Below are 224,903 nucleotides of genomic sequence, written 5' to 3' on the forward strand. Positions count from 1 at the left end.
CTTGGCTCCTCATCACTGGAAGACCAACCCTGTTAATGTAATTTTAACACCTTGATCAAATCACCCCAATATTTCTATACTGGAATTTCACAACAAAACCAGTCTTAAACCTAGAGATTAATTTTCAGTGTTGGTTCCAATCCAGTCAGAATCTTTTCCCCAGGGTAAAAGTGTCACACACTAGAAGGCATGCATTAAAGCAAGAGGGAGGTCAAAGTGCAAGGCAAATATTTTACAGAGCCTGGAACTGGCTTCCAGGAGTTGAGGTGGAAGCAGATACAATAGTAGCATTTAAGGGGCTTCTAACAGTGGCACAATTACGAACTTGATGAAGGGCAATCTACAAGGGGCAAATGAAACAGTCCTGCAAGTCTCTCAGCAAGAGATTTGAAAAAGACAGAGAATAAGCACTTTCCAGGATACTTCTCATTTCTGAGAAAAAACGGAATGTCTACTTCAACTGATGGGATCTAGAGACCTTCACCACTTCAAAGGGTGAAGTGTTATCCAGGAAGACACTACATACCTCAAATTTCTTTGACAGGATCAAACGAAGGACACACAAAACAAGAATACAACTTTTTCCTAACAATGCACACACTTTTAAGCATCTTCTCAAGTTCAAATTCAAGTTTTTTGCCTTGTTCATCAGTCTTTTCACTGTCTGTACTGATTTTTCCACTAGACCATTGGACTATGGAAAATGAGGACTTGACCTGGTGTATACAAAGTCCCACTCTTTGGCAAAATATTGGAACTTTGAATTGCACACGTTTATCCACTCTGATTCCACCAGTACAACCTGATGAAACTGTTCTGGCCTACTTTGTGGCAGAGTGGCTGCATCAGAAATGGGATGGAAGCACATCACCCTCAGTATTGAGGGACTGCCAAACAAGGCAAGTAAACCATTATAATGTCAACCCAGATTTGTCATAAATTTAATGCATTGTCTGGAAGTTGAGAATTTAGTGAAAGTCAGGAATTTCTTCAGCATTCTTTATTACTTATTGTTAGTTAGTTTGAAAATACTTAAAATGACATGCATTTAGAGATAAATACAGATGATAGGGTAGAAAAAGATAGTGAGCCTGCTTGGACCACATGAACAATTATCTTAAGTGAATAGTTAACATCTCTACTTTGAATGTTTCAGAAAAGACAAGTTTTTGAGCTCATCAGAGAGCAGACATGAATGCGCAAGATTCATTTTATGGTTATCGAAGATGATGCTATTTTTTAGATGACATAACTAAATAAATAGAAATAATACTGGATTGAAAAAACCTGCTGTATTTCTGAAATAAAATCACAAAATGCTGTAAACATTAGACAAATAAGATAGCATCTCTAGAAAGTTAACCTTTAGGATTGGAGATATTCCTTACCCTGGGCCACCCCCCCCCCCCACCCACTCACTCCTGTACCTAAGGCCACCCCTCACCCACCCCTTTATCCTGGGTCCCCACCCTCTTACTTTGAGGTGGCTCCCACCTTCTTACCTTGGGGCTTCCCCCCACCCCTTACCATGGCCCCCCACACCCACCTCCTTACCATGCCCCCCCACACACCCACCCCCCTTACCCTTGCCCCTTCCTTATCCTGGACCCCCACCTTTATGCTGGCCCCTCTTTACCCTGAGCGGGCCCACCCACCCTCTCATCCTGGGTGGTGTTTCATCTTGTATTTGTATGTGTGAGTTCTTAGACAACACATGGATGTAGGAAAAGGTTCTTTAAAGTTGTTGTAAGCAGCCACCATGAGGCTTGCCAACCTCCATTATAGATCTCTCTTACAGCAGTCTCTCCATCTGTGTGCCCCTTCTAGCAGCCAAGTATAATCAAACAGGAACTATGATCCTTAAGACATTGCTAGTTGCAATGCAAACCTGATCACTATCATTAATCTCCCTTTCTTAAAATAAAAGTAGCTTACTTTTAACTAAGATGTTTTCTTTGTATAACTGCAATTTTAACTTTAACACCAGGAACTTACATTTTCATTATTATCAACATTGTTAACATTTTTTTTAAATGTGTTTTGTGTGTTCATATTTACATACACTAAAATTTAAAGAGCGAATAAGATAACACCACTTTATTCTAGAACAGGAGTCTTTAAATTTGCTCTGAGTCTCTTAGGAGGATTCACGTGTCTTGATGATCTCCTGATTGATGTCCTTGAATCTGAGTCACAGCTGTGTATTCAGGTTGTTCAACAGTATCCGTCTCTCCATCTACTGTGGCTGGGCCCATTTGAAGATCTCAACGATTTACTTAAAGAACAGCACCTTCATCTGTCTGAATGGTATATGATCTTGGTTGGTCTTCACTAAGGAAAGTTCCCTTCTGAGTCCATAAGTTTGTTTGTAATTTAGCCTTACTTGGTCACCAATATAGAGTTCTGGTAGGTTTTTTGTTCCTTTGTCAAAGTAATACTTTTGCTTTTCTTTCTGTTGTTCTTTGAATTTCCTTTCTCCCCTTTTGTTTTTAGGAGGTTCTCCTGAATGGGTAGCTTTGATCTTAGCCTACGTCCCATAAGGAGCTGTGCTCGTGACATACCACACTCGAGTGGTGTTGTGCGGAATACTAGCATGTTCTGGTAGAAGTCCGTTCCATTGTCTTTTGCCTTGTTCATCAGTCTTTTCACTGTCGGTACTGATTTTTCCACTAGACCATTGGACTATGGAAAATGAGGACTTGACGTGGTGTATACAAAGTCCCACTCTTTGGCAAGATATTGGAACTTTGAATTGCACACGTTTATCCACTCTGATAGAGTGTGTTCGCCTGAAAGACGCCCTAGACCCTGAAATAGGTAATTGTACATTGTAGGTCATGAGTGCATCATAGACCATCTCTCCTTTGCTTTCCACGAGGATTCTTTTTACCTGGTTCAGTTTCTCACAGGCTGTTAAACCTTTGGTACCACGATGAATGCTAGCATATGCTCTCTGCCCTTGTGTTTTACTTTGACTACTGGTATATCGATACCTGAATATCCTGTCACCTTCACTTTTGTTCCATATATCTTTGACCTGGGTCTAATCTTCTTAAAAATCAGTCTCTGATATTTCATTAATATGTGTTCCAGTATCCAATTTAACTGAAATGTATATGTCATTCATTTTTAATCTCAACATCCAGTCTCTTTTTTCTTTCGTTTTCAGTCACAACATCTACATAGAATTCCTCTATCTCCCTTTCATCTACTGCATGAACCTTGCATTGATGCTTGGTTCTACAGCAACAGGCATAATGGTTGATTTTGTTGCACATAATGCATGTTTTACCACATGCTGGACACTTTTTTGATAGGTGTTGGGTACCACATCAATGACATGGGTTTCGATTGCCCCTTTCATTTTTGTTCACTGGCCACAGCTCGCTTTCCAGTTTTGCACTCTTTTTGTTAAACGGTTTATGTCTGTCCTTTCTCATTGCATCCACGTTGCAGTTCGTTTCACTGAACAGCTCCTTTGCCTGTGCTTTTACAGTACTTGTAGCCTTACAAAGTGGTATGGCTTTTTCCAGGTCTAGATTTTCTGGAACAGGTAGTCTGGAATATCACACACAAGTCTGTCTTTTATCAGCGAGTCGGTCAGTCCACCAAATTCACATTTTGCTTCTGTTTCTCAATTCAGTCACATACTGATCAATACTTTCTTCCATTTTCTGTACACGTGAAAAATTTGTGCCTCTCAAATGCTACATTGTAGGTATGCAGAATGCCTCAAACTGTTCCATTACCATTTCCAGTTTCATTTTGTCACCTTCAGCAGCAAATGTGAAGTTACTATACACCTCCAGGGCTTCATCACGCATGACATGCAAGAAAACTGATGCTTTCACTTTATCACTTTTCCCGTGTGCTCCGATTGCTGCTAAATATAATCCAAAACGTTGTTTGAATCTTTTCCAATTTTCGGCCACATTACCCGCCAGCTGAAGTTTTGCTGGTGGGTGTAATCCTTCCATTTTTTCACTTCATCCGCTTCTCTTTATGCTGCTAATTTGTGGAGAGCTACTTTCACTGATCAGTTGCTGGCTTTCAATTTTTCCTTTTAAAGTGTTTCCTTCATCCCACTTCTGACACCATGTTTCAGCTTGTGGTTGCATGTGTGAGTTCTTAAACAACACATGGATGTGGGAAAAGGTTCTTTCAAGTTGTCAGCAGCCACCAACAGACCTGCCGGCCTGCAGTATAGATCTGTCGGTCTGAGCGCCCCCTGCTGGCAGCCAAGTCGCAATGCAAACCTGGTGACTTGTCATGATAGGTGGCCTCTATCCCTCAACCTCCGTCCCTCACACCCGCGGGACGGCCCCGTGGCCTTTCCTCGTCCTGCTCTATCTTCCCTCACGCCACTGCGCTCCGGTCCGCCCCGACTTTAAAAGGGTGAGGTGTACCCCGCAGGGAGATGACGTCATTGCGCAGGTCCTGCGGGCGTGACCACGCAATTCAACCGGATCGCGTGTGCGTCGGAAAACACCGACGCTACTTGCGCATGCGCTTTCGGAATCCCTGCCGCTCTGGCCGAACCCGAGTTGCGCATGCTCATTGGGAACCGCCGAGGCGCTGGCCGAACCCGAGTTGCGCATGCTCATTGGGAACCGCCGAGGCGCTGGCCGAACCCGAGTTGCGCATGCTCATTGGGAACCGCCGAGGCGCTGGCCGAACCCGAGTTGCGCATGCTCATTGGGAACCGCCGAGGCGCTGGCCGAACCCGAGTTGCGCATGCTCATTGGGAACCGCCGAGGCTCTGGCCGCACGTTAATCGCGCATGCGTGTTGTGAGCACCGTGCAGGTCGGCGGCGCCGGGGGAGGAGGGGGGGGGGGGAAGCCGTCGGGAGATGCCGTGGTCCCGGTGACTGCTCGTCGTGCACCCGCCCGCCGCTCGTCCGCACTGTTCTGGGAGCCTGGGCCCCTCCGACTCGAAGCCGCCATGGAGGGGACGGCAGTGGCGCAGCGTCGGGGCTGAGCGGGCAGGAAGTGTGGGCGCGGGGCCCAGTGCCCCCGGGGACACACCGGAGCCTGGGGCAGGCGGCCCCCTCCCAACCTGGCCCCCGAGAGCAGGGAGCACCAATGCAGGTATGTGGGCCAGCCCGCCGGGCAGCGGATCCAGGTTTATTGGCCCCACATCCAACCCTGAGTGAGAGCCCCGACCCCGCAGGCCGGGCAGGGTGACCGCTCACCGGTGCTGCCTCCATGGAAACAACTGCCTGCGACCCAGAGCCGGAGCGGAGGAGCAAGCGAGTCCCTCGCTGGTGGTGGAGGGGCAGCAGCGGATCCTGCAGCTGGGTGGTGCGGACCCTTGATTCCCTTTCCGTGCTCTCCATGCTGGGGAGGCTTTTGTCTGTGATGACCTGGGCTGCGGCCACTATCTTTTGCTAAGTACAGACTAATTCTTGGCCTTTATGTGTGAACTGACCGTTCGCGGTTACCTTTGCGAAAGGTGGTGGGGGGTCATCCTTCCGGATGCCTGTGGTCTGTTTTGAAGGAGCGAAACTGGTACTTTTCACCCAGTGGCGGACCTTGTACTTCCATTGAGAGAGACTTGGGGAGTCACCTGCTCCTTTTGCCCTTTCACGCGATTTAAATTGTGGTTTTAGGAGGTGGTGTCAATCAAAGTTAACGATGTTGCTGTAAAACGCAATGAACAGATCCCTCGGGAATCTTGAGCAAGCAAAGAGGGGTTGGAGGAACTCCAGCGGTTCACGCAGTATCCCTTTAGAGAGATGGCCAGGCTAGGTTTTGGAGTGGGACCCTTTATTGAGTAGGAAGGGGTGATCTCCAGGGCGATGAGATTAACGAGAGTTGGGGAGGGGTCAGTGGGAAGAGGTGAAAACAGTAGAACCAGACAGAGATAAAGAAGAAAATCTGCAGCTATTCGGGTCTGGGGCAGTGCACAAAAGTGCTGGAGAAACTCAGTAGGTAATGCAGCAACTTTAGGAAGTAAAAAGTAGTTGACGTTTTGGGCCTGAACCCTTGGTCATTAATGATAAAACCATGGGAGGGGTGGGGAAAGGAAGAGAAGGAGCACAGACTAACAGGTCAAATCTGTGGTTCGAAGAGAAGGAAGCTGAGGAGAAGTAATGGGGTAGAGGGCAGATGGTTTCAAAGGATCCTTCTCTCCTAGGAGAAGGAAGTGTGGGGGGGACGGGAGTGCTCTGTGGTAGTTAGTAAGGGATTACTTAAGATGGTATATGCTGGGGGGGGGGTGGAAAAGGTTGAGACCACTGCAGATAGCTCTTAATGATCACTTCCTCTGCCACTCAGGTCCCCATAAATATTTCCCTTCTCACTTTATCTCTATGCCCTCTAGATTTAGACTTCTCTACTCTGGGGGGAAAAAATAACTGTGACCGTGATCATTCACCTAATCTGTGCCCCTCATGGTTTGTATGCCTCGATGAGGTCACTGTGAGAAGGAAGAATACAGTGGGACGATGAAGAAAACCCTTGAAGGGTGGCCTCTCAAGGTGCACAAAGACCAACGTTGTCCAGGTTCTAGAACTTTTGACAGTGACACTGGCATGACCTTGGTTCTGGGGTGCAAATTAAACAGTTTCTTGTACTAGAGATAAGGTGCAGCATTGTAATAAGAAAAGTTACAAAAACCATTGGGACAGTTAGACCACTTGGCTTGACATTGGTCCGCTGTGGACCTGTTGGTTAGGGCCTTACTATGGATGACTTCTTGAATCAAACAAATAGAGTGGTGTGTTGAAATTTATATCTACATTTTGTCTAAAAAAAATTTATTGATATCATACTGAAATTTGGGGAGTGGCTTTTGGCCATTGGATGAAGGCGTCTATTGAAGAACCTGGCAATGACATTGCTCGTGGCAGTTAGCAGGGAGTCTCCAGTCAAGTTAGTTCAGTTGTATTTGTCTCTTTTCCTGAAGAACGGGCTAATTATACATGTGCAGCGCACCTCCCTCTTCCCAGAGGGGGATGATGAGATTGTGAATGTTGAGACTTAAGAATTCCAGTTCAGAGATTTTGCTTCTTAATCAACATGGTTTTGACAACTTGTTGATCAGGAGTGAGGAAGGATTTGTCTAAATATGTCTAATGGCACTAAGGGTGCTTGCATCACGGACAGCATTCCTGGCATTCCAGGTCCCAAATAGGGAATTGATGTGTGGAAGTTACCTGTGCATGATTTATTTTAACTTGGGCTGGCCATTAAACACTATCTACCACCAGACTTGACAAGGTTGTGCCCTCAATGTGGGAGTGGGGGAACTAAGATGATTGAAGACCAGTTGCTGATGCATGGGTGCATGGATTATGCTTGCTCATAGCTGTACAAGAGTATTGGTGCCTCCGATTCAAAAGCTTAGGCACAGAGCCTTGCGTCTCCTGCTTCTTCTTTGACCTGCACCTGCATTTTAATTCCACGTGTCCCTAAATCTCTTTGACTACCTGTTCTTATCGATACCCTCCTTTCAGCCTTGCATTGTCTCACTGGGGAAGCTCCCTATGATTTCAGCTATACTTCAATCTCCAGAATCCAGCTGTACCCAGTTCCTAGCTATCCATCTCACCTTGTTCCCAATCGTATTTAAACTTCTCACCTTATTGCTTCTGTCTATAAACTGTTTATTCACTGGAGTGAAACACAAAAGTCTGAAAATACAGTGATTGAAGTAAATTCACAATGCCTGAGAGCTCAGCAGGTCAAACGGTGTGCTTTATACAGAAAAGATCAAGATGTATATATAAAACCAATGTTTCAGGCTTGATCAAGCTGTGAGCAAAATGTGGGCAGGTGTCTAATTCAAGCCTGAAAAGTTGGTTATGTACTGTATATACTCGTGTAACCATTGATCCCATATAATAGTTGACCCTTTTTTTTGGCCCAAAAATGGGGTGGTTTTGTATGACCAGTGTAAAAGTGGACCCTCCCCTATATTTGCAAAACACAATGTTTCTGTTTTGTGTTTCAGCACCTGCCTACATTTTGCTCATATCTAGATGAAGGGCTCAAGCCAGAAAAATTAGTTATATATCTTGATTTTTGCTATATAAGGATCACTGTTTGACCTGCTGAGTTTCTCCAGCTTTGTGTTTTTACTGTTTATTTAGTGTCTTACTTTTGTAGCCACGATATTAATATGGCTGATTCAGTTTTGGAGACACCGAGATGCCATTAATTGTTACTGATTAGATGTTACACTTCTATTGGAGGTCATCTTTGACACTTTCATAATTTCATTGTTATTTGCCCTTTACAAACCTGTACATAATTATTGTATAGTTTAGCTTGTAATCTTCTTCATATAGGGTGCTGTATTTAAAAAAAAATTAACACGTCCACTTCTGACCATGTTGCGGACTGAATGTCTAGCTTGACAGCTGTCATCCTTTGTGCAGAGTGGAGAGTTTGCCTCTTGATTCAAATGACCAATGTTAATAGGAATGTTTGATCTACTTCCCAAACCTGCCTTGTAATGATTGATTTGCAATTCCTCAAATTTGTGTTATCATTATGGTCTCCTCTCCATTTGAGAAATTGAATATGAATTGGGTGACCATTTTGAACAACTGCAAGGTGACCTGGAGCTTCCAGTTGCCTGTTATTTCATTTTTTACCGACCTCTCTGCCTTGGGCCTCTTGTATTTTCCAGAAAAACTTGAATGTCAACTGGTAGAACAGCACCTCACTTTCTGACTATGAATTCTGCTACCCTATGAGGTAATGCAAGGTTATTAATCTGTAATTTAACACAGTTGCTGCCTGACCTGCTCTATATTTCCAACGTACTCTTTATTTTCATATTTCCAGCAGTAATTGTAGTGTTCCAACCATTTTTTCCTCTAGTGTCCTCATTTATTTCCTTCTATTTATACCCCCAGACAGATCAGCTAAGACAAATACACTCTCTTTAGGCACCAACATCAATATGAACTGTTGATACTCTCCCCAGATACTACGTATTTTCTGTCATAAGTTCAGATCTGGACACAGCAACTGCAAAATTTCAATTCAGTTCACCCTATAAATTGCATTTAAAAACGTGCTATCCACGAGGCACGTCATTTGTGTCATTGAATATTTTCCAACTGTCTCTCTGAGTGCATTGCCAAGAGCTCTTGAATCTTGCAGCATCCAAGAAATCTGCATTTATCCTAAATGTCCATTCCCTCCTTCATTGTCCCCAGGCTGGAGTGTGTATCAACTATAAAATGCATGGCGTCTGCCTAAGCTCTCTCAAAGACTTCTCTCAAACTCGTAACCACCACAGTCATGAAGGATGACTGCAGCCACTGTCTGTAAGTGCTGTCATCTGCAGGTTTGTTGAGAAAGAACTGTATTACCATTCCTTCAGCGTTAGCAGGTACAAAGCTGCGACTCCATCAGTTATTGAGTGAGAGGACCTGCACCCACTGTTTAAGAAGGCAGCTTGTGAGTGGCTTATATTCTTGGCAAGCAGTAATGAGTACGTTTATGACCATATGATCCTTCAGTGGTTCACCCGTTTGAAAAAGGTTTTGTGCCGATAAGTCAAGTCTGGCGGCAGTTATCTTGCACAACTTTGCCAGTATGGTTAGTGGTTATTGCCATTGAGAGGGTTGTGGTAATGGGCATTGCCATTTAGAAAACAATCTGTACACCACTGTCCACCAGACTACCACCAAGTATTTTCATTATGGAGTATCTCCAGTCCTTGGTAGAGCTGGGAGCATCATAAGTAGATTTTTGCATATTCTAATGTGTGAGCCAGCTCTTCAGCGCTTGACGTCCTGCTTTGCGGAAACTTCCAAAATGTTTGGCCTGGAAGTCAGCCTGAAGAAAACTGAGGTCCTCCATCAGCCAGCTCCCCACCATGACTACCAGCCCCCCCACATCTCCATCGGGCACACAAAACTCAAAACGGTCAACCAGTTTACCTATCTCGGCTGCACCATTTCATCAGATGCAAGGATCGACAATGAGATAGACAACAGACTCGCCAGGGCAAATAGCGCCTTTGGAAGACTACACAAAAGAGTCTGGAAAAACAACCAACTGAAAAACCTCACAAAGATAAGCGTATACAGAGCCGTTGTCATACCCACACTCCTGTTCGGCTCCGAATCATGGGTCCTCTACCGGCATCACCTACGGCTCCTAGAACGCTTCCACCAGCGTTGTCTCCGCTCCATCCTCAACATCCATTGGAGCACTTTCATCCCTAACGTCGAAGTACTCGAGATGGCAGAGGTCGACAGCATCGAGTCCACGCTGCTGAAGATCCAGCTGCGCTGGGTGGGTCACGTCTCCAGAATGGAGGACCATCGCCTTCCCAAGATCGTGTTATATGGCGAGCTCTCCACTGGCCACCGTGACAGAGGTGCACCAAAGAAAAGGTACAAGGACTGCCTAAAGAAATCTCTTGGTGCCTGCCACATTGACCACCGCCAGTGGGCTGATATCGCCTCAAACCGTGCATCTTGGCGCCTCACAGTTTGGCGGGCAGCAACCTCCTTTGAAGAAGACCGCAGAGCCCACCTCACTGACAAAAGGCAAAGGAGGAAAAACCCAACACCCAACCAACCAATTTTCCCCTGCAGCCGCTGCAACCGTGTCTGCCTGTCCCGCATCGGACTTGTCAGCCACAAACGAGCCTGCAGCTGACGTGGACTTTTACCCCCTCCATAAATCTTCGTCCGCGAAGCCAAGCCAAAGAATGTGTGTGACTAAAACTAATGCACACGATGCCAGGAAATACTAGATTAGTTAGGAGAAGGGGATAAAATAAGGAAGATGGTACCAGGATATAACTGGTCCTGCAAATTTCAACAGGAATAGAATAGTTCACTTTGTGAGTGGAAATACTAATCCCTACGTGGTAGATTATGCAGCATGAAAGAAAGTTCTGCTGGCTTTTTGTTAGCTCTAGGTCAGGGTGGACTCAGACCAAAGGTCTTATTGTCATGCTGGGAAACAATCACTGCATCAGGTAGCATCCATCAGAAAGATAAACAGCATCTCTGATGAAAGATCATAGAGGCTGTGATTTTCACCAGTTTTAAGGTTGGTTTAGATTTGAAATTGTGACTAGCAATAGAGGTTGGGTAGAGAATTGAAGAGAATAGAATACAAGGATAACTGGAAGCAAGGAGTCGTTGAAAATTGATATTTGTAACTTGACTGAGAAGAGGTACAAAACTTCACTGCACTTAGCAAGATCCCAATTAAAATGAAGGAACGTGTAATTTTTCAAATGTAATTTTCCTGATGAGTTAAATATGTATCCAGTTTATTTTGATATATTATCAGTCCTGATGGTGAATCATTTATCCTTCAATAGCTTTGTGGACTGTGTTCTGAATCACGAGTCTGTCACTGAATGAATTAATTTACACAGATGGAGATGAAATAGATTAATATTACCATTAACAAAAACTCTAGTCAGTTACTTGTCCCTTGGATATTATGAATTCTTATAAACTGGAGAGTGTTCAAGGTGTTTTGGTGGTTGATATATATAGAATAATAGATATTTGGCAGTTAGAGGCTGCATACCAGGCAGGGATCTTGGATTGCTATGTGACTAAACATAGCCAGGGCCATGATGTTGACATCTAAATGTGCCTGGGACAAGGAAGGCAAGAAACGACTTGGTAGATTAGGGTTCAGTAAACACTTCCACGATTGAGCGTCTGCATCAGATAAGAATCCAGCCATAAAGCCCCCACTGTAAAGTGCAGAAACATTTCTTTGAATTCCTAGGATTACAGGTGAGATCAGAGGCAAGCAATTAGTTTTGGGTTGCGCTATGAAAGAAACAGTGAAGAACGGGTGTGTTGAATGGTCTCGATTATGGTGAAGTTGTACTTTACTTTAAGAACATGTTGCTTTTTGAAAGGCATCAGAGTTTTTGCACTCAAAAGCAAGTAAATCGTGGCGGATCTCTAGGATTGATGCCACAGTTAACCTCTCTAATATTGCTTTCTGTGGATGCTGTGGTTTTGGTTCAAGCAAGACTAGTCAAACTAAATATGCCATAATGCTGAAGCATGAATCCCTGTACTATGTCTGGGATGGTTTTTTTAGACTGAAACATTGAGGAGCCAAATGTGGAATAGGTTATGCAAAACTGGGCACAGTGCAATGAAAAAGGATTGGTCAATAATCTTGTGCAGTGTCAGGTAAGGAAGAGTAACCCTTACATAATGCAATCCTTAGTCACATAGCATGGAAACAATCCATTTGGCTCACCACATCCATGCTAACCAGTGGGCAACCACAGTATTATTCCCATCTTCCAACACTAGGCCTGCAGTTTCAGTTCTGAGATGATTTAATTGCTCGTCTAGACACCTCTTAAATACTATTAACAATTCTGTTTCAACCACTACCTTTGACAATCTCTTTCATTCTCTGGGTGAATAAGATCCCTCTCAGATCCCCTCTAAATCTCTTGCCCCTATACCCTATATCCTCTTGTTGTATTCACGACTGATACAGAGAAAAAGATTCCTGCCATTTAACCTACCTATACTCTTTGTCATTTAATATATCTAAATCATGACCTTTCTGCTGCTTGAAAAATGGACTTGACTATGACATAGGAGCCCATTGAATCTTCTGCCATTTAATCATGAACTAATCCATTTTCCCAATCTGCCCCACTGCCTATAACCTCTGATGCCTTGGCAGTTTCCCCTCATTAGCAAAATGCTCCATCCCAGGCTCCATCTGTTCAGCACACTTTCCAGTGCTTAACTTTGCTGCCACCCTCATTTGGACTTGCATTCCAAAGATCTCCCTACACCCAAGGACTTTGCTATTCATGGGCTATTTCTCCAAGTATCATTAGTTCACCCAAAATGCATCACCCTGCACTTATCAAGATTAAACTCCACCATTCCTCAGTGTCTGCCATCACCCACAGCCAACTTGCTCTGGATGCTAGGGGCCCTGATGTTTAGGATCAGCCTCTGATGTACACCATGTCTGCTGCTCCGCCATCATCAATATACTTTTATACCTCCTGATTTATCCACCTTTAAACACACTGAGGTATTGAGTACTTTTTACTTATGGAGACTTGCACTGGAATTTCACCTTCCACTTAGTGCCGAAAAAATGCACCTCCATTGCTTTCACCTGAGCAGTTACGTTGCCCAAGGTAAAATTCAATAGTGAGTGATCCTTTCCTCGTGGTCTATCAACATGCTATGTTTTTTTTTAAAAGCTCTTCTGAACACATCTCAAAAATGCCACCACCGAGTACTATGGCAATGCTGGTTAATGTTTCAAAAATTGAAATCCTTTGAAACTATTGGCTTCTATTTTCCAACATATCGGTTCCTCTCCTGTTGATTGTTGCAAGGTCTGAAATGCATTCCCAGAAAAGTGGTGACACCCGTCTTGTTCCTGATTTCTATCCATTTGGCTTCATTTGAGGAGCCTTTAAGGATATCCTTGCTCAAAACTGAAGTAATGCATTCCTGGATTAATAGTACAATGTCACCATCTCTTTTAAATCTGTTACACTTGAAAATTCTTTACCCTGGGGTACTGAGTTGCAGCCATCTCTGAGATAGCAGCGATGTTGTCCTTTTAAAGCTTTTAGTCAAATACCTTGCTACAGTAGAAGTCCAAAAATCCAGACTTCTCAGGGATTGGGTCAGTCCAGATTTTCTCGATTCTCGGGCAATGCTTTTAAAATTCACATTTAAGGAGGAATAAAGAGATGAACAGATAAATTTTCATAGTTTATTCATTGGCAAATACAGCACGCTTCATTTATTTTTAAAAAAAAAAGCAGTTTTGAAGAAAAATAAAAATTGCTGCTTTGCTTCTGTGGTGCACACAAAAGCCCGTTAAATTGAAAACCTTTGAGAGTTTCTGAAAAGTCTGTATTTCTGGCACCTGGATTTTGGTGTTAGTTTCATAGCACTAAAACTTCTGTGATGTACCCTCCTGCTGTGCCAACTGGATTTGCTAACTTTCTCTCCTCAAGGTGACTGTACTCCCATATGAACATCTACTGAGCTCGTTTCCCTTCCAATTCAAATTAAACATTCCCCATTAGCATCAGCTAAGCTCCCCACCAGGGTGTTGATTCCATTATGATTATGGTGCAGACCCTCTCCCTGAACTTGTCCCATCTTCATCAGAAATAGCCTCTCATGGAGACTCAAACACTCTGAAGTCCATCCTCCTGCACCATCCCTTCAGGCATCCATTCAGACTAGCTCCTGGCACCAGATGCAATCCAGAGATTACAACCTTTGAGGCAGGGCTCTTTAAATGGCCACCTTCCTCCTTAAATTTATTGTCAAGTTCAAATTTATTGTCAGAGTACATCCGTGACATCACCTGGAACCCTGAGATTCTTTATCCTGCAGGCCAGACAGAAATTCTAATTACTGTTAGTTTTAAACTGTACTCAAGAAGAAAGAAATGTAAATAAACTGCGCAAATACAGAAAATCACAAAATTAAGGAACAGAGGTAGGCCATTTGGCCCATCAAGTCTGCTCTGCAACTCCACCCTGAGCTAAACTTTTCTCTCCTCTAGTTCCAAATTCTGACCTTTTCCCCATATCCCTTGATACCCTGACTAATTAGATATCTATCATTCTCCTCCTTACACTCCCCCAATAGTCAAGTCAAGTTTATTGTCAACTGATTGTACCAGTACATCCTGATGAAACAGCGTTCTCTGGTCCTCGGTGCAAAAACATGCAGACTCACAAACAGACATGACAAATAATACATATGCAGGACAGGTTTTTTATCTATAGAGATAAATAAATACTATTTTGTACAAATGAGAGTCTCAGAGGGTTAGTGTGAGCAGTTCCTTTGGTTGTTCAGCATTCTCACAGACTATGGGAAGAAGCTCTTCCTCAGCCTGGTGGTGCTGGTTCTGATCCTCCTGTATCTCTTCCCTGACTGGAACAGCTGAAAGATGCTGTGTTGCAGGGTGGAAGGGGTCCTCAATGATTTTGTGTGCCCTTTTCAGACAATGATCCCGGTAGATTAAGTCGATGGGAGGAGAGGGAGACTCCAGTGTTCTTCTCTGCCACCCTAATGGTCTTGTGGATTGACCTCCGATGCATTTCTCTGAAGCAGCCGTACCACACTGATACAGCCAGGACTCTCTGGATAGAGCTTCTGTAGAAGGTTGACATAATGGTGGCCAGTAGCCTTGCCCGCTTCAGTCTTCTCAGGAAGTGCAGTCGCTGTTGTGCCTTCCTGACAAGTGAGGAGATATTGAGTTGTTGATGTGTAATGGAGGGTAGCCATTCCTGGTCTTCCTGAAGTCCACAATAATCCCATTGTCTTGTCCACGTTGTTACAAGCCCAGAGACCCCAAAAACCAGCAGCAATAGAAATTCACTAAGACAAATGGTTACTTAAAAGTTGCTTTTAATTTTCTTTAAACCTAAAAACAGGATCAAACTTTAACTTATTACTATTAACACTTTAACTTATTACTATTAACACTTGGCAAGAATAAACTCCAGAGGGTTGTTAACTCGGCCTGTGACATCACAGGCACCAGACCACTCCAATGAGGATATCTACAAGGCAGTGTCTCAAAAAAGCAGCCTAAATCCTCAGCTTCACTCTGCTATCATCGGGGGAAAGGTACAGGAGCCTGAGGACGAGCACTCAGCGGCACAAGGACAGCTTCTTCCCAGCTGCCATCAGATTCCTGAATGATCAGTGAACCAAAGACACTGCCTTACTTTTCATGGACTATAAAAATGGAACCTTGATTTAATGCAGACCTGGATATAACACAATCAGCCAGTGGACCCCCTTTTTTTCCTCTTCCTGGACTTGAAATTGTTCTCAGATCAAAATGGAACACACTGTAAGAAGACTAAAATCTTTATCAGTGAAAGGTGAGCTCCACATGCTTGACGCAATCAAGTATAAAAGTCAAATCCAAGTTACATGTGACCTTGGCATACCTGAATCAACACTTTGTGACTGGAAATCTCAGGAACATAAGTTTCACTCAATGCTTTGGAAAATTGAGTAAGAGGTGGGAGTAAAGGCCAAACGTATGAAGACAGCCAAAAATGTCAGCCTCGATAATTCCCTGTACGAATGGTTCATTCAAACGTCCTCCGAAGACCTTGCTGGGCCTATTCTCAAAGCTCAAGCCGAGAAGTTTGACCAGCTGATTAATGGAGAAACCTCAGTTCAAAGCTAGCAATGGATGGCTAGACCGGTTTAAACACCGTCAAGGGATTCCTCAAGTGTTAGTGTCTGGAGAAATTCACTCAGCCAATAGTGCCGCTGCCAGTGAATACCCAGCAGAACTAAAAACTCTCTTAAGAGAAGGTGGCTATGTTGAAGAACAAGCGTAGCTCTGTGACGAAACCGACCTCTGCTACAAGATGATCCCAGACCACACGCTGTCTAGCAAAGATGACACCCACGACATGAGGGGTTCAGACAACACAAAGATCACGTGACATTGTTGTTTTGTGTTAACAAGACTGGAGCATACCAGGCCATTTGAGTACACGCATAGCAGCAATGCTTGGATGACTAGTGTCATCTTTGAGTCCCTGCTGACTGCGCTCATCTGTGTAAGCAAAAGCTAGAACCCAAAGCTCTTCCTTTGCATGACAACTGTCCCATCCACCTGTCCGCTGCTAACCTATTAAACCGCGATGGAAAGATCCAAATTTCTTACCTCCCAAAGAACACTACATCTAAGATCCACCCCCTAGATCAGGGGATCATCTCAGAATTCAAGCAGAATTGTAGACGAATCAACAATGCTGGAAAACTATGAAAAGCATGAATGTTAAAGAAGTTTGCCACTTGGGTAGGAAGGGCTGGGCAGCAGTCAGCTCCTCGAGTGTGGGGGAAAAGGGTCTGGGTCCAGCCGTTTTATATGAAAATCCACCAAGGAAGATGAAGATGATGATGAGCGAGAATTCTCAGATGAAGGTGTGGGTGAGGCACAGAGGCAGTTTCAAATTAGCAAAGTGGATTTACACCAGTGGGACTCTGCCGATGACAATGCCCGACATATGAGTATCTGATGGGCTCTGAGATCGTCCGTAATGTTACAGGAGGATGAGAATGAGGAACCTCCACCTCCATCCAAAAGTGTCTGAAGCCATTGAGTACCTTGAGGTTAGCATTTTGGATTTCGTTCGCTGCCAGCGACCTGCTGCGTTCAGGCAATGAATACTCATTTGCTTTTTAAAGAAGTAAAATGATGATTGCATATACAGTTATTGTTCATGTGTTCTTTATTTTTTTGAAAACACTTTTTAGTGACTCCAATTTAACCTGACTGCTTTTATTGCAATCAAATATTTTTTGACCCGAACTATTCTGTTATAATGGGGGTTCCACTGTATTCTTCTTTTTTATAGTAATATCATAAGATGGTTATAATATGAATTTTTTCCCCAAGATACTACTGCAAACACTAAATTTCATGCCTTGTTCAGGACAATAAATCCTGGTTCTGATTAATGTGGAGAGAACCTGTAGGATGCTCTCAAGGGGAAAAGAGCGTGAACTCACCCACGTGCTGGGCTTTTGTCCTGCAGCCGGCTAGAAGGCTGGCCTATATGCCCTTGGGTGAGGAGAGGAAGACCAATTGAAAGGTGTCCTGTGGGTAGGTTTGACTGTGATTGATGTGTGGCAATGACTTTCGACCTGTCTCCTGTCTGGGTGGTCAGGTGATCCTTCAGGCTGCAAGCAAGTGGTAACTTCCCTTTGATCTGGTCAGCTTCCTGTCCAACTTGTCAGGTAATCCTCCAGGTTACACCTGGGATTGGGAGCATTTAGAATTTTTAAAAAAAACTCCGGAGGAGTACAGAATGAGTAAATTTGTGCATAAAAGTAGACTGTAAAAGCTTAGTGAATGGAAAATGGAAAAAGAAGCCTGAAAAGAATTTTTTCTCCACTGTCAGGCAAGAAAGGTCAGGAAGGTCCAGCAGCACCAACATTGTGAGGGACAGTGGCTGCAAAACATCTGACTGAAGTCTATACAGAGAATCGTTAAAACAGCCAAGATTATCATTAGGGTCTCCCTTTCCACTGCAGTTGACATTTACTTGGAGCATTGTCTAAATAGGGCTCAAGGAGCGCTTTCCATCCAGCACACAGTATCTTCAACCAACTGCCATGAAGAACAAGGTACAGGAGCATCAAATTCAGAATTGCCAAGCTGGGGAATAGCTTCCTTTCAGAGGCTGTGAGGTTGATGAACGGTATCCTGTAACTGTGAAAGATGTCCTAAATATTTATGTTTTTATTTTGATTATTTATATGATCATTATATACTGTGTCTTCTAGTCCAGATCTTCCAAGATGTCTGGCTACAACTTCCACCCTGATCTCAGGCACCTGGTCCATCTCCGACAACACTCTCTCCTTCCTGTATCTCTCTGTCTCCATCTCGGGAGACAAGCTGGTCACTGACATATGCTACAACCCCCACCCCAACTCTCACAACTACCTGGACTACACCTCCTCACATCCTGTCCCTTGCAAGTATCCCATCCCTTTCTCTCAATTTCTCCATCTCCGCCACGTGTTCCCAAGATGAGGTGTTGCAGTTCTGAAATGTCTGCCTTTCTTCCACAAATGTGGCTTCCCCTCCACCACCATCAACACAGCCCTTCACCACATCTCCTCCATCTCCCGCTCATCTATCCTAGCCCCCTCTGCCCCAGATACAACAAACGTAGAATCCCCTTCACCCTCATCAATCACCACAGCAGCCTCCACATCCAACACATTATCTGTCAGAATTTCCAGCACTTACTACAGGATCCCACCACTAGACACATTTTTCCTTCTCCTTGCCTCTCGGCCTTCTCCAGGGACCATTCCCTCTGTGATTTCCTTGTGCACTCATCCCTCACCACCCATCACACCCCTGGTACTTCCCCTGTGCCCGCAGGAGGTGCAACACTGGCACCCACACCTCCCTTGACCACAGTCAGTGGCCCCAAACAGGCCTTTGAAGTGAAGCAACACTTCACTGGTAAATCCAGAGGACTTCTTTACTGCATCCAGAGCACCCTTTGTGGCATTCTCTACATCATTACTGCAACCATGGTGTCTACAGAATTTTATGTATTATGTATTTTTGTGTGTGTACCATGATCTGGAGAGATCCTGTTTCGAAGAGTTGTACATGTACATTCAGATGATAACCTTCAACTTTGTCCAGCCCACGATGAGATTTGGGTTGTTTGATGAATCTCCCATTCTCGTCTGTAAGCAGACTCCTTGTTATCAGTGAGGTCCACTACCGTTTTATTATCTAGAAATTGAGGATTCTGTTTGAACCAAATCTGGCAGTGCATCCTGAGAAAGCAGTGTGAACAGTAGTAGATCAACACAAGAGAAATCAATTATCTATACTCTTTAAAAAACAGTGAAATGCACATTGTGTGTTAACAATTGAGACTATCGGTATTAAGTACATGACTTGAAGATTGACAGGAGATGGTTATAAAAGTAAGGCTGGCTATTCAAATGGCACACTGATGGATATTTACATCAAATGGCCTAATTTTCTGTCACAATTTCCAAGTCATTTTGTTGAATTGATCTTTATATCTGATGTAACAATTCATAATTAACTTGTCTGCTATGGCATAATGAGCCATTTGGTGGAGACCCAGGATTTCTGAACTTGCTTTGCTGATTGATGGCTCTTGCATTACTTCCAACCTATACCTTTCATGTTCAGCATCCAAAAGAAAGTTGGAATTCTTGAAGCTTGCTTGGAATTGTTTAATAGTTAAAGTCTGAAAGTGTTGCAGTGGGAATGGTGGAACATATTGACACAATAAATTACATCAGAGAGATTGAATTTGCAGACAGAACTGAGGTTTTGTGATCGTGTCGTCTGCATTTGAGGGAGGGCCTCCATGTTGAAACAAAAGTGTTCTTTGTAACTTGGAAATTTTAAGTGTATATATAGCCATTGGTTACATTTGCACATGGCTGATTTTGCCTAAATCCTGCAAGTCAAATGAATGATTTCACGAAAATTCAATCTGTCTTGAATTAGTTGGTTGAAGCATTTAGAAAGATGAATTGTGTTTCCCCTCAAGTAGTTAAGGATCTACTTTTTTTTTAAGTGCATATTAAATAATAGATATGTCCATTTACTATTTTCCTTCCAAAAAGTGTGTATTAAATGATCAAACATTCAGATGTTTGTAAATCACATTTGTTTATTAATTATGGAGTGCAATGATCTCTAATGTAATATTCAATATGAAAAACAACTCTTTTTTTAAAATGTCCAAAGATTAGGCCAGTAAAGGTGCACTTGAAACGAATGAATTCCAGTGGGGAATGTAGTTGTGGGCTTCTGGAAATATTACGACTCTGGCTTGTACAAAGCTCACTTTCAGCTTAATTTGCGTCCTTCAGGTGAGGAAACTTCCTTCTTCATTATTTTATCCTCTGTTTCTCTGAAATGACTTGGCTTCGTTATGATCCTCATGTGAATCTGTGGATGGACTTTGCCAACTATGCCTACATTCCCAAAAATAAATAGGAACAATGAAATCTGGGAAATCCCGAAACTTTTATGGAGTGTTTCACGTTTTCAGAAGTTCGTGATCATAAATAATAGGTTGCTTTGCACAGTGGGTGTTTGAGGCTGACACTAACATGGATAGGGTGTTTCAGGAGGCAGTAACACGTGCTGAAGCATCTCCAGTTAGAAAGGGAATGGATGATCACTAACCAGGAGGACAAATCGGAAGCCTCCTTTGTGCATTATGCCCTCCATCTGAAGGCAAAGAGTATCCGTGGGTATTGCCCAGCTTCCCTGACAAATAGGTGAAAGAAAAACAGAGGAGAGTTCCTAGGGCGGTACAATTCGTGTAGCGTTAGTGCAATACCATTACAGCACCAGCTATCCAGGTTCAAATTCAGCGCTGTCTGTTCTCTCGATGTGCATGGGTTTCCTCTGGGCAACTCTGATTTTTCTCCCACTCTTCAAATCATACAAGGGTTGTAAGTTAATTGGGGTATTTAAACAGCACGGACTCGTGGCCGGAAGGACCCATTACCGTGCTGTTAGTCTAAATTAATTTTTTTTAATTATTCACTTCTGCAGAACAGTACAGTTCCTTAAAGGAACAAAGCAGCAGGCAGAGTTGAATGGGGTGAGGGGAAAAAGGACATAACTACAGGTACTCCCTGACTTACAATAGTAATTGGGACCAAAGGATTGGTCATCTCTCGAAATAGATGCAATTTTGCCCACTTACATAGAGTCTTAAAGTAAACTTTTTAATCAAATGTTGTATTTGACAAACTATAACAGGGATACAGGGCACGTAAGAGCCAAAATGTGCGTCTTAACCTTGGTGATATCTGTCTCTAGAGTACAGCTCACCCTTCAATACCATTATTCCCTCAGTGCTGGTCAAGAAGCTACAAATACTGGGCCTCTGTATCCTCTTCTGTAACTAGATCCTTGACTTTTTCATCAGAAGTACAAATTGGAAACAACATCTTCTCACTGATTATCAACAAGATGAACCCCAAGGATATGTGCTTAGCCCACTGCTCTACTCATTATATACACATGATTGTGTGGCCAGGCACAATTCCAACACTACCTATAAGCTTGCTGATAACACCACGGTTGTTGGCAAAATCACAAATGGCAATAAGGAAGCATACAGGAGGGGGATAGATCAGTTCTTTGAGTGTTGTCACATAAACAACCTAGTGCTTAACATTAGCAAAATCAAGGAGATGATTGTTGGCTTTAGGGGGGGAGTCAGGGGACATGGCCCAGTCCTTATCAAGGGCTCAGTAGAGGAGAAGGTCAAGAACTTTAAATTTTTGAGTGTCAACATCTCCAAGGATCTGTCCTGGAGTCTCCATGTTGATACAATCATGAAGAAAACCTGCCAGTGGCTATACTTTGTGAAATGCTTGAGGAGATTCGGTATGTTACTGAAGACTCGTAAACTTCTACAGATGTACCATGGAGAGCATTTTGGCTGGTTGGATCACTGTCTGGTATGGAGGCGCCAACTCTTAGGACAAGAAAAAAATACAGAGGGTTGCTAACTTGGCCTGCAACATCACAGGCACCAGACTTCACTCCCATCAAGGACATCTGCTTGAGGCAGTGTCTTTAAAAAAAAAAAACAGCCTCTATCCTCAAAGATCCCACCACCCAGACCATGCCTTCTTCACTACCATTGGGAAGGAGGTACAGGAGCCTAAAGACGAGCACACAGTGGCACAAGGACTTCCCCACTGCCATCGGATTCCTGAAGAATCAATGAACTAAAGACACTGCCTTACTTTATGTGTACTTTTTTTAATATGCTGTATTCGTGTGGTAAGATGGTTCATAATGTGAATGTTTGCACCATGATGCGGCCACAAAACACCAAATTTTATGACTTGTTCATGAAATCCTGGGGAGTGTTTTTACTGGAGTGTTTGGATTGGATGGCCAAGAACTCTCTAAAGAATCAACATTCTGCAAATTAGTGCTTCAACTGTGGAGTAGGGAAATTGTTGAGGGTTTCATGTCAGCGTTTAGGGAAATGCCAATTCGTTAAGGTGTTCTGCAATCATTGTATTAATTAATTTAATTTTTGGAGATGGTAAGAAGCATTTATGATATCCATCAATTTCTAAAGATGTTTTGACAAAATCACCACATTGACCAAAAGTGCCCATAGGAAAAGGGGGAAAAGTTGCAAATTGGATTAAAAAATTGATTCAGTGACAGAATGGAAAGGCTAGTGGTCCAGGAACGTGCGCCTTAAGGTCCTGCACTTCTCAATTACAAGCTTTTATTTTTACTTCCGTTTTGAATGATTAACTTTGCTGATAAGAAAATTAGCAGTTTAGGCGATAGTGAGAAAGAAAGGCTTGCCAGTTTTGATCAAGAAAGAATGTGGCAAATGTCTATGGAAGTAATGCATTTAGAGGGCAAACAAGGCAAGGCACACCAGATCTCTGCTTTTATTCAATGCACAACATTATAGTTCGTGCTCAGTCTCTATAAAACATTGGTGTGTCCACAGCTGGAGTTAGGGTCACCAAACTACAAGCAGGGCATGAAAGCAGTGACGAGGGAAAAGGGGCAGAGAAGATTTGAAGATATTGCCAAGACGGAATTCTAATTGCATTATCTAGGAATACAAGAAACTGGGAGAGGGTTATGGAGGTGGGGCAGAGGGGGTTCACCAGATTCACTCCAGAAATGAGGTTATTTTATGAGGAGAGATTGAGCAGGTCTGGGTTATACTCAGTGAAATCTTAGAGATGAAAGTAAAATAATGAAAGGAGTAGATAAGATAGAAGTTCTCTCCATTGGTAGACAACACAAAAACTCTGGACATAGCCTGAAGATTGGGGGGGAGTGGATTTGTGATGGAGAGGAGAAAATGCTTCTCCCAAAGAGTAAGGAATAGGAGGAATTTTCTGTCCAATGAAGAGGTACAGACCATCTTGTGTATTTGAGACAAATTTTAGGGGAACAAACTTTCTTTTGTGAAATTTTGAAATGGTACATTGCTACAAAAAGTGCTTTTGTAAATTTGCCTGTGCTCCTTTTTTGGGGTGAGAAAGGGGCAGAAGGAGGCTGAATCCAAATCCTTAGGTGAGGGTTCATGGCTAACCTTCATTACTGCAACAGTAATTGAGAAATAGTTCATAACTACCCAGAAACTAACAGATAGTTAGTTGAACTGAAAGAAGTCCAGTGACAATTTTCAACCAGTGGGGCTATGGCCCACTGGTGGGCCACAGCATCTTTCCATATGGGTCTTTAAAAATGTAAAATATAATACTTTAAATTAGATTAAATGTTTCTTACAGAACTGCCTTGGACTTGAAAATATTGCTGTCATTGCATGTTAGGCCAGAAGCCAGATGGCCTTAGACCTAAAATGATTGAGAGACACTATGAATAGACCCAAAACTCATGACAATAGAGTTATTGGAAAATAGGTGCAAGAGAAGGCCATTCAGTATGATCATGCAACCCCTGAACCCTAAATGTCTAATTTTTTTTTAAATTAAAATTCCCCTCTACGACCATCAACTCAACCCTCACCTGTATTGATCTATTTCCCGCACTTGTGCCCTGGCCCCCCTCCGTCCCGAGATACGAGAAGGACAGGATTCACCTTGTCCTCACTAACCACTCCACCTGCCTCCATGTCCATCATATTATCCTCCACAATTTTCGCCATCTATGATGTGAACCCACCACTGGACACATCTTCCCTTCCCTACTTTTCATAGGAACCACTCCCTCCAGGGCTCCCTCGTCCACACATCCCTTCCCACAAATCACCCCTCTGGTACCTATGCCTGTGACCACAAGAAATGTTGCACTTATGCTGACACCTCCTTCTTTGTCACCACTCGGGGCCCTAAGCAATCCTTCCAATTGAAGCAACACTTCACTGCTGAATCTGCAGGGATCATTTACTGCATCTGTTGTTCGCATTGTGGCCTCCACTACATCAGAGAGACTGGACGGAAACTGGGTGATAGTTGCCTTGTGCACCTTCATTCTTTCTGCACACTCACCTGTATGTCCATAGCCTCACATACTGCCAAACTGCAAATTGCAGGAACAGCACCTTGTATTCCATCATGGCAGAATGCACCCAGTTGGCCTTAGCTTCCTCCCTGAATCTCTCTCTTTCCCTATCCCTCTCTCCTTTCCTCCAGCTCCCCACCCCTTCTTCCTATCAGGGATTACTTCTGACCCTTTCTCCCTATCACATTTTCAGCTTTTTTCTCTTTCACATGTATCCACCTCTGATCCTTTACATGTTAACCTGTGCTCTTCCCTCTACCTTTTTGTTCAGGCAACTGTCTCTTTTTGCTTATACCTGATGAAGGGCCCCTTTACTTTTCCTATGAACGCTGCATGACCTGCTGAGTTTATCCAGCACGTTTGTGTATTGTACTCGATCCCAGCATCTACACACTTTCTTGTCTTACCTAATGTATGGTTTTTAAACTACCTCCACATAATCTTTAAATACCTGCCATTGTCTATCTACCAAGAACTTATCAGTCTATCCTTGCCAATTCATTCCATAGTACCCTTTGAGTTTTGGATCCTTCTCTAAAATAATATCTTTTCTAAAGAAAGTTTTCTTCATGTTGTGCTCACTCTTCACACAAGGCCTTATATAATTTGATGGTGGGGAGAGTTTTGCCTGTACTGGACTGTGTAGGGCTTTCTGCTCAGAGGTATTGGTGCCCCCATACCAGGCTGTGATGCATCTGGTTAGCACACATTCTACTGCACATCTGTAGAAGTTTGCCAAGGTTTCTGATGTCATACCAACCCTCCGCCAACTCCTGAGGAACTATAGGCACTGATGTGCTTTCTTCACGATAACATGAGTGTATTGTGTCCAGGAAAGGTCCTCCGAGATGATGACTGCCAGGAATTTAGATTTGCTCACCCTTTCTGATTCTCACAATGATCACTGGATTTAGTTTTCCCTTCCTAAAGTCCACATTCAACTCCTTGGTCTTAGTGATATTGAGTGTGAGGTTGTTAGTGCACCAGTTAGTCAAGTTTTCAATCTCCCTCCTCAATGAGGGAGTCTCTACTGGCTACTTACGCAGAGAATCTCGCAGATTCATCAGTGAATGAGAGAAGTAGTTCATCCGGATTCCTGTGTGAAATCTACTCCCCTAAATCTTGAGGCTATATTCCCCAGCTCTTGTTTCATCTTCCAGTGGAAACAAAATTTCTGCTTATATTTTATGTATTTTCATAATTTTTTTATAAAATACCTCCTCGTCCTTCTAAACTTCACTGTACCTAAGCTCTCTCCTCATAAGCTAAGCTCCCCCCCGCCCCATTTTCCACATTCAACCTGGTGATCCTCCTCTGCATCATCTGCTAAGCTCTCTCCTCATAAGCTAAGCCCCCCTCCTCCCCCCCCCCCCCCCCCCATTTTCCACATTCAACCTGGTGATCCTCCTCTGCATCATCTGCTAAACCAGTATATCATTTTTCAAGTATGGAAAGCACAACTGCACACAGTTCTCCAGGTGTGGCATAACTAGTTCTCTGTACCATTACAGTAATACCTCCCTACTCTCAAGTTCAAGCCCTTTAACTAAGGCCAACATATCATTCTGCTTTCGCGATTACCTGCAAACCTTTTTGTAATTCATGCAACTCCAAGGTATCAGCACAACTGCGTGTTGCAAATTTTCACCCTATAAATAAAAGTGTTTTATTATTTTACTTGCCAAAGTGGATGACCTCACATTCTCCTTTCTCCATTCACTTAACCTATATCTCTCTGTATGATGGGGTTAGAAGATCTTGCTAACTGGACAGTTACCAAAAATTGTCCACTCCAATCTGCTTTCTGTGTTGATCTCATTGTGCTTTCTGGTTATAATTAGAAAAGGGATTGACTGTTCTGAAGAACACTCAAGTACTACATGAGTAGTACTGCATGATTGCCCTGACTCCTTGGAAGATAAAATTGGAAAGCAGAGTCGAAGAGCTGATAACGAAAGGGTGTTTTGCTGTGTAATTTGCTCATTGCAGATTTGCTTATTCCGTCTGGATTCTATGCATAAAATTCCCTTTGGGTTTCATTTAATGAAATGTTAGATTTTTACAAAATATTATTGCTCTAAGGGTTCTTTATAATGTATCTAATGGCTTGAGAGGTTCATCTGTAAATTCTGGGGAATAATAGAAATGGTTTATCACTTTATAATATAATTAGCCATTGTTTACAGCAAATTATCCTGAGTTTTCCAAAGAAGCCTCATTGACTAACTTAATATAAAATGTTGTAAGGTAGTGATCAGGGGAATTGGATTATGTAGAATGCTTTAATGTGGTGGCACATAAGACTTGAAACAAAACTGGACCAGGACTTTTAACGACAGATACGCAATTGTATTTGAAAGAATAGAGATGTGTGTTTTGCTAACATAGTTAGTAATCAGTGACAGAACCTATCTACTAAACCAAGTGCCTCTGCATCTGGTCAGCTACAAATAAGAGGACCACAAGATTGGAGATGCCAAAGTCTAGAGAAAAAGAACTTGCTGGTGGACCTCAGGAGGTCAGGCAGCACCTGTGGAGGAAGAAGGACAGTCAATGTTTGTGTAAAAACCCTATTATCGAGTCTTGGAGGGATAGTTTATATTTTAGTTAAAGACTGCATCAGGGTTTGGATTGGCCAAGCTTGGTTTTCTTTTACCTTCTGTTAGATTGGAGAGATTTTCATCTTATTCCTGGTGAGATCCTTAATCAGTGAATGAAAAATGGTTACTAAATAGTTAACTGAATTTGACTCACCATTTTGGCAGCCTTAGTTTAAATACACCACTCTAAATTTTATATTTAGAAAAATCTCTTGCATAATTTTCTCTTATTACTAATCTAGAAGAATTTACTTAACAATCTGAGAAAATGTTTAGGAGGATAAAGTTAAAGTAGCTCGATTAAACTGCTTTAGTCCTCAATCAACTGAAGCACAACCTGCTGTGATTTGAAATGTAAGATGGTTGTTTATTTAATGAAAATAAATTCGACTCTTGCAGTTGCCATAGATGCCCGTTGAACAGTGGAAGTTTGACATAGACGTGAACTGAATTTACGACATTGCCTGCTTTAAACATGGGTAAGTTTTTGAGGTCTTTTCCTTGCAACTAACCTCTCTTCCTCAAGAAAGCTATTTACTTGCAAGTGCATCTGACTGTACAGGAGACAGGTTAATCCTCTGAGGAGATTTCAGCGATATATCACATTGTGTTGAAAATGCAGGATCCAAGTACTTTACTTACCAAAACAAACTCTCACACTCTTCCTTCCCATCCTGTTTCATAAATGAAAACTTTTGTGATTCCCGGTTCTACAAATCTGTAGCATTTGTGCAGTATGTAAGTGACTATTCTTCCTTATCCCCTCCTTCTCACTCACTCTCACATGCCCATCTTCAAAAATTCTAGAGAAACTTAGCAGACCATGTAGAATCCTTCAGAAGCAAAATGTATATAAGCACCATTTTAAGCCTGAGTCTTTTGTCAAGGTATGAGCAGAAAGCAGGCAAGCACCTGAATAACAAGTGGGGGCAGGGGAAGAACACAGGCTAACAAGCAAGAGGTTATGGGTGGCAGGGCAGAAGAGAAAAAGTGCTGAGGAGATAAGGGGAGGGTGAGAGAGGGAAGGGGAGGACAGCTGGAGGAAAGGAGACTGAGGGATAGGGAGGGAGACAGGAGAAGGGCCTAATGGAAATTGGAGGTTCACGTTAATGCCATCTGGTTGGAGAGTTGCACTTGAATTTGATTGAGATGGTAAGGGGCAGTGATAGTGTGCAATAGTTCTGATCATGAGCATGGTGCCTGAAGAGATTATTTTTGGAGGCAGATTAATTTCAAAAGGAACACCCAAAAAAAGAAAATGTACAAATCTATGGAGGAGTTTCTGAACCAGGAATTGATTCAGGATGACTGAGAAGCTTTGGTAATGTGCAGTGCTTTTTGGATTGTGTAAAATATCTTGTGTCACTTTGAACTTTTCAGATGAGCAGGAAGCTTTAAAGTCCATCATGAAGGACCTGGTTGCCCTGCAAATGGGACGAAGAAGTCGAATGAGTGGCTATGACAGTGTGAAGAGCAAAGGCAGTATCCATGTTAATAAGCAGGTGAGAATGCACTCATCTTAAGTTTGAAATGAAATAATATCTCTGTACAACTTCAGGAAACGATGTCCTCATTAAAGTGCATTTTCCCTTTATTGCAGAATGATGTTCGAATAAAGTTTGAACATGATGGTGAAAGGAGGTATGTAATTTTCCAATATATTACATGGTTGAATCTTAAGGTCCAAATCTATCGATCTCTGAAGGTCACTGTGCAGGTTGATAAGAAGGCCTACGAAATGTTGGGCTTCAGTAAACTGGGGCATTGAGTTTTGGAGTCGTGAGGAAATGTTGCAGCTCTATAAATCTGGGCTGAAATGGGCAACACAAGGGGGCATAGTTTTAAGGTGTTTGGGAGTAAGTACAGGGGAGATGTAAGAGGTAAGTTTTTCACACAGTGTGGAATATGCTGCTGGCAGCAGTGGTGGAGGCAGGTACAATAATATATTTGAAGAAACTGTTAGATAAATACATGTAACAGAAAAATGGACCATTATGCAGATGGGAAATTTTTTAGAGTAGGTTGTTATGTCAATACAACACTATTGGCTAAAACTGTACTGTGCTGTAGATGTCTATGTTCCCTTAGTGTTGGGTATAGCCTGAGATTAGAATATTCAACAAAATTGAAATGTTCTTGTTGCCTTGCACAAATCTGTAGCACCATGTTGCAAACAAACATAATCATTTTATGATCTTACTATAAAAAAATGAAATAGTAATAACAGTATTAGAGCACGAAAAGTGAGGCCGTGTCTTGGGTTCATTGATCATTCAGGAATCTGATGGCAGTGGGGAAGAAGCTGTCCTTGTGCCGCTGAGTGCTTGTCTTCAGGCTCCTGTACCTTTACCCGATGGTAGCAGAGTGAAGAGGGCATGGCCGGGTGATGGGGGCTTTGAGGATAGAGGCTGCTTTTTTAAGACACCGCCTCATTTAGATGTCCTCAATGGAGTGAAGTCTGGTGCCTGTGATGTCGCAGGCCAAGTTAATAACCCTCTGGATTTATTCGTCTTGTGAGTTGGCGCCTCCATACCAGACAGTGATGCAACCAGCCAGGATGCTCTCCACAGTACATCTGTAGAAGTCTATGAGAGACACCTCACAAAGTATAGCCACTGGCGAGCCTTCTTTGTGATTGCATCAACATGGAACCTCCTGGACGGATCCTTGGATATGTTGACACCCAGGAATTTGAAGGTCTTGGCCCTCTCCACTACTGAGCACTCGATGAGGACTTGGTCATGTTCCCCTGACTTCCTCCTGAAGTTTGAAGTTTGCTGCCCATTTTTTATTTTAGTTCTTGTACAGATGTGCTTTCCATTGTATATGTGGGAGTACAGCTTTTATAATGGGCCTTGTTTAAGTGAATGTGGATGCTAGTCTTTTCTGTTCATCACACTAGAAACTTGCTGCACTCAGAAAGCTGCAGAGAAAATTTTACCTGTGAAGAAAAGTTGGCCTTTTTGTCTCTAACCTTTGAATTTCCACATGGTTCCTGTTACCTCTTTTTGAAATTTATTGAATGAGATGTACCCTTTCAATCTTTTCCCTTCTATCCAGGGATAGCTCAGAGCCCTCTTGAGTGATGAAGGGTGAAAAGTTTGATGGGCTTAGATAGGGTGGACAGCCAACATCTTTTTCCTGGGGTGACAATAGCAAATACAAGACATTTGTTTTCAGGTAAGTGGATGAAAGTTTAGGGGCGATGTTGTGATAGTACAGATCTATCACCAATGTACATAGTGTCTATAGTTACTGTATCTAGACTGTGCTTACAGCGATTGGCTGAGAGCTAAGCCACGCCTATTGTCTGGGCCTTAAAGGGTTGTGTCCCTAGCCAGGTCGGATCATTCCGGACTGGTCGGCCACCTGTGAAGAGCTCCGGTCTTTTGCTAATAAAAGCCTTGGTTTGGATCAACAAGTCTTTGGTTCTTTCGACGAGCTCTACAGATGTCTAAGAAGTTTTTGTCAATGCAGTGCTGGGTGCCTGTGTCTGGTCCACTTTTCAGTTAGATCACAGATGATCTTTTACCTCTGCTCCACTTTCTGATAATAACCATAGCCCATTGCATTCTTAATATCATGGCCCAGTTGGAAATTCAAGTGCCAGGAATGCAGAAGGCTACAGAAAGTGGCAAACCGGGCAAGATGTATCATGGGCATTGACCTTGCAATTAGTGAAGACGTGTACGTGAGATCACATCAGAAAGGATCCTCATCACCCTGGTCCTAATCCCTTCTCGCTGTTCATTCAGGCAGCGATATTCATTTAGTGGTGCATTTCAAAATGGTCCATCCCGAACATTTCTGTCCTCTCCTCATTATTGTGGTCTCTCATCCCAAAATATATGGTTAGCCCAGATATGCTGTATCAGGGAGATGTCAGAGATAAGATTTTTATTTTGTGGGTGCCTGGAATGCAATGCTGGGGGTGATAGTAGGGACTAGTACAATAGGGACATACAAGAAACTCTCAGACTGGCAGATAGATGCAAGAAAAATGGAGGCCTATGGGTGTGAGGGAGTGAAAAATGAGATTGTTGTGGAGTAGGTTTGAATAAGCCAGTACAATGTGGTGTGACGAAGGGCCTGTACTGTGCTGGAATATTCTATGTTTTAAAATCATTTGTAGAAGAAAATCTGCTGATGCTTGAAATCTGAAATAAAACAGAAACTATTGGAAAGAATATGGAATGAAGTTCTATTTGACCACCCTGAAACATTAAAGCTTTCTCTGTCAACAACAGAGCAACATTGGGCGAAATGGCCTGTTACTGTGCTATATGTCTAAATTTTATAAAAATTTTAGAAGCAACTACTGCATGACCATTTCCAGCATTTACTCTTTTAAATCACCTCCAACCTTGCTCAGGCATTTACTGCTGAGATGCTCTGATTGTCCACCTCTTCTGTACAGGAGTAGATACTTTTTTCTCTCTCTCCAACATTTCTTTCCCCATCCCACTTAATGCTATCCCTTTACCTGTCTCTACACACCCTACATCACCTCTGGGCCATTTTCTCAGCTTCTTTATCCCCTTTATATATATCATCAGACATGAAACATTGGCTGACCATTTCTACTCAGGATAGTGATTGGACCTCATAAATTCCTCCAGCAATTCTTTGTGTACTCGAGGTTCCAGCATCTGCAGCTTTTGTGTTTCTCTATTGCCAAAGTGTTTGTTCAATAATACACCTGGCAACTACAGCAGGATGAAAGCATTGGTTGCAGGATGTTACTTGTTGTAGTAGTGAAGTCCCTCCAAAGTAGACCACCCCATTTACTTTTATGAACTGATTTAGTTGCTGCCAATCTTGTTGCTTTTATTATAAATTTCAGATTTTCATCAGGCCAACTAATCAGATTCAGATTTGTGTTTGTGTTCCAAGTACATACATGACATCACATACAGCTCTAAGATTATTTTTACTGTGGGTAAGCAGAATTACCACTCGTCAGTGCAAAAAAACGGACTCAATGTACACATGTAAATAAAGAAATGTAAACAAACTGTGCAAAACAGAGAAAATAAATTGCAAGAGTCCTTAAGTAAGTCCCTGATTGAGTTTGTTGTTGAGGAGCTGTTTCTGAACCGGATGGTGCGAGTCTTGTGGCACCGCTACCTCTTTCCTGATGGTAGAAGTGAAAACAGAGTGGGTGCTGGGTGGTGTGGATACATGATGATTATGGTCAATTGTCACAGAATTTGGGTTTATAGACATTAGCTTCTAAGACTAAATTGTGGAAGTAAAAACACAATGCTGGAGAAAATCAGCAGGTCAAACAGTGGACTTTATCTAGCAAAGATAGACACGTAACTAATGTTTCGGACTTGACCCCATTTATCAAGATATGAGCAAAATGTAGGTAGGTACCTGATTCAGACACCTGCCTACATTTTGCTCATATCTTGATCAAACACAAAATATTGGTTATGGATCTTTATCGTTGCTGTTTGACCTTGTGAGTTTCTTCAGCGTTGAGTTTTTACTTCAACCACAGTGTCTGCAACTGTTTTGTGTTTTACTACCAAATTCTGGAACTTTTGGTAATTGTTGATATCTGCCAAAAAAAAAAGCAAATATCATTCTTGATGTACAATTTCAGAATTGCTTTGTGTAACTTTTTTTTGCCAGTGTTGTCTTTAGTTCATTGTATGGGATATGAGACTATAAAGAATATATGATATGAATCTGCTGCTTGTTGTCTGCTGTGGCACAGGATGGATATTGCATGAGTTATAATGGTACAGGGCCAAACTGAGAATTCGTTTGGATTTCATTTTTCAAGGGCGTAAAATAAGTTACAATATACAGGGGAATAGAATGCAAATTTAGACTTTCAGCTCATCATTTCCATTTATATATAGTAAAATTCCCATTATCCAGCACCTACGGGGATTGCAGATGTTGGATGTGTGAATTTTCCAGTTGACTGAAACTCACCCTTACAATGCCTAATACACCTGCAATAAGAATACACCATTTAAAAGACAAAAGACAGTGCAAAATGTAAAATATTTTTTAAAATCAGTATTGTAGTCTTTAATTATGTAAAGTTCACTTTGATCAAGTAATTCCTGTAACTTATAAAATTTAAATTCATACTAAAACAGCATTGACCTGCTTTTCATCCTGGTATCTCATCAGGTCCTCAGCACAACCAGACTCTCCTCCATGCAGGTGTCCTGGTCAGGCCCTCGGCCCACCTTCCCTGCGCTGACAACCTGGGTCACCTTCATGCCAGTGTTCCGGTCAGATCCTCGTCACAACCCGACTCACCTCTATGTAAAAGTCCCGATCAGGCCCCGATTCACCTTCCTCACACTGAAAACCTGGCACACCTCCGTGCTAGTGTTGACAGCGAAAAGAATGCATTCGCATTGAAGAGCATTGCTAGTTCAGCAGGGCAAACCTCCATGTGTCCAACCAGGTCTCAGCACTCCCCGAAAGAGTCTATCTGCCCAGTCTTATTAACTTGAATTTGTTTATTGCGCTTCTTTTTTACTGGTTGAGTTTCCGGTTGATTGAATTCCAGATAATACTGTACAATGTCTATAAAGTGGCCTAATCCTGAAAAGTTTTTGAATGTTGAATGGAATTAGGTGTATGCCACATCTACTGACTTCAACACAAAGCTGAATGTTCATAAATTGAGATAGCAGAGCAATCTTGATATCAATGTTGGTTATTCTGTTTGCAATAAATTAACATATGAACTGACTTTAATTTTAAATCACGTCTAAAATATCCTGGGAGGGAGAACATCCAGAGGTCAAGGTGCATATTGGGACCAATGAGGTAGTAGGAAAAGGGAAGAGATCCTGAAAAAAGTTTATAGGGAGAAAGGAAAGGAGCTGAGAAGCAGGTCTGCTAAGGTAATAATCTCTGGATTACTGCCTGTGCTAAGTGACAGTGAGTATAGGAGTAAAATGAGGTGGAGGATAAACACGTGTCTAAGGGATTGGAGCAGCGGCCAGGAATTCAGATTTTTGGGCCATATAACCATTTACGGAGCGGAAACAGGCCATGTTGGCCTTTCGAGTCCGCACCGGTTCACTGATTTTGTGTGCTTGTAGGTCTCTTTAATTTTTTTTCGCTCTTTTTCAACTTCCTTCTTAAATCAGAGGTTGGTAAGTTGATGGAGAAGATCCTGAGAGGCAGGATTTATGAACATTTGGAGAGGTATAATATGAGATACCAGGAATAGTCAGAATGGCTTCGTCAAGGGCAGGTCGTGCCTTACGAACCTGTTTGAATTTTTTGAGGTTGTGACTAAAACATTGAAGGAAGAGCAGTAGATGTTGTGTATATGGATTTTAGCAAGACATTTGATAAGGTTCCCCATGTAAGGCTTCATAAGAAAGTAAGGAGGCACGCGATTCCAAGGGACATTGCTTTGTGCATCCAGAAATGGTATTCCCACAAAAGGGAAAGATGTTGTAGAGGGTCGTATTCTGCATGGAGGTCGGTGATTAGTGGTGTGGAGGGCTGTCAGAGGCTACAGCGAGTCATTGATAAAATGCAAAACTGGGGTGAGAAATGGCAGATGGAGTTCAACCCAGATAAATGTGAAGTGGCTCATTTTGGTAAGTTGAAAATGATGGCAGAATATAGTATAAATGGTAAAACTCTTGGCAGAGGGGAAGATCAGCGGGATCTTGAGGTTCAAGGCCTTAGGCCACTCAAAGGTTAATTCTCTGGTTAAGAAGGCATACATTGTATTGGCCTTCATTAATCGTAGAATTGAATTTTGGAGCCGAGAAGTAATGTTGCAGTTCTATCGGATCTGATTAGACCCCATTTAGAGAACTGAGCTCAGTTCTGGTCACCTCACTACCGGAAGGATGTGGAAGCCATGGAAAGGGTGCAGAGGAGATTTACAAGGATGTTGCCTGGTTAGAGAGGATGCCTTATGAAAACAGGTTGAGTGAACTCGGCCTTTTCTCCATTGGAGCGGCGAAGGATGAGAGGTGTCCTGTTAGAGGTGTTTAAGATTGCCACAAAAGGATGCGGGTTTAAGGTGCTGGAGATGTCAGGGGTAAGTTTTTTTTATGCAGAGAGTTGCAGGTGCATGGAATAAGCTGCTGACAATGTTAGGGTCCTTTAAGTGACTTTTGGATAGGTACATGGAGGTTAGAAAAATAGAAGGCTATGGGAAAGCCTAGTAATATCTAAAGTAGGGACATATTCAGGGCAATTTTGTGGATCTGTATTGTGCTGTAAGTTTTCTATGTTTTTAATACAGAATTCAGCGGTACGGTTAGTGACCAGCTAGCGCAACACTTTTAGAATGCCAGAAACCTGGATTTGAATCTGCTGCTGTCTTTAAGAAGTTGGTACGTTTTCTTTGTGTGAATGTGAATTTCCTCTGGGTACTTTGGTTTACTCCCATGTACCTCCCAGATTGATTGGTCACATGGGTGTGTTTGGGTAGGCTTGTGAGCTGGAAGGGTCTGTTACCATGCTGTACCTCTAAATTTGAAAATGTAGTTAATAAATATGTGTGGATTTATGTTTTGCAATTCTCCATTACATCTTGCATAATTTATGGATTGAAGCTGGGGATATTTGTTAAAGAAAGAATGTGCATTTTGCTAGAGTCTTGATTCAATCTGACTCTGCCAAGTGAAATATCTTGGTTTGAAAAATAGCCAAGTATTTTTTGCACAATTGCTTTGTTTGTAATTTTGATACTGATAAGGTAGTTAAAAAATAAATTGGACTACGCAGTGCTTGGTGACAGTTAAGTGTGAAGTTGGTGGCTGAGTCAGATTGCCATAGCCATCGTGTTGTTTGGAATAGTTATTGTGGTTTGTACAGGGTTGCCATTCTTCAACACAGCAAGGTAAGGTAGATGGAAGGAATTGGGGCTCGAGCACATCATCAAAAAGATGAAATTAAAAAGAAAGCTCCGCACTGAATCGTGGAACTTTGAAGCGCGTGACAATTTCTGAATTGTGGAACTGTGAAGCGCGTGACAATTTCTGAATTGCGGAACTGTGAAGCGCGTGACAATTTCTGAATTGTGGAACTGTGAAGCGCGTGACAATTTCTGAATTGCGGAACTGTGAAGCGTGTGACAATTTCTGAATTGTGGAACTGTGAAGCGCGTGACAATTTCTGAATTGTGGAACTGTGAAGCGCGTGACAATTTCTGAATTGTGGAACTGTGAAGCGCGTGACAATTTCTGAACATTTATAATTTGTGTTCTGAAAACTTGCTCAGTCAATGTACCTGAAAAACAAGTGCAAAACAGTCATTACTATTTGACAGACAAGAAGTAAAAGGCACCGGGATACTTTTAATTTGTGTATTTGCTTGGTAGCAGACAATATACTTGTTTGAAAGGTGAAAAAAAAATGAAAGGATATTCTGATGTGAAGATTTTAAAAATTGTTCTGTGATATTAATCCACACAAGAGAAGGTTTGGATCTTTACCATCACCCTATTCCTGCTCAACAGTGCCTCAAATTATAAAAATTTACCTCATTCAAAAATCTCGATGCATTTACTATTCCTTTTACCCTGTAACCTTCACCATCGTACAACACTCAGTGTGTTCCTCATTGCACTCTTGCCTGGTGTGACCATTTTTATCTCTTTACCATAGGTTTTCATAAATGGGGCGGTATGTTTAGCACAGCACTGTTAGCGTGCCAATGGTCGGGACTGGGGTTCGAAACCTGCGCTGTCTGTAATGAGTTTATACCCTCTCCCATTGTCTGCGTGAGTTTCCTCCCACAGTTCAAAATGTACTGGGTTTGTAGGTCAATTAGGTGGTATGGGCTCGTGGGCCAAAAGGGTCTGTTACTGAGCTATATGTCTAAATTTTTTAAAATATATATCTTCCTTTGTCCTAAATTGTGAAATTCATGCCACAACCTTTCTTTGTCTCCTTTTGTTAAAAGATCATTTTTTTTCTAAGCTGATGGTCATCTACTATATTATTTCCTTAGGTGTGACAGTTTTATTCAACATTCCTAAGAAGTGCCTTTTACTCAGTTATTTTACAGTTATATTGCAATTATAATACCATGTAAATGTTGTTATTGCTGTATCTACTGGTAGGTCAATTTGTATTTTGAGCATGAGATTTCCAAGTAAGAATGGAGTTTTATTGATTTGTTTGAGTTTTATTTCAATAATCTGTGTGGTCTGTAACAACTGATTCACCACAGCTTACAAATGAAGAATACACTCAAAGCCTGGACCTGCATAATCAGTGCTGTCATTTGCTGCTCCAATTCACTTATTTTCAGGAGTTAAGCTTCAGGGAAAGATTAAACAGGTTAGGACTTTATTCCTTGGAATGAAGAAGAATGAGGGGAGATTTGATCAGTTTACAAGATTATGAAAGGTATAGACAGTGGATGTGAATAGGCTTTTCCCACTTAGATTGAGGGAGATAAATATGACGGATCATAGTTTTAAGCTGAAGGGGGAAAGGTTTACGGGCGAACATTAGGTGAGAGTTCTTCACTCAGAGAGAGGTGGGAATGTGGAATCTGATGTGGTGAATGCGGACTCGATCATGTGTTTTAAAAATAAATTGGATAGGTATATGGATGGGAGAGGCCTGGAAGGTTACAGAATAGGAGCAGGTCAGTAGGACTAGGGAGATGATAGTCGGCACAGACTAGAGGTGCTGAATGGCCTGCTTTCTGTGCTCATTCTGTCTTTGATTGAGACAGTGCTGGTGCTGCCTTCAATTGATAAGATTTTGGTGCTTCACAAGGCGCAGTAAGCAGTTGTTTCAGTTCCATTTTCCACATGGAGGTCGTCGACACAACAAGATCCGCCAACTGATTGGGGGGTGGACATTCAAAATACACTCACCAAATGCTCTTGAACATGACGAGGTAAACATCGAAGGAACCTCTCTCAAACAATTGCCTTCAACAGGGTCTGTTTCAGCTACCCTGCACTACCTCCTCAACATCTGTGACGGTTGCCTATCGCTTAGGCTGTCATCAGCTAGTAGTTGGGCAATACGAGTCTCCCGAGATGACTGAGTATGTCGCAGATTAGCCATCTTAAGCATATCGTATCGGGGATTACCATCCACATCCACTAAGACGTCCTCCACTTCATAGACGATGTGCTCTGGAAGGAGCTCCGTAAGTAAACCATACTTCATCTTCTGACTCATCTCACTGAGTGCAGAGAAACATGCTTCGAGGATCTAGTGCATTATTAATAAAAAGGGGGGAGTCTTCAGTTGGACCTCCCTCCCCAACTGCTCCTGGAAGGGATTTATTCTCATCACTATCCATTTTAAATGAGAAGGTACTGTGAACTCTGGGGATTGGGGGGGTCACCACTTGTAACAGCACAGATTCACCACAGCTTACAAACAAATAAAGAATACACTGACTCATTTCTTTCAGCAGACCATGATGTCAACTTTCTTTTTATTATTCGCTAGACACAACACTACAACTCCCCAAACACCACCCAGCTAAACTCCCCTCACCTTCTTGTTGGCTCACTGCTCCATGGGTGATCCTGACACTCTAATTCTCCTTCTGAGATCCATCATCCTTAGACTGACTCTTAACACATCGGTGCATGCACGCTACTACCCACCCCCCCCCCCCCCCCACCTCCCGACGAAGATAAGTAACACGACCTTGACAGTCTCAAGTGTTAAGTGAGCATCAATAGGATGATGTATTGACATTGTTTATTCCCTTTTGGAAATGTACTTTAGATGGAGTGTCCACTTTGATACATGAGCTAGTAGACGGTATCAAGGTAAGAGTTCGACAGCAGAGGATAGTGACAATCTTTTACCAAGTGTTAAGCAAAGGTTAGAAGTCAATTGTGTCACTGGTGGAAAATACTTCTGCAGAATCCGAAAATCTTTAAAAAAATACAACCAAAGTTGCTATGATCTCTCTTCTATGATTTCCCATGGTCTTAAGAATCTTTTTCCTTGGATTATTCAGATCTCCTTTGAATGGTATGATTGTATCTGCTTCCAGTCCATTGACAACCAGTGCAATTCATTATCATAAATCACTTTTCTTTTGCCATTTGGTACTGTACCTAGAATCCAAATCATTTGGATTCTGACTCTCCTACCAATTAATGCTTTATAAAAACATTCATGATTTTCAATAGGATCTTTGATTCTCCTCAAATATTTCCAAATTTCAGTCTCAGTCTCTCTTCATCACTGGTATAATTCTGGTGGATTAGAAACTCGAGAAATATCTAGCAGGTCAGAGTATCTCTAGACAACGAGATGGAGTGAATGTCTTGTGTGGTTGTTAGTTATCGTTCATGGTTTTTCCCCAACCAGAAATCCTGGATGAACAATGAAATCTGGAACCTGCTGAGAACTAGGTCACAGGCATTTAAATCTGGAGATCCAGATTATTACACAAGGAACAGGAAAGACCTACACAAAGCCATCTCCCTGGCAAAGTGGAGATTCCGGACATGAATGGAAACAACTAAAGATACCTGACAGCTGTAGCAGGAGATTAATGACAAAACCAACTTCAAAATCCGGAGCAATAGGAAACAGCAAAGCTCAATGCCTTCTACACCTGATTTCATCACCAGAACAAGGAAGAACCATTATGCACCCCTATAGCCCTTGATGACCTTCTACTGTCATTATTCAAAGATGACGTGCAGGCTGCCTTCAGGAGAGTGTATCCAAGGAAAGCATCTGGCCCAGATGGAGTACCCTCCAAGTACAGATAACCCATGCTGACCAACTGGCCAATGTAATCATGGATATCTTCAATGGCTCACTCTGACAAGGCATGGTACCCAACTATTTCAAACAATCCTCAATCGTACCAGTGCCCAAGCAGAATGGTAACGTGCCTAAATGACTGCAGATCAGTGGCACCCTTTAGTGATGAAGTGTTTCGAGAGGCTGGTGTTGAAGTATATTGGTTCCTGTCTGAGTGACAACATGGATCCCTTCCAATTTGCCAACAGCAGCAACAGGTCTACATATCACTGGCTCTACACAAAAACCTGGGACACCTGAGCATCAAGGATGCATATGCTCAGAAGAAAGATCTCTGGATTTTTTGGGATGATGCTTTTTGTGATTTTATTTATTACCTGGTTTAGATCTTCCCAAAACTTTTCCACTTTCTCACATGCCCAAATTGCATGTTCTGTTGTTCCCGTTTCCTTCTGACAACAAAAACATCTGTTTGATACTTTTGGGGCATGGTGTATAGCCTGTGTAAGTAATATAAGAAGTAAAGAACTTGGACTCGATTTGGATGGAGCACAAAAAAGATTTATTATGATAGCCTTAGCTGTAGCAAAAAAATGTATTGTCAACCTGGAAATGAGAAGATAGCCTGAGAGTATAGCAATGGTACATAGAAATGGATAAATATATTCCATTGGAAAAAATAACATAATTTAAGAAATAACATCACAGTATTCGAACAAATTTGGGAACCGTACATGGAACACAACAGAGAAGTCCTACCGCGGACCTCCACCACCTAAAATGACAGAAGGAGAAGAAGACGAAATGAACTGACCCAGTATGTAAAAGAAGATGACACAATTTTCTTGTTTATTTTCATTGTGTGATGACATTGTTTAATGGGTTTAATGTATAATATAGGTTGAATGTTAAGTTGGTGGGGAGGGGGGTGGTGAAGGAGGGAGGGAAGGGAGGGGGGGAAAAGGGAAGAAAATGACACCGTGTATATTCAAGAGGGAAATGTTTGTGTGTTTTGGTTAGTATGGTTCATAGTGTAAAAAATAAAAAAAATTTTAAAAAGGACGCATAGGTTCTTTATTGACTACAATTCAGCATTTAACACCTCAAAATTGATCAGCAAATTCCAAGACCTGTGCCTCAACACCTCACTGTGTAATTGGAACCTGGATTTCCTCACGTCCAGACAACCATCAGTGAGGATGGCACGGTGTGATGACACCATTTACAAATTTCCCTGAGTAGTTGGCTGCATAAAAAGGGGTGATGAGTCAGCAAATAGGAGGGAGATGGTAAACCTAGCTGAATTATGTACTAACAACAACCTCTCACTTAATGTCACCAAGACCATGGAGCTGATTGTGGACCATTTTAGGAAGGGAAAATTATTCAGTGATCTTTGGGAGATCAGAGGTGAAGAGGGTGTGCAAATTTAAATTCCTGGGAGTTGCTATTTTGGAAGATCTTTCTTGAACCAAATATACTAATATCATGGTGAAGAAACCACATTGGCACCTCTGCTTGCACAGAAGTTTGTGAAGGTTCAGTATGACACCAAAAATCTTGGCCAACTTCCACTTATGTGCAGTGGAGAGTGTGCTGACTGGCTGCATCATGGCCTGGTACAGAAAGCCCTGCAAAAGGTAGTGGACACAGCCCAGGACATCACAGGAAAAACCCTCCCGACCATGGAGAACATCTACAGGGAATGCTGCAGCAATCATCAAGGATCCACACCACCCGGCACATGCTCTGTTCTCACTGCTGCAATCAAGAAAGAGGTATAGGTGCCACAAGACAGGTTCAGGAATAGTTACTACCCTTCCACCATCAGACTTCTAAACAACGGACTCATTCAAGAAACTAAAGACTTTTAGTTTGCACATTATTTATTACTGAATATTTGTTTTCTGTATTTGCACAGTTCGTTGCCATTTCTTTCTTTGTTGCGTTTCTCCTTTTGCATGAATATCTTTCTTTTTGAGTATATTTACCAATAAGTAGAAATTCTTCCGACCTATAATGAATTGATTCTCTGAATCAGAATCAGGATTGATTGTCATGAACAAGTCATGAAATTCGGTGTTTGCGGCAGCGTCGAACAGTCATATTATAACCATCTCACGACATTATTATAAAAAATAAAATAATAATAATAATAGGGCAAGAAAAGTCAGGCAGTGTCTTTGGTTCATTGATTATTCAGGAATCTGATGGCAGCGGGGAAGAAGCTGTCTTTAGACTCCTGTACATTTTCCCTGATGGTCTTTGAGGATAGAGGCTGCTTTTTCTAAAATCCACCACCTCATGTCGATGTCCTCAATGGAGTGAGGTCTGGTGCCTGTGATGTTGCAGACCAGTTAACAACCTTCTGGAGTTCATTCTGGTTCTGAGAGTAAGCACCTCCATACCAGGCAGTGATGCATCCAGCCAGAATGTTCTCCATGGTACACTTGTAGAAGTTTATGAGAATTTTCGGTGACATACCGAACCTCCTCAGACACCTCAAAGTATAGCCTCTGGCGAGGCTTCTCGTACAATCTCAGGGTTGGATGTGATGTCGTGTGCACTTTGAGAATAAATTTGAACTTTATTCCTATGGAACTTAAAACAGGCAGCATTTCCAGTCATTCAGTTTTCCAACATTTCTAGTATGTTGCTGTTCATAAAATTCTGAAAGAAAAATCCATTTGGCACCCACTTAAAAAAACGGCATCCCTGAAGTATTGTGCCCAGTCTTCCAACTGGTCTGTTTTATAAAATGTACTGTATTTTTTTGTGTGCTTGAGTAACTGCCTTAGCTTCTAATATTTCCAAAGGATAGCACATGTACACCCATACCTCTCTTCGGCATCCACTTTAAAATCATCTTCCAATTCTTGGATTAAACCCCATGTTTTTAACATCTTTTGTTTATTACCAAGTTGGTTCCAACTTTGAATGATCAATATATCTATGTTTGGCTCTTTAAAATGAGCAGTGGTCTTCAAAAATATCTGGTGGTCAAAAGCTGAATATTTGCCATAGCTGTACTGCATTTCAAAGAAGAAAGAAAAGACTGCATTTACCGAAACTGCAACATTGAGGAATTTGCTCCTATTTTTTAATGACTTGTATGTGCTTCAACTCGATGGGTACAGGATAAGGTTGCATTGTGATACATTTATTGCCAGTGTTCTGGATTCCTGGGAAAGGAATTTGTTTGAAAGAAACTCAGCAATCGATGAAAACACATCTTTAAAAAAATACTACGTGCCTTCTGGAGAGGAAATAAGTAAGTTAATTGGAAAGTGTCGGGAATATTATAAAGTCAGAAATCTGGACCAATATTGTATGTGCATTTTGTGTGGGATCGGTTAGGAACATTTTAATAATAACTGGAGATTTTGGTGAGTAAGGTTGGCACATCTAATGCTCATCCAGTATGATCATTGGTATTTTATTCAAGGATTAGTGTAACATTTAATGCAGCGATTGAGACTGGCTTTCGAATCCCACACTGTCTGCAGGGAGTTTGTACATTCTCCTCATGTCTGCATGGGTTTTCCCCGGGGACTCCAGTTTCCTCCCACCCTTCAAAATGTATCAGGGTTGTAGGTCAATTGGTTGTAATTGGGCGGCAGGGGCTCTTTGGCCAAAAGTGCCTGTTATTTTGCTGTATGTCTAAATTTAAAAATTTTAACGTGCCACAATAATGCATTTGCTACAGCAGCAAAAGATCACCCTGAATAGCCCTCTCACTGCACCCAAATAAAAAGGATGTAGATCAGAGTCAGGAGTGGATTCTGGACTCTGCTGTTTTTTTGTAAAATCAAGATCACCAAGACTTTTCTCCTGCTGCACTGGAGTTGATCGACTATTTGAGGATGATGCAGAGATGGGGGTTAAACATGAGATAGGTGAAGAAAGCAATGCAGTGCATTGAGATCCTTGTGGATGTGGCATGGAGCATTGAGACTTCTATTCCATTGCATTGTCCTATACCAGCCATTCTCAACCATTTTATGACTATGCTCCCATGGGACTCCCTTCCCCGTGATGCAGTCAAGTTTAGTTGGTTTCTTCTATACTTCTACCAACTCCATAAAAAAAATTTTAAAATTTTACAATTTCAGTCTGTGGCTCTCCCTTAAATGTGCTATGGCCCCCATTGAGGATGGTCCCTAATCTCCATTATCATATTGTATATTGGTTTTTGATTATTTAATTTGTAATGGAACTTCTTACCTGGAAGCTGCTAAATTGGCTGACTGCTATGTTTACCCAGATTTTTTAAATATCTTAGAATAAAAAATAGTTGGAAATATAAAATTCTTATTAGATAATTATTTTCTCTTCCTTTTATCATTTATCTCTTTGTGGCATCTTGTGTTAATTATACTTGTTGATGTACCTAGGAAACTGCAGAAAGTAAGACTTCTGTCCACTGTATTTATTATGAAAATTAACTCTGTTAAATGTGGTTAATGGCAGGATTCTTAACAATGTGGGGGAACAGATCTTGAAGTTGATTGGGTGGTTAAATAAGTGTATGGCGTGTTGGCCTTCATTAGTTGGGGGATTAAGTTCAAGAGCCATGAGGTAATGTTTGCAGCTCTGTAAAAATGCTTAAACCACACTTGGAGTATTGCTTTTCGTTCTTTTCTCTGGAATGACGAAGGATGAGAGGTGACTTCATAGAGCTATTCAAGATTATGAGGGGCTTAGATAGGGTGACAACTGGCACTTTTTTCTTGAGATGACAATAGCAAATACCAGAGGACATCTATTTAAGGTGAGAGAAGGAATGTTTAGGGGAGATGTCAGAAGTAATGTTTTTAATTCTGCATATGGAAGGTGCTTGGAATGCATTGCCGGGGGTAGTGGTGGAGGCTGGCACAATAGGGACATTTAAAACATTCTAAGAAAAATACAGTACAACTCCAATTATCCAAAATTGTTGGGACTGGGCCTATTTCGGATAAACGTATTTTTTTTCGGAGAACTGGTTATCTTTTTAAAAAAAACAGCCCAATAGCAACAGCAAATCATTTGTAACAGTGTTTAAACAACAACAAACAACAAGGTAGGGCTTTTTAAGCATTAAAATAATGTTTAATTCTCACCAAAATAAAAAGCTGGCCACGCCGATCACCGACACTTCCCCACCAAGGCCCTGCTCATGCTAGGAGCCCGAAGTTCCCGCTCCTGCCTGGGAGCTTGAGGTCCCCAGTGCTGCTGGAAGCTCAAGGTCTGCTACTGCCGCCACCAGGAGCCCAAAGTGTCCGCCACCACCAGGGGCCTGAGGTGTTCACTCCTGTCACCTCTGGGGGCCTGACGTCCCCTATCAGTTCGGCTCCAAAATAATTTCGGATAAATAAGGATTTCTGACATGTTTTGGATGTCCTCATTTATAAAATTTCAGATAACTGAGGATTTTGGAGAATCTGATTTTGGGTCATAAGAGGTTATTACTGTGAGGTCGGGTCATATTGTTGTGGAGTAGGTTTACATAGATTGGCACAACATTGTTGGCTGAAGGGCCTGTACTGTGCTGTAATTATCTTTGTCCATTCAAATCATTTAAATGTGAATTAGAGGGGCAAGCAGTATTAATATTATTTGGTTTAAGCTTACAGAAATTGCCTTTCCTGTGTTCTGGTTCCTTACAGCTCTATCTGCCAATTTATTCCAATTTTGTACTGTTTTCCTCACTCTTTTGTAACAATAAAAGTGAATCACAAAAGTCTGTAGACACCATGGTTGAAGTAAAAACAATGCTGGAGAAACTCAGCAGGTCAAACTGTTTGACCTGCTGAGTTTCTCCAGTATTGTCCTTTTACTCTGTTGTAACAACCTTGGCTTTTCCTCTTCATTGATCAGGATGAATGCCTCAGTTGTTAATGGAGGCACTTTCAAATCCAGCCCTCTCCCCTCCATGCTTTTATTCTACTTTGGTTCTCAGTTAATTTCTTCATGCTGATGTAGATCATGGGTTATTTCTTCTCCTTTTACTTGGCTCCTGCATGTACCTGTCAGAAGTTGAGGTGGTTGGTGCCTCTCCAGGTACTTTTCCTCCATTTTGAGTTATGGCTTATGGATTCTTGTAAGTTGATGAGGATATTGCATTCTTTTCATCAAGATTTTGAGATGCTCCTTGAAGCATTTCCTCTGGCTTGTTGGAAATCTACTCTGAGCTTGATCCTAAGAGAGTCCTTGCTACAGAAGTCTTTTCAGCCATGTGGATGATATGGCCATCCAACCAGACTTAGTTGAGCATTGTCAGAACCAAAGCTGCCACTCTGGGAGAGGAAATTGATGTAGGTTCTATCATCATGCCAGTGGATTTTCCAGAGATGCTGTTGTCTCTAGTACTTTGAGCTACCTACTGTAGGTTGATACAGCCAAATGGTTTCACTGATAGTTGGTAGACATTGAGTTTGATACAAGGATTAAAGGTCCATGTTTGAAGGCTCTGCACCTTAGTTGATCACTAGCTGTTCCGATGCACTGAAAACAGTACAAAATTCTTAACTCTTCACCCTTGAAAGATGGCTTGTGTGATGTGGGTAAAATACTATTTTTTTGGGCTATGCTGTGCTTCATGTTTGTCAGTGTGGAGTTAATCCACAGGTTGAAAAGGAATTTAAATTAGTAATTGTATTCGCAATCTGCCCAGGAACTCAGAAAGCAACGAACACAGCCAGGTCCATCGCAGGCTCCAACCTCCCATCCCATTCCTCAAGAAGGCAGCCAATATCATAAAGGACTCCATCACCCTGGTCACAACCTCATTTCATTGCCCCCTTTGGACAGTAAGAAGAGGTTGTGACCAGGCTGATAGAAGTTTGAACTCCAGAGCCTCTCGGTTAAAGAACAGCTTCATGCTCTTGAATATTCCCTTGTTATAGTAACCAGAGACTGTTCCAACTCTGCAATAAAATTGCGCTATTGCAATGTCTCTTTTTTTCACAAGGATATTTATTATCTATGTTTTCTTTTTAATTCAATTACATATACTATATTGTGGTTCATTTTTTTTGTAGTTTTATTTAACAAAGTTCCTGTTCAGCTTCAGCAAGTAAGAATTTTGGAGCATATGTACATTATAGATACAGGGCAGCATGGTTTGCATAGCGGTTAGTACCATGTTGTTGCTGCGCCAGCAACCAGGTCTGGGGTTCAAATCCCACAGAGTCTGTGAGGAGTTTGTATGTTCTCCCTGTGTCTACATGAGTTTTCGTGGGGGCTCTAGTTTCCTCCCGCTGTTCGAAACATGCCAGGGGCGTAGGTCATTTGGGTAAAATTGGATGGCACAGGCTCGTGGGCTGAAAGGGCCTGTTACCATGCTGAATGTCTAAATTAAATGTATATTACAATAAATCCATTATTATTATAAGAATATGAGAAATGGGGGCAGAAGTCAGCCATCTGATCCATTGAGCCTGCTCCACCATTTAATAAGATCATAGCTGATCTGCCTGTGGACTCAGCTCCACCTACTTGCCTTTTCCCTGGAACCCTTACATTTCCTTACTCTACAAAACAATCTACCTGACTCTGTCTTAAATATATGAAATGAGGCATCAGCTACAGCTTCCTTGGGCAGAGAACTCCACAGATTCACTGTTCTCTGCAAAAAGCAGTTCTTTCTCATCTCTGACAGCATCTGAAACGTGTCCCTTTCTGATCTCTCTCCCCATGGATTAGAAGAGATGCGGCAAAGTTTCAACCGATTAATTCCTAAAATGCTGGACATCGTAAGAGGAGAGAGGTTTAAGCAAAACAGGGCTCTGCCCTGAAAAGTTTTGAAAAATAATATTTTATTGAGGGGTTTCATAGGGTAGATGTGGGATTCATATTTTGCCTGGCTTTGGTGTCTGGAACTAGAGTTCATCATTGCAAAATAATAGTTTGGTTTTTCAGGACAGTGGGTCATTCAGAGAGCATTAAATCTTCAGGATTCTCCATCCAAGAGGGCTGAATATATTCAAATCATATGGGTGTATCTTTAAGGATGAAGGGAATATAAAGTTCTGGCACCAAGGTGAACTGTGCTGTTACTGAATGGTGGAGCAGCACAAGGGGCGGACTGTCTTCCTCCTGTTTTTAGTGATGTTCTAGTATAGAGCATATCTTATTTTGACATGTAAAACTGGAGACTAATAGCTTTCAATAGCTTGTACCATTCCTGTGCACCTCATCTCTACTGAGCTCCTAATGAACTGTTGATGCTGACAAAGTTTCATCTGTCTTGAAATGTGTTTTATTTGTCTTGTTCTCAGGATCATACAGTTCACCCGGCCAGTCAAGTATGAGGAACTGCACCAGAAAGTCAAGACAGTATTTGGGCAACTCATGGACTTAAACTACACCAACAATGAGGTAATCTCCAATGTTAAAGTCTCTTTACCACTTGTATTTCCACAGTTGAACCTAACATCTTCAACTTCTCATTCCTCTCACATTGTGCTCCACTTTCTGGAAAAGTCCCTCTCCATTTTTACCATACTTTTTTGAAAGCTATGCTCTTGATGTTTTCATGTTTTAACATTCTCCAAGTCACAAGTCTGATTCTTGTACTCCCAATTTTCCATCCCAAGTTAGTGCAATCTCAGCCCATGGTCATTTCATCATATCCCCTTTGAGATTTTGTAATCTAGTTTAAGGGTAACCCAATGCCTAAAACCCTGTTGTCCACCACTACATCCTTGTGACTCAACCACTACTTCTAATTGTTGTGAAGTTCATTGCCTTTTGATACAGTCCCAATCATTTTACCTCCTCAGTCCTTCTCTGTCTCAGGATTCTTTTACTGCCTTCTCTTCCTTTTATTCCAGCAGTTTCCACTGCATCTCAGGCAGCTTCCTGTATATTCCCCGATCCATCCTCTGTCCTCTCTCCTCATTAATTTCTTCTTCCTTAACGTTGCTGCTTTCCTATTCTAGTCCTGACATGATTCTAAATTTGTTGGCTCTAAACTGCCTGCCAACAAGAGGTCTTAAACGAGTCATAATTTCCTGCAACTTCATCCAGGTCTTGTACGTCTTGTGTATCTTTTAAAGCAATTCCATTCTTGGTTTCTTACTCTGGAGTAGCCTAAAAAATATATATTAAGCTTTCAACCTCACATCTGTCTTGTATCTCCATCTAATCGATCACTTTCAAGCAAAATCCTTCTAGTATCCAGTAACTTTAAGGTGACAAACCTATGGCATAATTTTGGCCAGAGAGGTAAAAGTGGCAATAAGAATGCAATGCACCAATTCTAAAAGAGTGTTTAACAGGCCATGGAGAAGTGTTGAGACAAATTTTGTTGATTTTGGGGAGCATGGTCATCTACATTCAGTGTTGAAAGTTGAAATGAGACCATAGTTAAGCCAAGTTTTTTTTATTTTCTGGCAATTCTTCTTTCAACCATAGCACTGAAACTTGCTGGTATTCCTCAGCTTTCCTGTCTACGGATCGTGGGTTTGGGGCAAGTGTAGGAATTTGAAGTTCTTACCCTCTCCACTAAGCCCTCAATGAGCACTGGGTCGTGTTCCCCTGACTTCCTCCTGAAGTCCACAATCATCTCCTTGGTTTTGCTGACGTTGAGTGCAAGGTGGTGGTTATTACATCATTCACAAGCTGATCTATCTCCCTCCAGTACACTTCCTCATTCCGCCAACAACTGTGGGGTCATCAGCAAACTTGTAGATGGCTTTGGCATTGCGCCTTGCCACACTGTCATGGGTGTATAATGAGTAGAGCTGTGGGCTAAGCACGTCTCCTTGGGGTGCGCCTGTGTTGATAATCAGTGAGGAGGAGACGTTTTTTCCAATTTGTACTTACTGTGGTCTTCCAATGGGGAAAGTCAAGGATCCAGTTGCAAAAAGGGGTACAGAGGCCCAGAGTTTATAGCTTCTTGACCAGCACTGAGGGAATTAATTGAAGGCCTTGCTGTAGTCAATGAAGAGCAGCTGTATGTATGAACTGCTATTTTCGAGGTGATCCAAAGCTGAGTGGAGAGCCAGAGATGTTGCATCCACTGTGGAGCGATTGTGGTGACAGGCGAATTGCAGTGGGTCCAGATCTTTACTTAGGTACGTATTAATTCTGGCCATGACCAGCCTCTCAAAGCATTTCATCACAGTAGAAGTTAGTGCTGCTGGGCAGTAGACTTTGAGGCAGCCCATACTTCTTTTCTTGGGTACTGGGATGATTGCCTTTTGAAGCTGGTGGGGAACCTCTGACTGCCACATTGAGAAGTTGAAGGTGTTCATGAACACTCCAGCTAATTGGTTGGCATAAATTTTCAGTATCCTGCCAGGTATGCCATCAGGGCTTGACACCTTGTGAAGTTCACCCTCTTGAATGATATTCTGATGTCGCCCTCAGAGACAGTTATCACAGGGTCCTCAGCCTTTTCAAGGATTTTAGTAGGCACTGTTTGGTGGTTTTTCTCAAAGCAGGCATGGAAGGTGTTCAGCTCATTGGGTAGTGAAGCATTGCAGCCATCTATAGTGTTTGCCTTCACTTTGTAGGCTATAATGACCTGTATTCCCTGCTGTTGTTGCCGTCTATCTGTCTCTATCTCTAGTTTCCTCTGGAATTCCCACTTTGCTTTGGAGATGGCCTGCTGCAGGTCATGCCTGGACTTCTTGTAAAGATCTCAATCGCTGGCCTTAAACACCCTTGTTCTCATCCTCAGCAGGTTGCAGATTCTTTGATTCATCCAGGGCTTCTAGTTGGGTGAAAAATCAAGTTTCAAGTCCCCACTGTTTGTGAATTCCAGGCATCAAAAGAAACATTTATATAAATGAGGGTAATGAGATTGTGGATCAGTGAGATTCCATAGTTTAATTTGGAGTTTGCATATTTTCCATCCTTTACACAGAATCTCAGAATGGATGCAGTGCATACAAGTAGATTCCATTCCAACACTATATTTGAACAGTTCAGGTTGTCCTTGTTTCCCCATCCTCTTACCCTATAGCCCTGTAAATTCTATCATTTCAGACCCATTTCTTGCACTCTTGAATGCCTCAATTTAGACTGGCTGCATTGCTACTCCTGGCAGTGGATTCCAAACCCCACATTACTTACTGAAGGGACTTAAAAATTCCTCGTATCTCTCTTTTGGTACTTTTGCAGTTGCCCTTGTTCACTGTTCCTTGGATCTTGCACACCTTTGTCAGATCTCCATGCAACATTTTCCAGTCCAGCACCAACTTCTCCAATGTTTCTACAGAAATGGAGTCCCTTAATCAAAGAATCATTTTGGTACATTTCTTTGACAATCTTTCAAAATCTGGTAGAACTACTATTTTTTGAAATTTCTTCATGACTCATGGCAGTGTTTGGTGTGATTGCATTTTTCTGTGCTGATTGGTTTTTGTTATATAGAGAATTTAGGTTAAAATGACTTAAGTTAAAATGTGATGATTAATCATAAACAGGGAAGCCAGAACGGACAGAGAGTTTACTAGCAGTCAAGGACAGAAGGATCTGCTGAATATGTTTTTTTAAACCTATCTTTTCATGGTCATAGTAAGAGACATGCAGGAGACAAAAGATTGATAAGAAGGGTGAGAAACAGCATTTAGTGTATGTAGAGTTCGCAGCGTACGTAACGAACGTGATAATTAAAAATGCAGTTATACTTAGAATGCTTTTGCAATACTAACCAATGAAAACAGTATTAATAAGAAGGGGAAGGGCAAACAATAAGGGTATAAAAATCAATGCACTGTATGTATCGGGGCTTAACTGGTGAGAAACCAGTTGAGTCCAACTCTGCAGACTTGTAAATAAAGCTTGTCGTGTCATCAGTTTTAAAGAGACTCATGTGTGAGAAGTTTTATTTCTGACAGTTTTGATTCTCCACCTTCTTCCAGTTATTGATCCCTTTACGAAACCAGGATGATCTTGACAAAGCTATTGATTTGCTCGATCGAAGCTTCAACATGAAAAGCCTGAAAATCTTGCTTGTAGCTCAAGAGAAAAACCACGTAAGTGATCTTATTTTCCAATCCTTGAGGTAAATGGTTTACCTTTGGAGACTTTAATCCCTTCAATTGATGCAGCATCCAAAGGAAGTAAAGAGTAACCAATGTTTAGGGAATGGGGCCTTCATCACCTGAGATGTGCTGAATTTCTCCTGCATATTTGCATATTGCACACAACCCAAGGCTTGCTTGTTTAACTTCATTTGCATTAAAACTGTTTTCCTTCGCCCAATGATTTGTCTCCTCTTTATTGGAAATGCTGGGCGCTGACTGGGAGATCGCTTCATTGAGCACCTCAGCTCTCTCCATCGCAATAGCATAGGTCTCCCAGCAGCTACCCATTTAAATTCCACACCCCATTGCCACTCTGACATTTCTGTATATGGCCAAATTAAGGCTATCCACAAATCGGAGGAACAACACCTCATCTTCTGTCTGGGCACCCTTCAACCAGATGGTATTAACATCCCCCCCACTTCTTCTTACATTCGCCTTCCCCCCCCCCCCGCCTCCATATCTTTGTCTGTCTCTCCCTCTCTCCCTCTCTCTCTCGCTCTCTGTCTCCTTACACAGAGCCAAAATCAGTTCTGGCCTCTCCTCTTGTATCTAATTAATGCCTTTTTTCAGTCTGGACTCTTCTCCCAGCCAACCTTGTTTTTATTCTGACACCCTCCTATTCTTTGCTTATTCCTTGGAGAAAGGTTCAGGCCCGAAATGTTGGAAATATATCTTTACCTCCTATGGGCGCAGTGAGACTGGCCGAGTTCCTTCAGCATTTCTCTGTGTTTTTACTATAATCACAGTGCCTACAGACTTTGGTGTTTCACTCCATTGATTTGTCATAGAGAGATTGCTTGACATTGACAAAATATCATAAATACAATGTCAAAGATTTCAGGTGTAACTGCATTGAGAATTGTCAACAAGTCGTGTCTATCATACAGGATTTATAGGAAGATGGTTAAAGGTGGAAGGTTGCATTGATGCAATTGATGTCATGTGTAAGTGCCCCACAGACCAGTTGGGATGAGTGGCCTCATCCCACCCTGCTATGGTAATACTAATTTCCACTGAGGGTTCTGGTCGAAAATGTACAGAATTTGTGCTAACTGTTCTACGGGTATTGGTGATGGAAGCCCACAGAAATGAAACCTCTCTTTGCTTTAAACATTACACATATAATATCACTGATGACTTTTTGCACCCCAGATATTTATTTACATGTTCACTGGAGCCCATCAGAACTCGGTTAATATTTACCTTTCTAACAAAATGAGAGTCATTCTTGTGAGCAGTGGACAAGGATTTATTGCTCAATCCTGTTGTTTTCCTTCAGCATTCTCAGGTTGGTCAATGCCAGATGTGAGAAGGTTTCTTGTACTATGAGTAATGTAGAAACACATGGCAGGTTTTCACAGAGATCACTGTTCTTCTGTGAGCTGCCATTTCCTGTTCAGTGCAGAAATTTAGTGGGACACTGTGATGTGCTTTTTATTTTGAGCTTCTCTGTGTAAATTCTGTTGGCAATCTATGCAAGGCCTGTATAACGTCACCAGCATCTGCTGACTAAACATCTTTCAATAAAATGTGAAGTTCGTTTTATTGGTGCAGTAAAAATCTTAAAGAAATAGCGTATATAACGATTTTTCCTCACTGTTGATTCTCATTTTCTCTTGTAAGGAGATTTATCATTAGTTATGTTTGTGCTGGTAAAATACAAGGTTAGGATCATCACCAACTAAATCATGTTGAGGAAAACATTTAAACCAATCACAGACATGATATTTCAGCCTCAACATGGGTTTGTTGATATACATTATGTGGTGATTGAAGCCTGTTAATTCAAATCTCTTTGTACAGCAAGGACTTGCTAATAAGTGAATTTTTTTTTAAATTTCCATTAAGATTTCCCGGTTAAATTGTTCCATTTTCTTTCTCTATTCACTTCTATGGGTCCATGGCTGACTGCCCTATCGGCTAGGAAGCTATTGTTTGCTTGTGAAACATTGGTGTATTGATTAGGTCATTGGCAATTGGTGCTTGATATAACATCCAGATGAGTTCATTTCCAAACCTGTCAGCTTAATATCGTGATGTTAGCCTCGTTAGAGCTGGAAAGAAAAATCTGACATCACCATTTATGTCTCTGAAACTTTTTTTTAGTTAAAAACTCAACTAGTTCAGGAAGTGTTTGAGTTAATTTATTTAATGGTTCCACCCTTTATTTCTGCTGCAAATTTGTCAGGAAATTGAATATTAATAATTCTTAAGTATTCTTGGTGATGTGGGAAGAATAGAGCGAGAACGAGACTGGTCCAAGTTATCTTGTTCCTGTCATGTTTCACCCTGTTCTTTATTTGAACTCTACCAGCCAGAATAATAAAGAAGCTTATTTAATTTGTTTAGTTTTTGGGATTTGGGCATTGCTCAGTAGCAAGCATTTAATTCCCTGTGAGTGTAGCCCAAGTACTTTTAGAGTCACAAGAAAGTCTTGCTTGGGCAGATTGGATGATTCTTCTCCAAAAAGGCAAACCATGACCTCACTCTTGTTTCTTCCAATTATTAAGCAGACTCAGGAGCTTAATTTAAATTCCACATCCATACCTGAGCTCTAATTTCTAGATTGTTACCCAAGCCTCATATTTAAAAGCCTGGTAGCTTCACCTCTTCTCCACCATCACTAACCCTTTACAGCATCATTGCCCAGGTTCAAATCCACCGCTGTCTGTAAGAAGTTTGTATGTTCTCCCTGGATCCATGTCTGTTCACACAGGGCTCTCTGGTTTCTTCCCACATCCTAAAGGGAGAGGGGTATTATATTATCATTGTTTTATTATCAGATTCCAGCAATGGTCATTGTTGTCTCCAGTTATCACACCCCTTCAATCATCTCCAACCCCAACCCTCTATGACTCATCTTCCTTCACTTGACCCCCTTTCTCTTGCCTTCCTCATCATTTCCAATGATTTCCCTACACTCCCCATCTGTCCATCACCCTTCACCCCTCCCTGGTTCACTAATCCCCCACTGGCTTCATTCCAACTCCTCCCACCATGTCCTCTATCCTGGCTATCTCCCCTTTATACTCAGCCTTGATGAAGGGTCCCAGCCCATAATATTGATATTCTTTTCCTTCTGAATGAGTGAAACACAAAAGTGTGTAGATGCTGTGATTATAGTAAAAACACAGAAATACTGGAGGAACTCAGCAGGTCTCGCAGCGTCCATAGGTGAATACAGATAACCAACGTTTCAGGCCTGTGTAATTGTTTTTCTCTCCCTCTGTGCCTTGCTGCAGCCATCAGTTTGAATGTGTAAGAAATCTAACATTATCACAAAAAGTAATATGTACCGTATATTTTGGCGTACAAGTTGAGTCTTGAAACCTTCAAAAATCTCACCAAAAAATGGGTTGACATACACCAGATATACTTTTGAGACCTTAAATTCAACTGGAAAAACCTCTGGACACCGATTCTGCTTATAAGTCAACCCTTGAAAAACCGAAAAAAACTACAACAAATTTTCATTGAAAATATTAATGGAAAAAAAACATTTAGAATCCTTCAAAGTCACTATCATCGTCTGAGGCAAAGATGGCAGCTGGCATATCCATACTCCCACTGTTTAAACAGTTATCATATGGGTACCAGTCTGCACCTGATGAGGTGGCTTCAGCTTCGTCATTAGTGTCCCACAATAAATTATCTTCCATGCCATCAACTGCTCAAGGGACTCCGTATTATTTAAACAATTTTATTACAGTCTCTACTTTCACTTTACCTCATGCTTTGAACACAGTCACACAGCACATCAAGTGATGCACCACACATTGCCTCGCCTTTGTAAACAATTTGTCTGCACTTGACCTCCATGTATTCCATTATTCACACACATGGTGTTTGAATGGCTTGTTCAAGCAGAAATCGAGAGGTTTCAATATAGAGGTCAAACCACCCATGATAACTGCCATGTAAGTGTTACTTTGTGCTATCTACTTTTCATGTTCTCAGTTAAATGGCTACAAAACATATCCCAGACCCCCAAACTCTGTTCTTTGCATAAACTGCCTGGCCGCCTAGCCCACACATTGTCTATCCATAGTTTTACACCATTTTCATCCATCCATCCTTTTTTATGAAAATGTACTAAAATACCTGCTGGGAATTTCATTTTAGATTTAAGTTTGCATTTGAACATTACCATTGGTCTTAACTTCGTCTTCTCAGCCATGCATAATAACACCATGGTAAACCTGGTCCTTTCGTGTCCTATACTTCTGGTTTGGACAGTTTTAACACCTTTCTGATCCACTGTTCTATTGCCTATCATGTCAAAATTCATGGGGGTGTCGTCCAAGTTTCCAATATTTGCCAATGCAGACTGGTGTTTCTGCTGGTTCTGTATAATAAACTGGTGAAAACTTGCAACTTCATGACCATATAACCATTTGCAACACAGAAACAAGCCAGTTCAGCCCTTCTGGTCCATGCCGAACAATTTCTCCCACCTAGTCCCACTGGCCGGCATTCGACCCATAACCCTCCACACTTCTCCTGTCCATATACCTATTCAACTTTTCCTCAAATATTAACATCGATCTCGCTTCTACCATCTCTGCCAGAAATTCATTCCACACCCTCTCGTGAAGAAATTTCCCCCACGTTTCCCCTAAACTTTTCCCCTTTTAATTTCAATCCATGCCCTCTTGTTTTAATCTCCCCCACTTTGAATGGAAAAAGCCTATCCACATTGACTCTATCTGCCCCCTTATAATTTTGATTACCTCTATCAAATCACCCTTCAGTTGTCTGTGCTCCAAGGAATAAAGTCCCAGCCTGCTCAACTGTTCCCTGTAACTCAAACCCTGAAACCCCGGAGACATTCTCGTAAACCTCCTCTGCACACTCTATTCTGTTTATATCTTTCCTGTAATTCGGCGACCAAAACTGCACACAATATTCCAAATTTGGCCTCACCAATGCCTGATACAACTTCAACACAACATCTCAACTCTTGTATTCAATACTCTGATTTATGAAGCCAACATACCAAATGCCTTCTTCACTGCCCTATCTACATGTGATTCATCTTTCAGGGAATTATGTACCATGACTCCTAAATCTCTTTGTTCCACTGCACTCCTCAATTGTCGACCATATAGCGTGTATGACCTGTTCTGATTAGTCCTACCGAAATATAGCACCTCACATTTATCATTATTAAACTCCATCTGCCATCTTTCAACCCACTCTTCTAACTGGCCTATATCACTCTGTAAGCTTTGATAATCTTCCTCACTGGCAACACCACCACCAACCTTTGTATCATCTGCAAATTTACTAATCCAGTTTGCCACCCTATCATCTAGATCATTAATTAAATGACAAACAACAATGGACCCAGTACCGATCCCTGACGCACTCAACTAGTCACCAGCCTCCAATTTGATAAACAATTTTCCACCACTACTCTCTGGCATCTCCCACCCAACCATTGTTGAATCCATTTCACTACTCCATCATTAATCCCTAATGCTTCCACCTTCCTTACTAACCTCTTTGGTAGTTTCTGAGCAATTTTTTTGTCGTAATATCAGATTTTTCCTGTTCATGAAATGGTTGCAATCTTTCCTGTGTTCTAGATGCGACTTTACCCACTTCAGTGCAAATGTTCTTATTTTATTTCATGTAACTATGTAGCAACCTTGCCTCTGTTCGTGCACTCATTCTGCAACATGATTGTCCAACTCTGGTAAACGAAGGAGTCCTCTTTTCACCGAACATCGCCTTTTTGGTATTTTTCTTAGTCTCTTCTTTCTTTCTCCAACCTCTTACCAATTTCTCATGCATATCAAATTTTCTTCAGCTCAGTTGTTGGTTTTCTTGGCCATTTCTATTACTTTTAACTTAAAGCTCGCTTCATACTTCTCTCGTTTTGTTAAAGCCTCCATGATATCAGCCAACGCCCAACAATTCAGTCAATGTGATTTTTAGGGGTTGACTTATACACCCAATATATGATAAAACTATTAAAAAAGAGGCTGAAAAAGGGGAATCGACATCTGCCAAAATATACAATATTTATTTCCTTTTATCCCAAAATTTAGACATCCCATGCACCATCAGCTGTTGCGAAACAAGTCCGCATTAAGGCCTCTCAGTCCGTTGGAGATATTCTCAGCACCATCTACCAGCCGTCAGACTCACGAGGCAGGCATATCTCTGTTGGTGAGTATAGTCTTGACTAATTTGAAAGAATATTAAAATGGGTCTTTATAACAGTTCGTTGGAATGCTCTCCATCATTCTCTGGATCTCTTTGTGTAATGACATTTATATCCTGTTTCTTTTGCAAAGTTAAGTTTCTTTTTTGCTGTGGGACACGACAGTTATAAACTGTCTTGGGAGTCTGATTCCGTTCTGCTTAAGTAAGACGAGATAAGGAGGTTGGTTATTTAAACTCCTAGATTTTGACATAACTTGCAAAATATTCCAAAACTGTTGCAATTGAGATGTGTTGAAAGTTTAACCTCTTGGCATGTACCCCAATAGGTGATATTGATGCCACCATTCTTGTTGAGGTTTGGTAGCCACAGTTCTGGTTTTGAATCAGGCAGTCTCGTCTCTGGCATGAACACCTGGGAATTTTCAGAACTAAATTCCAGACTCTGTGGTTTCAGAATCTCTCCTCAAAATGTGCACAATTAAAGGATTTATCTGGCTGAATTTTTTTCATGCCATGCCCCTCCCCTGTCTGACCTTCAACTGTTCTAAAGAAGGCAACCTTGTTCAAAAGCTACCCTTGTACCTCTTGGGTTTTCTCTCAGGAGGAATGAAGGGTCTGACTGAATCATCTTGATCCCACATGCAAAATAGAAAAGGTGTTTAGACATTTAATTCCAGAATGTGAACAAAATGGAGTGGCAGCTAAATTGAAACCACTGTGAAATGGTCGTTTCTGAGGTGAAGATTGTATGGACTGGACTTTGAATCAAATGGCCTTCAAAGTAGATATATAGGATGATTTCAGAAGTTCTTGAATGGATATGGAACAAAAGAAGGGCACGTGTGGAATGTTTACAGGTTGAAAATGAATGATGCTGATATGTTGCAAACTTTCAGCATAATTTAGAAATGTTGGTCACTTTTATGCTCAAATCTGAAGTCGCCTGACCTTCTGACTAAGAAAACTGCCAGTGAACATGACGCTATTCTTCAACCATTCCGTTGTTTGTGTTAGCCCAATCCTGGTTCCCCTCACTGTTCTGCACTTTTATCCCACTTTCCTTTTTGCCACTAACAGATGGTTCTCCTTGCATTTCAGATTAATCTAAACCAGAGGTTTTCAACCTTTTTCTTTCCACTCACATCCCACCTTAAGTAATCCCTAGGCCATAGGTGCTCTGTGATTAGTAAGGGATTGCTTAAGATGGTATGCAAGTGGGAAAAAAACTTTGAAAACCACTATTTTAATCGTACTTAGTTGTAATTGACTCGTTATGTGCACAGCTTCATAACTAAAGGAGTTGGGACAATGACAATTTTTATCAAGCAAAATATTTCTGTAACAATTGCATCAAGACCAGTGATTTTCGACTTTTTTTCCCCCACCCACATCCTACCTTAAGTAATCCCTTACTAATCACAGCACCTAAGGCACAGGGATTACTTATGGTATGTGGGTGAAAAGAAAACATTTTAAAACCACTGATCTAAACCATAATAAGGAGTGGAATAAATTGTCTGTAGCTCGGGTACCAGGCCAGTGGTTGCTCCTCTGTTGTCACAGCTAAATCTGCTTGGAGCATTGATCCTGGATTACTTTATGTGGGCCAGGAATATGTCAGCTTTCTCACTTTTTAAAAATTCCTTATTGAGATATGGATAGGAGATATTGTCACCTACTGCCCATTACTGATTTCCCTTCGAAAGGTAAACACTGCAGCCCTCAGGGATATTCATTTGAAAACAATTTAGAAGCAAAAAAAAAGTTAGCTGTTTAAATGTGCATTTCTTTCTTCAAAACACTGGTCCCAGCACCTGAGCAATATTCAAACTGTTCAGTGAGCAAACCTTGCCTGCCTTTGATTGAGAGTCTATCAGGATCACATCAAGTGTTGGAAAGAGTTCAAACAGCACTAGCTGCAGACACTGGGGTTGTAGGGCAATGCACAAATGTGCTGGAGAAACTCAGTAGGTCACGTTGCATTCATAGGAAGTAACAGGTAATCCTGAGCCCTTTGTCATGAATGAGCAAAAAGCAGGCAGATGCCTAAATTTAAAAAAAATTGGTGGGAAGAAGGGCCAGGGGGGAGGATTGCAATCCAACAGGTCAACTCTGGATACAGGTAGGAAGTTAGAAAAGAAAAAGGCTGAGAAGTGATGGCGGTAGCTATCTGAATGGAGGGGGAAGGGAAGGGGATGGGGATCTGGAGGAAAGAAGACAAAGGGATAGGGTCATGCTTCTTTACTTCCTTTTGATGCAGTGTGTCCTGCTGGGTTTCTGTTTTTTGCAAGTATTGTAAATGGATGGCCACTTTTTTTTTAAACAATTACCTCCTGATTCTTCATTCTCTCACAAGAGGAAGTATCCTCCCCCATCCACCAAGTAGAGACATTTCTGGATCTTGTATGTTTCAATCCAGTCTCCTTTCACTCTAAACTAAAGCATGGTCTGTCCAATAAGACAATGCAACCATTCTCAGCATCTGTCTAGTATATCTTTTCTGAGCTTCCAATGTATTAACATTCTTCTTTGGCTTGGCTTCGCGGACGAAGATTTATGGAGGGGGTAAAAAGTCCACGTCAGCTGCAGGCTCGTTTGTGGCTGACAAGTCCGATGCGGGACAGGCAGACACGGTTGCAGGGGAAAATTGGTGGGTTGGGGTTGGGTGTTGGGTTTTTCCTCCTTTGCCTTTTGTCAGTGAGGTGGGCTCTGCGGTCTTCTTCAACGGAGGTTGCTGCCCGCCAAACTGTGAGGCGCCAAGATGCACGGTTTGAGGCGTTATCAGCCCACTGGCGGTGGTCAATGTGGCAGGCACCAAGAGATTTCTTTAGGCAGTCCTTGTACCTTTTCTTTGGTGCACCTCTGTCACGGTGGCCAGTGGAGAGCTCGCCATATAACACGATCTTGGGAAGGCGATGGTCCTCCATTCTGGAGACGTGACCCATCCAGCGCAGCTGGATCTTCAGCAGCGTGGACTCGATGCTTCCTTCCTTAAATAAGCACTCCAATGCAGTAACCATTACTCCAGACGTTGCATAATGCCCTAACTTTGTGTTCAGTTCCTCTTGCAATAAACAAGAACATTCTGTAAGCTTTCCTAATTACTGTTGTACCTATTTGGATATCCTGACACACCCCCGCCCACCACATTTCTGCTGTGCAGTCATTCATCGTTTTTATAAAATAGTTTATTTTTCCTGCCAAAATTGACAATACATGTATCACACTCTCAAACTTTGTTCTCTGTGACAGATCATTCCTCACTCACTTAATTTGTCTGTATTGTGTAATAGTCTCCTTGTCTGATCACCCAGCTACGTTGCCTGAAATATAACAGTTTCTAATATTTTCCTTGTGGCAGATTTGATCTACTTTGCCTGCAAATTCCTGGTCTGAATCCTTGCCCCTCTGAATAAACAAGTTAAAGTTTACTTTTTCCTATCTAATGGAATTGTTCCTAAATCCTGGAAATTTTGGATCAATTTTCTCCCAGCCACTTTAAGATCCTAGGATGAAATGATGCATGACTAGTAAACTTGTCAGTCCGTGGTTTCTAAAGTTTACTCAGTATCCCTATCTGGCTGATTGTGATTTTATTTCATGAGTTCTACCATTCCAGTTTCTGATTTACAAATATTTGTTGATTTTTTTTAAAGTTCATTATCATCTGACAGTACATATACAACCAGACAAAACAGCATTGCCCCGAACCACCGTGCACACACATACATTTTTCATACATTTCTCCCATAGCACACAATAACTACACACATACATACAAGTCTACAGCACAGTACAGGCCCTTCAGCCCACAATGACGTGCCGAATTAATCTACTCTAATGACTGGCTAGAATTTCCCGACAGCATCACCCTCCGTTTTTCTCAGTTTCAAATATCGGTACCCATCTAATAGTCTCTTAAACGATCCTATTGTACTTGCCTCTACCACCATTACTGGCAGCATATTCCATGAACCCACCGCTCTCTGGTGAGAAATCTATCTCTTACATCCTTCTGTACTTACTCCCAAGAACCGTAAAACCATGCCCCCTTGTGTTAGCCAATTCATCCCTTGGTAAAAGCCTCTGGCCATCCACACAATCAATGCCTATAGTTATCTTATACACCTCTATCAGATCATCCCTCATGTTCTGTCAAGGAGAAAAGACCAAATTCACTCAACCTTTCCTCATATAGTATTCACTCCAATCCAGGTAAATATCCTTGTAAATCTCTGTACCCTCTCTGCAGCATCCACTTCTTTCCTTTAGTGAGGTGACCGGAACTGAACACCAGTTGTGGGGTCTAATCTCGGACTTAGATATCTAAGTCCTGAACTCAATTCCACAGTTAATGAAGACCAACACATCGTACAAATTTTTTTGTAGATTTTAATTTTAATTTTCCATAGACTCGTGTAAATACAATAAACAAAATATTCTATTCTCTTTCCACGTAATATGATTTTTTTATTTCCTCCTCCTTACCCCCTCCCCTCCCTATTCCTTAAATTATAGAAATACCAAAATGTAAGAATACAGAAATCACCCAATTACCAACCACGATTCTCCTCAAAGGTTGAGGACCCTGGGTGTTAAATAAAAACAGGTCGGGGTAAAAAACACACATCGTCTGCTCCACTTTCCCCATTTCATACTCTTAATCCTTTACCTGCTGGGACAGATTGTTTCTTTTCTCTTATTCAGAGAGGGAGGGGGTGCGAATTATATCTGTGCCTCATATACGGTTGCCCCACTTCAACGAATGTGTTATATCTCTTCCGTAATTTGTAGGTGATTTTTTCCAGGGAACGCAACTCTGTATTTCCATATTGCGATATTTAGCTGGGAGTCGGACTTCCACGTCACCGCTAAACACTTCTTGGCTACTGACAAGGCGACCTTCACAAACTGAATTTGGTGTTTGGACAGTCTAAACTGTACACCTCCAATGTCCCCTAGAAGGTACAACTCTGGATCCTGTGGAAAATCCACCTTTGTAATTTTTTTCAGAGTGTCCCCCAGGTCTTCCCAGAAGGGTCTCACCCTTGTACACAGCCAGGTGGATTGGACAAAAGGTTCCAACCTCCACACCACACATAAAGCACATTTCCAAAACTTGTGGCTTTGATTGGTGTAATTTTATCGCCATGAGGTATAACTGATGCGAGAAATTATATTGCATCAGCATGTGTCTGGCCTTAACAATTCCTGTCAGACTATTCAAACACAAATCTTCCCACCATTGGTCATCAATTGCTATGCCCAACTCCCATCTTTCCCATGACCGATGTAAGCCCAGCTTTGGGCCTTCACTAGCAACCCTCCAGACTATCCACAACAACCACTTTCATATCATCCGCAAACTTACTGACCCACCCTTCCACTTTCTCGTCCAGGTCATTCATAAAAATCTCAGAGGAGGAAGTCCCAGGACAGATCTTTATGGAGCATCACTGGTCACTGACTTTCATACAAAACAAGAAGCATCTGCAACCACCCTCTGCCTTGTGTCAAATTCTTATCCACACAGCAGGCCTCCATTAGATTCCATGCCTCCTTACTTTCTGAATGAGCCTTGCCTGGAAAACCTAATCAAATGCCTTTCTGAAATCCACATCCACTAGATGCATCAACACAAAAATATAATATAAAATGTATAAGTATTCTGAATAACTTGGTTTCATTTTTAGGAGATCTGAGATTACGGGACTCTGTCATCAATCTTGCACCTTTGGGAAGAAGCTATTTTGCAGCCGGAGACTAGATTTTGATGTTACTGTACTTCGTTCCTGATGCTGTATGCGGGATGAAAAGGGTTCATTCTTTGAGCCCTATTTAAACAGCGCTTCTGGTGAATGTGTCAGTAGAAGAAAGGGAGACCCCAGTGATTTTCTCAGCCGTTTTGATAATCCTCTATATTGACGCAGCCCGCTGCTTTACAGCTACTGTCCCAGCCAGACAGGACACATTCATTTGTACTTTAAAATGTTGTTAAGATGGGGGCTGGTAGCCTTGCCCTCCTCAACCTCCTGAGGAAGTGTAAGTGCTGTTGCGCCTTCCTGACTAATGTTGTGGTTCCAGGATAAGTGGACAATTATCTGCACTCCAAGAAACTTTGTACTTTCTACCCTAACCCTAACATTGACGCATACTGGAAAGAGGTCGATCTTCATCCTCCTGAAGTGCACAGTCCTCTCCTTTGTCTTGTCTATGTTGAGACTTGGGTTCTTCTTCTCACATCATTTGATGTATTTGACCTATACTGTCTGATGCTGAATACTCGTTTAATTTATTTTATCAACTCTTCAGGCTTGTTTCCTATAGCATTAACGCAGACTTAAAATTTTCCTTTCTAAATCTCAGTAGTAATCTTACTGTTTTTACTTTGCCATCTGCTTGGTTTCTGAGGGTTTTTTTCTTATTAATCTTTTAATCATTGTTTGCTACCATTATGTTGGTTCAGTCTTTTGACTTGGCGTAAGTATGTCTGCTTTTTTAAGCTGGCTTTTTTACATTTAATTCTGACTTTACATTTTTTAGTTAAGCTAGAATTATGGGAAATGTTCTTTGTCTTTAACTTGTATCAATGAAATGAGATCCCTTAAATTCCCACCACTTTATCTTGATTGGCTAATCCCTCGACTTAATTTCCCAGTTCACTTTCGTTAGTCTCAAAATTACCCATTTTAAATTACTAGCCTTGGATCCATTCTTCTATCTCAAATATACTCAAATTCATTATTATGATTGCTTCACCATGAGGTCATTAATCCAAATGTGCTGGAGAAACTCAGTAAGTCACACAGCATCCATAGGAACAATTCAGGCCTGAGCTCTTCATCAAGGTGTGAGCAAAACAGGGACTGCTCTCTAAATAAAAAGTGAGAGGACAAAGAGGAGAGAAGAGAGGATAGGGCAGGGGAGGAACACAGGCCAACAGGAAAGAGATGATAGGTGGATACAGGTGGGAGGATGGAAGAGAAAAAAAGCTGAGAAGTGATAGGAGGAGAGGGGGTAGCTCTCTGATAGGAGACTTAAATGGACGGGTAGGGAGATGGAGGAAAGGAGAGGTGTGAATAGGGAAGGAGGGAGATTCAAGGAAGGGGGTTTAAAGGAAATTGGAGAAGTCAATTGTTATGCTGCCTGTTTGGAGAGTATCCAGGTGGAATACAAGATGTTTGTCCAGGTGGAATACAAGATGTTTGTCCAGGTGGAATACAAGATGTTTGTCCAGGTGGAATACAAGATGTTTGTCCAGGTGGAATACAAGATGTTTATCCAGGTGGAATACAAGATGTTTGTCCAGGTGGAATACAAGATGTTTGTCCAGGTGGAATACAAGATGTTTGTCCAGGTGGAGTACAAGATGTTTGTCCAGGTGGAGTACAAGATGTTTGTCCAGGTGGAGTACAAGATGTTTGTCCAGGTGGAGTACAAGATGTTTGTCCAGGTGGAGTACAAGATGTTTGTCCAGGTGGAGTACAAGATGTTTGTCCAGGTGGAGTACAAGATGTTTGTCCAGGTGGAGTACAAGATGTTTGTCCAGGTGGAGTACAAGATGTTTGTCCAGGTGGAGTACAAGATGTTTGTCCAGGTGGAGTACAAGATGTTTGTCCAGGTGGAGTACAAGATGTTTGTCCAGGTGGAGTACAAGATGTTTGTCCAGGTGGAGTACAAGATGTTTGTCCAGGTGGAGTACAAGATGTTTGTCCAGGTGGAGTACAAGATGTTTGTCCAGGTGGAGTACAAGATGTTTGTCCAGGTGGAGTACAAGATGTTTGTCCAGGTGGAGTACAAGATGTTTGTCCAGGTGGAGTACAAGATGTTTGTCCAGGTGGAGTACAAGATGTTTGTCCAGGTGGAGTACAAGATGTTTGTCCAGGTGGAGTACAAGATGTTTGTCCAGGTGGAGTACATGATGTTTGTCCAGGTGGAGTACAAGATGTTTGTCCAGTTTACCGGTCGCCTCAGGTTGGCAGTGCATGAGGACGTGGATAGACATGTTGGTTTGCAAATGGTGCTAGGATTGAGAATTCTCAGAAAGTGGCCTCCACTGAGTAAAGTTGTGGATGTGATGTATGCTTTGTAGTGATCTTAGAACAGACCTCTGAAGCCCTGTGATGCAGCACTCGCGTAGTACTCAGCTGTGTGTTTATCTGTGACATGGTGTGAGTTTAGCTGGATTTGTATTTGTGGAGAGATAACAATCTGGCAGGATGAAAATTGTCCAGAGCTGAATGCTCTTGTTTTTCCATCCACTTCCTTTGATATACATGGCTTTGCGAGACTTCCCCTTCCTGTTAGTGAGATGTTGCTTCCACAATAGCATTTGGAGGCTGGCCAATCTGATAAGGACTGCTTTTAGCATTGTTTGAAGGAGTGCTTGGGATGTGTTGGAAAAAGTGAAAGTTGAGGGGGAGCTCGTAATGCATTTGAACCCAAATGTTAAATTATCTTGTTAGTTTGTTTTAATTGGAAGAGTTTGTAGAAGTAAACCTGCAGCTAACCCCACGCTGCAGGAGGAAGACAACAGGTCAGGCAGCATCAGTAGGAAAACAGAATGGCCGATGTTTCAAGCGGAAGCCCTTGATGAAGACTCCAGTCTGAGTCTCTTGTGTCTGTGCTTGCATTTTGTTCCCTTCATGATGCTCCAAACCACTTTACAATGTAAGGATCGCATTTGAACTGTAATCACTGTTGTAACATGAGAAGTGCAGCAGTGAATGTGGACACACTAAAGTCCGACAAATAACCACATTAAAAAAAATCCATTTCATTTGTTACAGCAATGCTAAAAGATTATCTGATGGCTGTTGATGCTTGATACAGGTGTGTAATGGCTATGTTTCAAGGCCAGTAGCTAGCACTCTCGACCATTAGAAACTGGGGAGAGACCATGAGTAAAGCACAAGTTTGCATCTTGTTGTGGCAACTGGGGAATTGGTTTCACTGCATCTGGATTATATTTTTAAGTAGTGACATGAAATTGTAACATTTACATTGGTTCACCTGAAGGCAAAAACAATAGTGACTACTATATCAGTCAACCGCCTGTAATGCTAGATAAGCTTGTATTTTTTTCTTTCCTCTCATGGACATATGGAGCCTGATCTACTAGGTGTATCCTGCTGTTCCACATTTTGTAACTCCAAGGTTCTTTATTTGATGTTCCCACCCTCTAACTGCTCCCATTCCATTACTGACCAAAAAAAATTACATGCAATTTATGCTGTGATCACCTAGGTTTTACACCATCAGACACTCCCTCCCTTATCTTACATGAACCCACACAAGCTGCTTTTGTCTCCAAAGAGTTTACTTTTTTTCCACAGGTGCAGCCTGAGCTGCTGAGCATTTCCAGCATTTTCTGCTTTTGATTCAGGTCACTGCATATACTGTAATTAGTGCCATGAGAGTGTCGGTCTTATCCTCGTATTTTAGTCACATGTCAGCTTAAATTTTTGTGTATGTGCTTCTGGAATGATTTCTGACTCAGGAAAGTTTGTAATCAACTGAGCAACAATCTTGCTCTTGTTTGTAGGGTCTTGGAGTAGCCAAATTTCTACATTTTTTCCACAATGAAGAACTGAAAGAAAATAACTTAAAACCGGGGTCCCTCAACTTTTTAGCTCACAGAACCTTTTTGGGGAGCACTTGGAAATTGCGGAACCCCAATCATCAATTACAGTTTACAAGATGTGGTATATACACAAGCATAGTAAGAAAGTAAATAAACTCACCATTCTCCACGTTGAAATCATGTGTTGTCTCTCATTTACATTTAATCAATGGGATGCCCTCCAACGTCACAATTGGGGGTGGGGGGGTGCTCCGCTTGGTAGTTGGTCCGAGTGGTGATTGACAAGAGAAGGCCAGTCCGCTGCCGACATCTCCTCCTCTGCACGCCAGAATTGCTGGCAATAGATTGATAGGCGAGGTGGACAGGAGTCTCCCACCACCACCAGTCTGTGATTTGACAGGCGAAATGAGTGGGTGCACCACCACCCCCCCACCCCCCCAATCGAGCCTGTCCGCCCACTGTTGTCACAATGGGGCCGCAGCCCAGTGATTGGTTGCGTGGGCTGGGAGAAAAGATGTCATAGTTTCTCCCCCCCCATCATTCCACCTGCTAATTGGACCAGAACCCCACCACCATTCCCTTTGAAAGATATGTCAAGCCCAGGCGCCAATTGGAGCAGGGGACAGGTATTGAACAAATGAGTGGCCAAAGTGAGCGTCAGCGAAGGGTCGAGGGAATCTTCCCCTCTCTGTCATTTCTTCCATACTACCCCTACGCCTTTCCACAGAACCTCTGGGTTCTGCGGAATCCAGTTTGGGAAACCCTGACTAAAGAGGTCTGAGAATCGATGATTAGGCACTGACAATCTTTTTGTTGTTATCTGACACTAGTCTCCATGCAGTCACCATGAAGTAGTGAAACAAGAAAGTCTGATGACACTGTGATTGTAGTAAATACACAAAATGCTGGAGAAACTCAGCAGGTGCTTCAGCGTCCATAGGAGGGAAAGAAATATAAATAAAGTTTCCCGGCCCAGCCCCAAAACATTGGTTCTATCTCTTTGCCTTCTATGGACGCTGTGGGACCTGCTGAGTTTCTCCAGCACTTGTGTGTTTACCATGAAGGAGTACTGTTTCATCAGATGAAAATAATTAAATAATCTTCTTTTCTGGGTAGAGGCAGAGGCCAGTCTTTCTTTATCTCAAAGCCCACTTCACCCCAATACATAGGCCTGATGACATAACGGTTAATTTGCCATGAGCTAAAATTATTATATCAGGTAATTTCAGTAATCACTCTCTCCTTCATTAATGGATGTCAATAGGAGCTTCATCTTGCAGGATTTTGTTATTCTTTGGGTAAGGGGATGGGCAGGGAGAAATAGACAATGCATTCTTGCTAGAAATAGACAGCAAAGTACAATTGCTATTAAAAATTGTCTTGGCTTTTCTCGCATGCATGCTATAATCAAATCAATATTCCCATCCAGACTGATGATCAGAAAAGTAAGATGATATTTTAAAGTGATGGGAATGAAGTATAGAAAGCAGAAATTTCTCTCATACCTTTTTCAGACTAACCAGCAAGATACTTTAAATGTTTAAGCCTTCATTGCACTGTGCTTGCACAATAACAGAAGCAACACGCATGTTGATATGCAAACTGAACTCATTATATTGGGCTTGACACTAAACCGAAGCGACAAAAGCAGGATAAGAAGGTTGCACAAGACGTCTGAGTATTTTAGATCAACTCCATGTCCTCTTCCAGAATTGGTCGTCTAATTACCAAATCGAACTTTCAGTTACTGTGTCACAGCCACTTGCCTATATTAATCTCTAATTTTGAGACTGATGTACCCATCATGATTCTGGATATTCGAATTAAGGGAAACAGCATCCCTACACATTCTAAGTCAAACCCCATGGTGAGTTTTCATTGCATTCCTATTATTCCCTTGTGGAGTGTCGGAAAACCAGACCAGCACAGAGTATTCCAGGTGCAGACTCACCAGGGTCCCATGCAATTTCAATAAGACTCCTTACTCTTTACTCAAATCCTTTTGTAGTAAAGACCAACATGTCTTTTGCCTTCCCAATTATTTACTGTATCTGCACATTAACATGCAGATCTTTCTGAACTTTTCACTCTTTAACCAATTAATTAATACTCTGTATTCTGAAATTTTTACTCTGTAAAATGATCCTCTGTTGCAGGTTCTCAGAACACTGGTCGAAGCTCCCCACCCCCAGGATATGTTCCAGAGCGACAACAGCGGATAGCTCGCCAAGGGTCTTACACCAGCATTCATAGTGAAGGGGAGTTCATTCCTGAGAATATGGAACAGTGTGTAAGTGAAGAATTTGGTCAATAATGTGAACTGAAACAAAAGTCAAAATTTCTAACAGATTTTATCCCTTTGAGGGTACTTGACAATATGTGACAGCACAGTACAGGCCCTTCAGCCCACAATGTTGTGCTGACCTATGTAAATGTGTACATCTCTAGTGAACGTTCTAACTAAATTATCTCAATTATTAAAGCCTCTAATCTTTTCCATCTCATTTCCCCCCCTCAAGAAAAGAAATCTTGCACCCAGGTTGGAAATGGTTGGTTATCAAGTGCTGGCTTGTGAGCTGATTTTGTCGATGAAAAAGCGAGCTCTCGTTCGTTTAGGTTTGATGATGCGATCCATGGATGTCCTTCCATCAGATTGAACCCAAGGATATCTCCAAAACCTCTGGCTACTCAGGCTCCTGGCTCATGGATTTTCTTAGGAATTTCTGCCTTGTCAATTTTTGTACCAATTTTAGACGTATAGTAGTACCCTTTTGGCCCATTCTGCCCAATTACACCCAATTAATCTACAACCTTCGGTATGTTTTGAACAGTGGTAGGAAAACCCACACAGACATGGGGGAGAAAGTATAAACTTCTTGCAGATAGTGCCTGATTTGAATACTGGTCCTGATCACTGCCAATGTCGCGGCGTTATGCTAACTGCTATGTTCACCATGCTCTCCTGTTGTCGTATGAAAGAAAGTAAAAACACTCCAGAAAAATTATAACAGGAAAACCTAACCTCAGATATTTAGTGGTGAAGAACATGACTCTAGGGGCCACATTTGGAGAAACCAATCTCTTCCAGGGAGGTTGGGCAACCAAGAATGAAACAAAAGCCAAGTAACAGTTCTGATAAAAGGTCATCAACCTAAAAGCTTCACTTTTCTCCTTCCATCACAGAAACTGCTGAGTATTTCTGGCATTTTCTGTTTCCTTCCATGTCTCCAGCACCTGCATCATTTTACTTTCAAGTACTGGTAAATAGTGTTTTTTTTAAATGGGTTTATTTAGAACATTACAGCACAGTGCAGGCCCTTCAGCCCATGATGTTGTGCTGACCTATGTAAACCCTCTCCACAACAATTTAACCCTTGCCTCCCTCACACCATAACCCTGTATTTTCTTGCATCTACATGCCTATCTAAGAGTCTTTTGAATGTCCCTATTATACCAGCTCCACCACCAGCCTCAGCAGTGCATTCCAGGCATCTACCACTCTGAGTTACTTTAAAAAAAAACTTTCCTCTGACATCTCCCTAAACTTTCTTCAACTCACCGTAAACATATTTATTGTTGTCATTCCAGGAAAAAGATGTTTTCTGACCACCCCTTTCTAAAGCTCCTTGTAATCTTGTGTACCCCTCTTCAATCACCTCTCATCCTTCATTGCTCCAAGCTTTGTAGCTTATATGTGATCTGTCCAATGATGAGCTCAATCCTTGCCAATTTAGAATCTTTGGTACCTGCTTAGCATTACCCCACAGAGTACTCTTTTGTTATAGTACTCTTGATCTTGGGGTTTAAACGCTCACAGATATGTCCTGTCTTATAATTTCTAAAAAAAATAACCCACTTTCAGGCTGCACCCTGGTGTACCCCCATGAATCTGGCATGAACTCTTGCCCTCTCAGAGCATACTGCTATGTCTAAACTGTGTACCAGGACACTGTTCACCAGTGCATTTTCTCAGGAGTGCATGGCCCCATAGCTCAGTGAAGAGGTGCCTGTGGCATGATGTTGGGTAGGCCATATTGGTACAGTGGATGCGGCCATTGCTGGCACTGGCTGTGGTGCCTCCATGTATTGGCCTGGATCCTACAGCCTATATCATTTACTCGTGTTGACATGACGAAAGATGCATTCTCTTTTTGGTTGTACAGCAGTCCCTAGCCCAGGGATAACCAACTCAAGATTTGTTGCTGATCATTAAGCAACCAAATGGGGACACAGCCATTTCCATTGTGTGATGAGACAGGCCAACTCCAATCTAAGTTCATATTAAGGATTGCAGCACCTCACCGATGCTGGGTTGATTGCAAGGCACAAATGTACTGGAGAAACTCAACAGGTCACGAAGCATCCATAGGAAGTAAAATGTTTTGGACCTGAGCCCTTCATCAGGAATGAATTCTGAGCTTGCATTCAATAACAGAAATTTTTATGGAAATTATCACTTGGATCCTTTCCCCAATTCCTGACTCACTACCTCTGTTGACATTCCTGTCACTTCCATTGTGGGTGCAGTATTCCCAGGTAGGCCTCAAATACCCTCCTGTTTCAAACAGGTATCAATCATATCAGTACCCTTCCTTAATGACCATCGACCAGTTGGCCTTATATCAACAGTGATGAAGTGTTTGGAAAGGCTGGTGATGAAGCAGATCAGCTCTGGCTGAGTGATGACATGGATCTATTCCAGTTCATCTATCGTAGAAACAGGTCTATGGCGAATGCCATCTTACTGGCTCCACACAAAGCCCTGGAACTCCTGGACAGCAAAGATGCATACATCAGGATGTTCTTTATTGACTACAGTTCGGCATTTGACACCACCATCCCCTCAAAACTGATCAGCAAACTCCCAAGACCTGGGGGTTAACATTCCACTGTGTAATTGGATCATGGATTTCCTCACCTCCAGAATCAGTGAAGATTGGTAAGAACTTCTCCACAATCTCCATCAGTACCGGAGCACCACATTGCTGTGCTCTTAGCCACTGCTCTACTTGCTTTACACCGAGGACTGTGGCTTGGTATGACAGTAACACCATCTACAGATTTGCTGACAATATCACAGTAGTGGGCTGTATAAAGGAAGGGATGAGCCAGCATACAGGATGGAGATTAAAAACTTGGCTGAATAGTGAACCAACAACAACCTTGCACTCAATGTCACCAAAACTAAGGAGCTGATTGTTGACTTTGGGAAGGAAAGCCAGAGGTTTAAATCCAGTGATTATTGGAGGATCAGAGGTGGAGAGGGTGAGGAAATTTACATTCTTGGGAGACACTATCTCGGAGGATCTTTCCTGGACCAAGCACACCAATGGTATCATGAAACAAGCACATCCGTGCCTCTACTGCCTCAGGAGTTAGCGGAGTTTTCGTAGGATACAAGAAACCCTGGTAAATTTCTACAGAGTGATGGAAAGTGTGCTGACCAGTTGCATCACGGTCTGGTTCGGGAACACCAATTCCCCTGAGCATAAAGCCCTACAAAAGATAGTGGACAAGGCCCAGGACATCACAGGCAAAACTCTCTCCACTACTGAGTACCTCTACTGCACTGGTTTCCAAACTGCCCCCTAAACTCAAATTGTACCTTAAGCAACCCTTATGCCATAGTGCTCTGTGATTAGTAAGGGATTGCTTAAAGTGGTATGTGAGTGGGAAGGGAAGGGTGAGAATCACTGCTCTAGACCCAATTGTTACTGGAATATTTTGCTTGAGAAAAATTGTCATTGGCCCATTTCCTTTGGAGTTATGAAACCGTGCACATAATGAGTCATTTAGGTACGATTAAAACAGTGGTTTTCAAACCTTTTTCTTTCCACTTATACCACCTTAAGCAATCCATTACTAATCACAGAGCATCTATGGCATACGGGTTGCTTAAGGCGTGTGAGTTTAGGGGGCAGTTTGAAAACCACGGATCTACAGGGAATGCTGCCATCAGAGGACAGCAGCAATTATCAGAGACTCATACCACCCAAAACACACTCTGCTCTCGTTACTTCTATCAGCAAAGAGGTCTCGGTGCCACAAGACTTGAACCACCAGGTTGAGGAACAGCTGCTACCACTCCCCATCAGACTCTTCAATGACAAACTCAATCCGAGACTCATTTAAGGACTCTTACTTGTGCAATTGATTTTCTTTTGTTCTCCCTGTATTTCACAGTCAGTTTGTTTACATTTGTTATCTGTTTACAGTTCTTCATTTGTTTACATGTTTACACTTTTTTTTGTACTACCAATAAATGGTGATTCTGCCTGGCCCACAGGAAAAAGGAAGCTCAGGTTTGTATGTACTCTGGCAATAAATCGGAAATACCGGCCTGAATCAGGAACATCTCATCATCAATCAGCCACAGGACAGTCTTCAAAATGGAAACAAAATTGTACAGTGGGGTAAAGTAGCATTCCAATTAGGGTAGCCAATCTGTGTGTGCCAACAATATTTTCATTTAGCATTGGAGATCTCCATAATTGTTTGTCCTCCATAAAGTTGCATCATTTCTCAATGGATGTTTGAGGCGGTCTGTTATATAATGGTTGTATGCACCAGGGCAGACATTTTGTAAGGGGCTGTGCCTCCATGGTTTCTGTATCAATGTCCACTGGAAGCCACTCACTGCCATATTTAGCTCTTCCTGTTTATCCTTGTGGAGGGGTAGCTTGTGCAGAGGCTGTGAATAGCATGGCAGCTCACATTGTCTGTGAGCTGGTAGACTTATTCCCATTCTTGACTGTCTCCTAGCGATCACAAACTGGCTGTCTGTGAACGAAATTTCCCCATCATGCCCACAGGTTTACTGAAAGGTTGCAATCTATCTCGTGTGAAGGCACCTGCAGTTCCACAGTTCTGGTGTTTTGCTGCAGTGGTTTCTTGTCCAAATTACCTTCCACAGCTTTCACTTCCTGTCACATTCTTCAATGCAGACGAGCCCCCTCCGTCCCTGTGCCTGTGTTGTGTCAGAGCTGGCCTCAGCACCTCCACATCTGTTCTTTACCTCACTCAAACCACATATACTGTACTTTTCATTCATTCTTTCTAACTTGTACTCTGCTTTTGCCTAAAGGAAAACCTCCTGTCCATTACCCTTTTAAAAATCACAGCTTTCATTTGCTCAAGACTTCTCATGACTCTGGGGTGCCCCAAACCACATCAGAGACACTGAATTATTTTAACTATTTTTGAAGTCCATTCACATTTAACATATAGGAAATGCAGCAGACAATTTTGGCACAGTAAAGTTCTACCAACAGAAATTGAGATGAGATATCTTTCAGCTGTAGTCAATGAACAGTATTGTTCCGTTAGATCACTTGGACTACAAGAACATCCACATCAGGCTGTTGTTCATTGACTGTAGCCTTGTGTTTAACACCATCACACCAATAAAACTAATCATAAACACAGGAATCTGGGGCTCGGTTCACTCCTTTGCAACTGGATTCTATATTTCCTCAATGGCAGCACCCATCAGTTTTAGATTGGCAGCGTTGCCTCCTCCTCATTGACCATCAACACGGGCACCTCAAGGCTGCGTGCTTAGTTCCTTTCTCAATTCCCTTTGCAGTCATAATTGTGTGGCCACAATCACCTCCAACCTAATCTATAGATTTGGTAATGACACAACAGTTGGTCGAATAATGGGTGATAATTAGTCCGAATACAGGGTGGAGCTCGAGAAACAATCTTACTATGAATGTTGATAAGACCAAGGAACTTTCCGTGGATGTTAGGAAGGAGAGACTGATGGATCACGCATCGGTCTTCAGCATGGAGCCGGCAGTGGAGAGATCCTTTGGGTATGTGGGAGTCCACGTATTAGAGGATCTCTCCTGGAGTCGGCATATCAACACAGCCTTAAAGAAATGCCTCTACTTTCCAAGTCTCAGGAGATTTGGCATGTTACCAAATATTTTATCAGACTTCTACTGGTGTACTGTGGAAAGTATATTGACTGGTTACATCACATCCTGGTTTGAGAGTAGAGGGATGCAGAATGTGGCAAAGCTCGCCAAGTCTATCAGTGACACTGATCTCCCATCCAATGAAGACTACTATGTGAGATGCTACCTCAAGAAGACCCCAACATCATAAAGAATCCCTCTGGTCACAATCTATTCTTGCAGCTAGAGAGAAGCCTGAAGTCCAGCACCTCGGGATTTAAGAAACGTTTTTATTTCCAACAGCTATCAGACTCTTGAATCTCCCTGTACTAAGCTTAAACTGCTCTGGGACCACCCAAAGATCTGTCTGTGTGATTGAAACATCATTTTATTCTTGAACTAATTGCAACTGTAAGTATTGATTTGGTCATCTATATATTATCTCTGTTTCTGCCTGGGTATATTGTGGTAATTGAAGATAAACTATTTCATACCTGTGTAGCAATAGTTTTCAGTGCATTTGTACATGTATTTATTACAAACTCCCATAATCATCACGTTGAGCCAATAGGCCAAGGGACCCAGAGACTTGGTTTAACACTTAAAATGAAAGATGGCTCACAGGCTAGGGCCACAAGACCGGTTATGAAAGTGGTATAAGCGTAGATGGGAGTCTTTCTTTGGGACATTGATTCCAAACAGTGCTGTGACATTATCTGGGATCTTCAAGGCTAAAATTTCCTTGAAAGCTAAAGATTGATCTTGGCCTTCAGAATATGTCAAAGCTTTTTTCATCATGAACATTTTAGCGTGCAGTCACTGTTCTCTTTAACTCATCCAATCTCCACAGCAAAATCCCAGAAAGACCTAATCAGCTTGATTTTATTCGCATTGAGTATTGAAAGCTTGCTGAACAGCACACCAGGAGCAAGGTTTCCTCTCAATAGTCTCATGGGAGATCTTGCCATTTGCACATAGTAATACGCATCTTCAGTGGTACCCTGTGCAACCCTGGAGCCCTTAAATAATCCTTTGGAATTGGCTTCCGTCTTGCAATATGAAAGTTTATTGTCATAAACATGAGTGCAATATAGTGATGCACCAAAATTCTTACTGCTGCTGTCGAGCAGTGATGCACAGTACACCAACAATCGCACAAATTAAATGGACCACAGTGCACACGGGCACAAAAAAATGATAAAAAGATGGATAAATAATGGCAGGTTCTGTTAATGCAAAAACAAAATGATGTTTCAATAATGCAGACAGATGTTTTGGTGGTCCCGGAATAGTGTATGGCGAGATATAAATCCAGTCATTCCGTTGATCACATCTTTAACCTTGTAACCATGGTTACTGAATGTACACAAGTCAACTTTTGTAGACAGTAATTTGCTGTTTTGGAAATATGAGGGGATGCAAGCAAACATATAGTTGCAAAGTTGTTTTTTTGGATGAAACCAGCTGTAATTGAGCAAGATCAAGACATTGGAAACATCTGGATTAAATTTTGTCCAAATATAGCCAGTCATTTTCTCAGCTATGCTCCAGACTGTGAATCCACAGAAAATTGCTTCAAATTAGCAGAAGTATTCAAGCTTCCCAGAGTGGGTGTGGAGAAAGAAAAAGAGCAATTGAATAGAGAAAAATTAAATTTCAGGAGTTAGGATCCCATCCAAAAGTGTGAAATCCTAAGATGACCAGTAAATGGGGAATTTGAAGTGAATATTTTGAATACACATTAAACACAGACCCATATGATGGGGGGGGGGGGGGGTGGTAGGGGATAGAACGTTTCAATCTGGATCCTCCTGGTTAAGTTGATAGAAATTAAAATTATCAGTAAAAGGAGAACAAAACTGAATGCAGGAAATACCATGAACCATTAAATGAACGGGTCAGTGAGGATGTGTGAGACCAGATTAGTTGTGACCGTAAAGGGAATCCAAGGTAATGAAAGAATGGAGTTGCGCAAAAGCCAAAAAGTGATTCTTGTGGTGGATGCAAAGATACGGCTTGGGTTGGAGGTAGGTCACACATCCTTAAAAATAAGATGGAATGGTACAAGTAACACAGTATTGGAGGAGGTATTTAAAGTTGTCAGCAAAGCAGAGGAGCCCAGGCTGAAGGGATCCACTGATCCACGAGTGGGTAAAATGGGAGAAAGGGGAAGTTCTGGTTATAATCTTTAAACCCTTCTTTGATATGGCAATGGCATCCAATGTCTGGATTATTGGCCTGCTCAATAAATGGAGGGGGATCAACCTGTAAAAGCAGGCTAGTTGTTTAAGTGACAGATAAACTTGGATTCAGTGATAGGAGACAAAATTGTTGCCCTAAAAATAAAGTTAATAAAAGATGGACCTTCTTTGTTTTCACCTCTCATCATTATCCGGGTTCCCAAATGTTGGTTGGAGGAGAAGAGTTGTATCTGGCGTATTCCCAAAGATCTCCATTTTTGCCTAGATCCCTTTCCCTTACCTCAGCCCCATGCCCTCAAAGAACACTCAAAATATAGAACACTGAAGCACAGTACAGGTCCTTCAGCCCTCAATGTTGTGTTGACCCATATATTCCTTAAAAAATAGTAAACCCTCCCTACCCTTTAACCCTCTATTTTTCTTCCCTTCATGTACCTGTGTTTTTTAATGCCCCTAATGTACCAGCCTCCACCTTCATCCCTGGCAAGGCATTTCACACATCCACTATTTTTATTTTTATAATATTTACCCCCGATATCACCTCTAAACTTCCCTCCCTTCACTTTATACTCAAATCCTCTGGTGTTTACTATTCTTGCCTTGGGAAACAGGTGCTGGCTATCCACCCTATCTATGCCTCTCATAATCGTGTAGACCTCGATTAAGTCTCCTCTCATCCTTCTACGCTCCAAAGAGAAAAGCCCCAGCTCTGCTTACCTTGCCTCATAAGACATTTTCCAATCCAGGCTACATCCTGGTAAATCTCTGCACCCTCTCCACCTCTTTCCTATAATGAGGTGACCAGAAATGAACACAATACTCTGTGGTCTTACCAGAGATTTGCAACATGACCTCTCTACTCCTGAATTCAATCCCCCTATTAATGAAGCCCAGCATTCCATAAGCTATCTTAACTATCCTATCAACCTTTGTGGAGACCTTGAAGGATGCATGGATTTGAACCCCAAACTCCATCCACACTCTTAAGTAACTGACCATTAACCCTGTACTCAGCCTTCTGGTTTAACCTTCCAAAATGCATCACCCAGATTGAACTCCATCTGCAACTTCTGGCCAACTCTGCAACCTGTCTACATCCTTTGGTAATCTTCAACAACTTTCAGCTCCATCCACAACTCCTCCAACCTTTGTATCATCTGCCAGCACTGACCCATCCTTCCATCTCTTCATCCAGGTCATTTATAAAAATCACAAAGACAGGGGTCCCGGAACAGATCCTTGCCTCACTCCACTAGTCATTGACTTCCAGGCAGAATACTTCCCTTCCACTACACTTTCTGCCTGCAAGCCAATTCTGAATCCGCACAGCCAAAGTTCCATGGATCCCATGCCTCATGATTTTCTGAACGAGTCTCTCATGGGGGACCTTGTCAAATGCCTGGCTAAAATCCATATAAGACTACATTTACTCCCTACCCTCATCAGTTTCTTTTGTTAATTCCTCGTCCCTCTCTCCCTGCTTACCCAATTTGATGCATGTCCCTGAGATGTAATAATGGTTTTCCCTTGACCACAAGCCTATAATCACAAAGCCATTCATGAAAAGAATTATACTGTGGCCCACTGTTCACATCAGTATGTTCTTTCCTGCAGATATATGAGCCTCAGAGCAGTGCAGAAAACTCCATATCAAGCAGTTGCCAGTCTTTGGATAGACGAGCAGACAGGTAAGTGCAGTTCATGAACTGCCTCATTATTCACTTCATCTGGCCTTTGTTGTTGATAATCCAGCAAAATTTGCCACCTGTGATTACCAAGGGAATTAAAACTAGTGGAGAAAGTAAGAAAATAACGTTCCAGGGAACTTTTTGGTGACCAGTTCAAAGGCAACTCTTCCCAGAGGCAAAACTTTTCAGTTGAGCGGTTTAATGATTAATGATAATTAATGCCATCTGCCAGGCAGAGCAATCCCACTACACCGGGTTTGTCTGTAACGGCCATCCCCATTGGCTTATTGTTGGTCAATGATGCCTATCGTGCTCTGCTCCAATCCTCTGTTCCCTGCTTGGAAACCAGCCGTTCAAACACACTCTTCTACAGGTAGCATATTGTCAATGCCTAAATTACTTTTCCACTTTATTGATTTTTTTCCTCTCTGGGATGCAGTTTGTTTACATTTCCTTATTTGTTTACTCAGAATCTCAGGGTTGTATGTGATGTCCTCTGTACTCTGCCAATAAATTTGAAACCTAAATCTAAAAGGGTTGATGGGGTAAAAACACAAAGCTGGAGAAAGTAAGCAAGTCAAACAGGGTACTTTATGAAGCAAATATAAAGCTACATCACCAATGTTTTGGACTTGAGCCCTTCATCAAGGTACGATGGGGTACAGTTTAGTCCTTGCCAATTCTCTTCCAAGCCAGAGAGTGTTACTATTTCTGAGCCAATGTTTTGCATATACATTGTCATGCTCAGATGATGTGGCTTTCAAGGAAATGTTTTACTCTTGTGTCCATACCTTGCTTTGCGATGTTTCTTGCTTTTAAAGATATGCTGGACACTTCGCCAGATCTCAGTAGTATTTGCAAGGCCACCAGAGGTGAGGTGATTATAGTCTACTGTGGTGAAAGTTAAGTTATGGAGTAGGTTGTACTATGGAAACTGCAGGGGGTGACTGTGCATTGCCGGGGTGCTCCTCAACCACCTCCTTCCAGTGGCCGCAGTGTGGAATGGAATGTGAGATTCTATCCATCTGAAGGCACAGGACCTGCTTTTCATTTCACACAGCTTGATATCATTTGGTGTACTTGCATTTGTGCTCTTTTGGTGGCTGAGGTCCAAGAGTGTAAAATGACCTTGCACTCAACGTCTGCAGAACAAAGGTCCTTTCTAACATGCCTTGAAAAATAACACTGCCCGTTTATGGCAATTTCCCGGATAAAGAGGGCCACTTTTCTAGGGAATCACCTCTCCAGCTGAGGCATTCATCAGTGATGATCACCTTCAAAGTATCAGTGCAGCCTTTAGTCGATTGAGGAAAAGGGTAACTAAGACCAAGGCTTCAAACCTGGGACAAAATGGATGCCCTAACAGAGATTCTTTCCCTCAATGTTTCTGAGACCTGAACTGGACAATTGCCCCTTGTATACACTGGAAAGATTTCACAAATTCTGTCTCTGCTAAGTCTCCAAATTCACAGAAGGAAAAGTGAATCTGTTCCTCGGCCAATATCCCCATCTTTAACTCTGTGGGATGGACCGTGTCATTGATATGCCTGACGCCAGATTTCCCGCTTGTGTTCGAGTAACACAGATAAAAAGCTTTGGCTCAAAATAGCCACCATTCTTTTTCTCCCACTGATGGTGTTCAGCCTGCCGAGTTCTTCCAACAGAATGGGTTTAGCTTCAGATTGCAGCATCTACCGTCTCCTGTGTCTCCTGCTGTGTTACTAACATTGTTTTCTTTTCAATTTACAGTCCTTCATATCGGAAGTCTCGTATGTCCAGAGCACAGAGCTACCCTGATAACAGACAGCTATACTTGGGTAGGTGTGCGAATTATATCATGAGCTTGCAGCTTTGACATTATTTTCCAGGAATCTGGAACACCTCTTATTGTTGCCTCAAACTACGATAGCTGATGTTTGAGTACAGCAGGCTGAAGAGGAGCTGAGGTCTGTGAAATGCACTGTTGCATAATCCATTCTTGTTTTGAGCGTCTGTTTTACATTCACTCCAATAAAGTCGCAGAGATGACTACTCTGAGAATTGGGAGTCACAATGATGTGAAAGGAGAGCGGGTCCAGTTTTTAATCTTTAGGCACAGTAGAGAGAGTTTCACCCTACGGTGGATGTTGTGGCTTTGTGGAGGTACTTTCATCAGAAGTTTAAAGGGAGATTTCTGCATCTGAACAGTGCTTTCTGTCTTGTGACTTGTTAGGTCTTGGTGCTCTCTTGGGGTCACTTTCAATTTTCCAGCACTTGAACATGGCAGGTCAAATTTAGTGCATAAACATTGGCATTGGATTAACAAGCTTACACTTGTTTAAAGAACCTCTATGATTTCAAAAATTCAATGAATGGGAAGCAAATACTGTTCATCAGTTATTTACACACATTCCAACCATCTCATGTAAGCAGTGTAAAGTCCACTCATCAGACTGTGAGAAACAGTCGCAGGGCAGATTAGTTACAGGCAAGCTAGACACTGCAGAAATTCACGAGTATGTTTCCAGGCTGGACAGCTTGAGTCATAAGGAGAGGCTGGGTAGTCTTGGACTTTAGACCTTGGGGTTTAGGAGGCTGACGGGTGATCTTACAGAGGGATATAAAATCATATAAAACATGGTTCTGGCAAATAGTCACAGTCTTTCTACCAAGGTAGGAAAGTCTAAAACTGGAGGACATGGATTCAAAGTAAGATGGGAAAGATGCAACTCAGGGGCAGCTTTTTCACACAGAGGAAGGTGAGTAAATGGAATGAACTGCCAGAGAGAGAGAGAGGTGGGTACAATAATATTTGGACAGGTACACGGATAGGAAAAATAGGCCATCTGCTCCTGCTTGTAATTTAAGCGGTCCCAACCCACTGTTGTTTTCTTCACCCTTCTCAGCTTTAAATCTGTGACCAAGGTGCTCTGTGAATGCCTCATCAGATGGAGTGGACTCTACAGTGTTCATGTTGGATGGGAGTAATGAGTGGAAATAACTGATATGCCAGCTTCTCGTCAGCATGGATGAATTGAGCGGAAGGGCCTGATTCTATGCTGTTAACTTTGGCTCTATGATTTTACAGCCATAGTTTAGATCCTGGCCTATGAAGGAGACAAACACCAAGTTTCCATGCTGACAAGCCCCCCAAAGCCTAGAGTTAACGGTAGGACTTCAGTCAAATTGTATCATTGGAGAGAGTCATACAGCACAGAAATGGCCCACATAGCTGGTAAAATTATTTTGTTCTGTCTATCTTTCAATCATTTACTTCTAGATTCTGCCACTCGTACATACCAAGGGCATCTTACAGCAGCCAATCTAACCAACCTGTATATATTTGAAAAGCGAGAGGAAAAGCAGAGCACCTGGGGGAATGCCACATGGCCAAGGAGAGCAGATGGCATTGGGGTCGGGGTGAACCCCAGGCTGCTGGAGCCACAAGGTAGTAGCTCAACCAGCTGCATGACCTTGCCATGATTCGAAAAGGTGTGATATATTCATCAAGGAGCCTTGTGGTCACATTGCTGTACCTGGGTAGGAGCTGCAGGATGGTGGACATCAAGCTTTTAAGATTAGATTGTTTGGAGGCCCTTCCAGTAGCCCACTGTCATGAGATACTGAGGTGCTGTGTGCAAAGAACCACAGTCCAGTGAGCACCATCAAGATGGTTGTGGAGAAAAGAAGAGCAAACGTGACTAGAACAACACTGTGCAGAAATTGTCAGGGTTCTGTATAATTATGGTTTTAAAAAAAACCTGGAATCCAGCACCTAAGGGATTGGCAGATGCCAGATAAGCAAATTTTCCGGTTACATGAGATTGCGTGTTGCATGGATTGGTGAACTGACGGCGAGGTGTGCCAATTTTAAACTACATATATTTTACTTATTTATTTTCTGCAATTTTTTTTTTGCTGATTGCTTCAGGCTGCTGGTTGCTTGAATTGTGGATAATGGGGAGTTTTACTGAATGTGTAATTGGCCTTTGATTGGAGATGGTTCTAAGACATTTATTTGCTGTGTCCACATTTCTTCTTTTCATCAGATCGTGAAAATCATGTTCCTGATAAGGCTGGAAAAAAAGGGGGGACCTATCCCCGACATTTCCACATACCTCTCCACCAGAAGGATTATGGTGACGGTAAGTGTGGCACAGTGGACACACAATATTGCTCATTTTACAAAGACCATTCACTCATAGGGATTGAGTACCGAGCTGGAAGAATAAATAACCATGAATGAGTTTAAATATGGCAGACCCTGTATTTTCAAATTTAATCCAAAGACCCTAATAAACATCCTTTCCACTCCCTAAATCCTTGGTAGAAGTAAAACCTGAAAGTCTACAGACACTGTAGTTGAAGTAAAAACACAAGGCTGGAGAAACTCAGCAGGTCAAACAGTGTCCTTTATATGGCAAAGATAAAAATCCATGACCAACATTTCGGCTTGAGCCCTTAGTCAAGATGTGAGCAAAATGTAGGTAGGGTGTCCTAATTTGTGAATTTTTTTGAACATTTTATTGAAGAATTTTAAAACCACATCCATTTATAATAAAACTAAAAAAAAATTAAGTACATATGTGAGAGAGAAAAAACTTTCATCCATTCCTCTCTCCCTTCCCACCGCCATCCACGAACCCTCCCCTAAAATATCAAAGAAAAAGGAGAATGTCAAAAAGAAATATGCCTCAATACAAATAATGGAACTGGGGGTTACCAACAGGACAGGCTTTCAGAGAGTCCTTCAAATTTTCAAACCAACATATTGTATTTATGGGCTCCATAAATTGATACTTATTACATAGATTATAAGTTATTTTCTCAAGTGGAATACAAGAACGCAATTCCACTTACCATCTCTCCATCCCGAAGTCTGTATTTGATTTTCAAGAAATGGCTATGCACTTCCTAGAAACAGCTAAAGCTAATCATAAAAATTCAATTTGGAATATAGATAATCTTAATTGAGGTCTAACCACTTTAATATTACTCAACAAAAATAACATCAGATCTTGTGGGAATTTTACCCCTAATATTTTCTCCAAAACATTTTGTTACCTCTAACCAAAAAGGTTTTGCTCTAGGACACTCCCAAGTAGAATGCAAAAATGAACAGACTTCCTGATCACGTGTAAAACATAAATCTGATGATGTTGGGTTCAATTTTTTTAATGTTTGAAGAGTTAAATATAATTGATGTAAAAAGTTATATTGAACCAATCTATACCTTATATTAATACTTTTCATTATATTTTTTACATGATTGCATCCAGTCATTTTCATCTATTCATCTATTTAATATATACCTCCCATCTTAATCTTGATTTATGAATTCCTAACTGAGGAGCTGCTTTTTGAAGTAATTTATTCATCACCAAAATAAACTTATTTACACCACCCTTACATATCATTTAATTCTAATTTATTCTATCTAGCTAGTATCAAATTAGGGCCAACTGACTTGTGTGACTTAGCCAAATTGGATCAAGACAGCAATTAAAATCTCCTCCAATTATAACCTTTTCATGCGCCTCAGCAAGATGCATAAAAGAGTTGTGAATAAATCTCTCATCATCAACATTAGATGCACATGAGTGTCCACATCTCTGAATAAATTTGACAGTGTACCAAAACAAACCTCCCAGAAGGATCTGTGACCACACAATGAATCTTAACATTCTTATTAATCAAAATAACAACCCCTCATGCTTTAAAATTGAATGATGAAGCTAGTCTGAATTTGTGAATTAAGTACACAGTTTGACCTGCTGAGTTTCTCCAGTGTTGTGTTTTTACCCTAAGTACTTGGTTTCCTTTCATCTTGCATCTCATTTTGATACAAGGTGTGGAAGGGTTTTTAATTGAGCTGGCTGATAGTGAAGGTCCTCCCATCCGAATGGTTTCACTGGTCTCAGGGAAGCATCTGCAAATCTCCTCCCAGATGATTGCTGGCTTACAGTCATGCTCCATTGCATTGCATGGCAGACAAAATTACTTGTAACTTAAGGAACCAACCAGAAATATTTTATGATTTGGAAACCAAATATGGATTGTGTTGATAAAAGTCTGTCTATATTGCCCACTATACCTGCTCCTCCCAATTAATATGTTCAAGATAGAATTAATATGTTAGAAAATATAAATAATGAATGGTGTAAAATTATTCAAATGTGCTTTTTTCTTTGAGGGGAGGATGGGGATTAAATTGTGTATCAATTTGCATCGTTTTTATTATAATGTATTATTCAAGATGAAGAAATATCTTTGTAATTGATGCAAATGGAAAAATAAAATTTTAAATAAAAACAGCAAAGAGCTTAAAGGAGCAACATTGTCGAGTTCCCCTATGTAGCCTAAAAAAAATTATTGTTATAAATATGACCGTATTGAAGCACAAGAACATAAATACAATGGTTTAATCTGCTTTTTTTTTAATTTTTTATTTTTCACACCATAAACCACATTGACCATGATGCATACATTTTCCTTTTCAAATATATACAGTGCCATTTTCTCCCCCCCCCCCACCTTCCCCCCCATCCATTTAAAGTACAAAATCTAAGATACATTAAACCAGTCAAACAATGTTGTCATTCAATAAAAATAAACAAGAAATTCCACTGAGTCAATTCTTTTCATTTCCTTCTCCCATTTAGGTAGTGAATGTCCCCGGTAGGTTTTCTTTATTGTGTTTCATGTAAGGCTCCCATATTTGTTCAAATATTTCAATATTATTTCTTAAACTATATAACATAACATAACAATTACAGCACGGAAACAGGCCATTAGGCCCTTCTAGTCCGCACCGAACCAAACACCCCTTTCTAATCCCACCTCCCTGCACAATGCCCATAACCCTCCATCTTCCTCTCATCCATAGACCTGTCCAACCTTTTCTTAAATAATACAATTGACTCCGCCGCCACTATTTCTCCCGGAAGATCATTCCACACAGCTACCACTCTCTGAGTAAAGAAGTTCCCCCTCATGTTACCTCTAAACCTCTGCCCCTTAATTCTTAACTCATGTCCTCTTGTTTTAAACCTTCCTCCTCTTAACGGAAATAGTCTATCCACATCCATTCTGTCTATCTCTTTCATAATCTTAAATACTTCTATCAAATCCCCTCTCAACCTTCTACGCTCCAAAGAATAAAGACCCAATCTGTCCAATCTCTCCCCATACTCCAGATGCTTAAACATTCTGGTAAACCTTCTCTGCACTCTCTCCACTCTGTTTATATCCTTCCTATAATTAGGCGACCAGAACTGCACACAGAACTCCAAATTAGGCCGCACCAACGTCTTATACAGTCTCAACATCACCTCCCAACTCCTATATTCCATGCAATGATTGATAAAGGCCAGCATACTAAAAGCCTTCTTCACCACCCTATTCACGTGAGTTTCTACCTTCAGGGAACGATGTACCGTCTCTCCTAAATCTTTCTGCTCTTCTGTATTCCTCAATGCTCTTCCATTTACCACGTATGTCCTATTCTGATTCTTCTTACCAAAATGAAGCACCTCACACTTATCAGCATTAAATTCCATCTGCCATTTTTCAGCCCACTTTTCTAAGCAGCCCAAATCCCTCTGCAATCCTTGAAAACCTTCTTCATTATCCACTATTCCGCCTATCTTAGTATCGTCTGCATATTTACTAATCCAATTCACCACCCCATCATCGAGATCATTAATGTATATAACGAACAACAATGGGCCCAATACAGATCCTTGAGACACACCACTGTTATTTGCTGATTAAAAATTGGACCAAACTTGAAATTCTTTAGAGTAGTAAACATGTATTCCCATTCCACTCAATCAAACACTTTTTTCAGCATCCAATGAGAGAACGCACTTAGTCGTTGGGGTGGAAAGTAAATATAAAATAATCGATGTATATTATGGTAAGAATATTATTTTGTTATTGAAGCCGGACTGATCAGTATTAATTACTAATGGTAAGATATTCTCTAATCTGAGCAAGAACTTTAGATAATATCTTCATATCTACATTAAGTAATGAAATAGGTCTATAAGAAGCGCACTCAGTTGGTTCTTACCCATTTTTCAAATTAAGAAATGTACTTCATTAAAAGAGGAAGGAAGTTTCAGTTTCTCTCTCAAACGTTGCTGCTTGACCTGCTGAGTATTTAGCACCATTTTCTGATTTCATTAATGGATACAATAATTAAGGATGCCTCTCTTCACTGCTGGTTTATGCTAAGATGTACTTTCCTATAGATATTCCGGTCCTTCCCTGATCTGTTTCCGCTTTGCTTGAGCGGAAGCAGTTCCCTCTTGTTCACTGGATTCAAGGCAAAGTTTCCAGGAAACATGGATGCTGGCGTACTTCAGCCACCCAAGCTAACCACTTCTCCACACTGCCCCTTCTCACAATCAGCTAACAGGACTCACCAGATGTTTGAACCTGAGCTACATCTCCCCTCTGATGTGGGTCGAGAACAATTTTAGCCCTTGACTAACAGCCCACTTAAAACGACATTCTTTTTAATTTTTCATTTGGAATTGCTACCCATTGTCAGCATTATAACCGTATAACCATTTACAGCACGGAAACAGGCCATGTCGGCCCTTCAAGTCCGTACCGGTTCACTAGCTCCTCCGCAAACTCCTGAGGAAGTAGAGGCTTTCTTCATGATGCCATTGGTGTGTTGGTTCCAGGAAAGATCCTCCAAGATAGTGACTCCCAAGAACCTACACTTGGTCATCCTCTCCACCTCTCTGTTCAGAGGTTGAACCTCTGTAATACTTTGAATAAATAATTCCATTCTCCCCGTTGTAATACAAGATTAAATCGCTTTCCAGTGGATAGTGATTGTAAAGAAGAACGTTTGGGAATTCATTTCAGTGTGGCCAAGGCCCATTGTAACATAGAAACAGGGAGTTAGTCACCAGGATCTGGAAGATCCCAGCCTTGGGATCCACAGTTTCCACTGTGCTGGTAGATTTCAACTGATGCTGGATTTGGCCAACATATCTCCTCCCTCTTGGTGACTTGGTGAAAATTCAGGTGAGGATAGATAGATCAGGTTTGACTGGTTGTCATTCATTCATTAAATGCAAAGCTCAGGATGCATCTGCTGCTTCTGGAATCATGTCCCATTGTGAAGGGTGGTCTGTGATTTAGTCATTGAAATCCGTCACAATTTCTGTTTGCTGTTTCTGACGGACACATTTGTGCTGACAAGTGTTTACTTTATCCTTCAGGCCGGAGAACCTTCCCAAGAATTCGGCGCCAGCAGGGGAACCTGTTCACTCTGGTCCCATCCAGTCGGTCACTCAGTACAAATGGAGAGAACATGGGTCTGGCAACACAGTACATGGACAGCCGGGGGAGAATCCGCAGTGGGGACAGCGAGAACACGCTCTCGGTGCAAGAGAGGAATGTTTCTACGAAATGTAGGCCACCCTTTATCTTGTTTTGTGAGCTTAGTAAATATGTCGCCCGCACAGAGCACGTTGAAAGAGCACATTGAAATATCTTGGAGCGTTCTTTCATGGACATAGGCACAGCTTGGGGTGGGGGATGTGGTTGATCAAGGGAAGGTCAGGATACATGAGCTCTTATTTCCATTAATCACAAGCTACAGCAAGGGAGAGATTGGAATCAGTTTTACAACGAAAAGAGACCTTTCATGGAATTCAGATAATGGTGTAAGGTCAGTATTTATTGCCTTTTGAATTTGTGCAGCCTTGATAAATAGGTCTACCATCCTATTAACCTGAAAATTTCTCCTGCTTTTAACTTTTGTGTAACTCCACCAGTTTCTGGTATACAGTGCCCCAGCAACTCTTGATGTAAAATTATTTTTTTATTCACAATCCAATAGCCTCTGGTACCACTCAGGGAGTGTAAACTTCCCTACATTCTTTACAAACTTGCCTGATTTTACTGTCTGGAAGAAACAAGTTAAGTTTCTGTGATCTCTCCACATGAATGAAGCCTCTTATTTATCTTTGGTATCATAATCTATATCTTCTGTGTCACTCTCCCAATTCAGCTGAAGTAGGATATGCAAAGTGACCTAGTTGATTGATCAGTATTCTTTACATTTACATTCTGCAATGCTGTTTACCAAATTACAACCCTAAATGGTTTTTGTATGTCTGAAATCATGAGTCTGTTTTCCCATTTAATGTACATTTTCTCCTTGTTTGTGCACCAAAGTGCTTCATCTTGTTTGAGTTCCCTGCATAATTCGGTGTCTTTCTGTTTAATCTATCAGTCTTGTATCTTCAAATCAATTCCTGCCCTTTTCAGTCTGTTCAACTCTCAAGCCCAAGGCAGATTTTTAATATATTTTGTGTTTATGAAGATCTATAACATGAACACTGGTTCGCAAAGAAGTTCTGTCCACTGCCCTTCCCTTTATCATCTTTCCTACTTTACATATAACACACCTTCCGTTTACCAAACTACCCTCCCAGTAGATGTATCTTTGAAAAATCTAAATTTGCAATATCTTCTGTGTATTCCCCCGAGAGATCTTTTGCATTCATCAGTCATCACTTGTGGCAAGCCAAAAAAAAAAATGAATATGTAACTACAGAAGAATAAGGAAACCAGTAGAGTATACATCTAGATCTTCAAATGACTTGTGAAGGTATCACATGTTAGATTAGTTGTGCTATAAAATAGGGATTCACAGGCTCGTATAATATATCATTAAGGGTGGAGAATGGGTTAAGCATCAGAAAGGAGAGTGGGAATTAGGTATTTTTTGTTGGGCAGCTATTCATAATTTGTTTCAGTCACTGAGATGAAATATATCCAATCTCTACTTTATTTCTTCTGCCGAAGTACATGACCATATACTTCCCTACTCTGTATTCCATCTGCCATTGTTTTGTTCAGATCCACCTACAGACTCTTTGCTTCCTCAACAATACCCGCCCCTCCATATATCTTCATATTTTCCATAAACATAACCACAAACCATTGCGTCCATCATCTAAATAATTTCAAAGTTTAGATTTATTGTTAGAATACATACATGACATCGCAGACAACCCTGAGATTCTTTTTCCTGTGGGCTAGGCAGAACTACTTATCAAAAGGGTTGATTAATTAGAAAAAAGACCAGGGAATGCAGCTCTAAGCAAAGGGTTTGGGTATCCTTGTGAGCATGCAGATACAGCAAATGGAATGCTAACCTTTACTGCAAAGGGAATGGAGTAACTCAGAGACATGGTGCATTGGACGCCTGTCTCACAGGATGTACTTGCAGTGAGACAAAACAGAACCATAGAACATTATAGCACAGAAACTGGGTTCCTCGGCCCCTCCAGTCCTTGCCGAACCACCTTCTTTGCCTTGTCCCATTGACCCCAGTACTTAGCCCTCCATTCCTCTCCCATCCATACACTGATCCAAACTCCTCCCAAATGCTAAAATTGAGCCCTCATTCACCTCCCCAGCTGGAAGCACACTCCACACCCCTATCACTCCCTGTGTGAAGAAGCTCCCCCTCACCCCAAGCCCCTTCCCCCTTCATTCCCAAACCCTGCCCTCTGGCCTGTATCAAACCCACCCTCAGTGGAAAAAGCCCATCCACATCTACTTTGTCCACCCCCTCAATCCCAAATACCTCTATCAAATCTCCCCTCATTCTTCTACACTCCAGGGAATAAAGTCCTAACCTTCCCCTGTAACTCAGTTCCTGAAGTCCGGGCAACATCCTGATAAATCTTTTCTACGCTCTTTCTATCGATATCTTTCCTGTAGTTAGGTGATCAAAACTGCACACAGTACTCCAAATTTGGCCTCACCAATGTCTTGTACAACTTTATCCTGTACAACCTGTACTCAATACTTTGATTTATGAAGGCCAATGTGCCAAAAGCTCTCTTTACAATCCTATCCACCTGTAATGCCACTTTCAGGGAATTATGTATCTGTATTCCCAGATTCCTCTATTCTATCGCACCCCTCAGCTCCCTACCATTTACCGAGTATCTCCTTTCTTGGTTTATCGTGCCAAAATGCAACACCTCATACTTGTCTGCATTAAATTCCATCTGCCATTTTGCTGCCCATTTTTCCAGCTGGTCCAGATCCCTCTGCAAGCTTTGAAAATCTTTGCTGTTCACAACGCCTCCAATCTTAATGTCATCTGAAAACTTGTTGATCCAATTTACCATATTATCATCCAGATCATTGATATAGATGACCAACAACAATGGTCCCAGCACCGATCCCTGAGGCACACCACTAGTCACAGGCCTCTGGTCTGTGAAGCAATCATCCACCACTACTTTCTGGCTTCTCCCGTCCAGCCATTGTCGAATCCAGTTCACTACTTCATCGTGAATATCTAGCATCTGAAACTTCCTGAAAAGATCCATGTGGCATGTTGTAAAAGGCCTTACTAAATTCCATCCAAGGCCTTTCCTTCGTCAACTTTCCTGGTAACCTCCTCGAAAAACTCTATAATACAACCTACTATGCACAAAGCCATGTAGACTATCCCTAATCCGTCCAAGATAATCCAAATACTTGTGCAGGTAAACAAATATCCATTAAGAAAATTCACTTATACGAAGAAACCAGTGTTTGCTTTTACAAGAAATTATAATGGGTTTTTGCTTTTACAAAAATTGCCTCCAATTGTAGTCAATGGGTCTTCGCTATAAGAATTTTTAGTTTACGAACAGTTTCTCAGGAATGTTCTACCTTAGTAAAGTGGGGTATACCTGTGTAACTGATCTCTTACAACACCTACTGTTGACATAAGTCTCACTGGCCTATAATTTCCAGGGTTACATTTGAAGCCCTTTTTAAACATCGGAACAACATGAGCTACCCTCCAATCGTTCAGCACCACACCCATGGCTAAGGATATTTTAAATATTTCTGCCAGCCTCCCTCAAGGTCTGAGGGAATATCTTGTCAGGCCCTGGGGATTTGTCCACCCTTATTTGCTTTAGGACAACAAGCACTTTGCCCCTCTTTAATCTGTACAGGTTCCATGACCTCACTGCTTGTTTTCCTTACTTCCCACAACTCTGTCCCCTTTTCCTGAGTGAAGATTGATGGGGGGAAAAAATATTTAAGACCTCCCCCATCTCTTTTGGCTCCATGCAAAGTTGACCACTCTGATCTTCAAGGGGACCAATTTTGACCCTTACTATAATATACCTGTAGAAGCCCTGAGGCTTTTCCTTTATATTGTCTGCCAGAGCAACCTCATATTTTCTTTTATACTCCTCAAGAATCTCATTTGCTCCATGATGCTTTTACCTGTTATACAATTTTCTTCTTCTGAACCAGATCCCCAAATATCCCTTGGAAACCAAGGTTCCCTATACCTTCTGACCTTTCTGTTGATCCTGACAGGAACATACAAACTCTGTACTCTCAAAGTTTCACCTTTTGAAGGTCTTCCACTTAACTTGGGAATGTGCATCGTAGAGTACTGTGTGCAGATTTATACCCCTTGTGTGATAACCATGCCTTAGATTTGTATTTTGCACTGAGGGCATTATTTCCTGAGTAAGTTATTTTCTTTTAGCCATTACTTTAGCTGATCTTTTGGGTATGCAATTGGTTGAGATCAATGATGACTACCGGGATGAAGAATGTTGCTGACTACGAGATCGAGATGCTATTTAACGTTAAGGTAATGTGGGAGGAAATTATTTTGTTACTTGCCACTTATCAGGTCCTTCCTAATAGCTCACAAGGTCTTGCTGCAAGGTATGGGTTTTATCTGCTCAGGAAATATGTGGAGAAATTAAAATGAGATTCCTGCTTGTTTCAAATTAGCGCATTCTTCTACCACCTCATTGCCTGTGCTAAAATGACTGATGCACGGTTGCATAGTTTAACCCTCTCTCCCTTTTAAAACAGTGGTGTACATTGGCAGACTTCCCATTCTCTGGCACGGCTGGAGTATCTAATGCAGTCTGAAAGATTCTGGTCTGTCATTCTGCTATTTCCTCAGCATTCTGGGATGCAGGCTACACCCACTTAGGGAAGGAAGGGTGACTGAAGCCAGGACAGATTTATCATCATAGATGCTCTGATGATAGGGCACTAGATTTGGTCTTCAGGAAGGATGAGATTGAATAGGACGAGGAGTGTTCCTCACTTTTTGAAGTTTGACATGTGGTGGGGACAGGAACTTTGAAGTGGGCCTCTGTGACATTTCCCGAATAAATAGTGGGACAGATTCAAGACCATGTCCAATCTGGCCACAAAGCATCTGCCTCAAAAATGTTCACAATCTGACAGTTTTTGCAAAGCTTTTTGTTTAAAAAAAAACTGAGTTTTGAAATGTCATTGCACCTGTGCACAACTGGAGATTGGTGAAAAGGCCCGAGGCCCATCATGCATCCAAGGATAATACAATAGGCAATGGTGACAGGAATATATGGACTCTGTCCTGGTATATAGATCAGTGAGTGAGTGAAAGAGTTTAATGTGAAAAGTGTGGTCATGCACTTTGCTAGGAGGAATCTAAAAACAGAAATTGGAAAAAGATTTCAGATGAGTGAAAAATAAAGGATCGAGGTATTCTTATGCAAGAGTTGCCGAACACTAACAACCAGGTGCTATAAATGATCGTGAAGGCAAATGGCTCCCCAATTATAAGAGGGCTAGAGTTTAGAAAGAAGCAAGTATGGATGTTGGCGAGGCAGGGTCTGCAGTAGTGGGCACACTGTGTAAGAAAAGATCTACTGGCATTGAAGCAGTCCAGAAGAGATTCCCTAAGCTAGTTTCTGAGATGATGGTGAAAGCCAGAGATAACAAGTACAGAGAACCATAGATGCCAAGGATTGAATAAAGGGATAAAGCGTTCAACAGGTATAAGGCATAGGCAATGAAAGACAGGGAGGCCCATCATGAGAACACAAAATGTAGGGAGGCTGCTAAAAACCAAATTAAGAAGGCAAAAGGTCAGGAAATATCACTGGTACATCAGATGAAGGTAAATGTGAAGGTGTTTAACAAGTATGCCAAGGTCAAAAGAACAAGAAAGATCAAGCTCATGAGGATCAATGAGGGGTCATCAGCACGGAGCTGGAAGGTGTTTGTTGTTCTAAATGAATACTTGCCAATTTTTAAAAAATATTTTATTTAAAGATGTTTCCATGTATGTAATTAATGAATCAGTATTCAAACTAAAGAGATAACCATTCATTACATGATGGTTATTTCCCCTCCCCTTCCCTCCCTCTCCCAACCTCTCATCCCCTCTGTCCCTTTTAAAGAATATAAAGAATTATATAAGGTATAAAAAGGAAAAGAGAAAGAAATAGAAACAGTGTTGTATAGAACCACGTAACAGTTACAGCACGGAAACAGGTCAATTTGGCCCTGCTAGTCTGCACTGATCCAAGTACCCTCCTCTCATCCCACCTACCAGCACTCTGCCCATATCCCTCCATCCCCCTCCCCTCCATATACTCATCCAACTCTTTCTTAAATGACAAAATTGACCCTGCCTCCACCACCTTTCCCGGAAGCCCATTCCACACAGTAACCACTCTCTGAGTAAAGAAGTTCCCCCTCATGTTACTCCTAAACCTTTGCCCGTCAACTCTCAACCCATAACCTCTTGTATCCATCTCTCCTACTCTCAATGGGAAAAGCCTTTCCACATCAACTCTATCTATCCCTCTCATTATCTTAAACATGATCAAATCCCCAACCAACATTTCAAGCCCAACCATCCCATGGATGCTGCAGGCCCTGCTGAGCTTCTCCAGCACTTATGTGTATTTACCACATCTGCAGACTTTAGAGTTTCACCCCCACCCCCAGTACAAACTTTGTACTTTTTGTTAATTCTGTTTTGCTAGTTACATTATAGACTGTTCATATTACCTATTTATTTTAATGTTAAGTAAATTCTAATTTCTAGATACTCAATGCAAGACCAAGGCCAACATCGAAGAGCCCATTAGTGGATGTGGATAGGAGGGCAGGGGAGAAAAGCTGAGAATTGAATGGTGGAGTGGGTTTGATCTGTGAATGCAGAACTGGAGGAAAGGAGCAGAGAAAACAGAGATGGACAGCGGGGGGCGGGGGGGGGGGTGCTAACAGAAACAGAAGTCGTTGATGTTAATGCCATTTGGATGAAGGGTTCCCAGAGAGAATATGGTGTTGTTTCTCCAATTTGTAGGTGGTCTCAGTTTGGCAATGCATGAACCACGAAATCTGCTGAGTTTCTCCAGCACTTGTCTGTGTTTACTACACTCAGCAGCCCTTTTTACATAGAGATTTCGCAATACTGCCATAAAGAGGACCTGTCATTAAGCCGGCTTCGGATGTTTACTCTGAACCAAACAACCCCAGCATAATGCTGCCACAGTGTGGCATTTTACACAGCATGCTGGCATTCCAGGAACAAAAGAGGCGTGACTTGTAACACAACAGTGTTGGCATCTAATGTGATGTATAACATCCTTCCTGTCTTGGTCCCAGCCTGCCAGCTCACCCTTTTTCCACAGATGTCAATTTGGCACTGTGAGGATGAGAGGAGAAATAAATTTACAGTAGCTTTAGTTATTTTGGCAGTAATTAAAAAGGATTTGACAGAAAGGATCTCTATGGCCTTGACTGAATGTACAAAACAATTGCTTGACCCTTTTGAGTCCCATCTCCATCCGTACTCTTCGTAATAGCCATCATCTTTTACCTCTGCTGCCAGTTTAAAGGCAGGACTACAATGACACCCCCCCCCCACCCCCCATTCCATGTTTATACCTTTTACACAGAATGTGTGGCACAATAAAGGCGCAACAGTGTTAGCACAACACTATTCCATTGCCATTAAGTGGCTGCGTAAGAGCAGCTTGTGTCTGCAGACTTTCTTGTTTTTCACCATGTGTAATTGTTTTATTACCTCTTTTAAATTTACAGCCCCAAGTGCACCAACCAACTGGAGGAGAGGGAAGCTCCTTGGACAGGGAGCATTTGGACGTGTCTACCTCTGTTACGATGTTGACACAGGAAGGGAACTTGCTGCAAAACAAGTTCAGTTTGACCCTGACAGCCTCGAGACCAGCAAGGTAAGTACTCTGATCTGGAACCCTTTTACAGTATATTGCTTTTTTTAAACTGATGTGGGATTTTTAAAAAAATCTTCCTGATCACAATCCAATGATGGCTATTACGAAGAGTACGGATGGAGATGGGACTCAAAAGGGTCAAGCAATTGTTTTGTACATTCAGTCAAGGCCATAGAGATCCTTTCTGTCAAATCCTTTTTAATTACTGCCAAAATAACCAAAGCTACTGTAAATTTATTTCTCCTCTCATCCTCCTGTTTTTGAGCTGTGATGCCTCCCTTGTTAATGACTTTGCCATTTTAAATGAAGGCTCAAAACACTGTTTTGTGCCACCTCCTAATTTCCACAACCCCTTCAGTCTGCCTGCAGTTGTGGGACATTTAATAATCTAGGTGACTTCTCATCCTTGATCGTTACCTAGTCAACTCTTCACTAGCATTGACCTTGGTATCTCCCATAATTCTGAACCTAATTTCAAATATTCCAAAGGGGAAGGTTTGTTAAAATAGTGAGCTACCCAAGCAAGTATCGATCAGTTTTTATTCTGAAAAGCCATGGAAATGTGCTGGCCATTTTTATATCAAACTTGTCTACAGAGGAGTTGCTCCCTGTCCAGAAGACCCCACATAGGTGGCAAACTATTTAATTATTAGCAACTTTTCCCCCATTAAGAATTAGCAAAGCGAGGAGTCAGGTGATGGAGTAGTGGCTGGTAGGAGAATACCAGTCCTCTCCAGAAAAGAAGGAAAAAAGTGAAGAAAAAGCAAAGCCCTAGACACACAAATCACAACAAATAAAAAATAAAGGTGTGGAGAAAATGGCACCTAAAAAGAAAAGCCAAAAACAATGGTAAGAAAAAAAAGAAAGCAAGATGCCGGAAGAGAAAGGTGATAGCCTTACCTGCACGAAAAAGCAGGGACCCGCCGTGGAAAGAGGAGCCCACTCCCCGAGGTTGGTGGAGACCCCACAGGGTCACGACCCATTAACCGCAGGACTGCAAAAATGGCTCATGGAGCCAAACAGGGGTGCACAACTGCGCATGCGTGAAGAATCGTGCATGCACGATGCACACAACGAGGACAACACCGACGGGAGGGGGGACCAGCTGTGGAGTTTCACTCCACAGCACAAACAGCTGAGAGAGGCCCGACAGCAGGGCCCCCCGCTGGAAGATAAAGAAAATAATGGGAACGGGAGGGGTGAGAAAGAAAAAAGGAAACTAGAGACACAACAGATAACCAACCCAGAAGAAGAGGACCAACATCAAGACATCATGGAAAAAAAATACCCAACAAACTGAGACAAGAAGCTCAACAAGAAAGTCAGAAGAGACACAGATACAAGGAAGAGAAATAGAAGACACAAACCCAAGAGCAGACACTGAAGAAGAACACCAAGCTCTGCACAGAGGAATAGGAGGTAAAATGAATGGTCAGTACATAGATTTTAAAAATTTCAAGAACAAATGAGACCATTAAAAGAATGGCTGACACTAGAATTTAGTGAAATGAAAAGAAAAATGAAAAGTACAGAAGAAAAAGTGAGTAGAATAGAGCTGGTCATAACAGATGTAGGGAAAAGATTAGAAAATGTGGAAGAATGTGTAATGGCGTTAGAAATGGAAGTAAACAACTTAAAAAGAAAATTGGAAGAAAGTGACGAAAAAGTTAAAAAACACAGGAGTTGTTAGCTCAGAAGATGGATATAATGGAAAACTATATTAGGCGAAACAATATAAAGATAGTGGGCCTTAAGGAAGATGAAGAAGGCAAAGATATGAAAGAATTTATAAAAGAATGGATCCCAAAGGTCCTGGGAATGCCAGAAATGCAGGAAGGAATGGAAATAGAAAGGGCACACGGAACATTAGCCCCGAAACCACAGTCACAACAAAAATCAAGATCCATTTTAGTAAAATTCCTGAGATGCACTTCAAGAGAAAATATATTGGAGAAGGCAATGAATGAAATGAGAGAAGACAAAAAACCACTGGAATACAAAGGTCAAAAAAAAAATTTTCTACCCAGACACAAGTTTTGAGCTCCTGAAGGAGTTTAACACATCAAAATCGATCCTATGGAAGAAAGGCTATAAATTTATGTTAAGATATCCAGTGGTGTTTAAAATAGTTATCCCGGGGCAGCAAAACAGACTGTTCTCGGATCCAGAGAAAGCACGAGAATTTTCAGATCGCCTGCAGGACAGAAAGAGAGATGAAACAAGAACAAAGAATGACGTCAAACTACATATAAAGAAGTAAAAGTAATGTATGAGTAAGAACTAAAGGAGGGAAGAAAAGGGAAGTAAGGGAGGGGGGAAAAGAGGAGGGGTTAAAAAATTAATAATAAATAAATAAGAAGAAAAAGAGGGGGAGCTTCTTTTCTGCAGGGGGTTGGGTGGGAGAGAATAACAGTCACTACGAAATCAGTTGACATTTGCGAACGGGTTCACAGTCCGAATGAAGGGGGAAGTTGTGGTTGCCTGGCAAGGGACAAGGGGCAACTCAGAGAGGGGGGGGAGACACTTGGGGTTAAGGGAATTTTACATCTGGGAATGGTTGAAATATTTTATGTTTTAGAAGTGTTGTCATACAGTGCGTTCAGAAAAAGAAAACTGAGAAATGGAAATGGGGAAAGGTGGTGGTGAGGAAGTGGAAATGAGATGTAAACAAAGTATGAAATGGACATGTTGAACTATATGACTATAAATATTAACGGAATACATAACCAAATCAAAAGGAAGAGGCTGTTAAATTTACTGAAGAAAGAAAAAATTAATATAGCATTCGTGCAGGAAACACATCTAACTGAAGTGGAACACAAGAAATTAAAGAGAGACTGGGTAGGCCACATAACGGCAGCATCATATAACTCAAAAGCCAGAGGTGTCGCTATATTAATCAATAAAAATGTACCAATCAAAATAGAGGAGGAAATAATAGATCCAGCAGGGAGATACGTAATGTTAAAATGTCAGATATATTCAGAACTCTGGAATTTGGTCAATATATATGCACCTAATGAAGAGGATCAAAAGTTTATGCAAGATATTTTTTTGAAAATATTGTAGATACGCAGGGGAATATATTGATAGGAGGGGACTTTAACCTTAATTTGGATCCAAAAATGGATAAAACTGGACAAAAGACTAGCAGAAAGAACAAAGTAGCCAAATATATGGTTAAATCAATGCAGGAAATGCAACTTTTGCATATATGGAGGAGACAACACCCAAAGGATCAGGAATACTCATATTATTGGGGTAGACATAAAACATACTCAAGGATTGACCTGTTCCTGTTGTCATCCCATATCAAGGGGAGAGTTAGGAAAGCGGAATATAAAGCTAGATTGTTATCGAATCACTCACCCAAGTTATTAGCAATAGAGCTGGAGGACATCCCACCAAGAACGTATAGATGGAGATTAAACTCCATGCTTCTTAAAAGACAGGATTTTAGAGAATTTATTGAGCGCAAAATTACCCAACAGTATCAGATAGATGTTTTCACTGTCAGAAGGAAACGGGAACAACAGTACATGCAATTTGAGCATGTGAGAAAGTGGAAAAGTTTTGGGAAGATCTAAATCAGGTAAATAAAATCACAAAAAGCAACATACCAAAAAAATCCAGAGATCTTTCTTCTAAGTAATATAAGTAAAGAATTAGGCCTCAAACTGGATGAAGCACAAAAAAGATTTATTATGATAGCCTTAGCTGTAGGAAAAAAATGTATAATGTCAACCTGGAAATCAGAAAAGAGCCTGAGTACAGCAATGGTACATGGAAATTAATAAATGTATTCCATTGGAAAAAATAACATATAATTTAAAAAATAAAGTCACGTTATTTGAACAAATTTGGGAACCATACATGGAACACAACGGAGAGGGCCTACTGCGGTCCTGCACCCCCTAAAATGATAGAATGAGAAGATGAAATGAACTGACCCAGTGGGTAAAAGTAGATGATACAATTTTCTTGTTTATTTTCATTGTGTGATGACATTGTTTAATGGGTTTATTGTAATATATATGTTGAACATTTAGTGGGTAAGCAGGCAGGAGGGAGGGGGGGGGGAAGGGGAGAAAATGACACTGTGTATATTCAAGAGGGAAATGTTTGTGTGTATTTTGGTTAATATGGTTCATAGTGTGAAAAATAAAATTTAATTAAAAAAATTAGCAAAGTACACACAATATATGACAAAGGGTTTTGTGTGGAGAAATCAGAATACATTAAACATTATCAGTTCGATTGCAGTTTAATTTCTCCAGTGTGAGATGATTATGATTTATCAGCCCACATGTGGTGACATAGCATGGCTAATTTGTAAAAGCTGTTTCCTTCAAAAACGGAGAAAATATTTGGCACTTCCTGTGTTAGGGCGAAGCCAGTGGGGAAATGTACCAAGTCTTGTAGGCAGCGTTGGTGAACATAATGGAACTTAGAACAGTACAGCACAGGAACAGATCCTTCGCCCCACAGTATGTCTGCTGACCGTGATGCCAATTTAATCTAATCCCATCATAATTGAATCCATCCCCCATCCCTGCCTATTCATGTGCCTTACAAAATGTGATTTAAATGTCGCTATCCTATCTGCTTCCACCATCTCCACTGGCAGTTCTCTCCACCTACTTGGGGTGTAAATGTCCTTTAATCTTGTCCCCTTTCAGCTGAAAGCTATGCTCTCTAGAAATTGACATTTTCACCCTGTCATTACAGCAGCAAGGGAATAGAGATAATCCAGGAAATGATAGATCAGTGGGTCTTACTTCAATGGTGGCAAGCTGTTGGAGAAGATCCTGAGAGGCAGGATTTGTAAGGATTTATACTAGCATAATATGATTAGGAATAGTCGGCATGTCTTCGTCAGGGGAACCTAATTGAGGATGGAACTAAGGACATTGAGGGTAGAACAGTGGATGTAGTGGATATTGGTTTCCCATCCAGTGTTCATTCAGAAAGTAAGAAGGCGTCTAATCGAAGGAGGCCTTGCTTTGTGGAATCAGAATCAGCTTGCCCAGAGCTCTGGGTCAAAATCTTGGAACAGTGGCATGATTTATGTAGTGGTTAGCACAACACGATTCCATTGCCATTAACCTGGGTTCAAATCCAGTGCTGTCTGTGAGGAGTTTGTATGTTCTCCTTGTGTCTGCGTGGGTTTCCTCCTCTGCTGCACTTTTCTCCCACATCCCAAAGATGTACAGGTGAGTGAGTTAATTATTCACATGATTGTATTTGGATAAATTAAATAAATAAATGCCTTCACCAGTAGGATTGCAGTGGGTCAAGGTGATTCTTCCTTCCAATGGCATTTGGGAATAACAACTCCTGACCTTAGTACCAAACACCACATTGTTTATATAAAAAAAGGAATTTTAAAAAACCCTTGTACTGATCTGCACCCCTTTGTGTCAAGACTGAGATGTGGAGCTCCAAGATGATCTTTATTGTAGATATATTTCTTCAGTTCTTTCTTGTATTACCTAAGCTCCCACACGTGGAAATTTTAACAATGTTTTTTTTAAATTTTTGTATCAGTCATAATTAAACATTAATTTTCATCAAAGCTTCAAATCCATGGGCAAAATTGTAAATATTTCCTGACGTGACTTTCTCAATGCATTACAGGCTTTGACCCAGTTTTCACCATGAACATGTTCCCCTTCACATGGTGTGTAGCCAACATACGACCACAACTTTATTTCTTCAGTGTCGTAGTTGTGCCACTGGACCTGAATTTTATTTTGGGAAGTTCTAATGAAATTGCAAATACTGTTCTTACTTTGTGTTGACATTCTACCCACATTAAGAAATGCCTAAAAAGGGCATAGATTGAATTCTGATTTCATTACTGAATCAAATTCTGAAATAAATATCCAAATGTACATCAGATTTAGAAAACTTTCAATGGCATAAAAGCTGTGCTGAGATGTTTAGTCTCAGTTTGGCCTTGCTCCAAATTCCAGTGCTGAAATAATATGGCAGTGTGTGGAGAGAATCATATTGGACTCCAGTCACTTAGATTTGGGAGAAAACACTTCCTGTGCCCTGACTGTGTTACTTATAACTTGTTCTCCCAAAACGCTCCAGCAGCCCTGTGACTATGTGCAACAAACCTGGCATTGGTGATTATTCTTTTTGGGCATGTTGGCAAATCTTACGTCTGACTTCACTTTTGAAAGTTTTCTTGCATCTCTTGTGGATATGGTGTAGCTGTTTCACATCTCAAATGAAGTGAAGCTCTGCATAGTAAAACAGCTGTAGACCCCTGGAACAGGCCCTTCAACCAATTTTTCTATGTCAAGTTGCTCGTCTGAACTGATCCCACTTGTCCGCTTATCCCTTTAACCCTTTCCTATCTGTATTTATTTGGAGATATAGTACAAACCCATGCTGCCCAAGTACACTCATGTGACCCATTAACCTGCCCACACGTACGTCTTTGGAATGTGGGAGGTAACTGGAGCACCTGGAGAAAAGCCATGCAGACACGAAGCAAATGCACAGTGGCGAATTCAAACCTGGGTCACTGGCACTGTAATAATATTGAGCTAACTGCTTCGTTCATTGTGCCCCTCTTTAAAATAAACAAAATAATCCTTCGACCAAACATTAAGTCACCTTAAAATCCTCTGCTCCTCGCCTGTGGTTAACAGTGATGCAAATATCTCTGCCAGAACTCCTGCAATTGCTTCCCTAGCTTCCAGGAACGAACAGGGTGGCAGGTGTAGTGGTGGAAGCAGATTTAAAGGTGGTGTTTAAGAAATTTCTTGATTACCCATTTTCATTTCTCTGGCTATGGCCCTCCTTAGGACTCTGCTCAGAGTCCTGTAAAGCAGTCAGTTTCTTCCATACTTCCCTCCTATCAGCTACATTTAAAAAAATATATGTTATGTGAGGTGAAAAGAAAACAAAGCTTGTACATAAATGTGTTGTGGTCCCCAGGGGCCCCACAGGACTCCTGCTCAGGAAGGACACATGAATATACAGGGAACAGAATTATACGTTTCACATTGCAAGCAGCAATATTTTAGAGTCCTGTTCGATGCAGACATGTGATCAGTAGGGCGTGTTCCCCTGCTGTGCTGTTCTAATGCTTTTCACAATGCCCTTTGATACACTTGACTGGACATGGGGATTCATCTACTTTTGTATGTCTTAAGACCTCCAGCACCTCCTCCTATGTCATGTGGATTCTCTTTAAGTCATCGCTATTAACAGCCACAACTTTCTCCATGGTAAGTACAGACAAGGAATATTCCTTTAGGACCTCGCCCATCTCTAGTAGCTGCACACATAGATGACTCAGTTGATCTTTTTGGGGCCCTAATCTCCTCTTTACCCGTTAATTATTAGCAGTTTAATTCATCTGTTGATATCCTGAAAACAGTGGTTTCAGGAAGCGCACAGAGCCTTGACATGCAATTTCTTCTTGGAACCCCTTACTAGGAAGTAAGCGCTTTGGAGTGTGAGATACAGTTATTGAAGAACTTACAGCATGAGAGGATAGTGCAATACTATGGCTGCCTACGTGAAAAAGCAGAGAGGACACTTGCTATTTTCATGGAGTACATGCCTGGGGTGAGTAGAAAAGATGAGAGATTTCACCTTACTGTTTCAGACCAATGGAATGTATTCACATAATCTCAGAGCATTTCCCTCGAAACATTGGCCTAGATTGGCATCGTGAGACAATGAAAGGCCAAAAATGCACGTGTGCTAAAGCAGCAGGTGTAGTGTGTAAAGTTGTTGAATTGCAGGCACAATAGCTGCTTGGGATAATGATTGGGATTTCCTACTTAAGTATAGGACTAGCATGGAACCTGATTTTAAAACTTATTTTAATTAAATTATTCTCCAATATTACAAAGAACAGGGGAAGATTTGGAAAGATGGAATATGTTACCTATTACTTTAATAGGTAAATTGTGTTAAGATTAATGTTTTTCCAAGAATGTATCTTTTTCAATCGATTCCTGTAGCAATTCCTCAAAAAATTTTATAGAATTACATGCTTGTGTTAGGATATTTTTATGGTAAGGAAAAATAGCAAGGATTTATGTGGATAAATTTACATGGAATTATGATTTAGGAGGTTTGCAGCTCCCTAATTTTATGAAACTATTATAAAGCAGCCCAGTAGCGATTTGTTAATGTGATGTATGACTTAAATAAAATTTCAGCTTGGGTGTATATAGAACTTGGTAAAATAGGGGAACCAAACCCACAAGATTTGACTTATAAATGGAATTCAAGTTTGTTAATAGCGAAAAGAGAAACTCCTATATTGAAACATTTAATTTAGCTTTGGAATAAGTTGATAAAGGGATTGGGGAAGGAGGTTTATTGTCAAGAAAAACACCATTAGATCAGAATAAGTTGATTCCATTTTCAATGGGAAATCAATTTTTAAAGATTTGGCAGTGTCAGGGTATTAGGAAGATTGAGGATATTTTTGAAGCAGGGGAATTTATTACTTTGAATAGAATGAAGGAGAAGTTGAAGATACCTGAGAATACTAGACTCGGTTATTGTCAGGTTATGGAACTTTACGTGAAAACTTTGGTCGAGAGTTGTTATTGCCGGTAGGGGTGGAATTAGAATCATTGTTGTGTAATGGAGATGTAAGGAATTGATTTGAATGATGTAGGTTACTACAAAAGAAAGCTCAAAGTAGGGGTTCATAAACCTAGACAAAGATGGAAAGTAGATTTGAATAAACAGATGAACGGGATTGGATTGAATTATATAGAGAAAATATGAAAAGTACCATAAATGTCAGGTACAGGCTGATATAATTTTATTCATCAGTTAATATTTGACACCACAAAAGTTAAAAGAAAAAAATGGAACCAGACCTTTTTGGTTTTATGTTTTTGATGTGCATAGGAAAATGATATATTTTTGCATTCTACTTGGCAGTGTCCTAGAGTTAAAGCTTTTTGGTTAGAAAAAGGTAATTTATTGGAATGTATAACGGGGGTTAAATTCCCACAGGATCCAATGTTATTTTTATTGGGTGGTATTAGAGGTGGATATGTTTCAAAAGAAGTTTGTTCATATTGCTTTAGCAATTGCAAGAAAATGTATTGCCATTATTTGGAAGTCTGATACAGATCTGGGTATAGAACGATGGCATGCTGAAGTCCGGAGCTGCATACCGCTTGAGAAGGTTACTTATCATTGAAGAGACAAATACTATTTATTTTAAAAGATATGGAGCCTATATTTACAAAGTGTGAGTGAGAATATTTAAATGAGGCTCTGAATTTCCCTTTCTTCTTGAGGTCTCAGTATATTAAAAGAAACAAGAGAGAGTGGTATATAGGGGGATTTTAAATTTTTTTTAATATATTTGGACTTGATTTATATTATTATCAATCATGTGAATTTTTTGTGGTTTTAAATGTATAAATACAGGGCAGAGGTTTAGAAAAGATGAGGGAAAAAAGGATTTATATGCATTTACTAGAACTGTTAGGGTGCAATTGATTCAGACTCCAGAATGAACTTCTCAATCACAACTTATTATGTTGTCTTTGCTCCGGATTACCTGATCTCTCTCTCTAACCCTGCCCTTCTGTATTATTCTACTTGCTGTACTATGTATGAGATGTGAGAAGTCCTGCTGGACTGCTTGCAAACAAACTATCACTACACTCTGGTACATGTGACAATAAATTTGAACAGGTGGGAGAGGATGTTTTTGTGAGAAGAGTAGAGGAACATATCAGCAATGAAAATATTGGCAGGTGAAAGAAGTATCAACTGGTGAAATTGGGGCCAGGTCATTCAATGTGAACTGAGCATTGGCCAGCATTAATTGTCCTTGAAAAGGTGATGTTGAGCTGCTGCTTTGAACCAAATTAGACAGGAAAGTCTGCATATGCTAGGATTATCAGGTAGGACACCAAAATGCTGGAGAACCTCAGCTGGTCACACAGCATCTGTAGGAAGTAAAGGGGGTTCCCTATCCATGCTGTGAGATCTGCTGAGTTTCTCCAGCACTTTTGTGTACTGCCTTGAACCACTCCTGCAGTTCTGGTAAAGGACACCTCCAGTGCTGTTGGGTATTTCAGAATTTGGATCCAGTCACACTGAAGGATTGACAATGCATTTCCAATGATGGTGTACATTTGATGGAAAACTTAAAGGAGATGGTATTCCTGCTGCTTTTCATCTCCTTGCTGTTAGAGGGTGAGGGTCTGGGAGTTGCTACTGAAGTAGCCTCAGTGTTCAATGGTAGTGCTTTGTCTAGATGAAACACACTACAGTGGTGGAGGGCGTCATCGATTAGGGTGGTGATGGAATGCCAATCAACCAGGCAGCTTTGATCTGGATCAGAGTGAACTTCTGACATGCCCCTTTATTGATTTGGATAATATTCGAGTCAGGGGCAGAGAGGAGGCTGTTTTCATCTTGAGCTCGATTAGAGCATTGATGGACCTGAGGTGAGCTATGCTTCTGTGGGAGAATGTTTGAGGATCCGCTGTTAATGAGGAAGGACATCTTGGTTAACAATGGGATTTAGATTGTTTGGGTAGATAGGCCAAGGTGTGGCCAATGGAATTTAACTCTGACAAGTGTGAGGTGCTGCACGTTAAGTCAAACCAGGGTAGAACTTGCACAGTAAATGGCAGATTCCTGGACAGTGTTGTGGAAGAGATACCAAGGGATCCAAGTGCACAGTCCTCTGAAAGGATGGTGAAGAAGTGTTTTGCACGTAGGCCTTTATTGGTCAGACATTAAGGACAAAGTTTGGAATTTCATGATTTAGAAATGCAAGGTGTTGGAGAGACCACACATGGATCACTGCATGCATTTCCCAGCTATAGGTAGGATATCAGTAAGCTGAAAGGGGTACAGAGGAGATTTACCACGATGTTTCTGGGTCCTTTTACCATGAAACACAGGAGGTTGAGGGCTGACGTACAAGATGTATAAAAATCATGAGGGCCACAGATGAAGTGAACGCTCAGTCTTTCTCCCAGGGTAGAATATTATAGAATTAGCGGGCATGTTTCAGGTGATAGGAGAGATATTTCAGAAAGGCCTAGTTTTTTCATTCAGAGGGTGGTCCCTCTGGCAGCTTCCTCTGGAAGTTGAGGGACAAGCTGCCACAGGGAACTCTGGAAGTGGGTACATTTACAACATTCAAAAGATAGTTTGAAGATTGCTGTATTTGGGTTTCTTAAGAAGAGGAAATACTGCTGACCATCTCAGAAGCGAATTTTAGCTTTTACCTCATTAATAGCTCGACGGACAATTTTGATGAAGTGGAATCCACCTACTCGTATTCAATGGTTACAGCAGGTCATGTCCTCCCTGTTTAGAAAAAAAACAGATATAATGTTAAAGATGTGAAGGTGAATGTTTACAAGACACTGGGCCCATTCATGGAGTATGACCATAATTTAATGAATTAGGGTGTTTGGATGCTCGTGAACAGTGCTATCTGGTTTCCAAGTGTCGTCCTATGCACATTAGAAATATACGGTAATTGGTTTCCAGAAATCAACTCTTCAATTGGCTCACTGAATGTAAGTAACTCTCAAGAAAATCAGCAAGGTCTGGTCAACTTTTGTCCCTTGAAGTAATTATTATCAATGTCATCCTCTGGTGTACAGTTCTATTAATTGTTATTGGTTGGCTGCACAGAGGCAAAACTGAAAGTTAGGAAATTGCTTCTACACCCTAATGTGTTGTGGTTTTCACCAGTATTCACACCTGGAGGGAGCTTCCATATACCAGTTAGCTGCAGTATACCTGTTTGGTCACCTTTTAGACTTCTTTATTTGAGCAGAAGAAGCAATGAATTTCACATTGTCTTATTGCTCACAGCCTGGAATCAGGCCATTCTGTCCATTGAGTCTGCTGACTCAGAGTCTTCCCACTGCCCCATTTCTCATCAACTGTTCTCCTTCGTGTGCCCATCAACTCTGTTCAAAAAGCATTTTTGAGGGAGCAAAATAAAGCTCAAAAACAGATTAACACCATAAATTATATTTTTGAAACTTAAAATAACAATAATTTTGAAATTGACTTTTTCCAGAGATTTCCACATGAAACGTAAAATTTGGCACACCACCAGTTAGTTCAATGTGATGAGGGTTGGTTAAACTAAAAAAAAATACTGGAGGTCATGGCTGCCAAATCATTGACAGAGTGAATAACATCTCCAATTAGTTGGTGCTGGGGTTTGTGGTTTTAATTTGCTGAAACTACAGAAACAGTTTGTATATTCAATCTCCCAGCTCTTGACTAAGGCTGTAATTGTCTCTGTTCATGATTGAAACTGCAGCAGTTTGAATCTTCAGAGTACATGAGTATTGCTGCAACAAAATTCAGTGGAAAATAGTTGCATAATATACCAACTATCAGCTAAATTATTATTACATATAATAGATAATAAAAACAATCTCCATTATATATGAGGACTATCTCAAAAAGTCATTCACAGAGGAATAATCCTCTCAACTCTATTCAGCTGAGACATTTCGTATGTTGGGCAGTATTTGTTCTAAAGCAGTTCATCAGAGACCATTGAAAGACCTTTTGTAATAATTCAGTCTTATTGAGGAAATCTAAACACTTTATCAGCCAATAATCCATGTTCATTTCTTTTGGTCACTCAGCAGATAAAGATCAGAAAGGCCCCCCCATCATTAGTTCATAAACCTGCTGGTTCAGAGATCAAGCTACCAGATTTTCTTTTAGCTAATAAAGTATCTTCAACCAAGAAGAAAATTCCATTGTATTTCACGGGAAGAAATCAAAATTGATATGTATTATGGCAAAAAAATGAAGTTTGAGGTAGGGAGTAGATACGCAACGTGAGAGACCTTGTTGGCATGGGGAAACTTGGAGAGCTCAAACTCTCCAGCTAATGAGCAGGAGCTGACCATCTGGCCCATCGTGCCTGCTTCCCCATTCAATGAGATCATGGCTGATCTGATGATGGGCTCATCTCCACCTCCCTGCCTTTTCCCCATATCCCTTAATTCCCCTACTATCCGACTTTGTCTTAAATACATTTACTGAGGTCACCTCCGCTGCTTCAATGGGCAGTGAATTCCACAGATTCACCACCCTCTGGGAAAAGCTGTTCCTCCTCATCTCTGACCTCAATCTTCTGCCCTGAATCTTGAGGCTATATCTCCTAGCTCTACCCTCACGTACCAGTGCAAAAAACTTGCCTACCTCTATCTTATTTATGCCTTTCATAATGTTATAGGTTTCTATGATTCCCCTCTCATTCTTCTGAATTCCAGTGAGTACACCCTAGACGACTCAATCTCTCCTCCTAGGCTAATCCTTTCATCCTTGAAATCAATCTGATGAACCTCCTATGCACAGCTTGCAAAGCTAGTATCTCCTTGAGTAAGGAGATCAGAACTGCACGCAGTACTCCAGATGTGGCCTCACCAGTTCTTCATACAGTTGCAGCATAACCCCTCTGATCCTAAATTCAATCCCTCGAGCAATGAAGGCAAAGTTCCATTTGCCTTCTTGACAGCCTGCTGCACCTGCAAGCTAACCTTGTGCAATTCCTGCACAAAAACTCTCAAATCCTCTGCACAGCAGCAAGCTACAATTGCTTGCCATTTAAATAATAATTTGATCTTTCATTTTCCCTTTCAAAGTGAACAACCTCACATAGACCAACATTGTACTCCATCTGCTAGACCCTTGCCCATTTACTTATCTATATCTCTCTGCTTGATGGGCGGCACGGTTAGCGTAGCGATTCACGCAACACTTACAGCGCCAGCAATCTGGACCAGGGTTCGAATCCCACGCTGTCTGTAAGGAATTTCTGCGTTCTCCCTATGTCTGAGTGTGTTTCCTCTGAGGGCTCCTGTTTCCTTCCACCCTTGAAAATGTACCAGGGGTTGTAGGTCAATTGGGTGGGATGGGCTCGTGGGCCAGAAGGGCCTTTTGCCATGCTGTATGTCTAAGGTTAAAATCAAATATCCACAAAGAGCGAGAGAACTTGATGTACTGAGGGCGCGACATTAGACCATCATAATGGTTGCCACAATACCTGTGCCTTCAGAAGAATCATTTTGCATTGGTTTATGGTCCCTTTAAGGTATTAAGGGGAGAAATGACTTTTGGATTAGCTTTGATGTTTATTTGCTGTCTGGTAGTCAAATGCTGATAACATCATGCTGTTATTTTATCTGCTTCAAAAATTTAAATGGGTTGATAATTGATTTTTTGATCTTGCAAGAAAGTTTACATTTAGCAACCCCAAAGAGTTAATTATCCTTCCTTGTTTTGCCATGAGGAGAACTTGTACAATCTCTTAGCATTTGAAATATAAAGGGGACATAACTACTGAATGGTCTATATTAAATACCTCCAGCAATTTAGAATCTTTAAAGTGTGTTACCATCTCATAATAGCCCAATATTGCTGATGAGGAACATGGGCAGATAGAATGATATTTATGAGGATTGCTGGTTTAAACTTCTTCAGAATTAACTGGATCAGCTTGCATGGTCTCCTAAATCTTGAAAGTAAATTGCTGCTTTGTTCTCTGGAGTTTATTATCTTGTTTGTAGTGATTTCCAACACTAATTGGCTTTGTACAATAGCAGTTTGCATGTTCCAGTGCTGGTGACTGCCAAGTTTTTCCATGTAATTGCATGTCATGTGACAGGATATTATGTACAAAATTGTAATAGATTCAGTAGACAGGAAGAGTGTTTTACTGAGATATTGCACAGCTTAAATCTGCCTGTATATAGTACACAAATGATTCCATAATGGCAATAACCCTCCTATAGCTTTCACCCACATGCTGTTTCACATGATCTTCATGTTTCATCCTGCTTAATCCATACAAGTTCCTTTGTAATGCTTGCATATCTACATTAACTACTCTCTCAAGTCAACTGTACGAGTTTAATCAGTGATTTGCACAGATATATTTGTTGTTGGGGAATGGCTGGTCTAGAATGTTATATAGTTATTTACCTTTTGGAATCTGGGTTTGAGTCTAGTCAAAAGTGATGCAATAAAAATGTTGACTTTCTGTTGACTCTTGCCGTGAACAGAATTTGGGCAATTTTGACTCCTATTCCAAACAAAATTGCAGAAAAGTAGCAGATGGAGTTCAATCCAGATAAGAGTGAGGTGATGCATTTTGGAGGGACAAACCAGAAGGAAGGCTGAGTACAGGGTTAATGATCAATTACTTAGGAGTGTGGACCTTGGGGTTCAAATCCATACATCCTCAAGATTGCCACACAGGTTGATAGGATAGTTAAGATGGCCTATGGGATGCTGGGATTCATTAATAGGGGGATTGGGTTCAGGAGTAGAGAGGTCATGTTGCACCTCTACAAATCTCTGGTGAGACCACACTTGGAGTCTTGTGTTCCATTCTGGTCACCTCATTACAGGAAGGATGTGGAACCCACGAACAAGGTGCAGAGATTTACCAGGATGTTGCCTGAATTGGAAAACCAGTTTTGAGGCAAGGTTATCAGAAGGTGTGTAGAAGGATGAGAGGAGACTTAATAGGGATATATAGGTCAGCACAACATCGAGGGCTGAAAGCCCTGTACTATGCTGTAATGTTCTATGTTATCCTGCAAGATTTTACATTAACCAGTCTATGAAACAGTATGGAATAAACTGGTGATATTAGAGGTCTTAATTCGAGAAAATGCTCTTTCACAGATGAGCCTGGAGCCATTCCGGGGACTCAAAGGAAGTCTTCGCCATTTTTGATTGGGTGACCCATCTCTATGCTGCAATCAATGGTTTGTCCTTGCATTGGGCTGGTTAGCTAGCTTAGTATTAGTGTCCTGAATTATTTCAAATCTGAATTTTTTTTACTCCTTTGCTAAGTGAATTTTTTTCTATCCAGTTTAGTCTAACTGAGTGCGACATAACTATATATTATCTGGTCTGTACCAAAGAAAACAGCATGAGATGTTAATCAATTTAAAGCGTGGGATATTGGAACCTGGGAGGAAACTGAAGCACCCAGAGGAAACCCACACAAACATGGGGAGAACGTACAAGCTCCTTACAGCAGTGCTGGATTCGAACCTGGGTCACTGGAGCTGGAATGCCTCTGTGCTGACCATGCTAGGTATTTTCCTCAAAGCTACAATTTGACTGGTAGAAATCTTCTTTGCACCCTTTCAATTGTAATTGATTCTTTCCTGTGCAGATGTGTCCTAACTAGTATAATGATGAGTTTATTGTCATCTACATAAACTCAGTGTCTTCTTCTTTGGCTTGGCTTCGCGGACAAAGATTTATGGAGGGGTAATGTCCATGTCAGCTGCAGGCTCGTTTGTGGCTGACAAGTCCGATGCGGGACAGGCAGACACGGTTGCAGCGGTTGCAAGGGAAAATTGGTTTGTTGGGGTTGGGTGTTGGGTGTTTCCTCCTTTGTCTTCTGTCAGTGAGGTGGGCTCTGCGGTCTTCTTCAAAGGAGGTTGCTGCCCGCCGAACTGTGAGGTGCCAAGATGCATGGTTTGAGTCGATATCAGCCCATTGGCGATGGTCAATGTGGCAGGCACCAAGAGATTTCTTTAGGCAGTCCTTGTACCTCTTCTTTGGTGCACCTCTGTCACGGTGGCCAGTGAAGAGCTCACCATATAACATGATCTTGGGAAGGCGAGGGTCCTCCATTCTGGAGACGTGACCTACCCAGCGCAGTTGGATCTTCAGCAGCGTGGATTTGATGCTGTCGGCCTCTGCCATCTTGAGTACTTCGATGTTAGGGATGAAGTCGCTCCAATGAATGTTGAGGATGGAGCGGAGACAACGCTGGTGGAAGCGTTCTAGGAGCCGTAGGTGATGCCGGTAGAGGACCCATGATTCGGAGCCAAACAGGAGTGTGGGTATGACAACGGCTCTATACGCTAATCTTTGTGAGGTTTTTCAGTTGGTTGTTTTTCCAGACTCTTGTGTAGTCTTCCAAAGGCGCTATTTGCCTTGGCGAGTCTGTTGTCTACCTCGTTGTCGATCCTTGCATCTGATGAAATGGTGCAGTCGAGATAGGTAAACTGGTTGACCATTTTGAGTTTTGTGTGCCCGATGGAGATGTGGGGGGCCTGGTAGTCATGGTGGGGAGCTGGCTGATGGAGGACCTCAGTTTTCTTCAGGCTGACTTCCAGGCCAAACATTTTGGCAGTTTCCGCAAAACAGGACGTCAAGCGCTGAAGAGCTGGCTCTGAATGGGCAACTAAAGCGGCATCGTCTGCAAAGAGTAGTTCACGGACAAGTTGCTCTTGTGTCTTGGTGTGAGCTTGCAGGCGCCTCAGATTGAAGAGACTGCCATCCGTGCAGTACCGGATGTAAACAGCGTCTTCATTGTTGAGGTCTTTCATGGCTTGTTTTATAGTCAACATTAAATTACCCCAGTTCAGAAAGTGATCGATAAATATAAAAGTTAGATAACAAGTATTCAGTTACATTAGTGCAAGAAATAAAATGACATTTCAATAGAGCAGCCAAGTTTTTTTTTTTCTGTCCGAGAAGTTGGAAGGTGATGTTCAAGTGCCTGAACGCCATTGGGACAAACTGTTTTGTATGAGACATGTTGAACTTCAAGCTTTTGTACCAGCTTTTGGACACTGAAATTCCTAAAACAGTCAGTGTACTTTCCACAGTACATGTGTTGAAATTTGCTAAGTTATTTGACAACATGCCAGAACTCCTCGGGGTTCTTAGAAGGTAGAGGCATTGATGTGTCTTCTTTACTGCTGCCTTGCTGCTGGCTCCAGGAGAGGTCCTCTCATAGGTGGACTCCCAAGGCCTGAAAGGATCTAACCCTCTCCATCCCATCAATGTGGGAGATGTTTGTGGTCCCTTGACTTCCCCTTCCTGAAATCCATTATAGCCTTCTTAGACTTGATGATGTTGAGGGGAAGAATGATGTTTAACAGCATCCAACCAGGTTCTCAATCTCCATCCTGTATTCTAGCTCATTAATTTTTGTTAATTGACCAAAGATAGTGGTGTCAGCTAATCTATAGATTGCTTTGGAGCTGCACTTGACTATGCAGTCATGGGTGTATTTTACTGCAGTTCTAGGATAATATCCACATTTCCTCGCTCAATCTTCCCATCCACCTGAAAAAGTAGGCAAGGCAGAAGCTAGTGCCTAGCTACAGCACTAGTGCTGGGATTAGGGAAGGCCTCCCTTTGTTGGTATGGGCAGTAAAAATGAACTAAATGGTCTTTGCACGTTATGTATATTTTCTTTGACTCTATCATCCTGGAATGAAGAAGGCACAACAATGCTGCTACTTCTAAGGAGCCTGAAATTTGGCGTGTCATCAAGTATTCTGGCAAACTTCTACAAGTGACTGATTGCATCACAGCCTGGTTTGGTAATTCAAGAGCCCAGGACAACAGAAGGTTGCAAACGTAGCCAGGTCCATCAAAAGCTCTGGGCTCCTGTCCACTGCAGCCTTACCGGGTATATGTGAGTCGTTGCCTCAACATCATAAAGAACCCCCATCACCCTTCTCACTGCTCCCTTTGGGCAGAAGATACAGAAGCCTGAAGACCAGAATCACTAGGTTCAAGAACAGCTTCTTTCCAACATCCACTTGGTACAATAACCAGGGACTGATCTGACAGCTTAAAAGGTCTCTGCATATTGTCACTTTCTTTCCTCAACGATTTCTATAAATATTCTCTTTCTTGTGGATTGACTCTTTTAATTTAGTTCCATTAGTTTACTTTTGTAATTTTTCTTTACAAGGACCTGTTTAGCTGTAGCAAGTAAGAATTTTGGAGCACATACACATTCTATAACGTGTATGACGATAAACTCATTAGTATTATCCTCTATTTTGTTAAATACTAAATAAACACATTTTTGACTTGGCAGAAATCTGATTGAAGACAATGTCCAACAGCATCATTTTTCCAAAAACTCTTTCCAGGGAATCTGGCAAATAATCTAAGATATTAAATAATGCTGTCTGGTCCTGACATTGAAATAAAATCACTTCTAGGAAGTCAGTTTTTCCAAAATATATTCCTTATATTTGTAGTAGATGTCCTCTGCTTTATATCATTTCACCATTTACTTTTGTCTGCTTGAAATACATATGTAGCAGTTAATAGAAAAGACTAAGTGTCCTCATTTCAATAGAGATGTCTAAGGACAGATGGAGATTAGCAAAATTTTTGTCTCCTATTTAAAGAAAGACATTATTTAAGTAAGAGTTGATCCTATCTACCATGAGATTGTGTTACATGGCAAAGTTAAATGGGTTAGGATCTTCCTCACTGGAGTTTGGAAAATGAAGAGTGATTTGATAAGGAATATTGTAGCGAGCAGCTACAGCAGAAAATGGAACAACACACACTCGATGTGATTGAAGTCAAGACTGCCTTTTTAGCTCTCCCTGCCCTTGCTTATATAGACTCAGCTTCCTGCCACTGGACCCGGTTTTCCCGCAATGGTCGGTGGAATTGACATCACTGGCATACCAGCTGCCGATTGGTCAGCGCTCCTGCCAATGTTCACTGTTTCCCGCTGTGCGGGCTGCCAGCCAGGAAGAATGGCCATTAGCCTGCGCGGGTTTTGTGATATCGCAGGGTTCATCCGCCATTTTGTGTATTGGGTTGCCTCCTGGGTAGCGGGCCGCTACAATGTAATAGATAGATGGGAGCTGTTTCATACTTCTACTTCCAAAAGGCATTCAATAAGCTACCACACAAAAGGCTTCCACGTGTATTAAGTATATGTGGAGTTGGGATAATGTATCAGCATGGATAGAGGATTGGTTAACCAATAGAAGGCAGAGAGTTGAGATAAATGGTGGATTGCCGCAGGTGTCGGTGCTGCACCCACGCCTATTCTCAATGCACATAAATAATTTGAAGGAGGAAACCTAGCATTTCTTAAATTTGCTGATGACCCCAAGTGGAAAAGCAAATTGTAGAGAGGAGATTGTCTGCAGAGAGATCTAGATAGATTAGATGAGTGGGCAAAGATCTGACCGTTGGAGTACAAGTGTCAAGAACTGTGAATAAAAATTAGTAAATCATAAAATTGTTTAAATGATGAAAAAATTGTAGCTTGTTAGAGTGCAGAGAGACCTGAAGTGTGCTTGTGCATGAATCACAAAAAGTTGGTTTGCAGGTGCAACAGGTAATCACGAAGGCAAATGGGATGTAGTCCTTCGTTGTTAGAGGGATTGAATTTAAGAGCAGGAATGTTTTGCTGTCACCGTGCGGGGCACTGGTGAGGCTGTAACTGGAGGACTGCATGCAGTTCTGATTTCCTGACATGAGAAAGGATATACTGGCTTTGGGAGCGGAGCAGAGGAGGTTCACCGGGTTGATTCGAGAGATGAGGGGGAAGTGGACAAGTGATATCAGATCAGCCATGATTCTATTGAAAAGTGGGGCAGGCTTATGGTCTTGAAGATTGCATTGAGCCAGAGCTTGCTTGCTCCTCTCTCTTTTATCTTCATTGCCATTTGAACCCCGCAGCTTGCTATTTACTGCTATCTATAGTAAAATTAAGTCAGAGTCAGTCGACGTATCTGATATCACATACAACCTTGAGATTTATCTTCTGCTGGTCAAGCAGAATTTCTAATTATTGGTAACTGTAAATTGTATTGAAAGAAAGAACTGTAGACGAACTATACAAATGCAGATGTACAAATATACAGCAATAAATAATGAACAAAATTCAAGTCCTTAAATGAGTCTGTGAATCAGTGTTGTTCAGGAGTCTGATAGCTGAGGGGTTGCAACTATTCCTGAACCCGGTGGTATGGGTCCTGTGGCACCGATACCTCCTTTGTGATGGAGGCAGCAAGAACAGAGAATGTCCTGGGTGGTGTGGATCCTTGATGATTGCTGCTGCTCTCTGACAGCAGCTTTCCCTGTAAATGTTCTTGATGGTGAAAAGAGTGTTGCTGTGATGTACTGGGCTATGTCCACTACCTTTTGCAGGGCTTTATGCTCAGAAGTATTGGTGCCTGCACACCAGGCCATGATGCAGCCAGTCAACGTGCTTTCTAGTCCATGTCCACAGGTTTGCCAAGTTTTCTGAAGATATACCAAACCTTTGCAAACTCCTGAGGAAGTAGAGGTACTGACGTTTTTGAATTAGGTGAATTGGAAAGTTCTGTTCACAGATTCTATTCAAGAGCATCTGCATTGTTCCTACAAATTTTTCAGTTCTCTAGTACTGAAACATGAAAGTTGAGGAAGCTGTAGAACTTTACACTCAGTGGCAACTGTAAAGTGATTTGTATTTCTGTCAGAAGCTTGTAAGCTATGGATATCTATCCTGTGGAAGGATTCTTTCATTGCTCATTGCTGTGAATGTTAAAATATTATTTCACTCCAGTGCACTACAGAATGTGAATCTCCTTCTAGTGCTTCTGTTGTGACCTCCTCCAAATAGGACAGTCTGGACACAGACTGGGAGATTGTTTCATTGAGCACCTTCACTCTGTCCACTGCAATAGCAAGGACCTCCCAGAGGCCAACCAAATCTATGCCCTACTCCCAATCTCCCACAACACTTAATATTCCATCTGATATTCTATAACCAGATAGTATTGGTTTCTCCAGTTTCTTTTAGGCCCCTCCTCAGTCTCTCTTTACCTATCCCTCCATTTCCTTTCTTCCAGCTCCCCACCCCTTCCCATCCCATCAGTGCCACCCTATCATCTCAGCATTTATTTCCTCTGTCCCCCAGCTGTACCCCCCCTGCCTCTTCCTCCCCGATCTCCACTCCCCTCCCCCAACTTTTTTCTTGACTTCTCCGGTTTCTGTTAGACCCTCTCCTGTCTCTCTCTTTCCCTATTCCTTGTCTCCTTTCCTCCAGCTATCCACCCCATTCTCCCTCCATTCAGAGAGCTACCACCTCCCCCAACCACTTCATAGCTTTGATCTCTTCTGACCTCCTGCCCCTCTCCACTGATCACCATTTTCCTGTTCCCCTCTTCCCCTCCCCCCCATCATTTTATTCAGGTTCCTGCCTGCTCTTTGCTCACACCTTGACGAAGGGTTCAGGCCTGAAACACGGTCATGTATCTTTGTCATAAAGAACGCTGCGCGATCTGAGTTTCTCTAGCACTTTTATGTTTTAAACTACAACAACATCATCTGCAGACTTTCTTGTTTAACAGAATTAATCTTTGTGTCTTTGAATGAACTGTTAAACAAAAGTTCCCTTTGCCATCTCAGGTTCTTATGGGAACATCACATGTCAGTATTTTGAAGAAGACCAAGACATTTCCACTGGTGGCCTGACCAGTATTTATTTATCTGACCAGCACTTGGCCTTAACCAAAGTCTGGTGATTATTTTAATATTGTGTGACCTAGCCTTACATATTGGAGACAAAAGAGACTGCAGATGGTGAAAGCTGGAGCAAAAGCAAACTGCTGGAAGAACGCAGTGGGTCAAACAGCATCTGTGGTGAAAAACAGCTGGAAATCAAGGGCGACTATCCTTTTTTTCCTCCCTAGATGTTACTTGAACTGCAAAGTTCTGCTGTTAGTTTGTTATCGCTCTAGCTTTGCACAAGTTGGTTGCTATTTTTGTTGCATTACAGAGGTGAATACATTTCAAGAATGCTTCATTGGCTGCCAGATGTTTTTGTATTTCCTGGCTCATAAAAAGTGGGATACAATAAGTCTTTCTTTGCACATCAATCCCCATTCTGCGAATGAAAAATCTGCCTCTTTTGTATCAGATTATGTTTATTTTCTAATTTGGCTTTCTCTTCTTTAGTTGGTTAATATTGTCGCATTGCCAAATGTAAATGACCCAAAATGTGGGAAGAAAACTAAAATGGTTAGAAGCATATTGTGCTTAATATTAACCATCTCGTGTCTCGGCCTCAATAGAGTGGCCAACAGATGGCTGATTTTGCCTGCAATTGTTGTTCCTTTATTCTGTAAATTTAATATGGTTCTCCTTAACCTAAAAATAATTTGTGTCATTACTGTTTTCTCTAGGGTTCAGTAAAGGACCAATTGAAAGCATATGGAGCTCTGACTGAAAATGTGACTCGGAAATATACCAGGCAGATTCTGGAGGGGGTGTCCTACCTCCACAGTAACATGATTGTACATCGGGATATAAAAGGTGCGTGTTCCACCCAGGTGTTTTCTAACCTTGACGAAGCTGGATCTCCAGACACTGAGAAGTGAATTGATTCCTTTAACCAGTAGCAAGAACTGGCCAATAGCCCCTTGTGCTATAAAGTGAAACACAAAGTCACCTACTGCATCTGGTGCTCCCTTTGTGGCCTCCTTTACGTCAGAGGAATTGGACGCAGTCTGAGAGATTGAACACCTCAGCTCTGACTGCTGCTATAGCAGGGATCTCCATTGACCACCCATTTCAATTCCCTGCCTTATTCCCTTGCCGACATGTCTTTTCATGGTCTCGTGCACTGCCGGACTGAGACCACCTGCAAATTGGAGGAACCATACTTTGTATTCCATCTGGGCACCCTCCAACTGGATGGCATGAACATTGACTTCTCTGATTTCCAATACCCCCCTCCCCCCATCCTCCATCTTTCCCTATTGTCCTTTCCTTGAGCTCTGCATTCACGGAGCCAAAAACAGCCCCTCCCCCAGTCATTTCTCATCATAATCATAGCCACTTAACACCTTTTGTCCGTTGGTCTGTGCTTCTCCCCTTGCCCATTCTTCCCTTCTTCCCCAGCCTTTTAGTTCAGGTGCCTGCCTGCTTTTAACTTGTACTTTGAAAAAGGGCTTAGACCCAAAACAATGGTAATATACAGTCTCCTTACTTCCTATGGACTTTGCAAGACCGGATGAGTTCCTCCAGCATTTCTGAGTTTCACCTCTTAACACATTCTTTTAGTGTCAGAAAGTCCATGATTGTCCACATTTATAAACTTAATGACTGAACATTCATGTGCGCTGAGCTGGAAAGTTTCCACAGAAGATTCTCCAGAAACAACCTGCTACGTTAACCCTGACATTCCCTCCCAGGTTTTTTTACTCAATGAGATTTCCTTTCATTCATTTACACTCAAGTGAGTAGAGGTCCTGTTGTGTGCTGTTACAAACTAACAACCCTTTTAATTTTTTGGGGATTAAAGAGAGTTTGTTAGCACTAACACAGGAAAGAGCAATGGAAAATTCACCAGAAGTGGTGAACTCAAAATAATAGTTTTTATGAAACTGTTTATAACATAACATTTCTTACTTGTCTCTAAACCTAACTCTCTCTCTCTCTCTCTCTCACACACACACACTCACACACACACACACACACACACACACACACACACTACATTTGCTATGTGCAAATGTGTGTGTGTGTAATTATGTCCCACTCTGAAAAGTCAATCTTTAAAACTTCAACATCATTTTAGTCTTGAAGGTCTTAAGTTCTCAGTTAAAAAATAATTATAAAGTGCTTTTAAATATCATCTTCAAGCCTCTACTCACAATTATTTTGATGAGATGTCTTGAGATATTCTTTAAATAGAAGTGACCATCTTTTGAACCACCATTGTACCTCCTGTGAAAAGCAGAATACAATTCCTGTCTTCCAAGGATCAATTTTTTTTTACTGAAGATTTTGGAATCTGTTTTCCATACCAAGAATCTACCCTCTTTTCAAAGAGACAGCGAATTTGGCTATTTTCTTCCACAATTAATTTACAAACCCAGACAAGGGTTAAACTAAGTAGCCATAAAAAAATGGACCCAGTAGAATTCTGTCCCCTTTTTCAAAGAGACAGCAAAGTGGTCTTCCTTATTTCAAAAACCACTCATTCTGTGTTTCCCTTTTGCCAAAGGTAACACACAACAGCACCTATTCTGGTTACTGTAATTCAACCTTGTCTTTCACAAGGTTCCAATCCCTGTATTTCACAGGGTTTTGACTTCTGATCTCTTCAATCTGAACTCTTTGTCTCTCCTTTTGATTATATATTTCCAGCTCATTTCTCATGTCACATGGTATGTGAAATCATTTCTGTCTTTGAAACTCGTAAGGTTTTTTTTGGCATGAATGTGCTAAAAACATTTAAGTCAACTTGTGTCTCCGAGAAGTCTGCTTTCCTCAGAACTAAAATGGCCATACATTTACACAGGTGCTTCTGAACTAACACCTATTGTATCCAATATCTCAAGAACCATCATAAATCCTTCTCATCTTCTTGTCTCTACTTCAATCAGCATCCATTTTCATCTCAAACTGGCTTGTCTTCTATCTCAAACAACATGTGTGTTTAAAATGCTAATGTTGTCTTTGTGCCCCTGTAACCACCCACCCAAACTAACTTATTAAACCATATCTAGATAAAATATAGTTTTAACATTAAACTAAGGATTCATATTAACACAGATCCATTACAGTGGTAATATACTTTTTTTGCCAGCAAAATCAGGTTTTTTTAATATTTTATTTTATACTCCATACATTCAGTAACTACAATTATAATATACAAATATCAAAAAAACAAACTGATTACATACTCAATGGTTTTAAACCCACCCCAAATTCCCTCCCTCCCACCCCAAAAAAATAGAAAAATATAAGTATATTGGGGGGAAAAATAACAAAGAATCTTGGATTGAAGAGAGAGATGTTGTGCAGTGCAACTCCTCAATTCTAATAAAAACATACAGAGGAGGATTCTGCAGGATTAGAGGAGTAAAAAAGATATCACTATAAATTTAATCCCATTTCCAAATTTGTGAAAGCATCTAATATTTATTTCCTAGATTATAAGTAATTTTTTTTCCAGGGGAATGCAACTTTGAATTTCAGCATGCCACCTTGGTAATGTTAAAGATGTATCTGATTTCCAAGTAATTGCAATACATTTTCTCGTAATTGACAGGTCTCACATAATACTTTATCTGCTATCTTCATGCTTGTTCACCGAATGTATCTTTACTTATTTGCAGAATGATGATCACTTTCCCCAGAAATCTCCTCCAGTGACACTCTCACCAATTGCCCACCTTTATTTTTACTACAGCCCCTTCCCTCATTGGGATTGCCTCTGTATTGGCTCAAATCAAAACTCCTGGAGGTGAAGCATTTTAACATGGAACATTACAGCACAATACAGGCCCTTCCTCCCTTCACTTTGTAGAGATGTCCCCTGATGTTTGCTATTCCTGCCATGGAAAAAGGTGCTGGTTGTCCACCCTATCAGAACCTTGTAGACCTCTATTAAGTCTTGCCTCATCCTTCGCTCCATTTTGGGAAGGCAAACAAAGTACAGTAAATTGTAGAACCCCAGGGAATGTAGATGAACAGAGTTTGAAGTCCTGGAAGTAAAGCACGGGTGAAGGTAGTGAGAAAGGTACATGGGATGATTGCCTCATTGCAGTGACGAGATACAAGAGCTCGGGATTTTGGGTTGTAATTTTATTCAGCATTGGTTAGGCCACACTTGTATTGTGTGCAGTTCTGATTGTCATACTATGGAAGGGACGTGATTCTACTGGAGAGGGCGCAGAGAAGATCCACCAAAATGTCGCCTGGATTGGAACAGTTAAGTTATAAGGAGAGATTGGATAGACTTGTTTTTCCTAGAGCAGAAACCTGATGGAGGTGTACAAGTTTGTAAAGGGAATAGGCTGGGTAAGAGTCTTTATGGCAAGACACCATAGTTATAAAGTGAGAGATAGAAGATTAAAAGGGTGGACACAAGACTTTAGACACCAGAATGAGGAACAAAAAAAATTACCTGCTGGAGGAACTCGGTCGGTCAGGCAGCATCTGTGTAGGAAAAGGCAGTCAGTGGTTTGAGTCGAAACCCTACATCAGAACTGCAGGTGTGTGGGGAGGGGGGTGGAGTGGTTCACACAGTAGTTGGAATCTGGAAAGCATTAGCTGAGAAGGTGATGGAGGCAGATACTCGCCAGACAAGTGCTTGAAGCACCAAGGCATAGATGGCTACTGATGAAATGTGGGTAAATGGGTAAAGGGCATGAGTGCAGTGTCCGGTGCGGATGTAGTTGGCTGAAGGGCTGTTTCTGCACTGTGTGACTGACCTGATCCAGCCACCACGTTGCATTCCATTGTTTCGAAGTGAAATCATAACCATATTCAAGACTTGGTCATCAGGCAGTGATGTATCCAGAAGATGTTACTGGGGCTTCAGAACGTAGTGGGGCTTGAATTTTAAGGCAAGGCTGGGACTTTTTCTTCCTAGAACCATTGCACAGAAACAGGCCCTTTGGCGAATCTAGTCTTTGCTGAACTACCCAGACCATAGCTCTGTCTGATCTGAGGCTTTCCGTTTGACACTTTGGGTCTCATCCATGTACCTGTCCATTATTTTCTAAATGACAAACTCAAACCTGGATTCACCCCTTCACCTATTATCTCATTCCATGCTCTCACCACACTCCCTGTGATGAAGTTCCTTTAAAATGTTTCACCATGACCCATGTCCTGTAGGTGTCTCGCCTGACCTCAGGAGGAAAAGCCTGCTTGTATTTACTCTGTCTATATTCCTCATCCTTATCTGTGAGAGGCATGGATGAAGTGGTGTTGACAGCCTTTTTGGCAGGTTAAGGGAGACTAAGACGAGCAGGCAGAGTTTTAAGGGAACCTGAGGGCAGAGGGTGGTGGAATGTGGATCAGGTGCCAGAGGAAGGAATAGCAGTGGGTAAGGCTGTAACATTTAAGACATTTGCCAGGTTCAGGTTTAGAAGGACAGGGACCAAATGTAGACAAATGGGACTCGCTCATGTCAGTCACGTCGCTGTATTACCATGACTTTGTAATAGCGATGCGACTTTATTAATTTACTCCTCTTACTCCAAGTGCTTCATTCTGCTCTGATATGAGCCTTTAATTTCTGGTGTAGTGTTATCACTCTACATGCACTCATACTGTTGATCATTACCCATGCTTTTATGATTCACCTTAACCTACCTTTCTCGCTAATGTTTTAAATGTTTCCTCTCTCCTGCACTACGCCATCCCCATGCACAAAATTTAGTTTACATTTCCGTCATATCGTGACCATATTTCCTTAGCAGGTCCCATATAATGAGATTATTAATTAGCCCTGCCCTACTTTGGTCTAAAATAAACTGTTCTCAAGTTGGTTTATGACGCATTGTTCTGGAAAGCTGTCCCCAGAGCATTTTATGAAGTTGAACTGACCTGGTGATGTGGAAGATGAGGATTTGTGTGGAAAGGAGTACCCAGATCTGAGGCTTTCCGTTTGACACTTTGGGTCTCATCCAGGAACCTTTGAAATATGCTGAGCAGTTTTGCCTCCACCATACTTTCAAGCAGCAGACACCAAGCTAACACTACCCTGAATGAAATGTCCTGTAGTCGTATCCACATCGATGCTACCACCAATTAACTCTAGTTATTGACCTCACGATCACAGGAGTTGACCTTCCTGTTCTCCACATCTAAGCCTCCAATAATTTTATTCATTTTGATTAAAAGACAAGTGCATTGCCTACTGCCTCTCCCTGCCGCTGCATGTCTCAGGCCTGACAGCAAAGTTCCACTGCGGGGTCTCTGTGACCTTTGATATATTTGTAGATATTCTGTCAAAGATGCTTCTGTTCCTCTACATTTTTATTATCCTGCCACTTCTCATTTACTTTGCCTAGTTTGCTTTTCCCCTAAATGCATAGGTTGCACCTCTGGATCAAATTCAGGTCATACTGCTGGCACACAACTCCAGAGACCAGGTTTGATCCTGATTTCCATCACTGTCTGTGTGGATTTTGCATGTGCTCCTTGTGACTGTGAGTTTTCTCTGTGTTGTGCTTTGGTAGGTTAATTGACTACTGTAAATTCTCTCCAGTGTAGGTGGCAGTCTGTGAATCCATGGGAAGGTAACGCCATGCGAGAGAAAATAGGTTACAGTGAAATAAACAAGAGAATTGCATTGTTCTGAGAACACATCATTGAATGGATGGGCCTAATGATCTCCTCTACATGTAGAAAACATGCCCACAACCAGTCCATAGACTATTTCCTTCTGCAAAGAACTAATGTCCTCACTAATAACCACATTAACGCTTTGGTAGTAACAGCAAACATTTTGATCACAGCTACTGCAATTTAGTCCAAGGCATCCAGAACCCCATTGGAACTTCCAGCCGAGGATTCTCGCAGTGCATTCAAGAGAACTACTTCTTCACGTAGTAAACTGAACAGTGAGGCACGGTGGAGGCCTGATGCTGGGGAACTGCTATCACTGCTTTGAAGGAAATGTTATACGATAACTGCTGAGTAATCAGCCTCTAATATTAGTGGTCAGTAGGTTGTTAGGGAAAAAGTATTTGTTAAGGCAATATTGTGCCTAACCTGACTGTTTCTTTTGAGGTCATAATAAAGTGTGTGATATGGGCAAAGCTTGCTATATATTGAAGAAGTTCTCTGGAGTGCATTGCAAGAATCCTTGGCTGCAAATTCTAGTATGTCTTAGTAGTCATTGCAGTATGGTGGAAGAGCTCAGCACCAATGACCACTTCAATCGTTGACCAGAAGCTGGATCTTTGAAGTCTATTGGACACCTCAACACACCTACTTTTGGCCACTTTCTCAGCTGCCACTCTGGCCTCCTAGCTGGAGGACCAGACGCAGGAGATAGTGACCATCAGCCAGTGCTATGGCTGGAAGGGTGAAATTGGTGGTGTGTTGGAGAACCCAATGTTTTATGGGTGGAGCAGGAGTAGAGAAGTGCTGGATGGGGAACCACGTCATCCCTATGCCTTGATCTTTGTACATTTGTAAGGGTGACCAAAATCTGGAAACTAAAAAAGACAGCCCTACTGACTGACACTTCTAGAGAGCTCACTCTTGTCAGTGGAACTTTTGTTCAGAAGATCAGAAAACAGTGCAAGTAAAGATCAGAACTCAGACATAAGGACGTGTGATGATAACATATACTCTAAGTGTCTATCAGTAATTTGTTAATATTACCACCTCCCTTATGTAGTATTAACGTATTTACAGCACAATGCAGGTTCCACTCTGTAAGGAGTTTGTACATTCTCCCCATGTCTGCATGGGTTTCCTCCGGTGCTTTGGTTTCCTCCCACTGTTCAAAACTTATGGGGGTTGTAGATCAGTTGGGTATAATTGAGCAGCATGGGCTCATGGGGCAGAAGGGCCTGTTACGGTGCTGCATGTCCAAAAAAAAAGCTAAATTTGGTTTTGTGAGCAACTGTACAATTCACTTAGACCTTTATGAAAACGTAGAACAGTACAGCACAGTACATGCCTTTCAGCCCACAATGTTGTGCCAACCTTTTGACCCTCCATATACTTGTCCAGTAGTCTCTTGAATTTCACCAATGCACCTGCCTCCACCACTGACCCAGCTTGTGTATTCCACATACTAACCATGCTTGCATTCATGTACATTCACTTGCCCCCCTTGCTACCTTGCCCCCCCCTTGCTACCTTGCCCCCCCTTGCTACCTCGCCCCCCCCTTGCTACCTCGCCCCCCCCTTGCTACCTCGCCCCCCCCTTGCTACCTCGCCCCCCCCTTGCTACCTCGCCCCCCCCTTGCTACCTCGCCCCCCCCTTGCTACCTCGCCCCCCCCTTGCTACCTCGCCCCCCCCTTGCTACCTCGCCCCCCCCTTGCTACCTCGCCCCCCCCTTGCTACCTCGCCCCCCCTTGCTACCTCGCCCCCCCTTGCTACCTCGCCCCCCCTTGCTACCTCGCCCCCCCTTGCTACCTCGCCCCCCCCTTGCTACCTCGCCCCCCCTTGCTACCTCGCCCCCCCTTGCTACCTCGCCCCCCCTTGCTACCTCGCCCCCCCTTGCTACCTCGCCCCCCCTTGCTACCTCGCCCCCCCTTGCTACCTCGCCCCCCCTTGCTACCTCGCCCCCCCTTGCTACCTCGCCCCCCCTTGCTACCTCGCCCCCCCTTGCTACCTCGCCCCCCCTTGCTACCTCGCCCCCCCTTGCTACCTCGCCCCCCCTTGCTACCTCGCCCCCCCTTGCTACCTCGCCCCCCCTTGCTACCTCGCCCCCCCTTGCTACCTCGCCCCCCCTTGCTACCTCGCCCCCCCTTGCTACCTCGCCCCCCCCTTGCTACCTCGCCCCCCCCTTGCTACCTCGCCCCCCCCTTGCTACCTCGCCCCCCCCTTGCTACCTCGCCCCCCCCTTGCTACCTCGCCCCCCCCTTGCTACCTCGCCCCCCCCTTGCTACCTCGCCCCCCCCTTGCTACCTCGCCCCCCCTTGCTACCTCGCCCCCCCTTGCTACCTCGCCCCCCCTTGCTACCTCGCCCCCCCTTGCTACCTCGCCCCCCCTTGCTACCTCGCCCCCCCTTGCTACCTCGCCCCCCCTTGCTACCTCGCCCCCCCTTGCTACCTCGCCCCCCCTTGCTACCTCGCCCCCCCTTGCTACCTCGCCCCCCCTTGCTACCTCGCCCCCCCTTGCTACCTCGCCCCCCCTTGCTACCTCGCCCCCCCTTGCTACCTCGCCCCCCCTTGCTACCTCGCCCCCCCTTGCTACCTCGCCCCCCCTTGCTACCTCGCCCCCCCTTGCTACCTCGCCCCCCCTTGCTACCTCGCCCCCCCTTGCTACCTCGCCCCCCCTTGCTACCTCGCCCCCCCCCCCCTTGCTACCTCGCCGCTCCCCCCTCCCCAAAGCTAGCTTTGCACCACGTTGCTCTGACCTATCACTCCAGGTTCAGTTCCACCTTGCAAACTTCACTAGCAAACCTGCCCGCAAGGATACTGCTCCCCCTTGAGCTGTAAGACATCCATTCTGTACAGGTGCCACCTCCCCCAGAAGAAATCCCAATGATCCAGAAATCTAAAACCCTGCCTCCTGCACCAACTCCTCAGCCACATATTCATCTGCCACATTCCAAATATCTGCATATTGGGCGAGGTTTCAAAGGAAAAGCAGATGCAGAACAGATCAAATGGTGAAGAATGAGCTTCATGAGATCATAACCAGGCGGAGTTGAGATAGTGGAGGAACTGAGCAGTGGGGTACATAACCAGTGGAGCTGGAAACAGTTTGAACAGTCAAAGGAAGTGATGTAAAGGAGGGAAGCTGACGAAGTGGCCAAGGTCATGACTGACACCTTACTGGCTTGGTTGGAGAAGGTGGGCTAGAGAAGTGTGCCCTTCTCTGGTGATTAGTTCAAACTTCTGGAACAGGAAACCAATCTTACTATTTCTTCAAAGCAAAAGCTATTCTTCCTGTGTTGAACTTGTTGTCTGGCCGATTCAACCTATTGTTACCATTTGGGACTCAGCAAAGGATATTTAGGTTTTTTTAATTTAGAGATATAGCATGGTAATGGGTCCTTTCAGCCATGAACTGCCCAAATACATTCAGATGACCAATTAAACTAAAAACCCCATAGGTTATTGGAATGTTGGAGGAAACCCACACACAGAGGAAGAATGTGCAAACTCTTTACAGACAGTGCCAGATTCAAACCCAGGTTGTTGGATTTGTAATAACATGTGCTAACCACTGCACTAAGGTGGGAAAGAAGGAGGGTTTATTTTAAGATTAAACAATAATAATCTGACTTGATGGAATCATGGATAATGTTTTTTCTTCTGACTAATGGACATGAGAGGGAAGAGGCAGATAACTTCATAATTTTTTGTGAAGAGGATGTGTCGTTGGCATTCGGACTCCGGCAGTGCCCACGACTGTGCAGAAACACTCTGGGAACCAGGCAAAATTCCAAGCTGTTGTTCACTTCCTTTCATGGAAGTCTTGACGAATGAACCAGACTTCATCAATCCTCAACAATGACAGATTGAAAGATATGTGCACAGAGAACTCTTGACCTCGTGGGTGTAGAGGAAGAAGGGGTGGTGTGACAGTGTTGTTGACTGAAGAGTCCAAGGCTGTCCACCACACAGGGTCACTGTTAACACCCAGCCATCCTGCAGTTGTTCATCTGAACCAACTTAACAGGCCCTTTCATCCTGATGCTGCTGTAAAGAACATGTTTAAGGGCAAAACATAAACTGGTATTTTCATATATAAACTGTTAAGGGGTAAACGCATTTAAATAGTAGTCCCATCCAATTGGTCTGGAAACGTCAATTTGCTTGCTCTTTGTGGATGCTGCCTGACCCATTGAGTTTCTCCAGCACATTTTGTGTTGAATACTGATCTGTCTTGCAGTCCCAGTCACCCTTAATGATGTCCTCTGATTTCACTGCAAAGCATAAACTGGGACTTCAACCAGTGCCCACAGCAGCAGTGAAGACCACCTTGCATTTATAGTCAGGTGAGCACAGACTTGCCCTTCCTAAAATTCAAAACAATAAACTTTAACTTGGATTTAACTTAACATTTCTCTGTATTCTGCCAGGCCTTTGGCAGCAGCTTCAGACCATTAATTAGATCTTTTATTGTCCTGTCCTCTGCCTTCACACTTGTTTTCCCTCCTGAAGTATCTTGACCCAAACGTTCATGGCTGTAACCTGTTCCACAACCTGTCCCCTCCCCCATCTGTCAAATATTTGCCTTAATCCTCCAAGTATGAACCTATACCAGGTAGATGGTTTCCTCTTGTTCCCCTCAACATTTTCAAAGGAACTTTGCAAGGGTTCCACTGCTACCACCTTGCACACAGTAACCACCACCACCCCCCTCACAACCTTCACATTACCAGTTTCACCTTTCTCTGAACTCATTCATCCCTGAAACTCTTGCCATCTCAGCTTGTCATTGAGCAAAGTATTTGTGGATAACTGCTCTGACATTGGGCTTTGTCTGAAACTACAATCCTGAACCAAAATTTGTCATTTGTGCCTCATTCTATATTCTCTATTTTCATTGCTTATTAAAGAGTCTTTTAAAAGCCTCCAACACTCCCAGCAATGCATTCCAGACACCCACTTCTCTTTTTTTAAAAAACCTTGTCTGTCATCTCCCCTAAACTTTTCTCCACGCACCTTAAACAGGTGTTCTGTGGGGCATTGACACCTCTTGTAATCTTCTGCTTCTCTATTAAGTGACCTCTCATCCACTGACACTCCAAAGAGCAAGTCCATAACTCACTCAGCCTTTCTTCAGAAGTCACGTTCTCCTATCCAAGAATCCTCCCGGTAAAAATCTCTGCACCTCTTCACAGCTTCCACCCACCTCCTTCCAATAATGCAGTGACCAGACTAAACACAAGCGTGGTCTCATGAGAATTTTATAGAGCTGTAACCTTACCCTGCTGTTCTGTAATTCAATGCTCTCAATTATCTGCACTTTTAAAAATCCTTTTTTTGGGCACTACTTGCAATTATGCATGTTTATTTCTTTTAGTATCTTGTTGCATTACATTGTGGTAATTTTATCCTGTTGTTGGTGTTTCTGGCAGACCTGTACGGCTGCGGCAAGTCTGAATTTTGGTGCTTCGGTACATTGTCGTGTATATGACAAGCCTTCACTCTGGAGGGTGATTGTGGCTAAAGCTCACCTATATGAAGGGCCACGACCTCCGGGGTTAAGCTTGATGTGGAATGCTAGGATTTGGCTGGGCAGCACTTCAGTTGGAATATGGCAAAGAGATAGTGGGATAAATAACACCGTTCTGTACGTTTTCTACGAAGATGTGATTTTTTTTTTTAAGCAATGTAGCCCCTGGAACATAGAAATGGTTTTCTCCCAAACCAGTTCCCATGCATCACACACACAGATGCAGCAACTTCCCCAAATAGATAACATCACATAGCTTTACTGTACCCCTTTGCGGCGGAAAAGTGAGATGGAATTGATGCCACGTCAAACTATATCAGTGCAACGTGCCTCCCTGACTCTGTCTGTTGACGTCCTATCCCTTTATCTTGAGTTTTCTTTCTATTGTAGTATTCTTTAATATTTTGACTGCCCTGCTGTCTGGTTCCAGGGGCCAACATCCTGCGAGACTCTGCAGGAAATGTAAAACTGGGCGACTTTGGAGCAAGCAAACGACTACAAACAATATGCATGTCGGGGACAGGGATTCGCTCTGTCACTGGGACACCATACTGGATGAGCCCAGAAGTTATCAGTGGTGAAGGCTATGGAAGGAAAGCAGACGTTTGGTAAGTAGATGTGAACTTGTCGTCTGCAACTTTGACAATAACTGCATGATTAATCAAACTGCTGTACCTTGGACCACTGTTTGATTACATGAAAATCCCGTCTTCCCCATGGAGTCAAGACATGAACCAGCATTGATTTACAGGTTGATTGGCCTCCTGTGCTGAATCTTCTCTGATTTAAAATACAAATCAGTTCTTCAAGCTGTCTTCAATTTTCAACCATAAACTAAGTTGAAATGTCCTTTGTAAACCCCATAGGGCAGCGCTGTTGGTGTAGGGATCAGGTACAATGTTAGTACAGCGCCAGTGTCTCAGGTTTGAATTGATGTTTCCTACGGGGGCTCCGGTTTCCTCCCACCCTCCAAAATGTATGGGGGTGAATTTGGGAGGCACTTATCATGCTGTCTGTCTAAATTTAACCCCTACAATGTTTAAGAATAAGACCACAGAAGCAAGAGAACAATGATAAATGTAGGTAAATCAGGTGCCATAAATACAGTTTCATTTATGGCCAGATCACAGGCATTTCACTCTGGAGATCCAGATCCATGCAGCTGGAGCAGGTCTGACCTGCGGAAAAGTATTTCCCAGGCGAAGTGGAGATTCAGATGAAAATGGAAGTAACAAAGAACACCTGACATCTGTGGCAAGGCCTAAATGCCATAACATGTTACAAAACCAAATCTGGTAAAGTAGCAGATGGCAAAGCTTCTCTCCCAGAGGAATTTGATGACAGTAACAGCGAAAAATCACCCCCTCTGGACCCCCATATCCCAACCTGATGTGCGTGCTGCCTTCAGGAGAGTGGATTCAAGGAAGCATCTGGCCCCGATGGAGTACCTGGCTGACCAACTTACCAAAGTATTCACAGATATCTTCAATATCTCACTTCAGTAAGGTGTGGTACATACCCATTTCAAACAGGTGTCCCAAGAAGAGTGTAGTAACCTGTCTTATTGACTATTGACCAGTAGCACTTAGATCAACAGTGAAGAAGTGCTTTGAAAGCCTGGTGATGAAGCAGATCAGCTCCTGTCTAAGTAGTGACATGGATTAAATCGAGTTCGCCTAATGTAGTAATAGGTCTACGGCAAATGCCATCTCACTGGCTCTACACAAAGCCCTGAACACCTGGATTACAAAGACACATACATCAGGATGCTCTTTATCAACTACAGTTCAGCATTTAACACCATCATCCCCTCAAAACTGATCAGCAAACTCTAAGACCTGAGAGTTAACACCCCACTGTGGAAATGGATCATGGATTTCTTCACGTCCAGAATCAGTGAAGATTGGAAAGACCTTCTCCTCCACAATCTCCATCAGGACCGGACCACCACAGGGCTGTGTTCTTAGCCCCTGCTCTACTCACTTTACACCTATGACTGTGTAGTTTGGTATGACAATAATACCATCTACAAATTTGCCAACGATACCACGGTTGGTTGTATGAAGGAAGGAATGATTCAGTGTATAGGAGGGAGATTGAAAACCTGGCTTAATGATGCACAACAACTTCACCAAAACTAAGGATTGTTGACTTTAGGAAAGGAAAGCCAGAGGTTTGCAATTGTGTGATCATTGGGGGATCAGAGGTGGAGAGGGTGAGCAAATTTGAATTATTGGGAGTCACTATCTCGGAGGACCTTTCCTGGTTCCAACACTCTAAAGGCATCATAAAGAAACCTCATCAGTGCCTCTATTTCCTTAGGAGTTTGTAGAGGTTTAGTATAACAGAAACCCTGGCAAATTTCTACAGAAGTGTGGTAGAAAGTGTGCTGACCGGCTGCATCACCGTCTGGTATGGGAACATTGATATCCCTTACCATAAAAGCCTTCCAAAGGTTAGTGGACACAGCCCAGGACATCACAGGCAAAACCCTCCCCAATATTGAATACATCTACAGGGAACGCTGCCTGCCATCAGAAGGGAGCAGGAATCATCAAAGACCCTCAACACCCAGCACACGCTCTGTTCTCGCTGCTGCCATCTGGAAAAATGTATCGGAGCCACGAGACTCGCACCACAAGGTTCAGGAACAGCTGCTACTCCTCCTCCATCAGTCTCCTCAACAACAAACTCAATCAGGGATTTATTTAAGGACTCTTACTTTTGTTCTTTCAGTATTGCACAGTCAGTTTGTTTACATTTGTTATTTGTTTACATGTTCCCGCTGTTACGGAGTCCAGAACCCAGCAGCAATAGATATGCACCACAACACAGGGTTACCTAAACAAAAGTTGTTTTTAATTATATTTGAACAAGAAAACAGAATTAAACTTTAACATGTTACTTAACCTACCTAACTACTTAATTTCACCCCCCCCCCCCTCTCTAATACTAAGCGCAGGTGTGTGTAATGTATATTTAAGATTAGAAAAGTTATTTGGATCACAGACCAATCTCACTGGTGGTAGGCAATTCTTGTATTAACCATCCATTTACGGAGCGGAAACAGGCCATGTTGGCCTTTCGAGTCCGCACCGGTTCACTGATTTTGTGCGCCCTCTTCAGGCATTGGTCCCGGTAGATCTTCATTCAATAACGATGGGCGAATTCAATGCAGGTGGAATCAGTCGTAGAAATGTTTGTGATGTTGGAGGACAAACTGTCAGGGACAAGCCATGGCTGTCAGGTCTCTGGAATAAAGCCTGGCCTTGTGGTCAAGATGAGAAGGGAGGGTGGGAAGAGGAAGGATGTGTTGAGAGGAGATGACAGTGAGGTGGGGGAAGGATGGAGTTAAGAGGTTCTGTGGAAAGAGAGGGTCCCAGGTGGTTTGTTCCCAAGTGGATGAATAAACCACCTGGGATGACCCATGACATGGATAGGAATGATGCTGAGGTCCTGCTAAGATTTCATGGAGCTCGCAGTGAATTTTGTGCACAGAAGTTGGCATGAACAAAGTTCACCAGTATTTGGGCTTAACAGGGAAATGGTTACCACTCAGGAGGGTTCTTGATGGTTTTCAGAGAGAGAGATTCCTTTTCCAGGACATCCACAACTGATTCCTTCTCAATCAGTCTTGCTGACGAAACTTGCCCCCTTTAGGGTTCTTCAGATGATCCTCTTTCTTTCAGGTCACCTTTCAGATCATCTGTCTTCTCCTTTGACCAGACAGCCTTCCAAAGTTTGCAGTTTTGTCCTTCTGGAAATAATTTCTGTGACTCCTCTCTCTGTTTCACACCCTCCCTCTCTGAGAGCAAAACAGTTCTCCTCTGCCTGCAAAGATCACAGGCTCTCCCAGGCAAGCTGCTGTCAACACTTTGTTGCCTCTTACAAAAAGCATCATCCTGCAAATATTCTGTCTTTTAAAATGTGTGTGTGTGCAAACTGCTCTAACAATTCCTCCCAAACCACCTCTAAATACTCTGTCACAACGCTGTGTACCGTTTGTTTTTGCACTACTAATTGGAGGTAATTCTGCCGTGCCCGAGTTCTTTGTGATGTCATGTATGTACTCTGACAATAAATCTGAAATCAATCTTCACACTCCCCGCACCAATCCCAGTGAATATGGAACCTCAACCTCCTCAGGAAATGTTGGTACTGCTGCACCATCCTGACTCGTGAGGAGGTGTTGTGGGTCCATGATAGGTCATCCATACCAAGGAACTTTGTGCTCTCCACAACAGAGCTATTAGTAAGTAATGGGGAGCAGTCAACCTTCATCCTCCTGAAGGCCACTGTCATCACCTTTGGATGAAGCAGTGTCATTCAGCACTTGAATGTCCAGCTGCGACACCGTTTCTCAGTTCTCCATTAAAGATTTGGCTGACAAACTGACGAGTGCAGGGACTTGTGGAAGGTGGTTGGATTTACCTCTGTGCTGCCCTGATGATGTCCTTGCACCTTCCAGTTTAGAGCAGCACCTAAAGGATCTTCACAAAACTGCAGACAGTGGTGGCATGCTTGTTCGGGATTTGAAAACAAAATCCCTTCTTTTGAGTCCAAGTATTGAATGCAGTGCATCAGGTCATTCACAATATTGTACAGATTAGCACATGCCTTAGTTAATAAAATAGTTCTTCAACTTCTTCACTAAAACTTGGACCGGAACCACTTCCTCCATCTTGTTTCCCTCTTTTTCCAGTTCTGGTGAAGGGTCCTAGAACCAAAGCATCAACTGTTTCTCTTTGCACAGAATGCTGCCTAATCGACAGAGATTTTCAAGCATTTTCTGTTCTATTTTATGATTTGAAGTGCTTGGTACTTTTGAAATGTAACAATGCCAGCAGGTCCATTAATGTACACTGTACACAATGTAGATTTAATCAGGTATCTGTCTTAATGATGGAGAGCAGACTGACCCCAGCTTTTCTTTAAGCTAGCGGCAGAGAATCTTTTACCTATTCCGGAGTTAAATTACACTATATATTCACTCATCTACTCCATAAAATTTCACCCTAGAATTTATACTCACGTCCTTGAGGAGACTTTGTTTTTCTACGCAGAGCAGACCGTATTACTGTTAGTTATGTTAAAGAAGCTGACGGTGGTTTATTTTAAAATCCTGCAACTGCGGGGTCTGTGCCCAAGATGATGGCACCTGTGGTGGCAATGGCCACAAGGGGCTGAAGACTCCAGGGAAGCAGAGGACTGGTGCAGGGCACCAGGAAACAGAGAGACCAATCCTCCATTTGAGAAGGAAAAACCGAGGTGACCGTGGCGACAGACCAGTAAGGGACTCAGTGTAGAACACACAGGCTACAGGCTGTTGGTGAGTGGTCAAAGGACTCGCACCAGGCTGTGGCCTGCTCGAGACTGGCTTGAGAGTGGCTGATGGGGTACCCGGTATCGGAATGATGCGAGAGGATGCCAGGGGCATTGAAAGCTTCCTGATCATTTTGGAGGTTTGGATTTGGAGTTCGAGTTGTCGATGGTTTGGACTGAAGCCTGTGTGGTTGCAGAGGCAGTGAGACCACTGGAGATGAATCTGAAAGGGACCCCTATTGCTTCTTTTTCTCTGACTCTAAGGAGCACTGGGCAATTTCTGTTGATGAATCTTTATCTGCCTTACGGCAGACGAAAGTCAATTTCATGTAATACTACATTTGTTCTATGACAAATAAAATTCATTTGTTTTTGAATCTAATCTCTATCCATTCAGCTCTGGTTCATGACAGTGAAGTAACTTCATTTGCTGGATTTAACTGCACCCTCAATAAAAATGTATTGAAGCACTGACTGACTAATCCCACTTGTTGATGCCTAATTCATGCCCTTGGTGTTTGGTGGAGACTAGACTTTGGGAAAGGAGGAGATCATAGCACAGGTGACACGTTTACTTCGAGCAATTGACTCATGGCTCCAAGTAATGTGGAGAAAATCTGGAGGCTTCAGGGACGTGATCATGGTTGGCTAAGGATGTTGGATAATGTATTAGCAGTTTGATTCTGATTGCAGTGGTGTCTATCTTATGCTAAATCGTTCAGGGACAATGTATGCAGATTTTTTAAATTAAGCTTTATTTTATTTGTTTGTTTAATTATCAATGGTTGTTCAAAGAACCCCAAACAATAATGGTAGCTGTAATGGCTGTAGTATTGTGTGGTCGCGTACTTGCATGGGCCTAGAATAGACCCGGTTGCCGCTGGTGATGTAATGTGCATGCTCGAGCCAGTCGTCGCTGATGATTCTTCTGGGGCAACGTGGGAGAAATGTAACGCATGTGCGGGGTCTAGGGAGAAGGAGGTGGTTGCAAAGAGAATAATAAAATGGCTACACCATTTTTTGTACTCAAGAACAGGTGAGTGTCCTCTTTCATCTGACAGTCACTACAGTATAAACCAAGAAGTTGGGGGTTCATGTAAGAAGGATCATGCAATGATCATTGGTGGATGGGTGTCAACAAGAATGGGGCAAACCAAATAGGCAGTAAAATAGTCTTGGGAATAAATTCATAGTGGTTTTGTCAATCAGTATATTGAGCAATTCAGCAAGGGGACCAGCTATTTAAAAGTAGCAGTGAGAAATGATTCACGATAAATCTGAAGGGGGTCTTTAGGGAACAATGGTCATAATATAGAAGAATTCTTTCACGAATATTAAAGGTAATTTAGTTCATGCTGAAACCAGGACCTTAAATTTGAATGAGCAAGCTCGGAAGGTGTGCAACACAAGCTGGGTATGAAGCATTGGTAGATGAGAAACTAGGTTGAAAGGTGTGACAGTAAATAAAAAAGCTAACATTGAAAGGATGATTACCTTCAAACAATGCATTACATGTCCATTTGTCAAATAAACCCAGTGGAACCAAAAGTAACCCAGGTTTTGCTATTGATAAGTTAAAGATGGTATTAGGTCAAAGAAACTGATTTATGATGCCAAAAAATAAATCTGAAGATTGGGAAAATGTCAGACTTCAACAAAGGAGGTCAGGGCCACCTTGGCAGGTCACTTCACCAATTTTTGAAGACATTGATACATACCAAAACATTTCCATGACCATGGGAAAGTGAAATAGGACTAATTATGTCATTAGATTATGATTCCAGGCAAATTTCCAATGAGTGAATCACAGCTAACATTGTGGAACGTGACAGGCAAACTGTCCAAATATCCTTTGGTAATAGCACAGTAGCTTCAAATAATGCTCAAGGAAGTATGTAACTGCTTCAAACTCAATATGCTATTTATTCAGGTGTGTAGCGAAAATCTTCTATTAGATGTGCAACTCAAGAAGGACGGCACAGTTCATGCAGCAGACAGCCTAGCGCTATTTTAGCACCACCGACCAGGGTTTGAATCCCACACAGACTGTAAGGAGTTTGAACATTCTCCCTGTGTCTGTGTGGGTTTACCTGCGGGCGCTCCAGTTTCCCCCATCCTCCAAAATATACAGGGTTCGTCGGTTAATTGGGATATTTGGGCAGCACACACTCTTGGACCAGAAGGGCCTGTTACTGTGCTGTACATCTATATTTAAATTAAATTAAAAATTAAAGCATGCTGCTCATCTGTATACCAATCTTTTCCTCATTTAAAGTCACACAGCATCTATAGGAAGTAGAGAGTAACCAACATTTTGAGCCAAGGTATGAGCGAAAAGCAGGCAGGCGCCTGAATGAAGAGGGGGAGGGCAGAAGGGACAGGGGTGGGTGTACAGAATAACAGGCAAGAGGTTCAGATCGATATGGTTGGGAGGGTGTCGCTGTGAAGATTGAGATTTTGACCTTTTGCCTCTGTGTTTGTATCTATTTAGGAGCCTCGGATGTACAGTGGTGGAGATGCTCACCGAGAAACCTCCCTGGGCAGAGTACGAAGCAATGGCTGCCATTTTCAAAATTGCCACTCAGCCGACAAACCCCCAGCTGCCTCCTCACATTTCTGATCACTGCAAGGACTTTCTGAAGAAAATATTTGTGGACGCCAAGCAAAGGCCAACAGCTGAGGAGCTGTTCAGAAACCCATTTGTCCAGATCATCCACTGATGAGGAAATTGGAACTGGAGCTGGGATTTTACAAACCAATTTTCTATTTGTCATTATGCCTCGTGCTGTATTCAGTCATTATACTCAGTAGCACCAGTCATTGTGAGAGTGCCTGTAACCAGGATAGCAGTGTCGTCCTGTGGGTATGATGGTGAAGAGTAAAAGGACATCTACGGGGTTTTCGATGCATCTGTGGATGCCACTGATGGGCTGTTGAACAGCACTATGTTCCATGGGGTAATGGCTGGACGGAATGTTGGATCAGCTCAGTTAAACTTTGTGGTATCACATGAAGTTAGAGATTTTCACTGATCCTCAAAAGTGTGCAAGGTCCTTGTGTGTAGTGGAAGTCACGCTACTTCTCCAAGGAATATGTTGAAATTGTCTTGCAATGCTGCCCTTTCCACTCTTCGTCCACCTACTCCAGCTAGACAGAAGCTTCTATCAAGGGCAGTACTTTTGGTATCTTAATGAGATTTTGGCCTGAGAATTTCACCTTGCCTACTTCAGTCAAATTCAGGTGTCATCTGGAGGTGGTGTATTCTGTGTGTCTTTGTGTGGCATACATACACCTACACAAGTACCTACACTATACAAGCACCCGTGCATGTACATACATAATATATATACCAAAGCTGATTATTTTTGTTCTATTTTGCCCAAACTTGAATGTCCTCCTTGATCTGGTGAGATTTAGATCATGTTCAACCATTCTGTGGTTACCAAATATCTCATAACTAGGTGGAGCCTAGAGAGTTCAACACTTGTCAAATCCATTGTACTGTTAAATGTGTTTCCAGTCTCCATGTTGCAGGTGAGAGCGACAGTTCATTGTTGCACGTGTTAAAGGTGCTAATTCTCCACAGCTGAAAGAAATAGATTCACTCCACCATTTTCACCCTGTGCCTTCAGGTTATTCTGTTGAAAAATATATATAATTTATTGTCATTTCTTTCTGTTTTGATCAACCAGTGAACCCTTCAGTTCACCAAAGTGACAACACTGAAATTAATGTTCGAACTTGAGACTGTTGAATGACTCAGTGCAGCAGTAGAGCAGGTCAGCCAACTACACGTTGCTTTTTTATGTAACTGAATGACCACATTGGTATGTAGCTGACGGGGTTTTGGTGATTCTTTTATGCAGTTAGTGATGGGCAATTTAACTCTGTGCAATCAGTGTTGCAGGTTTATATTGAAGATTCCCATAGTTGACCTAAAGGCAGGACCTAAAATCACAGAAAGGGTCATTTTTTAAATTTTTATTTACCACAAGGTAGAAGCCGATTCCAACCATTTAAACTCATGTTGCCCAATTACACCCAAAATTAACCAACAATCCTGTACGTTTTGAAGGGTGGGAGGAAACTCGCGCAGACATGGGAGAATGTACAAACCCCTTACAGACACCACTGTCATAGCGTTGCACGTTGATTTCCAGATTCCAGATGTGCTTGTGATCTTCCACTATGTTAACAGTTATTTCCTAGTCCATACTCTTAGCCAAGACAGTTACAAGCCCTTAAGTATGCAAGAATATATTTAAAGATGCCCAGTAGTATTAAATTTAATTTTTTTTAAATTTAGACATGCAGCACCTGAACAGGCCCTTTCAGCCAATGAGCCTGTGCCACCCAATTACACCTGATTGACCTACAAATGGTGGAATGTTTTGAACAGTGGGAGGAAACTGGACCCCCCAGGGAAAACCTACACAGACACTGGGAGAATGTACAAACTCCTTATAGACAGCGCGGGATACGAACCTGTGGGTTCCAGTAACCTATTGCTGGCCCTGTTCCTGTGGCATTTGTGCTTTGTGAGTGAGTGACCTCTATTCCTAGCTTGCCCAAGTTGTCCTGATTTGATGCTAAAAACACATGTTTTTAGCTGAATGTTGCAGGGTAGGGGGAAATGTAATGATTACATCTCAGAGTTTTAGGCTTTCTCTGTTTGGTGTGGCAACTATATCATGGAACAAATCTAGTTCAATCTGAAACTGGCAGCCTCTCATTTTTTTGAACAGGGATCTATCTATCTGCGCATGCAGTTTCTGTTTATCTGAGGGAAGTTGGTCAGGACTCTACTTCTGTGAACTCCCTGATCAAGTAGCCAGAATTTTGATGGAATGAAGTCCCTTCTATACCCAGATTTGAGGACACCTTGTGTCAATTGTACAGCTTGACTTTAGGGGCTCCTCACATGCAATCTCTATGTATTTTTATGCTTAAGAGTCGAAGGTCTGATTACTTGCAAATAACTGATCTTCAAATCTCTGTAGCTCCACCTTTGCTCTGTAGTCTTCATGCTTAATGTTAGAAATCATCACCTGATCAGACTTTTAAAATGTATAGGAAGTTTTTCCCATAAATTCGGAGATAGACTGACTCCTTCAGACCAATTTTCTGGAGTTTAACTCCAATGCATAACGCCATAAAAATATCCATTTCTCCTTTGTAACCTTTTATTCCAAATTATTTCCTGAATGATTGTACCAGAGACATTGCCCATCACTGGAAACGGTTCTAAAATTGAGTTAAAGAACAGATGGACAGAGAACTCTCCCATTTTCAGAAAAAAAGCTATCGATTGCTATCAGGCTCTGTGACGATGCACTTTCTTGAATGTATTTTGTACTGAACTTATTTTTTACCTTTCTCTTTGCTGATGTAATTTATGCCTCTTTATACTTTCATTTTTTAATTTATGAGAGTTGCTATTTGGTGTTGTATATGATACATATATATAACTCAAGACTTGCATAAATCTGATGCAAATATGGTGCCTTTAAGAAAAAGCAGCTGGTTTTGCAGATATTGACAGGAGACTTTAAATATGTTCTGTGCTGCCCAGCGTATTGTGAAGTAATTTTCACCAAATTGGAAGAGAACCTGATTGTGGCAGTAGGACAATTTTCTGCGGTCTTGTACAGACAGTGTTAACTTTGCTTGTCACAGCAATAAGCACTTGCTATGAAAATCAGAAATAATACCTCTTGTGATATGAGAGTAGAAATTTTGAAATAGATAACAAGAATCTTAATTGAGAGATAAAAATATATTCTTTCACCCATTTAGGAAACAGATTAGTGTCAGATGATGTGCGGACTTTCAAATAAGTGTTGGTTGCAGCCAAAGCTTTCTTTGTTCACCTTGTCATTGAAATGTTTTGATTCCAGCAATCTTTCTGTCCATGTGACTGCACGCTCCGAGGTTTGTTTACTTCAGTAACTGTTCTGCTGTTTCACACCCATGCTGTATAATTTTCATTTTACCCTGACGCATATATTTCGCATCTTCCCAACTTCAAAAAAAAGTCCCTCGAAACCTATTCATAGGTACAATTAATATGGAAAATATCTGCCAAGTATCTTCCAAGTATCTTCAGCAATAGTAAAAGCACGACGCTGGAGAAACTCAGCAGGTCAAACAGTGGACTTTATAGAGCAAAGATAAAGATGCATCACCAATGTCTGGGCTTGAGCCCTTCATCAGGGTAGGAGCAAAATGAGGCAAGTGCATTTCCAGCATTTTTTTGCTATCATTTCAGATTTTTAACATCTGCATTTTACTTTTAAGTTTAATTTATTCCTGTCTCCTCAGATCGATTTAATTGGTAATGCTCTTGCTATTGAGACACAAGTTTTTGGGTTTGGGTCCAACTTCAGAGAATTGAGCAAACAAAACTCAGGAGATGCAGCGTTAAATGTATTGTTTGGGATGAAATGATGAAGATATTTTGTCAAATGGACAAAAATAATTTCCAGAGCATTGCTTCAAAGAGTTACCCATAGTATCTGGTCAATAATTCCCACCAATCGACACCAGTTCCCTCTGTCGCATTGATATTTTTGTGAGCTTAAGGTGTACAAATTGACTGCTACTGTCTGCTATGTTAAAACAGTGTCTGTACATCAGAAGGTGCGGCAGAGCAGTGAACTGGACGAGGGATGGTGGCCGTGCTTCACCAACATCTGTTCATCTGTCACCTATTTATTCCACCTCCAAACCCGCTGAAACCTACCAGGATATCTTGTATGACATCTAAATAGGTCCATAATTTAGAATCGTAACAGCTAAGTACTGAAGAAGCTGGAAGAAAGTGGCCCAATCTATCATAACAAGTTCCTTCTGTACTTTTCTGTAGAACAACGTCACCACTTCCATGCTCTTTTTTTTTAAAATGAACTTGAAATTTAGTCCATTGGGGATTTCAAAGAGTTTTTTTAACCTTGTACTATTCAACAGCTGTTGGCAGGGAAGGGGGAGTGATTTGTTTCTGGCACTTGTGGCACATAACCTGGTCTCCACAGAACATTGGTGTAAAGTCTCCAACCACGTGGGCATGGCAGGGAGCTCTCTGTCAGACTCAACAAAGCGCAGAAGGCTTGCAGTGCAGAGCCGCTCCTTTGCTTTTAAAATATGCCACATCATTTTTCATATTTTTAATGTGGAAATACATTTATACAGTTTAATTTTTTTCCACATATCTATTTTTCAGGATACTTGAATGTTTTGTTGAAAATAGAGACAGCCAAGATTGTTCTACTTTTCTTTAACCTTTTGGCACCAATTTCTCTCTGGCATAACTTCCACAGAAAACATCTGTGTTAAGTGAGACATTAGTTCAGCTGTCCAGGTCTTTCCTTCCTTTGAATTGTCAGAGCTACCTTTGAAGGGATTTGTTAAACTGGCAGACTTGTCAAACTGACGTGTTACATTTGGAACCTGCAGTTTATCATATCCATAAACTATATGAATGTTTGGAGTGATTATCAGCCAAACTCCCTGGATGACCATGATTGGGGGGGGGGGGGGGGGGGATGATATTTCAGAGGTGTCAGGTCATCTTTGGACTGGCTTAGATCAAACGTCACAGTTAGAGGAAATGTTGTAATTGCATTGGTCTGAAGTCCAGTGCAAGTATCTAGGGGTATGTGTAATCAGACCTTCCTTCCACGATCCCTAGTGCATACCATCTGATGACAGAAGTAGAAGGTTCACTGAAGCAATGTCAGGTGCTTTTGAGCATCTGCATCGATAACTCATCTCCACTTTGTCCTTCATCTGGTGTTGGATAGTTGCTCAGTGCAACATTTGATTATGTATTGCTGAAGTCAGAGAAGAGAATCTGTTGAGCCATTTTACTGATGTACCTTCTCTGGATGAAGTGGCGCATTGCACTGGAGCAGAGATCCGGTGCCCACAGGTCCTTGGGGTCAAGGCCAGTGGGAATGGGATGAGCAGGATCAGGGCATTTCCACATGAATGTAGGGGTGGTGAGGTGGGCAATGCCAACATTTATCTTCCTTACATGACTAGCCAGTGTCTTGCAGAATGGTGGATGGGACATTAAAATTGCCCTCACGTGACCTGTGAATCAAATCTGCCATCCTCCTGAAAAATTCAGGCATTCACTTTGCAAACTAAATAGCCGTAATATATGGCAAGTTGCAAATGTAAGAAGAAATCATGAGCCTTCAAAAGCTGACCTCTGATTAAATGTGTGAATTACTCTGTCAACATATTAATACCAAAAGTGCCCTGGTGTTTCTCAAGAGCTGACTGACACAGATGGTCCTGCTGTTGGTGCCCAAATATAGAATCACAAAGCCAAAGATATTATTGCATTGATGAGCCTGAACTGTTCTGAATCACGTGCTGCAAATCCTCTCCTGACTTCATCCCTGACTGTGCACTTAGAGGGGAAGAGGCTCTTTGCACACCTGCCTGTAGGTTGCTCACTGGAGATGGGGAAGAGTCATCGTTCCATTTTCTCCTTTGTACCCATTGGGGAAAAAGTTCTCTGCCTCCAGAGGTGTGTTTCAACATGACTGCAAATCTTTAATAACCCAAGTGTGAACCATCCTCTGAAGTTGAAACGTGTAAATCTGCGAACAGAGCACATGGATGTTCTTGCTCAGCAGACTTATTTCTAACACGTCGTTGGGTGACAGAATCCCACACACTCCTCTCTAAATCTGCCTCTGTTTGGGAAGGGAGCAGTGCCCCTGGAATACAGTGTTAGAGGTATGGACATGTTTCAGCAAACTCTTAAGTTGTGTCATACCCCACTTGAGGAAAGTTGCTCCACGATGTACTCTATTCAAACCTCTTGCACTCTTGCTCACAGAAATGAACACTGATAGATATCTATTTAATACTATTCACAAAGGGTTTTTTTTTTAATGAGTATTGTTTGTCAGAGAGAGAACCTTCACATATTGCCAACTCCCAGGCTGGAGAAAGATTGCCATAGTTTGACACTTTGGTGTATATAATTATAAATTTTGTTTGCAATATATGCTTGTACAGTTCTATATATTTGTACACAATGCAGTTTTTTTACTGCAGCTTTTACATGTTAGACTCTCGGTCTCCAAACGGCTGATGGAATCATTCAGAAATTGGTTTGTTTGGCAAGTGTCCGCTTCCATTGAGATGGGTAATTTCTCACTGTTTGATTAGCAAAAAAATTTGGAAACAAAATTGGAATTGTGTTTTTCGTCCAATGGGGTTATTACTAAAGCTTTAGAGAGGACTGAGCAATAATAGCGGGAATGCTTCACGGTTGTCAGCTTGCTGCAGTATTTAGAGTATATATCATACATTATACCTCCACTTTGTATCCACCCATCTTGAACCTTGCGATTCACTGTTGGCTGAGCTGGAAGGACCAGTGCTGTCTGCAAACCCAGACAAGCAGGCAGTAGTTTGATGGTGAGTCATTGATTCAGCGTGTGTCTGGATTTCTCTCTGCACAGCGGACATCATGTGCTGATGTTCTGGATTATTTGTAGGAATGTTTCCTCATTCCATCTTTAGCACAGGAATGCTTTTCAGTGACATCTGCACCCCAATGAGGAAATGTACAGATGAAAACCTGTCCAGAATGTCACTGTTGGAAGGAAAAAGACATACAATCCATTATTGGATTCCGATCACAAGTTTAAAATGGGGCTTAATGAGTAAAAATGGGACCAAGCAAGGGTGGGGGTCAGGGCCAACTTGTGGTTGTGCAGCAATTGAAATCGACTTTGCAAAGCCTCCTGTATTTGGATTTCCCCTCAACTCTTTCCAACCTGCAGTGAGAATTGGGGGAGAGAGGTTGGCAGAGAACCCTCAATGCCACCCTGTGGAACATGATGCCGTAAATGCATCAGTGGAAGTCGATCTGTAGGTATGCACTTTGTCGAAGGGAGCTTGGCCTCGTGCTGGTCTCACTGAGGGTGCATCTCCCCTTTTGGACTTTCCTAAAGTGCGCTGCAAACCAAGAGATTTCAAATTCCATTTCCAAAAGAAACCGTGACTGCAAATGATTATATTGCAGATGGCCATAAAGAGGAGCGTTTTATAGGCTCTGCAGTTTTAAACCAAGATCAGGATTGTTATGCTGCAATTAAATAGAAATAAATGCTAGAAAAGTAAAGTTTAGAAAAAACAATGCCAGACCCTTGCAAAAGTCAATCAGAGTCTGAAGAGGAGCCTCTGTTGGAACGAGGGTTCGTTCCCATGTCAATTTGCACCCTTTTTTAATGCCAAAACACCATAAACCACTAACACTGAAAACACAACGGCAGACAGATCAGCAAGTTTCCATCCAAGGAAGACTGAGTGAGTAGAGAGAGTGATCAAAACTTCTTGGGGAATGCCTCGTTTTGAAAGTTTGAGGTATTTTTTAAGTGTGACCCACATTACAGCAAATGTGTGTTTGATACCTTTTCTTAAGAAGTGCTTTCTGGATACTAATATATGCACTACATGTACTAATGCAGTTTATTTTGATAAGCTCTTGCATTCAGCATTTAAAATGACTGTATAAATTGAACAGTATTCTGTATTGGTGTAATATATTTTTTAATGTTTTATTCCCTGATTGCAGTATTTTATACATTTGTTTATTGATGCTTGTATGTAGCATTGTTTTTAAAAGTTTTACAAATATAGAAAAAAAATCTTGCTGTAACTGATTGGTTTGTTATTTGCTCATTGGATTTCTGCCTTTTGGTCCTTCTTGGGATTGATCATTTGCACCATCCTCCCCTTGGTTTGACCCTTGGCAGACTAAGCTTTAGGTCCGGTTCTAACCCGTCGCACAGTACCTATCATACTCAGCAGTGAAGATGATGGTGAAATTTTACAACAAAGCTGTTCAAAATTCCACCTCCACAATCAGAATTTATTGTCATGAACATGTCAAGAAATTCATTGTTTTGTGGCCTTGTCACAGGGCAAACATATAAACCACCTTACAAAACAAACAAAAAAGTGCAAGGAAAAGACCAAGTAAGGCAGTGTCTGGAGTTCATTGTCCGTCAGGATTCTGATGGTAGTGGGGAAGAAGCTGTCCTTGTGCCGCTGAGTGCTCGTCTTCAGGCTCCTGAACCTTTTTCCCGATGGTAGTAGAATGAAGAGGGCCTGGACTGGGTGGTGGGGGTTCTTGACGATAGAGGCTGCTTTCTTAAGACACTGCATCTTGTAGATGACCTCAATGGAGTGAAGTCTGGTGCCTGTGTTTTCACAGGCTGAGTTAACAACCCTCTGGAGTTTATTGTCCTGAGCATTGGCACCTCTATACCAGTGATGTAACCAACCAGAATGTCTCTTAATTGGTGGATGCCATTTATCAATGTTCAGCTAAGCTTGGTGGGAAAGGGTGTGCAACTGCAGAGGTTCCTTGGAGTTTTCTGTCTGGCCCTTCCAATGTAAAATTCTCTAGGTGCCTCATCATGCAGTTCTGGTAAGGTTAATACTGAACAACCACCCCACCAGATCTTGCAGCTTCGGTGCAACTGATAATTTCACTGGATATCCAATCCTGAAAATGTGGGTTGATGCCCCAATTTTATGAATGAATCTTTCCATTCTGAATCTGCTTTCTTACCCTGCACAGCATTCAGTTAAATGCTAATCGGCATACTTATTAACTTTGTGTCATAAGATCTGGCAGCTCCAATCAAAATAACCTTCCTTGCATTCAGAATTCACATGTCTAATTTGATTTACTAGATGCTTTAATTTTCATATTATAAACAATATATCCTAAAGAGAACAGAATGGTAAGTGGTTCAGTGATGAAGATGGAGTCTGTCAGAAATTCTGGCTGATCATCTCCGAGCTTGGACGCTATACTGAGTCTTGATAAAGGGTTCTGTGGATGCTGTTTGACCAGGTGAGTACCCCCAATACGTCCACCCTCTCCGCTACCATCAAACCCCATTCATTCTCTTTACTGTCAAGTTTATTGTCATCTGTACCAATACATCTTGACGAAACAGCGATCTTTGGTCCTCGGTGCAAAACATGAAGAGACACAACCAGACATAATACATATACAGTCAAACAAATCATATGCAGGACAAGTATTTCATCTATACAAATAAATATTGGTTCACTAAAATGAGTCTCAGAGGGTCAGTGTGAGCAGTTCCTTTGGTCTTTCAGCATTCTCACTGCCCGTGAGAAGAAGCTGTTCCTCAGCCTGGTGATATCCTGAGGGGGGGGGGGGGGGGGGTCTCTGCCAACTGCACCATAGTTCCTACTCTGTCGCAGGTGAAGTGGGGAGGTTGAGAGATTACTTCTTTGGAGACATCAAATTCTTGGAGGGTAACTGTGAGGAGAATGTTTCCCAGGCAGAGGAGTTTAACATCAGGGGGTCACAATTCAAACAGAATTGATGGGCCCACTGAGAAAGGAAAAGGCTCCCAGCACTTGAATCTGATAGGGTAACAATAGTGGTATAATGAAAGCTGGTAGGAGAAAGGTGAAGAACAGATGAGACCAAAGGGAGAGAGGTACCCTGTAAGATGGAACCACACGCTCTGTTCTCGCTGCTGCCACTCCTCCACCACACTCAGAGTCTAATTTAAGAACCTCTTACTTGGCTCATTATGATTACTGAAAAAAACATATATTTCTGTTTTTGCAGTCAGATTAGATTTCTTTCTTTTGTTTACATTTTTCTTTGAGTACAGTTTACAGTTAATTAGAAATTTTGCCTGGCCCACAGAAAAAGGGATCTAGGTAATACATGATATCATGTGTTACTCTGGCAATAAATCTGAATGCTGAGGTGAGTTCACTTGCAAGAAGGGAGTGGAGATTTAGAACACAGAAAAGCAAAGTACAGGCCCTTCAGCCCTCAATGTTATGCCGACCTATATCAACCTGCCCAAAGAAAACTAAACCCTCCCTACCTTGAACCCTCCATTTTACTTACATGACTTGCCAATGTCTTGCAGAATGGGGAATGAGACATTTTACTTCTCTCCATGTGTTTGTCTAAGAGTGTCCAATGCCTCCACCACCATCCCTGACAAAAATATTCCAGGCACCCACAACTCTGCATAAAAAATTACCCCTGATGTCTCCCCTAAACTTCCCTCTTCACTCTGTACAGATGTCCTCTGCTGTTTGTGGCTTCTACCCTAGGAACTGGCTGTCCACCTTCTCTATGCCTCTCAGAATCTTATAGACATCTAAATTAAATTTAGACATATAGACAATTAAACCCAATTAACCCACAACCCCTGGTACATTTTGAATGGTAGGAGGAAACCCACACAGGCACAGGGAGAACGTACAAACTCTACAGACAGTGTGGGATTTGAACCCTGGTCCCAATCACAGGTACTGTAATAGTGTTGGACTAACTGAGCCACCTCTGTTTAGTCTCCTCTCAACCTTATTCATTCCACAGAGGAAAATCCCAGCTCTGCAAACCTTGCCTCATAAGACTTACTTTCCATCCAGGTAACATCCTGATAAATCTCCTCTGCACCCTTTCCATAGCTTCCACATCCTTCTTGTAATGAGGTGACCAGAACTGAACATACTACTTAAAGTAAAAACACACCAAAATGTTGGAGAATCTTAGTCTTTTCAGCATCTGTAGGAGCAAAGATATATTGCCAATGGGCCTGAGCCCTTCAAGAAATAAGCAGAAGGAAAAACAGGAAATCTCAGAATAGAGATGGTGCTGGCTGGGAGAGGAATCCAGACCAATAAAAGGTATTAATTGGATAGGATAAGGGGAGAGATGAGAATTGATTATGTCTTTGTGAAAGGATACCAGGAAAAGGGAGAGACCGAACTGGGGGAAGAAGTGGGGGCGAGGGAAACTGGAGAAGTTGATGTCAATGCCATCTGGGTGGAGGGGCCTGGATGGAAGATGAAGTGTTGTTCCTTCAATTTATAAGTAGTCTCAATCTGGCAACAAGGGAATGGGTTGGAAAACTGAAATGGGTGGCCACTGGAAGATCCATACTATTGTGGCAGAGTCAGATCCAAGTGTGGTCTCATCAGAAATTTATAGAGTTGCAACAATCCCTCTCAACTCCTGAACTCAATCCCACTATTAATGAAGCCCTACATCCCATTGGCCTTCTTAACTATCATCCTGTGCAATGACCTTGAGATGTATAGATTTGGTCTCCAAAGTCCCTCTGTTCCTCTTGTACTCAGCCTTCTGATTTGTCCTTGAAGAATACATCACCTCACACTTATCCAGATTGAACTTCATCTACCACTTCTCCACCCAACTCTGCATCCTGTCTATATCCTGTGGTGCTCTCACCAGAGGTTTGTAGAGTAGCAACATGACATCTGGACTCTTGTACTGATTTGTTACCTGTAATTGGAAAGTACAGCATTGCAATCCGGTGGGGAGAAGGGGGCCCAGGCCTGAGGAGGTAATGGCTAGGGAAGGCCCAGCAGGAGGTGGGGACTGCTTGAATCACTTGGACTGGGATGAGGGTGGTAGGTTGAGGAGATGAGGGGGATAGGTTGAGGGGAAGGGGATGGAATGAGGTGGTGGATTGAGCGGGATGAGGAGAGGGTGTGAATGTGGGGATGGGATGAGGGGTGGGGCGAGAGGGATGTGGGGGTGGGATGATGGGGATGGGTTGAGGTGAGGGGTGGGTGTGAATGTGCGGATGGGATGAGGGGGTGAGGGGTGGAGGTGAAGAGAACACACGAGTTGGACCTTGACAGACGGGGTTGGACGGGCCAAGCGGCCGCGCGGCTCGTCGATGGAGGGAATGACGTAGACGACACTGACGTTGACGTCGCGTCATCATCAGGAGGCGGGGCCTGAAGGCAGAGCTTCGCGGAGCACGCGTCAGGTAAGCGGGTGCGCGGGGCCTGGTGGTGAACCCCGGTCTGGCCTTTGCTCCCCGCTCCCATGGTCCCGTCCCCGTGGACGGAGGGACCGGGACCAACTCTCCCTGTGGAGGGAGAGCCTTCCTTGGGGTGGCGGGCGATCCCTCCCTCATGGAGCACAGCAGTCCCTTCGGCCCGCCTCGGGTCTGCTGGCCCGGTCTGCCCTCTGCTCCTCTAACCGATGCCTGTTGTCCCCGCGTCTGCCCCTTCAGCTGCCCCTCGGGACCCTGTTCAATCTTCCCCTGTGCCATGTAGATGTAGTAACACTAAGCTGGAGAAACTCAGCAGGTCAAGCAGTGTGTAGCAAAGATGAGGATCCCTGACCATTGAGCCCCTCATCAGGGTATGAGCAGTAAAAACACTAAGCTGGAGAAACTCAGCAGGTCAAGCAGTATACTTTATGTAGCAAAGATAAAGATCCCTGTTTAAAGTGAGTGGAGGAAAGTTTCGCGGAGACGGTAGGTGCCTGGAATTCATTGCCGGGGTGGTGGTGGATGCTGGTACAATGGGCACATTTAAAAGAGCCTTTAACAGACACATTGATGGAAGAAAATAGTTAAATCATTGTGGAGTAGGTTTGCAGAGGTCAGCACAACATGGTGGGCTGAAAGACCTATACTGCGCTGTAATGTTCTATACCAGCAGATTTCAAACTGCCCCCCTAAACCCACATACCATAGGTGCTTTGGGATTAGTAAGGGATTGCTTCAGGTGGTATGTGAGTAGAAAGAAAAAGTTTGAAAACCACTGTTTAAATCGTACCTCATTGACTCGTTATGTGCATGGTTCCATGACTCCAAAGGAAATGGGCCAATGACAATTTTTCTTAAGCAAAATATTTCAGTAACAATTGGGTCTAGAGCATCCCACCTTAAGCAATCCCTTACTCTTCACAGAGCACTGATGTGTTCTACAGCGTGAGGAATATACAGCAAAGTTGTTGACGAAGATGAGATAAATGTTATCCCACGCTCCAAATGTTGGGGGGGGGGGGGGGGGGGGGGGAGAACAGAAGATTTTAAACTGAAACTGTGACGATCTTGAATTGCTGAAGCTCATTCACAGTGAAACAAAGGAGAGGCCAAAAATGGCAGAGGGATATTTTGAAGAGTAGAAGGAATCAGAAAACTGGGATAAGTATGTTGAAAGATTCAAATTGCCTTGGAGGAAAAAGACATACAGAGGGCAATTTAAGAAAACAGACAACATTTCTAAGCAAGGTGGGAAGCAGAACATATAGCCTGATAAAATCACTCGTGGCGCCCACAGGCTCAGATTCTATGTCATATACTGCTTTGTGTCCCCTAGTGGGAGGAAATCTGTCCCCAAGACCAATAGTGACGGCAGAAAGATACCAGTTTTGGACTAGAAAGCAGAAACCAGGCAAAAGTGTGAACCAATATAGGGCTGAATTGCATAGGTTATTGAAAACCTGTGAGTTTGGAATATTCTTAAATGAAGCCTTAAAGACATGCTGATCATCGATTTGGCTGACCACAATGTTCAACAATGATTACTGAGTAAAAGACGATTAGACATTGACATTGCACATGAAATAGCACTGAATTTGGAAACAGCCAACCACAACCAGGGTATTATACAAGGAGAGTAGCGGGAATTCAGATAAAGAAAATGGAACGCTGTGGGAAAAGTCATCACAGTCCGGATAACTGTGTTTTCAAAAAAGCCAAATGTTACCTGTGCGACAAAGAGGGGCCCATGAAGTCCAGATGCCCAAAGAAAAGGAACAATAAGCAAAAAGAGGATCACCCCAAGAAGGGAATCAGAAGTTGAGAAATAAAATATACAAGGTGAGGAACCTCAAGGAAGAAGAGGAAGGTTTCGACAAAAGTCTGAGCAACGATTGAAGTGGCTCTGAAGAGGACAAGGCAATGGAAGTATGTTAATAATGTGACAAAACTGTATTTCGGAAATCTTCATTCCCATTAGCAATGGTGAATATAACAGGGAATAGAGCTGGGACCAGCCATGCAGCTGGGAGGAAACATACCTTGAAGAAAGGCTCAAGCCTGAAACGTCAGTTATGAAATTTTACTATATAAAGGACACTGTTTGACCTGCTGAGTTTCTCCATCATTGTGTTTTTACTTTATCCACAATGTCTACAGATTTTTGAGTTTTACTAGGGCAGCCTGGAGGTGCCCCGTGTAGGTGGTCAGTGAGGAAGAGGAGATATTAGTCTGTACTGATTGGGGCCTGACAATGAGGAAGATGGGATCCAGTCTCAAACTGAGGAGCAGAGTCCCAGATCCCTGAGTTTGATTATTAGTTTTGCTGGTCTGGTGATGTTAAATGCCAAGCTGTAGTCAGTGTACAGCCTGAAGAAGGTGGTTCTTGTGGTTCAGGTGCTCTAACACAGAGTTGAGGCTAGCACGGTGACATAAACTGTTGACATATTGTGACAATAAGCCAATTGAATGAAGAAATTGGCAAGTCACTTGGCCCCTGGAGGTTACTCCACAATTTTCTCTGCATTCCTACTACCCACAGTAACCTTTCACCATCATGATACCCAGCTGCTTTGAAACTGTTCAAAGACTGTTTCCACCCTCAGGAAGAGTATTGCAAAGACTTGTGACCGCGAGAGAAGAAATTTCATTTTATCTGTATTAACGAGCTGATTCTTCATCTTTATGCAATGACCCCGATTCTAGATTGTTGTACAAGAAGAAATGCGTCCTCTTCATCTACCCATCATAATCCCTTAAGAGCCTGTCATTTTCATTTATTTCTCTTCTAAAATTCTTTTTTTTATATATATTTTTCACACCATAAATCACATTAGCCATGATATACACTATTTCTTTTTCACACATATACAGTGACTTTTTCTCCCCCCCCCCTCCTCCCAAGCCACCCCCCCACCCCCCCCCCCCCCTCATCCATTTTAGGTATACAATCTAGGTTGCATTAAGCCAGTCAGACAATGTTGTCATTCAACAAAATTGCACCAGAAATTCTACTGAGTCCATTCTTTTCTTTCCTTCTCCTTCCATCAACTTAGGTAATGTTTGTCCCCGGTAGGTTTTCGCTATTGTATTTAATGTAAGGCTCCTATACTTGTTCAAATATTTCAATATTATTTCTTAACCTATATGTTATTTTTTCTAATGGAATACATTTATTCATTTAAATTTAGTAGTTTCTTCCTTTTTAATTTGGTTATGTATTCCATTAATATTTAAAGACATATAGTTCAGCGTAGCCCTTTTATATTTTGTTTATCTTCTCTTTCCGTTTTTCCATCATTACCTTTCCTCCTTTTCCATTTCTGTTTTCTTATTTTCATCTCTTTATAAGACAACATTTCTACAACATCCAACATTTTCCTTATTCTCCTATTTCTATCTTATTTATCCCCAATCTCCCCTTCACCTCCTGAGTTGTCCTTTATCCCTTGTCAGACAACCACATCTCCCCTCTCCATTTGGATTTGCGAATCCACTCGCAAGCGTCAACTGATTTTGCAGTGACCGCTATTTCCCCCCACCCCGCCTCCCCCAGAAAAGATTTCACTTTTCATATGTCACAAAGGTCACTCTTTTAATTCCCTCCTTATTCTCTCTATTCCATTACCTTCCCTTATTAATTCTTGTCTATACTATCTATATTTTCCTCTAAGTACAGATACATTCATGTATGCTCATTGTCTCTATTCACTCTTATACCTCTTTACCCGCATACATATCAATCGTGATCATTTTTACTCTCATTACCCGTCTTCATCCCTCAGTCTATTTTTGTCTTTACCCACATACATATCAATCGTGATCATTTTTACTCTCATTACCCGTCTTCCTCCCTCAGTCTATTTTTGTAATTGTTCTGCAAATTTTCGTGCTTCTTCTGGATTCGAGAATAGTCTGTTTTGTTGTCCTGGAATAAATATTTTCAATACCGCTGGATGCTTTAGTATAAATTTATACCCTTTCTTCCATAAAATCGCCTTTGCTGTATTGAACTCTTTTCTCTTCTTTAGGAGTTCAAAACTTATATCTGGATAAATGAAGATTTTTTGCCCTTTATACTCCAGTGGTTTGTTGCCCTCTCTTACTTTTTCCATTGTCTTCTCCAGTACCTTTTCTCTTGTAGTATATCTTAGGAATTTTACTACAATAGATCTTGGTTTTTGTTGTGGTTGTGGTTTAGAGGCCAATACTCTATGTGCCCTTTCTATTTCCATTTCTTGCTGTAGTTCTGGACATCCTAGGGTCTTAGGGATCCACTCTTTTATAAACTCCCTCATATTCTTGCCTTCTTCATCTTCCTTAAGGCCCACTATCTTTATGTTATTTCTTCTGTTATGGTTTTCCATTGTATCTATTTTTTGAGCTAGTAGTTCTTGTGTCTCTTTAGTTTTTTTATTAGATTTCTCCAATTTCTTTTTTAAGTCTTCTACCTCCATTTCTGCTGCTACTGCCCGCTCTTCCATCTTGTCCATTTTCTTTCCCATTTCTGTTAAGGTCATCTCCATTTTATTTATTTTCTCTTCTGTGTTGTTTATTCTTTTTCTTAAATCCTTAAATTCCTGTGTTTGCCATTCTTTAAATGACTCCATGTATCCTTTAATAAGAGAAAGTATATCCTTTACCTTGCCTTTCTTTTCTTCTTCTATTTCACTGTACTCTTCCTCTTCCTCTTCTTCTTCCTCTGGGTTGGCCATCTGTTGTTTCTTTGTTGCCCTTTCCTCCTCTTCTTTCTTGTTTCTATGGTCTTCTGTGGTCTCTTCTTGCTGCAGGTGTTCTGCAGCTGTCTTGCCGGCTGTGGAGGTCGACTCCCCAGCTGGTCCCCCCTCCCGTCGGTGTGTTTTTTTTCATTCGCATCGCGCATGCGCGGTTGCGCACTTTTACTCGGCTCTGCGAGCCATTTTTGTAGTCCATTATTTACCGACCTGAGGGAGCGGGTTTCTCTCTCCGCAGCGGGCCTCTTCGGACAGGTAAGGCCTTCACCTTTTTCCTCCTTTGTCTTCTCTTCCTCTCTTCTTACCGTTGCTTTCGATTTTTCTTTTTTTGTCGCCATCTTCTTTCCACCTTTATACTCACTTTTCTGTAACTTTTATTTCTGTGCCTTTGTGTTTTCCTTTGTTTTTCCCGACTTTTCTGGAGAGGGCTGGAGTTCACCGTCCGGCCACTACTCCATCACGTGACTCCCTCCTAAAATTCTTGATGCTATTGCAGCTTGATAAACATTCTCTGAACTGTTTCCAATTCATGTCCATCCATAAATAAGAAGAGCACCATGATACATAGTACCAATGTCCTATGTAATCAAAGCATAATCTCCTTACTTTGTATTCAATTTTATCTTCAACATTATCTTTCCTAATTACTTGTTTTACCTGCATGCACTTTTACGAATCATGAACCAGGGCACCAGTTTCCTCTGCATCTCAGCTCTACAATCATCGACCATTTAAAGAACTTTAGTCTTGTGCTATGTGGATAGCTCCATATTTTCCCATTCGTTAGATTTTTCTGACTCTTAAACCCTTGTAGCCTTGCATTCTCTTCATAACTTACTTTCTCACCTATCTTTATAATCATCAAATTTACCAACTATGTCTTGAATGCCATAATTCAAGGACATGTGGAAAAATAAGGCCTCAACACTGATCCCTCTCATCCAACTAATAAAGGACTTTATGGTTTCCCCTCAGTTAGCCAATTATCTATCCACATTAATGAACTTTCTGTAATGTGGTGTCTAAGATTCATAGTCATCATCCACAGGCACATTATTTCTTCAAATCTTCAAAGATTGATCAATATGACTTCCACAAACCATATTAGCTTAGATTTCCTTGAAATTTCTATAATCTTCCCAATAATGTGTTTAGCTACCTGGTCCTTAATTTTCAAATGGAATGGAATCCTGGTATATTTTGGGAGATTAAAAACAAGGTCAAGTGCCACACATTTTGTTACCCTCAAAAATTTGATGGATCTGGTGTTTTGGGAAGAAGAATTGTTTGTGGATTTTATTTATTGATTGAGTGTGATTCACAAGCTTTTCTGTGTAATATTAATTCACAAAGAATTAGAGATAAAAGTTTTGTTGCCTTGGGCAATTCCTCTTTGCACTACAGGGAATGCTGTAGTTCAGGATCATGTTTGTGTCAGTGTCTCCCTGCACGAGCAACATGTCTTGTCTTGCTGGCCACCCAATTCAATCCCACATCCATTACCAGCCCATCAGCCCACTTGGCCCCTTCATAACCATGAATATTTGTCTTACTTGAATATGCCACCCATTCTGGAAATCAATGAAAAAAAACCCTGCAGATTATAGATTTGAAATAGAAACAGTCTGGATCAAGCGCAAGTGCAGAGGGAGGAATAGAATTAATATCTACGGTTGGAGATTCTTTGTCAGTTCTGATCATAGAAATGAGAGTTTGATGGAGTGAGTTGGAACTTTAATGCCATTGTGGACTGGCTGCTGTGTGAAGTTTGGGGCATGTCGACTCCTGTTAGGGGCAGTGAAGTGGGGGCACATTGTGGACTGGCTGCTGTGTGAAGTTTGGGGCATGTCGGCTCCTGTTAGGGGCAGTGAAGTGGGGCCACATTGTGGACTGGCTGCTGAGTGGTTTGGGGCATGTCGGCTCCTGTTAGGGGCAGTGAAGTGGGGTCACAATGTGGACTGGCTGCTGTGTGAAGTTTGGGGCATGTCGGCTCCTGTTAGGGGCAGTGAAGTGGGGCCACATTGTGGCCCCATATGCTGGTTGATAGTGGAAAAGTCTTTCAAGTACTGCAGTGGATTCAACATAAGCATCAGATTGAATCACAGTCTCAAGCAGAATCTCTTGCCTCTCATTGTGGGATGTAGTGAACTGCCTGTGCCAGATTAAGTTGACCTTTGGGCATTTTGCTAACTTCTCAGTGTGGAACCTGCTAATTGATGATAAGTGAGAACTTAGAAATACAGTATAATTTGTTGCAAAAGACTTAATGATGCTTTTTTGCAAATTTTAACTGATTGATGAGATGGTGGATATCGTGGATTGCCTTTTCAAAATGCCTTGCAAAATTCAAGTGGTCACCTTTATTGTTCCTACCATGTTCGTACAGTGAAGAGAAGATCGCGATCTCCAGGACCACGGATCATATTTACATAATTATAAGTTAGAATAGGTTAAGCGCATTAAAATATTAAGACCTATACAGTAAAAGTCCACGATCAACTATCCAGGAATTCAGGAGCCTGATGGCTTGGGGGCAAAATCTGTTGCCCAATCTGGACATAAGGACCTGAGTGCTGCAGTACCTCCTACCAGATGGCAGAAGGGAGAACAGTTTACATGAAGGGTGTGTGAAGTCCTGCATTGAGTGTAGTAGATGTCCTTCCTGGCAGGAAGAGAGCCTCCAGTGATCTTTTCCGATGATATAATTCTCCATGATGTTGATGCTGGAGCTTGTGGGATTGGATCAAGGCCCAGTTAATGATCAGTGCAAGACACAGGCATGCTGGAGAAACTCAGCAGGTCACACAGAATCCATACCAAGAAAAGGGTAACCAACATTTTGGGCAGATGTGACCTGCTGAGTTTCTCCAGCACGTCTGTGTATTGCACCAGACCAGCTGATCTGTCATTCATCTGAAGACTTGTTTAATGGGTTAATGGACAGAATGCGTTAGTCATTTTTTCATTGACGAGTGAGGGTCAGTGTGTGGCCCAAGTTAAACAAGCAAAATTCATGCGTTAATGCTGAAACTCTGTAGTTTATGCATGTTCATGGAGGATAGATAACTGAAGTGGAAAACTTCAAAGCACTCTTACTGTGAAGACAGGAGTGGGTAAGATCTTTGCAGATGGAATGTATAGAAATATGAAAAACCCTAAAAGAAAACCTGTTACTCCAACAGTGTTATTTGGAGGCAATTCTGTCACCAGTATGGACAGTGCAGCAAAGCAATTAAAAAAGCATGTGTTATGAGAGCCTTTATTACTACAAATCTCTGGTGAGACCACACTTAGAGTATTGTGTTCAGTCTGGTCACTTCATTAAAGGAAGGATGTGGAAGCTATGGAGGGGGTTCATGAGAGATTTACCAGGATGTTGCTTAGATTGGAAAATGTCTTATGAGGCAAAATTAACAGAGCTGGGACTTTTCTCTTTGGAACAAATAAGGGTGAGAGGTGACCTAGAAGAGGTCTACAAGATTCTGAGAACAATAGACAGAGTGGACAGCCAGTGCCTTTTTTCCAGGGCAAGAATAAACACCAGAGGGTATGTGTACAAAGTGAAGAGATGGAAGTTTAGGGAAGGCCTCAGGGGGAAATTCTTTTACACAGAGAGTTATGGGGGCCTGGAATGTCTTGCCAGGGATGCTCTGGAGGATGAAACATTTAGGGCATTTAAGAGACTCTTAGACAGGCACGTGGATGGAGGAAAAATGGAGGGTTATGGTGTAAGGAGGATTTAGTACTTTTTTTAGGACTATATGGGTCACCGCAACATTGACAGCCAAAAGCCCTGGACTGAGCTGTAGGGAAAGCCCTGGAATGTGTGTAGGGAAAGCCCTGGACTGTGCTGTCGGGAAAGCCCTGGACTGTGCTGTCGGGAAAGCCCTGGACTGTGCTGTCGGGAAAGCCTTGGACTGTGCTGTAAGGAAAGCCTGGGACTGTGCTGTAGGGAAAGCCCTGGACTGTGCTGCAGGGAAAGCCCTGGACTGTGTTGTCGGGAAAGCCCTGGACTGTACTGTCGGGAAAGCCTGGGACTGTGCTGTAAGGAAAGCCTGGGACTGTGCTGTAGGGAAAGCCCTGGACTGTGCTGCAGGGAAAGCCCTGGACTGTGTTGTCGGGAAAGCCCTGGACTGTGCTGTCGGGAAAGCCCTGGACTGTGCTGTCGGGAAAGCCTGGGACTGTGCTGCAGGGAAAGCCCTGGACTGTGCTGCAGGGAAAGCCCTGGACTGTGCTGCAGGGAAAGCCCTGGACTGTGTTGTCGGGAAAGCCCTGGACTGTGCTGTAGGGAAAGCCTTGGACTGTGCTGTAGGGAAAGCCTGGGACTGTGCTGTCGGGAAAGCCCTGGACTGTGCTGCAGGGAAAGCCCTGGACTGTGCTGTAGGGAAAGCCCTGGACTGTGCTGTAGGGAAAGCCCTGGACTGTGCTGTAGGGTTCTTTGTTCTAGAGGTTGGAATGCAACACCCCACATGATTTCTGGAACTTAGAGGTTTTGATGTGACTCTGGGGAATACAGCATACATTTTGCTGTCTCTTGGGACTGATGGGAAACTTCATTTCAGGATGGCCAGTCTTTAGAATTACCTCTCCAGGTGATTGCAGATGCTCAGCCATGAAGCATATTCAGGATTGAATTCAAAACACTTTTGGTAGATATTTTGGGCTTTGGGATTATTGGGGAAGGGGGACCAGGAGAACTGTTCTCTTACGAAATGGCTTCAGAGAATGTACGGTGTTTTTTTTCCACATTCAGACCAGCTGATCTGTCATTCAGCATGTAGCTAGGTTTATTTTAGTCCACAGTGTTGTACAGTATGAGGAGAATCCAAATTTGGATTAAGTCAGTGAATTTTAAAATTGCTTGAACTCTTGTTCAACCCAAATTAATCTGTGGCACTTGACTTGTATATTGTACAAGACAAACTCACAGTCATGACCGCATTATGTCCAAATCTTCTGCTGTGCTTTTGAGGCTACATTTTTATCTTGCTCTTGTTTGTGCTTTACTGTAGCATTGAGACAACAGTGGCAGTTAAGCATAATTTTAGTTTATTCATTGTCTTGTGATACAACTCAAATATTACACAAATGACACTGAGACATAGGTACTATTGGGAATTTGTTCAGGTCGTTTTATTTTGGAAGAGAATTAGTGCAGATCCTTGCTATGAAGTGTCGGTATTGTTGATGAATTGTTTCCCTGTGTCTTACCTCTTAAGAAGGGGCTGTTGATGGGCCTTGATCTAAGGAAAAAAGCAGATTAGTCGATATTTCAGTAGCAAGGTTTAAAGTGTAACGGACTCGTCTATCTTTTAGACACCGCCAATCGTAGACAAATGTGAGAACTGGGAAGAGCAGGTGTGGCTGAATTGGCAAGTGAAGCAGAAATGTTCTCATTGATCCTTCCAGATCAATCTATTTGACATCCTCATACATGAGTTGTTGATGCTAAATGCAATAATTAGATGGCCTCTGTTTGTTGCTACACCTTCCAAGCACTGCTGTCTGATCGAGTTTTGTACTGGTTTTAAAGCTTTGACTTTTAAATGCTCTTTTCCTCAGATGGCCAAGGTCTATGCTGGCTTACTGAAGGTAATGGAGAATTCCATTCTCAGTCTCTGCCTTTGCCAGAAGACAGCTGCAAGCTGTACAGAATGGTCCACATTTTCCAGAGTATTGTCATGGGCTTTAGTGTCAGAGACCAGTGGGGACATCCTTAAATATTTTAAGGAAGCGGTCAAAAGGACATTAGAAAGCAAGTAGGTAAAAAGTTTATTGTCACAACTAGAATGGCGAAGTTGATGTTGTGATCGAATTAAATGAAGGAACAGGCTTGAGGGGGTTGAATGGTTTCAGCCTGCTGACCATAGAACATTACAACAATGAAACAAGCCCCTTCGTCCTTTCTAGTCTATGCCGAACCATTATTCTGCTTAGTTCCACTGTCCTGAACCTAGGGCATAGCTCTCTATACCTTTCCCATCCATGTACCTGTCCAAATTCTTCTTAAATATTAAAATTGCTCCTGCATTCACTCAGCTGGCAGCTGGTTCCACACTCCCACCACTCTCTGTGGAATGAGCTGACAATTCTGTATTTGCAAGTAAACATATAAGAAAGCAGAAAACAGTCAGTAGATCCTTTTAAACTGCAGCACCTGGGTAGCCCTCCTGGGACCTAGGGGCAAAGGTGCTGGAAGCACCTTTTAAGATCCAGGGATTCTACCCATTAAATCGGCAACCCCTCACCGATTTCCCTTCACTCTCATGGACAAAAAATAAAACATTGTGAATTTTCGACTTGCGTTAATTTCGAGATACGACCGGTCAGTCAGAGCGATACTTGTATGTTGGTGAGTATCTGTACATTTACACAGCACACACATACACACATATCCCACTTTATGAAAGTAGAGCATTCCTGAGAAACCATTCGTAAACTGAAAATTATTAAAGTGAAGACTCATTGACCTACAACTGGAGGCAATTTTCGTAAAAGCGAAAACCCATTATAGTTTATTTGTAAAAGCAAAGATGGGTTTCTTCGTATAAGCGAATTTGTAATTTGAGTATTCGTAAAGCAGGGTTTACCCGTGTACACACACACACACACACACACACACACACACACACACACACACACACACACACGTCTGTTATGATTGTACAAACGTCTATAAGGTGAGCCAGCCTACTTTAATCACTATGAAATAAAGACCAAGCCAATCTAAACTCTCCCTTTCACTCAAGCTCTCCAGTCACTGCAAAATTATGGTGAATTTTCTATGAGACATATTCTTCCTACTTCTGGCAACTGGATTTTTGGACCTTGATTGTATCAAACTGTCCCTGCCTATCCATGACTGAAAAGTATAAGATTATGAGAGGCATTGATAGGGTAGAAAGAATCTTTTTCCCCGGGTAAAAGTGTCACAGATTAGAGGACACGTGTTTAAGGGGAGGAAGTTGAAGAGAGATGTGCGAGGCAAATATTTTACACAGAGGGTGGTCGGGGCCTGGAACAGGCTGCAGAAGTCATAGTGGAAGCAGGTATTTAAGAGGTTTCAGATAGACACATGAATATGAAGAGGCTAAATGCAAAGAGCAAAGTATTAGTTTGATTTAGAGATCATTTTTGGCCACACAAAGATGCAATTTTGGTCTTCTCCCTGCATATTCTTTAACTTTTAATATATCTGTGGAATTTTTAAAATGTAGAGAATCCACACGAGCCCACCACACCCAATTACATCCACCTGACCAATTAACCTACTAATCATATGTCTTTGGAACATAGCAGGAAACCCACACAGTTACAGGGAGAATATCCAAACTCCATACATGCTGCACCTGGTTGGAACCCAGCTCACTGACACTGTCCGTGTCGCACCTCTCAGGATTTTTCCTCGTGCCAGATCCATCTTCCATCCTCTTTTTACCTTTCTGATTTCCCTTTCATGTCCACTTGCTGAGGGATTTGCTTGATCCAGGCTGCTTCACTCTGATGCATGACTCCTCCTTTATCTTGACCAGAGCCTCTTGTCAATCAAGGTTCCTAAACTTGTCAGCCTTGCCTTTCACTCTAAGAAGCAGTGTGAAGACTCCCTTCTTGCTTCTAACTCTACCCCTATATCCTCACTGGAAGATCCCCTAAGAACATCATCCTTAATCACAGATGTTACTGTCTTCGCTCATCATGTCCCCAAAAAATCTGAAAGGGAGCTTTGATATACTTGATGTTCTAACCATCTATGTATTTTCAGGCTGAAACAACATGTGGCTGTACCTTCTGGTTCTCCTCCTCGTGCAGGGCTGTGACCTCACTGTCAGCAAGTTCAATGACTTTGATGAGACCGACGACATTGTCGAATACGATGACAATGACTTTGCAGAGTTTGAGGATGGAAGCGAAGATGCTCCCGAGGAGGTCCTGCAGAAAGTCACCACTGTACAAGATGAGGAGGAGGCAACTGTGGAGCTGGAGGACCAGGATGATAATCAGGAGGATTTTGAGGGCTCAGATATAGTAGGAGTAAGTGTCTCAGCACAAAATAATGGCTCTATCTCCACCTTGGGAAGGAGTATCTCTTTCCCCACGCACCTCTCTTGTCCACTCGGTTTTCTGAAATAGGGAGAATTGGGTGAGTTCTGTGAGCTTCATTGCAATATGCAGATCAAAAACTTAGCCTGATTATTTTTATCTACATCAGCTAATTGAGCCACTTCATGCCCTCATGTACTGCCAAGTTGAGGGCAACTGCAAACTGGAGGAACAACTCCTTGTATTCCTTCTTAGCAGTGTCTAACCAGGCAGCATCAATATCCACCACCAATTTCCCTTAACCCCTCCCAGAATCTCTCTTTCCCTCACCTCTGTGTTTCCTTTCCTCCAGATCCCACCCCCTTTCCTTTCTTCTTATATTAGAGAGATGCCTTTCTTTCCCCTCTTCCCTTTCCCCCAATCATTTCTCAGTTTCTTTCTCTTCTACCTTCCTACCTGGTAACGTGTGCTCCTTCCCCCCCCCCCCCTCCCCCCCACCTTTTTATTTGGTATCTACCTGATTTTCAGCACTCCTGAAGAAGGGCTCAGGCACAAAACGTTGACTGTCTTTTGGATGCTGCAACAAATTGGTCTAATCCCACCTTTCTCTGCACCCTTAACATTCGTGTAATTAATAGTTTCCTTTCTATGAATACATTTAACAATGGCTTGTGACAGAAAATTATAAATGTTCATTTAACTGCTTGTTAAAATTCTATCTAGCCTTTTATTTCTGACGATTTATTAATTGTCTCATACTAAAGGTACGGTGAAAACTTTGTGTGCTTTCCAGACAAGTTAGCCCATATTTAAATACAACAAAAGTATGACGGAGGAAAGTTCAATTAAAACCGTGCTTTGTGAGTTTGAGATCTTCTTTTACTAATGTGAGATCCCTTCAAGAGTCTAATACCAGAAACTATCCTTGAATCTCATGCAAAGCACAACAGTGCTGGAGAAACTCAGCAGCTCACGAAGAGTCCCAAATCTCATGGTGTGTATATTCAAGCTCGGGTATCTCCGGCCCGATGGGAGGGAGGTGGGGGGGTGGAAGAAGAGAGTGTGATCAGGGTGGGATGGGTCCTTTAATATGTTGGCTGCTTCTCCAAGGCAGTGGAAAGTGTTGATGGAATCTGTAAGGGTGGTTGGTTTGCGTGATGAATTGAGCTGAGTTCCCATCTCTCTGTGGTTTCTTGTGTTGGGCGTAACAGTTCCCATATGAGGCTGTGATACGTCCAGAGAGGATACTTTCTATAGTTCATCCATAAGAATCAGCAAGAAACACAGGACATGCTGAATTTCCTTCATTTTGCAGACATTGATGGAGAGGTTGTGGTCGTGACACCATTACATTAGATTCTCTATCTAACTTGTCATTTTCACCTTGTAACCCATTATAAATCTGGACTCCTTAGGCTTCCAAGGTCTTTTTAAAAAATAGGACCCATAATATCTTCCCGTCTTTGTTCCTGAAGTGCAGAAGAGGTTCTGATGAACAATTTTTCTATTTTGGGTGTAACGTCAACAGTATCTCAAATTCCCTTCCTCCAATTTCTTCCTATCTTTGTGGGGTAATAATTACCTGTCCTGGCTGTAGCTTTGTGTTCTGACCCTCTATATAAAGCACAGTTCCATGCTTTTATGCATATTCTCTATGTAGCACTACAGTAAAACCCCTGGAATCCTCCACCTATGGGGATTGGTAGATGCCAGATAAGTGAATTTTCTGGTTACTTGAGACAGAATATTATGTGATTGGCGAAATAATGGTGAGATGCGCTGATTTTAAACTTGCTTTTTTTTAAACCTATTTATTTCTGCAATTTCTTTTTTGCCGGTTGCTTGAGACTGCCAGTTGCTTGAATTCCGAATAACGGGGGTTTTAGTGTACATGAGTTTTTGCTTGGACAACTTTTCCACTGATTGCTGATCCATATTATTTTAATATAAAGTTAGTGCTTTTGAACTCTTAACCTTTCTACCTCATTATTCCCTTCTTCCACATCAGCATGTGCTTTCTCACTCAGGCTAATAGTTTCATCTGTTGTTCATGCGTTACAATAGCATTAACAGTTTCACAGCAATAATGTTTTATTAAATTTCGTTACCCAATCTAAAGACAGGAATTGGAAACATCCATGAAACCTTCATTCATTTAGATCATAACTGATCTGAACGTGAACTCTTGCTCCATTGGGAAGAAAGTCCTTCTTACCTTGGATTTAAATCAACCCTTTGGGGATCAAACCAGGAAGAGTGCTGCCTATGTCTGAGGCATGTGTGGTGCAGCTGGTCAGGATTGTGTGCAGAGAGCTTGCTTGATGTCTAGCCATCAAAGTTCCTGAAATAAGGATGCTTGATGAGGTGCAGGGGAAAGTTTGTATCTCAGAATCAGAATTTATTGTCATGAACGTGTTTGAAATCTGTTGTTTTGTGGCAGCGTCACAGAACATTTATATAAATAGTCAAAGTGAGGCCGTGTCTGAGGTTCATTAATCGTTCAGGAATCTGATGGCAGCGGGGAAGAAGCTGTCCTTGTACTGCAGGGTGCTCGTCTTAAGATTCCTGTATCTTTTGCCCAATGGTAGCAGGGTGAAGAGGGTGTGGCCTGGGTGGTGGGGGTCCTTGAGGATAGAGGCTGCTTTTTTAAGACACCGCCTCAAGAAGATGTCCTCGATGGAGTGAAATCTGGTGCCTATGATGTCGCAGGCTGAATTCACAACTCTGGAGCTTTTTCTTGTCCTGACTGTTGGTACCTCCATACCAGACAGTGATGCAACTAGCCAGAATGCTCTCCATGGTACAACTGTAGAAGTTTTCGAGAGTCTCTGGTGACATACCGAATCTTATCAAACTCCTCACAAAGGATAGTTGCTGTTGAGCCTTCTTCGTGATAGGTGGATCAGTGACAAGGTGTGTTTATTTTGTGTCCACCTCGTGAGCAGCACCCAAGTGTTTGGGGGGAGTGGTGCAAAGGTTTCACTAATGGTACATTCACCTTGTGATCAAATTTCACAACTTAAAAGAAATGTCCTGGATTATTTGATGAAATTGAAAGAGGGCAGAGAAGATTTACCAGGATGTTGCCCAGACTTCAGGAACTGAATTACAGGAAAAGCTTAAACAGGTTTGGTCTTTATTCCCTGGGCGTAGAAGAATGAGGGTAGATTTGATAAAGGAAAGCAAAATTATGAGGGGTATAGAGAGAGTAAACGTAGGTCGTCTTTTTCCACTGAGGGTAAGTGAGATACAAACCAGAGGACGTGGGTTAAGGGTGAAAGGTGAAAAGTTTAGGGGGAACATGAGGGGGAAATTCTTCACACAGAGAGAGGTGTGAGTGTGGAACGAGCTGTCAGCTGAAGTGGTGAAGGCATGCTCAATTTTAACATTTAAGAAAAATTTGGACAGGTACATGGATGGGAGAGGAGTTGGAGGGACATGGACTGGATGCAGGTCAGTGGGACTAAGCAGAATAGTTTGGCACAGACAAGAGGGGTCTGTTTTCTTTGCTGTAATGTTCTATGGTTCTTTCATGAACTAGATGAGGAAAAGATCCAAGTTTGATTCCTACTGCTGATCTTATTGAGGTGGAAGTAGTTATGTTGTAGCCAGTGCATACCTACACTTGGTCTTTACCAAGGTCATCATTCCCGTTATAGCTCACTATCCCCTGAATGTACACGTGTCCATCCTCTGAAAAGGTGACGACTGAGTTATACTCTACTACAGATGATTAAAGCAGTGAAGAGATTTATTAACGTCATTTTGTGCAAAGCACAATACTAGAGCATAAAGATAAGCCATTAAGTAAATCCCCATTAAGGAAAGCAGTAGGGACTTTTTCCCATGAAACTGTCACATGGAGTGACATTCAGCTGATTGGTAAATGGCAACAGATGCATTTATAAGAGGAAGCAAAATGAATAGATTATGTGGATAGAGTTTTGTATAGTCAGGTGGCTTCTGAAGCAGACGTATGTTGCCAGAGACCATTTAAACCGATGGCCTTTTCATTCTCATCACTGCAAGCTCTTTGACTTTGGCTGAACAGCACGTGCTGGTTTCATGTAAAAAGCAGAAAACAGGTGATCACAGGCTAATTGCTTCATGCGAGATGTGGCCTCGTTGAGGAGGAAGGAGTATCATACTGCCTCAGACATTGAACCTTGCAGGTGTTGAATCGCAGTCAAAGTCAGTTCTTGCTTTTACATAGCATCTTTCACAACAGTGCAAAGTACAAAAGAGCCGGAGAAACTCAGCAGGTCACACAGCATACACAGGAAGTAACAGGCAATTAATATTTCAGGCCTGAGCTCTTTATCAGGAATCTGGTAGATGTCTGAATGAAAAGGTGGGAGGAGGAGAGGAATCCCACAGTACTGCTTTGACTGTCAATTTGGGCTATATGCTGGAATGGGATTTAATCAAGGACCATCCTCTCCCTCGAGCGACCAGTGGGCCACAGTGAAGCTATATTGCTTAAGCACAGCATTAAAATTGAAGCCCCTATGATATCACTTTAAATCTGTTCCATTCAGCTGTAATTTGTGTTGCACAAATGTTGCTCTTGTGTTTAACATGTAGCAGGAGGGAGACGCAGAAGGAGAGCCATTTGATGACGAAGAATTTGAAGGTTATGACGAAGCCGACAGACCTTCCAGCAGAAGCAAAGATCCAATTAAAATAGTTAACGTAAGCACCCAGCCGTAACTGCACTACATTTATCATCTCCTGCTTACAAAGTTCAGGTGTGGCCCCAAAGTGGACAAGAAGACCAAACGCCAGTTCAATATCAGGATCTAGGAAGTGCTCGAACTGGATCCCCAAAATATCAGCTGATGTTTACCAGGGCAACACTCATAATGGTAGAGTGAACTCATGGAGGGGTGATAGTAGCTGGGAATTCTCATCCTTTTCCCTGCTTTTCAAGTTATTTTCTTCTCCACTGCACAGAATGCAGTGCTGAGAACCTGGGGGATGGACATGCATGCAATGACTTTGGTAGCAGTAGGGACCTCTGCATCTGGCCTCCCAGAGGGATTCTGTGACCTGCACCACATCAAAATAAGCAGCGTCATACAGAAGGCCAAGGCTCACACTCTCTGCTTACATGTCATAGGACAATGCCAGGGCCCAAAGGGTCGGGTGAGGGGTCCTATTGGGGATAGGGCCTCTTGGATCCTGTGAGATTGGGAAAGGGTGCCTTCAATTTCGAAAAGGTTAGGCTGTTCAGAAGATGGCAATCTGTTGATGCAAGCTTAGCTTCATTGGAGATGAAAACTGGGAGTAGACGGCCCGTCTTGATGTTCGAGATCCAAGGAGATATTGAAACTTCAAGTACTCTTTCAATGAATGCTTGGATGGAAGTGTATGGTAGCGCAGTGGGCAGTTATTTGAGGTGGTGATGCAAATTCTGGGGGGATCCCGTTACTGATAACATTGGATTCATTTTATTTGCCTATAATAATTCAAGTTTGTAACAACTTCCTCTCCATCTCTGGTTAGGTCCCTCATCACCTCCAGAACAGTTGGGAGAGCTACTACATGGAGATTCTGATGGTAACAGGCCTTTTGGCATACATCATGAACTACATCATAGGTAAAAACAAAAACAACAAGCTAGCTGCTGCATGGTTCAACTCTCACAAGGAACTGCTAGAGGGTAACTTCTCCCTGGTTGGTGAGTCCCTGAGTTATTAACTATTTATTTAGTTTGATTTACGTTCATTGAAGTGTAGCTGGGGGTCATGGCCCATAGGTTTATTGTTTGTGCTCTGTGCTATACCCTGGTAGTTCAGAAGCTGTATTGGCACATTAAAGCAATTCACTATGAAACTGGAAGCCACATTGACACATTTACCAAATACTGGTAAATCATCTTTATTTTTCAAATTTGGGATTGGACTATATTATTTCTAGTTGGTTTCTTTTTTTGAAAAAGATCTGAATCACCATACCTTTCTCCTCCTCCCCATCTTTCCTTCCTGTTGCTCCCTACCCTTTCCCTTCATTCCATGACCTACTGTCCTCCAGTCAGTATATTTTTCTTAGCCCTCTGCCTCCCATCACCTCCAACCTTCTATTACTGATGAAGGGTTATAGCTCAAAATTTTGATGCAGCCTGACTTGCTGAGTTCTTCCAGCATTTAGTGTGTTGCAGTCTCACCAATGTATGGTACGATTGCTCTGGGAAAGCAGGGGGAGCTGGGGGTGCAGGAACATAGAGCTTTAAGGATGGTAGCACAGGTAGAGTAATGAAGAGAGCTCTGGGAAGGCTTGTCTTCATCGATCATGGCATGGAATACAAGTGTTGGGACATCAGTGTTGAAGTTTATTAAGTTGTTTCCAGGATTAGGGAGGTTAAGTTATCATGAGAGACTGGAAAAACTCATTCTGTTTTCCTTTAAGTGTACAGGGGATTTTTTTGAGGTCTATAAAATCATGAAGGATATTGATAAGGTGAATAATGACAGTCTGTTTCCTGGAGTGGGAGAATCTAAGATGAGAGGGCATAACTAGAAGGTGAGGAGGTGAGATTTGGAAGAGATGTGAAGGCATAGTTTTTCAATCTGAGGGTGGTGGGCACATGCAACATGGACTCTGGTGGAAGCAGGGATATTAGCTTCTTTTAAAAATCACTTGGATAATTAATGGATAGGATGGGCTTGGAGTGGTCTGAGAAGAATATACTAAGGCAGGAGGCACATTGTTCATCGATAAGCTCCATCTGTGGGTTTATTTCCGTGCTGCAGGACTGACTATATGCGAGGAGCTGAGATTGGGGGGAGGGGACACAAGGAAAGGTATAAGAACAGGAGTTGGCCAGTTAGCCACTCAAAGCTACTCTAGCATTTAATAATAATTCAACTTGATGCAGTCTTGCCTTCAATGCCACTTTTCTTTCTTTTTCTTACTTTTATTCTTTCTTTCATTTTTTCTTTCTTTTTCTCTCCCTTTCTCTCTCTCTTTCTCTGTTTTTCCCCTCCCTCCCTTATTCCAGAAAGCGAGCAATGGACCACAGTATTCCTGGGGAGATTATACAGTATTAACTGATCCAGGTTGACACCTTAATAATTCTAGGCACAGAAACCATGGCTGGGGTGCTGCCATGTATTGTGCCCTCTTACTTGTTACCTCAGCATGCACGAGCTTTGGGCAGTCCAGACATGTCGCTGTGTCTGCTTCGGTGCTGTAGTGGATGAAATCAGTCATCATTGAGCACTTGAAACAGGCAGATGATTGGCCTAATTTTCATTGATTGTAATGGGAAGGAACTATTACGGTAAATAATCATTGCACATCATAATAGATGCTGTCTCTGTTCCGTGCATCTAGTCTCTCTCTGTAACACTTTGTGTGGTGTCTTACTTATCATTCTTATCTTACTTATCGAGCTGGAATTGTCACAAAACAATCTCTATCACTGCTTCTTGGTACACTTGACAATAAAGCCTGAAATTGATTTTTAACTATTTCAAACTAAACTGCGGCAGCTAATGTAATTTCTTTATTTTCAGGGGATGATGGAATTAATAAAGACCCTACCAGCACGGGGAAACTGAACCAGGAAAATGAGCACATCTACAACCTGTGGTGCTCAGGGAGAGTGTGCTGTGAGGGAATGCTAATTCAGCTAAAGGTGCAGGCCATTCTTAATTTCAAACTCACTTGGGGTTTAAACAATCTATATAAACAATTATTATTTTGTGTGTTTGAAATTAATATTTTCACACTTGCAAAGCCAATGTGGTAATGTGCAAAGAGGAAAGCAACAGGGGACTCTTGCATTCTCCACTCTCCCACCAAATACTGTTGAACAGAAAAAGTCTGCAGATGCTGGAGTTGAATGTAATATGCTGTAGAAAGTCAGAGGTCACTTAGCATCTATTGAAAAGTAAAGATCAACCAATGTTTTGAGCTTGAGCCCTTTCTCAAGGTATGAGCAAAAAAACTGCCAGGCACAATAAAAAAAGGTGGGGTCAGGAAGAGGCAAGGGAGGAGCCTAGGCTAACAGGTAACAGATGGATACAGGTGTGGGAGTAAAGGCGATAGGGTATCTCTCTAATGGGAAGGGAGGGGGGTGAGAGCTGCAAGAAAGGAGACAGGGATAGGGAAAGAGAGAGACTGGGGAAGAGTCCAATGGAAACTGGAGGTCAGTACCATCTGGTTGGAGAGTGCCCAAGGTGGAATATTAGGTGTTGTTCCTCCAATTTGTGGGTAGCCTCTGTTTGGCAGTGCATGAAGCCATGGAATGGCATGTTGGTATGGGAATGGAATGTGGAATTAAAATGGTTGGCCACTGGGAGGTCTTTGTTATTGCAGTGGACAGAGCAAAGGGGCTCAATGAAAAAAATCTCCCAGACTATGTCCAGTCTCACCAATGTAGAGAAGGCCACATCGGAGGTGCCAGATGCAGTAAATAACCCTAGCAGGTTCACAAGAGAAGTGCTGGAAGGACTGTTTGGGGTCCTGAATGATGGTGAGGGAGGAGGAATGAGTGTAAACATGATATTTTGTGGTAAATGACTGACAAATGCTCCCTACCCCAATCAACAAAGGTTGGATGGAGTAAAACAAGAAAATCTGCCAATGCAGGGTCAAGTGCAATAGACAAAAGTGCTGGAGAAACTCAGCAGGTCATACAGCATCCTAATGAAGGAAAGGTAACGAACATTTCAGGGCTGAGCCCTTCATCATGAAACAGGAAATACAGGTAGATGCCTGAATACAAAGGTGAGGTGATGGGGGAGGAGGGAGAAAGAAGAGGGGCTAGAAACAAAAACTACCAGGAGTAATCTTCATGTACACTTCCATCAAACCCTCTTAGACCAGATTCAGCATGGATAGCTTCAGGGCAATGCTTCACATGCACTAGCTTAACACGAATCTCTGACACACATATTATTCATTTCTTTCAAACAAATCGTGACTGTGACTTTCTAGTTGGGTTTGCTGATATTTTAAATGTAGAGAACCAATTGAAATTGAATTCAATATGCAAGCATTGGAACTTCACAATTAAGAGTTCAAGTTTGTTGGCAAGTGCAACAGCCATTTTGCTCCATCACTGTCCTGTTGAGTCAGGCCAACAGTGAGAGAAAGATGGGATTGCGATTGCCACATTTTAATTTATCGGGCTTCTTACAATGGTGTAGCAGTACATTGCTTTAAAGTGCAGGAAATTATGTGAGAAGAATCCACAAACATTCAGAAGAATGCTGCTTCAGTGGAAATGTTTGATAAAGATGAGCTCTTTGCTCTTCAGATAATTCTGTGGCATCTGTGGAAAGAAGTCAGCTATGGCATGGACTTGAAGGGCCGAGATGGCCTATTTCCATCCCATAAACTGTTATTTGGTTATATGGTAATTCTGCTTTGCCCACAGGAAAAAGAATCTCATGTATTCTGACAATAAATCTGAAACCAGAATCCTGCTAAGCTCCATGTGGTTCTGTCAGGCTGTAATCAGGGATGGGGTGAGAGATTATGAATGAGGAGAAGGTTCCAATCAAATCCATTGGATCAATGGCCAGATTGTTCTAAATGGTTGAAAAGGGCAAAGGGCAGTTCTGTAGGAAGTTTTAAGGGGAGCAAACAAGCAACAGGAAATGCTGCAATCTGGAACAAAGACAGCAGGCACTGGAATTACTGGAACTGGTCTGTCAGCAGTTGGAAAAGAAGTATTTAGGTTTGCAGGTGAAATCAGGAATGTTCTACTGGAATCTGCTGATTATAAAAATGAGTGGTGTCCAGCAAGATTAGACGAAACCCAAATATGTTGCAGGATCTCAGCTGCTCAAGCAGCATCAGCAGGTGTTGATGGGTCTTGATGAAGGGTTCCAACCTGGAACATTAATGGAATTTTTTTCTCCCACTGTGGCTGTTCAGCCCACCGAGTTCCTCCAGCATGCTACAGATTCCAGTATCTGCAGTCTCTTGTGTCTTCATGACTACAAAGATCCAAATAAATTGGGAAGCAGATTACACCGGCCACTACCCAAGAATTCCAGTTGTAAGGATGCTTGTATTCACCTTGAAGCATCTCATTAGAGTTGATCCCAAAATGCACACGGAACCTTGAATGTGGGGAATGGGTGGATGGGTGGTTATGTGTGTGTTATTTTCCATATGTCAATACTGTTCTGGCTGCATGCTGATCTAACCCTTTGGTATTTTGATTTTTTTTTAGTTTTTGAAACGGCAGGATCTTCTGAATGTACTTGCAAGAATGATGAGACCTGCCAGTGACCAAGTGGTATGTATGAGATTAGTCATTAACAGAATCAGAATTTATTCTCATGATTATGTGTCACAAACTTTGTTGTTTTGTGGCAGCATTATTGTGCATTACAGGTGTAAAAATTCCTATAAATTACATTTCCATTAATACACTATTTAAAAAAATATATAAATTAGAGGAAAAAAAAGTGAGATGTGTCTGTGGTTCATTGTCCATTTCAGAATTCTGGTGGCAGAGGAGAAGAAACTCTCCTTGTGTCACTGGGTGTTTGGCTTCATTCTCCTGCACCTCCTCCCTGATGGTAGCAGTGAGAAAAGGGCATGATCTGGGTGTTGGGGGTCCTTGACGATGGAAGCTGCTGTCTTGAGGCACCACCTTTTAATGGAGTGGAGACTAATGCCCATGATGGCGCTGGCCAAGTTCACAACCCTCTGTGGCCATATGGACCCTCTGTCCTGTGCATTGGCACCTCCATTCCAGACAGTGATGCAACCAGTCAGAATGCTTTCCATGGCACACCTGTAGAAATTTGCAAGAGTCTTTGGTGACATACCAAATCTCTCTAACTCCTAAAAACTCCTAAATGATTGGAATTATTGTATGTCTATAAGAGTTTTCTAGAGTGTTAAACTTAGAGAAATTGCTGTTGTCAGTTGCTTTGGGTAAAATTCTTCAAAGGCCTTTCCATTGTAAGCGATTGAATTGATGCCAATTCTCCATTGACAAATTCTTTGTCCAGATCTTCCAAAGAACAATGATTTCCAAAGCTCATTGAATCGACTGACAACGTACTGCTGTTTCAACCATGATCAATCACCCTATTCCCCTACTATTTCTTGAGAGTTTTTTGTTCGAACATCAATATTTAAAGGTATCAGAATAAACAGAAGACTTTTTAGGGGGAAAAGTGCTCAGGATCTTGTCACATAGTTACAATTGCAAAGTAATTGTACTAATTTGTTGTAAATAATTGGCTTGAATGAAAGTATTATATTGAATTCTGGCCAGAAAAGATGCCAAGCCCTGGGAAGCAAAAGCGATCTATTAGAGCAGTGGTTCTCAACCTTTTTCTTTCCACTCACATCCCACTTTAAGTAATCCCTGTGCCATAGGTGCTCTGTGATTAGAAAGGGATTGCTTAAGGTGGTATAAGTGGAAAGAAAAAGGTTTGAAAGCCACTGTTTTAATCGTCCCTAATTGACTCATTATGTGCACGGTCTCATATCTCCAAAGGAAATGGGCCAATGACAATTTTTCTCAAGCAAAATATTTCAGTAACAGTTGGGTCTGGAGCAGTGATTCTCAACCTTGCCTTCCCACTCACAGACCACCTTAAGCAATCCCTTACTAATCACAGAGCACCGATGCTTAAATGGTCTGTGAGTGGAAAGAAAAAGGTTGAGGACCACTGTATTGGAATAATAGCAAAAACAAAGGATTGGACAGACTGGAGTTACTTTCATCCAATCAAGAAAGACTGGAGATTTAAAAAGTGCAAAACCTTGAATAATTTTGATGCAGTGAATAAGGAGAGCTTTTATGAGAAGTTACTGAATTAAACTGATGGGTGAAAGTCATATAGTTGTATAGCATTGAAACAGGCCCTTCATCCCATCAAGCCTATGCTAATCAGTGTGCATATCTGTAGCAATTCCACGTGCCTGCATTAATTCTCTGTCTCTCTGTGCCCTGCTCATTCAAGTACCTGTCAATGTTCCTCTTTAATGCTGTTATTCTTTTCGCTCCCTCCCTCTCCTCTGGCAGCTTATTTTAGGGTTGTGTAATGAGGAATATGCCTGAAAACATGATGCCAGCAGACTAACCTAAAAGGGAATTGGAAATAAATGTGAAATGAAAAAAATATGTGGAAGCACAGTGAAAGAGCAGGAATGAGAAACCGAGTTTCAGGGGTACAGTGTTCTGAGTTAGCCACGTATTAGTTGTGAACAAACAAATAGTGCTTCTTGCTATCCCTGTAGTTACCTTACTATGGCCATCATAATCAGGGAAGAAGATTGCTCATTCCCTATTCATGAGCAGCAGGATGAGCAACCTCGCACTGCACCTTATTCGCATCGTTCACAGTGTAATAATTGGACTCATTTACTCTCACTCGTTCTGACCTCCTATCGCTTTCTAGTTTTTCTCACTCTGAAGTTATGTAAATTAGGTGCTATGTCTGGAGAAACAAAAACCCATTCCAGATATAAAAATCCATTCTGGAATACCTAGTTCACCATCTGCAACCCTTTATAACTTTCAACAAATGAAATATTTAACTTTTTTGTGGATCGTGTTACATATTCTACCTATTTTTGTCATTGTTTAAGTCTCTGCCTCTTGACGTCCTCAGAGTTCTTCAGTCCCGATTTGTTATCTTTCATAAGTTGCAGGCAGTAATTCGAGAAAATTGTTTCTTCCTGAAGAAAGACAGTTGTGATGTGATTATTAATTGTCCACAAGGCTGATTCCAGAGATGAGGGGGTTAACCTGTGAGGAAAGAATGAGACGGGATCTTATAGAAACGTATATCGATAAGACATATCTATAGGTAAGTTGTTTCCATTGGTAAGTGAGACTAGCCTCGAGATCTAGGGTAGTAAATTTAGGACGGAAATGAGGAGGAACTGCTTTTCCCAGAGAGTGGTGAATGTAGAATTTATTGCCTATTGAAGAAATGGAGGCTACCTTAGTAAATATATTTAAGACAAGGTTGGATAGATTTTTACATAGTAGGGGAATTAAGTGATTATGGAGAAAAGGCAGGTGGGTGGAGATGAGCCCGTCATCAGATGAACCGTGATCTCATTGAATGGCAGACCAGGCTCGATGGGCCGCATGGCCGACTCCTGCTCCTAGTTCTTATGATTTTATTTTCTCGCGTTGCTAATTTCTCCTCTTTTCCCCGCAGTTTATTGTGCTTTTTGTCTTTTAAAAATGTAAGTAAAGGTTTATTGTGATTCTTTCTGTAGCAAATCAAAGTGACCATGAACGAGGAAGACATGGACAGCTATGTGTTTGCCGTTGGGTCACGGAAAGCAATGATCCGGATGCAGAAGGAAATGCAGGATTTGGTATGTAATGGCACGAGAAGTAATGGAGGGCCGTTCCAGTGGTTTCCCCTCTTTATGAGTATCTTGTTAGACATACAATGCCCAGATGATCAGGTTGTCATTATTGAGTGAAGTACTGCTTTGTGTCCTGTGCATAAATTAATGTAATTGCACACTATTACAGCACCAATGGTTTGAATCCAGCCTTGTCTGTAAGGAGTCTGTTTGTTCTCCCCGTGTCACATGAGTTTCCTCTGGGTGGTCAAGTTTCCTCCAACCCTCCAAAAATGTTGGGGGTTGGTAGGTTAATTGGTGGAATTGATGTATTTGGACAGCATGGGGCTCATAAGAAGGGCCTGTTTTTGTGCTACATCTCTAAATTAAAAAAAAAATTATATTTGTGATGTACGTGGTCAGTTCTGGAGATGTGGATCAAAGGCAGATAAATTGAGTTGAAATGTGAACCAATCATGGTCTGATCCTGAGCACTGAATCTGTTCCAGTCACCAAGTTAAATGTGCAGGTTCTCCAACTGTTTAAGGGGGCAAATGAATTGTGGGGGAGAGATTTGGGGGCAAGAGGTTTGTTAATACACAGCAACTATTAAGCAGGGTCTTTGTTGGACCAAATTGCAATATTGTGAAAGTACATGGGGTGGCACGGTTAGTGTAGCAGTTAGTGCAATACTCTTACTCCTTTGAAGAAGACCGCAGAGCCCACCTCACTGACAAAAGGCAAAGGAGGAAAAACCCAACACCCAACCCCAACCAACCAATTTTCCCTTGCAACCGCTGCAATCGTGTCTGCCTGTCCCGCATCGGACTGGTCAGCCACAAACGAGCCTGCAGCTGACGTGGACTTTTTACCCCCTCCATAAATCTTCGTCCGCGAAGCCAAGCCAAAGGAAGGAACTTACAGCGCCAGCAATCAGGACCGGGGTTTGAATCTGGTGCTGCCTGTAAGGAGCTTGTACGTCCTCCTGTGTCTGTGTGGCTTTTCCCCAGGGGCTCTGAATTCCTCCCATTCTTCAAAACGTATGGGGGTTGTAGACTAATTGGGTGTTATTGGGCAGCACGGACTCATGGACTAAAAGGACTTATTACCGTGCTGCATGTCTAAATTTAAATTAAAAAAAAACTCTAGATACTGGAAATCAGAAAATGCTGAAAGTACTCAGCAGGTCAGGCTGCATATGTGGGAAGAGAAATGGAGCTAAAGTTTCAGATCAAAGAATGCTGCAATTTTGATTTGAATCTAAGATGATGTATTTAGCAAGGAGGGAGTGCAAAAAATGTTCATTAGACAGTTGCCTGCAATAACGAGACTATGGCAGGAGGAGAGGTTGGATTGATTGGATCTGTATTCACTCCAGTTTAAATGCAGGGAGGGTGGTTCACTTTGCTGGGACATCCAGAATCAGCTTCAGGTTGTGGGATAAAACATTAGGACTGAAAAGGAATGTCTTCACTTAGAAGGTGGCAAATCGATGTGATTCTCTAGACAGACCCTAGGCCAATTCACTGAATATGTTTAAGAAAGAGGGAAATGCATTTCTTGACACGAACAACAAGGGGTATTGGGAGAGAGTGGAAATAGGATGCTGAGCGAATGTGTAATTGGAATTGATTGTGAATGTAGAATTTTTTTATGGTTTATAAATGCTGCAAAATCTTTCAAATTGAATGGCAAAGCAAGTGTAAGGGAGTGATTGGCTACTACCTACTAAACAAGGGCAGCAGGCTTGGTGTAGTGGTTAGCACAATGCTGTTACAACAGCAGAGATTAGGACTGGATTCAAATCTGACACTGTCTCTAAGGAGTTTGTACGTTCTCCTTGGTTCTCCGGTTGAAATGTGAACCAGTTTTTCTCCCACTGTTTGAAATGTACCAGGGATTTTAGGTCAATTGGGTCTAATTGGGCGGTACAGGCTCTTGGACCAAATTGGCTGTTACTTTGCTGTATGTCTAACTTTAAATTAAAATTATAAATTTTAAATTACGTTAAATGGGAGTTCCACAGATTGCAGAATAAATGCGTTCCTTTGAAGGAGAGTTTGGAAATCATTAAGCTAGCTCCTCTCCAAATATTTCTGCTTCAAATAGCAGCTAAATGCTGAAGGTAAGCAAGTAAATACTTGCAAATTTATGGGTTTAATAGGTCAAAAGATTTCAGCGCTTTGTGCCACACTGTAACTATTGCTGGAAATAAAAATCTGAATGTAACTCTGGCCTTTGACACCAATGCTTCAATATTAGCAGGCATAGTGCGTGGTGCGTGCCACCTTCGATGTTTTATAGCCTGGGGTAGACCAAATGCTAACCTTCCATGCTTCATTGGAGGAATTTACTGTACACATTGTCATGGAGTCACATACACCATCTGCTTCTTTTCTAGAGTGAGTTCTGCAGTGATAAGCCCAAGTCAGGGATTAAGTTTGGGCTTCCTGATTCTCTCTCTGTCCTGTCCGAAATGGGTGAGGTCACAGAAGGTATACTGGACAATCGGGTGAGTATGCTGAATTGGGTAATGAGTTGAGCTTGTAAAAGTTGGTCTCAATTTGTTACTTGCTCTCTGTGAATAACCCTCACGGTTTTCGAGAGTTCATCTCATGAAGTTAACACATAATAAGGTGCTAGTCTATGCTGAGTGATCACAGCCAAAGCTGAGGGTCAGAACATGTAATTGGTCTCATTATGAGGAATCTTGAAAGAAATGTTGTGAGTGTGTATTGATGCGCACACACCGTTCTATGACATGTTTGTGTTCAAATAAATGTGGAATCAATAAATTAAGCATTTTAATTGATAAGGGAGAAGCTATTCCAACAATCTTCAACCAGAAATGACATTTGGATAGTCCATCACTGCTTTCTCCTGAGGTGTCTACCATCATTAGTCTTTAACCAATTCTAACTCAGGCTTTTAAAAGTGAGACAGAAAGAGTCCATGGCCAGCATATTCTTGTTAGAATGAAGGGCTAGGGGTGACAAGATCAGGGATATCGATGCTGTGGTCAAGATAATGTAGGCATATGTCAGGTATAGGCAGCTGGGATTAAGCAGGTCCCCTGAGGAAGCATCATGGTAAACAATCTTTTCACCCTTTCCATAGCTTCAACATCCTTCCTATAATAAGGTGAGCAGATATTCCATGTGTAGCTCAACTAAAGTTTTACAACATGGCTTCCTCACTTTTGTTCTCAGTGCCTTGCCCATTGAAGGCAAATACCATGGCCCTTCTTTACCACCCTATTAACTTTCAATGAGCTATGGATCTAAACCCCCAAATGCCTCTGACACTCTTAAGAGTCCTCCCGTTAATTGGAGATGTTCCCCTTACATTTGAACTTTCAAAGGGCACCATCTCATACATGTCCAGATTAAACTCCCACCTGCCATTTCTCTGCCCATATTTGTAATTGATCCATATCCTGATCTATATTCTTTGTTAGCACCAAATGCTCTCTGTAACTCACTTAACTTTTCCATGCAAGAGGTGGTCCATAGCTCCTTGCCAGGGGTGGTGGTGCTGGAGGCTGAAACATTAGGGGCATTTAAGAGATTCTTAGGCACATGGATGGAAGAAAAATAGAGGGTTACGAGGTAGGAAAGGTTTTGGGTTTTTTTGGTAGGAATATATAGGTCGGTACAACATCAAGGGCCTGTACTGTGCTGTAATGTTCTGTGTTCTAAGTCTTTTTGTATATATTATCACAAGCATCTAGGGTCCCAGCGCCAATCTCTGTGGAACATCATTGGTCACAGGCTTCTAGCCAGACCACCACTCACACTGTATTTTCTGATCCAGCCATTTCCGAATCAAAACTTTTGACTCACCATGGATCCCACACATCTACACCTTCTGGATCAGGTAATCACAAGGCATCTTGTCAAACACCTTACTAAAGTCCATGTGAAACATCCATTGTGTCACCTTCATCAGCCATCTTTGTCACCTCCTCAAAAAACTCAATCAAGTTGGCCAGATATGACTTGCCCTTCACAAAAGCCATTTTGATTACCACTTAATTTGACTACAACTTTCCAAATATGCATAAATCCAATCCCTAAGTATCTTCCCCCATAGTTTCATTAACATTGATGTAAAGTTTGCTGGCCTATAATTTCCAGGATTATAATTTATCTCTTCTTGAACAAAGGAATAACATTGGCTTCTCCACAGTCCTCTGGGAGGATGCAAAGATCTTTGCCAATGCCACAGCCATCCCTTCATTTGTCTCTTTCAATAACCTTGATGCATCCCATCAGGCCCCAGGGACGTGTACTTTAATGCTTCTCAGAAGACCACCACCATCTCTTCCTTATCTCAAAATGCCCTAACACATGAGGATTCTCCACATTAAGTTCCATGTCACTATCTTCCACGTTGTTCTAAAGAAGTAAAAACACAAAGCTGGAGAAGCTCAGCAGGTCAAACAGTGTCCATCTAACAATTTCAGCTTGGAAACAGGTCAATTTGGCCCTTCTAGTCTGCACTGATCCAAGTTCCCTCCTCTAATCCCACTTACCAGCACTCTGCCCATATCCCTTCATCCCCCTTCCATCCATATAATTATCCAACTCTTTATTAAATGACAAAATGTCCCTTTATATAGCAAAGATAAAAATACATAATCGACGTTTCGGGCTTGAGCCCTTCATCAAGATATGAAAAAATGTCGGCAGGCATCTGAACAAAAGAGTTGGGGGTAGGCATGGTTGCAAAGGCAGGAGGTGATAGGTGAAGAAGGGAGGGAGGGGACTGAAGCAAGCAAGAGGAGGAGGGAGGAGAGATGGCTGGGTGAATAGAGAGGAAAAGGGGGGAGAAGAGCTGGAAGGAGGGTGGCGGGGGGGAAGAGGAGAGCAGGTTAGCTGAAACCAGAAAAGTCGATGTTAGTGCCATCTGGCTGGAGAGTTCCCAGACGGAAAATCAGGTGGTCCTTCAATTTATGGGTGATCTTGGTGGGATAGTACGCAAGTTCTCCTTGGTAAATACTGATGCCAAGTACTCATTTAGTATCTCACCCACTTCCTCTGATTCCAAGCATATATTCCCTCTTGCTCCTTCACTGGTCCTATCTTCTCCCTCATTATCCTCATTTTTAATGTAAGTATAAAAGGCCTTGGGATTCTCTTCGGTGCTGTTTACCAAAGAGATTGAATGCAAAGCTCAGAATGAAATACTATGGACAGAATTGGTCTCCTTCTTTAAGAAGAATAAAAATTCATTGGACACCAGTTCAGTGAGGGTTTACTAGACTAATTGGGAAAGCTAGGAGTTTGAAAAGAATGATATGTGACTTAAGTGGAACATATAAGTTGCTGAAGAGTCTTGGCTGGGTTAGCATGGAGTGAATGATTCCTCGTGGAACACTCATTCAGGGTCAATGTTTAAAATGCAAGTGGTTGCCCATTTATGACAGAGGTGAGTTGGGTTTTTTGAAGGCTATGTGTCATTGAAACTTTTCTTAAAAGGGCACTGAGTGCAGTACCTTTGAATGCTTGAAGGCAACGAAATTCACAGATTTATCACCCTTTCTTCTAAAGGGATGTCATTTTATTCTGAGGCTGTTCCCTCTGGGCCTAGACTCCCCAACCACTGGAAACATCTTCCAATATCTGTTTTGTTTTGATGAGATTCCCCCCCCCCCCCCCATTCTTCTGAACTCCAGTAAGTACAGACCCAGAGCCATTAACCTTCTCATTGCAGGGATCAATCTTGCAAACTTCTTCTGGATCATCTCCAACGCCAGCAAATTCTTCCTTGGATATAGGGTGTGAAGCTGCTCACAATACTCTAAAATGTGGTCTGACCAACACCTTGTAAAGCCTCAGCAATACATCTTTGCCTTTGTATTCTAATTCGCTCAAAATAAATATTATTACTGCATTTGTCTACCACTGACTCAACTTGCAAGTTAACCTTTAGGGAATCCTGCACGAGGACTCCTAACTTCATTTTCTGAATTCTCTCCCCATTTAAAAAATAGACTATTCTTTCTTCCTTCTTTCAAAGTGCCATAAACTTCTCTCTGCTGTCTTCTATCTGCCACTCCTGTGCCAAATACTCTCTATCGTGCCCAGGATATTTCAGGTTTTAGTCGTTGTAATTTTTTCAGTTGTTTTCACTCACTGCACACCCCTAACTGACATTGGACCTTTGGTCCCCTCATTTATTGTGGCATTTTTGTCCTCTGCTATGAAGACAGATACAAAATATTTAACGTCTCTTTCAGTGTACATTATCTTTTAACTTGTCTTTGTCAAAATATTTTCGATTTGATTTACACAGATGAGGAATTCTCATAATCTTTTCCATATTTTTCTGATTTATTTTTATAATCGATTCTCTCTATCGACCTTTTGATTTATAGCTACTGCTTTCTAGTGCACACTCAGTCTCCTGGCCTGTTTATTGGCAATATCCATGGGTGACTGAGTTATTTAGGGGTAATTTTCTCATTGATTTTTCTTTTAATTTCTCCTGAATCTGCATTTGCTCAAATTTTTAGTTGTCTACCTTTGCTGATCCACAGGAAGATATTTTAAAGTATTTTCCTGATGTGTTTAAATAATTCATTCTTCATTTCTACACAGTTGGTTTTAATTAAGAGGAGTAGCTCACAGTTCCCTCAATGAGCGAATCTCCTAGACTGCATCATTTAGTCTACCACATTCAGTGTTCACAATGTCATCTCCTTCACGTTGGGAAAAATCAAATCACTTGGTGGAGCACCTGCAATCAGTCCACTGAAATTAACCAAGCCACTTTAATTCACTGTCCCACTCCCACTCTGATCTCTCTGGTTTCCTGTACTGTCATGGAAAAATAATGTTGAGGAGTTGGCTGAAGGCCTCAAGCCCAAAACATTAGTTATTTATCTTTGCTCTATAAAGGACACTGTTTGACCTGCTGAGTTTCTCCAGTGTCATGTTTTTACTTCAGCCACAACGTCTGCAGATTTTTGTGTTTTGTTCCAGTCCTGTAGATCCACTCGTCACACCTACCAATAAAAACAACAAAACAACTTTCTTGCCTCTATCTTATCCAAATATTTCATAATTTTATATGTTTCTACAAATTACTATCTCATTCTTTTGAATTTCAATGATATAGTTCCAGGTGACTCGATCTCTCCTTAGGTCAACACCCTCATCTCCAGAATCATCCTGGTGAACCTCGTCTCCACTGCTTCCAAAGCCAGTAGATCCATTCTCAAGTAAGGATATCAGAACTGCACCAATACTCCAGATTCAAACTCAACAGGACCCTGTATAAATGCAGCAGAAACTCCCGATTCTTAAACTCAATCCTTCTAATAATGAAGCCCATCATTCAAATACCTTCTTAGTATCTGTTGCACCTGCAAACCAATATTTTGTGGTTCATGCATCATAATCTGATCTATTATTCTTTCTTTTAAAGTGGATGACTTCACTGTGCTCTATATTCCCTCTGCAGACTCTCACAGTTTGCTTTTTCACTTAATTCAGTGCCATCAGGCAAACCTAGATATGCTACACTCTTCCAGGTCATCAGCATTGTGGAGAGAATAAACGTAGGCCAAGCATGACCCTGCGGCGATGGCCTTCCAGAGAAACCCATTTCCCCACAGAAAGATGCCTATCGCTGCTTCTCTCAAATTCCTTCATCCCTGTCAATATTAACTTTACATTCTGTTCTTCCAAGACAGATCATTCCTCAACAGCTGTCCTTTTTAACCATACCTGCTTTCTCTATCCACCTCACCAAACCCCTAAACACAGCATGGGAAGGACGTATTTGCTTTGGGGAAGCATTGAGTCAAATTTACTTGATTTGATTCCTGGGGTGAGAGAGCTCCTGGAGCAGCAATGTTTGGTGCAGAATGGACTGTTTAAAAGAATGAGAGATGATCCCATTATAATACAAGATTCTGAAGGGGCTTGACAGGGTGGTTTAAAAGGTAGTTTTCCTTCAGAATTAGGTGAACTCTTAAATTATTAGGTTGGGATTTAGGATGAATTTCTATCCCTAGGAACTCTCTACCCCAGAGACAGTGGATGCTCAAATAAAGAGCCATTTATGTTTGGACACTGAGTCCAGAATTTTGTGGATTGGTTGGGAAAGTGAACATAGGGCGGACCAGTTAGTGCATGTGGCCTGCGTTCGAATCACCGTGCTCTGTAAAGAGTTAGTACATTCTCTCTGTGTCCGCATGTGTTTCTTCCGGATGCTCTGGTTTCCTCCCACATTCCAACAATGTATGGGGTTAATGGTCACATGAAGGGCCTGTTACATGCTGTACCTCTACATTAAATTAATAGGTTGGTCATCATTTTGAATGACAGAACAGGCCAAAAGAGTTGTAGCTATTCCTTCTATGTCTTCCTTTTTTAATCTCAATGAGCTGGCATTGTGCCAGTTCTGAAAGGGTAGTGCTCTACCTCCTGCCCAGTAGTCAAAATCTCAGTCAACCATGACTTTGCTTGGGGGGAGTCACGTGATGGAGTAGCGGCTGGTAGGGGAATACCAGCCCTCTCCAGAAAAGAAGAAATAAAGTGAAGAAAATACAAAGTTCAAGAAACATAAAATATAACAAATAAAGTTGTAGAGAAAAGAAAGAAAATGGCACCCAAGAAGGAAAAAGTAAAAACAACAGGAAAAAAAGAAAAGACACAGAAGCAGGGATCCTTCGTGGAGAAGAGATGCCGTTCTCCGAGGTTGGTGACGACCCCGCAGAGTCGCGACCGCTGGACTGCAAAAATGGCTCTCTGAGCCAAACAAAAGTGCGCGGTACACTTACTAAGGTGAAGGAGAACACCGACGGGAGCGGGGTTCAGCCGAGGAGTGGGCAAACACAACGCAACCAGCTGAGGGATGCCCGACACCAGGGCTCTCAGCTGGAAGAAGAGAAAAGCGACAGGAAAGGGAGTGAAAGGAAAGAAGAGCAGCAGCAGGAGGCCCGACAGATGAGTAGCCCAGAAGAAGAGGACCAACAGCAAGAAACCAAGCAAGAAGAAGCCCAGCAAAATGAGACAAGCAACTCATCAGAAAAGTCAGAAGAGACACAGATACAAGGAAGAGAAGAATAAGACACAAACACAGGTGCAGACACAGAAGAAGAGGAAGAAGACCAAGATCTGCACAGAGAAATAGAAGGTAAAACAGATGGACAAAATATAGATAAAGTTTTTTTTCAAGAACAAATGAGAGCATTAAAAGAATGGTTGACATTAGAATTTAGTGAAATTAATAGAAAAATGAAAAGTACAGAAGATGAAGTGAATAGAGCTGGTCATGACAGAAATAGGGAAAAGAGTAGAAAATGTGGAAGAACGAGAAACGGCTGTAGAAATGGAAGTGAATGACTTAAGAGGAAAATTGGAAGTAAGTGTTAAAAAAATTAAAGAGACACAAGAGTTGTTCGCTCAGAAAATTGATATGTTGGAAAATTATAGTAGGCGAAACAACATAAAGATAATGGGCCTAAAGGAAGATGAAGAAGGCACAGATATGAAGGAATTTATAAAAGAATGGATCCCAAAGGTCCTGGGAATGACAGAAATACAGGAAGGAATGGAAATAGAAAGGGCACAGAGAACACGAGCTCCGAAACCACAGACACATCAAAAACCAAGATCCATCTTAGTAAAAATTTTGAGATATACAAGAGAAAATATACTGGAGCGGGCAAGGAATAAAATTAGAGAAGACAATAAACCATTGGAATACAAGGGTCAAAAAATATTTTTTTACCCGGACATAAGTTTTGAACTCTTAAAGAAGAGGAAGGAGTTTAATACAGCAAAATCGATCCTATGGAAAAAAGGTTATTAATTCATGTTAAGACATCCAGCTGTGCTTAAAATATTTATCCCTGGGGAGCAAAACAGACTGTTCTCAGATCCGGAGGAAGCACGAGAATTTGCAGAACGCCTGCAGGATAGAAGGAGAGATGAAGAGATGTAGTAAGAATGAAGAATGTCGATATAAAGTATATATAAAGATGTAAAAACAATGTATATGTAAAGAACTAAAGAAGAGAAAGAGAAGGGAAGAAAAGTAAGGGGAAAAAAAAGTGTGAACTTTGTTACATGTGTAAAAAAAAAAGTCTTTTCTGGGGGGGTTGGGTGGGAGAGAATAACCGTCAAGTTGTGGTTGCCTGGCAAGGGATAAGGGGCAACTCAGGAGGGGGACATTTAGGGCAAAGGGAATATTGGATGTGGGAGTTGTTGAAGTATTTTATGTTTTAAATGAGTTTAAAAAGGGAAAACTCAGAGATGAAAATGGGGAAAAGGGGGATGATGGCGGTGAGGAAGCAGAAATGAGGTGTAAACAGGATATGAGATGGCCATGTTGAATTATATGACTATAAATATTAATGGCATACATAACCAAATTAAATGGAAGAGGCTATTAAATTTACTGAAAAAAGAAAAAATAGACAACATTTGTGCAGGAAACGCATCTAACTGAATGGAACATAATAAATTAAAGAGAGACTGGTTAGGGCACGTAGCGGCAGCATCATATAATTCAAAAGCTAGAGGTGTAGCTATATTAATTAATAAAAATGTATCAATCAAAATAGAGGAAGAAATAATAGATCCAGTAGGGAGATATATAATAAAGTGTCAGATATATTCAGAATTTTGGAATTTGCTCAATATATATCCTAATGAAGAGGATCAAAAGTTTATGCAAGATATATTTTTTTTAAGGTTGTAGATACGCAAGGGAATATATTGATAGGAGGGGATTTTAACCTTAATTTGTTTCCAATGTTGGATAAAACTGGACAAAAGATGAGCAAAAAGAATAAAGTGGCCAAATTTATGGTTAAGTCAATGCAGGAAATGAAACTTAAGGATATATGGAGGAGGCAGCTCCCAAGAAAGAAGGAATACTCATATTATTCGAGAAGGCATAAAACATACTCAAGGATTGATATGTTTTTGTTGTCGGCCCATATTCAAGGGAGTGTTAGGAAAACGGAATATAAAGCTAGATTGCTATCTGATCATTCACCCCTGTTATTAGTAATAGAACTGGAGGACATCCCACCAAGAACATATAGATAGAGGTTAAACTCCATGCTACTTAAAAGGCAGGAGTTTATTGAACGCCAAATTAAAACGTACTTTGAAATAAATACGGAATCAGTGAAAGACAAATTTATATTATGGGACGCAATGAAAGCCTTCATTAGAGGACAGATAATAAGTTATGTAACTAAGATGAAAAAGGACTACAATCGGGAAATAGAACAGTTGGAAAGGAGATAGTAAGTAAAGAAAAAGAACTAGCAAAAAGAGATGATATAACAAAATGAAGAGAATTGGTGGACAAAAAAATAAAATACGAAACATTACAAACGTATAAGGTGGAGAAGAACATAATGAAAATAAAGCAAAAGTATTACAAACTGGGAGAAAAAAACACATAAAATATTAGCCTGGCAACTTAAAACAGAACAAGCTAAAAGAGCTATTTTGGCATCAAGGAAAAAGGAAAAGCAAATTACATATAATCCAACGGAGATTAATGAGAACTTTAAGGAATTTTATGAACAATTATACCAAACTGAAAACGAGGGGAAAATGATAAAATGGAAGAGATTTTAGCTAAAATTGAACTGCTGAAATTGCAAGAAGAGGAACAAAACAAACTGATAAAACCAGTTGAAATAGAGGAAGTTCAGGATATATTAAAAAAGCTGCCGAACAATAAAACGCCTGGAGAGGATGGATTCCAAATAGAATTCTATAAAACATTTAAAGAGTTATTAATTCCTCCTCTCCTGGAAGTAATGAACCAGATAGAAGAAACACAAAACTTGTCAGATTCATGTAAGACAGCAATAATTACAGTAATACCAAAGACGGGGAAGGATCCACTCACACCAGCATCATATCGACCAATATATCTACTTAATTCAGATTATAAAATAAAAGCAAAATTATTAACCAAGAGATTGGCCGACTGTGTACCAAAAATAGTAAAACTAGATCAAACTGGATTTATTAAGAAAAGAAGAACAGGGGATAATGTCTGTAAATTTATTAATTTAATTCATGCAGTTCAAGGAAATAAGATGCCAACAGTGGCTGTTGCTTTAGATGCAGAAAAAGCCTTTAACAGGGTAAAAAGGAATTATTTATTCAAAGTATTACAGAGGTTCAATCTACCAGAAAAATATATTGATTGGATTAAAGCATTATTTAATGGACCATTGGCGAAGGTAACAGTAAATGGATATGTATAGAACCAATTTAAATTAAGTAGGCCAACTAGGCAGGGATGTCCACTATCTCCCTCACTGTTCGCTTTAGCAATAGAACCATTGGCAGAACTGATAAGAACAGAAAATAAAATAAAAGGGATAAAGATAAAGGAGGAGTATAAAATCAGTTTATTTGCAGATGACATCATAGTATACTTAACCGAACCAGAAATATCAATAAAAGAACTACATCAGAAATTGAAGGAATATGGAGAAATATTGGGGTAGAAGATCAACGCAAATAAAAGTGAGGTGATGCCAATGAGTAACGCGGATTATACAGAATTTAAAAAAGAATCACCATTTAAATGGCGAACACAAGCAATCCGATACCTAAGTATTAGGTTAGATAATAATTTAAGCCACCTGTACAAACTAAATAATCAGCCACTAATAAAGAAATTGCAGGAAGACTTAGAACATTGGAAAGAATTACCGCTAACGTTGGTAGGAAGGGTAAATTGCATTAAAATGAATGTCTTCCCAAGGATACAATACTTATTTCAATTGTTAACAATTCCCTTAACAGAGAAATTCTTTAATGAACTAAAGAGAATAATAAGGAAATTTTTATGGAACGGGGGGCAACCGAGGATAGCATTAGATAAATTAACAGAGAGGTACAACCATTATGTTGAACATTAAATAGGTTTGGAGGGGGGTGGGAAGGGGGGAGGAAAGGTAGGGGGGAAAAATGGGAGAAAATGCCACTGTGTATATTTAAGAGGGAAATGTTTGTATGTATTTCGGTTGATATGGTTCACAGTGTGAAAAATAAAAAATTATTTTAAAAAAACATGACTTTGCTTCATTTTTAAATAATGCTGCTTCCCAAAGCAAAACGGAATCCTTGTCAAGATCCATCCAGCTGCCTCTGTTTGTATTAGCAAAGTCCTGTTTGCATGATGCAGATCTGTTCAGATGTTTACTGGAGGGATGTGGGTGATGCACTTCTTGCTGAAATGTATCAGAAGAAGTCCCGCAGGAGGATCAGAGCCAGCACCACCAGGATGAGGAACAGCTTCTTCCCACAGGCAGTGAGAATGCTGAACAATTAAAGGATCTGCTGACACTGACCCTCCGAGACTCTCATATCCATGAAACTATTTATTTATTTATTTGTATAGATGAAATACTTGTCCTGCATATGTATTGTTTGTATCTATGTGTGTTATGTCTGGTTATGTAACCGCATTTTTACACCAAGGACTGGAGAACGCTGTTTCATCAGGTTGCACTTGTGCAATCAGATGACAATAAATTTGACTTGAAATGTCTTTTCTTTCTAAACCTAGATGGTGCACTTCCTATCAAATCACGCCGACAAGATCGAGTGTGTTCATTTCTCGGACCAGTTTTCTGGAATGAAAATTATGCAAGAGTATGTATCAAGAATTTCTGCATAAATATTGTGCCCAACTGTAACATTAGAATCATAGATATCCTGTTTCAGTAAAGATTGTTTCTCAGACTTTTAATTAGGGAATACTTTCTGAGTTAGAACTTGTGATGTGGTGTGCACTGGAGTGGGGCAAGGTCGTAGAATCTCAATGAGATGCTGGAAAGAAATCAGTAGCATCCTTGGGTAGAAATGGTCAGTCAACATTTCATGTCAGGACTCTATTGAGACTAAAGGGGTGATATCAAGGGAAAAGAAAAGGGGAGAAGTTGGGGAGAATCTTAGAGATGATAGGGTAATGAACAGCAAGTGGGAGAGGTGAAGAGACAGGTAGAGAGAGATTGCTGGAAGGAGGGGGGAGGAATTAAGAGGAAGATACAGAGAAAGGTAGGCCGGGGTTTACCTCATTAGCCGTTGGGTTTAACGCTGGCCAGGAGGAATATGATGTGTGGTCTTCTGCATTAGTGTACTCAGAGTGGCTGGCTTCCTTTTCATCAATGAATCGGATTGGATGACGACTTCGCCAAACCCCTCTGCTCTGTCTGTGCATCTAAGCTTGTCTCTGAATTATCAACCATTCCTTGTCATTGACCTCATCTATTGCTATGATATCATCCCCTCTTGGGCAGTTTTAAACTCATCAGTACGAATATAAGTTTTTCTAATTTTTAGATAACCACTACCTCCAGCTGGTTCCAATTTTCCATATTTTTCTTCACCTACTTCCATTCTTATTTTTCTCTCCAATTTCCCCTCCCCACCCTCAGTGGTCTCTACTCTACCTGTCACTCCTCCATTCCACCTCTGTCCAAAGCCCTATCACTTCTTTGCCACTCGCCAGCTTCTTCCCCTTGCTTTTTTTCTTTCCCCCTTGATAATCTTGATATCACCCTTTCTACTTCATTTTCATTAAAGTACCCCAACCACTGACTGATCATTTCACTCATGGATGCTGCCAAACCTGCTGAGTTCTTCCAGCATCTTATTGTGCGCCCAAGATTCCAGTCTCTACAGCACACATGTCAAGTTCTGGCCCGCGGGCCAATTATATTTGGCCCGCAAGATCATTTCAAAAATGTATTAGAGGTGGCCCGCCCTGCAGCGAGAGCCGATGCTGTTTTTTTGTCACCCCCACCATCCTCCCCCTTCATTGCACATCCTTCCCCACCCCCTAACTATCCCCTCCCCCCTAAAACCACCCCCCTTAAAAGATGGTCAGAATATTCTCAAAAAGGAATCCAGAATGGTAAAGTTCCACAAACCTTCTGCTGGGAATCCTAACAACACCCGGGCATCAGATCCACGGGACGCGGAGGGAGCAAGAGTGTTGCAGGTTGACCGTGCAAAGTTTGAGAACGGGGAAAACAAAATTGTAACACGAGAAGTCTGTCGATGTCATCAGCCGGCAAGCCAGTTGGAAGGCTCCCCGCACAACCAGTCACTTCTCCCACCTGTCGAGCGGTGCGGCGGATTGGCGAGCGCCTGTGATTTCCTGTCGGCGCGACGGACATGGCAGGCTGCGCACGGCCCCCGCTGTTCCGCAAAGGCTGATCGGCAGCGCGCTGGGCCTGAGTGGGGGGGTAAGCAGGGGTGGGCAGAGGGCGTAGGTGAGGAGTAATGGGCAGGGGAAGTTATGGTGGTGCGAGGGGCAGTTAGAGGGAGGGATGAGTGGAAGGAGGGGTGGATAGGGAAACGGTAAAAGGGGAGGGGCAGGGCGAGTAGGGGAGGGGTGATTAGAGGGTGAGAGACGGGTAGAGGGAGGAACAGGTTGAGGGGAGAGGCAGTCGAGGGGCGTGTATAGGATGGGGTGGGTAGAGGCAGAGCGAGTGGAGTGAGGGGTGAGTAGAGGTTGGGTAAAGGACTGGTCAGGTAGAGGGATGGTGGTTCGAGGGTGAATAGAGGCCTAGAGCCTGAGGAGTGAGCAGGAAATGCTGAGTCCTGATGCAGGCCAAAATGGACACAGCCTGTGAATGCTGACTACATCTCCACAGGGACCAACTAGGTTTCCCTCAGGTCAAGCAAAGGGTGAACTTGAGCTACCTACTCCTGACCTGTAACATTATCCTCCTAAAGTTATATCCTAAAGTTTAACATTACATATGTTGAAAGAAGAGAAAACATGCAGATGTTGTTGAAATTTTCAATAAATATTTAGTTCGGCCCTCGACTTAGTCCAAGTTTTTAATTTTGGCCCTCTGTGAATTTGAGTTTGACACCCCTGCTCTACAGTTTTAGTGGTTCTGTGAAGCCCTGGAACTTGGATTCATTCAGAGCCAAAATGTTTTATTTTCACCACTTAATGATCTGAAAATATTTTGGCAAGCTGCCAGAAACACATAGTTGTAAAGATGCCTTCCATGATCTGTGTATTTCAGGCTATGGATATCGCCTCTCCTTCATTGAATTGCTTTATGTCAGTTATTTCTTTGTGCAGGTTAAGGCTTGTTTGGCATCAAACCCATTCCTTACTGATGCTCAGTATTTAGAGATGGAAAGTACAGAAGTTTTCTGATTGACCAAAATCTGCATCTGACAGTCAGGAAATGTGATGAAATATACTAAACTTCATTACGTTTATAGTCCTATAGTCCATGTCATTACAAAAGTAAACGTAATGAGGTGGACTCTAATAAAAAGTGGAATGTTGCCTTGCATATTTGGCCTTTGAAAATATGACGTGTTTCTTCCAAGTTTTGGGATGGAGAGGTAGTGAGGAGTGGTTTCTCGTGGGCCACATTAAAATCCACGATTTATGTCATTTATTTACTCTCTACCAGTGCAGAATCGTCTGTAATTCTGAATAGTCAGATTAAAATTGTGGTGGTACCTCTTTAAAAATTGCTGAATGTCTCTTTTCTTTCTGTTCAGAGAGGGTCAACCCCTCAAACTGCCTGACACTAAAAAGACACTACTGTTTACATTTAATGGTAAGTCTCTGATGGATCATTTTTATTGTTAGTGATTCACGAGAGTGGGAGTGAGCCTCTGCTCCTCTGGATTTAGAGATGAAATGCGTGCTTATGCTTCCAGACTGCTGTCAACACTGCCCTGCTGTTTGTGAATGGGTTGGAGAGGCTTTGGGAATTATGGGGGCCGAAAATAGCCATCCTATAAAACACAAAGAATGATAACTGAATTTCAGTCTTTTGAGAAGCAGCATGCTGATGCCCTGGAGAGACAGCATTGGACCCAGCCCAAGGCCTGGATTAACCTCCCCTGCCCAGAGCAAATACAATTGCTGCAGTTGCAATAATCTTTGGCTACCAACACATCTAATCAAATTCCAAGTCTCTCCAGGCAGCCTTCCTGTGAAGCAGTGTGATGCCTGAGCAGCTAGGCCTCGGGCAGCTGCTGCTGGGTTCGAACCCTGCACTGTCCTGATAGACAACTCTCTCACTCCATCAACAAATTTCGGAATGGACCATGAATCTATAGACACCACTTTACTTTTTTCAATAATTATTTTAAATATTGTATTGATGGAACTGTAATTTATTGCATTTTTGTATCTATATCACCCAATACTGCTGCCAAAAAAACAACACATTTCGTGACACGTTCGTGACAATACACCTGATTCTTATTTCAACTGTCCATAGATTTAAAATGATGTTTAAATATGGATTAAATCAATTTAAATAATCTTTAAAATACTTTTGTTTTTAATTTGAATGCAGTTATTTAATTAATTAACTGAAGCATTAACATTTAGTAAAATGTTACAGTGTCTTCACAATGAATGATAGAAAAAAATACACATCAGCCAGTGATGTAGAAGAATGTGGAAGGCTCGGTTAGCCCTGTCCAGAGATTAAACCTGACAGTTTCATCTATTCCATGCGTTATTGATTGATCAGGTAACTGAAATCAGGTCCTGTGTCTGTTCCTCTGCAGTGCCTGGAATCGGCAACACTTATCCGAAGGACATGGAGTCTTTGTTGCCGTTAATGAACATGGTTATTTACAGCATTGATAAGGCAAAGAAATATCGCCTCAACAGAGAGGTAATAAGACAATATATCATCTTTGCTCGTGTCTGGTCAAAATCGCTCAACAAACATCTGTTGCGTCTACTTTATGTAAGAAGTCTAACTGTTCAGGTAGAGACACTTGAAGGTTTAATTAACATCTAGGATGGCAATATTGTTGACATCGCCTTTGTCTTGTCCACATTGAGTCCCGGGTTGTTCTCTCACCACTTTCCAAGCCTTCCAACCTCCTCTATGTAAGCTGACTCATTATTGTTACCACTGAGCCAGCTACTGTTGTATTATCCACAAATGATGATTCTGTTTGAATTGAATCTGGCAGTCCAGACATGAGTCAGCAACGTGAACAGTAGCAGGCTGAGCACATGGCCCTGAGGTGTTGGGACGAGATCTTGCTGACAGCCTGGCCTGATTGTAGCCTTTCTGTCAAGAAGTCTAGAATCCATTTGCAGAGTTGTGTATTGAGTCCCTGCAAGGACATTTAATCTACCAGCCTCTGAGGTATGATTGTGTTGAACATTGAGCTCATGTCAGTGCACGGCAGTGTGGTAGACGAGGCATCGTTCTCTAGGTGGGTCAGGACAGAGTGGAGGGTTAGGGCTTTAGCATCATCTGTGGACTTGTTTGGCCGGTAGGCAAACTGGAATTGGTCCAATGTCATTGGAAGGTGCTGTTTGATGCATTCCATTACAATAATTCAAACTACCTCATGATTGCAGAGGTCAGTGCCACATGCTGGTAGTCATTTAATCCAGTTGCCATTGCTCCCTTGATGAATATGGCTGCCTTGAATCCTATGAGGACAATGGACTGATACAGTGAGATGCTGAAAATGTCCGTTACGACCCCCGTCAGTTGGTCCACACAGTCCTTTAGCCCCCAGCCAGATATGTGGTCTGGTCCTGCTGCTTTGTATGGATTCACCCTAGATAGGATCCTCCTCACCTCAGCTGTGGCTATGCAGGGTGCCTGTTCTTCAGAGGTAGGCGAGACTTTCTTTGGTATCAGACTGTTTTTCTCATTGAACCGTGTGTAGAAGGTATTCACCCTGTCAGGAAAGGAGGCGTCAGTGTCACAGGGTTGACTTATCGTCAGTTATGGCTTGAAAATCCTGCCATATGCACCACATATTGCTGGTGTCACAAAGGTGTCAGAATTTTCTGTGAGTACCCACATTTTGCCTTCCTGATTGCACAGGAGAGTCCACCCGTTACGGATCGGAATGCGATCTTGTCACCTGATCTGAAGGCAGTGTCACAAGCTCTGAGCAATGCACAAACCTCCATATCTAGTCATGGTTTCTAATTTGCCCCGGCTGCCGTTTGATTACCATAACATCCTTAATGCACTTGCCTATGTAGCTGGTCACTGAGCTCATATACTTAATGTTGATGTGGTGATCATAGGTGGCCACCTCCCTGAATCCACTCCAGTCCTGCTGTGGCTTCATCTGACCAGGTCCTGAACTCTCTGTGAACTGGTTTGACTCGTTTAAATAGTGGTCTGCTTGCAGGGATTAGCAGAATTGGATATATGGTCTAGGTGGAAGGGCAGCCTTGTTCGTTCCAGGGACATAGGTGTGGACTGGATCAAAGATATTCTCTGCTCTAGTTGCTTGTTTTTGGCAGGACTGTTTTTAAGTTGACTTAATTGAAGTCACCAGCAACAATCCTACAACCATCAGAGTGAGCTGCCTGGGCTTAACAGATGGCCCCATAGAGTTTTTTCAATGTTTTCCCAGCATTCGCAGAAGGAGGAACAGATAGTGCTGTGATCAGAGTGTCTGTGAATTCCCTGGGTAAGTAGAAGGGCCTGCATGTCACCATTGAGAACTCTATCACTGGTGAGGAGTGGACCTTTTCTACAGAGACATTTGTACAACAGCCCTTATTGACGTTGATGCACAACTCAAAAATACAAAAGTGCAGTTAGATCCTCTGAAGGGAAATTGGGAAGACAAAGAGAAGTCATGAAACATCAATGGGCAACAGGAATAAGGTAAATCCAGGTGTTTCATATATACTGAAGTCAGAAGAATAACCAGGGAACGAGCTGGGGCAGCAAACGATCTGTGCACTTGAGTTGCTGAGCATTGAAGGCAACAGACTGAGTGGTGGTGAATGGGATGAATGCAGGTGTGTGCCACTGTTCAGCTTGGACATGGGCACATGACCTGTTTCCATTGCTGTACAACTCAATGGCCAGCTGGCTAATGGTTTGACGAGCATGTGAGTTATTCTGTCAGCCCACAATATTGTGCCGACACACATGTACCTAAAGACTAAACTCTCCCTACCTCATAACCCTCTACCGTTCTTTCATCCATGTACCTGTCTAAGAGTCTCTTAAATTCCCCTAATGTTCCAGTCTCCACCACCCATCCCTGGCAATACATTTCAGGCACCCACAACTCAGTGTAAAAAAAAAACTTACCTCAACACTTTCTTCCACTCACCTTAAACAGATGTCCTCTTGTATTAGTTATTGCCCCTGGAAAAAGGCACTGGCTGTGCACCCTATGCAAGCCCCTCATCCTAATCTCCGATTGCTCTATTAATCCATCATCACTCCAGAGAAAAGCCCCTAGCTTCACAATGAGGGGACATTTACTCCTAATGTCTCCCCTAAATTTTGCTCCCTTCACTTTGTACAGAACTGACATGAAATTTCTCTAAACTCCGTTCTCTCCTCTGATCCATACACTGCTCTTCCCTTTGCTATCCTTGTTTCTTCCCCTCAGTCTTCAATGCAACACGCGTGACTGCACAGATGACAGTGCATTCAATCTCTCTGAAACAGGGTAAGCAGAAAGCTGATAAAAATCGTGCTCGTGTGGAGGAGAACTTTCTAAAGATGACGCATGCACAGCGTCAGGAAGCTGCTCAGATACGCAGGGAGGAGAAAAAACGAGCCGAGAAAGAAAGGATCATGAATGAGGAGGACCCGGAGAAACAACGCAGGCTTGAGGTACGAAATAATCCTGAGGTGACCTAGTTTAGTCTGGCACATCGCATAGATATTGGCCTTTCATTTCTCGGTCAAAACACACATGTTGAAGAGACTCAGCCAGTCTTGTAGCATCCAGTAAGAGGTAGAGATGTATTACCAGCGTTTCGGGCCTGAGCCCTTCCTCAAGGTGTGAGTGAAAAAACAGGTGTCTGAATAAAGACTGGGGAAAGAAAGGGGGAAGAGAACGACCAACAGAGAAATGATGGGAATTGATTTTGGCTCTGTGAAAGGAGACTGAAGGAAAAGGGGAGAGAGAGAAAGACAGAGCAAGAGGAAAGGAGACAGGGGGAAAGAAGATGGGGAGCTGGCTTTCAAAGATAACTGGAGAAATCAAATGTTAATGTTATCTGGTTGGAGGGTGTCCAGAAGGAAGGCGGGGTGGTGTTCCTCCAATTTGTTGGTGGTTTCAGCCTGTCAGTGCATGAGACCATGGTCAGACATCTTGGCAAGAGAATGTGATTTAGAATTGAAATGGGTGGCCACTGGGAGATCCACACTATTGCAGCAGACAGAGCTCAATAAAGGGATCTCCCAGTCCACATCCATCTCTCTAATGTAGAGGAGACCACAGCAGGAGCACCAGATGCAGTAGATGATCCCTGCAGATTCATAAGTGATGTGTGGCTTCACTTGGAAAGACCATTTGGGGCCCAGAATAGTAGAGAGGCAGGAGGTGTGGGCACAACTGGAGCATCTTCTGTGGTCACGGGTGGGGAAGGAGAAGTGGATGAGGGAGTCACAGAAGGAACAGTCCTTGTGAAAGGAGGAGAGGGGAAGATATGTCTGGTGTCATTTCTCAGGCCTGGGTTCAAATATAACTAAGATTATTGGATTGAAGCCTCTGATCCACTTGGCCTTCCTGATCTGATACTGTGTTAACCCTTGACTTCTTGCAAGAGCCACAGTATAATTTGCATCAGTTTACTGTTCACCTCTCATTAGTGTGTGTATATTAGGCGAGGCCATCCTGTTCAGTATATCACTGAAAATTAAAACGATGATTGCCCTTCTATACCTGTCATTGTGAATGAGTTGTCAAGCCATTGTCTCAGTCTACTGCAGATGCCCTCTTGGTTTTATTGGGGAGGGCATGCAACGATTTGGACTTGGCAACCTAATCAGGCCCGAAAAGTCAGTAATATATCTTTACTCGCTATGGACACAGCGAGACTGGGCGAGTTCCCCTAACATCTCTCTGATTTTACCAATTCAGGGTGTTCTGTAACATGAAAGCAATGGGATTTCCACAGCCTCGGTTCTTTCCCTGATGTTTGGAGTTTGTGAATTTGGAAGATACTATTGCGGAAGCCCCAGTGAGTTGCAGTAATGCTCCCTGTGAGGGGTGAAGGGAATGATTCGGTTGTAACCTTTCCAGCATAGTTGTAATCTGGGTGGATGCCAGGTGGATGCTGGCAATACATACTTGAATGTTCTTCAATCTATGTCTGTGTCATGTAAGTTCCCACAAGCAGTAAATGGTCTTTTGACTGAGGAATATTGACTATGATACTTTAAAGAACCCAAATCCCCCTTTCAATGATGCCTTCAGATCTTTTAAATCCCATTCAGAAAACTGGGCTTTGTCTCATCTACAGGAAGGTACTTTTAAGAAAGCGACACTTCCATACTGATAGGAATTTGACAAAAGAAATTGCTAGGCGTTCATGAGCCAAGCACACTGTGGCTCGCGGCAGAGTGAAGGTGAACAAAAGGCATCACTCCTATAAAGGCCAGTGAAGATACTGAAGTAGAGGAGTCAGCTTTTCGTAAATTAATTTGTATCTCTGAGCTCTGCCCATTTTTTCCTCTTGGATGTGCAAGTGGCTCTTTCTAACACTAAATGTAGCTGGTAATAATCAATCGATTCTCAGCAAATGCACCAGTAAAATAAAATGCAGCTTCTGGAAACTTGAAATAAAAATATTCAGCAGGTGTGGAGCGAAAAACAGTTACCATTTCCGATCGCATCTGAACTGGAAAAGAGAGAACACATTGGTTCCCAGTTCGAAGAATCTTCAACCTGAGAGACAGATTCATTGTCTTCTTCAGCAGATTCTGTCTGACCCGCTGGAGGCTTCCTGTATTTGATGGAAGCTGCATGGCACAGATGAAGACCCTTCAGCCTATTCTATCCTTGCCGACCATCGTGCACTCATTGATACTAATCCCATTTTCTGTACCTTTTACTTATCCAGATAGTTCTCAAATGTTGGGAGGGTCTCTGCCTCTAGTGTACTCTCATGCAGTGAGTTCCAGATTCCAACCACCATCTGTCTGAAAAAATTCTTCATCAGATCCCCTCTGAACCAACCACTCCCCCATTCTAAACCTATGTATTTAAAGCCTACACCTTAAACCTTGACAGATCTCTCATTGGCAAAGTGATCAAGCCCTTTCACTGTTTTAACTGAACTAATTCTCTGTAACATTTTACCCTGATGTGCAAATTTTCATTTGCACAACCTAATGTCCTGACTTAAGTACGAGTTGATTTGCTTGGATAACGCATAATGTTTTTTTTTATTGTATTTCAATGAACAATTTAATTTAGTGTCCTGGTTTACAACAGTGATGAGTAATGTTTCTTGCCATCCAGCTCTCTATGCACCTCATAATCAAGTCCCAGGTACGTCCATAACCCCTTGCTCTGATATTCGGTGCCCATGCTGCATTCTTCACCCCTGGACAGCAATCCTTCAACATGCACATCAAAGCCTCTTTGTTCCTCATTATTTCCTGAATTTCCACCTTCAACTTTTGCTCCCAAATGCTTCACCTCACCCTTATCAGGAATACACTCTATTTGCCGTTACTCTAACCATCTTATCAACTCATCAATATTGTCCTGTAGCCAATGTGAAAAGGTCAGCAGGGCTGCTGTGTGACTCTTGGCTATCAACAGTGCCGACCAATCTGCAAACACTAATCAAACCCCCAACATTAATCTTCTGTCTTTATTCCAAAGAATGCAGCCTTGCTTTAGTTAAAAAGAGAATAAAAGCAATATTTAGACGATCCCGTTGATAGCCTTGGGCCACTTTTATCATTTCAGAAATGTGGTTGTAGGTTTACACATATTGACGTCTTGTGTTGGTGGTGTCCTGGTAAGTGAAGGTTGAGGAATGAATGGTGGCAGCATGTGGAAGAGGAACGGAGGAATTCATCGTCAAATCATGCCAAGGGATTGAGGAGAGTAAGGACTTCAGCAGTGTTGCACTCCCTCAGTATATCTCCAGGCTGATCATTACTCTCCAAAGTGGGAGGAACTTGCAGCCCTCAGTGACCCACGGCCAATTGGTTGCAAGTTTTCCCCCCTCACACACTTTAATTGTTTCCTATTCCTCGCAGGAGGCCGCTCTCCGTCGTGAGCAGAAGAAGCAGGAGAAGCGGCAGATGAAGATGAAACAGATCAAAGTGAAAGCGATGTAGAAGCCACCAAATAACCAGGGGTTGGGAGAGATGGGGGTGCTGCCTGGAAAAGCAGACCACATCACATTGGAATGTTTGATTTTAATGGAAAAACTCAGGGCACTCGAGTAATCGATCTGCAGTTTATACAACCCGTTCCATTTATGCTGTTCTTGGACAATCTGGACTTGTTTATGTTTCTTTTCTCTTGCTCTACTTTTTGCCCTCAATTCTGCATGAAAGCCGTTTTATGTCCTGTAAGGTGCCATGGACAGGCATGGCATTTGGGCGGATGGTTTGGCCATTTGTGTCACAGAGCATGCAATGGGATCAATCAGCGCTTCAGAGGGTCGCTGGTCTCACCCTGTCGTTTTCAGATGGTTATCATTGCCTCCTGCAGGTTCAGAATTATTTAGAGAAGAGCCCCAAGCAGGTTTAATTGAATGTGAATGGCCATCAAAACTAAACTACAAGGGTCAGTGTGTGAGCTGAGTGGTAACTTGGTTCTGTCCCAAACAAAATGATGCAGCAATGTGATGTCTTTGAAGGGTGTGGCTCCATCTCGATGATTCAAAACAATTCACATCAGGATTACTGGGCAAAGATCCAAGAAGCTTCAGTCACTTGGAGAGGGCCGTAATGAGAAAACTCCTGTCGTTCCTGCACTAGAGAGGTAGCATTTACCTGGGTTTCTGCCTCTGAGCATTCCTGTTCATCTCTGCCTCTTCACTACCTTTGCACTTCCCAGGAATTCAACTCACACTTGGAGATCAGGCAAGTCTTCACTGAACTGACACAATAAACAGGTGATCAAACCTCCATGTAGTGTGAGTAACTGGTTTAATTCTAAAGAGTGGACATTGTTCCAAAATACACCTTAGCGCATAATCTGTTCCAAAGGTGGGCTTGTACTTGGGAAGAGAATGGAAGTGGGGGGGAGGGGGCAGTTGCTGCCACTTGGACTGTGCTTGCCCCCCTCTAACGATCTAACAGTGAATCTGTGGCCAGCAAGGAGCATTCTCCTCTGTTCACTCCAGTGCGTGGCCATCTCCAAGCTAAAGGTATGATAGTTTCCTGGCAATCTACCAACAAGCAGCCCACACATGCTAGCCTATGCGTGTTCTGCAATGGTACTGGTTCCTCCTGTCACAGAGTGTAGGGATTTAGCAAGGGTCATGTGATGAGAACTGTAGAATGTACTTATGGCTGTAAATCATCAGCTTAAAGGCTTTGGAACCTGTCCTTTTATTCACCCCAGGCATTAGCGAGATGCTGGATCAGCCCTCTGCACTTGACCAACAAAGGCAAGCAAAGTTTGATTCTGGATACTGGAGAACAGCTGCGAAGCATTTGATTCAACTGCTGGCTGCAGACAGCTCCACAGCAACTAACATAATGGCATAGATTTTCAAAAAGTCTTCCAAGTGCTAATAGATGTGTTCTGAATCCAGTCGGTACTGGCCTGGCTTTCATCTTGAAGTATCTGGTGTGGGGAAAGGAGCGGGAGCTGAAATCTCGGGTCAGCATTGCAGTTCTTCTTCCTTCCAAAGACTGTGTTTGCTGCTTTGTAACTTCCACCAGTAATCCCAATGTTATTTTGGAATACCAATGCCAGTGGCCAGACATCATCCACATTCAAGGTTTACTGTAGGACTTGGCTACTGACTGCATATCTGCATACCAGAACTGTTTGCTGATCTATGTCGGATTATCTTCATGTTCAGTAGCAGCTTGCTGAGATGTGTCACCTTGCTGAAGCGTATTGATCATTCAGCCTGCTCCTCAACTTCAGCCATTAACTCAGTGGCTTAACATCAATATGATATATTTGCCCCTGGACTGTTGGGGAATGAATGTTTTGGAAGTCATCGCGTAATCTATTCTGGGCGGCACAGTTGGCCTAGTGGTCAGTGCGATGCTAGTTCAGGGCCAGTGTCCCAGGGTTGAATCTGGCACTGTCTGAAAGGAGTCTGAACTTTCTCCCTGTGACCTGCATGGGTTTTCCCCGGTTGCTTCGGTTTCCTCCCACCCTCCAAAATCGTTTGGGGTTGATAGTCAATTAGGCTGGAATCAGCTTCCACCTCGTGTTGTAAATTAATTTAAAAATACAGCCTTTGCAACGTGCTTCGCAGGACAGGATTCAAAAATCCAATCCCCTGCAACAGTACATTATTTTTAAAAATAGAATCTGCTCTTTATTTGAGATGTTACTGAGTTGAAATTTTAATTGCATCATTAAGACTCCTGACTCTCCTTTTATCTGAGTAATTCTCTCCTAAACTCTGTTTCTCCCAAACAAGAAATTCTGCAGATTCTGGGGTCAAGTAGTGCTGGGGAAATTCAGCAGGCCACGCGGCATCCAGAGGAAGTAAAAGTCGATCAACATTTTGGGCCTTAGCTCTTTGTCGAGAATGAAAGACCCGGGCTTGAAACGTTAATTGATTTTTACTTCCTCTGGATGCTGTGCAACCAGCCGAGTTTCTCCTGCACTTGTGAATAGTGCACTCCAAAACCATGTTGCATTGAAAAATTATTTTCCTTGCCACACATTCTCATTTCCTGCCCTGTCAGAGTTCCAGATTTCTATCGTACACATGAACAGGTTCTTCCTCATGTTGCTCCTCAGTGGCTCAACACTCCCTGGAGTCTGAATTTTGCACATGCTACTCATGCCATGGTTCCAGATTTTTATAAAATAAGCAAGAAACTGTTTAACCAAATACTAAAATATATTTAAACCCTGTCTTCCAGACCTGCCGTGACATGGGGTTCAGATGGCATGATGCCAATGCATCTGTCTCCACATTAGATCAATTGAACCAATTTAATCTTGAGCACTGCACAAGCAAATCTCAGCTGACCTTACTGGTACCTTCTCTCCAAAAGCCTCACAGAGCAGGTGGGATCTTCAGTGGCTTCTTTGGTCATCCAATATCAAATTCCGAATCTGCATCCATATATACAGAGTTCCTGGGAGAGGTGTCAAAAAATGTGATCCTCCAAGGAGTTCATGTATTTACGGGAGAGGGAAGAGCTGACAAACTCAACTGCATTTTGGGATGAATCTGTAAATCTATTCTGCTAATGTGGCCAAGTACATTTCCTCTTGTACATTGAGGGAAAGGAAATTCCCTTTGCATTTGGATCCAGTCTTGCAACCTTCATCTGCAGGGGGTGCAGCCTTGACAAATCTATATTCTGGGGGAAGCCTAAGCCCTTTGTCATTTTGCACTGAGATCTCTTCTGGTATTCCATGCATTGTATCTGCCATTTTAATCCAGTACTGCAGAGAAACACAAGATTAAAAGAGGGAGGCAGCAAGCAGAATCTTTTCATTCTTGAGTTTATTTAAGTAAAGGGATAATTATTGAATCTATCATGGTATGTGTGTGGTAAGCATGGACTTAATAAAAAAACTTTTATATTAGAATAAAAGTCTCGTGTTATGTAGTTCTGGCTTTATTTGGTAAACTGAATTAATTTTCATCACTTCTGATAAACAGCAAGTGGTAGAAATATTAACATGAAGCTATATAGTATCAGACATTGGCAACGTGAGATGGATAATTGAGTCAATTACCTTCCTTTAAAATTTGATGCCATCACATGTGCCACTTGGTTCCTTAAGAATACTCAAGGCAAGATGGTAACAATGCTTCAAACAGGGGCTTCTGCGTAATGATGGATCAAACACTCCATTTAATACACCTAATAGATCGAACACCCCCAATAAATAAAAGCATTAATATTCTCCCCATGTGTGATATTTCCAGCATTTTCTGAATGGAATTCAGTATTCCAAGTCCTGTCTACCTTAACAGCATGGATTAGCTATGTGGTGTTTCAACAATGTCCTAACCTTGCTGCATTGCCCACTCTCCCTGAGTGATGAGTTCTTATTGGGACCAGGAGAGTCAAAGCTGTCTACAAAACGTGCTGATTCTGATTAGGAGGAAGTAGGTTGACTTTGGGAAATATTCTCCTGTTGCCGGAACCTTCTTAGAAAGATTCAACTTTGGGTACTTGCTAACAAGTTATATCATGTGTAATTCTGGATTCCAATGTATTGCCATCAAATTCCACATGTACAACCATATGAAACATTGCATCTCCAGACCGTAGTGCACACACACAAACCAAATGTAGACATAGAAGCCCAAAATAAACATAAAAATAATTGATGAGTTTCTAGAATTGTTCAATCGTTTCACCGCCTCTCGGAAGAAGCTGTTTACCAGCCCGACGGCCCTGGTTTTTACGCGCCCGTACACTTGTTTGAAGGTAAAATCTCAACAATACTGCGGGCTGGATGGTCAGGGTCCTCGTTGATTCCCTGAGCTCTCTTTGAGCCCCACTCCCTGCAGATATCATCGATAGAGGAAGAGAGCCCCCAGTGATCTCAGCAGTTTTAATCACCCTCCACACTGACCTCCGATCTTGTTTGAATTTTGCTCCTCGAGTAAATAAATTACCGGTTAATTGAAATGTATTCCAATCTCAAAGCAACTTCCATTAGTGCAACTTCGTTTAGCTGCCCTGTGAGGAGAGTTCTGTCTTGGAATTGGGCACAGAATTAATGTCCTGATTTTGCATATTGGACTGATTTCAGAAAAAATCAACCCTGAATCACCTCAACAGCTTGGATTAAATAGGTGCATCATGGAATTAAATGCGAGTCTCAGTCATTGTGTCTACTTTATAAAAACCCGAATTTTTTATTCACAAAGGACCCAAATGATAAGCAAACAGCTGCAGTCCAAGTTTATTGTCATGTGTGCCAAGATGCCAGGATAGGGCTGGTTTGGTGAGCAGACCAGGAGACACACAGTTCAACAAGTGCAGAAAGGCCATGGTGGGGCTCATTCAGAGATGAGGAAGTCAAATGTAGAGAAGGAAAATTCAAGATCAGGAAGGAGGTTGGAGGCAGGTAGAATCAGCTGGAATCCAGAGTATTGGGACCTGAGGAGCAAGCTAAAAGGAGCAAAGGGGGACAGGAGTTAACTCTGGTAGATAACATGAAGGAGGTTTGATGAGGGGGGGAGACGGGCAAGGTCCTTCACTGTGGAGAGAGACCTGAGGACAGGGCAATGGGACAGTCAGGGTGACTGCGGAGGGGGTGGTGAACGTCCTGCTGTCTTTGATCTGGTGGGCTTCGGTTCAGTCCAGAAGGCAGTTGACGATAGGAGATGATTGGACTCCCAGTGCAGGTCGTGAGCTTGAGCAAACATGCCGGAGCTGCTACAACGGAGCGGAGACACAGAACTCCCTCGCAGGGTCCAACCGCCGCCCAGTCCCACTGCCGTCAGCTCCGCACGCCTGTTCACGGTCGATTTATTTCAAATCCCGCAGCCGCGGCCTCAACGCCCAAGATGGTGGCGTCTCTGGAACCGGCGGGGGACGGCGGGGGACCGGCGGGGGGCCGGAGGGGGGCCGGCGGGGGACGGCGGGGGGCTGGCGGGGGGACCGGCGTGGGGCCGGCGGGGGGCCGGCGGGGGGACCGGCCGGGGGACGGCGGGGGGCCGGCGGGGGGCCGGCGGGGGGCCGGCGGGGGACGGCGGGGGGCTGGCGGGGGACGGCGGGGGGCCGGCGGGGGACGGCGGGGGACCGGCGGGGGGACGGCGGGGGGCCGGCGGGGGACGGCGGGGAGATGCCAGGTACCGAACCGAGATATGAGGAGGTGGCGAGGGGCTCCCGGTTTCCTGGTCGGTTCGGATCTGGAGCTGGGTTGCCGATGCTTTGGACTGGACTCTGTGGGGGCTGCGGAGGGGAATCCACGGACACGGAGACTCCGTGGGACTCGCTTTTGCTTCTCTCTCGCTTCAGGCGAATCTGTCCGCCATCCAGCAGACGAAAGCAATTTCGTGTAATATGCCACTGTTTCATTACATGACAATAAAGTAAACCTTGAGTGGACGGACCGAATGGCGGCTCTCTGGGCACTCACCCCTGTCCGCTCTTTGCATGCCCTCTCCGGCCGGCACAGCCGCAATGCGCATGCGGGTGTGAAAACCTCTGCCGGCACGACCGCGACGCGCACGCGCCTGGAAACAGTCGACCGGTCGGGCGGAGTCGGCGGGTGAGATCGGGAGCAGGGGAGAAGCAGCGGGCCGCTGCCGGTGGGTGTTACCGAGAATCGGTGGGGCCTCTGGCGGCCGGCCTAGCCTTGGAGCGGGGCCTGAGAATGGAGCTGCGGCCCCGGGGTGGAGCGGGGCCTGGGAATGGAGCTGCGGCCCCGGGGTGGAGCGGGGCCTGGGAATGGAGCTGTGACCCAGGGGTGGAGCGGGGCCTGGGAATGGAGCTGTGACCCCGGGGTGGAGCAGGGCCTGGGAATGGAGCTGTGACCCCGGGGTGGAGCAGGGCCTGGGAATGGAGCTGTGACCCCGGGGTGGAGCAGGGCCTGGGAATGGAGCTGTGACCCCGGGGTGGAGCAGGGCCTGGGAATGGAGCTGTGACCCCGGGGTGGAGCGGGGCCTGGATGTTGTTTCCTCAGCACAACTGCAGGTTGAGGGTGAGCTGATAGACGTTTATAAACCAGACAAAGGTCCCCTGAAATGGAGTGGACAAGATCCGAATGGAGCACCTAGAACACTGCACTCAACCACAGTGCTGTTGCGAAGACTCGAACTGCAGCCCAGGGACACCAGAGTCTGGAGGCTCTGGAACCTGCAGCAAAGACAGATGCACTGGGGTTTGTGGTGGAATAGTCTTCACTGGTCTGGGTGTGTACTATCCAGCATCTCTCAGGGAGCCTGACACCATCTCGAGAAAGCACCCAGCTTGATTACAATCATGTGATCTTGATTATTTTTTCCACTGATGCTACAAAACGTTCAGCAGTTACTCAAGCTACGCTGACAGAACTTCCGCTTTGATTCAGGACTTGAATCACTGGTGAAACACCAGTCTTTCATCCACACTGGATCTAAATGTCAGAGTGTCTGCCCACAGGACAAATCTTTCATCCTGACTGGATCTAAATGTCGGAGTGTCTGCCCACAGGACAAATCTTTCATCCTGACTGGATCTAAATGTCGGAGTGTCTGCCCACAGGACAAATTTAGGCATACAGCACCATGACACCCATGCTGCCCAATTACACCTAAATGACTGACGACTCCCGTGCAATTTGAAGGTGGGAGGAAACCCATGCAGACACCAGGACAACATACAAACTGGTTACAGACTCGAACCCGGATCGCTGGCGCTGTAACAGCATTGCTCTAACTGCTCTACCCTCACATTTGTTAAATATATCCCAAAACCTTTAATCTGCTCCATTTGTTCCACATACCATCAGCAAAGGAGGATCGATTCTCTATCAGAATCGTTCATGAACCTCAATTTAACCCCTTTTATTCCAAGAAAAACGATCAGAATCAGGATTTATTGTCATGAACGAGTCATGAAATTCAGTGTTTGCAGCAGCGTCTTAGTTCAAACATTCATATAACCATCTTATGACATTATTATAAAAATAAAATAATAACAGGGCACGAAAAGTCAGGCTGCGGCTTGGGTTCATTGATTGTTCAAGAATCTGATGGCGGAGGGGAAGAAGCTGTCCTTGTGCTGATGAGTGTTCGTCTTTAGGCTCCTGTACTTTTTCCCCAATGGTAGCAGAGTGAAGAGGGTACGGCCTGGATGGTGGGGTCTTTGAGGATAGAGGCTGTTTTTAAACTCAACTGGTCCAATCTAATCTTGGATGTTTTGAAATGATTGTATTTTGATAATATTGTCCTATGCATATGACCACATTTTTTACTTGTTGCAGCTGAACGCTAACACACCTTTAGTAAACTTGCTGTATTCATTGGCTTTGTGTGTCCATTTTTGCAGTTGATCGATAAGATTTGTCACCATGGCCAGAGCTGCTACACTTCGAAGTGTTTGCTTGTGGAACAGAAGTCACTCCCTGCTGTCACTGTGGAAACCAGCCAATTGTGTGGCAAAGCACAGAGTTCAGTTGTTGGCCTCTATTCCCATCTGCCTCCAGGCAAGCTGCTACCACTGTCTCCCAGTGCCACGTGCTGAGATCCATTTGTCTGCAGCCAGCTGTGCAGGGCATAACAAGTGGTCAAAGGTGAAACACATCAAAGGGCCAAAAGATTCTGCCAAGAGTCAGATGTTTGCCAAGCTTTCCAACATGCTTCGCTTCGCTGTGAAAGGTAACAAGGGAATAATGGTGAATTTTCATTTCACTTTTTCTTTATTTTTGAGATACAGCGTGGTAACACGCCCTACCAGCCAATGAGCCTGTACCCCCCAAATACACCCACATGACCAATTAACCTACTAATCCCATACATCTTTGGAATGTAGGAGGAAACCGCAACACTGCGGACACTAGGAGATTGTACAAGCTCCTACCAGACAGCAGCAGATTTGAACCCAGGTCGCTGGTGCAGTAACAGTGTTGCACTAACTGCTATGCCTACTGTGTCTCTCGTTGATTTGGATTTACTTCATTTGCTGATGGAAATCAGTTGGTCCTGGAGGTTTATTTTGTTCATAAACTGAATGGCAACAATAATTCGAGGAAACATTTCTTACTAATATTTGTTAAAGTTTTCTTAGTACAGTATAAAATTTATGAAAATATTTGTTTCTCGAGATTGAATGACCCATTATTGTGTTCACTGGGTTATACTACTACATTAACAACCAGTTTACGATTAGAGAAATTTCAAATTACTTTTATATGTCTGGTGTTGGCTGTAGCTAGAAAATGGAAAAACGTCGTGGAATTGAATATACAAAGATGGCATAATGAATTAAAATGGTGTCTTTATTTAGAAAAGATAACTTATAACTTACGGAATAATTTTTTTTTCTCAAAATGTGAACTCCATATTTGAAATGTATGGAGTTGGATATATTGTAAATGTTTTAGGATGTAAAGGGTTGGCACACTCCACAGCAACTGATAATTACCTGAAATATGTATTTTGCTCCGACATGAGGGGAGGGGGGGGGGGATAAGGGTTAGTAAGGGTATAGTTTTTAGTGAGTTTTTTTTGTATGTATTTTTAAAAATTTATAAATAGAGTTTTAAAAAAGATTCTAAGAATTTTTGCTTAAGGCTTTTATTGCTCAGTATTAGCTGCTGCTTTTGGTTGAGGAGAGCACTTGCTATCTCTCTATGGATGGATGGCACTGTTAGTGTAGCAGTTAGTACAACACTATTACCACACAAGCATCCCAAATTTCAATCCAGCGCTGTCTGAAAGGAGTTTGTACATTCTCCTCATGTGTTCGTGGGTTTCCTCTGGGTGCTCTGGCTTCTTCCCACATTCCCAAGACATATGGTGTTGATAGGTTAATAGTCACATGGGTGTATTTGGGTGGTACAGGTTTGTGGGCCGGAAGAGCCATGATGTATTAAACTGAAGACAGCAGGTGTGGATTGATTTTGTTCTGACTTTTTGCAGAAGGAGGTTCAAATCCTGAGTTTAACTCTCAGCTGGCAAATCTCATTGAGCAGTGCCGAGCTAAGAACATGCCGAAAGCATCCATTGAAGCTGCAATTAAAGGTGCAGTAAGTATTGCATTGCCATCTCCCAACCAGTCCAACTCAGGTTTTAAAGAATCTTTACTCTACCTTTCCACTTCATGCTCCATTCTTCAGAAGTTTATTGTAATCTACAGTTGTATGACAATATTTCTGACATCATCAATTATTTGTCATAGTTTTATGGAGCTGTTAAAGAGAACCTAAGGCCATTGCCAAACTTGCCCAGTAACCTGGTCTGAGCCAAGAAATGCATAATTTGGACAGAATTCCTATAATTGGCCACCAAACGGTGGCGCCCATCTAGAAGACACTAGAATTGTCTTTTGGCACTCATTTATAAAAGTCCTTTAGGAGTTTTGATCATACATTTTGGAGATGCTTCATAGATTAAATACACTGATGTCAAGGGTAAAATTATTAAATTAGGTGCACTGGTTGTGAGATCTTGGCTTATTTTTCCTTGAAAGAATTCTCAAGGGTGAATATGACGTTCAGCTGCAGTTAGTGTATTGTGTGCAGTCTGGTTGCTAAAGAGAAGGATGCAGTGGCGCTGAAGAAATCCATCAGATATTGCCTGGATTGGTTGACTTTCATTATGGGGGGGGGGGGGGGGGTTGCTTAGGCTGGCTTGCTTCCCCTCGAATGAAGAAGGTCGAGGGGAGACCTGAGAAATTAATGTAACTTTATAAGAGGCATCAGTAAGGATAGAAAAGCAAAATAGTTTTCCAGTGGTCGGAAGTATCAAAAACGAGGGCATAGTTTTGTGAGAGCCTGCAGATATGAAGAGGATCTTGCAGGTAAGAAAGTGGTTGATGCTGCCAGAGGAGGTGGTGGAATCAGATGCAGTTCTTATGTTTAAGAAGCAAGTAGCCAAGGCAGTGGAAAATATGGTCCTAAAATGGACAAATGAGAATCGGAGCGGCTGACCAAAAGTGGATCGAAGTTTCTGAAATATCTTGCACGTCACGCAGTAACTCTGGGAGAGGAAATGGGTTCATATTTCACGTTGAAGACCTTTCTTCAACATCTCAAAAGGCTCTTACTGCTGAAGATCAATTGATACTTTCAAGTATGGGATTGCTAGATTTTGTTATGGGATTTCAGAACAAATTGGAGTTTTGCTCTTTGGTTTGTCCACTGGATTAGAATTTGTAAGTGGACAGTTATGACTGGAAAGCCAGTAATCTGTGGGGTTCCAGGAGATGCAGCACTTTTCCCCCTGCTTTATGCAATGTATATTCGTGATGAAAAACTTAAATGCAGGCAGCACTTAAGTCAAAGCTGTTAGTGGGGTGGAAAATTTGAGATTGCAGAAAAATGTAGAAAGTCTGTTCTATGGAGCGCCAACGTGGCAAATAGAATTTAATCCTGAGAATTGTGGAATAATGTATTTGTGGTGTACAGCAAAGGAATATGAAATGAATTGGAGGATATTGAATGGTCTGGAGCAGGGTTTCCCAACCTTTGTCTTTCCACTCACATATCACTTTAAGTAATTCCTAAGCCATTGGTGCTCTGTGATTAGAAAAGGTGAGATGTGGGTGGGAAGGGAAGGTTAAGAACCACTTCTCTTGACCCAATTGTTACTGAAGTATTTTGCTTGAGATTGGAGTTCTGAAAGCGTGCACGAGTCAATGAGGTTCGATTAAAACAGTGGTTTTCAAACTTTTTCTTCGCATTTACATACCACTTTATGTAATCCCTTACTAATCACAGAGCGCCTTTGGCATAGGGATTACTTAAAGTGGTATGTGAGTGGAAAGAAAAAGGTTGAGAACCACTGATCTATAGTCAAGAAAGTGCTTGAAGCTATCATTAAGGAAGAAATAACAAGACATCCGGATGGAAATAGTCCCACCAGATAGACAGAGAATGTGTTGAGGGGGAAAAATTTTAGGAGAAACATTAGAGGAGGTTTCTTCACGCAGAGAGCGGTGGCTGAATGGAATAATCTTCCGGAGGAAATAGTTGAGGCAGAATCAATTCTTTCATTTAAGAGGATATATACATGGATAAGAGGGGGTTGGAGGGTTATGGGCGGAGAATAGGCAGGGGAATCTAGTGGAGTTGTTTGAGGAACTGGCGTGGACTTGAAGGGCCGAGGTGACCTGTTTCCATACCATAAACTGTTATATGGTTATAAGGAAGGTAGGCCGCTTTTGACAAATTTACTGACCGAGTTTCTTTTATTGTCATGTACATAATGTCCGTGATGTGCCACCTCTACACTCCTGTAACCTCTGTAGCCTCAGGCCCTCCTCTCTGTTCCACTGGTGAACCTGAATCCAGGAATCTGTCATCCTCCACAGCCCCTCATTCCAACCCCTAATACCACAAGGAAGTCATCAACACCCAAGGCCCTTAAAGAATCGCGTTCGCCATTAGTACCATCACAAATAAAAGATCAAGTTCAGATTTATTATCAGAGTACATGTTGTACATGTCATGTGTTAATCCCTTTCCTTGATGGAGATTGGAAAAGAATGTCTGTTTCAGGACTCCAAATTGCATGGGCTGTACAGTGTAGCTGTCAGGATGTAACTCTGCTTTGGTATGAGGGATGTTTCACTTGACAATCCACCGAATTGTGAGACAGGATTGGTGGGAGTTTTTGAGTTCCGTGAGATGTCTGCTGTAGGTTTTAGAGGCATTTGGGAGGATGGTGATGACTCTGGTTAACATTTTGAGTTCTTGATCTTCAAATCTCCGTACTTCAGTTGTCCAAACCACAACACAAGAAAGGTGTGAATGCACTGCGGAGGAGAGCTGCAAAGATCTAACCACCAAGGAAAAATGCAGATATTGGATCTGAAATAAAAACAGAAGATGGTGGGAGCAATATCCCTGAGGTGGATTGTCCTCTCAGAACCTCTTAGTCGTTGGTATTCATTTAGGGCGGCTCAGTTAGTGTAGCTGTTACAGCACCCACAACCATGGTTCAAATTGGATGGTGTCTGTAAGGCATTTGTACCATCTCTCATGTCTGTGTGGGTTTCCTCCAGGTGCTCCAGTTTCCTCCCATCGTTCAAATCGTACCATGAGTGTTGGTTAATTGGGTGTAATATGGCAGTTTGGGCTGGTGGGCTGAAATGGCTTGTCACCGTGCTGTCTGTCTAAATTTAAACTATAAATGTGCAGGACTCTGTCTTTGTTGAGAATGGAGGATTTCCTTCCATTTATATGGTGCCTTTCATGGCTTCAAGATGTTCTCAAATACTTGGCCAATTAAATCATAGAACATTACAGTATTAGGCCCTTCAGCCCACGATGTTGTGCCAAACTATGCAAACGTACTCCAGTACAATCTAACCCTTCCTTACTTCACACCCATATCCTTCTATTTTTCTTGCATCCATGCTCCTTCTGAATATACCTTTTGAATCAGCCTCCACCACCACCTGACGATGCATTCCATCAACCACCACTCTCTGTAAATAAAAATTATCTCTGACATCTCCCCAAAACTTTTCCCACTCACATTAAACCTTGTATTTGCTCTTCTCTCTTTGGCTTGGCTTCGCGGACGAAGATTTATGGAGGGGGTAAAAAGTCCACGTCAGCTGCAGACTCGTTTGTGGCTGACAAGTCCGATGCGGGACAGGCAGACACGATTGCAGCGGTTGCAGGGGAAAATTGGTTGGTTGGGGATGGGTGTTGGGTTTTTCCTCCTTTGCCTTTTGTCAGTGAGGTAGGCTCTGCGGTCTTCTTCAAAGGAGGTTGCTGCCCGCCAAACTGTGAGGCGCCAAGATGCACGGTTTGAGGCGATATCAGCCCACTGGCGGTGGTCAATGTGGCAGGCACCAAGAGATTTCTTTAGGCAGTCCTTGTACCTTTTCTTTGGTGCACCTCTGTCACGGTGGCCAGTGGAGAGCTCGCCATATAACACGATCTTGGGAAGGCGATGGTCCTCCATTCTGGAGACATGACCCATCCAGCGCAGCTGGATCTTCAGCAGCGTGGACTCGATGCTGTCGACCTCTGCCATCTCGAGTACTTCGACGTTAGGGATGTAAGCGCTCCAATGGATGTTGAGGATGGAGCGGAGACAACGCTGGTGGAAGCGTTCTAGGAGCCGTAGGTGGTGCCGGTAGAGGACCTTATGCTCTTATCGCCATGGGTAAAAGGAGCTGGCTGTCCACCCAAAGTCCCTTACAGTTGAGTTTACCTCTGTTAAGTCACCTCTCATCCTTTGTCACTGCAAAGAGGAAAGCTGGTTAAATCATTTCAAAGTTACCATAATTATAGGAAACAGGAGTTACTGTGCAAACAGCACAAACTTGCAAAATAGCTAGATGTAAATGACCAGATGGAGGAATAAATGCAGGTCAGATCACTGGAGATAAAGTAAATTCAGAAAAGTGCCCGAGAAACTCAACAGGTCCTGCAGCGTCCACAGGAGGCAAAAGTATATAAGCAATGTTTTGGGCCCAAACTCTTCATCAAGGTATGACAAAGCCTTAACAAAGGGCTCAGGACTGAAATGTTTGTTATATATCCTATGAATACCGCGGGGCTTGTTGAGTTTCTCCAGCACTTTTCTGAATTTACTTTACTCCAGTGATCTGACATACAGGTGTTAATTGATCTACTTTGGGTTTTTTTGGGGGTGGGGGGAGAAACGGACTCATGGGCTGGAAGGGTCTGTAACCGTGCTGCACGTCTAAATTTAAGGAAGATAACAAGTACAAGAGTTTGTTCAATCTGGTTGCTTTGCAATCAAACAGGGACCCGAGAGATGGAAGCAGGTATCTCTCCCACATGGTAATACACTGAACTAAGCCCCAACACCCCACCAACCGGTGTACAGCTCTGGAACCAGACATTGATTGGGGTTTGTCAGGCAAATCCTGCAGACTTCTGTGTTTCACTCCACTGGAGTAAAGTACCCTGCTCTTCTTTGAGATAGAATTGATATTTTCCTTGTGAAGTTTCTTCCAGCTTTTCACTTTCTAGAAACACAAGTCATAGACATTTTAAGCAGGGATGCTTTTAATCAGAAAACCTATGACACAAGAGACAATTTAACCCATCAAGAGAAGCAGTCAGAAAAGAACTGCCCAGCCTGATTCCACCTCCCTGTATTTGATCTGTTCCCCCTGCCGCACCTTTCCAACTCCTGTTCAATGTGATGTCCCTCATCTCTTTTCTAATTCCTCTACCATTTATTTTAAATTGAAGCCCCTCTGTTTCTTCTCATTTCAATCTCCCCTCAACCATCACTGTTCCAAAAATTCCAGTCCTGGCACTCTCCTCTGCACCCTCTACAGAGTGCTCACCCTTTCCTGCGATGTGGTGACCAGGACCCTTGGGAAGTGGAAGGAACCAGTGCAGTGACAACCTGTGCCATTGTTGTGTCGCGCTGGGTATTGTTCACAGTACTTCTGTCAGTATTTCACTGGTAGCTTTACCTCTTTAAAATGCTGCACTTTATTTGCCAGAAATCCAAGGCTTCAATCTATTCGCTGTATGAAGCGAGAGGTCCAGGAGGGTCATCCCTGCTCATTGAGGTTCTCACGGACAGCAACACCCGAACACTTCAGCAGCTGAAGAGCATTCTGAACAAAAACGGGTAAGTATAAGCCAAGGGCCAGTCTTTGCGGATTTCCCTGACAAGTCCCACTCAGTGCTGTGGGGTGGGGCTTAGTTCAGTGTATTACCATGTGGGAGAAATACCTGCTTCCATCTCTAGGTTCCCCATTTATTGGCAAAGCAACCAGATTGAATGAACTCTTAGACTCATATCTTCATTAAATTTAGACCTATGGCATGAGAACAGACTCTTCCAGCCCATGAGCCCGTGCCCCCCCCCAAATATCACAATTACCCTACAACCCCGGTAAATTTTGAACAGTGGGAAGAAATCAGAACACTTGAAGAAAACCAATGCAGACATGGGAAGGATGTACAAACTCCTTACAGGCAGTTCTGGATTCCTACCCGGGTTGCTGGAGTAACAGGGTTGCATTAATTGCTAAAAGAATCTTTTCAGTTTTTATTTCCGTATTAGGTCTTGGGATTTGCCCATCTGGGAGCTGCTTGTGATGAGTCAAGGTGTAATGAATATGGGATAGCCCTTGATTTCTGTAGTTTGAGATGAATTTCCCATCTCTGCAAGGATCCTGCTGTTGTCTGATGTTATTGAATGACAGAGCAGGCTTGATGGGCAAGAAGGCTGACTCGTGCTCCTAGTTAATACCTCTTGTGCTACCTTCGCTCTCTGCCAGGGTTAAATGTAGAGCTTGCAGTATGGATTCAAGTTTGGATTTCCTTGCATGGCTGGAGATATGCTGAGAATGCTGATAGCTGAGTCCATGCCTGGCGCTTATAGCCTGCTACTGATAACACCAAGACACAGTAAACTGTTCCTACCCTCATCCCAAGCATACTTATCCCAATGTCTGACCCCATACCTTTGTACTCACAACATTAACCGTCCACCCTCCTGTCATCACGCCACATGTATCCTTGACACCATCACACTTAACCCCTCGTATTCAGCTAATGGTCACAACTTACACTTGGTATCCACTTGTTGATCACACACGAGCGTTTCTAGACAATTACACCCAACACCATTTAAACCCTGTGCTGCTCATACTTTAATCTGTTTGTTCGAATCACATCTGGTACTTGTGTGCTCTTTTATCAAGAAATCCTGTTAAAACTGGAACCATTTCACATCAAACAGATGGTGTTCAATCTGTTCGTTCGAATCACATCTGGTACTTGTGTGGTCTTTTATCAAGAAATCCTGTTAAAACTGGAACCATTTCATATCAAACAGATGGTGTTCAATCTGTTCGTTCGAATCACATCTGGTACTTGTGTGGTCTTTTATCAAGAAATCCTGTTAAAACTGGAACCATTTCACATCAAACAGATGGTGTTCAATCTGTTCGTTCGAATCACATCTGGTACTTGTGTGGTCTTTTATCAAGAAATCCTGTTAAAACTGGAACCATTTCACATCAAACAGATGGTGTTCAATCTGTTCGTTCGAATCACATCTGGTACTTGTGTGCTCTTTTATCAAGAAATCCTGTTAAAACTGGAACCATTTCACATCAAACAGATGGAGCCTGCAAATTACTCATTCACTCCAGACCCTGGTGTTGAAACTGTTCCCTTGATCAGACCTGACCATATTTCACCTTCACGCTGACTTACTGACCGGTTGTGCTGGTCAGTCCTCCAACATTTCATACCATCGTCCCCATTGCGCCTGACGGTGTGGATACTTCCCCTAATCACTTGTGGCTCTACCTTTGGACCTGTCACACAGGAAACCACTGCTTTTAGCCAATCTCTCTCAGTGTCTGATTCCTCATTGGTGTCATTCTTCATACTTTGTACCCAGTTATGATCCCCCTGACAATATTTAACCGTCGGCCTATTACATCGAACACGTTTAATCCCTGGTGCCTGTTTTGTGTACTGGTGAGTGGACCTGCCAATATTTGCACCCCTTGAACCAATGACCTCACCCTATTTGTCCTGTCTTGTCCATTACACCTGATACTACATCAATTCACCAATTACATCTAACTGAACAAACAACCCTGAAGGGGTAAAACAAGTCTGGAGACATCATGGCTGAAGTAGAAATACAACGCTGGAGAAACTCATCAGGTCAAGCAGTGTCCTTTATGTAGCAAAGATAAAGATACATAGAACATTACACCACAGCACAGGCCCTTTGGCCCTCAATGTTGTGCCGATCTACATATTCCTACCAAAAAAAAGTACTAAACCGTCCCTACCCCATGACTCAATATTTTCCCTTCATCCATGTGCCTGTCCAAAAGTCTCTTAAATTCCCCCAATGTTCCAGCCTCCACCACCATCCCTGACAAGGCATTGCAGGTACCCACAATTCTGTGTTTTAAAAAAAAAGAACCCCTGACGTCTCCCTAAACTTCTCTCCCTTTACTTCGTACATATGTCCTCTAGTGTTTGCTCCTTCTGTCCTGGGAAAAAGCGCTGGTTGTCCACCCTTTCTATGCCTCTTCATCAAGGTATGAGCAACATGTAGGCAGGCAGTCGATGAAGGGATCAAACCTGAAACGTTGGTTCTGTATCCTTTCTCTGTAAAGGACACTGACCTGCTGAGTTTCTCCAGCTTTTTTTTAATTAAAACATTCCTGAAGGCCTTTACTACCCTGAGCCCAACACACCTGTCACTTGCATTTCATGCATGTACTGTTAGTACTTACCTGATCACACTGAAGCATAGTCAGACACAGAACCTTGAGCCCCTTTGGGAATGGCAGTTTTGAATGCGTTTAGTTAAATCTGACTCTTGTTTCATTATTTAAAAACCATGATGATGCGTTATTGTTTCCAGGGGAGTGATGAGTGATGGAGCCCGCCACTGCTTTGAGAAGAAAGGAGTGGTGACAGTGAATGGCTGGGATCAGAACGGTCAGGATATTCAGCTGGAACGTGCTCTGGAGTTGGCAATTGAATCTGGAGCAGAAGATGTTAAACAGGTTGAGGATGAAGAAGATAGAGTCCTGCTGAAGGTGAGAAAACAATGTCACTCCTAACTCTACGTCGGGCCTCCACCTGCAGCCCTCTGGGAAGATTGAGTGACATGTACTGTCCTGTTTGTGTCTAACCATTTAATAGCCATGCAAAGGTAGTGGATGAGCAGAGCTTCTCTTCAGACACTTTCCATGCCAAGTACAACATGAATTAAAGCTCCAGGGCAGAACAAGAGATTTAGGAGAACTAGAAGGGGACATGAGAAGCCTCGACATGTTACAGCACCAGCATCCGGGGTTCGAATCCGCCATTGTCTATAAGGGGTGTGTGCGCTCTCTCCATGTCTGCATGGGTTTTCCTTGGGTGCTCTAGTTTCCTCCCACCATTCAAAACATACCAGGGACACAAGGGACAATTTAACCCATCTTTTTAAAAAGAGGCCTTGGCAAGTAGGATTACGGAAAATCTTAAGGCATTCTATATGTACATGAAGAACTGGAGGATTACCAGATGGAAGATAAGGCCACTTGGGATAAAGGGGGAACTGTGCCTGGCAGTAGCAGAAGTTCTCATTGAATACTTTACTTCATTGTTCACCAGGGATAGGGACCTTGACAAATGTGAGGTCACCATAGAACAGGTTAATGTGCTGGAGCACGCCGAGGCTAAGAAAGAGAAAGTTTTGGAACTTCTGAAAAAATTTGAATAGACAAGTACCAGGACCGGTCCCTGATATAGAGATATCCCTGATATCTTTGTCTCATATCAATGCTGAATAAACCCACTGAGTTCCTCCAGCATTTCAGTGTTTTTACTGTCCTTGATATAGCCAAAGTTAGTACAGGGAATGAGGGAAGACATTGATAGGGGGTTAACAATGATCTTTGTGTCCTCTCTGGACATTGGAGAGGTGCCAGAAGATTGGGGGGAGGCAAATTTTGTCCTGTGGTGTAAGGTAATTGGGGTAATCCTGGGAATAATAGAACAGAGAGTCTTGTGTCATTGGTAGAAAAATTATTGGAGAGGATTCTGAAGGCCTGGATTTACAGACAAGCATTTGGAGAAGCATAGTCTTATCAGGGATAGTCAGCTTGTGAGGGGCACAAGCCTAATTGAGTCTTTCAAGAAAGTAACATTGATGATGAATGTGGTGTATCTGGATTTTAGGTTGGCACTTGACAAGGCCCCCCATGGTAGATTCATCCAGAAAGTCATGAGGCATGGGATCCACGAAAACCGGGCTGCATGGCTTGCTCACAGGGAGGATGGTGGTCGATGGAAAGTTGAACCTTTGAGCAGTACATTTGCAGTAATCAACCTTCCACATCAAATGGAACCGGAACAATGTGAGAAATATGCTCAAGCACAGAACAGTTAGTTTTCCAAATCCCATCCGATCTCTTCCACTTAATAGAAGTGTATAAAATTATGAGGGGCTTAGATAGGGTGAACAGCCAGCAGCTTTTCCTGGGGTGACAACAGCAAATCCCAGAGGACACGTGTTTCAGGTAAGGGGTGGAAAGTTTAGAGAAGATGTCAGAGAGTGATGGAATGCTTTGCCAGAGATGGTGGTGGAGGCTGGTGCAATAGGGACATTCAGAAGACTCTTGGATAGCCTCAAGGATGAAAGAAAAATAGTTGTGGGTTTAAGATAGGGAAGGATTCAGTTTACATTGTGGGCCAAAGGGCCTGCTGCAGTGGTCTTTTGATAAAAGAGTAGGATTGTATTAATATGTGGAAAACTAGGACATGGGAGAAAATTACTACTCTTTGGGTAAAATTAAAAAAGGTACATGAGCCATATGTCATCTGTGGTTTTTTTTAATTGTTTTTCAGTTTGTTTGTGACTTGTCCTCATTGCAAGAGGTGTGGGAGAGGTTGAATGCACATGGACTGCAAATTGTTCATTTTGGACCTGAATTTATCGCCACCACAACTGTCCAGCTAACCGAGGAAGATTTGGAGGCAGCATTTTGCCTGATTGAGCTGATCAATGAGAATCAGGACGTTATGAAAGTCTACGATAATGTCAATAACTGAGGAGGAGAAGTCTTTGTGCACATTGTGAACCATTATCACCGAGTTTGTACTGAGACTCTTTGAGGACTATTTCAACTCATGGAGCCCTCTCCATTCTGCCAACAACGTGTTGCAGCAATGACCTTGTGGTTGTGTGATGAATGGTAATGACTAATTATGAATCTTTATCCATTGGTTTTCATCCTCTCCCTGAAGCCTTTGAGGGTGCAGTTTCATAACCACAACCTGCTTTGCAGCCCCTTATCTGAATTCCTCTTCTTTGTGCAGACAAGGGGTTTTTATGACCACACTTTCTTATCTGTTCACCAACTGAAGATGGGATCGATGACTCCTGAGTTAGATCGGACTACTGCAGACCTTGTCTGATCATGAAGAAAGGTCCCCTGGTTGGTAGGGTGACCTGTTTCCCCCATAGCCTCGTCCTCCAGAGGAGGAGGAAATCGGCCGTGATTTTAAAAATTTCTGAACTGTCTAATCCAATTTCAAGTGGGATTTTTGTGCGTGACCTGAACATTACTTAAGATATTAAACCCCAGGTGGGACTCAAGCAAAGCTCTGAAGTCCCCCAAATAAAGAGCAAGATATAATAGTAACCAAATATCACCAATATTTGTTTCCCTGGTCTAGTGTTGCTCACTCAGATGACATGTTTACGGGGAACTTCATGCAGATAGTGGTGAGAGTGTGGCGGATGCATGTTCGATTTCAACATTTAAGGAAAGATTGGACAGGTGCATGGATGAGAGGTGTATGGAGGCCTATGGTCTGGGTGCATGTTGGTGGGACAAGATGGATTAAATAGTTTGCTATGTACTAGATGGGCTGAAGGGCCTATCGTGCTCTTTGGTCTAAGAACAGCAATATATTTTTAATCAGGATGATGTCATGGTCTTCCCATGTGCCTACTGGCCTTGATGTTAGAGGCTCGTGAAGTAAGAATGGCCCAGACAAGTAACGCAGTGCATTTTAATACTCAGTGCAAATACAACGAAAGGGGTAGTAGATGATGTATGTACGTCCTGCCTGTTAGTTTTTCTGAAAGTCATTGGAGCTTCACTCATCCAAGCTAATAGAATGTTCAGTCACACACCTGATTTAGACATATGGAGATGTCCAGACAGTCCAACGTCTTCACTGGCTAGTGAGCACCTTTCTGTATTAACCCCATTGCCCGGAACTTGGTCCATAACTCTCTGTGTCTAAACAATTCAGGTGATCATCTGGATACTTCTTGACTGCTGTTTGCAACTGACCTTCCAGGTACGAACCACTCTCTGGATGAAAAAGGCCCCCAAGTATCCGCCTGAACCTCTTTCACCCCTGCCCTAAAACTATGTCCACTAGTTTTATAGGGTAGATGGCAGGAAACTTTTCCCAATCTATATAGCTCACAATTTTGTATGCCTTAATCATGTCCCCTCTTAACCTCCTCTGCTGCAGGGAGAGAAGACAACTTTAAAAAAAAATTTTTAGACATACAGCGCAGAAACAGGCCCTTCTGTCCCACAAGCCTGTGCCACCCAATTAACTGAAAACCCCAGAATGTCTTTGAACAGTAGGAGGAAACCAGAGCAACCAAAAGAAACCCACACAGACTTGGGGAGAATGTACAAACTCCTTATAGACAGCACCGGATTCGAATGGTCGCCACCGCTGTAAAATCATTGCACTAATTACCACACTAAACATGCAGCCCAAAAGACTACGGACTTCTCCATTCTCTCCTAAATGTTCCATCCCATCCCTGGCCACATCCTAGTGAATCTTTTCTACACTTGCGGCTTGCAGCGGGAGGAAAGGGTTTGGGTTGTCAGAAGGTGCCTCCCTCGCCAGTGTACCCAGCATCTGACCTGCTCTTGTCACCACTATTGGTTCCAGTGAAGTGTCTGGACATTCGTGACCCCTGGAGTGTTGACGCTGGTTTGGGATAGTATTTCCATTAATGTTGAGGCTGGGTGGTTGGACACCTCCTCTTGGAGGTGAGCACTGGCCAGCATTTCTGTGGTGTAAATGCTAATTTTCCAATTCTCACTTCGTGCCTGAAGGTGGTTCATGTCTTGGATGTGAGTGCAGTCCTCTTTATTGTGGGTATCATGCAGACGCTAGTGAACATCCACACTCCCTTCTGTCCATTGGAAGAGATGCCATGGGAGAGGCAGCCAAATGATTGGGCCTGGACGCTTCTCCACGGAGCTCTCACTACCAATGTCCAGTGGCTGGGACGAATGACCACAATTACATTCCATTGTACAAACTATGATTGCAATCAGTCAATGATGGCGACTTGATTGGTCTACTCCAGAAAGTCATCCCACTTTCTCTAAGACAAAGGGGTAGCCACGGGCACCATATACCTGTCTTTTTGTTGGCAATGCGGAGCAACACATGCTGCCAGCCTACACAGGCAAGGCTCCTCAACTCTTCCTCCACTACATTGATGACTACATCAGTGCTGCCTCATGCACCCTCGATGAGCTTGTCAACCTTATTCACTTTGTTGCTAACTTCCACCCTGACTTCAAATTCATGGTCCATTTCTGGCAACACTCCCCTTTCTCAATCTCTGTCTTTATCTCAAGAGATGACCTACCTCCGTTCCCTTTTCACACAGTCCCCATAAGGATTCTTTTGTTTTCTTTCAATTCCTCTGCCTCCATTGCATCTGCTCCCAGGATGTGGTCTTCCATTCCACAACATCTGAGATGTGATCCTTCTTCAAAAGATGTGGCTTCCCTTCTACTGCCATCAACTTAAACCTTACCCACATTTCCCGCACCTCCACCTCCTCAAGATGCGACAAGGACAGGATTCCCCTTATTCTCACCTACCAGCCTCTGCATCCAACATATTATTCTACACTATTACCACTAGCAGACATATCTCCTTCCCTTTCTGTTTTCCACAGGGACTGCTCCCTCCAGGACTTCCTCATCCACTCATCCCTCAGTACCTACTCCTGTGACTGCAAGAAATGCCTCACTTGTACCTGTGAGAGATAATAGATTATAGGAAGTAAAGTTAGTATGAATGAAATAAAGAATAATAGACTAGAGGAAGTTAAGTAAGTGCTGAATAGGGATGAATTCCGATAGAGTGTGAGGAAGGGTTACGCAAGTATAATAGAAGAAGGGTCTTGTACTAATAGAAAGAATTAGCAACTTCTGGGGGTTGAGATGTTTGAATAAGAACAAAGGCAGATTCATGAATAAGGCCAATGACATGATGGGACCCAGACAGGATACCCCCATGGTCTTTCAAGTTTACAGAAACTGCACGTAGGCAGACAGAATTACCAAATGCCAAACCAATCCAGGAGGCAGAAGAATGTTAAGGGGGGGGGGGGGGGATATCTCTACACTGAAATGAACTGTATAAAAGTTGGGTGAGCCCCAGTATGTGTGTGTATTCCCATGGTAAGGGGAAGCACCCAACTTTGCACTATTGTACACTAAATGTTCTCAGTTTTTGTCTCGAGCGAAATCTGTGAAGGTACTTCTGTCTCTCACACACCCACACCTTGACCCCCCACAATTGGGATCTCGAAACAGTTCCTCCAAATAAAGCAGCATTTCATCTGTGAATCTGCAGAGACCTCCCAGTAGCCAACCTTTCAATTTCACACCTCATTCCTCTACCAACATGACTGGCCATGGCCTTGTGCAGTGCTAAACGGAGGCT

General features: G+C 42.3%; 3 protein-coding genes and 1 long non-coding RNA gene across 9 annotated transcripts; 3 read left to right on the plus strand and 1 right to left on the minus strand.

Moving 5' to 3' along the window:
- The first annotated feature begins 4,802 nt into the window (after positions 1-4,802).
- map3k3 (mitogen-activated protein kinase kinase kinase 3) lies at positions 4,803-141,382 on the plus strand. 3 transcript variants are annotated; one of them, XM_069905159.1, is made up of 17 exons: positions 4,803-5,088; positions 27,552-27,631; positions 28,533-28,654; positions 28,753-28,793; positions 48,131-48,230; positions 51,725-51,838; positions 57,946-58,066; positions 69,803-69,936; positions 79,363-79,436; positions 81,186-81,253; positions 83,465-83,560; positions 88,658-88,849; positions 96,318-96,466; positions 103,925-104,056; positions 119,452-119,581; positions 131,317-131,494; positions 138,700-141,382. In XM_069905159.1, exons 2-17 carry the CDS (start codon positions 27,628-27,630, stop codon positions 138,926-138,928), a joined length of 1,884 nt encoding a protein of 627 aa, XP_069761260.1. In that variant the 5' UTR covers positions 4,803-5,088; positions 27,552-27,627; the 3' UTR covers positions 138,929-141,382. The 3 variants fall into 3 exon arrangements, with proteins under 3 accessions (XP_069761260.1, XP_069761262.1, XP_069761261.1); XM_069905160.1 differs by lacking the exon at positions 4,803-5,088 and adding an exon at positions 9,226-9,281; XM_069905161.1 differs by lacking the exon at positions 103,925-104,056.
- Positions 54,021-68,036, minus strand: LOC138746764 (uncharacterized). Its single transcript, XR_011347113.1, has 2 exons — positions 67,807-68,036; positions 54,021-54,632 (listed from the first exon to the last, which is right to left on the minus strand). It is a non-coding gene; the product is annotated as an uncharacterized lncRNA (long non-coding RNA).
- A 9,606-nt stretch (positions 141,383-150,988) lies between the features above and the next one.
- ccdc47 (coiled-coil domain containing 47) lies at positions 150,989-204,625 on the plus strand. Of its 3 annotated transcripts, none has more exons than XM_069905162.1 (13): positions 150,989-151,048; positions 163,550-163,818; positions 168,412-168,519; positions 169,333-169,507; positions 171,345-171,466; positions 174,017-174,082; positions 177,040-177,141; positions 179,516-179,626; positions 190,681-190,766; positions 193,653-193,711; positions 194,679-194,788; positions 197,573-197,740; positions 203,942-204,625. In XM_069905162.1, the coding sequence occupies exons 2-13, from the start codon at positions 163,561-163,563 to the stop codon at positions 204,251-204,253; spliced, it is 1,677 nt and encodes a 558-aa protein (XP_069761263.1). In that variant the 5' UTR covers positions 150,989-151,048; positions 163,550-163,560; the 3' UTR covers positions 204,254-204,625. The 3 variants fall into 3 exon arrangements, with proteins under 3 accessions (XP_069761263.1, XP_069761265.1, XP_069761264.1); XM_069905164.1 differs by lacking the exon at positions 203,942-204,625 and adding an exon at positions 201,131-202,009; XM_069905163.1 differs by lacking the exon at positions 168,412-168,519.
- A 2,541-nt stretch (positions 204,626-207,166) lies between these two features.
- On the plus strand, positions 207,167-221,823 carry LOC138746767 (translational activator of cytochrome c oxidase 1-like). Of its 2 annotated transcripts, none has more exons than XM_069905165.1 (6): positions 207,167-207,306; positions 209,027-209,372; positions 210,619-210,720; positions 216,140-216,270; positions 219,046-219,223; positions 221,022-221,823. In XM_069905165.1, the coding sequence occupies exons 2-6, from the start codon at positions 209,049-209,051 to the stop codon at positions 221,223-221,225; spliced, it is 939 nt and encodes a 312-aa protein (XP_069761266.1). In that variant the 5' UTR covers positions 207,167-207,306; positions 209,027-209,048; the 3' UTR covers positions 221,226-221,823. The 2 variants fall into 2 exon arrangements, with proteins under 2 accessions (XP_069761266.1, XP_069761267.1); XM_069905166.1 differs by having other exon boundaries at positions 207,176-207,306; positions 209,027-209,355; positions 210,619-210,725.
- Positions 221,824-224,903: the final 3,080 nt, after the last annotated feature.

Source organism: Narcine bancroftii, chromosome 12 (assembly GCF_036971445.1).
Source record: "Narcine bancroftii isolate sNarBan1 chromosome 12, sNarBan1.hap1, whole genome shotgun sequence".
Lineage (NCBI taxonomy): Eukaryota > Metazoa > Chordata > Chondrichthyes > Torpediniformes > Narcinidae > Narcine > Narcine bancroftii.

Bases quoted from the DNA above. Each gene is read 5' to 3' on its own strand.
- map3k3 (XM_069905159.1), top strand. The intron at 28,655-28,752 runs GTGAGAATGCAC...CCTTTATTGCAG, and splicing joins GTATCCATGTTAATAAGCAG to AATGATGTTCGAATAAAGTT. The intron at 69,937-79,362 runs GTAAGTGAAGAA...TCTTTCCTGCAG, and splicing joins CTGAGAATATGGAACAGTGT to ATATATGAGCCTCAGAGCAG.
- ccdc47 (XM_069905162.1), top strand. From the start codon at position 163,561: ATGTGGCTGTACCTTCTGGTTCTCCTCCTCGTGCAGGGCTGTGACCTC. The intron at 190,767-193,652 runs GTATGTATCAAG...CTTTCTGTTCAG, and splicing joins GGAATGAAAATTATGCAAGA to AGAGGGTCAACCCCTCAAAC. The intron at 197,741-203,941 runs GTACGAAATAAT...CCTGTCTTCCAG, and splicing joins AGAAACAACGCAGGCTTGAG to ACCTGCCGTGACATGGGGTT.
- LOC138746767 (XM_069905165.1), top strand. From the start codon at position 209,049: ATGGCCAGAGCTGCTACACTTCGAAGTGTTTGCTTGTGGAACAGAAGT. The intron at 210,721-216,139 runs GTGCAGTAAGTA...TTTATTTGCCAG, and splicing joins CATTGAAGCTGCAATTAAAG to AAATCCAAGGCTTCAATCTA. The intron at 219,224-221,021 runs GTGAGAAAACAA...ATTGTTTTTCAG, and splicing joins AAGATAGAGTCCTGCTGAAG to TTTGTTTGTGACTTGTCCTC.